This window comes from Lissotriton helveticus, chromosome 6 (genome assembly GCF_964261635.1).
Source record: "Lissotriton helveticus chromosome 6, aLisHel1.1, whole genome shotgun sequence".
Taxonomy (NCBI): Eukaryota; Metazoa; Chordata; class Amphibia; order Caudata; family Salamandridae; genus Lissotriton; species Lissotriton helveticus.
In genome coordinates, this window is record NC_136067.1 from 1100048689 (window position 1) to 1100337046 (window position 288358).

At 45.0% G+C, this 288358-nt stretch overlaps 1 protein-coding gene and 1 long non-coding RNA gene across 6 annotated transcripts; one reads left to right on the forward strand and one right to left on the reverse strand.

The window, feature by feature from the left end:
* Window positions 1-55273: 55273 nt before the first annotated feature.
* LOC144763292 (geranylgeranyl pyrophosphate synthase-like) lies at window positions 55274-236893 on the reverse strand. Of its 5 annotated transcripts, XM_078648755.1 has the most exons (4): window positions 236822-236893; window positions 183753-183857; window positions 126713-126783; window positions 55274-56464 (listed from the first exon to the last, which is right to left on the reverse strand). In XM_078648755.1, exons 2-4 carry the CDS (start codon window positions 183820-183822, stop codon window positions 55676-55678), a joined length of 930 nt encoding a protein of 309 aa, XP_078504881.1. In that variant the 5' UTR covers window positions 183823-183857; window positions 236822-236893; the 3' UTR covers window positions 55274-55675. The 5 variants fall into 5 exon arrangements, with proteins under 5 accessions (XP_078504881.1, XP_078504883.1, XP_078504882.1 ...); XM_078648757.1 differs by lacking the exon at window positions 183753-183857 and having other exon boundaries at window positions 236822-236880; XM_078648756.1 differs by lacking the exon at window positions 236822-236893 and having other exon boundaries at window positions 183753-183921.
* Window positions 183917-192844, forward strand: LOC144763294 (uncharacterized). The gene is made up of 2 exons (XR_013596206.1): window positions 183917-184184; window positions 188002-192844. It is a non-coding gene; the product is annotated as an uncharacterized LOC144763294 (long non-coding RNA).
* Window positions 236894-288358: the final 51465 nt, after the last annotated feature.

The window sequence follows — 288358 nt, forward strand, 5'->3', positions numbered from 1 at the left end:
GGGAAACAACTGACGACATGGCTGTGGCCAGGGAATTGACGCTAGTGATGAGTGTGGCTAGAGTTGAGACAAGCTCCGCTTGCATCATGTCTCCAGACACATCTGCAGCGTGATGCGAGTGGACATGTATGGCTGACCCTCATACATCCACCTCAAGTCCTCTGGGACAGCCACAGGAGGAACAACACAGGGAGGGGCCTGGGTGGGAGTGGAAGGATGTGGTGCTTCAGGTCCGGAGCCGATATTATGGTTGAGCAGGCAGCTACGATGAGAGAGACTGGTTGCAGGGGATGCAGCTGGAGTCCCCTATGAAATGGGGGCCTCTGAAGGTGGGGAGGGGCAGATGTCAGGCCCAGGTTATGTATTGGCCTGCCCCGAGGACACCTCAACCGAACCCACAGGTGAATAGTCTGGGGAAGAGTAGCACTCCACCACCCCATGGCCAGAGGTTTCGGGTTCACCCCCCTACTTCAATGTCCACAGCCTCCACCCGGGCAGTAGCACCAGATCTGTGTTCCTTATCAGTCCGGGTGGGTGCAATCCCCTTGCCTCCAGATGTTGGGGGTTCCTCCTCACCCTCTTCTTCCTCACTGGTCGAAAGAGTTTGTAGCCGCCTGTGCACTGATGGCCTCCCGCTCCGGACCTGGTCCTGCTGTTCGGCCATTTGGCCAGCTGTGCCTGCTGAAATGTAGGCAAAATCATGATGTAGTGGTTGTTTTATTCAGGACAGGACACATACATAGATGAGACAAGGTCTGACTTTGTTTTCCTCTGATCACACTATACAGTTGTCAGTGTTCATGAGCTTACATTATGTGTATGTTCACTGTCATCTCCTGAATTGAGTCCGACATGGACATCTACCATGAATATTTGTGGCTTACACAACAGTATTGGCCAACCCTCAACTTTGGGATTCTTGTGGTTGATGTGCCTGTCACTGCTACATGTGCAGATTCCAAAACCAGTCCACCAAAGTGGAACAGAGAGAGTCCAGATTTAATCAAAATTGCCCAGTGATATATAGTCACAGCTCTTTGACGTTTGGGCAAATGTCATCTGCTGTATAGCATTGTATGGGACTAGACAAATGCTGAATGTGAGTCACACATCCACATGGGTCTGGGCTATTGATGTCCCCTCACAAAATCTGACAATCCAGTGCCACATATTGGCTTTGGTCACTGATAAGGTAGTGCAGTCCACCGGTGACCAGTGGTGGGCCGTTGTGACTGCTACCTGTACATGTGAAATGGCATACAAGCCACTGAGGGTAATACGTGTGTCAGTGGACACACTTTGCAAATTTAGAAACACTTAGGAGTGAGGCAAGGATCTCAAAGTCTGTCTTGACTCCATGGCACATGATGATCTGTCTCAATTAGAACCCAAACACAACAAATGCAATGCAAGTCACAGCATCGAAAACCGTTTCACCTGCCATACACACACTGGACAGTGTCTGTACCATTGCTCGTCAAATGCACACGTCAGTTATGAATCCCCTGATTCACTGGTAGTGGTGCTGGCAGAGCAAATTACGACACAAATGCACAAGTGTGGCTCATTTACCCAGTTGTCACAAATAAACTACATCTCCCGAAATCCACTCTGCCCTGTACAGTCCATATGCATCAGTGTGCCTTTTAATTCTTGTTGACTGCTGCATGGACATGATATAGGTGAATGGAGGCATGAAACACACAATGGTACTGCACTGTCTTCACTCACATCATACTCCCAGACACATTATGCATAGCATGCCCTTACCAGGTCTCTCCTGCTCATTCTCCTCCAGCTGAGCATGGAGGGTCGGCCAAGCTGCTTTCAGGACCCTCCTGTACAGTGGGGAGAGGCGAGGATGATGCACATGGTGCTGGGAAGACTGTACCCACCGGCTCCTCAGCCTTGTGCCGGGACCAGAGTGGTAGGTCCTCCCAGCGCTTGCGGCATGCCCTAGCACTCCTGGTGTGGACTCCCACTGCACTGCAGCGCTCACCGATGTTGGCCCATAGCCTGGCCCGGGCTGCAGTGCTCAGCTGGTATTCAGGGTCCCCATATAGCTGAGGATATTTGGCCAGCACCCCCTCTACCTGTGAAAGGGGGTGCTTTCTCTTCATAACCCTCAGCCATTTTTGGGCAAATAAGTTTACTGAGAGCAGCAGGATGGCAGAGGATCTGATCTGTGATAGAGGATGACTCAGAATAAAAACAAAATGGCTTCCAACAACTTCCTGTGATGTATTTCCTGTCTCCCACTTCCTGTATAACATTTCGTGTATGAAATGATGTGTTGTGGGTTATTTTCAGAGGTTACGGCCCGAAACCGTAGTGGCGAGTCCACATCCATGCATTACTCTCCGAAACCGGAAATTACGTTTTCGGAATGTAAGCTCCAAAATTGACCCGGAACACATTATTTCATTCAGGAAATGTTATACAGGAAATGGGAGACAGGAACTACATCACAGGAAATTGTTGGCAGCCATTCTGTATTCATCCTGATCCATTCACAGTCACCAATCAAATCCACTGCCATCCTGCAGTTCTGTTGTGGAAAAACCTGAAATTACAGTGCAGTTTAAAATCATGAACATGTAACAAAAGGGGGAACAGACTATTTAATTAAATTTCTGTGTGGATAGGGGGTTGACACAACATCAAACCCCAGTTTCGTTTTATCCTACTTTGCATTATGACATGTAGTCCATATTGAGAGCTTATTACAAGAGTTGTGTGATGTGTTACGTAACAATGGGGTGGAGCAGTGCTGTATATCACAGAACCATGGTACCTGATTCACCCATGACATCATCACTCACGTTGTGGGCCCATCATTTGTGGGGCAGTCAAATCTGTTGATTGCACAGGCCTGAGACTGCAATTGTTATGGCCTTTTGTGACTGAGTGACCCATCCTCATAAGGATCAGGTAGGTCTCTCACAACATGAATAGTTTTACATCTGCGTCAATATATTGTTTAGGGGCATCCACTACACTGATTGCTGACATGGGCACATGAACTGAGGCACGCTCAACCTTTTGACTACTGTTCAACAGCCATGATTTACATGCAGTGAGTGTGGCTTGCAAAGTAGTCTCAGGATGGAATATATTGAAACAGTCGTGTCTATCCAAGTTTCATCCTTGACAACAGACAGCAAACCACATTTTGTCCATGACACTACAAAACGTGGTAACGAGCTGATCACAGACTTGCATACCCTGACCTCGGGTATGTGCAATGGACCGGTTCCCAGATTCAGAGCTAGCTGAGGTTCCAGAGATATGTGTAAGCCATGTGTTAAAGCAATGTTGTGCAAAACACAACAGGCTAATATGATCTTGCACACAACTTCAGGGGAGTACAGCAGCACACCCCCTGTACGGTCAAGACATCTGAATCACGACTTTAACAGACCAAAAGTGCACTCTATGATGGCCCTATTGTACCTACGCTGAGGTACAGTGTTTGCACACCTGTAAGGGGTGAGGAGATGTAAGGAGAGTGCATACCCAGCGTCGCCTGAGGAAGGAAGAAAGGCCAGTTGGCTACATTTTCCTCTTTGATTTGCACAGTACATGATTTATAATTTAGTACATGCAGTGTCTGTTGGGCCATGTATGTAGCTTTATGATTCTTATTGTACAATGGTTAATGTTGTGTGGCATTCAGACATTTCAATAACACATAGCCCTCATTTTTAGTGCTTGATATTTACCCCGTAGCCATATGTTGCCAAATTCTCCCGCAGCCATCCGCCGGGCAAGAGGTGACATGCGGAATATGAAGCTGTCATGGGTACCTCCTGGGAACACTGCATGCACACCAATGAACCTCCCACTGGCATCACAGACAGCTTGCACATTGATGGAATATCATCGGTGTCTGTTGCAGAAGATGTGTGCATTGCCGCGGGGTGGCTGAAGGGCCACATGTGTACAATCAATTGCACCCAGCACACGTGGGAGGTATGCAAGGAGATATAAATATTGTGCCGCCCTTTGTCTCCTGGCGAGTGTATGGGGAATTTGTATGTGGTTGTGGGCTCTAGCAGTGATGCATCTCAGTACCTGATGCAGGCACCATCACTGGCTTGCCTGGGAAATACCCACATGGTCACTGGAGACCCCTTGGAAAGACCCAGTGGCAAAGAAATGGAGAGCAGAAAGGATCTTGAGATAGGCTGGTATTGCATGGGAGCAGCAGGTGACAGAGTCAAGTTCCTGCTCCCACTCACATACCATATCCAAGATGACTTCTGGAGGGAAACGGTACCTGGCCCTTACATCTTGGGTGGACATTCCAAATAGGTTGATCCTCTGTCTGAAGATCCTCTATGCTCTCCTCTTCCTCCTCAAGTAGTTGTGCCGCATGGCAAGGGGCAGAGCAACAAACACATTCAGCGATGTTGAAAGGGTTTATGTGTTTCTGCTCTGCATTTATACATCCTGCGGGGCTGGGATTGGCAGCAGTGTGTCAGCTGATGCATGGTGGGAGATGGTAGGCACTTGGACAGGAGTTTACCCTTGAGGAAAATGATCAAAGACCACCGTGTGTGTATTACGGCCCGAAATCGGAGATTCCGGTCCGTAACCGAAGATTCCGGTCCATAAGCAGAGATTCCGGGCCGTAAGCGGAAATCCCGCTCCGGGGGCGGAATTTACAGGCCGAGTGCGGACGTAAAGTTAGTAGTCGTAAATCCATTCTTTGAATACCAAAAGTAGTAAGTTCATTCTGTAACTACCAAAAGTAGTAAGTTAATTCTGTGAATGCCAAAAGTTGTAAGTTCATTCTGTGAATCTCAAAAGTAGTAAGGGCCTTTTGTGAATGCCAACAGTAGAAAGTTTAAGATTTTGTCTTAAGTTAGTTCTGTGAATCGGACCCTTCATGCTTCCGTGTCCAGTGGCCCCCCTTTCATCCTGGGTGGTGCAGGCTCAGCGGCAGGACGGCCGTTCTTTACATTCTGCTACTGGGGTGTCCAACAAACGAGCCACACTCGAACGTGCGCGCACCTTCCCCAAAGTATATCAACTGGTATTACCAGGTCCATGTTTGATCACTTTCAAAGCACCTGATTTGCCTGACGCATTTCGTTAATCGCTTCTTCAGAGGCAATCAGAGGAGTGCATTTCGGTGCCTCTCTTCCTTCATTCGGCCATATCGTGCTCCCAGATGGGCTGTTCAATATGAAATGTATTCATACAGACATTATTTGTTTAATTGTGCAATGCCGAAACATATATTATTCAAATGTATTGTTTTGATTATAGAGTTGTACAATTCACAGACTGTATCACCAGTGTCCTTGTTAGAGTAAGCGTGGTTTATAGAGTCTTTCTACCATTTCTTTTAACAGGTCATGTGACGTCCAAACACAGGATTGGTTTTTGGTGCTTTAAATTTGTTGGGTCACATGACACTTTATTCCAGGGAGCAAGGCGACTGAGTTCGGCGAAACACATCTGGGGGCAGATTTATGAAGGCCTTGCGCCGCCGGTGCGTCACTTTATTTGACGCAACGGCGGCGCAAACAATGCGCCCTATTTACAACGTGACGCATCTAGGAGATGCGTCACGTTGTAAAGCCCTGCGCCATAGGAGGCGTTCCTGCGCAGGGGGGGGCGTTCCGGGGCAGGTGCGCCTCGCAAAAGTGGCTGAGTGAAATCTATAAGATTTCACTCAGTCACTTTCAGGACAATGCTGCGCCAAAACCCTGCGCCTGCTTGAAGCAGGCGTAGGTCTTGACGCAGCATTGTGGAGATGGGGAACCCCCGAGCCTTGCTGGAGCTGCGTCGCGCTTGCGACGCAGCTCCAGGAATGCGCCACCTTTACGGCACAGATGCGTCACGCATCTGTGCCGTTTTTGCCCCATGGTGCGCCGCATTGTAAATGCGGCGCACCATGGGTGGCGGAGCAGCGGCGCAGGATGACTGGCGCATCCCTGGGGATGCGCCAGTCATCATAAATCTGCCCCCTGGTATTTAGCACTTTGCAGTTCACTTGTCAAAAACTTTGAAAAATAAAAATACCTGCCATTCGAGGGAGAAGAAAGCGTCCGTTTGTCTGTTTTGCTGTAAGCATTTGGGAGTTGTGACTCGATGCTAATCAGAGAGGCTCGGCTTGACCTCTCTCCAACGGACCCCTCCCCACTTTGAGGCTCCGCACTGTTATCGAGCCGGTTTGGATTTTCAGCTCGAGTGGAGCTTTTTCTGGCTCAGCCCCCTGTCTGGTTGGGAGGAGAGAAGTCCCGCATTCACCGCGGTTTTGCCCTGGAAGGTCGGAGGACTCGTCCGGGAGATTTCCTGCGTTTGCAGTAAGTCGGGAATCTCATAGAACCATTGTTGGCAAGAGGGGAGGTGCTTTTGAGTGGCGTTTTGGTGTGCTTTGCCGTTTAAAGTGGTAAAGCGTATTTTCTATTCAAGTGAAAGAACTGCAGTGCTTTACAATGGATGAAACTTTAGAGAAAGAGAGAAGGCTGCGGAGAAGCTCTTTCAGAATTTACCGGCAGTAGATAAAAGGGCTGGTCAAGGCATGGACAAAAGTGTGCAGAATCCAGATCTAAGATGTCTAATCAAATCGTTGGAGAAGCCCCATAAGAGCGAACTTACTAAGTGGTGGGAGGTCAAGTCTCTCGAGAAATGCCATGAGGCAGGTCGGGTGCCGAGGAGATTAAAAATAATGCTGGCACCTAGTTTTGAACATCCCAATCCGTTACTCCTGAAGGAGTGGGCGGAAAGCAACCTGGAGGCCTCGCTGAGATTGGTATGCCTCCTCATTAAATATGCCATAATCGATCGAGACAAAGACCTCAGTGAAATAACATGCATGCAGAGTGAAATAGATATGCTCACCAACGAGAGCAATAAAGACATGGTAGAAAAAAGTATAAAAGAAATGCATGAAAGCAAAAACAAACACGAGGAGACGATTAAAACCAGAAAGATATGGAAGTTTGCACGAGACAAAAATGATTATGAGCAGGGATAGGTTTTTACTTTCGCTCGGAAGTATGATCTGGTTAAAAAACAAAAGGTGCTCAACAAATCTGGCACGCAAAGCATGCAGCCAAAGAATACTGGCCAAGTACCTGCGACGAATGCAGTAGCTTCAAGTTCTGAGTCTAGTCTTTTACTAAGCGACACTGATTCCGATCTAAGCAGTGGTGCGGAGGGTGTTTCAATGGCATTGGGTCCCCTCTCCTATGCGGAAGAAATGGATTTTATTAGGGAACAAAGAAAACAATCCCTACGACCGAGAAATCCACAAGGATCACAAACAGAAAAAGGAACCGCCGAAGGAGAGAGATTCGCAAATGCTCCAAGCGCACAAGGCAGAGGGCAGTAAAAAAAGAAAAATTGGCGCAAATAGGTACACCTCATAACCAAACGATTATCAATTTGACTAACATTGAACTGAATGAAGCTGAAAAACAACTATTGGCACTTGGTTTGAGCTATTGTCCTGAAAGCAGTTTTAATCTTGTACAAACTTGTGTGGATGTGTATAAATTTATCCGTAAATTAAAACTCAAAAAAATACTTCACGATTAAAAACCATGGACAGGACAAAACTCCAGTTCCGGTGCAAGCAAACAGTGGAATCCTCACGGCTGGAGAGATTCCGCTGTTAACAACACTTCGTGCACTGCAAGAGAATATGTCAGAATCAGAAGTAGAAGAGAGTTATACACAAAGGATAGCACTACAGGAGAATATCAATATATCTTTACCGGGCAACAGTCCATTCAAAGCCCCTTCTACTTTTGTTCCCATTATGACAAGGGACGCCGTGGATATTTTTCATGAACGTAGTACGGATTAATTAAAAGTTCTGTATAAAACACATGCAATTCCAAAATACAGTCAAAGGGCAAGAGCAAAGAATATTTCCAACTAATGACCAAACTCAAGAACAATGACTCTGTGGTGATTAATAATGCAGACAAAGGTGGTAATATTGTTCTTTTGGATAAGGAGTCCTACGACAGAGGCATATAAACATCTGAATGATACACAATGTTATGAACTGAGTAATGGAGTTGCAGTAAAGAAAATCAATGGAGACTATAGGAGTGAACTGTTGAAGTGGCAGCGTGAGGGGCTTATCAGTAAAGATTAATTCAAATTTTTGTATAAGGAACATCCTACTTTACCCACATTTTATCTCATTCCTAAAGTACACAAAGGTTTAGACCCATTGCAAGGAAGACCCATTATATCAGCAATACATAGTACATTCGAGTGTACTTCCAGATATGTGGACTACTATCTTCAGGAGCATGTGACCACTTTGCCTACATTTTTACAGGACTCTAGGGATTTTTTGTCTAAATTAAACTCTGTGCAGTGGGCCAATGATTATTTGTTTTTAACTATGGATATCGCCTCGCTTTATACTTGCATCAGGCATGATGATGGTCTTCGGGCCATAGATTTCTATCTTAGGAATAGAAGTATTGACATGTACCAACACAACAAAATGCTTTTAGGAATGATACAGTGGTGTCTTTTCAATAATGTGTTCTTGTTTGGTGGCAAAGTTTACAAACAAAAGCAAGGCGTAGCAATGGGGGCATGCTTCTCCCCCAGCTATGCATGTTTACATGTAGGCTGGTCGGAGGAGCATATCCTCAAAAGGGAGCACAAGGCACTTTGTGAACAACATCTTATGCAAATGTGGAGATATATAGACAATGTTTTTATAATTTGGAAGGGGACTGAGGATGAGGCTAAGGCATCTGTGGACCTCATAAATGTAAATGAGCTTAATTTGAAATTTACATCTCAGATTGATCCTTACACCACCACCTTTTTGGACATCAAGGTGGAAATACATAATGAGGCAATCGAAACTAGTCTATATAGGAAACCAATAGAAGGCAACACACTTTTCATTGCCTCTAGTTTCCATCCACACCATACGATTGCGAGTCTGCCTTATGGGGAGTTCTTGAGAATTCGCAGGGCATGTAGCACAATGACGGCCTTGACGAAGGCTCAAGCAGCTGCTAAATATAGACTGCTAGAGCGGGGTTATGACTTTCACAAATTGGATCTTGCAATGAAAAAGGCAAATAGAAAGGATAGGTCCAATTTGATACAAGTTCCATTCACAATTTTGGCAAGCACCCGCACTGTGACGGACACTCTTAATAATCATGAAATACCATGAGTGAGTTCCTGCAGATTTATTTCAACATACAGTAGGCAGTAACATACAATAAGGAAATCATAAATACCCAATGGCCAATAGTTTTAACTGATGTTGTTCTACAAGGAGTTTTACCTAATAAACCTAATTTTACATACCGCAAGGTACACTTCATGCAAAGTGATTTAGTGAAAACTAGCCCTGAGCTCTACAATAAAAGTAATTGGCTGTCCCCAAAGAAAGGCTTTTTCAAATGCAGTACATGCCGGGCATGCACGTTTGGAGTTAATACCAACTCATACTCTAATGCTTTTTCAGAGGCTCCAATCAAAATTGAGGGGCATTATACTTGCAGAACTGATTATGCCGTTTATGTTTTGAAATGTATTTGTGGACTGCATTATGTGGGAAGCACAAAGCTTCAAGTACATGCTCGAATTTTACAGCATCTGAGGGCCACGGTCAATTCAGACCTATCATACCCTGTTACCAGACATGTCAAAACCGAGCACAATAACAACCTCAATGTTCTGCAATACTTCGTAATTGACAGTGTCTTACAAAACAAGAGAGGAGGCAACAGGAAGAGGACCCTCAGACAACTTGAAACTAAATATATTATAGAGCTCGACACTAAACATCTGAGGGCGTTCAATATCTGTGAGGATTTGCACTATTATCTTTAGTCCTCCAGGTATTTCAATTTTGCATGATAAGAAGAGTTGATGTGCGGCACAGTAGTTTTTAGTGTTTTTTAAGGTTTTATATTCTGATTTTTAAACCCATTAAATTATGTTTTTAGTCTTTTTCACATGAATTGTTTTTAGGTTTGTCTCGTGCTCGATTTATATGTGTTTTACCATGAATTTATAATCTTTTATGAATGATTGGTTTTATACTATTTATTGGCGCATTTGCACGGATCTATTAACTTTTCTTGTATTGACTGATAATATCATATTTAATGGAGGATGGTTTTGGTCTGAAATTGGTTTGGTTTTGGATTTGAATTCTGCAATTTGTCCATGGTTTTTCCAATCCTTTGCTTTGAATACGTTTTTCCAAAGATCCTTTCATGAAATATGTAGTCCACTATCAGGTATCGACTACGGACTTAATTTAATTTACTATAAATTAAAGTCAAATCATTTATTTTTTCATAGCATGTGATAAAATTAGATTTGAAAGGGCCCGCACGGCTTTCCCTCTGCCCATCACCTCAACCCTTTTATAGATCCCGGCTGGGATCGCAGGATATCTGAAGATAATCCATCACAAATATTGGGGTCGAGTTGGATTGAATTGTTATTTATATAAAAAAAAAACACTGTTATTTGCACAAACACTTTAGCACTTGAACATTTTTTGGATGTCATCATATTGATAGGGTGGTAACAACCTGTAGGTTTCGGTTTAGAATCATTGGGACAATTTGTGTATGGCATGAACATGCAATTGAAAGTAATATGTTATGTTTAGAAATTGGAGTTCAAGTAGGAAAATTGATTATGTATTATGCAGACATGTTTATTCTTGAACGTGTTATACAATGGTGGTTTTACATACATTTATAAATTATATTATTGCGGTTTTATACGAATGTAATAGGCTCAATGTATTCATACAGGCATTATTTGTTTAATTGTGCAATGCCGAAACCTCTATTATTCAAATTTATTGTTTTGATTATAGAGTTGTACAATTCACAGACTGTATCACCAGTGTCCTTCTTAGAGTAAGCGTGGTTTATAGAGTCTTTCTACCATGTCTTTCAACAGGTCATGTGATGTCCAAACACAGGATTGGTTTTTGGTGTTTTTTAAGTTGTTGGGTCACATGACACTTTATTCCAGTGAGCAAGGCGACTGAGTTCGCCGAAACGCGTCTGGTTTCTAGCACTTTGCAGTTCACTTGTCAAAAACTTTAAAAAATAAAAATACCTGCCATTCGAAGGAGAAAAAAGTGTCAGTTTCTCTGTTTTTCTGTAAGCATTTGGGAGTTGTGACTCGATGCTAATCAGAGAGGCTCGGCTTGACCTCTCTCCAACTGACCCCTCTCCATATATATATATATATATATATATATATATATATATATATATATATATATATATATATATATATATATATATATATTACCTACTGGCGGCTGCCAGTAGGTAGTTATAGTTAGGACCTAGCTACCATAGGAAATCCGCAACATTCTATTGGGAATAACTTTAGCGCCGGTTGAGGAATTTGCGTGTAATTTTCCAAATTTTTGGCCAGCTTCGCTCTGCTCCTTCCCTGAAAGTTTCGGGGGGATTCGTGAAGTGGGGGCTGAGAATAAAGGGGGGCCCAAAACGTGTTTTCCCCATGTTAGTTTCCATAGGACGGTCTGACAAGTCTACAGCCCGAACCGCTGAATGGAATTACGCCAAACTTGGCAAAATTGTAGGGACTGGTACGCAAATGTGCCTTTGCTATATTTGGTGAAAATTGCTCCAGTGGTTTTTTTGAAAATTAACTTCAAAAACACATATATATCTATAGGCGCGCTCCGAGCGCTCACCGGTACGCGTACCGGGGAGCGCACCCGGCGTGCTACGGGAGTGCGCGAGCGGAAAGCTGATTGGCTGTCGGGTGTCTGTCAACATTCTAAACAGTCCGGAGAGTCCGCCATCTTGTGTCTCGGTAGAATCGAGACACAAGAGGTGAAAACAAAAGGGGGAAATAATTAAAAGGGGGCAGGGTAGACACCCCTTGACCCCCAAGGTTTTTTGAGGGGGGCCTAGAAGGACCCTGAAGGGCAAAAAAACTTTTTTTTTTTTTTAATTTCGCGGGGTAAGCGCTGGGTGCGTTCTCAGGTGCGCTCTCCGGTACGCGCACCCTGAGCGCACCACGGGGAAAAATAGTGCAAGAAAATAGAGTAAAAAAATAATTTAGAGTGCTTAGAGGTAAGTTAGCTCTGAAAAGAGCTGTTTTGTTATGTGGGTGTTTTTTGTACCTACAAGTAGGTACCAATGCAGAGTCTCATATTCAAAAGGAAAACTCTATTTCCCTCATCTGTAAAATGAATACCATCTCTCCTATAGATGCCTTGCATGTTGTAACGCAAGTTGTTGTGGTAAATGGAACCCATACCATAGTCTCTGAGGAAAGCAGAAACAGATTTATTTACATGTTTCCTTGCTTTCTCAATCTGTGGACAAAATTGGTTGGACCAGTTCCATTTTTGCCTTTGGCATATATTAGAAAATACCAAGGCAGTTTTTGGAAAAAGTGACATCAATTGCCTAAAGATGTCCTTTTAAAAGCATTTCCAGACCTTCCCCAGTCAAAGTGCCCAGGTCATTGCCACCATGGTGCACAATTATGAGGTCAGGGTGTGGTAGATGCATAAAGGATTTTACCAATGGCAGCAATTGGTGACATCTCAATCCTCTCTGGCCAATCCACATAATATCCACATTTGGTAAATCAAGGTTGTAAATCCCTCTGTTGCTTGCAAATTTTTCACTGCAGAAGACATAGCTATGACCCACAAACCAGACTTTTGTTAGTCTCATTCTCTCCGTCCTCTTAGTCTCTCACTCCTCTTCTATCACGCTCACCGCCTATAACTCAGCCATACTCCCACACTCACCTTCTTTCAGACGTTGTCTTTTACTTTTCTTCCTCTCTCTTCCTTTCTTTCACTCCTTCACTCTTTTCCCTTCCCTTACTCTTCTTTTTTTTTTTTTGGCCTCATCTCACCTTTCAAGCCTCTGTGGGTCTTATGAAGCCGCCTTCGTTATCTGTCGCCCCTACGGCTTACCGCACGCACTTGGGTTGTCCGACCGGTCCCTTTGTTTTGTAAGGGACCCTGGTGTAATCATAAGACCAATGATGTTACAGTAATCTTAAATTCTTACCCCAGCTCACGGGGGGGTGCCAAATGTTCGAGATCTTATCCTCCACACCGTCGTACTCTAATCGTGCCATGGAGAATGCAGCTTTAAGCCAATCCTCCCTTTGTGGGGGAAGGGGGTCTTTCCACCTCTTACACACTTCCCTTCTAGCCAGCAATATCAAATACAATAATAGACCCCTGTTTTTCTGCGAAAGGGTCTGACTGAGGCGACCATCATCTCCAAAGAATACCAGTTGAATATTTATCTGTATGATGGTGTTAAAGATGTCCAGCAAATTGTCCCCCACATCAGTCCAAAATCTTGCAAGTGTTAAGCACTCATAAAAGATATGTAGGTCATTGGCAAGAGGTGCCGCACATCTAGGGCATTTAGGGACAGGATCAGGGGCATACGTTGCAATTTTTGCAGGGGTATAGTAGAGTCTATTAATGACGAAGAAATGTTTTTTTTCAAGCAGGCAGGTTTAACAAATCTGTATAGGGTCTTTAGTGATGATTCATACAAAGAGTCTGCTAATGGCCCAAATGGGGTTTCCGCCCACACTGCAGCAGGGGCAGGTGTCTCTTGGTCCTCTGCCTCCAACAAGCTGTTGTACCACATAGAGATTTCCTTATTCAATGGGCATACCCCTTGCAACAGATCTTCAATCTCTCTATTTCCCGTGATCTCCCCCTTTTCTGCCTCATACCATGATGTTAACTGTATGTATTTGAATCTCGAGAGCCCCGGGCCAATCTTCGCCCTCAGATACTCCCAGGGATATATCCCCCCAGAGTCCAACAGTTCGGACCAAATTCTGACACCTGCCCTTTTTATTGGCAATGCCAAGCAATCCTGCAGGCAGTCCGGAGTTCCTGGTGCATCCCACACAGGGGCATTTTCAGAATAGTATCCAATGCCCCAGCTGCGCCTAAGCCTGTACCATAACTCCAGAGATGCCCTTAAAACTTTCAGAAGAACCTAGGTGATCCGAATTTATACAGAAATGCCTCACCATCTCCTCCTTCCACCCACACCATTTCACCCAGCAGCCTCCCCCAGGCTGATTCCCCTGGCTTTACTAGCAGCGTCCGTATGCTTCTAAACTGGAATGCTGCTGCGTACAACCTTACATCTGGGAGGGCTAACCCGCCTTTGTTTAGTCTGTGTCTAAGTTTTTTCCACGCCAGGCGGACCCCTTTATTACCCCAAATAAAATTGATAATCTTACTCTGTACTTTCATCAGATTTTTACTCGGAAATGTTAATGGGATTGAAGAGAAGAGGTAGGACAGTTTAGGGAGGATAACCATGTTTACTAAGTTGATTTTCCCATAGATGGTCAGTGGGAGATTGCTCCATCAACTAAATAGACTGTCAATTTCCTTTACCACCCTCTTTAGATTCAACTCGGGAATCTTTTCAATTTCCTTCACTACATAAATCCCCAAGTATCTCATCTCTTCACTTACTGTCCCTGACCACTCCAGGTTCCAACACATCACCTCCGTCTTAGTTCTATTAAAAAGAAACCCGGAGAATGATCCAAACCCACACATGCACTCTTCCGCCCTCGTAATGGCTGTATCTGGGTCGCTTGTATACAGTATCAAATCGTCAGCATACAAAGCTATTTTTGAGCAATATTGTTCCGATCTAAATGGGTGGATTGAATCATCCAGTCTGAGCATCTGGGCTAATGGTTCCACGTACAAATTAAACAAAAGAGGTGATATCGGACACCCCTGCCTTGTTCCTCTCTGAATATTAAAACTCGCAGTGAGGAACCAATTCAGAAATATTCGGGCAGAGGCACCCTGATAACAGTTCTGCAAGGTCTGTATAAAGATTGGACCGAATCCCATAGCCTTCAGGACCTCCCATAGATATACCCAGCAGACTCTATCAAAGGCCTTGGCCGCGTCAACAGCGACAACGGCCAAGGGTTCTTTCCTCTGGATAGCCAGATCGATGTTGCCTATTAGGAGCTGTGTTTGTTCCTGGATATGTCTGCTGGCGACAAACCCTTTCTGATCTGGATGTATTAACTTGGGTATCAGTTTGGCCAGCCTCCCTGCTAAAATGCCCATAAAGATCTTATAATCGGCATTCAGCAGGGAGATTGGACGATACGAGTCTGCCTTTTTTGGATCCTTGCCAGGTTTTAATATCAGAACTGTTATTGCCTCTTTCCAGGTATTAGGGACCTTCCCAGTTAAGCTATAGGTTGAATTAAAGGTATCTTCCAATACTTCCGAGAGCTCCACTTTAAGGTGTTTATATATTTCACTCGGGAGTGCATCTGATCCAGCAGCTTTTTTTTTGTTCTTGGATTTATTTATCTGAGCTGCGATCTCCTCTGACGTAAAGGAGGCATCTAAGTTATTTTTGCTTTCTTCTGAGAGTACGGGGAGTTGTTTATTACTGAGAAATTACTGAATCAGGGGGGCGTGGCTTAGCCGGCGAGCATGGCGGTCGTGTAGAGCGTGAGCTCCGACCAGCCAGCAGTTATCCTTTTCATTTATCCTGTCCCTGGTCATTGTAGCGGTTCCCAGCGACACAGTATTGGTGCCCGGTCCCGAGGGCATCCTTCGACGCCGAGAGGCGGCGCCGGTGTCGGCTCCCGCGGTCCGGGAGCGTCCCGGCAGAGAGCTGCGGTCGGAGTGGTCCGGCGAGGCCTTTGAAGCCGGAGCCTCGATTTGGGTGCAGCCTGGCGAGTTGGGGCGGCCGCATTGAGAGTGGGAGCGGCGCGCGCCCATTGCCCACTCGGGGATCCGGAGCCCCGCAGACCACGTCTCCTGTGCTTTTGGGGTGGTGGGACCTGGGGACAAGGCGAGCCGTGCGGGAGCTTGGGCTGCAGACAGCCAGCGATGGCCGAAGAGAGAGGCCGCAATTTTGGGTGATCGCGGCGGCCGCGCTGATCGGCAGAGGAGTGAGGCTGGTCGGGCGAGAGGCGCTGTCAACTACCCAGGTCAGTGCGACATATTGAGCGGCCCAGCGATGAACAGTGGCTGGAGACTCAGAACTCGGGGGTCACATCGGGCTCCGGCGTGCATTCATTGGGGCACTGGCCATGCTGAGGGGACCCTCCTGAACATTCGGCCGGGGCCCAGCATAAGTGAGCTCCGGCCGAGGGGAAGCGCGGCAGTTGGTGAGATCGGCGCCATAGTGGACTGTTGCGCCCCCTTGGTGCGGGCATCTGGCGGTTGGCGGCCATATTGAGCCTCGGCCTACGGTGGGAGCGAGCTACGCAGGGGCTGGTAGGCCGCCACACACGTCGAAGGCAGCATGACGAGAGGAGGCGGTGGGAGCCAAAGCAAGCAGGGGCCAATCGATAAATTCACGGAGGCGGCTGGCGCGAAGGGAATGCAGGCACCAGCCCCAGACAATGCAGCGCTCTTGGCGGCGATCACGCAGTCCAGGGACGTGCTAGATGCCAAGATTGGGGCGGTGGGCTCCGATGTCATGCTTCTTCGACAGGACCTGCGTAACGCTGTGGAACGCATTGCTGGCACGGAGACGCGCATATCAGAGGTGGAGGATGACGTCTCAACCCTGAAGAAGAGGGTCTTGGCCTTAGAGAGAACACAGAAGGGCCTGGTTCTGAGAGCTGAGGACGCGGAGGGACGCGCCCGGCGCAGTAATCTTTGCTTCATATGTTTTCACGAGGACTGTGAAAAGGATAATGCGGAGCGCTTACTGGCGCAATGGCTGGAGAGCTGGATTCCACCTGACGTCCTCTCCCGCTGCTTTGTGATCGAGAGGGCCCATCGTGCGCTGACACAGAAACCCCCGGCTGGTGCGCGCCCGCGCCCCATGATCGCCAAAATCCTGAATTATGCTGACCGAGACACTATCCTGAAGCAGGCTCGACTGAAGGGCAAACTCACATACGAGAATGCGAATATTCTTATCTTTCCAGACTACACCAAACAGGTTCAGCAACAGCGCCAATCCTTTATCGCAGCCAAGGCTCGTCTCAGGGGCCTGAAGATACAATATGCATTGCTCTACCCAGCGAGGCTGCCGGTCATCTTCCAGTCCCGTACATTCTTCTTTGACACTCCAGAAGAGGTTTTTCAGTGGACGGATGAAACTGTAAGGGTCCGGACCAACACGGCTAAGGGTGGGGAGTCCGACTCCTCCTCGAGTAACTCTGCCAGAGGGGGCCCCGAGGGACGGCGCCGGCGCTGGGGCAGATCGCACTGGAGCCGTGGCTCGCAGTCCGGATCGACTTCCCGCCGAGATGAGGATATGCCGGGAGTCCAGGAAGCTGTGCCTTGACCATAGTGGGAACTGACTCATGATTCATTTACATCTTCTATGTAGATGACCAGGTGCAATGCTGCCTAGGCTGGTGGCCACACTTGGTCTGGTTGGGGAGGGAGCGACAGTCTAGTTTTACATGGGCTGTTGTGAGGGGATCCATTGGAGGGGGTGGTACTGGGCTCCCAGTTGGGGCCGAGACCATGATTCGACCACAACAGGTGCTTCCGAGTTTGGGAGGTGCGGGGTGGGGGGAGGTTGGGGGGGAGTTGGGGGTTGTTTTCGAGGGGGGGAGGGAGAATCTGCGCTGCAATTGCTACCCACTGACTGTTTTCTGCATTGCCAATGTTACCCGGGTAAGGCCGGGCCGTTACATGATATACTGTATATATGTCTCTTGATGGTGAGGGAGTGCGGCTAGGCCCTGCTGGGACACGGATCATGAGCTGGAATGTGCGGGGGATGCTGGATAAAGTGAAGAGGGGGGGCGGTGTTTACATGGGCCAGGAGGAGGGGCACAGACATACTCCTGTTGCAAGAAACACACCTGCTTGGCACTAAAGCGCTATGTCTTCAGCGTAACGGATTTACACATGCATGCCACGAGGGGTGGCAGTACTCATACATCACAAACGCACATGGACTGATGCGCAGGGTAGATATCTTTTTGTGCAGGGAGAGATTGGGGGAGACACGGTACTCATTGGCAGCGTGTATGCCCCGCCACCTTTGCAGTGGCCCCTAGTAGAAAGGCTGCTGTCCCTTTGGGTGGAGATGCCTACTGCTCTGTCCATTGTGGGTGGGGACTGGAATGATGTTATGGATGTCTCGTGTGGTAGATGGCGAAGCGCTGCTAGCATTCAGGAGGCTGTGGGGAGGGATGGACCAGCCACTAGGTTGTGAGCCCTGGTCACGGGACTCGATTGGTTGGACACTTGGCGATACAAGCATGGGGCATGCAGGGACTTCACCTACCTTTCCACAGCGCGGGACTCCTTCTCTAGATTAGACTATATATTTGTTCGGAGAGTGATGGTGCATAGAGTGGTGAGCGCGGAGATCCTGCCACGGGCGCTGTCTGACCATTCGCCGGTGTATGTTGTGCTTGGTACTGGCCACGCTGGGCAGCCGTTTCGGTGGCGTCTGTCGCCTTGGCAATTGCTGCAGGACACCTACCGTGCCCACATGACCTGCAAAATCGAACATTTCTTATCTGCCAACGTGGGTTCGGTGGAGTCCCCGGCGACGCTTTGGGAGGCGATGAAGCCCACGCTGCGAGGCATAGATATCTCTTGGTGCGCGGCGGCGCGTAGGGAGAAGCGTAGAGACCTAGTGCGGCGCGAGGCGGAGCTGGAGGCTTTGGAGCGCAGGGGTCGGGGGGAGGATGGGAGGCCAGCTAGGCGGCAGCTGGCGCTGGCGCAACAACAATATGCTGCAGTGCTGCTAGATGAAGCCCGACTGGCTTGGCTGGCGACACAAAGTCGTATATACCAATGGGGCGACAAGTCCTGCACGATGCTACATCGCCTGTGTCAGGGCATCATGCATGCCCAGCCACTGCCTCGGATAGTGGGCCTGGATGGGGAGCCTATCCTTGAACCTATTGCGCTTGCTGGTAGCTTCGCTATGTACTATGAGGCACTGTACGTGCCACGGGAGTGGCTAGAGGCAGAGGTCGTACAACGATTTATTGACGACCTCCCGCCGAGGACCATCTCGGACGAGGCTCGTGAGGTGTTAGACCGCCCTCTGACGGATGATGAGCTGGCCACTGCGCTGGGCGAATTGAACGCGGGTAAGGCGCCGGGACCCAACGGGTTCCCAAGTGAATTCTTTCGGCGCTTTGCGACACAGCTGAGTCCACATCTTCGCCCGGTTATAGAGGACGCGTGTGAGAATGGTGTGCTGCCCCCGGATTGGCGGCACGCAGAAGTAGTGGTGTTCTTGAAGCCAGGGCGACCTCCGGAGAGTCACGCGTCTTATCGCCCAATCTCTTTGCTGAATACTGAGGCCAAGATACTGGCTAAGGCCCTTGCCAATAGAATTAAACCATACATCACGGACCTGGTTCATCCGGACCAGGCGGGCTTTATGCCACAGCGTGCTACTCGTCATAATGTTAGACGTGCCCAGGTCGCGATATCGGCGTGGCGACGATTGGGGGAACAGGCGGCGCTGTTTTTAGCGGCCATGGACAGGGTGTTCGACTCCTTGAGCTGGACCTACTTGTTTGCCTTACTGGGAAGCCTGAACCTAGGCCCTCGTTTTCAGGCATATATGCGGCTCCTCTACACGGACCTCACGGCCGCGGTGCGGGTTGGGGGGGTATCCCGCTCCTTCCAGATCAGGCGTGGGACGAGGCAGGGCTGCCCCCTCTCTCCATATCTCTTTGCGCTCGCAATGGAACCCCTTGCAGCCTGGGTGCGTCTCGACGCTCAGCTGGAGGGCTTTCGGTGGTCGGCGGACCTCACTGATAGAATAGCCCTCTACCCCGATGATGTGTTGTTCTTCCTCACAGACCTGGGGTGATCGGGACCCCGCCTCCTACGAATTTTACAAATATTTGGCGAAACCTCGGGTCTCTTCATGAATCCCAGGAAATCTACGCTCTGGATATTGGGAGGCCCGCAGCCGGTTGGGGATTGGGCGCGGGGGCTCCAGTTGGCCACGGACGGAATGAAGTACTTGGGAGTGTATCCTCTCTGAGGACGCGACCGTCGCCCGGGAGCGCAACATCACTCCGGTCTGGGAGCGCACTCGTGAAGACCTGAAGGTGTGGTCTAGGATGCCGCTCTCTCTACAGGGTAGATCGGCCATTTTTAAAATGGTGGCGCTTCCGCGCCTGATATACCAACTGCAAAACCATCCAGTTTTGGTCTCGCTTGCCTGGTTCCGGCGCCTTAACTCGGCGCTGAGCGGGTTCTTGTGGGAGGGGGGTGCCGCACGGGTTGCCCTGCGGACTTGCTTCCGCTCGACTTATACTGGGGGCTTGGCTACTTCCGATGTTCTGTCGTACTACCAGGCGTCCCACCGCTTGGTGCTAAATGACTGGTGGCATGCGGACAGGAGCAACCCCGCATATGCAGTAGAGAGGGCCTTGATGGACACTGCGTCCGTCCACACACTGCTATACTCAGCACCTCCCAGGAAGTCTCTGCCGTCCATCACACAGGTGGTCTTTTTGGTATGGAGACAGGCTTTACGTAGGATGGGCTGGTGGAATGTTCTTACCCAGGAAACCCCTTTGTAGCGCAATGGTCGTCTGCCCCAGATGGACACGTTAATAGGCTTCCGGGGATGGGATGCGATCGGCGTCTCTACCCTAGGAGATGTTATGTCCGGGTGCGTGCTTATGTCCTTTGATGACATGCGGGAAGAATTCGGGATGCCACGTACCCAATTCTACAAATACCTCCAACTTCATCACGCCCTAAAACCATACATTGCGGGATTGGAGAGTCTCCCGGAGTTTAGCCTGCTGGAAGCTAAACTTTTTATGGGGGAGCTGCCCGATAAGAAACTGTCTCGCATATACCAAACCCTTGTACGACACTGCTCCACAGACTTACAACGCCTCAAAACCACATGGGAGCAGGATGTTGGGGAATTGGATGAGGAAGATTGGGTGGAGGCGCTGGAGGGCCCCAGGGGTGCTGCGATTTCCACGCGCTTGCGGCTTATCCAATTTCGCTACCTGCACCGCACATATTATACCAGACAGCGCTTGTGGAGGGCGGGCTTGGTGGCGTCCCACGATTGTCTTAGGTGTGGATCAGAGGTGGGAACGTTGATGCATACAGTTTGGGACTGCGGGGCGCTACAGAGATTCTGGAAGGGAGTATTCCAATGCCTGGGGGAGGTTCTGGCCTGGGTGCTTCAGAGAGAACATAAGCTGGCCCTGCTGCACGTCATGGCCGGAGTTGGGGGCAATAGGTATAAGCGCCATCTACTGTTATTGGGTCTAACGCTAGCAAAGAGAGACATTGCACGATCGTGGAAGGAGCCCCGGGCTCCGTCGCTTGTAGCCTGGAAAAATGGGATGGACTTCTGCATGGGGCTGGAGCAACCCATATATATATGTGGCTAGGGGCTGCCCTCGGAAACATTTCAAAATCTGGAAGAGGTGGGCGGACTATCGTGGTTTGGAGCTGGAACCGCCACCTGAGGACGATGCTAACCAGCCCTCCTGACAGCTCATCAAGAATGACTATAATACTGGCACGCAGGTGCACTTGGCACCCATTATACTGGTTGTACATGATAGTGGTGGAGAAGGCAGCGGCGCGCGGGGGGTGGATCTGCGGGTTGGGGGGTGCGGGGGGGGGTTTATGGGTACGCCTTCTGTTTGTATGTTCTGACTTGATATAGGAAATGCATGCATTTATGATTGATACATTGATAATGGTGATTGTCTCTGGATTACAGAGCATTACGTAATATGTGTTTACTATGCAATCAATAAAATCTGTTTAAAAAAAAAAAAAAAAAGAAATGACTGAATCAAACTTGGCAGGGGAGCCAAATCTTCCTTATACAGTTCTGAAAACATAGAGAGAAGACAGGTCTGTATATCCTCGATCTTATTTGAGATATCCCCGCTAGCATTAATTTTAAGTTCTTTCATGTCATTCCTAGCTCAGTCAGTTCTGGCTTTCCATGCTAATAAGGCACCAGCCTTTTCCCCATATTCATAATTATGCATCCTACTGATGTCCCACTGCACCCCACATTTAGCTTCTAGTCTCCCTCTGTATTCTGATCTTGCCTCTTCCAACTTCCCCAAGATCTGAGTGAGTTGCTCCCGGTCCCCGTTACTAACACCATCTCTTTCTCTCTCCAAACCACTTATCTTCTCTTCAATACCCTTTAGTGCCCCAGCTTCGGTCTTATTCTTATAACAGACACTTCCGTGTAGTTTCCCCCTAAACCAGGACTTGTAGGCATCTGAAACTACATCAGGTGTTGTAGAGCCTGAGTTCAGCACGAAAAACTCCAAGGACGGGGCCTGTACAGCGGCAATCACCTCGGGGTCCTGCAACTTGGCCCTGTCCCTTACTCTTCTTACTCCACTTTACTAACTCCTTGTTTTACTCCCTCTGTCCTCTTAGTTCTACACTCCCCTTCCCTCATTCTCTCTCTGTTAGCCTCATTCTCTCCATCCCCTTAGTCTCTCACTCCTCTTCTGTCACGCTCACACCCTATAATTCAGCCATACTCCCACACTCACCTTCTTTCAAACCTTCTCCTTTACTTTCCATCCTGTCTCTTCCCTTCTTTTGCTCCTTCACTCTTTTCCCTTTCCTTACTCTCCTAACTCCATTTCACTAACTCCTTCTCTTTCTCCCTCTGTCCTCTTAGTTCTACACTCCCCTTCCGTCATTCTCTTTCTGTTAGCCTCATTCTCTCCGTCCCCTTAGTCTCTCACTCCTCTTCTGTCACACTCACTCCCTATAACTCAGCTACACTCCCACACTCGCCTTCTTTCAAAACTTCTCCTTTACTTTCCTTCCTCTCTCTTCCCTTCTTTCGCTCCTTCACACTTTTCCCTTCACTTACTCTCTTTACTCCACTTCACTAACTCCTTCTCTTACTCCCTCTGTCCTCTTAGTTCTATACTCCCCTTCCTTCATTCTCTCTCTGTTAGTCTCATTCTCTCCGTCCCCTTAGTCTCTCACTTCTCTTCTGCCACGCTCACACCCTATAACTCAGCCATACTCCCACACTCACCTTCTTTCAATCCCCCTACTTCACTTCCCTTCCCCTCTCGTCCCTTTTTTTGCTCCCTCACTCATTTTCCTTTCCTTTCTCACTGCACTCCAAATCACTCACTCCTTTTGTATTTGTTAAGAATACAGCTCTTTTTGGAGAAATGGAGGTAGTTCTAAAAAGAACTGTTTTTTTTCTTCTTTTTAGGTTTTCTTAGTGAACAAAAACAAAAGCAGGGAATGTCAAACTGCTCAACAGGAGCAAAAAAAAGAGAGTCAAAATTAGGGCTGGGGACTGCAGCGGTGGTTTTCCCTTGTTCGGACAATGTTCATAATACTTTGCTCACCGTAACAAAGTAGTTCATCACAGTCTTTACATTTTATAGTGATGCCATCAAAAACAGGCTGAATATTAGGAATCAGCTGTTCAGGTCTCCCCCTCACCGATGATGCAGTTGGTCCTCCAGTCGAAGTTGAAGCACCATCCCTTGGGGCATTTCGTGCCAGAGCCCTGACATTCTCCTGGGCATAGTTCTGGGGGTGCCTCCTCTGAACGTGCCGAATCATGGTCGAATTGCCAAAACTGTATTTCCTTGTAGGGTCACCCCGTGAAAGGATAGTTTGGCAAATTCTGCACTCCACCTTTGGAGCATTCACCTTTTTTTTACCTGCTGGTATGGTTAAAAACTTCCATATGAAGTGCTCTTTTACCCTGGGCTGAGGAGCCTCTTCCTGTATGAACTCATCCGAGTCCTCACTGCTACTGGTGGGTCTAGCAGGCATTATGATCCCAAAAAGGTTGAGCAGAAAAAAACAGGTCTTGCAGTCACAAAAGTGAAAGAAGAAGTGAAGGAAATGGGTGGGGTTTTCATTCTTTGTAAAAAAAACTGTTAACAACCAATGAAAAGTGTTATTTTAAGGTCACATGACTTCTGCGGGCGCTTACGCAGCACGAACATAGGCGCTTCCGTGGGCGCTTACGCGGCGCGCCTAAATGACGTTTTGCTAGCTTTCCGGAAATGCAAAATCATTTCCATTCTGAAAATGAAAAATACTACTTTTATAAGTATGGTACTGAGGGGCCGATTATGATGGAGGATTTTCCACATCCTCCGGGCCGGCGGAAGCCACCGCCGGCCCGGAGGATGCGGAAAATCCTCTGCGGACCCACCAAAGACCCACCGCCACATTAGGATGGCTGGTGGGTCCTGGTTTCCGTCCGCAGCTTTTCCACCGCGGTTGGCATACAACCGCGGCGGAAAAGCTCTAATATGGTGACGGTGTCTCTCAGACACCGTCAACCATATTAGGATGGGCTGTGCAAAATGCTTTTCCGCGGCGGGTTTTCTGCCGTGGAAAAGTATGTGTAACTTCACTGCGGGGGCCCGTTGTGGGCCCCCTGGGTGAAGGGTGGTTGGGGGAGGCACATGGGGGGTACCTATGGTACCCCCCTGCATTTGTATGCAGAAATCGGCAGGCACCGCGCGGTGCCTGCCACATACAAATGCAATGTATGCATTTTTAACATTGCGGCGGATGCAGCTTGAAGCTGCACCCGCCGCAATGGTAAAAATAGAGGATGTGACCGCCAGGGTGGCGGTCACATCCTAATTGCACAGGAGGGAACTCCGCAGGGCATGCAGAGGTTCCCTCCTACTCTATGGTGGCGGACGGACTCAGGTCCGTCCGCCATCATAATCGGCCCCTGAATGTCTTGCATTATTATTTAGTTGTCATACATATTTTTTTTACGAAAGCAGAAATGGCGCTCTCGCTGCGCTCTCGGGTGAGCTTACCGGTGCGCGCACCCTGAGCGCTCCAAGACAAAATGATACGGGTAAGCTTACCGGTGCGCGCACCCTGAGCGCCCCAGGAAAAAATGATAAAAACAAAGAAAAATACATTGAAAAAAGAATTAATTTTTTTTAATAATAATTAATAGTTATAAAAAAACAGCTAATAAAAAAAAAACTAAAAATCGTAGGTTACAAACTCGATATACAAAGGAATTAGCTTTTAAAAAACCTTTGAAATTCACTGAAAAAGCCATAGGTTTCACATTTGTTATAGTTAGGAATTAGCATTTAAAAAACCTTTGAAATTCACTGAAAAAACCATTGGTTTTACACCAGTTATAGTTAGTTGAACATTTTACTCATACACAACCATTGAAATTCCCACGTTATAGTTAATTGGACTCACTATAACTCGCGCACCCGCAATCCACTGCTGATGATGTCACATATTACATCATTCATGACATGGTCAGTGACATCACTGATGACATCTCAAATGACATCACTGATGACATCACTGATGACATCTCAAGTGACATCACTGATGAAACCCCTGTGACATCATCCATGTGAAAATACGATGCACCTCCTCACACTGTAATCTAACCTTTGATACACCCAGTGTTAAATACAATCTATCATTCCTGAAATTATTGACACACCAATACCCGTAACTACATACACACTCACTAGGTCTACACACACATCCACTCATTCATCCATACAATCACTCATATATACAGAAACTCATCACTACAACACTATCATATGCACTCATACACCTATACAGACACCCACACACTGCCACTCATCCATGGAGTTACTCACACACCTAGTCAGTCATGCAAAGAATCAACCACACTCCCATTTCCTCATCTATACAGTTATACAGACAACACCTCAATTATACAAACATATACTAACACATACTTACTTTCTTATACAACCACTGATATAAGTACACATTGATCCATACAGCCACTCACACAATCAGTGACTCTCATGTATAGTCATTTATATATGCCAACTCTCACATGCACTGTGTTTTACATATGTACTTACTTGGGCATGTAGCACTGAGATATCCATTCACTCACCAATACAGCCATGCACACAGTCAACCCCCCATACAGCTGTTTCCACATGCACTCTTGAACCCATACACCTGGTGAATCAACTGCTCACACATCTATGCAGAGAGACACACACCTCCCAGCCACCTCCACACACACTCAGACTCACATACAAATACTTTGGCAACCAATCAATAACTCATATAGCCACTCATATAGCTATTGATCAAAAGATGCAGCAGCTTATACAACAACAGACATACTGATGCACACATTCACACAGTTTAGTCACTAACCCATGCATTCAGTAAGACACATTTAATCACTCACTCATACAGTCAGTCACGCACCAACTAAATCCTTCATCCAGACACTTATACACCCACTCATTCTTGAATATGTAAAACATATTTAAACTTTACAGAAACACACAGTCACTGGATAATGTCATCAGTGATGTCATTTGAGATGTCATCAGTGATGTCATCAGTGATGTAATTTGAGATGTCATCAGTGATGTCATTAGTGATGTCACTGACCATGTCATGAATGATGTAATATGTGACATCATCAGCAGTGGATTGCGGGCGCGCGAGTTATAGTGAGTCCAACTAACTATAACGTGGGAATTTCAATGGTTTTGTATGAGTAAAATGTTCAGCTAACTATAACTGGTGTGAAACCTATGTTTTTTTCAGTGAATTTCAAAGGTTTTTTAAATGCTAATACCTAACTATAACAAATGTGAAACCTATGGTTTTTCAGTTATTTTCAAAGGTTTTTTAAATGCTAATTCCTAACTATAACGATTGTGAAACCTCTGTTTTTTTCAGTGAATATATATATATATTCACTGAAAAAACCATAGGTTATACACCATATATAGTTAGGAATTAGCATTTAAAAAACTTTATTTTACTCACACAAAACCAATGAAATTCCATATATAGTTAGTTGTACTAACTATATATCGCGCACCCGCAATCCACTGCTGATCATGTCACATATTACATCATTCATGACATGGTCAGTGACATCACTGATGACATCACTGATGACATCTCAAATGACATCACTGATGACATCTCAAATGACATCACTGATGACATCACTGATGACATCTCATTTGATATTACTGATCACATCACTGATGACATCATTCATGTGATAATACGATGAACCTCTTCAGACTCTAATATAACCTTAGATACACTCAGTGTAAACAGACACTCACAGACTGTCACTCATCCATGGAGTTACTTACACACCTAGTCAGTCATGCAAAGAATCAACCACACCTCCATTTTCACAACTATACATTTATACACACCTTACTTATTCAAACATATACTAAAACATATTTACTCACTTATACAATCCTGGATACAAGTTCACAATGATCCATACAGCCACTCACACATTCACTGGCTCTTATGCACAGTTATTTATATATGTCAACTCTCACATGTACTGTATTTTACATATGTACTTACTTTGACATGTAGCACTGAGACATCTATTCACTCACCAATACAGTCATGCACACAGTCAACCGCCCATACAGCTGTTTCCACATGCACTTTTGAACCCATACATCTATGCAGAGAGTCATACACCTCCCAGCCACCCATACACACTCTCAGTCTCCCATACAAATACTTGGGCAACCAATCAATAACCCATATAGTTAATCATATAGCTACTGATCAACACATGCAGCAGTTTACAGAACAACAGACATAATGATGCACAAATTAAGACAGTTTAGTCACTAACCCATGCACTCAGTGAGACACATTTAATCACTCACTCATACAGTCAGTCATGCACCTACTAAATCCTTTGTTCAGACACTTCTACATCCACTCATTCTTCAATATGTAAGACATATTTTAACTTTACAGAAACATACAGTCACTGGATGTTGTCATCAGTGATGTCATCAGTGATGTCATTTGAGATGTCATCAGTGATGTCATCAGTGATGTCATTTGAGATGTCATCAGTGATGTCATCAGTGATGTCACTGACCATGTCATGAATGATGTAATATGTGACATGATCAGCAGTGGATTGCGGGTGCGCGATATATAGTTAGTACAACTAACTATATATGGAATTTCATTGGTTTTGTGTGAGTAAAATAAAGTTTTTTAAATGCTAATTCCTAACTATATATGGTGTATAACCTATGGTTTTTTCAGTGAATTTCATTGGTTTTTTAAAAGCTAATATCTATAGCTGTAAAATGTATTCTTCTTTAAATCCAAAAATATATTTTATATGTTTATTAATAATTTTTTTAAAATATTTTTTTTGTTTCGCTCCCGGTCCGCGAACCGGAAAGCTTTCCGTTAGCTCAAATTAATGCCGCGACCCGGTCCGCGAACCGGTAAGAAATCAACATCGTGACGGTATCGCGTTGCCGCGTAATGCGTCTTGTGACGTACCGCGTTAGCGCACCCGGAAATGCCCCGGGGCGCGGACCGAGGCGCGAAACGCAGCTCCCCGGAAGCGATCCGCGGCACGTCGCGAAAGCGCGACGTATTGCGTTGCCGCGTAATGCGTCTTGTGACGTACCGCGTTAGCGCACCCGGAAGTGCCCCGGGGCGCGGACCGAGGCGCGAAGCGCAGCGACCCGGAAGCTAACCGGGGCGCGTCCCGCAGCGCGTAACATGAGCGTGAGAGGTCATGTGACTTGTTAATAAAACTTTTCATTGGTTCATTTCACTTTTGGTTTCATAATGATGTAAGGCTAGGTCAGGTGACCTAAAAATAACACTTTTCATTGGTTTAGAACTATTTTTTTTCCCAAATGATGAAAGCCCCCACCTTTTTTCTCACTCTGACTTTTAACTTTGAGAAAGGAAGACCTGATTAAAAAATGGCTTCAATAGTAGCTTCAGCTTCTGCACCCCCACCACCACCACCACCATCTCCTCATAGGAAGAGAGGACCATCTGCACAGTTTATTGGAGACACAGAGGAGGAAGAGGAAGAACAAGACGGAGAGGAAGAAGAGGGACCACGATTTGTCAAAGAGTTACCCCGGGTATCTCATCGCAAAGTTAGCTTTATCTGGCAATTTTTTTCCATTCCACCAGGAGAGAAAAAAGTCAATGCACGCTATGCTACGTGCCTTATCTGCCAAGAAAAGTTATCCCGGGGCACTAATAAAAAATACAGTTATGGAAATCACACGATGCACCGACATATGCAGAGGTGGCATCCAAACAACTATAGTCGTGCAGAGATGCGTGAACTACAACAGAACCCCCCAACTTCGGTGACAAGAACATCTACTGATATCTCTCTCACATTTGGAGAGGCCAACGAAACAGTGCCAAATATTCAAAAAAATTTTGTCCATATGAAGCTGACATGCTTATATTGTGGCACTTTATTTTCATGCGCAAACATGAGTCTGAAATTAATTAATTTGGCTTTCGAGAAACACCGATGCTCCAAACGCAGCAAGTTTAACATTTTTTTTTTGCTCCTGTTGAGCCTTTTTCAATGCCTCTTTCTGTTCTTTCCCTTTGAAAAAAAACAAAAAAAACAAATAAGTGTTCAAAAAATACAAAAAAAAACAAATAATGTTCAAAAAAGAAAAAAAAAATATAAAACAACAAAAATATAAAAAAAAAAAGTTCTTTTCAGAACTACCTCCCCGTTATTAAAAAATTGCTCGAATGTGTAGCACTCTGGCAAGCTCTATTTCTTTTGGTTCACTTCCCGGTTAGCTTCCCGGTACGCGGACCGGGAGCTAACCAGAAAAAATAAAAAATAAAAAAATAGAGTAAGTAAGGCCCTTTTAAAACCTCCACATCAAACCTAAGAGGTCAAGGAGGATCTACTATGCCCCCTTATGGTTATTTCCCCCTTTGTTTTGGCCTCCTCTTGTCTCTCAATCCTACCGAGAGACAAGATGGCGGCCGCTCCGGACTGTTTAGAATGTTGACAGACACCGGAGGGCCAATCAGCTTCGCTACGCGAAGTTCCGGTACGCGTAAGGTCCGCGAACCGGGGCGCTGCCCGGTCCGCTGTTACAGATATATATCTTTTTTTAAACGTTAATTTCTCAAAATCCACTGGAGCACATATATTGAGACCTACAAAAGGCACATCGGGCTACCAGTCCCTACAATTTTGCCAAGTTTCGTGCAAATCCATTCAGCCGTTCGGGCTAAAAGTGAGGCCAACCGCCCTATGGAAAACTCAATGTTAAAAACACGTTTTGGGACCCCCCTTTTTTCTCGACCCCCCCTGGACGAACCCCCGCCCAATTTTCAGGGGCTGCTCAGAAACAAAATGTGCCATTTTCCTGAAAATTTCAGCCAATTCCGTCCACAAACGCCAAAGTTATTAGACATAGAATTTTCAAAAATCCTATAGGGAAAAAATCCTAACTATATATACCTACTGGCGACCGCCAGTAGGTAATATATAAATATATATATATATATATATATATATTTTTTTTTTCTCACAAAGGTTGCCCTATTAGAAGACACCACACGCAGCAGGGCAAACGCACAAATCACCCAGGCATGTCAGAGGCCATACGCGTTTCGAGCTCCCTTGAGCTCTTGATCACTGGCAGGAACGGAGGCAAGAAGCAGGGATGTAAGAACAATCATATTTATTGGTAGTGAAGAGCCCCGCCCATGTGGGTGTTACTGAGGGCATGCTGGTAGTAGTAGTCCGTAATACTGCCCTCTCAGACTCGAAAAGTTCTTTAACCAAGTGGATTCCCCCTTCTCAGTCTCCACAAACAATATTAATCCTTGTAAGGTGACAAGCGAGACAGCACTGCTGGACCGTGGCCAATATCTTCCTGCGGCTGGGGCTCCCCGCTGTCCACAGAGCACTCTAGCATTCAGCGCTCGGGGAACGCTTCTCCTTTCGAGTCTGAGAGGGCAGTATTACGGACTACTACTACCAGCATGCCCTCAGTAACAGCCACATGGGCGGGGCTCTTCACTACCAATAAATATGATTGTTCTTACATCCCTGCTTCTTGCCTCCGTTCCTGCCAGTGATCAAGAGCTCAAGGGAGCTCGAAACGCGTATGGCCTCTGACATGCCTGGAGCCTGTTGTCAGCGTGGCTGCCTGCGGTGATTTGTGCGTTTGCCCTGCTGCGTGTGGTGTCTTCTAATAGGGCAACCTTTGTGGAAAAAAAAAATATATATATATATATATATATATATATATTAGAACAAGGGCTCTCCCCTTCCGAAGAGCAAGGTGAGTCGCACACGCTGCACTGGTGTAAAGCACTTTAGTGAGAGTAGTTGCAGGCAGGTTACAATTTTGGGTAGTCCTGACGCGTTTCGTTGACGGCTGTCAACTTCCTCAGAGGTCAGCCCAGCAAAAGGAAAAGCTGTGTGGGGGATTTCGAAGTTCTTTTTGTGGTGTAGCTGGCCCTCTAGTGGACACCTGTTGGTGCTTGCACAGCATGCTGGTACGTGTAGTGCCCCCGTCTTCCTTTTGTTTGTTGCCGGTTTAATCACTGTCTCTCACTGGAACCGAAGCTTCCAGTCGTGTAGCTCCTCGTTGCCGCCTCGTTTTCAAAGGCTGCTGAGGAAACATGCCCCACTCTTGTGTAAGGCGGCAGCCAGTATTTCCTTTTGCCGTTTTACGGGGTATTCAAAGTGTGTCCAATAGTGCGGGAAACTCGGAGCTCTTGCTGTCGGTGCGGTTCTCTGCGACAGGACACAGTCGCTGAATATTAGAACAAGGGCTCTCCCCTTCCGGAGAGCAAGGTGAGTCGCACACGCTGCACTGGTGTAAAGCACTTTAATGAGAGTAGTTGCAGGCAGGTTACAATTTTGGGTAGTCCTGACGCGTTTCGTTGACGGCTGTCAACTTCCTCAGAGGTCAGCCCAGCAAAAGGAAAAGCTGTGTGGAGGATTGCGAAGTTCTTTTTGTGGCGTAGCTGGCCCTCTAGTGGACACCTGTTGGTGCTTGCACAGCATGCTGGTACGTGTAGTGCCCCCGTCTTCCTTTTGTTTGTTGCCAGTTTAATCACTGTCTCTCACTGGAACCGAAGTGTCCAGTCATGTAGCTCCTTGTTGCCGCCTCGTTTTCAAAGGCATATATATATATATATTTTTTTTTGCCTTGTCCAGTCCCTCCCCACTAAGGGTTCGTTTTGAAATTACCCAAGCGGTTATTTTTGTTGTATATACAAAGAGGGCTTTTGAAAATCCTCATTTAAGAATAGCAAATGACATAATTTAGGAAATGAAAATCAATTTTTGTATATATATTTTTTTGCAAATATAAAATAATATATAAAATGCTATGATTGCTCAGGGATACAACAACTTTTAAGAAAATTTGAAAATAAAATGTATAAATATGTGAGAAGGGTTAACATACACTTACAAGTAATCAAATCTAAAAAGAATGTTTGCACTGTGGAAATACCGTGTTAAAAACTTTAAACTATATGTCCCAGAATTCATGGGTATGTCAATAGGAAATGCAACGCAATAAAAACAGTAGCTGAAAGTAATACCACCAACCGTGACCAAGGCCGCAAGGCTGAAATGCGTCAGTGTGCAAACTGGGCTCTGTAAAATAAAAATTTGAGACTTACAAGTTCCTGAGTGTGGCGTATTCTTGTGAAAAAATTGATTCCAGCTCTTGGCTGGGCTCAACGTCGCACCCGCTGCTGTGCTGCTCTGGAAATCAAGCCACATTGTTGAAAAACCGATCCTGAAGCCAGAAGCACCCGAGGAGGAAAAACGCGGAAAACTAATGTGCACTTGTGCCGAGCAAGTGAGCACCAGTAATCCTGCAGGGTCGAGCGCTGGAGGACGGTGTGGAGAACGCCGCCCGAACAGGAGTCTCCCCGGCAGCTAAGTGCTCAGTAATTCTTGCAGGCCACGTCTCTGCACTACAATCTCCCCCTCGAAGCGATTTGTGGAACGGACCATCAAACATCGCATTAAAACGGTTTTAAGCGATGTTATCGTCTTTGGCGGTGGTTTCCTGAAAGTAGGAACTTTGACTGACTGTGATATAAAATAAACAGCCCCTCATTTGTAAGAGTGCAAAATCTGTTTGACACAGAAACACGGACCCTCGCAAAACATATTACATAAGCAGCTGCCAAACACGCTACTATTAAGTCTTTGGGATCATTATTTCGAAAACGTCTGGATTTGTTACGAGTATCTCTTTAAATCAACAAGATGGAAGCAAGGAAAAATAAACGTATGGACAAAATTGCCACAATGTTTCTGACTAAAAACGGCGGAGAGTTACCAAACAATACTGAAGTAACACCACAACCAAATACTGATCCAACGTTAAAACAATTGTTTTATTCCATTGAAAAAGAATATAAAAGAGAGATAAGCAAAAGTTGGGAGGCTTTAACCTTGCAAAAATATCTTGAAGTAGAAAGGATACCTCGAGGCTTAAGGATTTTCACTATGCCCACGCATCCAGACACCAGAACAGATATGCTAGAGGATTGGGGCAAGAACAACACGATGTGCAATTATAACATTTTGCACATATTAATCAAATATGCCGAAAAGGATTTGGAAGAAATATACTGTATAATAAAGGATTTGGAAGATAAAATAACACAAAAAGATAAAGTAGAATCCGATAAATTACGCAAAGAAATGGATGATCGATTAGAAAAATATGAGGATGACATACAGCAACGAAAACAATGCAAATTTGCCTGTGATGAAGCAGATTATAAAAACGGGCAAATCCTCACTTTTGCAAAGCGTTTCCAAATATTAAAATCAAACTACGTCAAAAAACATCTAAACCTATAAATGAACTTGGAAGCGAATCAGATGTGAGTGGTAGCGAAAATGAAGTAACTACTGCCAAGAATGCTTCAACAACCACCCTTCCTCTCTTTTTTAGAGGAGATGCGTCTAGTGAATCTAGACCAAAGTATGTCACACAACCAAGGTCAATACAGGGGCAGAGGGGGAGGAAGAGGCAGAGGGTTTGGCAAAAACGATACAAAATCTTCAGAGGAAAAAGAAAAACCAGAAGATCAAGGGCCAAAAAGATTCTATCCATTAAGGAACTGGACCAAGAGAACTTAGAATCAGAAAACCTTATCATTAATCTGTCGGATCACTGCCTAACTGAACCTGAGAAAAAAACATTAAATAAGGGACTTTCATTCTGCCTGAGCAACATTTCAACTTCACAGACACCAAAATTGACCTATACAAATATGTAAGAAAACTTAAACTTTCGAAAACTCATGTAAATAAAAAGATCTCTGACATCGACTCCTTAGATACAGGCGACTCTGATGTTTTGCGAAACTCAGAATCACTGACAATAGAGGAAATTCCACTCCTAAGAGAACTATATAATCTAGAATGTGAAACGGAGGAAAGCGAAAGCACTGAACTAACTGTATTGCAACAATATAACATCAAAACAACATCACATGAAGTGAGTGGTTTAAAAAGGAAATCAAGATTCTGTCCACAACTCTCACCAGGGAACAAAATTGATGCTTTTTCTGAAGCACTAATGTGTGACCTAGAACAAATTGAGAAAACAAGAAATCTATCAAAGAGAGAAAATAAGTCCTGCAATGAACGCTTAGCTATAAAAACATTGGCCAAAAATGACAAAATTATAATCGATATCAAAATTTACATACAAGATAATCAATTGCAAAGAACTTTATTTCGGAAAAAAACAGCCACTAACAGCATCCTACATGCTGAGAGCTTCCACCCACAACCATTAATCCGTAGTATTCCATACGGAGAGTTCATAAGAATGAAGAGGAATTGCTCACAAGATAAAAATGCTGAAGTAGAAATTAAAAACAGTACAAGCAGATTGCGAAAACGAGGATACCATGAAAGAGAACTCAATAAAAGCAAGAAGAAGGTGGACAAGTTAACTAGAACTGAAATTCTGATTAAAAAACCTGTACCGCTAAAAGAAGAAGCGACTGCACAACAACCACCAAGACTCATTCTAACTTACAGTAAAGAATCTCAGAAAATTTGCAAAACTGTACAAAAATACTGGCCACTTCTAGAACAAGATCAAGACCTCAAGAAGATTATAGGTCCTGGACCACAAATAACGTTCCGCAAAGCCCCATTCATCAAAGACACTCTGATCAGAAGCCATTTTAATTTGCAAAGCACAAAAACCAACTGGCTATCTAACCAACAACTGGGGTTCAGAAAATGCAATGGGTGCAAAGTGTGCAAAATTGGTACTAACAAACAAACCATCAGGGAACCTGAGGGTAGATTGATTACCATAAATAAAAAGATCACATGCACAACCAAACTAGTAGTTTATGCTATCCAATGTGATTGCACAATGCTATACATAGGCAGTACCACTTGCATGCTTAAAAAGAGAATTCTTGAGCACATTCGTGCTGTAAAAAACCGGGACCTCACATACGCCACTGCCAAACATCTTCTGGCCTGTCAAAATGGCAATTGACTTAATATGTGTTTCTTCGCAATAGATGCTATTGAACCAAATGAGAGAATGGGAGATGATAAGAAAAAATTGCGACAACTAGAATCGAAATACATTATCCGAATGAGAACCAAACAGCCGAGAGGAATGAATTTCGATGAAGAAATGTATGCCCATTTGGAATGAACATTAATGGAAGACTTTGAAATATCTGTAAACACTAGTGAATTGGTTTTGGACACCAGCCTTTTTGAGATGGATTGCTTTGAAGTCTTTTTCAAACCCCCCCCTCCCTCTTTTCCAAATCCCCCCTCCTTTGTTGAATAATTTCTCTCATTAGCAAAATAGATGTGTTTGAACAAATTGGTATTGCTGCTTATCTATATATAATTTTTCAAATTCTTGATCCCTTGAGCATCTTGTACTTTGTCTTAAAATAATAGACAATTGGCTTAAATGGGTACCATACCCTCCAGGAAGCTAACTTGCCTTGTCCAGTCCCTCCCCACTAAGGGTTCTTTTTGAAATTACCCAAGCGGTTATTTTTGTTGTATATACAAAGAGCGCTTTTGAAAACCCTCATTTAAAAATAGCAAATGACATAATTTAGGAAATAAAAATCAATTTTTATATATATATATTTTTTTGCAAATATAAAATAATATATAAAATGCTATGATTGCTCAGGGATACAACAACTTTTAAGAAAATTTGAAAATAAAATGTATAAATATGTGAGAAGGGTTAACATGCACTTAAAAGTAATCAAATCTAAAAAGAATGTTTGCACTGTGGAAATACTGTGTAAAACCGCCCGACATCCTTCCCTGCATTCCCGCCCGCCATATTACGATGGCGGAGGGGACCGCAGCGGTGGGAAACACCGTCCGCCTGTTTTCCACCCCCGTCGCCTTGCGGTTGGGGCGGAAAAGGGATAACATGGTGGCGGTGTCTATCAGACACTGCCAGCCATATTAGCATGGGCATTTTTCAATGCCTGCTGCCACGGAAAGGCAGGCGGACTTCACTCTGGGGGCCCCTGTGGGCCCCCAGAGTGAAGCACAGTAGGGGGTGCACACAGGGGGGTACCTATGGTACCCCCCCTGCATTTGCATAATGAAAGCGGCAGGCACCGCGCGGTGCCTACCGCTTTCATCATGCAAATGCTGCAATGCATTTTCAGCATTGTGGCGGGCGGTGCAGAGAGCACCGCCCGCCACAATGCTGAAAATACAGGATGTGCCCGCCACTGTGGCGGCCACATCCTAATGGCACTCCCGGGACCCCCGCCCTTAAGGCGGGTGGTCCCGTTTTCCGATAGGGTGGCGGGCAGGCAAAGCCCACCCGCCATCCTAATGTGCCCCTATGTCTCTTGTACTGTCTAAATTTGATTACGCCAAATGCCTCTACCACAAATCCTCTTTAATCAACAATGAAAAGGCTTCAAAGGATTTAGAACTTTGCTGCCTGACTACTCCTACATGTAAAGCCACAAGCCCATATCTTCCCTGCCTTGAGGGCCCTACATTTGTTACAGTTTGTTCAAGCTGCTTTGTATCACCCACAAAGCAATACATGGAACAAGACCGCTCATCATCAAGAGTAAAATCACCAAATACATTGAACAAAGGAACATCCACTCCAGATTTGCACCTCACCTCAAAACCTACCATGCAAGAAAAAAACATAGGTGGCACATCCTTCTCTGTTAAGCAGCCAAACTATGGAACTCAATACCCACAACATAAGATACACAGATAGCTTTCTTATCTTCAGAAGACCACTCAAAAGCAGGCTCTTCCCGACATAACCACCATACTCAAAGATAAATCGACAGCATATCCATGTGCCTATAAGCATTTATTTTGATTATATATGTATCTAAATATGTGTATTCCATTGTATAAATGTGCATAATAATTATGTTTATAAATATATAGATATTCTTTAGGTCTGCCCAACAAATGTACATATTACTTATGGTTATATTATTCTATGCTTAACATGTAAATAGGTCACTCCATAGTTTGCAAATACAATATTTGATTTAATGCTTATGGTTCTCCATTTATTTATCTGTCACAATTTGTAAAACTAATCATAACTATGTATCTACAATTGCTTCACCATTGAATTATTGAGAGATAAGAAAAAACATTCAGCTTAAAATACAGCACACTTGAAAGTCTGGGTTTATTAAATACAACTTATATCCTGATATATTAGCTCCTTATACTTATATTCAGTCGTCTACTTAGCTATTTATATATTTATTACTTTACCCTTACTGTAAAAATGAAATATAAATAAAAAAATAAAAAAATAATTGAGCCTCTCCAATGAACTACCCTATATCTCACCCTATACCTCTCAATATATCCTCTACCTCCACTCTCTGACTCTTGCAAAACCTCACTCTACTATTATGGTCTCCAGAATAACCCTTTCAAGATTCCTCTCTCCTCTATCCCTCCTTTCACCACCTCAACCCTCCTTTTACTATTCAGATCTCCCAAACAACCCTTTCTAAACCCTTCCAACATGTATTCCTCCTTAGACTCATCCAAGACTTTTTTCTTACTTAATACACTTCCACATATTCTTCCCCCCTCCATCTTATCTTTATTCATCCAAACATTCCTCCAACTACTATGATCTCCAATTGAACACTTTCAATGCCCCTCTCTCTTCTATCCCTTAATTATCCTTTGCAATTCGGCTTACAGACTCACATGTCCGCTGCTCAAACTATTTCATATTTCACTACACTACTTCACCACTAATCCTTTTTGAGTTCCGTAATAGCGTGCTACTCACTCAAAAGCACTTTGATGCCTTGCATGGGGTAGTAAGCGCTATATAAATACAATTACATTCCCTTTCACCCAGTATCTCAAACTGGTCCCTAATAAAATGAGAAATAACCTCTCTGTCCCTAATTTTGGGAATCCTCCATCCTCTGTTACTACATAAATCCTTCTTCTGATCTATGTACAGGGTGAAGAGGTCAATTCCCAAACCTGTATTCTCCATTGCCTATGCATTGCTTTTGTGCGTAGAAGAAAAAAGATGACTTATTGCAAGTGACCAATGCCACCTCCATATCTTTGGTAACCAAAGGTTAGGTGCCCCATCATTTGACACCGGTTGTCACAACCCCTTTCAGAGGGTGATGAGGGCACACTGGAGCTACTGGACTCAATTGTGGTGGTTGAGGCCTTTTATTCCTAATGTCCCGGGGTCCAACCTACTATGGTTCCTGAGCAACTGGGCCAAGTACCCCTTCTGCACTTGACTCTCTGTGGTAGCTGTGGACGAGCAATCAAAGTCTCCCTCAGGGGAGGAAGTGGAGATACATGGAGGTGAACAAGACTCACAACTCAAAGTGCACAAAGTACAAACTATAAATCAATGTCCAGTCCAATACTTACTTTTATAAGAAAAATATTAATTTTATTTCTAGCGCCACACATACTAATGAATGAATGAGTACTTATATTGTTTGGTTAATTAAACCTTACAATATTACATAATTTAATCGCCAAGTTGCACGTAATGTTTAAATAACAATTTAAAAACCATCTGCAAACAGTTAAAAATCCTCATATTTTTATCATAAGCTTCAAGGTGAGAGCTAATTATGAGTTTGAATGCAGGGCGGTGACGGTTTGACACTACGGCGTGAATTAAATTAATCTACATCAAGAAAGACTCTCGCCCTACACAAAGCAGAAGAAATGAAAGGAATCAGATCATCCATTAGCAGATGCCAACTGCAGTACTGACCCCACTAGATCCAATAGGGATATAACGTATTAATCGCTGGAATTGTTAATCTCTTACAGCCAATAATATCAGTGGCTGTTCTACAGCCCAAAGTTGCAGTTGCAGACAGCCTGAGAGCCACCACTGGAACTATGTATATCTACAATGGTGGAAAAGGTTCTCACTACAAATGCAGCAGTTCCAATTTGGGAACATGAGGAGATATTGATTTATTGATTCCCCATTACCCTCTGCTGTAAACATATTGAAAAGGAGAGGTCCTGAAGCAGGTGGATCCAAGTACTTTTTATCCACTGAAACGTACATCAGCCTAATCGATTCCCAGCTGGCAACATAATCATTGACACTAAATTGAAGGGCTCTTCCCATGAATTGATCTTTGTATGCCTTTGTAAGCTGTGATTGGGATGTATGTGATGTGTGAATGTGAGGTTGATCACAATATGGGGAGATGTATAAATTATGCTTACCATGTGTACAAATTATAAAATGTTGAATCACACATGAATAGTATTGTATATATAGTACAAAAGAAATGTTTTATATATTCAAATAGTTTTACTCTCTAAAAAAATGATAATAATAAATAAGAATATAAATACGTCGAATATTGTTGCATCTATTGTATTCCTATTGCAAAGTGTAGCCCAGTGAGCTTTTAGTAGCCATTGTTAAATTGATATAGGTCGAGTTGGAGTGTTTTTCAGTCCATATTGTTGTTTTTCCCCCTTCGCCCAGACCTCAAAATCATTTTTAGGGGGTACCTTTTTGCCATTGCACGAGAGCTAATTCTGAGGACATCGATCTACAATTTTTACATATCATAAACCTTATTGCTCTTATTTAGTGCTGTTGCACCTAAATATACTACTAACACTATTGAAGGTAAACAACAACTTGTGTAGACAAATCAATATGTGCAAGATACCTTTGATAGATTCCTTTCTCATTCTAATACTGAATAATAATTATAGTTAAAACCGTCATGCTTAACACACTCAGTCATGCAAATCGTTAAATCCTTTTTTCAAAATAAAGCTAGTTCATTTTATATAAGCCTCAAACACTCTGCATGTGACCTTATCATTGACCATTACAGCTCACACTTTGCAAATTTGGACTCAGCAATGGACATAAATGTTAAAATATTTCCGCAGAGTATCAGATCTACTCTTTGGAGACACGCTCTAACTGCTTGTCGGCATGTCGATTAAAAAAACTGTCTCAACAGACTTTTACGCTCTTCCATTAAAGATGAGTAGCAGCAAACAATATGGTAGATTACAGAGACGGCATGAGGTCTCTTTAGAGAGCCTCTTCCAAGATGGTAAATTAAAAAAAAATTGGAAGTCCCCAACCTGGAAGGGCTAAAACTTTAGTTTTGGATTGAATCCATTGAAGCCTCCTAGATATTTCTAAAATTTTAAGGAGCAATATGAAGCGATGACCATCCACGCATGGGCTCTGTTAGCTAACACCTCTCTATCTAATAAGGATTACATCTTTTTGCTACTTCCATGAATTACTCTATTAAATGCAGTTGGAGAAAGGAAAAAAGCCCAGATTTCCTCTGCCTTAAAAGTGGATATAGCCATGTTAAAATATTTGCGTGGTGCAGAATTTCTAGGGTGCTTACTGACTCCCACACAATAGTACTATGCTTCGATCTTGTATCATTTTTTTTAACTTGTAACAACATTTCAAATATGCTCCAAGGCTACTTATCTTCTGTTTCCTAAAATCAAACTCCAGACGGATTTGGGCTGGTGAAGACTAACGAGATTAGTTGAGCAGGCGGCAGGCAATAAGTTCCTATCATGACATTGTCTATAAATTTGTCAGCTTTTCCTCTCAATATCTCTACACCATATTTTAAAGAAGGGGCATGTTTAGCTGTCATTAATACTGTTCAATAAACAGAACAAAAATGGCTAGTCAGGTTTGTTTTATAATGAATTGGTACACACCCAGCCAATTTGTGCTGCGTGAGACAAACGTTTTGTATTACAAAAAGGTTTATTTTCATTTATGGTTAAGTTTAATTAATCCATCCACATGACTTCAAAGGAAACTACTGTCAAACAGTCGAATCAATAACATACAATTGTGTGCGCAATATATACAAGTGTACAAGGCTTCAAAGAAGATACTCAAAATTCATGACACCAACATAACTTTTTACATGAAAATGACACTCAAAATGAATTGAAACATTACAAACATTTCAACAAGAAAAACTAGTACACATACAAGACCAGTCCTATTCACTTAAACACCAGTGGACAGGCGAAAGTAAGGGTGGAATTAAACTGCCTGCCTATCACACAACACCTGTGATGAGTTATTAGTTTAAAGGATTAACAGCGGGTTCCACCGAAGTGGTATTAGTTATTCCTAGCTGCACCCTTCTTTCTTGACACAGGCTGGGGGTCAACGCGTTTCGAACCGTAGTGATTAGAGGTTCTCCTCAGGACGGGGACTGGATATAATCCTCACTTCCCAAAGCGCAGAGTGGCTGCGGGAGTGGAGATTAACTGCACATCAAATGAGTTCATCTTGAAAAACAAATAAATCGTCTGTACTGAGTTGTAGAAGCAGGATGACAAATACTCATGTATTAATGCGCCCGCGAAGTGGTGTGCAGTCGATCAGTGGAACGGCTCGCCTTCTTTTGATTGCTGCGCATGAATGCAGATACTGATAGACGGCAACACTCGAGGAAAATTCCGTTTTTTTCAGAGGGCGGGAATCTTCTGCGCGGACACCTTCGTGCAGAGCCTGGATTCAATCCATTACACAGCCGCGGACATCAAACGTGTTCAAAGCAGGGGTGATACCGGCAAGGTATGAATTTAATAAAAAGGGAGGCAGTACACAGCCTTATTTTCCATCATTCCTTGTTAGGATTTTTTGAGAGACTGTTGAACCATTGCACATCCTGACTATTGTCCAAGTATCTGTGTACAAACGTTGAGTTGCTCCTAGGAGGAGAGGAGAACTTCCCCAATACATCAGCTTTGCCCATAGGATATTTCTCTGCACTACATTGAATTCTGAGCGAAAGTCTACATAACACAATTGAAGCTTGGCAGAGTGATTCCTTGCTTGTTCGATTATTAAAGCCAGCATCTGAATATTGGTGGATATACCAATTCCATTTATAAAGCCTGTCTGGTGTCTCAGCACCAAGGAATTAGACTGCATCCTGTCCGTTAATTCAGTTAGCAGACATTTTGCAAAAACCATTGCCTCTCCGTCCATTAATGTGATCAACCTATAGTTAGAAGGTATTGAGGTTTGACTGGCTTTATGTATTAGGGCCAATATTGATCCCCTGCAGTTTTCAGGAATTTCTTGGTTGTCGAAAATGTACTCAAAAAGGATAACCAATTTATGTGCCCAGATTTGTGAATTCTGCTTATAAAGCGACTGTGGTAGACTATTAGGGCCCGGGGCCCCATCTCGACGGCTCCTGCAGATAATTTTTTCCACCTCGCCTGATGAAGAGGCTTTGAAAAAAGCCTCCTTTTCCAAATTTTTGATGCCAGCTTTTTTAGTTATGGCAACATCGCCATACAATTCATCTAAGTAATTTGTCCTCGAGGCTCCTGAATAACCCTGGGTGTAGGACTACGCTACGCTCGAAGAGCAGGCGTAGTTTGCGCTACTACGCACTACGTGAACTGCACGTAGCACAGTGCAAAAGCGCATAGCGTAGCGAGCATTTTGTTGCACGTCAAGTTGGCGACCATGAGCGAGCAAAATCAACATCCCAGCAAGACTTTTTCCTCGTTCGTGTTCAACAACATCAGGTTGCTGATTGCGAGCGAGATTCTCAATGCTGGGAGGACAGGTTTCTCATTGCGAGTGGTCGCGTATGCTCGCGACCGCTCACGATGAGAAACTACCAGTCCGCGTTGAGAAAGCTGCAGCTCAAGTACAAATCTACTTGAGTGGCAGAAAACGACCGCTTGCACTGTGCAAGATGCCGTTTGCAATGATTGCACAGTGCGGAAAAGCATCCGGCACTGTGCAATCAGTGCGATCAGCATTTTCCCTATCGCACTGCCCAGTTCGCGTAGGTATGCGTAGCGTGTGTAGTGCGAAGTGCACTTTGCGTAGCGCTACTATGCAAATTCCGCCCAGGGTTACTTCTGAAATAGTTGAGGATGAAAAATGAGTTGTCTAACTATCAGGTTGATTCACTAATTTCCATAATTCTCTGACATCCTTTCGCTTGAAGTCAAAGAGGATTTTGCACCAATACTAGTCTACTTCTGTTTTTGCTGAGATCCATTTAGCTTTTTTGTATAGCAATCTTAAATTTGGTAATACTTTGCTCGGTATCCTCAAGTTATTTCTCAACACCTTCAGACTGTGAGTCAACTTCTTTTTTGCTGTTATAAATTGATCTGATGTTTTCCTGGGCTGAAGTGGTACTGAAGCTGTAGTAGTTCTTGCCCTGTGACAGTAAGCTTGACTTTGCAGTAGAAGCTTTGAGAATTGAGCCCACTGTTCCAAAGCATTAATAGTTGTTTCGCACAATGTCTCCCAAAGAAGACTCGCTTGATGTTCTACTTTATCGATGAAGGCTGCCGACCACTGCAGTTTTCTATAGTTGGTCATTTAAGAACAGTATCAGGGCCTACCATAGGGAGATCTATCTGGGGGAAAAAAGAATACTTTGCCAGACGAATTGAGGAGGCCAGTAACACCAGCAAAGAGATCTTCCTTGTGGTGAAGGAATTTACCTCTCTGGTTGCTATCACACCTAAGTGCTCCTTTTCGGAACCTTGGGTGCTCCAACTGGCAAGCTTTTTTGCGAATAAGATCACGAGCATCCAGGAAACTTTTCCAGCTGGTGTGGCTGGGGGTATGCTTAACCCAGGACCCGGCATTCCTGTAGTGGCCATTGGACAGCCCACTCTGGTGACCTTTCCCCCTATTGATCTTCAAACCTCCCTGGAAGTGCGGTCTAAAATGAAATCTGGTTCCCCACTTGATCCATGCCCCACAAAATTTCTAGCCAAAATGGCATACGTAGTTAACCCGATCGTTAATCCAATCTTAAATCGGTCTTTGGAAACAGGTATCGTGCCGTTGGCTTGGAAGCAGGCAATGGTTTTTCCCCTTCTAAAAAAGCCGTCCCTGGATCCTAGTAACCATGCCAATTATCGGCCGATTTCGTTGCTTCCAGTCCTAGCCAAGGTGGCTGAGAAACATGTGCACTCTGTCCTGTCCAACTTTGTTGAGTCCCATGAGATGCTGCACTACACCCAGTCCGACCCAGTCCGGTTTCAGGGCTAATCTGAGCACTGAATCGGCACTGTTGGAGGTGTCAGAGGCCATCAAGGAAGTTCTTGACAATGGAGGGAAAGCCCTGTTAGTGTTATTAGATCTTTCGGCGGCGTTTGACACCGTTCCCCATGACCGCCTCCTATCAAGACTCTCGGAGATTGGTGTTCGGGGAACGGTGTTCAGATGGTTTGAGTCGTTTCTATCCAACCGACAACAGACAGTCTGGGCCCGCCGTATTCTGCTGCAGTGCCGCCTTTGGAGGTGGGAGTCCCTCAGGGGTCGATCCTGAGCCCCACTCTCTTTAATATCTATATGTCCCCTCTCGCGGCACTGGCAGAGTCTTTCGGCGCCCAGATTGTCTCGTACGCCGATGACACTCAGCTTCTTTTCACATGCTGTAGAAACTTGGACTTTGATGGCGAGAGCATTAAGAACTGCCTGGGAGCTGTATTTGCCTGGTTTCAACTGAATCAGTTTAAATGCAACTCCGACAAGTCTGAGCTTCTATTCTTTGGGTGCCCTCCTGACCCTGGCTGGAAGGCCTGGTGGCCTGTGGGGATGTATCCCCCCTCCACTGACTCTACGTTAGCTAAGATTCTTGGAATCAAGTTGGACAACTGTCTCTCACTGAAACCACAAATTCTTGGTCTGGTCGGGCAGTGCTTCGGGTTACTAAAAATGTTAAGGAAATTCCTCCCTCTCCTTTCCATTGCCCATAGGAAAACAACGGTGCAAGCTCTGGTGGGATCAAGGTTGGATTATGCAAATGTACTCTACCTTGGCCTACCGGAACAGCTTTTGTCTCGCCTACAGGTAGTGCAGAACTCGGCAGCACGTGCAATCTTCGGCCTTGGCCGCAGGTCTCATGCCACCGCTCTTTTGAAATCCTTGCACTGGCTGCCAATCCGGCAACGCATTAGGTTCAAGGCTCTCACCACTGTGCTTAAAGCCCTTCATGGCATTGGGGCTATTTATTTGCGGAAGAGAGTCGGCTTTCACCATCCATCTAGAGCCTTAAGATCGGCTGCCCTGTCATTGGCCACAGTCCCGGCAATTAGGCGCGCGCGGACCGGGGGCCGGTCCTTTAAATATCTGGCGCCGCGGGCCTGGAATGCTCTGCCACTCGCTCTGAGAAAGAACGAGGACTTAGCTTCCTTCAGGAAAGAGCTAAAAACGTGGCTGTTCCGTCTCTAATCTCTCCTCCGATGCCGGGGTTGTGCTATGTTAGGTCTGTCAGCACCGGGACACTCTGCTTGAGTAGCTGAGCGCTTAATAAAACACCTAATAACATACCATAACATAACATAACATTTGAGTGATAACTGATGTCTGGTAAAGCTTGTTCGTGCGAGGAAACTTTTTCATTTAGTCAAATCAGTTACGGTTGGTGGTCACTTTCCAGCCTACTCATAATTAGTTACCATGTGAAATAAGGGGAGAGACACTAAAGTGTAATCTATGACTGATTGTGAATTTGCTGATTGATTCACTGCATGCACCAGAATATCTAGGACCACCTGGCCGGCCAGGTGTCACAGGCCTAAATACTCCACATTGTTTGTAAATTGCCTCCTGCAAGCATCTTTCTCTGTTTCAATAATTGAAATGTTGGAATGCCAAATCTGATCCATAGTATCCATTGTTTGATCCTTGGACAACGCACAGAGCAGGTTCATATTAAAATCACCAGTCATAAGAATATAAGGCACTGGATTGATTGTAGATTGAATGGTTATTGAACCCAATACAGTTTCAATAGTTTCTTCCTTTTTTCCCCAAATGTGGATAGATATAGCATTAATAAACAAAAAGGGGAGTGCTCTTGATGAACTATAGTCTCAGACCTTTACGGCTTGCAGATAAGGATGGTCACTGTTGATCTCCTCTATTCTGATTGTTTGATACTCTTTTCCAAAGGCATCACCGGAAGCCATCCTTAGCCTGATTCTACCTTGAGCCTCCCTCAATCAGATAAGTCCTTTACTGTGCATGCCTATTCAGCTACATATTTGGAACACTATCGCATATCTAGCGCTTGTTCCAGTTTCTTCGTTGAATCTCTTCCATTGCAAGAGGCTTTCCAGTATATCATATTACTGATTTTAACATTTAGCAGGACCAGGTCGCTTTTCAAATATACCTACACGAGGCTTGTTTGATAACCAGACATCCGACCTTTTCGTGATATCGTTGATTTTAAAATTAATAAGACATCGCTGCACATTCGGTGCACCGCATTTTTGTCAGCCATTTATTAGAATAAAGAACATCCACCAACTGTGGAGTTGCAGGTTTTAATCACTAGGAACTAATCACATTGAAACATGATCTATAATTGTGTGGCTTTTCTGAAGAAGGCGTTGTATACGCCGAAACGCGCGTCGAGTTAGTAAAGGTATTGCCACTTTTTAACCCTTTATTTATACATATTGATTAAATGTGATGTGTTACATATTGTGTTTCATTTTTTAAATGTTTTGTATAAATATCATTTGTTTAGATAATATGAGAAGAAATTATTAAAATGGTAACAACTTTGAATATATTTTTTCCGTCTTCCTTGGTTTTCTTAATGTTATAGATACTGTGTATATTTGCTTTATTGACATTGCCAAGGAGTTTTGCCATTTAAGTCCCTGTCCTAGGAATTGAACTATCCATTGTTCAGGGGGTCTTTGTTTTTTCTCATTGGATCTCCTCTATTCTGACATTAAGATCAACCGCTACATATAAGGTCAGGCCTCTGGCAGAATGACCCATTGTTTTTGCTTTAATCGCTGGTTTACTAAAACACAAGTATGCTGAAAGATCTAGCATGCTTTAGGCCCACATTTCTTTCATGATCACCACATGAAATGTTTTGATAAAGTTTACAAAATCCTCATTGTCAATTTTCTGTGAAAGGCCCTCTTTGTTCCAGATACAAAACTTTAGAGACTCCTGTGGTTGACTAACATCCTGGTTATTATACTGTTACTTGTACAAGTTCTTATGTGAAGCAGGAAGGGGAGCTCCCGGAAGCCAAGACCAGTCCTTAACTTCGGACTGTGCTTGACATACTGTTTGGGTCACTGTGCTTTGATCATTTAAGCTGACCTTAAGAACATTTGTCCTTGAGGTCGAGTGGCTCCTAGTCCCTCTCAGGATTGAAACTTGATTGAGCTGAATGCTTCCCGTAAAACTTTTAGAACTTTTGTTCTGACCTTGAAAACCCCAGCCATCCCCTGCCCCTGTTTGCAAGGAGCAGGCCCCACACATTTAGGCTGCAGAAATTGAGGGTAATCTTTGTCCTTATCTCGAGAAATATAAATTTCCCAATTTAGAAATAAGTGCTTCTTTGCCCACACTTGTTCAAATGCCTCTAACTGTGTTTTCCTACCCTCCTTTAGTGGAGGAGATTTTGTTAGGCTGTTGCCCTTATTGTTGATGTATGGGGACATTCCAGATGTCAATTACCAGCGCTTTTGGGGTCCAATTTATGTTCATTCTACTATCTGTTAGCACCATCTTGTCCCTGAATAACGACATTTCCATTTTCTGGATGTTATGCAGAAGTACAGCACTACTGGTGCATAGACGACTTAGGGCAACTGGAATACGGTCCATGGGGGTGTTGACAAGTGTGTTGGGAGGGTTTCAGAGGGTGGGAACAATGCACAGCAAATTGAGGTCGCCGATGTGGGAGAAGCGGGGGGAACTTGGGTGGGTATACTTAAGTTTACAGTGGATAACTGGACGCACATGACCAGCACAAACCTGGAGACAGGCACATGTACTTTCTACACACTCGTGCACGGTTCCTTAGGTAATTGTGGGTGAGGGGCAAAAAGACTGCACAGAAGCACACATGGGATTCCTAACATGGAACGTTAGGGGTCTGGGCAACCCAAGAAAAAAGTGACAAATACTGGCTTATCTGGCAGGCATTGCATCAGCATAGCCATGCTGCAGGAAACGCACACGCTCCCTACATAGCAGCCCCAGTTTGCCTCTATATGGGCCTCTCATAGACACTTCTCATATACAGCATACTCGAGAGGCAGAGCAATACTTATTAAAAGAATGGTTCCCTACACAGAAGAGGGATCTGCACTAGACCCACAGGGGAGGTATTGCATGGCATGGGGCAGCTTGGCATCCGAGTCAGTCACACTGGTCTACAGCTATGGGCCCAATGAAGACTACTATATTACCTTATGGGCGCGCATTGTAAATATAGGCTCGACTCATCTGATATGGGGGTGCGATTTTAACCTAACACTGCATCCCACATGGGATCGATCTCACCCACTGCCACATCACTATTCCAAAGCACCAAGACAACTACAGCAAATACTGGTGGACAATCTGCTCATAGACGTCTGGTGCCACCATCATCCCAAACAGCGGAAGAAACATTTCACTCAGCAGTACACAATAACTGGTCTCAGCTGGACATGTGGGTTCTGTCGCAGGTTATGGGAGTGCATGCTCTCTCCACCCGTCACCTTGCACGTAGCTACTCTGATCACTCCCCTGTGCTTATGTTGCGGAACCCTCTGGGCCTGCTGCCCCGGCCCAGGCTGTGGCGCCTTCTACCTACAGCGCTCCTTGATCAGGTGTTCTAATCAGAGTTGGGGAAATGCTTGAGGAGTTCCTTAGGCTAAACGTAGACTCAGTCCCCTCTCTGACCACAGTACAGCAAGCGTTAAAGGTCAACGTTAGAGGACACTGCATGGCCAAAATAGGGGGCATTCTCAAAGATATCTGCACAACCATAGCCAGTCTGGAATGCCAGCTAGGCAGCTGGAATCTGGCACCCACAAGGCACGTGACGGCCCCGCCCTAGCCAAAATTTGTAAACTCCTCACAGAGTACCAAGCTGAGGCAGAGAGGGAGTGTCACTTCCGTGGAAAAAAATCACACAGCGCATAAATATGGTGAGGGCGAGCACCCTGACTAAGCTTTGGCAGAAACTATCAGGCTACCAAAGACAGCGAACCATGTGCCAGTGATTCATGATGGGGAGGGGAAGCCACACCGCGACACACCGGCCATCATGGGGTTGTTTGCCACACACTATCAGACACTATACACATCCTGCGCGACACGCCAAGAGGAGACTCCTCAACACATACAGCAGATAGAATTGAGCTGGCTCAGCGACCGGCAGAGGGAATTTTTGGAGTCTGAGTTTACCATAGACAAAATTCGGGCGGCCATCATGCTCTAGGGTATGGGAAGGCACTGCTTTCTGATGGCCTAGGAATAGAATTTTATAAAAACCTACATAGACAAGATGGCACCTTACCTAAAAGCTATGTATGAAGACGCGGCCGAAGCGGGATCGCTCCCACCCACTATGCGAGAGGCTATGCTGGTCTCACTTTTAAAACTCGGGAAACCCTCGGAATCCCCAGACTCGTACCGACCCTGTCCTTAATAAATTATGATGCAAAGATTTTGGCCAAAGTGCTGGCTAACAGACTCAGGCTACTTATGGATAATCTTATCAGGCCGGACCAAACAGGCTTAGTACCGGGTCGGTCAACCTCCCACAATTTGCAGACCCTGTTTTCTATCATGCACAGTATTGATCAGGACGAGCAGGCGGTGGCGTTTTTTTAGATTCCACCAAAGCGTTTGTCTCCCTGGAATGGGGCTACTTATTTGCCGTCTTAACAGACATGGGATTCCCGCCCAGGTTCCTCCAGTGGATTAAACTGCTCTACTTCCTTCCTAGTGCCACACTACTCCTGAACGGAGAACGCTCCCCAGCCTTTGCCATATCCACGGGCATGTAGCAGGGGTGTCCCCTTTCACCCCTGTTGTTCGCGATAGCGATGGAGCCGCTGGGTGCCATGCTGTGACAGCACCATAAACACTATTTTCGCTAGACTACCCCATTCGACCCGTCTTAATCTAGCTCTATGAGGATGACATCACGCTCTATGTGCGTAACCCCATAAACTGGCTCAATGCCATGATCCGCGAAATAATAACATTCTGGGCCTTCTCGGGCATCACAATAAATTGGCCGTCACTTCTTTCCCAGACTGAAGAGTCAGCTTATTCGCCTGGCGTGGGGAGGGAAACAGCCCAGGATCAAATGGAGTACCCTCAAGCTGCAGTTCACCCAGGGCGGATTCGAAGCACCCGATCCTGAACTCTACCATCTCAGCGCTCAGGCACACTACGCTGCGTATTGGCTTGCACCCCCGCACTTCATGACTCACCTAGCGGTTGAACAAGGGCCTATGGCGTCCGCTTCTCTCGCTGGACTTCTAGGTGTAGATAATAAAACAGCTGGGGGACCACAGTCCACAGTGGCATGCACCTATAAGGCGCGGAGCGCCATAACCAAACGGTCCTGGGCACCTATGCTTTACTCCCCGTTACTTACTCTCTGAGATCAGCCTAACCTGCCCGTCATGCAAGAAGGCATCTGCAAGCTCATGTTCCTCAGGTTTGGGATGAACACATGGGAGACATGTACCACGAAGGGCAATTCAAAGGTGCAGCGGCATTCTTCGGCGACACTCTCCCCACTACCATGGAGCGCTTCCTCATTCGCTTGCGTCAGAATGTCATAGCCTTTAAAGCTGCGTTTCCGGAGGAGCCCCCCACGCTGCTCCCACTGCATCTGACACTGCGGGCTGGGGTATCACACGCTGTATCCCGCATCTATAGAGCAACCATCGGGGCAGGATTGAATAGTTCCCTGAAAGCATGACAGGGAGGGGAAATTGAACTAGGCCATCCAATTACAGACAAAGCCTGGGCAGACTGAGTGCATTACAGCTACAATCAGATTTAGGATCCTACATTTTAAATTCCTTCACCGCATGTATTATACTTCTGTGAAAATGCACAAACTTCAATTGCGCGATAGTGATAAATGTGACTGCAGTGGGAGCGATGGGATGGGGTTCCTACACTTTGCATGGGAATGCAGACCTGCGGCGCGCTACTGGACTGGGGTGGCGGCGGCTCTGGGGGACATGACTGGGGGGCAGTTTGAACTTACACACAAAATAGGCCTCCTGGGATACCTCCCTGGGCACAAAGGCAACATTAAGCGTTTCTTGGCTCTGGGCCTCCTCCTCGCCAAGCGTAAAGTTGCATGCAGATGGGGTAGGGGCAGGGAGCCCAATTTCAAGTATTGGTTAGCCGACCTCCCTTCCTGCCAAGAGCAAAACGCTATATACGCTGAGCTGCTCCCTGCCCGCTCGCAGCCCAAGGATCCCCTCACATCCTACCTGCTGAAATAAACAGTAAGTGCCACTGATGCCAACGTGGTGAACGGGCAAACTGTTGCCAAACAGAGGTTGTTGGATCCCAGATTAGCGAAGTGGCCCTCTAGATCACCTGCGGTGTAATACTGTATACCTCTCATGTTGATGCCAGATTTAATGCTTTTCTTGGTACTGTAATACTAAAATGCCAATATACAGATTCCCCCCCCCAAAAAAAAGAGTTCCTATTTGATTTGTTTATTCCCCAGGGTACCACAATCCATGTTCCATCTTTACTCTTTCTGGTGGTATGAAAGCATTCAGCGGTGCAGCTAGGTCTAGGTCTTCCCCGTGGGCACTCCCGAGTCCAGATCCTGTTTGGAGAAGATGGGCAGCATGCAGTTAATGCAGCAGCTCATGGCAGAAGCAGGGTCTCTCCTCTGAGCAGTGCTGCCAGTTCATTCCAGCAATTGGAACTCGTACTGCTCAGCAAACACAAGGTAAGTCACTCTTCTCCTAATAGGGGAGTGGAATTCTACAGATCCTGACAGGAGCTCCAGGGCTGACTCTTCTGGTGTGATCACCCTCACTACGGTGGCCCCTCCTGTCATATTGGATCATTGACCTGGCCAGACTCAAGTCTCATGCTCCTGGCCAAAATAAGTGAAACTGTGACCGGCTCTGCGATATGGGGTCACTGCAGCAAGGTGGTGCAGGAATGGCAGTTCATGCATGGTGTTCCTCTCACAGCTTAGATCACAGCAGCCCTCTACTGGCAATTGGTCACTGCATGGTATGCTGCCGCAACCGCACTTGGTCTGCTGAAATCCTTGTGAAGGTGGTAGCCTTCCACCGCCATGAGGGTAGCGATTTGGGCACCCTTTCTGGTCCAACAAGTTCATAATTCTTGAGACAGGCCTATTCATGCTTCACAAACATGATCTATGTTTACCTATAACACAAAAATCATTATTAGGGATCCAAACAATAGTACAGTTGGTCGCTCCGTGCAGAAATACACGTCTCCAACCATGCAGAGCACTTTTTCATCCCAACAAGAGAGTTGCCATGTTGTTGTCCTAACCATTTGGTACCTTCAGCATGTATCCTGGGTCACATGACTAGGTGTGACTGGCAGTTGGCCCTTGTGTATTCCTCCCAGACAGTCACACAAAGAGGGACTAGGTGTTGGCCGGATGGGCTATCTTTACAAGACGGGATGGGTGGAACTGTTTACAGACCCACTTACGTTTCAATGGAGCTGTCTCAGTACACACACAAAGAACTTCACACTAGTCTTTTGTGACTCCAGACCCAGTGGAGCCTGGTCAAGGAGGCAGGAAATTCCAGAATCATCTGTGGAGGGAAAGCCCTTGAAGTTTCTTTCACATTAAAGCTGGCACCCTGTATAAAATTAAGTCCCTCAGACCCACTCTTAAGTTCACTCCCAGACCTACAGCGGACTCTGAGAGAATTGTCCTGCTGCCTGAGGCTTGCTGAGTACTCAAGAGGACTGCCCTGCTACTCAAAGAAGACTGCCATGCTGCCTGAAGCCTGCCATGGGTCCTCAGAAGACCACCCTGCTGCTGGAGACCTATTTTCTGCTTGAACCCTGAACTACTGAGTGACTTCAAGGGATAGTTTGCTGGCCTCTTGTACAGAGCTACATGGACACAGCTTGAAACGGGCACTTGAACCCAGCCTGAAGAGAGCCCTGATCCTCCAAGTGGAGCCCCCAGTCCTGGACTCATTGAAAGTGGTGCCAAAGGCTGCAACCAGCCAAAACAGAAAACATAGGACTTTTACATTTTTCAGTCAAAAAGTGCTCTAAGAACTAAGAGGACAATAGGACCTGTTTGCTCAGCGATCTACTCAAGATGCATCCACGGTCAGCCAGACTTTGAGGTATCTGCTGCTACTTCTTATCCAGAGCAGCAAATCCTGTTCAGGGGCTTCTATAGTGAAGGGTATCTAGTCTTTCTGAGCCCTCAGTGGCTGCAGCCTGCAGCTTCATCCCGCTTGAGATTAGCGACTTCCAAGAAAGTGACTAAGTCATAACATAGAAATCTTCACAGTGACCTCATTCAGCGATTCCCCGATGACACCATTGGCTGCCTTGTCCCGTTGACACTTTACCTTCTCAGACATTTTCTATGAAATTTCTTCAAAGCCTGAAGGTAAGCAGAGACTGGGCCCAGTTCACTCCTTGCATTCAAACTGGGCTCCATCACAGTCATCCATAACTTTCGACTAAGCCTTTGTCCGACGCGACTAGATACCCACTTGGGCACTTTGATTTTTTAGGTGCTAGATTGCACTAAAATCTTTAAAAAGTCATATCTCCAGGTCTACCAGTTGGATTTGTGCTGTTTCACCCTATTTTTCTAAATTAGTGGGAAAATCTGATCTTGTGTTTTGTCTTCACATTATTGCTTTTAAGTGCTGCATACATACTTTGCACATTGCACTAGGTTAAGCCTGACTGCGTATTGCCAAGCTATCAGAGGATTAAGCATAGGTTGATTTAATTACTTTTTGTGGTTCACCTTGACAAGGATTGTGGCTGTTGCTTGAGAAGGGGGTCACACCTTCCTCAACCAACAACCTAATTTCTCACTCAGCCACACTGCAAAGAATTGGTGCTGCTGTACAGCATTGTTACAAAACATTGTCAAAGCCAATAGCTCTCATAAGCAAGACCTATTGGCTTTGCCAGTGCTTGTTAAAGAGTGCAGAGAGTAAACGTGAGAAAGCTTCCCTGATGTAACTCTATGCTCCTGCGATGATGAGGCGGAGGAATAATTTCTACACTCATTCTTCAACGATGAGCCAGTCTAAAATACCTAATTGAAGTCCTCTAAAGCTTCAAAAGTATGTCAATTTTTTCCCTTTGTTGCTGTCATGTAAATAATCAGGACAGTTCTCCACTAGATCAAGATTAGGACCACAGTCACCCTCCAGTCCTAGTCTTTGGCTACTGGTGGGGGGCCAATAGACCTATGTACTACCGAGATCAAACCACTCAAGTGCGGGACAATAAACCAGGACGGCAGGGTATTTTGAAGCAAGCCAAAAAACAGTGGTGACTTTCTACTGCAAGGGAAACCAACAACCTGGAGCTGTCACCACTTACTATGCCTCATCTATCCACGATAATCTCTTTCACTACCTTGCTTATGGTTTGGTTCCCTTGTTGAGAACAACCTCATTTGCAGGGAACACCTCAATAAGGGATAAAAACACAAATGAAAAGTTGCTCCAAAACTTTACATCACTATTCCTTAGGAAAACCACCCCATTATCACCTGGTGATACACAATCAAATTCGCTCTTAGACACACTGTGTGTGATGAATTGATCCTTATTATGCAGGGAAGGACCAAATCTGCTAAAGTGTCATAAACTGAGCCATCTCAGTCCATTACCATCTTTTTAAGAAACTTCATGGACAATGTTTTTCTGCAGTATATTGGGGACTCCAATTCCCAATGGTTTTGGTTCTAGCCCTCTAGCCCTTAGATACACATTTCTGCTTTAAGTCAGGGACGAAGACTGACTGAATGAGGAGGACATGTGAGGCAATTTTCTATACAATTACTTTTTACTGGCTAGTCTGAATGTACAGATTAATCAAGCTTAAAGCACTGACACGTAAACAGGAAATCTGACCGGCTTTAATAATGCACACTGCAGCAAATCAGAAATCAGAGTCAAAGTTCTTTCCATTAGATTGCGTTTAAAATATACTCTCAAATTTCAACTACTAACAGTCCAAAGACAAAAGAGAAAACACCATTGTTTTCAGATTAGCAAAGCACACACAAATAAATAAATATTATACAACAATCCTATGTATAGCTCAAATCCTTTTACCATTTCATATACTGTTATAATAATTTAAAAGATGAACATTGGTGGGTAAACATTCATGTGTACAGGACTGTCAGTTCATCCATAACAGACCTTAACTTTAAATCGAACTTGCACAACTGCAAGCGGAAGGCAGTGATGTTGTGAGGCTGTATATTAATTTGATACTATTACTAGTAATAAGAAAATCATGCACTGACATCTGAAGGGAGACAAGTCTGGTCATTATTTTTGTGTAGTTTACTTAGATGGTTTACTAGTTCTACAAGCTGTGGGTTCCCCCCTAGCTGTTCAATTTCTCTGTACGCTTCTGATTCAAGTGTTCGCAAGGTTTGCCTGGTGTACTCAAAAGACCCCACCTTTTCAAGATAATCCACACAATATTTCTTTATGTCTACATTTTCTGTCCTCTGACGAAGGATGTTTTGCACTTCAGTACTTTCTGGTCTTGACCATATTGCATGTATAGTAGGAAATGAAAACTTGCCCTCTGTTAAATCTTCACAAAATCCTTTGTTTTTGCTATATTCTTTAGATTTTAGGTTGGCATAATCATCTCTTATTTGGTAAAAAATGCCAAGATTGTTAAGAAGAGGTTTCAAATCACTTTTATAGTTTGAGAATAATTGCAATAGACCTACAGCCAATGCAAAAAGTCCCCCTGTCTTCTTCAAGACCATAATCTTATACTGAACTTCGGTTGGACATGTGTAGGTATCTCTCCAGTACATATCCAAACCTTGTCCTTGGAACATATCCTGCAACTGATGGGTGAATATTTTCACAGTTTCAGGGTGACCGAGGGTCAAAATCTTTTCAAGACAGAGGACATAGACATAATTTGCTGAATTTATTACAGACGGAATGCCATATATGCTGTGGGCTACAGGATAGCCATGTCGTAACTTTGAGTTGTCCTCAATGTCATCCATCAAAAAACTGGCATTGTGTAGCATTTCTGTCACTTCAATGATTATCTAAAAGAAAAAATAACCACGTTTCAGAAATGAGAAGATCAAAGTCTTCAAACATGTGACAAATATTTAAATAGGCATATCAATCTGTTTATTTTCATCTTGTTATTACCATTTGATTAAAACAAAACATCTCCTAAAATTTACATCACAAAATATTTTCCAAATAAAGAAAATACGAATGCACTTCAGTACAAACTGAGCTTGATAAGTAATGAGCGGCGTCTACATCTTTTCAACATGGTGACACTGTGCCTGCCCAGGTACTCACCACTCAAGCAAATAATAATTTTGCTTATATGAGCATATCTCCTTTTTTTGCTGCTGATGCAAAGAGATATTTTTTTCTCCTGAGACAAGCAGGGGTGCACGGGACAGTCTTTTCCAGGATCATAAAGGCCCACCTAAGGAGTAGGTTGTTTTTTCTAAATTATTCTCTTCTTTGTTTTGAAGATGATTCACAGAACTAATTTACAACAAAGTCCTTAACTTACTACTCTTGATATTCACAGAATGCATTTAGTAGTCCTAAATTAGGGATTTGTCTTAAGTTAGGATTTTGTCTTAAGCTAGGATTTTGTCTTAAATTAGGATTTTTTCCTGAAATAGGATTTTGTCCTAAATTAGGATTTTATCTTAAATTAGGATTTTGTCTTAAATTAAATTTAAGTTTAACTTAAGTTTGTCTTAAATTTAATTTAAGGCAAAATCCTAATTTAAGACAACATCCTAATTTAAGACAAAATCCTAATTTAAGACAAAATCCTAATTTAGGACAAAATCCTAACTTAAGACAGAATCTTAATTTAGGACAAAATCCTAATTTAATACAAAATCCTAACATAAGACAAAATCCTAACTTAAGACTACTAAATGCCTTCTGTGAATACCAAAGGTAGTATGTTGAGGATTTTGTCGTAAGTTAGTTCTGTGAATCTGCCCCGTTGTTTTTTTTTTACTCTTTTACTCACAGTTTTGCATTTCTGTTTTATCCTGTTACAAGATGGAAGTTAATAACGTTAAAAAACACACAAAAAATACAGTTCTTGAAAATGTTACTTGTAAAAGTTATTTTCAGAACTACACTGTACTTTCAATGTATGTTGTTTGTACTATGTATCAGTTTTTTTCCTTTTTGATGCTTCTCACAAGACACTTGTGAGAGCCATGAGGTTCCCATAAATAGCACAGGTGATTCTCATGAGCCCCTCTTGAGCGAGTCAGGCACACAGACTTCCTTGTCCACTCCAGGGGGGCAGCTTTTGCTACTTTGCGCTTGTGAGCCTACCACAAGAGCATACTTTTGTAAGGGAATTAGCATTTTCATTGAACATTTTCAGCTGTAATAGGTATAATTTATATGCACCAGATTTTCGCTACCTCTTTTTTATACCATCATCACAAGATTGTGAAAATATTTTAGAGGAACAATTTACATTTTCCTTTATTACAATATTTACATCTTACAATTCACACTAATAAACTATGTGGAGGCACTGCAATCTCCACTGAGACCTTGCATGAAGATTACTGGTGTGTGGAGTAGCGTGCACAGACACTACCTCTCCATTCACACCTTTCACAGTCTCAGTAGTATGCATAGTCGGGTGGAGATGGTACTCATCTCACATGTAAGACCTCTCTAATCTATACTGTGTAGAACAGGCACTAGACTCCGCACTGACACCTCTCCCCAGGGAAATAACCATATTTATTAATGTGTGGGAATAGATTTTCCTGTCAACTCATAGCTCTCCCAGCCTGACAAATATATACAGTGGTATGTAGGGAAACATTGTCTTCTGCACTAACACCTATTTCCACAACAACTCGATATACAGTACAGTGTAGTGAACCAGTGGGATATAACCTCATACCTCTCCTTAGAACAATAGCAATATCTAGTTCTGTCTGGGAAGGAAGTCATCTGTCTACTAACACTTCCTACCAGAGTAAGAGGTATCTCTAGTAGAGTTTGGGAGAAATGTATCTCTCTAATTATACCTCTTCTCATGGTGACAGGTATTGATAGTAGACTGCCGGGAGAAACTGCCCTGTGTCCTGAGACAAGTCTCTTGCATTACTCTGCGTAGTATGGTGGATACAGAGACTGACCTCTCTGCTGTGATGTCTCTTGGATTATGCTTGTGCAAATTAAGGTGTGAGAAGTGGCTTACCTTTATGGTGATGCCTCTCCCCATTATGAAAGAAGTACAAGTAAAGAATGTAGCTGAAATTACATTTATACTCATAAGTATATCCTGCATAACAACTATAGTGACTATGATATGAAAACATATATCCCTATTAGCTGAGACATCTCCCCAGAGTAACACATATGCAAAATACGACGTGGGAAGAAACTTAGGTCTCTGTCCACACCTCTCTTCCTGATAATAAATTTCATTAGTAGAGTGTAAAGTAGATTATCCTTTCTGATGATAACTGTGTCTATCACAACCAGCGTGGACATTTGAATGCAAGGAAAGACTCATCTTTCTCTCAGACAGCTCCTTATGGGGGTAAGCATGTGCAGTAAGGTGTATACAAAGACACAGTTCTGTGCTGAAACTTTTCTCCAGAGTAACAAGCATATATGCTAAGGTGTGCAAAGGAACTAACATCTCCACCAGCAGACAGAAGTGCATAGTATACTATGAGAATGGATTTGCCTATGTAACCAAACATGGCTCTTGTATAACAATCTGTATTCTACAGTGGGAAGAAGCATTATTCTCTCTATAGTTACTTAAATATACATACACATGCAGGAGAACAGTTACAGTTCTTAAAGAATAAACTGCCACTTTAAGTCAACATTAGAAGATTTTGTTGATTTTCAAATCTTTAAAAGCTGTTAAGGAAGGAAACCAGTTGCAACTATAAACATAGTATTAAAAAACATTTTAACAGCATAAGAAACACTAACACCATTAATAAACTACAGCAGCCATTGGCAGTTCTATCCCTCGTAATGTTCAAAGGGTAGGCATTAATAATCCAGATAGGAAGAATATTGTGAGGAACCCCAGTACTAGCAATAGGCCTGTAAATCAGTGTGTTATTAATCTTGATCTCCCCCCAGAAGCTGCTCCCTTGGTGGCGGTCTTTATAGGGGTTCCCACGCTACGCGATGAAGAGGTAATCTACTTAAGCAATCCTAAGGCAGGCCAGAAACTGGTGTACCCAATACAGTAGCGGAGGTTTAGATTTATCGCACAGCATTATTATGGCTAGAAGGGTGGGATGGCTAGATCGTCGCCCCAAGAGTATTGAAGGGGATTGTGTGGTAGTGAACTTTAACAGACGCAATGTGGTAGACAGATTGTTTTGGGATGCCTCAGAGATAGATGATTCTGGTATTAGACCAGTACCATTAGGTTATTTCTACCCACCATCAGCTGTATACACAAAGGCACATGCTATACATCCACTTATGTCTACTCGCAAGAGGCCCCTGTGGGCCCCTAAAATTCTGCAGGATATTTCCCAGCCCCAAATTGCAGGGGGGCCTTCTCAAAGAGCCGAGAGCGTCAATGCAGTCCCACAATCAATCCTTAATCTCCCAAAACATCAAGATTCTGGTATAGTTTTAACTAAATACTTTATTCGACTGACACATTTGGAGGGTAACGACTGACTAGATGATACCGCCCAGCACTCGGCAGAGAGATCCCAGGAGCTAAATCCAGCTACCTGCTGCAAAATCTTAAGCTGGAATGTTGCAGGAATTAGGTCCAAGAGAAATGACGACATCTGGCTGGACTTTTTAAATCAATATGATATTATTGCTATGCAGGAAACTTGGGATACATCTAATATTTTTAGTTTGGATGGATATATAAGCTTTGTTGTTCCAGCAATTGCGGGGACAGTGGGTAGACCGAAAGGAGGCTTAATATTCCTCTTCTCATTAAAACTGAAGGGTTCCCTAAAAATGCTGGATTCAGGCTCTAGTAATATTTTAATTGTTGAGTGGTTAATGCCAAATTTGTTTAATATATTATTCATTAATTTTTATAATGCCAGAGAGAGTGAGTTTATTAGCCAACATTTGGTCTCCCTGGATTGTTTTTTGTCAGAACACAGATTAAAAAAACCACTGCATTCGACATCATCCTTATGGGTGATTTTCATATCCACCCATGTAGTCTGGATTGTTATATAGAGGATCACCAGGGGCCTCCCTGCTCTGTGGTTCCACATTTTGAACACAGTAGGCAGGGAGAGGTTTTGGAGGATCTTCTAGCCAACATGAATCTTTTTGAGTCAGGTTTTGTTGATGATGAAGAAAGGGTTGCAACATATAAAGGTAATGAGACAGGCACAGTTATTGATTATATTTTTCTATCCTCCTGGGTTTTTACTTAGGGTTGTGTCGTCAATCAATCAATCAAATATCTTTATTTAGATATGACACAGATATCTTTAAAAGAAGAATACAAAATACAAAAATCACATTATGTCCCAAATATTAAAATAAATACAGAAATACGATCGATTATTTGGCAGTCATATAAAAATAGAGATCATCCACATCTTGATCCTTCTTATTCCATAACATTTTAAAATAGGCGCAATCAGTAATATCATACATATAAAAACAGCCCAATGTTCTTACGGGTACTTCTTATGCTCATTTCATTTTATCTTCCTTAGAAGTTAGTGAATATTATAAGATATATTGAATTTTAAATGGGGATCAGAGGGAGGCTTTGTGGGATCTCTTTTGCTTAAAATTACGATATACTTGCTGAATGAAATTTGCTAGCCTTATGTTTAAGACTGTATTTTCTGGGTTCAGAGCCATAATAATGGCTTGCCTGCAAGTCCGGGCACCCAACCTATTCCATTCAGCTTTTAGTTTGCACCTACGTTGGGAATTAAAAAGAGGTTGTGTCGTATAAAGTTGTATTTTCTGTATGTAGCGACCATAACCCGGTGATCTTGGAGGTGGATCTAGGAGAAGCTCTGGGTCCTATGGATTGTGTGACTCTGGGTGGGAGTCACCTGACCACAAAAGACCAAGGAAGGAGTCTTAAATGGGCTAAAGTGGTCCCTGAAACCTTTTTTGAGGATTTTTTTTATTAAGGCTGATGGGAATCTGGCTATATGTTTAGATAGTTCCGCCCCGAGTTCGGAGGTCATCGGGGCTTATGTTGCCATATGTACCCAGATCGCGAATGATTTGACGGTCAAAGCTAAACTAAGACCTCACCAGCAAGAACGATGGTTTGATAGAAGCTGCACTAAGGCTCATTGCGCCCTGCTTCAAACCCTAAAGGAAAGACCAAGAAACAGGGATTCTGTTTCTAGTTTGAGGAAAACATATAAATTGGCTATTTCCAGACGCAAACAAAAAATCAAAGATGAAGTGTGGAATAACCTCCTATCAATTGAAGTCCTGTGTGATAGTGGTAAATTTTGGTCGACTATTAACCACCCTTTTTTTCGGGGCAAGATAATGCAACCCTGGATTGTGTCATTCCAGACGATCAATGGCTATCAAACTTCAGGGAGATTTATGGCAATGAGGGCCTTGGTTCTCCGGTTGATGATAACATTCTTACCCAGCCCTTCTCCCCCCAATTTTTGAAGTGGTTGAAGTCGAAAGAGCAATACAGGAGATGTCAAAAAATAAAGCACCAGGCGGATCTATACAGAAACTTACCTAAATTTTGGGCCAAGATTTTAATCAATGTTTATGATGCCTCAAGTGCTAGTGGGTTCCCTGCCTCTTGGGCCACATCCATTATTATCCCGGTTTTTAAAAAGGGACAGAGAGGGGACCCCTTGTGCTACAGACCAATCTCCCTGATAGACTCAGCAGTAAAAATGTTGGGCAGAGTCATCTTGCACAAACTTAGGGATTGGTTAGATAATAGGGGGGTCCTTTCTAACCTACAATATGGTTTTAGGGAGAAGAGAAGTACCCTTGATCAGTGCCTGAATTTACAGCTTTTGATAAGCAAATATACAGTGGCGAAGGAAGGGTCCCTTTATATGGGTTTTATGGACCTTTCCTCAGCTTTTGATCTGGTTAATCGGGCAAAACTTTGGTCAATTTTATTAGAGGTGGGTATTGACCCTCCTTTGGTTAATTTTTTAGCTGCTCTACATCGGGGTCTTTTAGCATCAGTCAGGGTTACACAGGATGGTAGATGCACTAGTCACTTTAGTTCGGAGAGGGGTGTCAGGCAAGGATGTATCCTGGCCCCCCTCCTTTTTACCTTATATATTAATGCCCTGGGGAAGTCTCTGGGGGGGCCTCACTGGATGTCCCGCCTATAGGAGACTCGGTAATCCCGGTTCTCCTGTACGGGGATGACGCAGTTCTATTGGCCCGTACCGGACTTGGTCTCCAGAGGTTGTTGGACTCCTTTGGGAATTTCATGGATCTGAAAGTAAATATCAAGAAGTCACATGTCATGGTGGTTGGCAAACACTGTAGGAAATTGAAGTCAAAATCCTTCTTCTGTAATGGTGCGGAGGTGACGATGGTGCCCGTTTTTACATATTTAGGGGTCCTCTTCGATGAAAGAGGGACCTGGGTCCTCAACAGAAGCTTAAAAGTAACGCTGTAGCCAGGTCTACCTCAGCACTTATGGGATTTTCAAAACGGCTGGGGGCAAGACCTATGGAGGCACTGTTGAAAGTTTATACATCTAAATGTTTGGCTATAGCCACGTACGGCTCCTCTATATGGGGCCATACATCGAAAGGATAGGATCCAAGTTGCGGAAAATAGGTTTTTAAGATCCTTTCTCTCAGTACCTCAGTCTACCCCAACTTTTACAATACATTCGGAATAAGGGCTGGGTTACGTAACGGACTTATTGAAAGTTGCCCCGTTGATTTGCTGGGTAAACACCTGGTTAAATCAAGAACCTACATTGAGAGGAGCATCGGACGCGTCCAAAATGGCCACGTAAGCTTAAGGCTCCCGAGACCCCAGCTGCCCCACTGGTCTATCCTGTAATTTATTCTGTAATCGGACCGTGAATTCCGGCAGCTAAAGAGGAGCAGTGGTGGGCGCTGCAATCTGCGTCCCGCTAGACCGGCGTATGCCAGAGGGGGAGGACTGAGAAAATTGACGCCTATCGGATTTGAAGCCGGGGTCTCGAGTTGCCATCAGACCCTGGCAGAAGTGAATCAACATCTGGGCCGACGGCGGAAGTTGCCGGTCCGGCCCCGTAGCGGCCCCGCCCTTTCCCCTTCACATAACCGGGAGCCCCCGCCACGGCCCCCGCAGTGCCTCAAGTACTGTCCTGCGGCCGGGGCACGATTGGGCCGCCGAGGTGAGGATTTTTGAGCTGCATGTATCAGCAACACCGTCCCTATAAGCGCTCATTGTGGGCTCCCAGGACTATGCCGCATGAGCCCAGAAGTATATCGGCGAGCTGTAGGTCTCCTACTGAAAATGGGAGAGCATGTGGTGCTCCGGAATGCCCCGTGATGCGATGTCCAGGTCTGGTGGATGTGGCGTTGAAGACGAGTGGCATGAGCAGTAGTGGCTAGAAGTGATAACCAATGGACTGTGAGCGTGGGGGGCAAAACAGGAAAACCAGATCAACAACGTGGCTGGGCAGAAGGTGTGGGAAGTCTCCCGTTTTAGGGGCCGCTGGCCTTTAATGTGACTGATTCAATGGTGACACTCTATCCTGCTACCTTGTCAGCGTGCTGTTGGTTGGAAGACGGCTCACTCATTGGGTGTGTTGGGAGGTCTGGGGACTGACCGCTCCCCTGGACCACTGGTTCGCGCAATTGTTGGCTGATTGAGCTGGCTGACCAGGTGTGCCTACATTGCCGCTCCCGCAGCTGGGCCCATTGTTTAGTGACCCTATCGCAGGATCTCGTCCGCGGCTTGGCCCGCTTGTCGTCGGCCTTCAAAATGGCGGCCAAACCTGAATCGGAGAAGCAACAGTCTAAGACTACCAGGGGGGCCAGGTATACTCAGACTAACAAGCTGGATCGCTACATGCAACCCAGAGGATCGCCTACAGAGTTTGGCAAACCGCACGACGGAAGTATGGAAGCGTCGACCGCTACACCAGAATTTACTTTGCAGGATGTGATGACCGCGATCGACGGGATAAAAACCTCTCTAGGTCAGAAGATGGAGTCCTTACATCATAAACTGGACACGGTCACTATCGAGGTTAATTTAATCCGGGCGGACCTCACCAAAACTAGTGAAAAGGTAAAGTCACTAGACATCAAAACATCCAGTCTTACCGATGATGTAACGCTGTTGCAGCAGGAAGTTCGGGACCTCAAATCCTCTAGTTAAGTCGCAAGTCGCAAGTTGTATGAATACGAACGAAGGGCCCGTAGAAACAACGTGCGCATTATTGGGGTACCTGAGAGGGCCGAGGGACAAGCTGCGGACCTTTTTATCTAAGACATCATACTCAACCATTTGAAACCCGGAGGACTGGGAAAGTTCTTTACAGTGGAAAGAGCGCACAGGGTACCGGGAGGGAGGCCGAAACCTGGAGCACCACCTCGGCCAATGATCGCGAGGGTGCTTAACTTTCGAGACAGAGACGCTATCCTACAGGCCTCCAGGGCAATGGGTCCTCTACAGTATGAAAATTCCACCCTCAGTTTTTTTCCAGACTTTACGCAGGCGGTACAGAAACAGCGGCAAACCTTTATAGGAGTCAAACGGAAACTGCGTGATAAAGGACTGAAATATGCCATGATGTACCCTGCCAAGTTGCGAGTGGAGCATGCGGGCAAGGCGTTTTTCTTTGATAAACCTGAAATTGCCACGGACTGGTTGGAGAGTCTTTCCTCTTGGGATGAGCAGCGGCGACGGAGCGGAGATGAAGATGAGGGCACGCAAGAACAAGAATAATGACTGATATTGTTGCAGGTGGGGTTGGTCCGAGTTGGGGGGTGGATCCTGGGCGCGAAGTATTCGCAGACATGTTAGGTGTAGCGATGACTTAAACAGGTCCAATGATAGTCCAGGGGTTAGGCCGGGAATCGGTGGGTCGTACTCCTCCTAAGACTTACTTTTCGATGATTTAGTAGTTAGATCATGGGGCGACAGGCAAACTGCGAGTTGGGGAGGATGTACACCGTGAGCAGGGGTGCAGGGTGGGTGGTGGTAGCTGGGGTTCATTTGAGGGATGGGTTTTTTGTTGTTTTTTCACATTGTTTGTTATTGTTTATCAGGGCATCGAATTGGACAGGGGCATGAATAGGGCGCATTGGTCGGGAGGAGGCCGTTCCATTTGTATCTTTGGTAATCGGGGGTAGGGAACTGAAGGTGTTGAGTTGGAATGTGAATGGGTTGGGTGACAAAATCAAGCGTAGTGTGGTTCTTCAATATCTCAAACGATACGCTCCTGATGTGGTTCTATTACAGGAAACTCACTTGGTTGGGAATACATGTAAGGCGATGCATAGAATGGGGTACGGATTGGTGGCACATGCGGGCTTCACTTCGGGCTCCAGAGGGGTGGGAATACTCGCCCGTAAGGCGCTCCCTTTGGTGATTGACTCTATCTCCGAAGATGACAGGGGCAGATATGTCGGAGTGACGGGTTGCTGGGAGGGGCATGTTCTTTCCTTGTTTTCGGTTTAAGTACCTCCGGGCCTGCAAGCTCTTACTTTTGCCGATTTGGGAAAAGTTCTACTAGATCTCCCACGTGGTCTATTGATTTTGGGGGGTGACTTTAACGCGGTGGCCTCTGGAGTTCTGCACAGGTACTCTCCTCGGGATTTGGGACGAGTTCAGAGATGGTTGCCTGATTTCCTAGATGCCATGGGTTGGATTGATGGCTGGAGGTTGCTCCATCCGGATCAAAAGAAGTACACCTTTCACTCTGGGGCCCATGGTAGTCTCTCTAGATTAGATTATTGTCTTGTGCCGGCCGCTCACGCATCTTACGTAGTGGAGGCGACACACCTTGCTAGGGGCATATCTGACCATTCGCCGCTCTGGTTCCATTTCGGTGTTGCCTTGCGGTCTGAAGGTAGGGTGGCCCCCATTAACCTCTGGCACCTGCGTAATCCCAAAGTCAGAGGGGACCTGATCAAGGCACTAGATCATTATTTCCTAGAAAACGATACATCGGTGTCCTCTTCTATTACGCTCTGGGAGGCCTTTAAGACGGTTCTTGGGGGTCAAGCTCTCTCGTTGATAGCAGGGCTAAGAGAGACCGTACTAAAGAAATTGTTGATGTGGATGCTGAGATAGGGGGCCTGGAGGTGGAGCTGGAGCGCGAAGTAACTCGTGCTAAGCTGCATGTCCTTAATCTTAAACAGCACGAGTACAAGTCGCTAGTCACGGATATCGCTAAAGCCTTGAGTAGAGAGCAGCAAGGTCGACTGTATGACGTCGGTGATAAAACGGGGAAACTTATCGCTTGGTTGGACAAGAAAAATAGAGCGAATCATATTGTCCCAGAGATTGTGACAGAGGCCGGAATACACCTTACAGACCCTCAGAATATTGTAGATAGCTTTACGGAATATTTTCACATTGTATACACCTCAGTCTCCGATCTCCTGGAAGAAGATTCCCTGTTGATGCTGAGAGACTTGCAGCTTCCGTGCCTGACCAGGGAGGACCGTGAGTTTATGGGTGGTACTCTCACCATAGATGAAGTGGCCCAGGCGGTGCGCTCTTTGAATTCGGGTAAGGCGTTGGGGCCAAATGGGATCTCAATTGAGCTGTACAAGCTTCGACCTGATAAGATTGCTCCCTACCTGAGATGGATGTTTATTGAAGCCCGGGAGACGGGGATACTGCCCTACGATCAGAGAGTAGCCTCTATAGTGGTTATTCATAAGGAGGGCAAACCTAAATCAAGTTGCGCTTCCTATAGGCCTATTTAATTATTAAATGCTGAACCCAAGATCCTTGCCAAGATCCTCTCCACCAGGTTGATTAAGGTGATCAGCGGGTTGATACATCCCGATCAATCAGGCTTCATCCCTCACAGAAACACTGCCCTTAATTTGCGTAGGTTGCATGGGGTGATTGCCAGGGCTCATACCCTAATGGAGCCCACCGTAATAGCATCGCTTGATGCAACGATGACCTTTGATACTGTAGAATGGCCTTATTTATGGGCGGTCCTAGCCAAATTTGGCTTTGGCCCTGATTTTATCCGCTGGGTCCGCTTGTTGTATGCTGAACCCCTTGCCCAAGTAGTGGTGAATAACCGGGTCTCGTCGCCTTTTTGTTTTGGACGGGGCACCCAACAGGGTTGTCCCCTTTCTCCCCTTCTGTTCTCATTAGCTATGGAGCCGTTGGCCGCTTGGATCCGCTGGGAGCCCTCGGTTCGAGGTCTCCGGTGGTCTCCGCAGTGGGAGGACAGGATCTCTCTGTATGCAGACGATATTTTACTTTATTTGGCCTCGCTGTGCTGGTTTCCTTTGGTAGGAACTCAGGGTTGTCTATAAATTGGGGAAAATCGCTTTTGTTCGTTCTTAGTGGGGAGACTCCGCTTCTTCCGCGAAATTGTCCGATTCAAATAGCTACGGACGGGTTTAAGTATTTAGGGATATTTGTTTCATTGGACTCCGCAATCCGTTATGAGAGGAATCTCCTTCCCCCCTTGGTTAGACGTAGAAGCGATGTGGCGGGCTGGAAGAGGCTTCCTCTCTCCCTGCTGGGGCATGCAACCCTCTTTAAAATGATGTCCTTACTTCGTTTTCTTTATGCCCTTCAAAATACATTAGATGTGGTGCCAGCTAGCTATTTTCGAGAGGTCGAGGGGTTACAACGTAATCTGTAATGGGATGGTAGACCCCGGATCGCATTTGCCAAATTGATGCTTCCATGGTATGATGGCGGGATTGCACTCCCGGATATCAGGCGATACTATTGGGCCTCTCAGTTGGCAGCCATTAACCTTAGTACTAATGGGTCGGCTTCGGACCCGGGATATGCGATGGACAGATGGCTTCTTCCTGGAGGCAATTATAGTAGGGCATTATACGCTAAATTGGCGGGGAGATGTTTGACGGGGCCGACTAGGCATGCGGTGCGGATCTGGCGTGATGCCACTAGCTCTTTGGGATGGAGGGATCGATTGACGCAGGCCACCCCACTATTTGATTCTGAGAAGTTGGAATACGAAGGGTTTTGATAAATGGGACCTGATTGGGATTTCGACTATTGGCGATGTTTGGGCCAAGGGAAGGATTATAACGTTTGAAGAATTGCAGGCTGAATATAAATTAGGTATGACTGAGTATTTTCGCTATGCACAGGTCAGGCAAGCGTTGACAGTGGCTCTCCCGGCCAAAGCGGACCTGCCCGAGGCGTCGCCTCTTGGAGACAGAATTTTAGATGGTCATCTGCCCGAAAATACGATTTCCCTGATTTATAAAAAGCTGATTAATCATAGGGCAGATCTATTGGTCGAATTGAGGGAAAAATGGTCGCCAGATGGTGTTGAATTGGATGATGAGGATTGGCAATCTGCTGTGTCCTCGCCGAAGGTGGTGGCGATCCCAGCACGCTTGAGGCTTGTCCAGTTGAAAATATTGCACAGAGTATATGTCACAGGGCCCGCCTGGTTCGAATGGGGCTGTCGGATACGAATTTGTGCAGACGGGGGTGCGGTCATGTGGGTACATTCCTCCATATTATTTGGGAGTGTCGCTCTGTGGCCGAGTATTGGCATGGGATACATGATGTCATGCAAGAGGTTTTGGGGGTGGCTGTGTTACCAGAAGCGAGGAGATACCTCCTAAATATTTGGGAACCCCCTGATCTTAATACAGCGCAGACTAGCTGGGTGACTCTAGGTGATATGATATCGAAAAGGAATATAGCACAGAGGTGGGGATCCGAGAGGTTACCAACCGTCGAAGAATGGAAAGAGAATTTGGATTGGTGTATGTTTCGCGAAAAAAACTGTATATATAGCTAGGGGCCGCCCCCGTAAATGGGCATTTGTATGGGGGCTGTGGAACCGCTACAGGGGAAACATTTGTGCGCCACCTGTTGCTTCTCCCATTGATGTTCCTACTTCTCCGTGAGTGTTCTGTAATTGTGTATCATGTTGCCTGATTTCCCCCCTCACCTCCTTTATTCTCCTGACGAGATGATGTGCACTATGGAAGAATGTCTCCTCCCTGTTATGTCTTCTTTTGTTGATGCCTTGTTTTAATAAAAAGAAATATAAAAAAAAAAAGAAATTACATTGAACCATCAGATCTTAGGTGATTGTGTAGCTATGGATAAAGCAAATAGAGTTCCCTGGCTTGTGTATGTAAGATCAATGTTTACAAGACTAGGGCGCCCCGAGATCTACACATCACCAGACTGTATCTAAAAGGAGGATGTGAGCTGGACAAAGACAAATTCTTTAAATATGTTAGCACGGGGTCGTGAGGAGCAGGAGTTAAAGAAACCCTTCGTAAAAGCTAATTATGTGTTGTTAACTACTCCGTCTCTTGAGCCGTATTTAAAAATTATAACTAGACCTTTTCATTGCCAGCTCTTGATTATATTTAGATATAATTTAATTCATTTTACTTTAGACTTTTTTCCTACCTGGGGCAAACCTGAAAATTGTAATCCATGTCAATGTGATAATTTTTCAGCACAGGACACTTTGCACTTTATTATGTTTTGCGAGTTCTACTCTGAGATTCGGAAAAACATTTTAATACCAATTTTAAGGGAGGTGGGTTTTACACAAGCTAGGCCCGCGCTCACTTATTTACAGATGTTAAGTAGTACCCGCGACATTTTCTGTGTTGGTAGTTTTTTGGTGGCAGCTGTTCGGGGCAAAACTAAAACAACAACCATCCTTAATAACCCTGTCTGATTATATTGTTTTTAATGAAATTGTGGGTATTTATTGTATAGTGATTAGCATCGTGATTTTATATCTATGAAATGTTTGTAATTTTGTCTTTTATGATTTTAAATAATCGAATAACGTGTTTTGACTGACTGACTGACTACAGCAACAACAGTAAAGACAACAAACTTTACAAGTTATTATTTGTCCTTGCTGATTTGTAAAATATTTAAAAAGGAGTTCAGCAAGAGCAGCAAGAAAAATGAATATTCCGTGACTACCACTGGCATGTGATGACATTTGAGGGCTATGCACCCTCAACACCTTGCTTGGGCTGAGATAACTCATGCTGCAGAGCTTAATAACTCTTCAGGGTTGTTGTTATCTTTGGAATCGGGAGACACTGTGCCTCCCAAGGTACTCAATGCTCAAGCAGATAACAACCTTCCTTAAATAAATAAAGCACTTTTTTGCTCCTGTACTAAGCAGATCATTTTGTCATCAAAAACAAGTAGAGTAGAGCTACACAGAACAAGCTTCTCCAAGGGTATAAATGACGCCATAGGCAGTAAGAACTACACCTAGGTAGAACTGATGGAGTTTTGCTCTGTGGAATTCAGTGCAGCTTAAAAAAACTCTACGAGATTCTGTGGAACTCCATGAACTGGCAAAATAATGCTTATTCATGCTGCTTTTTCTGGCCAGTAGCACGTTCCCGGCTTGAAAAATCAGCCTGAATGGCACCACTCAGACCTCATGTGCTTGGTCATTTTGTTTTACCTGCTTTCTGTTCTGTGCATGGTGCTGGGCCTGCTTTTTTAATCCTTTTACCCCATCCAATCCTCCCCCTATCCCACTCATCCACCCCACATTTAAGTTTTTTTTAATCAGTGTGTGTCTTTCTGTGTGTATATTTTATGTTTTGATCTTTTTTGTTTACATTTTTTGTTACTTTTTGTAATCTTTTTGTTTTCCGTTTCATCCTTTTGTTCAACTTCCTTTATTTCTTCCTTTCTACTTTACTGTTTTCTTCTTCTTCTTTTTTCTTTTGATCCCAGCTGCACACCTTGCGGTCCACGGTGCCACCAAGGGGTCCAGCCCAGCCCGGTTTTTCAAAAAATGAGGAGGCCACACTTATTTTTTTGTACAGCACCACCACCTCTTCTCCATGCTGGCAGCTGGCTTGGGAGAGGGTATGACCTGCAGGGGCATGGGCTGCTGTGGGGGAGAGTGCGCCGGTGCATAAACTCTAGCACTGGGGTGCACCGCAGGATACTGTTGCCACCCGAGGTTGTGTTACACTCCTTACCCGTGTAAATGGGGACCCCTTCCTTGATTCTGTTCGCCTTCCTCATTGGTCTTAGAATTGCCATGTGACGAGGGGTGTGCCTATATCTAACACACCTGAAGCAACAACGAGTTGCTTGGCTTTATGGTGTTTCGTTCCAGGACTCTTTGCTGGGTCTATACTGTTTTCCCTTCTGCTTGATCATCTCAGAGCATGGCCACTGCTGTTTGCTCAGCCATGCCCTAAACTCCAGCCGCAGTTTCCAGTATTCCTTTCCATTACTCCGAAGTGCACGGAAAGCTGCTGTTGAGCCCTGCAGGAGCAGTTTTTCTGGGTTTTTGTGTCCTTTCTTTGTGGTGCACGAAGAGTGCACCTCCACAAACCGCGGGAGAGGTTTCTTCTATCTTTATTTCTTCACAGTGTGCAGCCCTTGCCGCAACACTGCAACGAGTCTCCCCAAACTGCGGGAGCGGTTTCTTCCATCTTTATTTCTTCACAGTGTGCCATGACACTGCAACAAGTATTCACAAAACCGCGGGAGCGGTTTCTTCTGTTCTTATCTCGTCACAGTGTGTGGCCCTTGGTGTGACACTGCAATGCGTCTACCCAAACCACGGGAGCAGTTCTTTTGTTTTCATCTGTTCCAGTGTGGAGAAGCGTGGCTCAGTGGTTAGAGGCGGCAGACCCGGAAGCTGAGATCGGCCGTGGACCAGGGTTCGATTCCCCGCCTCGGCGGGTCTCGGGCTCAAAAATTCCATGGACTCGACAATTCTCGCTCCGGTGCCCACTCGACTCACGGGGTCACACTCTGCGACTCTGGGCAATAGCTTGCTTAATCTCCACTACGGCCCCTCGCGGCGGGATGCCTGGCTTTCACCTTGTGGATACCCTGCCGGGGTATCTCACAGGGGAATACCAGGACGGGTTCCCTAAGCAAGCGCCTTGATACCTTCGGGTGATACGTGCGCTATATAAGTCGCAATACATTTACATTTACAGGTGTGCGGCCTTTTCCGCAACACAGCCAAGCACATTACCTAACCGCGGGATCGGTTTCTGGTACACTCTCTGTACCCCTGGTGTCAGTCCCATGTCTTGAACAGGGCCGGACTGAGAACAGAAACCAGCCTTGGCAAACTGCTCAGGTGGCCCCCCTGGGGTCAGGGGGAGTGCATCTGAGCAGTTTGCAACGGCCGGTTTTGGCCGATTTTGTTACCTGGGGCCGACATCGCTGACCCCCGGTAAACAAAAACGCCCCCCCAGGGGCCCAAAACTGGCCCAACCCTAGCGGACTACCGGGGAAACGCCCGGTGCCCGCTATGGCCAGTCCGACCCTGGTCTTGAACACTACAACTTGCAGGTTAACAACAGCAGAAGCGGTTTCTGGTGTTCTCCCTTCATCATGGAGTACGGCCCTTACTGCAGACACCACAACGCGCATCTCTGAACCACAGGAGTGGTTTCTTCTTTACTTAAAAAGGCTTGCTTTCATCACAAAGTCATTTCAGCTTTGTTCTACTATTTTCAAGATGTAGACAACCCAGATTGTTTTTTGCTACTTTTAAAGACTTCTGGCCATCTGTGGATAACCCTCTCCTGGAAATAAAGAGCTCTCCTGCATACCAGAGGTACTTCCTTCTTGTTCTTTATAAATTTGGTTCAGTTCACTGTCCTAATGGACTTTTAGGACTGTTTTCTTTTCCACAGTATAGCCCTCCCTTTTTTGATCCTATTCTCAATGCAATCCTTTAAAACTCTCTAATGAAAGAATGGTACGTATGACTTCTGAATACTTAGTATAACTCCTCTCCCTACCAGGTGTATTCTACCCACTGTCTTATTGCCTTCTTGGTTTCTACATCTCATTTGTATGTTTTGTATTTTTCTGACAGTGACCCTTCATCTCCCAGCCTCCTCCATCTGCAACAGGCTGAACCTGTTCCCTTCTTCTTCCCGGACCTGTTGAGTTCATACACTTCCTTTTCCCTTGGTGTTAATCACCCATCCTGCTTGGTCAGTGTGAAGGGTTGATCTGGAGGGGAGAGGGGGGACTTTCTCAGTTACAGCGGTTACTGGTTTTCAGATGAGTGGGACTGTGACAGATACAGCAGCTGACGGACCACTGGGCAGAGTGACTGTGCTCAAACTGCTGCGTGTCAAAGTTGCAGGGCTCAGTGAGTAAATGTTTGTTTTTTTGTTTTCTTAAAATGCTAATATTGTTTTTCAAAAAGCATGCTGCTCACACTCAGAGGTAACTTAAGTTTAAGTTATGAATATTCTCGGAACTAGTTTGAGCTGGCCAGGTACTCAGCGCTACCTACTCGCCCTTGTCTGTGCTCGCTTGGTCTGTTACTTAAGAAGTCATGTGGACTCCTCTGTCCTGTCACTAAGATAGTGGTAGTATATCAGTGAGTTAGCGTTCTCTGTGTCGTTCTTTATGTAGCTCATACAGTCCCAATCTCCCAGTGATGTATAGTGTCTAGGCATTTCAAAGGGAGACTGAGTTGGCCCATCAGAGGGAGTTGAGAAGCAAAGATCATTCAATGCATTACATTAGTAGTTTACAATGTAGTTTAGGTTCAGGAAATTAGAAATAGAGTTTACGTTTAGAAAATTAGGAATGGGGATGGGTCAATGCAATCCTAGTACTATTTGTGATCTGGTTTAGGAAAGTGCAATATTACTGCGTCTGCCTGTCAAAATGTTTTTGGGGAGATTAACTGTAACCCTAATCAATTTTGTTATCTTCTTTATTTCTTACACCAACACCAAAGGGCAAGAAGGCATCATAGGAGGGTGAGGGGCTCCTATTACCAGTGTCGCAGCAGGTGGAACTGCCACCTTCAGCACCACAACCGATGGTTCTGCTGGCCTCAGTAAGTCCTGTTATTATTATTATTATGATTTCCCTAACTTTTACCTCTCCCCACTATAAGAATAATTTTTCTTTTTTTGTGCTGTCTTCCTTTTTTCAACTATTCTATATAATGTTTGTTAAATTCTTGCTATCAAGGCATTGGCTTTTTGTTGTATATGTTATGTTTCTGTCCATTACTTTTTTTCCCTCTCCCGCCTATATGTCATCTGGTATTGTAAGACTAGGAGAACTAATTTTGTTACTGTGAAGATTGCAGGCCCAAGTAAGCTAATATTCAACAGACATGTTTGTTGAGAAGGCTCTCTTGCTCATGCTCAAATAGTCAAAACAAAAGGGTGGCCATGGTCATAGACCCCCCAACAATGTTGTCTTATCATTCATTTATACAGTATACCAGCAGTATCCAAGACAGTGGAGCATGGTAGAAAAGTATGAGAACCCATCACATTTGCCATCAAAGACCACATATCCTTCATTAACCATTCCAATCCTTCATTGCATTTCAGTGACTCAGAGTCATTATAAAGCGGCACCTCCATTATGAAAAGTTTTTGGTTGGCTTGACTACCTAGCTTTTCCTACATTGTCGACTAACAAACCTCCCAAAGAGATAGCTTTGATAGAGAATACTGCTAAGCGAACTGTAGGGAGGTATTTGGTTGTACTTTGTTCAATAATGACAATAATTACTTAGGAGGCGTATCTGGCATCTAAAATGTGTATATTTTTTTCTAGTCACACAGACCACCATTGCCAGGGCCGGCAAAGGCAGCAGCACCAGTGTGACAGAGGCGGCCCAAGAGGCGGTTGAAGGGGGAGTCCCAGCAGTGGCAGGGACAGTTGGTGGTAAGTCACAATTCTTCCTTATTGTTAAATTAAGTATATGTATTTGTTAAGCCATCCAGATATCCCACCGTCATCATTTATCACTCCTTGCCAATGGCATTTTGCCACCCACGAGGTAAGTTCAGGATGTTCAGAATGAGTCAAATCGGCAATGCGGTGTTGACTGTGCAATCTGCATCTGCTTCAGTTAATACTGCATTACAAAGTTTTTAAAACAAGGGGGCATATTTACAAGCCCCTTTTGCCATGGGAACATCACTTTTTGTGATGTTTCCGTGGCAATAGGGGCTTCACCTTATTTATAAGTCACTTAACGAGGCTTAAAGCTGCCTTGTAAATAAGGCCCCCTTTCACGCTATGCTTAGCGTGAAAGTGGTGGCAGTGGGTGTTGCGGTTGGCATTCCACTACAACACCCATTGATTTTGAGCTCCCCCCTATTTATAAGGGCAGGGTAAATAGGAGGCAGCGCCTAAATTAAGCCCTCGGAAAACCTGGTCCGAACTTGGCGAAACAGAGAGAAATGTTTTATTTCTCCTCGCTTTTGCTTTTCCATGTGTGCAGCCTTGTGCAGTACACATGGAAAAAGCTAAATGCCTTGGATTGTTTATGTTCAGGAAAATTACCCTTCCTGCACATAAACAATCCTTATATATGACATGTTGTAACTTTCATGTGTGCTGCATTAAGCAGCACACATAAAAGTGATAAAATGGCATTTCAAGATTGTTTATGTGCAGGAAGGGGGACCTTCCAGTACTTAAACAATATTCCCCTGCACGCAGACACCCTTACACTATGGTGCGTGTAAAAATGGCACTGCCTTACGTTTCTAAAGTGGCGGAGTGGGGCGTAAAGCCATGACAGCTAATGCTTAACTCTGCCACTTCTTTGTAAATATCCTCCTTGGTGTGTTTCCCAGCGCCCACTCACTCACCTAAGTTCTGTCTCAAACTACCCAAAAATTTAAAAATGTATTTTTGGCATGTGCCACATTTGTCTGGCCAAGTGATTTGTGTATATATGTTTCATGGCTTCCATAACAGAATGCACCTGTTCAAATGTTTCCTTTTCGTCATTTGTCAACTGCAATGACGGACTAAGCCAAAGTGTAGCAAATGATGATAAGTGACACTCTACTATTCTATTGCAAAACCTCTACCTAGCCTAATCCCCCTAACTTACCCTGCAGTAGTGTAATTTTCCTTACTGTCAAGCAAAGGTATTTGTTGAAAATATTATGTGGTGGAGTGCGAGGCCAGGGTAGAAAGTGGGACTAAGTGCCTGGTTTAGAGTTTGGCAAATGGGATTCTCTGTGAAGAACATGCCAAATAAAATGTATATTCCATTCCTTTCCCTGTATTGCAGTGCATCGTTTTTGCCACTGTCTACTCACGGCAGACAGGAAATCTGTATTTTATATGTAACATGTGTGACGTAGTATTATTAGTATTCATCTGTCTCTTTAGTGTTTTTTTCTTTTAAAACATTTTTTTATTGGCATTTTATACTAATCGATACATTAAGTACAAGAAGGATAAAGGAAAAACAAAACAAATCACATCATCCATTACTGTGTACATTTGTGAGTACTTGCTCCACTAAGGCAGTTATATCATGGCAATTGTGTGGGTAGTCATCCAACATCAGTCCATCATATACATATGTATTTGTAAATGTGGTCATATCATGCCATTAACAATGTTCATGCCCAGAGAAAGGAAAAAAAGTGGAGAAAAGGAAAAGAAGAAAAAAGTTGTACCTTGTGCAGAGGAGTGGTGTGTACATGTCGGGGCATTAATATCTAATGGAAATTACAGCATAAACAACCTGCGAGCATGTCCCATAGGAGGGGGACCTCCCCCCAAAATTGGCAGCCTTACTGTATCTGACCAGACAAACCCAGGGACGTCCCAAGCTCATGCACCCCCTCCCCATAAATCAAACCCCTGGTGTTTCAGGAGACCCTGGATGAGCGATTTGCGCCACGGCATCTATTTGTGGTTCGTGATCCAACACTCCCCCTCACTGCTAGATCCCGCCGGTTTCTCCCATTCAGCCATTACCTCTTTCAATTGCTCAGAAATCGGGCGCATTTGCACTTGCTTGGCCTCCTCCCATACTAGTGCTCTGCCCTATGCCCTTGCAATAACATCCCTACTCCAGGCTGCAACCTGTAGCCCCCTCAAAGATTTCCACTCCATCGCTATCCTGTGCTTAGTGAGGCCCAGTGCAAGATCTATCAAACAATTCCCAACGTTGCGCTTAGGTGGCCTGGGGAAGAGACCCAGCAGGCACGTCTGAATTGTTAAGTCCAACTCACTACCAAGCACGTCCTTGATCTTGACCAACATGCGCCTCCCAGTAAGGACACACCCACTGGCAATCCCAAGTCATGTATCCGAAGTCGGCATCCCGGTGGGCACATCTGGGACACAGTTGCACCTCTTTTCCATATGTGACATTAAGCCGGTGTGGTGTTATATAGGCCATATGTGTGTAGTTGAATTGGATATATTTCAATCGGGTGTTTCGGAGACCTTCCCTGAATAGCGCAAGACTTTACGTCACTCAGAGTCGGTAAGGACTCTGTCCCCAATCCTGTCCCAATGTTCCCACAGTCCATCTAGGGGGCCAGTTGAAGCCACCACCAATGTGGCATAAAGCTATTTCACCAGGTGTCCTGCGGTGCCAATGGTGAATAAAGCATGGAGGACAGGGTGCGTATCAGGTTCCTCCCTCCCAGAGCGCCATAAGTGCGCAACCATGCGTGTCAACACTTCGTAGTGCAGGAACTGACCCGGGGGGGAGTCCTCTACCCTGTACCAGTTCCGGGAAAGGGATCAGTGGCTTATCTAGATAGCAGTCCCCAACATTGTCCAGTTCACCTTCGACCATCTGGCCAGTTGGACACTTGCAAATGTGGATTGGGGATCCCCATGAGGCAGCCCCACCAGAGGTAGCATCGGGGAAAACTTTGCAGGCTGTTGCCTTCTACTGCAACATCGTTTCCACGTCTGGAAGGCCATGCACTGCAGCAAGGAGCAATAAGGGGTGGATGTAGCCGGTAGTGGCAGCTTTGCCGTTACCAACCAGCAACTCGATGCCGGGTCCGCCAGGCATGTTCCCTCCGCGTTCACTCCTTCCACCCACTGTGCCAACCACTGTAGTTGGGCAGCCAACATATACAATTCAAAATTTGGCTCCCCAAGTCCTCCCTCTGACCTGGGTCACTGTAGTGTTTGCAAGGACACCCTTGGGCGTCTGTCACCCCAAACCAGTAGGAGTGCATGTAGAGGTCAAAACCATTTTCTCTGCATCGAACCGGGAGACTCACAAAAAAGTACTACAGCCTGGGCAGCATAACCATTTTGGGCAGTGTAATCCGGGCCATGATGGGCAGTTGTAGCCTGCTCCATAACTGAACACGAGAGCGAAAGGAACACCACGCCCTTCCAAGATTCCCATCCCTCAGATCGTCTAATTCATGAAAAATATGTATGGCCCGGTATTTAAAGGTAGGCTGTGCCCAGAGAGTGTCGATCAGCAGCGCCTCCAGCCTGGGTAGAGGCCCAGCTATGGGAAACAAATAGGTCTTGGTTTTATTGACCTTCAGGCCTGAAAGGAGAACAAAGTCGCCCAGAAGTCGTAGAGCCTCAGCAGCTCCCTCAACTGCCTCCATAAGGTACAGCAACAAGTCGTCTGGTAGTAGAGAGACGTGGTGCTGTCGCCCGCCCAAGGTCCGTCCCAACCCTCTCCCACCTAGGCAAAACCATTTAACCAGCGGTTCCATGGCCAGGGTAAATAGGAGTAGATAAAGGGGGCACCCCTGCCAGGACCCCCGGGAAATCTTACAGAATCTGGATATGGTTCTGCTTGTCATGACTCTCACAGTGGGCAGGCATAAAAGAGCCATACCCACCACACCCAATCATCCCTTAGCCCCATGGGTGCATCACCTCAAAAAAGGTACTCACAGTTCACCATGTCAAAAGCCTTTTCCAGGTTGACAGATAAAACCGCTGCCTGCTGGAGAGCTGGTGCATCCGCATGATGGAATACGGAGTAGAGCCAGCGGAGATTATAAGAAGCTTTATGAGATGGGATAAACTCCGGTCCGGGTGGATTAGGGCCTTCATGAGCGGAAGCAGCCTGTTTGCCAATCCTTGCTCAAGATCTTAAAGTCTAGGTTGAGCATGGAGAGAAGTTGATAACCTCTCACTACCGTGTCAGGTTGTTTAGACTTAGGGGCAGAATCACAAGTGCCAACTGGGTGAAGTCGGGCAGACCCTCCCACCCTCATATGCCTCCGCAAACAACGGCAAAAGATGTGGGTTCAGTATATTGTTAAACTGGTGATAAAACTCGCCCAAAAGGCCATCAGGCCCGGGCGTCTTACCGAGTGCAAACGCCGCTATGGCATCCTTGACTTCGTGCACAGGGAACTCGTTTATACTGGCGGTGAGCAACACTGCGATCTCACATACACTAGGAGACCCGGCGGAGACGCACGGAGAAGGAATATCTGGCGCTTCCACTCCGACCATTTGATTCTAAAGAGATTAACTCCACACCATATTCTACCCTGTGATTTCAAATCTGATGCTTGCTGTACCATCTTTGTGACAGCAGAACTAGAACCAAAGGAATTCGCATCCCTGACCTCCTTACAAGAAGAAGGATCCGGCTTACACCCTGGGAGGACCCGCTCTGGGCACCCAGAAGTGACCCACCAGACCCCACCCTCCCTACCCCACAGTCCTGATGAAGACCCGCGGTGACCCATAAATAGGGCCATAACTGGGTTGAAACGTCGACGAAGATATTTCTATCACTGCACGATACTTCACCGAGCACTTGAACTTCACTGTTCTCACAATTGATGCGCCGTTTGAATAACTTAAACTGTTTTTTTCAATACAAACGGTATTTATTAATGCAAATAATTCATATAAAATAATTGGAAATACCCAATATGGTTTGGATTTGTTTATTTGTTTAATTTAATTTGTCTAAATTTTTGGCTTTTGGCTCTTTTTTGCTTTGATTGAACCTTTGGGAAAGAAATGGAGTATTGACTATTTAGTAGAATGTGATAAGAAGCTTGTTCAAACCCGACAGGACCATTGTTGTTATACATCAGTGATCGGGTCCCCCAGGTCATCCCGTGCATCTGCCTCCAACGTACATAGCTGCAGAGAGGCTAGGAAGTATCGTGTATCCGGCAAGGGGGCCGCAGTTGGGCCTCATACAACCGCTCATAATACATTAGAAAGGAGTAATTAATGACATATGGGTCGTACACCACGTCTCCTGAGTCCCTGAGTCTAAGTCAAGCCACTTGACAATTGTGCCCCCAACTCAGGTTTAATTAATCGTGCTAACAGTTGACTCGCCCTCCCTTCCTCCCTTTCCACTTTATCCAGGTAGGCCTTATAGTTGTAATTCCACAGCCTGCCCAGTGCGTTATTATATCATGCCCGCGAGTCTTGTAAGGACACAAGGGCAGCGTTGTCCATGCCCTGTAAGTTATCCAATCTATGGATGGTCCCCTTCAGGTCTAGAAGTTCCCGGTTAATCTCCCTGTGTGCCCCATACCTGAGCCATGCAATGGTCCCTTACAACCACCTTAAACACCTCCCACTCCACCTGGGGAGTGGAGGCAGCGTTGGTATTGATAGAAAAGTTTGCCTCGACCAGTGCTAGCAATTAGGCCCGGAAGGGGACATCATCAAGCAATAACAGGTTCAATTTCCACGTAGGGATCGGAGGGTGCCGCCCCAGTAGTTGATGTAACATGAGTAGTGGGCTATGGTCTGAGAGTGTACGCCCCAGATATTTAGAGTGAGAAACAGAACCATTGAAGCCTGGGTAACAGAGTAACGTATCGAGCCTGGTATGAACCTGATGGACGGCGAGTAGAAGGAGTACTCCCTATCCCCTGCGTGCCGCAGTCTCTAGGTGTCTTCTAAGCCCCAATAGGATATCTAGGTCCTGAAACCTAACACCGTATGTGTGGCTGAGTCCCCGGTAGGGGATGGTGCGGTCAATCAATGGCAACATCTGCCACACAGTTAAAGTCGCCCCCAGTATTAGAGAGCCTGTTGAGCAATGAGCCAGGGAGGCAGAGAAAGACTCCAGAAAGCCGACTTGCCCCTGAGTGGGTGCATAAACATTGCCTAGCATCACCTCCTATCCTTTCCAATCATCCCACAAGCAGGGCATACCGCCCCTCTGTGTCAAGCCATGAGCGGTCAAGAACGAATGGGACCCCAGGCTTCAGCCAGATCAAGACCTGTAGGAGAGTAGGATCTGCATACTATGGTTACCCACACTTTTTGCTGGTGTTTCACTGTTTTTCGACTTTAGTCTGGCTGGGGCCCTGCTATCCAGGACCCCAGCCTAGCTGCTTCCTCTTTAAAATGATTGCATGTACTTTAGGTACACTCCGGTTTGGTCACTGGGGTACCCTTGTGAGTCCTTAGTATATGGTACCTTAGGTACCAAGGACATAGGTACACCTGAGGCCGACCAGGGGCTGCAGCATGTATTATGCCATCCCTAGGAAGCGTTCCAAAATAACACCACAGGACTGCTACTGCAGTCACTCCTATGGCAGGCCTTATCAATCCTGAAGGCACAGTGCTTGGTTTTGTATGAGAGGGTGCCCATGCATGAGCAGGACCCCTCTGCAGCATTCGGAGTCTATTCTCTGAGGCTGTTCTGTGATGCAGCCATACTTAAGTGCATTATAGCCTCGCGGTAAATGCTAACTTTGGAATGGCTGCATGGAAACATGTCATGTTTGGTGTCAAACACTTTGGAATCCAACCCCCCCCCCCCGCCAGTCCTGGCGGCGGGGATAGAATTCCACCCTTCTAGAAGGAGAGACATGTACACACTGGCCTAACCGGTATTAGTTTAAAAGAGCCCTGGCATCACAAAATGGATGCTGTAGCCACAGACACGAGTCTGGCCTCCTGCTGCTGGAGAAAACTCCGGCAGCAGAGGCCTGGACAATAGGTTTCCTGTCACAGGGAGGTGTAACCCCCTCGCAGACAGATATTGTGTATTGGGGCTGGGTGGGTGCACTCTGAGAGTGCTTTGAAGTTAGCACTGGGGGCACATTTGGTGTCCCTGTGCATAGCCCAGTTTAATGTAGTTCCTATTTACCTGATAGGCTCTGCGCATTGGAATAATATACACTATAGTTTTGACATAGGACTGAGGTCAGTATGTCTCTATCGAGTACATTAAACTTAATTACTTGTGTGTGCCAGCTAACTCAGTGGTCACTAGGAACTTCTCGAATAAATAAGAAGGGATTAGTTTCTGACAACCACATAAACATGACAACTTTGTTTCCCTTTAGAATCAGAACAGTCTCAGAATCGTGCAAACAATAGATAACAGTTTCACTCCGTCAATCATGCATGCTTCGTTTCTACAGAGTTTACACAGAAATAGATAGACGGGCATTTCAATAAAAAGAGTTTATTGAACAGTCTTACTTCGCGTGCAAGAGATATGAACTGCTACAATCGTAAGACAGAATGCGAAGTATAATACGTACAGCGTTAGCAGTAAGATAAAATAATACTACAATAGCATAGCTTGTAGCTATGACACATATTCATAAAAATAAATACATAAATAACACAGGCTAAAATATAAATACTCAACTGGTGCTTCTAGCTAGTTCTACCCCACTGTAGCTAACCTAAGTGTAGTACGAGGTGAGAAGTAGATGCTGCTTTGCTATAGTTTAGTTTAGCTATAGTTTAGATTGGTGTTGCCAAGATCTGCCAAAAGTCCCTCTAGGTTCTAGTCCGCTTCATACCTCAGAATGAGAGAGGTTGGAATCTCTTTTTGGGTCTCGATCTCTAACACCCCGCAAGGGGAGTCAGAAACACTGGAGCTGGATTCTCTGCGAGGAGAATGACAGCGTCTGGTCAGTGCGTCAGGCGGGGACTCGATCTCCTTCTGAATTTGCCATGGCAAACCGCATTATGCAAGTATGTAGCTGGACCGTACCGTGCACCTTAGTTTGCCAGGGCAAGTGAAGGAATATTTATACCTTGAAGGTGTTTTAGGAATACCAGTATTGACATAAAAGTCAGGCATAGGAACGTCATGAATGAACCCCTAGGGAACAGATGTTCATGCATAATAAATGAGTTCTTGGAGAAATCAATAATCCAAGCAAGGGGAAGTCCTAAAGGTTTAAGAGTCTGGTTTTCCAAGAACTCGTTGTGACGTAGTTGGACGGATGTAGGTGACCATGCCTGTATTTGGTTCGCATGGATAATGCCTAAATAAGGGTTGGATTGCTATGCCTAAATAAGGGCAACAGGAATTGTGCCTATATAAGGGCATAAGTCAGGAAACCTATATACGGTGTCTAAATCAACACACAACACCCACTCCACTTTCATATGAATGACATTACTAAATCCTAAACATGTTAAACATATCTAAAATAGAGTATTGCATGATTTGCTAAAACATGTCTAAAAACATATTTCTAAAAATGCATTTAAAAGTGTTGCTATGCATAAAATGCAATGGTGCTGTACATATTAAAGCAATGTATCATTCCAAGCATATATTTACAGTGAATGATAAAAGAATGAACAAACATATATATATATATATATATACACATGATGAAATGACTCGTAAATACAGAAGAAAAAGGGCCGAAACCATTTCATGTCAGATTACATAAATAAATTGTCGGTGACAAGGTGACATATTGTTTCTGAAAGTGTTTCAAAGAATTCTGTTCTCTGTGAATAGTTCTACTGTAAGCAGATTACTTTTGCCAAAAATAAAAATACAAATTTGGAGAAAACAATTAATCATAGATTAAAGTTCTAAAGTTAGACCTTGTTTTGAAAAATGAAGGTCCAATTCAGAGTTTCTCAGTACACTGTGTGCTAGATTAAAAGACAGTGTATGGGGATGGAGAAAACATGAAAACAGGTAAGATGGAATCTTGCCCGATTGGTCGGAATTACAGAAACCATGTGGTATTTAATTCTCGTAGAAGAGGTAAACTCAAAATTTGGACGATGCGCTCACCACACTTCATCTCCAGTAAAGCTCTCTTCATGGTGAACTAGGTGTCGCTGGTGATTTGACTTGCCATATCGTAGCAGTAGGAATAAAAACAGGATCCCTGCAATGAGTGCTAAAAGGAGCGGCAGTCCGCCAAACACAGAGTGCACGAAGTTTGGAATAATTCTGAGGACTGCTTGAAAGGGTGCTAACAGTCCTGAACACACGTTCTTAAATACATGTATAATACCGCTCGTATCAGACATGTTTAAGGTATGTTCCAACATTCCTGAGAAATGTATAGGGCAGTTTGTATTCAAAAGGGCATGTATCTCGGCAGAAGTCCTTGCGACTTGTAGATCATAGGTTTCTTTGTCCGAGGTCAGTGGCACTATTTGTTGCAAAAGAATGGCGTTCATTCTGCTTAGAGTATCAATTCGTATAGCAGAGATGTTCAGTGAAGGCCATAGAGGCGACTCCCTGACTGTGTCTATTTGTGGAAACAAGGCGTGCAGACTTACAGCAAGTGACCCTGGATGTAACCGTTACTAGATATGGGATACCTGGCAACATGCCCCAGCCGCTGTGATCATTCAACATGAAGTAACTTCCATTTGAAAGTTGTCCAAAAATTGGATTAGTCACTGCAGCTGGTGAGCCTTGCAGGTGACAGAATAAGTTTGTAGTGGAACCATCACATGTCCCGTGTAAGTTAATACCCTGACAACGAAGAGAATCGCTTAGTGCGTTTTCACAATTAGTACCGATAAGAAACACTTCACGCCCTTTATTCGTAAGATCTCACTCCTCTATACCAGCCCCTCTGCCCATCTCCGTGTCAACGGCCAGATTTCTGACCCCCATCTCGGTTGGACGGGGTACCCAGCAGGGGTGCCCAATTTCCCCCATGCTCTTCGCTATTGCGATGGAGCCACTCGTGGCCCGGCTTCGGCAACACCACACTCAGAGGGGCATTGGCTTCTCGACCCGCGCCCTCTTGGTTTCTATGTACGTGGATGATATTACACTATACGTCCGCCACCCTCAAGACAACCTTAGCCCTCTAGTGCGTGAGATAATTCAGTTTGGGGGTATGCCTGGGATACAGGTAAGCTGGAGCAAGTCAGTCTTGTTCCCGTTGACGATGCCACTAAGCCTTTCAATTCTGACTTCTCTTTTGTGTGAGCCTCCGGCCCCACTCGCTATCTGGGTATTTGGCTGAGGGGAGACCTGGATGAACTATGGCGTGCCAACTTCGGGCGTGCTGTGGATTGGCTCAAGTCTAAAATACTGTAGTGTAGTTCCTATTTTCCCAATAGGCTCTGCGCATTGGAATAGTACCTACAGCAGTAAAGGCCTAGGCCAGACGTTAACAAGGTCTACTACTGTCGATATTAGACTTAATTTTTGGGTTTGCCAGCTAAGCTCAGAGTTCGCTAGAAACTTTCTCGAATGTTCAAGGAAGGATTAACTCCCCTGATTAGACAAGAAGGGATTTAGTTTCTGACAACCATAGAACATGACAACTTTGCTCTCCCCTAATCAAGAGTCAATCTCAAGAGTCGTGTGAGCACAAGGCAATTATTTTACTCAGTCAGTACGTGCATTCTTAGTCTCATCAGAATGTAGAGAAAAGGAAGAGACGGGCGTGTTCAATAAAAAGATGTTATTTATTGATCAGTCTCTTTTCTCGTACAAGAGAAATGGATCGATATTATTGCGATACTTATAGTTAAGTAAAGTGCATACATTAGAAGCAATAGTATAAAATAATACTGTAAAAACATTGATATGGTTTCTGAGCCATATGATGTTTAAAATGATTAAAATATATTTACATACACATATACATTTGACTAAACGTACTCAACTGGTGTTTCTAAATACGCCTACCCCGTGTACCTGACCTAAGTCTAATGCGTGGGCGGGAATAGAAAGTTACAGTTTAAGTTAAGTTTGTTTTTGCCAAGTGAATAACTAAAGAATTCTCTAGGAGGGGTTATTCAGTTCTGTACCTGGAATTTAGGATGAATGAGGAATGGTATCTCTTTCTCTGCTCTCGATATTCCAGGCTGCCTGCGAGGGCTACCCGGAAGCGCCGGTGCTGGGTCTCTCGGCTTGAGATAGCAGCGCGTCTCTCAGCGCGTCAGGAAGGCGGGGCTGCTGCCAGCGGGGTCTGCTTCTGCTCTCGGCTTCGGCAAGTGTGGCTGCTCCGTCTTGTCACCACGCGTGTGTTTTGCATAGGGCAAGATCGGCAATATTTATACCTTAAAGGTGCCGGGATTGACGTAAGGATGGACATAGGTACGTCAATAAAGATGTCATACGACTTGCTCGTTAGCACATTCTTTACTAAAGTTCTCTGTGAAATCAAAACAATGGCCGCACGGATTATCCAGGTTGTCATAGGTTTGATTTGTTATGAGAACGTCGTATGCCTTATCAGGGGCTGGAGGAATATCGCTTGTCTAATTAGATCTCAAGCGTTATGACCTAATCAGATAACACGTTCCTGTGCCGTAGTGTGACTGCGTCAGATAACGGTATCTGCATCATGGGGGATTTCTTGCCTCATGGGCTGACTGTTAGTTAACTAGCTAGTAAGTTTAACCAGAATAGGGTCAGGAATAGGGGGATCGATTCAGAACCTATAGAAATACACGACACCCACTCCACGCTAACTATGGTCATATCTACTAATCTATGCATAGTATAACATAGTACAACATACTATAGAGTATAGTGTATACCTTACCACCCCAAAATACATAAATGCATTTTGAAATTTTCAAATATACTGAAAAATTGCAGTCATATATATCGTATGCACTTAAGCTATGAATCAAATGCAAAAGTAAACACGCATTGTTATGCATTATTGTTTGTTGGTATATGAGAAATACACATGAAATGGCTCTTAATATGGCTATACAGAAAAAAAGTCGAAACCATTTCATCACATAAAATATATTGTGAACATACCAGTGGGCAGCTAAAGTCTATATAAAGTCTATAAAGAATCTAAAAAAATAGAAATCTTAGTTCTCTAGGAATAGTTTCTTACTTTAAGCAGAAGATCAGTGTCCCGGGAAAAAATATATAGAAAAATATTTTAGGGGCTTGCTGAAAAAGTTGCTGTCCGTGAACTGGATTGTAATTGTTCATGTGACTTTATTTTTAAAGTTGAAGGCCGAATTCAGGGAACGCCGCGTGCGAGTTTACTCAAAAGTCTCTATTTCTGTTCCGGAGAGAACATCATATCATTCAGGCTTTCGAAAAAACTGTCAACAGCTTCATGGGAAAGTTCCACTAAGTCGGAAATAGGGGTAACCATGCATTCGTGCGCATGATTGTCTCCATTGACATTCTGATTTGCATTGCTGACAGAAGGTCGTACCTGTTCGATGCTGCTTTCATCTTGAACTTCACTACTCTTCAATCGCAGTGGTTAAGATTCCAGGAATGCCGTCATCAGAATTGGCAGCCTTTGAGGGCAGCACAGTGCGTGAACCTTGGTAGGAACCAACAGTGTATCTGCATCCACTGGCGCATCCGATTGTAGCGTCAGACAGGTGTCTAACACGCATTCTTCTCCGCATAGCAGACACCTTAGTACAGGTAAAACACACCTTTGCCACATTGGTCGAAATGATAGAAACCAAGTCATGTTTAGGTCTCTAAGCCGGGAGAGTCCCAGGATTTTTGATATCCGGTCCCGGTATCCAATGGCTAGGATCGTATCTTCCATTGTCGTGAGATTTTGTTCTGTGACATGGGTTGCCATAACGAAAAATAAGGACCAGGAATAGGATTCCTGCAATTAGTCCTAGGATCAGGGGAAGTCCGCCAAAAATCGAATGGACGAAGTCTGGAAAAATACCCAGTATGGCTTTGAATGGTGTTAATGCCATCGAAAATACTGTCTTAAATACCTTTGAGACCCCTGTGGTATCAGAAATATTTAAGATTTCGCTCAGGATTTCCGCGAAATGTACGGGGGAATTGGTTGATAATAATGTATGTATCTCTGCAGTCGTCCTTGCGACTTGTAGATCATACGTTTCTTTAGATGACGTGAGCCTTGTAGGCGTCTGAAGAAGCACTGTTTTCATTCTGCTTAAAGTGTCTATTCGAATAGAAGTAATTTTCAGACCGGGCCATGCCCTTGCCTCCCTGTCTGGAAAGGAGCTGGGGAACAAAGAACGTCTATTTCTTCATCTGTATCAGAGTTATTGCTAAACATTGTTGGCTTTGGAATAGACAGGTTATTTAAATCTTTGATTTTTGCTAGGCCAAGACAGGTGGTTTGTTGGACGGTGTCATTTAAAAATATCATTTGTTCTGGGATCATGCAGGCTCTAAACAAAGCTTCTAAACCCTGTACTTGCCATTCTTTTGTACCCCAAACACTTTTCAAATCAACATGTTTGTCCCAATAATCAAATCCAAAAGTATTCATTTTTTCAAAGAAAGAATCTGAATATATCAATTTTGTGTTGGTTATCATGGTTTTCATCCCTGTCTTGTTTGACAATTTGTAATAAAATGTTTCAGCATTAGTTATGTTAAAACCTGAAAAATATGAATATTTGTCATATACGGTTCTAGAGCTCCCTTTTGGAGGTGTAGCACAATGTTCCCATTGATTATAACTTAAAACATTTCTAGGTTGTGCAGATTTATGCAAGAAATGGTTACCATAGTGGTTATAGCAATACATACTATCATAATTTGTAGAACCCTGCAAATAATCATGTTTTGTAAATTTAGCAGACATTACTAAGTCAGACATCATATTGTTAATACTTTCAAAGTCCCAATCATCAGCAAATGAGTTTGGTTTTGCAAAGTCACTCAAAGAGATCTTGATTTGGTGTGGATATTTCAGGATCTCGACCGGACCATAAATTTCATAGTCAGTGTTGTCCCAGGCTACCCCACCAGGTATTGGAATTGCTGTGAAGTTGGCTGAAGAAAATTCTGAAGAAAGTTCTCGTTTCTCGACGTGTGAAGATGTGTGTGGTTTGAGGACCAAGTTGATGTTCTGACTTGCTGTGTCCATTTTAGCATATTTTCCCTCAATGAAGCGTCCCAAGGTAAATACCATGATGAGCCAAAGTATGAGGATAAATGCACCAAAACCCACCCAAAATTCAATCCATGGAGAAATCAGATATGTTTCTTTTAGTTGTTTCAAAAGCTCCTTTGCTTTGTCTTTAAAGGATTTTGATGATGGCTGTGTCTTTTGTTCGCTGAAGCCTTCAGAGGAATCATCGAAGTTGATGAAGTAACCGGATGCAGTTCTGTCAATTGTTCCAATTGGTTTAGGATTTTTGTTTCTTGCATTTTCACTTGGTACTTCTGTATAGATTGGTGTGTCTCTGCTAAATGTCTTTATTTGGGTTTTCAGAGGTCTAAGTTCTATTGCATTGTTGCATAGTCCTTGTTGTTCTTCTGTAGGCGTTTCAAATGTGATGAGCCTCTTTGTTAGGACCTCTGTACTGGTAGCAAACCTTGGTGTTCTGCTACTTATTGGGAGTCCACTTGGCCTACTGTTTGTTATCGGCCACATGTTGTGGTTTTACCAGGTCGATGGATACAACTCGGTTCTCCTTTTTTCCAGCAAGTGGCGGTAGTACAACTGATCTTGTCCCGTTGACAGACAAGACAGGAACTGCTTTTCTGTAAGAAGGCCCAAATTCCTTCTTTACCGCGATCTTCTCCCTGACTAGATCCCCGACTTTTGGAATCCAGACAGGTCTTGCTGGGACAGGTGGTGATTCTTCAGTGGTTGTTGGCTGTTGTTTCAACTGTATGTTGCTCAGGTCTTTTCTTGTTTTGTTTAAGTCCTGCAAAATAGCCAAACGGTCTTTGACATCAAAGGTTTTTTCTGTTACCACTGAAGTCTGACTATCAAGGTCAGAGATCAACATCCTAGTTCCGAATAATAATTCGTACGGACTGAATCCCTTCAGAGAATTTCTTGGCAAGTTATTTAGACTACGTTGGACACTTATTAGATGTTTGACCCACCCAGCTCCCGAACCTAATACCTTTGCCGTTATAGATTGCTTTATGTCACGGTTTTTTCTTTCAACAATTCCGTTCCCCTCAGGGTGAAATGGACAAGAGTACCGCAATTGCACGCCCATGCTGACCATGGCCTCCTTATAAGCCCGAGAGCTAAAAGCAGGACCATTGTCCGAATGCAGAATGCCAATTGCGTATGTGCCGATAAAGACCCGCAAATCTTTTATAACAGTTCTGGCGTCAGCCGTTCGCTGGGGCCACATCCATATGAATCTCGTGCATGAGTCCACTGCGACCAAGATATATTTATAGTTACCGTCCCTTTGTAAGGGACCGCAGTGGTCTAGATAAACACAGGCTAATGGTTTATCCGAGATTAGAAGGGGCGTCTGCGCTGGACGTCTCACCGTTGATACTTTCATTTTTTGACATATTTCACATGCTAGAACATAGTTCCTTGTTTGTCTTCTCATTTGCGGCCACCAGTATCTCTGTTTTAATAATGATACTGTGGCTGAGACGCCAGCATGGGTAGAAGCAAGCCCTTCGTGTGCCGCTATTATTAGTCCTAATCTGTGTTCCATGTTTGGAATTGCCCTATCCCCCACTCCAGGGATTTGAGCAAAAGGAACATTGTTTTCATCTGTTATGTATGAGTACTTGAGTGGATAGTTGATCGGTAACGCTGAGCAGTCGCCTTTTGATGACGTTTTCACCGCCAGCAATGTTTCACCGTCAATGTATTTTAATGTACGCTTTTTTCGATCTACGGGAGCCGATTTAGTGGCTGCCGCTGCGGCTGTCTCAGCCAATGAATTCCCCACAACGTGAACGCCATCACGTTGATGACTCAGTGAGTGAGTCACGTGAGTCTTTGGTAGTTCTTTCTTCAAAAGAGCTACTTGTTCCCAGAGAAGTCTCTGCTTTATTGGTGCATCTGTGTCATCTTTGTAACCGTTCTGAATCCATGTTTGCAAATCCTTGTTATATGCTTTGACGCAGAAATATGAATCTGACACTATAAGTGTCGGGAATTCGCGATCCGCATTATCTAGCGCCATTTTCAAAGCTAATATTTCAGTTTGTAGTTCTGAATTAGTTTCTACTGAGTGTGATTTTGTTAATAGAGGTCTTAGTTTACCTCCGTGCCACACTTCTTTTGTAATCTCACATGTGGGATTGTATGCATGTTCTCCCCAAACGGAGGGTTGAGCATGTCCGTCTGTATAAATTACACAGGCGTAATGTCGTAGAGGCAGAATGTCGATTGGCAGAGGATACGTCTCTTCATATTTTAGATTTTTTAATTCTTCTAGTTCTTAAAAGACTGTCAACCATGCAATACTTGATAATTCATATCCTCCGTACTGGATTTTCAGATGGGCAATTCTGGATTTTTTGAAATTGAATTTGTAACCCTCTGCAGCGAAACCAAGTATTATGGTGTTCACTCTTTTCAAGTGAGTTTCCAAGTCATCATCTGTTAAGTAAATGTCATCGACATAAGATAATGCTTCATCATCATATTGTTGTAGTAATTCTGTTACTCTCGCTGAGAATACCCCCGGGCTATTCTTGTACCCCTGGGCTAACCGACAGAATTGTTTTTGAGTGCCATTTACTGAGAATGCAGTTAAATATCTGCTCTCTGGTGCTATGTTTTGACAAAAGAATCCGTTGGAGATGTCCAAGGTTGTTTTGTATTTTTTGCGCACTATGTTATTCATTAGTGCAGCACTGTGTGAGTTTTGCACTGCAAAAGTTTTGCAACATGTGTTAAGGTGTCGGTAATCCAAAACTAGACGGTACGAATTGTCTGGTTTGGAGACCGGAAACAAAGGATTGTTCATTTGTGAGGTGCAAGTTTCAATCACCCCTTGGTATTCTAGCTGATCTAGTATTTCATTTACTTGTTTTTTAGCTTCTTGCTTAATTGGGTACTGCCTTTGTGCAGTTGGTTGTGATTTTAACTGGACTTTGTGAGGAGGAGAATCCTCATCCCATCCTACATGATTTTTATATAAAGCAGGTGCTAAGGCCACTGCCCACTTTCTAGCAAGTGTGTATTTTTTATGAATCGGTATTTGATTCGAGAAGGCAGGCATAATTACTTCTTCGCCATGAGGGCACTCCCTGACAAACTCCGGTGGCCAGTCTTTTTCAGCTAGAAGGATGTCATAGCCTTTGGATAGGTTATCCCAAAATAGTCCCCTTATTTTCCTAGTCTTATCTCCCTCTATACGTAATGTTATCTCGTATATTTTGTGGGGCTTGCTAACTCTGGTATCTGCAGTTTCCACTTGAAGGTATTCATTCGTGTCCACTGTCTCCAGATGATTCATAAGGACTTTGCGAGCTATGCTCACCTCTGCTGCGCTGTCTAGCATTGTCTGAGCCCACTCTCCGTTTTTCAATTGTGTCCTCAGTATTCTCGGCATTGTTAACTACCTTGATACTCGCTACCTTCATTTTTGGAAATTGTGATTTCTTTTTCAGTTGAGCAGGTTCCTTGTCTTTGGACTTGGCGTGCTCTTCTGATCGTCCTCTTCTTTCCGATTTCTGCGAGGAATTCTGAAAAGATTGAGAGGGACGTGTATCAATGTCTTGATATCTATCAGGTTTTTTAATATTATCCCTATTTCTAAGGTTATATCTATTCCCAGATGGTTCACTCTGAGGTGACCTTTGTCTCGGGTTTGGAGATTTCTCTCTTCGCCTAGGAGACCTTCCTCTGGACTGGAATTTATTTTCTTTTGGATTGGATTGTTTGTTTCCATCCCAGTTCTTTTTTGGTGAATTATTATTATTAAAAAATATTTTTTCTGGACTTGTAGTCAGTTGCGGTTTTACCGGTATTCCACCTAGACTACCTCTGCCTAGTTCTTCATAGGATTTTTCTATGATTCTGGCAATTTCAGCTGGTTGGTCTGCTATATCTGTCTCTTTTAACCTCTGGCGGATCGCCACGTTTGCTGCTTCACCTTTTATGTTGGCTAGTAATATAGCCGAGACCTGCTTGAAGTCTTTCAGTAATTTCATACCAAGAGTTAAAGCAGGTTCTGGACCGTATTCATCTTGAATTTGTTTTAGCACATCTGGTATCACCGAAATGGATGGGACACCGTGCGTTTTTGTGTAGATGGAAGCAAAGACTGTACCCCAAGTGTCACAGTCCTCAATGTGTGGTGCGATTCCCATTGGGAGACATATAGTCAGAATCCTGTGTTTTTCTAGCGGGGTGGTGTCAGGAAACACCGCCTCTATTTGGGTGATTTTCTGTGCCAACCAGAATGGTATCTGTTCCCGTTTAGCTGGAACTTTACCTAGGCAGGATTGGATGTTCTGTGGTGTAATTTTATTTGTGTTCCCCTGGTGAGGGGTCAGCTGTGGAAGTTTAATCGCTGGCTGAATTGTTGAAGTCCGCATTACATACTGAACTAATTGTCTATGAATTTTTAGTAGTTGTTTTAGCTGTATTAATAGCTCTGGTGCAGGCATCTCGTCGATGTCTGGATGTGGTGTGTATCCGGCTAAGACCGGCCACGTTGCTCCTGGTCTTCCTAAAGGACCGAGCCTTGTAATGTGATTATTATGTTTTAGGGCGCCATCAAATAAGAGCAAATGCTCTTGGAATTTGAGTGGTACTTCCACCTCCTCGAAAGGAGTGTACTCATTAGGAGGTTCCTCTACTTTGTAATAGTGGAAGTACTTTGTTACAGCATTTGCTGCTGGAAAATGTATCCATGTATAGTATACCTCTGTCTGCCGATATTCGTGTGCCTCGATTACGAATATGACTGTGCCACCTCTAGGTGTCAGTCCATTTTCTATAAGTTTTAAGGTTATAGATCTCCTTTTGGCGACCGGAATGAGTATTATATCCGCGTCTGCTGCTTGCATGGTAGCATCAGCATCTGCTATTTCAGTAGCTAATCTAATTGCCTCTCTTTCTCCATCACTGTCTCCCATTTTACTGACAGGATGGTATTATTTTTATTTGCAGATCAGGTTTCTTTATGGAAACAGAGATTAGGTGCACAATATTCTGGAACTGTTTTATCCTTCAACGTTGACTAGACCAAAAACCATACATAGGAGTTCCCTCCTGCGAGGTTTTGGAGGATATTATAACCTTTCACCCACTCCAGACGTCTTTGGAGTATTTGGGAAAAGGGGTCTGAGTGAGAAAGCACGACTGAGTTACTCTAAATGTCTTACGTTAGTTTTATCGCCCTTTCCAAACGCGTTGGGCGCCATGTAGTGTAGTTCCTATTTTCCCAATAGGCTCTGCGCATTGGAATAGTACCTACAGCAGTAAAGGCCTAGGCCAGACGTTAACTAGGTCTACTACTGTCGATATTAGACTTAATTTTTGGGTTTGCCAGCTAAGCTCAGAGTTCGCTAGAAACTTTCTCGAATGTTCAAGGAAGGATTAACTCCCCTGATTAGACAAGAAGGGATTTAGTTTCTGACAACCATAGAACATGACAACTTTGCTCTCCCCTAATCAAGAGTCAATCTCAAGAGTCGTGTGAGCACAAGGCAATTATTTTACTCAGTCAGTACGTGCATTCTTAGTCTCATCAGAATGTAGAGAAAAGGAAGAGACGGGCGTGTTCAATAAAAAGATGTTATTTATTGATCAGTCTCTTTTCTCGTACAAGAGAAATGGATCGATATTATTGCGATACTTATAGTTAAGTAAAGTGCATACATTAGAAGCAATAGTATAAAATAATACTGTAAAAACATTGATATGGTTTCTGAGCCATATGATGTTTAAAATGATTAAAATATATTTACATACACATATACATTTGACTAAACGTACTCAACTGGTGTTTCTAAATACGCCTACCCCGTGTACCTGACCTAAGTCTAATGCGTGGGCGGGAATAGAAAGTTACAGTTTAAGTTAAGTTTGTTTTTGCCAAGTGAATAACTAAAGAATTCTCTAGGAGGGGTTATTCAGTTCTGTACCTGGAATTTAGGATGAATGAGGAATGGTATCTCTTTCTCTGCTCTCGATATTCCAGGCTGCCTGCGAGGGCTACCCGGAAGCGCCGGTGCTGGGTCTCTCGGCTTGAGATAGCAGCGCGTCTCTCAGCGCGTCAGGAAGGCGGGGCTGCTGCCAGCGGGGTCTGCTTCTGCTCTCGGCTTCGGCAAGTGTGGCTGCTCCGTCTTGTCACCACGCGTGTGTTTTGCATAGGGCAAGATCGGCAATATTTATACCTTAAAGGTGCCGGGATTGACGTAAGGATGGACATAGGTACGTCAATAAAGATGTCATACGACTTGCTCGTTAGCACATTCTTTACTAAAGTTCTCTGTGAAATCAAAACAATGGCCGCACGGATTATCCAGGTTGTCATAGGTTTGATTTGTTATGAGAACGTCGTATGCCTTATCAGGGGCTGGAGGAATATCGCTTGTCTAATTAGATCTCAAGCGTTATGACCTAATCAGATAACACGTTCCTGTGCCGTAGTGTGACTGCGTCAGATAACGGTATCTGCATCATGGGGGATTTCTTGCCTCATGGGCTGACTGTTAGTTAACTAGCTAGTAAGTTTAACCAGAATAGGGTCAGGAATAGGGGGATCGATTCAGAACCTATAGAAATACACGACAATACCTCACTGGAATTGACTCCCTTTGTCTCTGGCCGGTCATATCGCCATCGCCAAGATTTTGGTCATCCTAAAGTTTCTTTATCTCTTTTTGAATATCCCCCAGCTCTTAACTTCACAATTTTTTCGGAGACTCCGCTCCCTGATCATATCTCTTGTCTGGGCCAGCAAGCAACCTAGGATTGCCTATGACATCCTCACACTCCCCATGTCAGTTGATGGCATGGGCGCTCCCGATTTTAAACTTTATGCTTTATGTGCTCAGGCCAGCTTTCTTCATTTTTATATTCACCCTTCTCCCTTTCAACCTCATGTCACGGTCGAGACTGTCCTTGCGGCCCCTTGGCCCTTGAACACTGTGCTGTTCGCCCCAGCTGTCCGTCCACGTGCTGCGGTAGATACGGTTGAGACACTCTGCTGGGCCTGGCAGGGCCTGCGTCGCCTCTCGAATTCCCCTCTGTTGTCTGCTAACACCATGCCGATTGTACGCCACTCTGCATTCCCTCCTCTCCAACCTTCTGGCAAGTCCAGACACGCCGCCCGTCTTGGACGTGCGACACTTGCAGATTTATACCCTGGAAATTCTTTCTATTGTCTTCCCGCCCCCTCAGGCCCTTTGGATACTCTGCTCTTTTATCAGTTGCGGGTGATTTGCAGGGAGCTACATCCCTCGTTCCTTCAGCCTCCTCCGTCGATGCCTACTCTACTCCTCCCCCTTCCCAAAGAAGCTAGTGACCAAATTATATGCAATAACCCTGTTGACTGCCTCCATTTCCACCGACCGCGCTCGTGAGGCTTGGGGCAAAGATCTTGGTGAGGACATTTCCCAAGCTGACTGGCTGTATTGCTGCACCAGACTAAAAAACTATCTCCCAATTATCGCCTTCGTCTTATACACTTCAAATACTTACACAGAGTTTATCGCATACCCGCTCAGCTACATATACTGGGTCTTATCCCTGATGATAGATGCCTGCGCTGCTCCGCCCCTGATGCTGATTTCACCCATTTGGCCTGGCTATGCCCTAGAGTGTCTGATTTCTGGCGGGAGGTTTGCACAGCTATCTCTGAGATCACCTCTTCACAGGTTTGGCCTGATCCACCGTTATGCCTGCTGGGCTTTGTTAAATTCTGCCCGGACGCCTCTCGCCGACTGACTGCAATGATGCTTGTTCCTGCGCGGCGTAGGGTGGCTATGTCTTGGGGGCACAGACCAGCACCTAAATTTGCAGAGTGGCTCGAGGACGCCTCTAGAAGTCAGTCCCTCCTATCGGAATTCTGGGATCTTATGCCTGTCAAATCCTGTCCTCCTGACATATGGGGTCCCCTGGTGACATACCTCCATACCCGTTCTTCTCCTGGCCAGACTGCCTCCCCCGTGCTCCCTGCCGGCACTCTGCCCGCGGCGGCCGCCGGTGCCAGTCAGTATCTATCCCCCCTTCCTCTCCTACTATTTTAGAGTTGGTCCTGCTCTCTACTCTAAGGTGCTGACATTACAGTATCCCTGCTCTATTTGGCTTACTGATGTGATTTTAGTATTGTACTGGATAATGCCTTTCTTTGATCGGCCTCCTTCCTCTGTTGTTGTGCTGTGCAGCTGATGCATGATGTTTTGACTTGATGTAAATTTGTATGCTGATAGTGCATAATCTTTCAATAAAGGTTTTTTGAAAAATAAAAATAAATGAACACTTCACGCCCCCACTCCAACATCTGTGTGTGTAAGGTAAATCCCAGGATGTCTTGATGAAAACAGTGACGTAGTGTTGATTAAACACCAAGGTACATTGCCTGAATGCACGTTTTGGAGCGTCCAGCCTAATAGCATGATAGAACGTAGCTGAGACTGACCATGTTGCAACATGACCAAGTCTTGTTCCATGATGTCTTTGGCAGAAGACACAATGCTGTCTAATGAATATATCCAGCAAGACAGAGTCGTTAACCCATTGTCTACTACAGAGAGAGATTTCTCTAAATTAATATGATCAATTTCTCGTATTCGTTCTGCTGTCTCTGCTTGGGTAATCTTCCATATTTCATTATAAGCAGCGTAGATACTGGCATATACCGGGTCTGGTGGCTCAGTGGACTAATGCGTCTACTGCAGGGGCCTGTGTTCGACCTCATGGTCACAGGTTCAAATCCCGGCGGGTGCACTCAGCCTTTCATCCATCTGAGGTCGATAAAATGAGTACCATTGAGTTGGGTAACAACAAACATCTGTTATTCAGCGCCAAGATGCCCATAGTGGTGAACGTGCGCTTTACAAATACACATGTTATGTTTTATGTTATATACGAAATGTTTTTTGGCGTGATTTTCTTGGTCCTAGCAAGAATTCCCTAAGGTCTGCGCCTTTAAGTAAAGATAAGTGTTGTTTTACATCCTGTAGTGTAGTTTTCTGTAGACAATCAAGGCAAAGTTTTCCACACTGTATGTTGTTACTATCCCTGGATGATGTCATTGAACATATCTTGGGTCTGGCCTATTGATTGTGAACCCCTGTGTTTTGTTCAGGAATCGATCTTGACAGTACTTTGTGTTTGTGGACCAGAGCAACCATTTGTTCCAATCTGATCTGTTGTGATGCAAAGTAGTATGTATGTCGACCTCCCCCAGTGTAGTGCTATTACTTGCAGGTACAGGTATGGACAGAGTGTTCATGTCTTTGATCTTGGCTAACCCAAGGCAAGTCGTTTGTTGGACAGTGTCATAATTTGCTCAGGGATGATACAGGCTTTAAACAAAGCTTCTATCCACTGCACTTGCCAATCTTGTGTACCCGAGACAGTCTTTGTCTCAATGTTGTCTTTCCAAAAGTCGAAATTCTGTCTAGACAGTTGGGCAATAAAGGCTGCAGAGTAAATCTGTTTTGTATTGGTTAACGTATTTTTAGTTCCTGTCTTGTTCACATTTTTAAAGTAAAACGATTCAGCATTGGATACATTGAACCCTGAAAAATATGGAAATTTAATTGCAAATTTTTTGAGCTACCCTTTGGAGGTGTAGGACAATGTTCTTGTACTTCGTTGTAGACAGGTGTATCAGGACGAACTGTTATTAGGGTCTCAAGAGGAACGAGTTCCATAGCTATGTTGCTTAGTCCTTCATTTCTTACTGTAGAATCTTCAAAGTTGATGAGTCTCTCAGTTTTAACCTCTTGGATTGTAGCTAGACGAGTGTGTCTGCTACATTGGTGTAGTCCACTTGGCCTACTGCTTAGTATCGGCCACATAGTGTGGTTTGATCAGGTTGATGGACACAAATCTTTTCTCCTTTTTACCAGCAAGGGCCGGCAAAAGTACTGTTCTTGATCCGTGGATTGCTAGGACAGGTACTGGGTGTCTGTAAGAAGGCCCCAATTCCTTCATGTCCGCGATTCTTTCTCTGACTAGATCCTCAAGCTTTGGGATCCAGACAGGCCTTGCTGAGATGGGTGAATTTTCCCCAGTGGTGGTTGGCTTCAGGAACACGTTGCTTTGTTTCAATCTTAGTTCATTTAAGTCCTGTAAAACAGCCAAACGATCTTTGATGTCAAAAGGTTTATTTTCCACCACTGTGCCTTTGTAATCGAGATCTGGGAACCACATTCTTGTCCCAAACAGGACCTCATATGGAGTATCATCACCTAGAGAACTACTTGGCAAATTGCTTAATGAGCGTTGGACCCCATAAAGATGTTTGACCCACCCATCACCTGAACCTAATACTCTAGCTATTATAGACCGATTTATGTCCTGGTTTTTCCTTTCTACAACCAAATTTCCCTCAGGATGGAAGGGAGAGGAGTACCGCAATGCTACGCCCAAACTGGCCATGGCTTCTTTGTAAGCTCGAGAGCTAAACGCAGGACCCTGGCCAAAGTGAAGTGTGCCAATTGCGTATGTGACGATAAAGACTCGCAAATCTTTTATAACAGTTAGAGCGCCAGCCAAGCACTGAGTCCACATACATAGGAACATTGACTTAGTGTTTGTGGTACTGCATTTGTCCAAAAGGACGTCTGCACATAGATAGTCTAATGCTGTCTAACAATGGTGTATGTACTGGGCTGAATACATTGTAGTCAGGTGTCTGGTGGCGTTCTGTACTGCGATCTCTATTGCAGTCTATGCAGTTATTGATAAAAATGTGAATCAGGGTATTCATCCCTGGCCACCAGTACATCTCTTTTAATGTCAATATTGTTTTAGACATCCCCTGATGTGTCAGACCCTCTCCCAGATGTGCTTCATAAATCAAAGCTGCTCTATGTTCCATGTTTGGAATTACCCTATCCCCCACTCCAGGGATTAGAGCAAACTGAATGTTGTTCGCATCAATTATATACGAGTATTTGAGTGGAAACTTTTTAAGTAATGCTGCACCGCTGCCTTTGCTTGAAGCATTGACAGCCAATAATATCTCATTGTCTATTCTCATTTTTGACCGAGTGATCGCAGCTACGGAAGCCGCTTGCACAGCCCCCTTCGCGGCTTCATCAGCCAATAAATTCCCCGCAACGTGAACGTCATCACGCTGATGACTCAGCGTGTGTATCATGTGAGTGTTTTGTAGTCCATTTCACAACTGAACTACTTGTTCCCAAAGCATTTTATGCTTGATTGAACCACCTTTTGCATCTTTGAAACCATTTTGAAGCCAATTCTGTAAATATTCATTATATGATTGAACACAGTAAAACGAATCGCACACAATAAGTGAGGGGAATTTGCGATCCGTATGTTCAAGTGCAAATTTGAATGCTTGTAGTTCAGCTCGCTGAGCTGTACAATCTCCTAGAGATTGTGTTTTTGTGACCATCGGTCAGAATTTACCATTGCGCGTACGACCGACCTTTAACGATTGTGCATGCTGCACTATAAGCTTGTTTACTCCCCGTAGCGGGTTGTGCAGATCCATCAGTATAAATTATAAATTCGTACTGCTCAAGAGGGAGAATTTCAGTAGGCAGAGGACAGTTGTGTTCGCATTGCAGGAATGATTGTGTTTTTAAATAAGGATCAAAAACATATTCAGCATCTGTTGCAGCAAGAGAATCAACCCATTGTATCCATCTCGGATGTAAATCTTTTGCATTCGGAATGCTCTCTTTTGTAACGCCTCTAAAGCTGGTACTGGATTTACGACAATAATGCGTTTCCCCTGAGCTAGAGCTCTTTCTTTTGCTACAGCGGTTTGAACAGCTGTCAGAATTTTTCTGTTGAAGTGAAGCGCATTTTCACTGTGCATTTTCAAATGTGATTTGTATGCAATTGGTACTTTTTCACTTTCATTAGAAATTAAGTAGGTGAATCCACATTGACCCGGAATGATTTGGATCACTAAATCTTCCCCGTGGTCCGTTTTAAGTTGGGGCATTAAGTCTCCTTGAATCCCGAGGGTCCCTGGGATCCAAATACCCCATGAGGTACCTCAAGTAAGCGCCACAGAGCTGCATTGCAGAGAGGTGTATATAGGGGATTGGCCTTGGACCATCAGAGTGTTGCTAGGAGGGGGCACGGCCTCCGGCGCAATGCCGGCTTTTTTTGTTTATTTTTGTTCTATTCAGAGGGGGACCCCATCCCCCGGGGCCGGCCTTTCCTAAAAAAATATATTTTTAAGGGAGGGGGAGGCGTGGCCCCCCTTCCGGGCCACTTCTGGCCCCGGGGACCCCATCCCCCGGAGCCTGGCCTTCCTTTTTTAAATTTCTTTTTGGGAGGTGGGCTGCGTAGCCCCCCTCCTCAGGCCAATTGTGGCCCCGGGGAACCCCACCCCCCGGGGAAGGCCTGCCTTTTATTTGTATTTTTTTTATTTTAAAGGGGAGAGGGCCGTCTGGCCCCCCTCCCAGACAACTCCTGGCCCTGGGGACCCCATTCCTCGGGCCGGCCTTTCCTTGTTTTTTTTGTGCTTTTTTTTAGGGGAGAGGGCTGCGTGGCCCCCATCCTGGGCCACTTCTTGCCATGGCGACCCCAGGGCTTGTCCACTCCGCTGGGGACCGTGGGGGGGGGGCCACAATTCCCCCACGGTCCCGCCAGCTCCCCTCCTCCTGCGGGAGCCGGCATTGCTTTTCCACACAGGGAGGTGCTAACATGCAGCTCCCCATGTGGAAAAGCAATCTGCTTTGGATTTTAGAATGCATTGGCAGGGCGGGAGCCACATAGCTCCCGCCCTGCCATAGTAAACAGCAGTGTCGCAGGGGTGGGCACCCCGGGCCACTGTAGGAGCTGGCCCTCGGGGGTGACGGTCCCCAGGGCCATCGAGGGCCTTGGGGACCCCTTCCCCCAGGACCTGACCCCTATTTTGTTAATTTTATTTAAAAAAAACAGAAGAGGCCCCCCTCCCGAGACCATTTTTTGCCCAGGGACCCTATCCCCCAGGGCATGGCCAGTATTTAATTTTTTTTATATTTGGAGGGGGGCCATTGCCCCTCTCCTCAGGCCAGTTATGGCCCGGGAACCCCATCCCCCGGGGCTAGCCGGCCTGCCTTTTATTTATTTTGTTTTAAAGGGAGGGTTATAGCGCTGAATAAGCATGGGCTTAAAGAAACAATTAAATCTACAATGCTTTAGTTTAACTTGTTTTTAGCCTAACTGTTATAGCACTAATTCACTTCTATGGCAGTTTGAAGTAAACACACGCACACATAGACACAAGGCAACCGGGGGAGGGAGCAAGAAGGTGGCCACTTGAGGTCCTAGGAGCAGGCTTGTCAACTCAGGTCTGTGAAATGGATTTCTGATTGAATGCGAGGAGGACTGAAATGAAATATAGTGCACCTACCTGCTTGATGCTTTTCCACGCAGGGACCTTTGGTATTGAAGCGGTGGTCAATGGCTGTTCAGGGGACGGGCAGGCACAGGAACACAGCGCGGCACTGAATTTGCTGGTAGATTGAGTCCTCGCCTCTGCTGGATGTCGGCGCTGCCGGTGGAGAGTAACCGCGTGGATAGTTCCTAAAGTCGCCAGCTCGGCGAGGGGAAAGTCTGGTGTACCTCCAAGCACAGACTCTGTCAGCAACGAGGGGAAGCGAGGGGCACGGCGGACGCTGCAGGCGGTGGCGCCAGTATCAGAGAAGGAAAGGGAGCAGGCTCCAGGTAGGGGAAGAGGCGGGACCTCGTCTAGACGGCTTGTGCCGGGGGGCTCAGTGCTGGAAATGCTGCACGTTACCTGTGGAAGGCAGTCTGTAAGCACGGTCACAGACACAGTCGCTGCTGAGACCGAGGAGGGGTTAACCCTCATGGATTATGTCAGGATCTAGTGGTTTCTGGAGAGGAAAGCTTTCACACACAACCGGCTGAAGAGTCACCTTCCGGGAGCTTGACTGTAAGTATTGAGCCACAAAAAGAGAAAGTGAAAGGGAAGGTGCTCAAGCCTGTTAAAACTTATGAACTGAGGTAGAATGGGCCATCCTGAAGACAAGATGGGGATAATGGAGATAAACAGGCGATAAGCGAAGGGGAGATAGGAGGAGCTAAAACAGTGGACACAATGGGTCTCAGGTCTCTAGTAACAGAGACAGCTGTGCAAGTGGACTCTATAGAACATCCCCTAATCCAGGGGCAAGAGACACAGCCTGTAAGCACTGAGGCTGAGGTAGACCCCAATGACTGCTTTTTCTCTCTGTCTGATGGCCTGGAGTGGTCAGCTGACGACTCAGGATCCTCAATTATATCTAGTGAAAATAAAAAGTGACCCAGAGAAAGTAGGAGATTCTCTTTTCATGACCGCTCGTCGGGCTGGGTATCAGAAAACGGGGAATCATCATCTAGAAAGGGCAGCAAGATTAAAATGGGACTATTCACTAACTGAATCAGCTAGCACTGACCCAAATGTAGCACCCCATGACGTCTCTGGCTCGCAAGCCTCAACAGGGGAAACTGTCTTGCAGACTATCTTGCAGCACTGTGAAGAGACACGGGCAGACACCCGCAAGACCCAGAACACGGCATGGAAAGTCCAGGGTGCAGTAAGAAAGCTAACAAAGACCTGTAATAATGTAGGGAAGGATCAAGACCAAGAGCCATCTTGGTATTTTTTGGAAACTTTCTCTTGAAACAGATGATATTCGAAAGAGCTAGGCCAGAAGCCAGGAGAAATCTTGGCGAAGTTTCTTTTTTCATCAGATCAGACTTCTGCCATGTCACCGTCGAGAGAAGGTGACGACTACGCCAGCTGAAAAAACCCTATCAGGACCAAGGCGCAAATGCTTTTTTGAATAATCCAGCCTCCCTGAAAGTAGTATGGCAAGGCTCAACAATATTTTTTACATCAGAAATCAAGGCTAAAGACTTTCTGGCTGGGTTGAAGCCGTAGCACTCTAACAGACTGGGAAGAGTGAATAGTAGACGGGCGGATAATACTGGGATAGTCTTTGTATATATTGTTGACATGTTGGTATTCTCCAACAGACCGATGTGTGGTCTGGGTTCTTTCCGAAGAAGGGAGTGAGGGGGGGACTGGGGAGGGGGGCAGGGGAGGGGGGTCAAGGGGTTGTGGGTGGTGGGGACAAAATAGGGTGAACAAATTCAGAAAGATAATTGGCAAAACTTTTAAACAGGATTATAAAATGTTAAGAAATATGATAGAATCTGGAATAAATTGCTACAACTTGGGGCAAAAGTAGGAAAGATTTAAAGAAGGATGACTTATTTGTAAAAATGGGTAAGATGACTATTTGCTCGGTCAATATAGGGGGTTAGGGGATAGGAATAAGCAGGACCGGACTATGGAAATGCTAAAATCAAAAATTCAGATATTGTTACTCTCCAAGAGACACATATACCATGGGAAAAGAGAGGTTTAATTGCAATAAGAGGGTATCTCTCTAATATCCTGCTCTACGCAAACCTCTAATATTAGAGGGGTGAGCATCCTAGCCAAGAATCCAATAGGACCAGCTTGGTGGATATTGGGGGATGCAGGAGGGAGGAAGGGAGGTTTGTGTATTTTATGACATGATCCAAATCACAACTTTGCCCTCCTATTTACAAAAATAGTCTAGGTGACCTGGGACCAGGTCAGGTCGACGCGTTTCGAACCCGTGAATTAATGGGGGTCTCTTCAGGACCAACAGACTCTACAAAGAAACCAAGACAAACAAAAACATTTTTAGGCTTATATCTAACATGACCAGCACCAAAATCAGCGCCCCACCTTACCACCTTCCCTACCTTTAGTCTTCAGGATCAATGATCCTCTTGCGTGACTCAACTCTAGTGTATCAGTTTCTGAAACCACACGTACAAAAAGAGGGGTGGGGAAAAAATAGAAAAGAACATAAATCACACCTTAAACACAAAACTGTGACTTGATCATCTCTGTCCCCCTATCTGGGTTTGTTATAGAACTTACTCAGAGTTTTCTTATGTCCTAACTGAGTAGGCAGCAGTATACCCTGAAATTAAAATAAACCCAATAAATAATTCTACTACATGGTCGGTAAGTGAATACACAATCGGTGAAAAAAGGCTGCAGCTTACCGTTGTGTTTCCTGCTGCCACCGACTTCAGCAGCGGACGCTGCACGTTATTTTAAGTATGCGCTCGATCGCTAAGGGCGGAGACAAAGAGAGCAGATGAGTATGTACTCTTTGTCTCCGTTCACGTCAACAAGCATTTTTTCAAAAGCTGGAAAGCCCGAAGTCCTTAAACAAGCTTACCGATTTTACGAATGCGTCCTCTCAGTCAAGGCCGGTATCTTACTTCCGCGAGTTGTGGAGCATGCGAAAATCACTCCCTGTGATTCGCTATTCAATGCTTCCCATAAATCACCTGACTGGGGAATATGGGAAATGTAGTTTTTGTAAGGAAACAACTTTATTGGGACCGCTCACATTCTGAATATCGCAACTAGGTCGCAAAACGACGTCCAAAAACAGCACGAGCCCTTTCTGATTTTCAAGGCTCCCTGAGAGTATAAACCGTATGTGATTAAACCCTCTTCCAGTATAAATTCAATGATCCTGGCGACTGTCCTCAATAAATCTCTATAAACTGCTACCCTTAGTTTGACGGCTAAAACCCAAAATGAATCAGAAAAATGAATCAGATTACGGAAAAAACAGATTAGAACGGACCTGCATGGCCATTTTTTGCTACAACATCTGCGGGCTGGTACTATTCCAACTGGACTCCAAATACGCAATATCCCAGTAGTATTTACGGATGACCCTGAATATAAGAAAGGGTATAGCTGTATAGAGACAAAGTGTAGTAGAGATCTGATGGTCCTTACTGTCGAAACCGCACATAGGATTTCATTGAAACAGCTAGAGGAGATATCGATTTTGGAAATGGAAATCCAAAATAATCAATTGATCACAGATGCTAAATCCCTACTGGAGAAGATTGAAAAAGAAATATTGGAGTTCAAGGACTCTACAGTCACTCAGAAAAGTAACAAATTTGACTTGGACAAAAAGAAATTTTCATTGGAGACAACGTACCCTTATTTACATCAAGGTATTCAGAGTGTGAGCGGTCCCAATAAAGTTGGTTCCTTTCAAAAACTACATTTCCCATATTCCCCAGTCAGGTGATTTATGGGAAGCATTGATTAGCGAATCACAGGGAGTGATTTTCACATGCTCCACAACTCGCGGAAGTAAGATACCGGCGTTGACTGAGAGGACGCGTTCGTAAAATCGGTAAGCTTGTTTAAGGACTTCGGGCTTTCCAGCTTTTGAAAAAATGCTTGTTGACGTGAACGGAGAGGAGTACATACTCATCTGCTCTCTTTGTCTCCGCCCTTAGCGATCGAGCGCATACTTAAAATAACGTGCAGCGTCCGCTGCTGAAGTCGGTGGGAGCAGGACCCACAACGGTAAGCTGCAGCCTTTTTTCACCGATTGTGTATTCACTTACCGACTATGAAGTAGAATTATTTATCGGGTATATTTTAATTTCAGGGTACACTGCTGCCTACTCATATAGGACATAAGAAAACTGGGGGTAAGTTCTATAACAAACCCAGATAGGAGGACAGAGATGATCAAGTCACAGTTTTGTGTTTAAGGTGTGATGTATGTTCTTTTCTATTTTTTCCCCCACCCCTCTTTTTGTACGTGTGGTTTCAGAAACTGATACACTAGAGTTGAGTCACGCAAGAGGATCATTGATCCTGAAGACTAAAGGTTGGGAAGGTGGTGGCCATGTTAGATATTAGCCTAAAATGTTTTTTGTTTGTCTTGGTTTCTTTGTAGAGTCTGTTGGTCCTGAGGAGAACCCCATTAATTCACGTGTTCAAAACGCGTCGACCTGACCTGGTCCTAGGTCACCTAGACTATTTTTGTAAATAGGAGGGCAAAGTTTTGATTTGGATCATGTTATAAAATACACAAACCTAAGGAAATTGTTGTATTTGAAAATCTGTTTTACTCTCTTGTTTTGTTGACATTGGGACCTGTATGAAGGATGGATGTCTGATGGCTGAATGAGGATTGTATGTTTTGGCCAATTTTGTGGAAAGGGATAGTGTTTGAGTGTGTTGAGTGAAGGTAGTTTGGAGTGAATTGTATATATACATTTCTTTGTATATAATCTGTTTCAAGTGTTTTCTATGTTTTCTCATGCACAAAAAATCATATTTCTTGCAAAAATAATGAAGGCAAAGAAAGTGGAATAAACCATTTGATGGTGCAATTTAAAAAGCAGACTATTATGTTTTATTCATAAAGTTGTGTACAAAGGGCCTCATTTATGAGGCCGTGCGTCAGTTTTGCGCTTCCGATGCGTCACTTTTTGTGACGCATTGGCGGCGTAAAACATGCCTCCTGTTGCGCACTATTTACAAAGTGACGCATCTAAGCAGATGCGTCACTTTGTAAACCCCTGCGCTACATTATACCTGCATCAGGTATAATGTATGCAGGGGGGGCGTTCCCCCGCAAAAAGTCTCGTAGAAGTGACGCAGTGAAATCTATGAGATTTCACTGCGTCACTTCTAGTACGCCGTTGCGTCAAAATCTTGCGCCTGCCTCACAGCAGGCGTAAGACTGACGCAGGGCCTTTCACATGGGGCTTGCCCCATGTGAAAGGAAGCATTGCTGGAGTTGCGTCACTTTTGTGACACACTCCAGCAATGCGTCACTTTTGCGCTTACAGATACGTCAGAAATACTGACGTATCTGTAACTCCTTGCGACATGATGCGTCATACATTAAATATGACGCATCAGGTATGTCGCAAGGAGGACGCACTGAGAAGTGACGCATCGCTGCTTTAACGCAGCGATGCGTCATTTCTCATAAATGAGGCCCAAAGTCTTTTAGGAGTTGAGCTCCGTATTGGCATTTGTGTTGTTCTATAGTTATTTGGCTCAGCCTTACTGAGTCCGAGTCAAGACCCTTCGCTATTTTCTTGATAAATACAAAAGTGCCACCGTGTCTGCTTACAGATGGGATTACTGGGCCCACCAGGTGGACATCGTGTTAACATCTCAGACCGAGCACGTACACGCATCAAACAAGCATGCAAACAGTAAAGCTGCTGGATGCTTGAAACAAAAGCACAAACTTTCATTAATAAATTACCCCCGGGACCTGGTCCACCCGGGGGCTTAATTAAATGAAGCACGGTTTTTTTCTCATCCGGATTCGTGCACCCAGCGAGAATTAAGTCAATTTTTTAAACAGAAATAATGCTTTTTTGAGTTCTGGGGGTCCTTTTGGGACCCCCTCAGCAGGCCTAGGGAGTCAGGATATTTCTAACCTGCCCCCTTTTCTTTTTTTCTGCGTTTCTTTTTCTGTTTTCTTGTGCCTCCGTTACCGAGGCACAAGATGGCTGCCAACACTTCCTGGTTTAGAGTGTTGACAGTAAATTAGCATAAAGCGCGTGATTGGGAGGATGCGCAGATCCTCCATGCCTCTAAATATTGAAACTTTTATTTTTGCTTTTCTCAGCAACTACTGAACAGATTTACACCATTTAAAAAAAAGGATGCTTTCTGAAGCAAGCACTACCTGTGGTGATTACCAATCTTTATGTGAGGCTCTCCCCGACCCCGCATTGTGATTTGCACTGGGCTGTGGTAATCAGCAAAATTTTCCGAGTCGATAGACTGTGATGCCTCGGATCTGCTTCCAAACTCGTACTCTATGCTGGGCGGTAAAAACTTGCTGGTGGTTTTATTTTATTCTTATTTTTGCTAAGAACACTGCAGAAATATCTAGTTGTATACTGTCATTGACGTGTAAAACTTTCCTAAACAGTACCTTTCACTATTATGTTTACGTGCCATCGCTGAATGGAACATGCTTCATTAGGGCATTATGGGACCAGTAGTCCCCCAAGATTTCTTCATAGACAGTGATGCGGTCGTGCTAAGCCTTGAGTTTAATAGGCATTCGCAGTACTGTTTTATATTTGTAGCAATGTATATATTCATTTCCTATATAAAAACTTTATAAATAAATAAATAACGTTTGTCTGTCATAGATAACATTTCATGCATGTTAGTATATGAGCATCATTAAGTGTTGTCCAGCAGAGGGCAGGCAAGCAGAATCAGTAAATAGACAAGACATTTCTGATCGACATTAAACAATAATTTGAATTGCCCAATTGACATGTTAATGCCACGTAGGTGGTTGCTATCGATCAACAGAAGTGGATTTAGTTTATTCAACATGTTACACTGAGTAACTTTGACCTTGTGTCAGCTCACACCCCTCATTGTATTCTAAGGGGCAGATTTATGTCGGACTTGCGCCACGTTTACGCCGCCGTTGCGTCACGCAACAGCGGCGTAAACGTGGCACATCCCTGCGACCCATTTACAACGTGACGCATCTAGGCAGATGCGTCACGTTGTAAAGCCCTGCGCCACCTGTGGGCATTCCGGCGCAGGGTGGGCGTTCCGGGGCAGGTGCGCCTCGCAAAAGTGCCTGCGTGAAATCTACAAGATTTCACGCAGGCACTTTTAGGCCAATGCTGCATCAAAACCCTGCGCCTGCTTGAAGCAGGCGTAAGGCATGACACAGCATTGGACAGATAGGGTCCCCCAAAGCATTGCTGGAGCTGCGACGCAACTCCAGCCATGCGCCGCCTTTACGGCACAGATGCGTCACGCATCTGTGCTGTTTTTGCCTCATGGTGCGCCGCATTGTAAATTCGGCGCACCATGGTTGGCGGAGCTGCAGCGCACTGCCCCTAAATGTTTTCAGCAGTCTATTTTGTTTGTGTGATGTATGCTCAGTATGTTTACTATTTACATGCTCTATGCACTATATATCAAGTGTTTACCATGGCGTCCATCAGATTGATAAAGGCTGTTGTTACAACCGAAACGCGTTTCTTGGCTGCTGGGTCATGGGAGGCCCATCTCCTTAAAAGAAGCCATACGCACATTTCTCAAGTGCGTGCTCTTTTCTGTTTGAAAACAGGGATTTTTTCTTATATATATATATATATATATATATATATAATTTTATTTTTTTATTCGTCCAGTGCACAAGGGAGAGCAATTTGTATATTATATTATAATTATATATATATATATATATATATATTACCTACTGGCGGTCGCCAGTAGGTATATATAGTTAGGATTTTTTCTCTATGGGTTTTTTGAAAATTCTATGTCTAATAACTTTGGCGTTTGTGGACGGAATCGGCTGAAATTTTCAGGAAAATGGCACATTTTGTTTCTGAGCAGCCCTTGAAAATTTGGGGGGGGTTCGTCCAGTGGGGGCCGAGAAAAAAGGGGGGTCCCAAAACGTGTTTTTAACATTGAGTTTTCCATAGGGCGGTTGGCCTCACTTTTAGCCCGAACGGCTGAATGGATTTGCACGAAACTTGGCAAAATTGTAGGGACTGGTAGCCCGATGTGCCTTTTGTAGGTCTCAATATATGTGCTCCAGTGGATTTTGAGAAATTAACGTTTAAAAAAAGATATATATCTGTAACAGCGGACCGGTTAGCGCTCTGGTTCGCGGACTTTTCGCGCAACGGAGCTTTGTGAAGCGAAGCTGATTGGTTCTCCGGCGTCTGTCAACATTCCAAACAGTCCGTAGCGGCCGCCATCTTGTCTCTCGGTAGGATCGAGAGACAAGAGGAGGTCAAAACAAAGGGGGAAATAACTATAAGGGGGCATAGTAGATCCTCGCTGACCCCCTAGGTTTGATGTGGAGGTTTTAAAAGGGCCCCGCGGGGCAAAAAAAAATAATAATAATAATAATCGAACGGCTGAATGGATTTGCACGAAACTTGGCAAAATTGTAGGGACTGGTAGCCCGATGTGCCTTTGCTAGGTCTCAATATATGTGCTTCAGTGGATTTTGAGAAATTAACGTTCAAAAAAAGATATATATCTGTAACAGCGCACCGCTTCGCGTACTTTTCGCGTTACGGAGCTTTGCGAAGCGAAGCTGATTGGCTCTCCGGTGTCTGTAAACATTCCAAACAGTACGTAGCGGCCGCCATCTTGTCTCTCGGTAGGATCGAGAGACAAGAGGAGGCCAAAGCGAAGGGGCAAATGACCATAAGGGGGCATAGTAGATCCTCGCTGACCCCCTAGGTTTGATGTGGAGGTTTTAAAAGGGCCCCGCGGGGCAAAAAAAATAATAATAATAATAATCGAACGGCTGATGACCATAAGGGGGCATAGTAGATCCTCGCTGACCCCCTAGGTTTGATGTGGAGGTTTTAAAAGGGCCCCGCGGGGCAAAAAAAAATAATAATAATAATAATCGAACGGCTGAATGGATTTGCACGAAACTTGGTAAAATATTAGGGACTGGTAGCCCGATGTGCCTTTGCTATGTCTCAATATATGTGCTTCAGTGCATTTTGAGAAATTAACGTTCAAAAACAAGATATATATCTGTAACAGCGCTCCGCTTCGCGGAGATAAAATTATATGTGTATTACCTAGCTGTTGCTAACACCAGTTAGCGACGGCTAGTAGGAGATAGCGACCATCTTGGGTCCCACTTTGCATGTGAGTGATATTTATCACTAATGACATGCAAAGTGGGCATGCCAAGATGTTAGCGACTGGAAACAGTCGCTAACATCGCTATCTCCTATTATCAACTTTTGGAAATATTCGAGATAAGCGCGAATATCTCCAAAAAGTAACAGCTGCCCTGAGCAGTTCTTAGCCATGTTATCCAATGGGAGGTGGATAACATGGCTAAGAGCATTAGCTCGGTAATGCATGAATATCGCGGAGTTTTCAGCGACATTAATGCATTGCGCTCGTGTTTTATCGTATTTGCGATAAACCTTGATAATAGCAAGGTTTATCTGCGATAATTTCTGACGGTAAAAAAATCTTTGCAATGCATCGTTAGGGATAAATATCGCTTAACTTTGGTAATATGCCCCAACGTCTGTTAACGTTCGATTCGAAGGAAATCAGGAATTGTTGAAAAACATTGTGTGCGCCATCTTGTCTTTTTTCAAATGCCACACTTTTGTCGTGCACGGCAGCCATTTTAGATGCCTTGACCAGATCCACTCTGTGAACGCTGTCGATCCTTAGCATGGCTCCCCACCCTCGCAAGCATCTCCCCCAGGCAGTGGTCACCCCCGCTCTCTGTTTTATGCATGGGTAATAAACCTCCCCCCATCTGCGCTGTTCTTCCCTGAGAATCACACCCTGTGCCCGCCCGACACCTCCCTTTCGCCCTATTCACTACCGCACCCTCTGACACTCCTTTTCCTCTGTGTCCGATTGTCCAGGCCGGTCCTAGGCTATCAGCTAGCCCTGCAGATGTAGTTTATGGCCACAGCTGTAAAGAATCACCCGTCTTCAAAGGAGTTATAGTAGATCAAGGCCCACACTCGATGAGATCCGTCACAGCAGAAGCGTTGCTATTATCTGAAAACCATTCTGTATTGTGATTGGGGAGGGGACCGAGCGTGAAGCGGAAGATTCCAGGGATGACTCTTTGTACATCAAAGTTTTTACAATTATGTGTCACATTAAAAATATATAGCACTCCGACAAAGTAGTAAGATTATAAAACTTTAATAATTTATAAATATATACAAGAAAACAAAAATAGTAATAACATATAAACATTTTTAGAGAAAAACAACGAAGTAGCGGTCGGCTGTGCGAATAGTCCCAACGCAGCACAACGTCCAGATTTCCGGCGTGGGGCGTCGCGGGGGGTGGGTGATCAGTAGCAAACTGTTGTGCGAATAGTTCCAAGGCAGCAGAACGCGCCGAAATCTAGATGACACAAAAGTGATGTCTAGTAAGTTGCCACCCAGCAAATAACGGCGTGGGGCGTCGCGGGGGGTGGGTCATCAGTAGCAAACTGTTGTGCGAATAGTTCCAAGGCAGCAGAACGATGGCACCAAGGTGATGTCCAGTAAGTTGCCGCACTGGTTTTGGTATCCTACAATGCTGCTCCGAATAACGGCGTGGAGCGCCCCGGGGGAGGCGGCGTGAACGGGCCTCTCCAGGTGGAGTCTCGTCTGTTGTAGTGGGGCGCCCCTTTACCGTTTCAGTTGCCATTCCGTCCGCTTTTGGTCCACTGTGTCAAAATCCGCCATTCAGCTGAGTTGCGCCCACTCTTGCGGTGCAGCGATAGGCGGCTGTCACAGGACTCTCAAAATGGCGGCAGGCTGTTTCCTTTTTGGGCCTGGTCCACTGAAATGGCCCTGGGACACCTTGGAAATCGGACGCTTGTCTGCTAGGTCTTGGACCCCATTCTCGAAAGCGTCCCCTCCGCCTTGAGAATTCATCAAAAGTTTTGGGGGCCCCGACTCCTGCAGGCTTCTGGTGGGGAGCGGCTGCCATGATTGCTCGCGGAATGACCACGACGGAGCTACGAGATGGTGGTGCTCTCATGGTGACGCCAGCTTCAGTCTGAAACATCCAGAAACAAGGTGGGGCTTTCATCGTTTGGGGGGAAAAAAAAGTTTTCATCCAATGAAAAGTGTTGTTTTTAGGTCATATGATCAAGCCTTCCATCATTAGGAAACCAAAAGTAAAATGAACCAATGAAAAGTTTTATAAACAAGTCACATGACCTGTTATGCGGCATAGGGTATAAAATGCGGAGAAAATACGTTGGCACGTGAGGCGGCGTCAGTAGCGGACCGATGTGCGAATAGGCCGAAGGCAATACAACGCGCCAAGATCCGGATGGCATCGAGGTGGTGTCATAGTTGAGAGTTCTGAGCAGCGGTTGTAACACTGTCTGAAGCTTATTTGCAGCTGCTGCAGCTTCACTACGCGCCAAGATCCGGATGGCACCGAGGTGGTGTGTAGGAAGTTGCCGCACTGGTGTGGCCATCCTACAATGCTGAAAGTCGGCGTGGGGCGCCCCGTTGGCCTGTGAGTTTGCGTCAGTAGCGGACCGATGTGCGAATAGGCCGAAGGCAGCACAACGCGCCAAGATCCGGATGGCACCGAGGTGGTGTCTAGTAAGTTGTCGCACTTCTGTGGCCATCCTACAATGTTGAAAGTCGGCGTGGGGCGCCCCGTTGGCCTGTGAGATGGTGTCAGTAGCGGACTGATGTGTGAATGGGGCCAAAGGCAGCGCAACAATATTTTCTACTATATTTCCGGTGTAGAAGAGACCACAAGGCGCTGAGATGCCAAGATCCGGATGGCACCGAGGTGGTGTGTAGCAAGTTGCCGCACTGGTGTGGCCATCCTACAATGCTGAAAGTCGGCGTGGGGCGCCCCGTTGGCCTGTGAGATGGCGTCAGTAGCGGACCGATGTGCGAATAGGCCGAAGGCAGCACAACAATATTTTCTGACTGACACCACAAGGCGCTGAGATGCCAAGATCCGGATGGCACCGAGGTGATGTCTAAGTTGCGGACTGATGTGCGAATGGGGCCAAAGGCAGCGTAACAATATTTTTTGTATGGAAGATACCACTAGGCGTTGAGATGCCAAGATTCGGATGGCACTGAGGTGATGTCTAGCAAGTTGGTGTGGTCATCCTACAATGCTGAAACTCGGCGTGGGTCACCCCATTAGCCTGTGAGATGGCGTCAGTAGCGGACCGATGTGCGAATAGGCCGAAGGCAGCACAACGCGCCAAGATCCGGATGTCACCGTGGTGGTTTCATAGTTGAGAGGCACTTCATCTGCAGTGGGGCGCCGAGATCCGGATGGCACCGAGGTGATGTCTAGCAAGTTGCTGTACTGGTGTGGTCATCCTACAATGCTGAAACTCGGCGTGGGTCGCCCCATTAGCCTGTGAGATGGCGTCAGTAGCGGACCGATGTGCGAATAGGCCGAAGGCAGCACAACGCGCCAAGATCCGGATGTCACCGTGGTGGTTTCATAGTTGAGAGGCACTTCATCTGCAGTGGGGCGCCGAGATCCGGATGGCACCGAGGTGATGTCTAGCAAGTTGCTGTACTGGTGTGGTCATCCTACAATGCTGAAACTCGGCGTGGGTCGCCCCATTAGCCTGTGAGATGGCGTCAGTAGCGGACCGATGTGCGAATAGGCCGAAGGCAGCACAACGCGCCAAGATCCGGATGTCACCGTGGTGGTTTCATAGTTGAGAGGCACTTCATCTGCAGTGGGGCGCCGAGATCCGGATGGCACCGAGGTGATGTCTAGCAAGTTGCTGTACTTGTGTGGTCATCCTACAATGCTGAAACTCGGCGTGGGTCGCCCCATTAGCCTGTGAGATAGCAGTTCTTTGGATTTGGGCCTGGCTCGTCTGCTGTAGTGGGGCGCCCCTTTACCGTTTCAGTTGCCATTCAGCTGAGTTTCGGCTGCTCTTGATGCTACAGCGACAGGCGGCTGCAACAGGACTCTCAAAATGGCGGCCTGTTCTTTGGATTTGGGCCTGGTCCACTAAAATGGCCCTGGGACACCTTAGAACTCGGACGCTCGATTTTTTTTTCCTTTCCTGTACATGCAAAAAAAGGTAAATGCCCGGTACGTTACACGCTTCATCTGCCACGATGAACTCTCTAGAGGAACCGAAAAAAAATATAGTTGTGGTAACTATACCATGCATCGTCATATGGAGAGGTGGCACCAATTAATTATAGTGCTGCATAAAAGAGAGATTTGGAGGAGAACCCCTGACCTGCTAGTACATTCATCAAAGAAGTGGCACTGAGAGCTTCAGAGGCAAGGGAAACGGTCCCAAATATTTAGAAGAACTTTGGAAAGATTAAAATGACATGTTTAGATTGTGGCAAATTTATTTCATGTGGACATCTGAGTGTTACTCTAATAAATACAGCATATGAACATCATCATAGTCGATGGTTGGTAGAGACATTTTGACTATATCCTGGACCTGCCCGTCCTCGCCCAAAATGGCGCCAGAATAAATGGGACTCGTAACTCCTTGTTGTGTACTGGTTGCAGAACCTTGAAATCACGAGATACGTATGCAGTTTTGAAGCACATGGCGGGCGGGGACGAGAATTGATTGAATATTTCGACATCCCTATTGATATTAAGTTCTGATGTGTTATTGATTACTGTACTGTTGAAAGTTCGAATTAACGTCACCCATGGTACTTGCCCGCAAATGTATATCTAGATAATTTTATTGTAACTGGCCCTGTCGTATTTTAATTATAAAATGTACGTCCACCGATTCCGTAACTGTTAGACACCTTAGTTCTTGCAACCTAATGGCCCGCCCGTTACGTTCCTCTACAGTGTAAATGTCTATTCATCATATACGATTACAGTTTGCTCCGTGGCCGGCCCACGTGGTTATAGGCTCGTATTTGTATAATGAAATTTTCACAATAAAGGTTTTTAAAAGAAAACATGGTAGTAGTATATACATTGGTAAAGTTTTTAATAATAGTCACTGTTTTAGAATCATTAAAAGGCAAGTGAAATAAAGCAGACCAATTACATGAAGGGTAAAAGGTATAATACGAAGGAACGCAGTAAAGATAAATGGTCAAGGGCTGTTGTGTTTTCTATTCCTGCAACATAAAGTGATCGATAAGAATCTCATATTCAGGCGTATCGGCGACTAAGACAGCAGGTCGACCCTCTTTTGCTCAACGGCTCCGTCATGGGACGAAGAAACGCTCTTTTTCTCGAAAAAAGAATATATTTTACTTGCAGGACAGTTGTAAAATTTCCGGGAAAGTACATTAGCCTGGAACATTATAACATATATTTAAGAAAAAATAATGTTCGGAAGTAATGAAAAGCGTAATTTTTAGGTCATATGACCAAGCCTTTCATCATTACAATAAGAAAAGTAAAATGAACCAATGAAAAGTTTTATTAACAAGTCACATGACTTGTTATGCTTACGTTACGCGCTGCGCGCCCCGGATGACTTCCGGATGCGCTAACGCGGCGCGTCATATGACGCATTACGCGACAACGCAGGTACAGAATATAGTCAAAATGTCTCCACCAACCAGCGGTCGGAACACAACCCCTTTCAGCAGGCTAAATAGTTCTGTTAAATGACAACAGAAGGGACAGGCAACAAGAACCATCAGTCAAAGAGGGGAGGGCTAGTTCTTCTCTACCGGGTTACATTGGGGCGCTACCGGAACTGATCGAATTGGTAGTCTACAGTGTTTCTGGATGTTTCAGACTGAAGCTGGGGTTAGCATGAGAGCAGCACCATTTCGTAGCTCCGTCGTGGTCATTCCGCAACCAATCATGGCAGCCGTTCTTTATCGTTATTTTGGGCGGGGTGGGTGGCGGAGCAGAGCTGTTTTGCAGCCATCATTGTGTGGAGTTCAGTTCATCTCACTAGTTTTGTATTTGTCATGAGGGGTTGTTCCTAATGTTTCTATTTTAGCGAGGTCAAAAAGAGATCCCATTAGTGGCCTACTGATTTTGCTCGATTCCTTTTCTTTTTTTTTACACGATTTTTCGTTATCTGCAAAGACTAAACAGAGTATTGCGACTCTGTGTTTGTTTGTAAATAGAGAATGAACCAAAGAGAACTAATTCTAAAACAGTAAATACTTGGATAACAATGAATCAAATGGAGAGAGAAGCAGGCACGACGGATTACAATGGGGGCAAAGACCTGCGTTAACTACCTTTCACTATCTGCAAAGAGAGAGTACTCCTAATAGAAATGAGGGGGGGGGGCACCATTCAAAGCAGATCAGTGTGCATAAACACGAAAATGTTTTCACTTACCACGTACTTGACATTCGACAGCTTATGATATTTGCTATTAAAAAACCATTGAAATTCACTGAAAAAACCATAGGTTATAGACCATATATAGTTAGGAATTAGCATTTACAAAACCTTGAAAATTCACTGAAAAAACCATAGGTTATAGACCATATATAGTTAGGAATTAGCATTTAAAAAACCTTATTTTACTCACACAAAACCATTGAAATTCCATATATAGTTAGTTGCACTAACTATATATCGCGCACCTGCAATCCACTGCTGATGATGTCACATATTACATCATTCATGACATGGTCAGTGACATCACTGATGACATCACTGATGACATCTCAAATGACATCACTGATGACATCACTGATGACAACATCCAGTGACTGTATGTTTCTGTAAAGTTAAAATGTGTCTTACATATTGAAGAATGAGTGGAAGTATAAGTGTCTGGACAAAGGATTTAGTAGGTGCATGACTGAATGCATGAGTGAGTGATTAAATGTGTCTCACTGAGTGCATGGGTTAGTGACTAAAGTGTCTTAATTTGTGCATCATTATGTCTGTTGTTCTGTAAACTGCTGCATGTTTTGATCAGTAGCTATATGATTAACTATATGGGTTACTGATTGATTGTCCAAGTATTTGTATGGGAGACTGAGTGTGTGTGTGGCTGGCTGGGAGGTGTGTGACTCTGTGCAGATCAATGTGTACTTGTATCAATGATTGTATAACAAGGTAAGTATGTGTTAGTATATGTTTGAAAATGTAAGGTGCTCTATGTTTAACTGTATAGACAAGAAAATGGAAGTGTCATTGATTCTTTACAGGACTGACTAGGTGTGTGAGTAACTCCATGGATGAGTGGCAGACTGTGAGTGTCTGTATAGGTGTATGAGTGCATATGATAGTGTTGTAAAGATGAGTGATTGTATGTATGAATGATAGTATGGGTGAATGAGTGAAGGTGTGTGTAGACGTAGGAATCAGTGAGTGCGTATGTAGTAACTAGTATTGGTGTGTCAATGGTTTCAAAAATTATATTCTGTATTTAACACTGGGTGAAACAGAGGTTATATTAAAATGTGAGGAGATGCATTGTATTGTCACATGAATGATATCATCAGTGATGTGGTCATTGATGTCAAATGAGATGTCATCAGTGATGTCATCAGTGATGTCATTTGAGATGTCATCAGTGATGTCATCAGTGATGTCACTGACCATGTCATGAATGATGTAATATGTGACATCATCAGCAGTGGATTGCAGGTGCGCGATATATAGTTAGTGCAACTAACTATATATGGAATTTCAATGGTTTTGTGTGAGTAAAATAAGGTTTTTTAAATGCTAATTCCTAACTATATATGGTCTATAACCTATGGTTTTTTCAGTGAATTTTCAAGGTTTTGTAAATGCTAATTCCTAACTATATATGGTCTATAACCTATGGTTTTTTCAGTGAATATATATATATATATATATATATATATATATATATATATATATATATATATATATATATATATTCACTGAAAAAACCATAGGTTTCACCCCAGTTATAGTTAGGAATTAGCATTTAAAAAAACCTATTAAATTCACTGAAAAAACCATAGGTTTTACACCATTTATAGTTAGCTGGAAATTTTACTCGCATAAAACCATTGAAATTCCCACGTTATAGTTAGTTGGACTCACTATAACTTGCGCGTGCAATGCACTGCTGATGACGTCACATATTACATCACTCATGACATGGTCAGTGACATCACTCATGACATCACTGATGACACCATCCAGTGAATGTGTGTCTTTCTGAAAAATAAATAATAGTGAGTAATGTTTAAATATTTAAATATATGTGTTATTGTTTCACTTTGTGTATAAGTGGCTGCATTGGTTGGTGAGTAGCTACATGTGTATGTATATGGGTTATTAGATGTTTTTCTTAGTATTAGTATGAGTGTTTGTATGGTTTGATGGGGGTATTACTTAGCACATAGATGCATGAATGACTGACTCTCTCTTTGTATGTGTTTTAAAGACAGCATATGTGCAGGACTGTATGGGTGGATGAGTGTGTATATGTGTGTGTTAGTGAGTGAATGACTGTCTCACTAGTGTCTTTATCAGTAACTACATATGTTTTAATCTAGTATATGTGAATATTGATGTATATAAGTGAGTATATGTGAGAGTGAGGGATTCTAAGAGTTCCTGTTTAAATTAGTATGTGTTTCTATAAGTGATTGTTTAAGAGAGTAAGTATGTGTAAGTTTCCTTAGAAGTAAAGTGGTAGTGTGTGTATAGCTATATATGCAAATGAATAGATGTTCAATAGTTTATTTGCATGTGTGAGTATGTGTGTGAGTAACTTTTGGATGCCTGTCAGTGTGTAACAGGATGTATAGGTGTATCACTACATATGATGAGAGAGTATATGTATGAGTGACTATATAGAACTGTTGGTGAATGAGTGGATGTATATATAGATGGTGGAATTATTGAATTGGTTGTTGTAACTGGTATGGGTATCTCCATTTCGTTTGAAAATTTTTGTTTCTATTTTTGAATATGTGTTTCAAGGGTTACATTACAGTGAAAGGAGGTCTGTCACTCTATCACAATGATGGTGTCATCAGTGATGTCATGAGTGATGTCACTGACCATGTCATGAGTGATGTAATATGTGACGTCATCAGCAGTGCATTGCACGCGCAAGTTATAGTGAGTCCAACTAACTATAACGTGGGAATTTCAATGGTTTTATGCGAGTAAAATTTCCAGCTAACTATAACTGGTGTAAGACCTATGGTTTTTTCAGTGAATTTAATAGGTTTTTTAAATGCTAATTCCTAACTGTAACTGGGGTGAAACCTATGTTTTTTTAGTGAATTTCAATGGTTTTTTAATAGCAAATCTCTATAGGTATGAAAAGTAATAATTTTGATAACGAATTTTAAATTGTGTAAATATTTTTTTTTTATTGTTTGCCCTCGTACGCGCCCCGGAGCGCTCCCGGGGCGCGTACCGGGGAGCGTCCCGAGAGCACTATTCCCGCGAACGAAAACAACATCATGACGTTTCGCGTAGTCGCGTAATGCGTCATATGACGCACTGCGTAAGCGCACCCGGAATCACGCGATCGCATACGATCGCGCAACGTCATGACGCGCTTACGCGACGCGCCCCGGGGCGCGCCCCGGGGCGCGTAGCGTAAGCGCATCGGGTCATGTGATCTGAAAATAACACTTTTCATTGGTGCAGATCAGTTTTGGTTTCCAAATGATGAAAGCTTGGATCATGTGACTTGAAAATAACACTTTTCATTGGTCCAGAACACTTTTTTTTTCCCAAATGATGAAAACCCCACCTTTTTTCCTCACTCTGACTTTCATCTTTGTGAGAGGAAGACCTGTTTCTGCTTGTTCAGTCATGGCATCTGTAGTAGCTGCAGCTAGTGGACCCCCACCACCTCCACAACCACCTAGGAAGGAAGGACCACCTGCACAGTTCCTTCCAAACCCAGAGGAAGAGGAAGAAGAAGAGGAAGAGGAGGTAGAGCCGAGGCAGTTCTTGCGTGAAGAGCCCCGGCAATCCCACCACATAGACAATTTTATATGGCAATTTTTTTCTTATCCTCGAGAGCAAAAAAAGGTCAATGCCCGGTACGTGACATGCCTCATTTGCAATGCAGTTCTGTCCCGAGGCACAGACAAAAAGTATAGTTTTGGAAACTATACTATGCACCGCCACATGCAGAGGTGGCATCCAATCAATTATAGCGTTGCTGAGGTGCGTCACCTCCAGGATAACCCACCAACTCCTGTGGCCAGTACATCGTCACAGGAAACTCTATCGGGACCAGAGGCGAGGGAGACGGTCCCAACTATTCAAAAGAATTTTGTGCACCTGAAGCTAGTGTGCATTTATTGTGGTGCACTAATTTCTTATGGGGAGAGGAGTATCACTTTAATTAATAGAGCATTTGAAAACCACAAGTGCTCAAAACACCCCAAGAAGTAATTTTTTTTTTTGCTCCTGTTGAGCCCTTTCTAATGCCTGTTTTTCATTGTTCCGCCCCAAAAAAAAACCAAAAAATATAAAATTGTTCAAAAAATACCCCCCAAAAAAAAATGTTCAGAAAAATAAAAAAAAATATAAAACAACAAAAACAATTAAAAAAAAGTTCTTTTCAGAACTACCTCCCATTTATAAAAAATTGCAAAAATGTTTAGCACTCTGGCAATCTCTTTTTTTTTTATTCACTCCCCGGTACGCTCCCCGGTGCGCGTACCGGGCGCTCCCCCCGCGAAAATCGGAAAAAAACTAAAAAATGTTTTTTACCCGAGGGACCCTTTTATGGCCCCCACATCAAACCTAGAGGGTCAGGGGGGGTGTACCCTGCCCCCTTTTCATTATTTTCCCTTTTGTTTTTACCACCTCTTGTGTCTCGATCCTACCGAGACACAAGATGGCAGCCGCTGCTAACTGTTTCGAATGTTTACAGACACCCGAGAGCCAATCAGCTTCCCGTGCGCAGGTCTCGTGGCGCGCCCGGAGCGCTCCCCGGTACGCGCACCGGGGCGCGCTTACAGATATATAAATTTTTTTGAACCTAAATTACTCAAAATCCTCTGGACCACATATCTTGAGACATAGCAAAGGCACATCGGGCTACCAGTCCCTACAATTTTGCCAAGTTTGGTGAAAATCCATTCAGCCGTTCGAGCTAAAAGTGCGACAGACCGCCCTATGGAAATTAACATGGGGAAAACACGTTTTGGGACCCCCCTTTTATCTCGGCCCCTGCTTGACGAACCCCCCCCAAACTTTCAGGGAAGGAGCGGAGCGCCGCGAGACAAAATTGCTGAAAAATTCAGGCTGATTCCTCAACCGACGCCAAAGTTATTCCAAATAGAATGTTGCGATTTCCCTATGGAAATCGATCCTAACTATAACTACCTACTGGCGACCGCCAGTAGGTAATATACATATATATATATATATATCAGCAACCAAAGAGATCCCATAGCCATGGGAGCGCGCTCCACAGTGTGTGCTCTGCCAAGGGGTCGGACCCTGACCCGGATAATTGTTTTAAACAAAGGAGGCGGCACAGTCAGAGATCGATTTAAGCCTTATTTATTTCAAGACTTCACCCCACCAACGCGTTTCGGCCACACACGGCCTTGTTCACCGTGAACAAGGCCGTGTGTGGCCGAAACGCGTTGGTGGGGTGAAGTCTTGAAATAAATAAGGCTTAAATCGATCTCTGACTGTGCCGCCTCCTTTGTTTAAAAAAAAATATATATATATATATATATATATATATATGTATATATATATATATATATATATATATATATATATATATATATATATCAAAGCTCCAAGGTTCCCACCTGTTGGAGACGCACTCTGACATCTACTGCAGCGACCTTCATGAGGTAAAAGCCGGATCGGCGGCGCATCCAGTTTACAGCATGCCTGTCGATTCACGCCGGATGCGCTTTGTGCTCATTGCACTCTTCAGCGGTGCGAGTGGAGGTCCATTGGTGGGCTTGAAACATCTCAGACAGCGGCACATAACTGAAGCACACACTACAAGACCCACAAACCAAACCGGACTCATTCGAGTTGCCATTGGAGGGCTCATATTTTTAAGTGGGAGGTTGGCCTCTATGCCAAAATGATTGTCGCGCCGCTGAAGAGTGCAATTAGCACATAACGCTTCCGGCGTGAATCGAACTGTATCCGCCCGCCGATCCGGCTTTTACCTCATGAAGGTTGCTGCAGTGGATGTCAGAGTGCGTCTCCAACAGGTGGGAACCTTGGAGCTTTGATATATATATATATATATATATTATTTTTTTAAATATATATATATACACACACACACACACACGCACACGCACGCACACACACACACACACATAGATATATATCTACATTGCCTTTCTGGCAGACCTCTTCATCCATTGGCCTTCTTCGGTGCCATTCACGGTTTGCCTCTGCCCACCACAGGCAAGGGGTTCAGCCAACTTTAGTTATTCACTGTCTTCAGTGTGATGACATTTAGCTCTTGCACATGTGAACCCCACTTCGGTGGACAAAATAATGCTTGACCGGAAAGTGAACAAAATGATTACCAGTGGCTTAGATTACTTCAAGCATTTCACCCGTCACTGTTTTGTTTTTCTTGAGTCATCGTACTGGATGTTATCTGCTCACAAGCAACAAATTAATTGTGATGTGACCACAACTGAAGAGTATTTTTTACATCCTGGTGACACACCAAACAATGACCCTTACTCCCTGTAGTTCACCAATGAGCGGTGCTTCTGGTCACAGTCCTTTCATCTGTACCAACTCTTGACATGGACCTAGAGTCTAAGGATCATGGTCTGAATTGTGACAAAACAATAGCGTGTCTCTAAGAGGCACCAATGGGGATGGTATGCTAGTTTCTGTAAAGGGAATGCACCTCTTTGAAGTTAGCAAATTGATGGATAAAAGGGGCAGATCACATTGAGAAACCAACATGAAAAGCAGGTGTCTGGCATTCAGAGGTTATGGGCAAAAGGTTATCTCTCACCTGGAAACATGGAATGACTTTGCAGATATTGCACTCACATAATAACAGGAACTTAAGCAATTTGAATTGCAGACCATGCCCGGATACTGTGGTCAATGTAAAAGTTCCTATCAAAGGGTCCTCACTACAGTTGTCAGTAGTTGAGCTTCTCTGTTCTCGCAGCGACTTAAAGTCAGTTCTATACCCTTGACTTCCATCTACTCAGACTAAATGATTGTGCCTTTTTTTCCTCATTTCTAGAGCATGTTATCTGACTCATAGAGAATAGTTACTGAAAAGTGGTCTCTACCACATACCATCTCTTGGTAAAAGGAGGTGAAGGTTGTGTGGACAACCAGCTATAACAGAGTCAATTACTCCACTAGGACGCATATTAGAAATCAGCACAAATGCCTTTGGAGGATTTTAGTGACTCAAGTCCCATGCACAAGAAAGCATGCCAGTTTTATCAGATCAATTAAGCCAGGAAACAGGTGTCACAGGAGTAATGATACAGAGTCTTCCAACTCTATATTGTCCTAAAGAAACCAGACATGCAACAGACAGGGTTCTTGTGTGACATACCTGCCCTAGGCTCTACATTGAATTGGAGATCTTCCTATGAAATTGTCAATTAAAGACATTTAAAGTTGTCACCTTTCAAGGCCATAAGGTGTCGTAGGAGTTTGTGATTCCTCTGGACAGTGAATGCAGTCCCGAGATCTGTGTACATTTCTTTCTCATTTGGTGCCCTTTTCTTTTCTGTGGGCAGTAAAACGAAATCCAGGGAATATTTGAGACTGTTTAAGGCTTCTGGAGATTTGCCAGTCCAAGTGACAAAAGGTGCAGACAGGTAGCAAGTATGGTCCCACAGTTGTCCATGAGGTAAAGCTGTAACCAGTGAGATACAGAAATACTCACCTAGGTGAGGCTTTTCAGGATTTCCCAATCTGGGCTTTGACCCCAAGAACTTGGATCTTCTGTCCATCCATCTAATGCACCGGTTATACATTATGCTACTAAGGTTATTCATTATCCCAATAACTTTGTCAGATCATGCACTTGCCTTGCCTTGATCATGAACATAGTTCTTTGCAGCACCAACAGAACTTTCCTCTGAAGGCTCAGGTGATCTTCAAACTAGGACTAACAATAACTTGATTATCTAGGTGGATGACATAAACAGATAATCAGCTCAAATGAGAAGGTATGCATCTTCTATATTACAATATTCCTATAGCATGTCTGTCTACAAAGTCATAGCTTCAGGAGCGGTGCTTGTGGTGTTACAAGCCCCTAATAAATGTTTTTGCTAGTAAATAGTTGGATACAGGTGCTTTCAGTCAGGTATGGTGAGGTGTCTGTTGGCTTTCACCTAGTATTTTTACATGCACACACTCTCTCCTCTTTTTCGAACTTCTTACATTTTCTTTGTTTATTTTACAAAATATTTTGTTTTAAGTACCTCTAACAATCCACACTGCTCTCCAATTCCACTTCTCCTTAAGCCCCCTTCATGTTCTGCTTCTCAGCTAATGTATTTTACCACGATATGCCAGAGTGATTGTCGGGAAGTCTGCTGCTCACACTCCCCCAATCCTACTGGCCAAGCTCTGCCCCTGTCCATGTCTTAGGGTGAAGTCATTGTCTCACAGATCCATTCTTCCATGGTGGTAACCAGTGTTCTAGTCATCTCCCAGACCCAACACAGGGTCTTTCCTAGATTCACCTGTGTATAAATATTATGCTGGAGTCTAATGTAATACGATGCTGCACTGCTTAAGCTCATAACATGCTATGTTTGTAAGGCTGCCAACAGTGTTAGTGAAAAGAAGAAACGCCCAGAGATCGCATCTGGAAGGCTTCTATTTTTCCAGTTTGATGGGCGTGTTCCTCTTCTAAAATATGGCAACGCTTGCTGACCTTGCATACATTATATAAGCATCTTGTTTAGCAAGTCGGATTAAAAATATGTCGTCAGTGATGACAACTTGTTTTCAAATTAGACATAATTAATTTTTTATTGTTTAAATGAATAATCTTACAAATTGCACATAAAGAAACATTTAGCATGATAAGCAGAAGACAACATTTTTACTGAGAAAAATACCTGTGTTTTTTCTTCTGGAACATTCAGCCAATGGTTGAAGGCTCGCGAAAGCTTGGTCATTACTTGACTACCTGAGAAAAATCAGATTTACAATATTTAAATATGATATGATGAAGTCGTCCTACTAAATTTAATGTTGAAAAAATGTAATTGTTCTTAACATACAGACCCTATATTCCAGAGGTTGAACCTCGGTTGCACATTAACTTTTTGTATTTCAATTCTTTGCAAACATTTTTGAAGTTTGTTTTGCAATCAATACAAATGTTTGTTACGGAAGTGGTCACTACAAGGAGTAATAAAAGCTAAAATGATACAAACTGAAAGTCAAACAACATACCAGCCTATCTGAAGGGGGCCAACAACGGTGAGAAGTGTTACAGTGAGTAATCACAAGTAGGTCTCGAAACCGAAGCAGGAAATAAGTAGGGGGCATCTGGGGTATGGGGACGAAAAGACTCAAATGATGACAATCCATCTAGGTAGGTAACAGGGATGGGGCAATTCCACCCTCAAGCTCATTTGAGTTTGGGTAGCATATAGACAGCATCAAAGCAGCTGGTGAGTTCTGGCACCACTCAAATCATGTCTTGTCATTCATATTGGGGCACGGCGTAAAGGACCCTTAATAATGGAGTTCAAACAGTGGTACGAACCGGCTTCTGGGAAGCCGCCTGAAAGAGAGGGGTGATATGGAGGAGGAGCCGGAGCAAATTCAACGGGTTCAAGCAGCTGGGCTACGCATCCCAGAACTCTTGTGAGGTCAAGGAGGCAACCCTAACAATTACCAGCACCTACATGGCTCTTCATCTGTGCTATATAGTGCTTCCAGGGAGCCCCCTTTGTATCAAGATTCCTGGGACACGTTCTCCGATCCAAATACACTAGATAGGTCTACTCTCATTTACCTGCTAAATAACTGTCTGAGTTGTCTAAAATGCCTGTGTGAGATCCATCTTCTGTATACTAAAAGAGTACATTGGGCAAGAGGGCTATTGAGATCCTTGAGTCTCTGAGAGTACCATGAGGAAGAGGAAAGTGGTTGGAGCACTGTTGACCAAAGGGAAAGGGGCAAAAACACCAAGACTTTCTTCTGAGAATTGCACTGTAAGTGACATAGACAACTTAATTGTAGAAGTGAAGGGGATGCTTAGGCACAATATTAAACTATCTGCCGAACTTGATAAAGCAAATAAAATCACCCGCTTGTACCTGTGCAAGCAAACTAAACCAAAAGGGAAAGAACTCACCTCATGCAGAAACTGTGTGGCCAAAACAAGAGCCCTAAATTGATCACTGTAATCGCTAATGAAGCTCCTCTAGAACCCGCACTCAATGGGGCTCACAACCATGATATCTAGGAGTGGTGACTGTAATGATCGACTGTTAGACCTGGCACCATTGGCGTGGGTCTCCCTTCCCTTTTTGCTGTTGCCTCATGTATTTTTGCTGGTGTTAGATGCTTTGGGCACTGTGTCACTGCTGTCCAGTGCTACAGTGCAAGTGCTCCCTACTGAAAATTGATGTATTTATCAGTGGTTCCATGTTTGGCTATTTGGTTTACTTGTCAGACCCTAGTACAGTGCACAAGGAGTGCCCAGAGTGTGTAAATCCAAATGCTGCTAGTGGGCTTGCAGCACTGGTGGTTGTGCCACCCACAGAAGCAGTTTTGTAAAATGTGTCTCAAGTCTGCCATTGCAGAGCTTGCGTACAGTCTGGTACTGTCATGATGACCAGGCAAGTGCACCCACTTGCCAGTCCATAAACCTTCCCTTTTCTTAATATCAGTCACCCCTATAGTAGGCCCAAAGGCAGGGTGCATTGTAAGTATAAAGAAGGACATGCCCTGGCGTGTGTGGCATGTCCTAATAGTGAATTACAGCCATTTTCGTTTTTCACTATTTCAAGGCTACCTGTTCTTCAAAGGCCAGAATGGGCTGTTAGAATTATTACATTTTAGAATCCTAACTGACTCAGAGAACATTCGAATTTAGTATGCCTGGACTCAGAAGGATAAAATGCATCTTTTAGTGAAGTTGGTTTTAACATTCTTTGTTTGCAAATACCACTTTTAGAAAGTAGATATTTGCTTGCCTAAACCTTCAAGCCTTCCTCTGCTAGGTTGTGTATTCCTTGTCTGGAGTTTGTGAGTGACAGGGCTGGGGGATTCCAAGAGACAGGATGAGTCAGTCCATTGGTGAATAGAGAGATCTGCATCTAGATGGGAGGGAGGAGTTGCACCTAAACCTTGAATAGGGCTGTGCCGGCCTTCCACAATGCTGGCTCCACCTCCTGGGGTGCGGCTGATGTCTCTGCCCTGCACACTGAAAGAAGAGGAGTCCTGTCAAGAAAGTGCTCCAGGGCTGTACTTGCCTTCCACAATGCTGGTTCCACCTCCTGTGGAGCGTCTGAAGTTTCTGCCCAACACTGTGAAAGGAAAGGAGAAGTCTGGTAAACAGAGTGCTTCAGAACTGGTTTGAACTGGGCACAGGCCCCTCTCCCCTCAGAGAACAAAGGATTTTGGGGTATAAATATTTGGACCCTGATCCCAAGAAATGATATCACTTTTGGACTACAAGAAGAAACCTCTGCTGAGGAGAGGAACCTGAAGAACCTGAGGAGAGACTATTCCTAAGCTGAAGTACTGCTTAGGGGATTGGCCTGCTGTGGTTGCCTTACTGCCAAAGAGAGGAGAAAGAACTTTGTGTACTTTGCTTTCAACTTGTGAAGTATCACCGAGGGCTTGGAAAAGAGCTTGCCTCCTGCTGAAGTCTCAGGGACAACATACTTCAACCCCCAGCTCCCCAGAGTTCTTTTGGAAGTGCCTGCTGCTGTTTTGGGCCTTCTGAGGGACTGCGGGTCGCAAGGAGCTGGAAGTGTGACTCAACGAAGAAGAAGCATGTCGCTGTCGCTGCTGCTGCCGTCGCACTTCTGAACAAGGGGGAGCCGCTGGAGTTGTCGCACTGCACCGCATCGAGAGAAGCATCTTGCAACAAAGAGAAAGCGTGTCCCCGTCACTGCTGCCTGCTGTCGCACTTCTGAATAAGGGTGTCACCGCTGGAGCTGTCGTATTGCACCGCATCGAGAGAACAGTCTCGCAACGAGTAAGAAGCGTGCAGTCATCGCTGTTTTGCCGTCGTACTTCTGCACAAGGGTGTCACCGCTGGAACTGTCGCATTGAACCGCATCGAGGAAAGCGCCTCGCATCCCCAAAGAAGCGCGTCACCGTCAGAGCTGCTGCCCGTGGCATTTCTGAACAAGGATGTCGCCGCTGTAGTTTTTGCATCGTGTGGAAGCTTCACGCAAACGTGGGAGAAGAGTGTCGCAGCTGAAGCTGTTGCCGTCGCACTTCTGAACAAGGGTGTCGCCGCTGCAGTCCACGTATCGAACTGAGAACTTCTCACATCCCCGGAGAAGTGTGCCACATCTGGAAGATCATCACGTCTTTATTTCTTTGCACCGAATCTTTGCCGCATTTCCCTCGCTGCGACATTGCTTGTCGTGGAAGCGCAACGCATCGTAAAGTACATTGACACACAGTGTTGCATCTTAAGAACTGAACTGAACTAAGCTAAAACTACCATCTTAATGTAACAGTATTGTGTATTTTTGTTGCTTATGGTCTTGTGGTAAATCTATATAGAGTATACTTATTTTTGATATAAAAGCTTGTGTAGTGTCCATCTGTAGTGTTGTCACTTGGTTACTGTATGTGGTCACAATTGCTTTACACACTGCCTCTGAGATAAGCCTGTCTGCTCGTGCCAAGCCACCAAGGGGGTGAGCAGGGGTTATTTAGGAGTGTAGTCCCCTTATCCTGACTAGAGGCAAGGGTCCCTATTTGTCACAAGTACCTACCCCCAAATCTAACATCGACCTATCCACTCTTCAACAGCTAATACTGTAGGTGGTGGTTTAGTTCCACCCCCTTTGCAATTTTCACACACAGGTCCCTACAAAACACCATTTCGAAAGCCTAACTACCAGCCTGTACCTCTTCAGTCACAAGGAAAGTATTTTTACAAAACCTGTATACCGGTTCCCAGACCACCCAGGGCCAATTTCCCTCCTGGACTAAATGTACAGAAGATAGCTACGATTTTGGCAACTTTTGAAGCCTTCCAGGCTGTCAGACAACTGTCAGGAGAGATAGGAAGAGTATGATAAATCTACACAATCCCCACTGTGTAGAGGGACCCGAGCAATTTATGATAAATGTGTCCAAGCTGGCAAAAGGCCAAAAGAAGAACATAGACTCACTCATAAATAAAGTAACCCATTGGATATGTACCAAAAGATACTGCCGGACTATAATGCGAGTGGACATTAGCTCAGCTCGAGGTAAATCAAAATTTAGACACTATAAAGCTAATTTTAAACAGACAGGCCTTGGTTGATGGGCTAATTAACTTGGAGGCAAGATCAAGTACAACTTCATTGTCTAGCATCCAGTTTAAGATGAAGATACCGGCTGTGGAAGGGGGAGTTCCATCAAGGGGACGTCTGAGAAAGCCCTTATAATAGCGAAGGATTCTACTGTCCCCCAGTGCTTGTTCTAAGCCGCCTGGGAAAGCATGACTTACCCATAATATGAACTTTGGCAATGAAAACATTGATCCACCTTCTACTAGTCCAATCCCTGTTCTTATTGCATACCCCACAATAGAACTGTCAATTGTATCTTGGAATATTGCAGGGCTGAGGAATACATTTGATGATCCCAAATGAACTGAGTTTATCAATCATTTAGATATTATTATGTTGCAGTAGACTTGGTCCTTGTCCGCAGTAGTAATAAATGGGTGCACTAAATATAGTGTAAAAAAACTTCCCTCGAGAGCGGAAAGGCCTGAAGGGGGAGAGTTTTAATTTGGGTGTGGGGTGCTAGGAACCTGTCTGTAAAACAAATTCCTTTGGACTGTCATGATATAATGGGGTTAATTGTGAAGGCAACTGAAGGTTTTTGTATCAAAATGTTTAATGTTTACAATTGACAAGGGAATTTTACACAATAAATCACCTACCCTGTTAAAACTATAGCATGCTGTTTTCATTGCTCTCCCACATGTCCCTTTGATTATATCTGGTGATTTCAATGTCTCATTCAAAGCAATTCCTAATATTGACTCCATTATGGAAATGGAGGATAGAGTCAGAGATGTCCAGAGATCAGATGCCGAGCTTTTAAAAAGATGGTCTGCCATGGCCCCACTGCTCAGTGTGATGTCACTTAAACGTCGCATTAGGGCCTGTAATGGCAGATCGAAAATCTGATCCCCATAGAGATTAAACATTCACAAGGGGTAGATCCAAGAGCAGGATTGATTATATTTTGGGGGATTCTGCGATCTGGCATACCATGCTTGACTTCAAGGTATGTAAGTAGGGTTATGGTGATCGCTACACTTTACATCTGTCTATAAAGTAAATACACCCGCCCCCCCCCACTATGATTGCATAGTAGATCATTCTAATACCACAGTAGTGCTGCTCAACTAAAGGAGAGCTGTCAGGTGGGGAAAACCTTGAACAGCTTTGAGGCTATGATAGCAATATATAATTCTTTTAACGTGGTAGTTGGACATTTTCTAGACAATCATGATACAGGAGGTTCATTTATTGAAGCACATCTTGATTAGTTTAGCACTCTCAATTTTATAATGCTATACTGAATCCAAATATGTGAACCCAGCCAATACCAATCCCTCATCATGGTTTAACTCTGAATGTAAGCAAGCGAATCATGCACTTTTAGTAGCTTTGAAGCTAGGGGAGACATCTCTGATTAGAGCTATAAGAGCTAAGAATGGTTGGGAGGATTTGCTCATAGCATCTAGATCTGGGACAGAAGATCCTTTTGACATATAGTAGCTAATTGTAACGTAAGAACTATTAACCATTTGCATCACCACATCTTGCCCCCATTTAGGAGCAACATTTCAGCACCTTGTATAATAATGCTCCGAATCCACAGCAAACTGGGAGCCCAATGGCATCATATACCAAGGTGGGTGGTAACTATCTACCACTGAGATTGACTCTAGAAGAGACAAGAATAGCTGTAAAACAACTTAAGCCAGGGAAGGCACCAAGGCCTGACAAAATTCCAGATGACTTTAATACCTCAGCGTAGGAAGTAACGGTTCCATACATAAATAAGCTTTCAAATCTGATTCTGGAAGGTGCAAACATCCCCGAGACATGGAGAGGGGTGGAAGTTATTTCAATATATAGGAAGATGAGTGGGAACAACCCCAAGAAATTATGGTCCCATAAGTCTAATTGATAATTTACAGGAGACATTTTGTCTCCAGGTTTTAGAAAAGCTTAAGGATTGGATAAATGCTGATAGTATGCTCTCCCCACCGCAAGCCAGTTTTAGGGAGAAGAATAGTACTGTTGAACAAATCTTCCTGTTCACCGTAATGCAGTGGAATTATCTTCAGCTATTCAAGGACCACCTTTATGCAGCATTTGTGGCCCTTAAAATAGCATTTGATTTGGTACCTAGGATACGCTATGGCAAGAGCTGGGGGGCAAATGGTGAAGGACCCATCTCTATTACATATAATAACTAGACGGCATGAATCAAAATATGCATAGGTGAGATGGGGCCCAAAAGTGGAATCAACAAAACATATTGCAATCAAGCATGGTGTCTGTCAGGGCTGTGTTAGCCCCGACTTTGTTTTCATTATGTATTATTGGTTCCTCCCGGGTTAACACCACATGTGGGGTACCCCCAGGGTCTTCCCTTTCGCCTCATCTGTTTAATGTATACATCTGTCCTCTGATTCATGCTCTTCAAGAAAGAGGAGTGAAGGTATATAATTATGCAGATGACATGCAGCTGACCTTCCCGCTTGATGATACAAATGACTTCAAGGGCTTATTTCAGCATTCTATGCTTTTCATCAAGGAGTGGATGACTCATCATTATCTCAAGCTAAACTCTGATAAAACAGAGATAATTATCTCTAACAACAGAATAGAACAGTGGACACCAGCACACTGGCCAGCTGCGCTGGGTACCCCATACCCAAAAATTCAGAGAAAAGTTCGGGAATCAAGATAAATGCTAATCTTTCCATGCAGGAACTGATTAGCCGGTTTCATCCACTTGCATGTATCAATTGAGGACTTTCAAGAAAATCAGGATTTTTTTCTCCAGGGAGACAAGCATAGCTTTTGCTTGCACTAATAATGTCCTGGTTGGATTATGCTAATTCCATTCATCTAGGACTCCCTGCCAACCAAACTCATAGGTTACAGCTCATCCAAAATCAAGCGACTAGACTGGTCTTTCAGCAACCGAGACACTGCCACACTAAACCATTGATAAAGCAGCTTCATTGGCTTCCTGTGATACAGCGGTCTATGTTCAAGACCGGCTGTATGATCTTTAACACACTTCACGAAACAGGCCCCAAGTTCATATCCACTAAGATCTCAAGATAATTGCCTACACGGAATCTTAGATCAGCTACAATGAACATGTTGACTACTCCAAGATTTAATGGAAAGAGAATCGGTGGCTCGCGCTTCTCGGTATTAGGCCCCACACTTTGGAATTCCCTTCCAATTGAAATCAGACTAACCTCAGAATACACCAGCTTTAGGGAAAAACTTAAAACATGGTTATTCACCCAAGCTTACTGTTAGAGCCCAGAGGAGAGCTCCCCTCTCCCCATAGCGCCATTAGACCGTTGGTATACGAGCGCTTTACAAATCCCATAAACATAAACATGATTCCCATAGATTATGTGGCAAGTCTATACTAGGCCTCTTATTTGCCAGTGATATCCAATTTATCTTGAGCACTCCTATGGGCTTGCAAAATCTTTTGAAACAATTCACGTTTTTTTGCAAAGAGGGGGGTCTTGAGGTTAACACCATCAAAAGAAAATAAATATGCTTCAACCCCCAACAGATCCGAAAGAGGTGGTTTTAGTATGGAAGGGATTTCCTTACTAAGTGAGGACACATTTGATTATTTGGGAATGTCAATTGATGAAACTAGTTATTCGGTAACTCACATGGGCAAAGTACTTGGTTCTTTTTTGCATGGAGCACACGCCATTCTGAAAAGATATAAAAGTACAACCCCAAGAAATGTTTCACCAGCCATCAAAATATATCACACCAAAATCCTGAGTGCGGCTCTGTGTGAGGCAGAGATCTGGGGGCATGTAGGAAAAAATGAGGTGACCATCAAAGGCATTTCTTTTCTTAGATCTTTGTTTAATTTACCACAGAATACCCCTTTTATCTCTTCACTCTTGAAAACGGCCTCAAGTGGATCGGTGATATAGCTGACCTTCAACCTCTGCCATTTTAGGTACACCAGGTGTCGCACACCAGAGTTTGAACCATACTGCAAAGAATTAACCGAAGTTATGGGTATTCCTAATTCTCAATCCATAAAGTGGCTTATCCACATTAAAAAAAACTTTCAGCGATAGGCATGAGCCAACTCTGGACTACTCCGTCCGCTATCACCACTAATGTGAAATCAGCTCTTAACGCAGCATACTGGTCAAATGTGAAAGAGCAGTACCATTTAAATGTTAGGCTGGGACCGCTAACATCTGCTTTAATTCAGTTTGAACCTAGCCCAGCATTTGAAACCTACCTGGATTAAATAAGAACTGGCAGGTGAGGACTCTACATATTAAACTTAAATTGTGCATACTCCAGATTGTATATTACACCAAAACTGGAATAACCATTCGATAGAAGCTTCTGTGTGTGGCATGTGCGGAGCATTCTGTGATGACATTAAACATTGTCTTTTTTTTTGCTTCCAGTGTAAATATCTCCGCTGGGAATGGATCAAGACTCTTTATAACAACCTGGGGCTTAGAAGGTATTTAATAGACTCGAGGATATTAAGAACAAATATAGATGGGCTCATTGTATTTGCCATGAGTAGATATCTCTATGTAGTTTGGATTATGAGAAAATTACTTGGCCACCCTTTATAATCATTCACAACTTTGTACTGTCTGGCAATCTGGTTGATTCAAGAAATCATGATTCCTGAGAGATGGGCATTGACCACTTACAATTGTTAAATGATTTCAGTAGCTAGCTTACTCGAATCCCCGATTTTATTTGTTTTTAATGTTGGTCTTTTTTAAGGAAATATGACTCTCCTGATTAGGTTTTTAGTGATGTAAAGTAGTAGTAAATAACTTTTATTCGGTTTCCAAATTTTAAAGGAACCACAAAAAGTACAGATAAGAATCAACATGCACAGTTTAAAAAAGAACGGGAGTTTGTTACAAAAAAATATAAAAGAATAAATAGCTGTAAGAATTATAAAATAGTAGAACTACAATTAATCATGTTTGCAACAAATTTTTAAACAATTTTTAAGAAACATGGCAATGCATTTAGCAATGAATACTGATTCTAAATATTGTAGTGCCATAAGGGCAGGACGGCATCTTCTCAAACCCAGGGATAACAATATTGGAGTAATCCAACGCTTGCGGGGTGATTCATTAAATTTGCAGAACAATATTACATGAATAGTGGACTGTTCAGAAATACCGTCACAAGGACACCGGGTAGATGGAGTTGACCAGTCTTGTTTCTTTGGAAATGTAACCAAACGAAAAAATATATTGAACCTGAACCGAGTCAACAGGTATTTTTTGTAAGTTGTCAGACAAAAGGTGAGATACGGTTGAATGCCCTGTGTACATTGAATAGTTAAGATTTGTCGATTTGAGACTATGTTAATTTCTTGGGCTGTACGCAATTCCCTTAAATGTGACAAACATAACACTTTAAAGTCTTTCTTGTAATAGTGGATAAAATGGAAGGTTCATTAAAATATGTAGAAAGGTCCAAATCCTTAAGAAAGTTGTGTACAAAGGACAGCCACGGGATATCTGACCAATTATCTAGGCCCAAACAGTCTGAAATTAATGCACGAGTTAAGCTACACTGCTCCGGTGACCATATGCGGTGCCATAGTAGTATTGGCTGAATTTTTATATAGTCGGCAATGTAGTCCATGCCCAGTTCGATATGGCAACCAAACGTTGGAGAACACTGCGGGACGGCCAACAAAAAATGAATAAAATTGTTCTCTACCCTCTGTAAGATGTCCACAGGTACATAGCCCCACACCCCAGCACAGCTACACTATGGCATTTTTCTTGATATATTTGCATAAGTTCTTTTGGAGGAGGCTTCCCTAATTTACGCGCAAAAGCAATAAGGGCAGAAGTAGCTCTCAAGAATAGAAGATGCCTACTACTAATGGCCTGTTTCCAAGAAGAATTATTATCAAATAAAATACCTAAGTATGGGTAGGGGTTAGTACAGTCCAACTTGGCTTCTTCAATGAATATCGGTTTTGTCTTGGCTATCTTTTTACCAAAATGCATAGTAAAACGTTTATTTGATATTAACCTTAAGGTCAAATGAGGCCATAAATTTGCAGTAGGAATTTAACAGAATCTGAAGTTGTATTGAGGTTCGCGCCATGATCACTGCGTCGTCTGCGTAGAGCAACGCAGGAATGGGACGAAGGGCGATAGCTGGTAAGTCCTGACTCCCCTCTAGCATAGCCTTCTCAAGACCATTTGTGTAAAGATTAAATAAGAAGGGAGCCAAGACACACCCCTGTCTGACTCCCTTAGTGACTGCGAAGGGGGGAGTAAGGTCACTGTTCACCCCAAATCTAACCCTGGCCGATGCTTCAGAATACAGCTCACGTAGGAAGGATATTATCGGGGGGTCTACGCCCAGTTCTATTAGGATTGACTACAGCCTTGAGTGTGAAACACAGTCAAAAGCTGCGGTCAAATCCACGTAAACTAAGTGGAGGTTACCCTTCTTAGCCCCTACATATTTCCCAATAAGAAGGGAGAGATTCAGCGCCTGCTCCACAGTGCCCAGGCCCTCCCGGAAGCCATATTGCAGGTCTGTCAAGATGTTATTGGCCTCAGACCAGACCCGCAATCTATCTAGGATCAGCCGACCAGCGACTTTACCAAGGGCCCCAGGAGGGAGATGGGCCTGTAACATGCAGGGTTGTTGCGATCTCCCTTGAAAATGGGCAGCAGGGTAGAGGTTGACCAAGATTTTATAAGGCCCCCTTTTAGAGCAGCTTCAATTACCCGGGTCAGTACCGGCGACCAGAGCTCCTGCATATGGGTGTAAATATCCAAAGGTACCCGTCTGGCCCAGGGGCCTTTCCAGACTTCGAGGATGACAGGGCATTAACTACTTCCTCATGACTGAAAGTTAATTCGATAGGGAAAGTTGGTGTGTAGGGAAACACTCCCTCCCCACTTTCGTCTGAGTACCGACTTTCAGTAGAGAATATTTTCGAGAAGTGAGAGGCCCATCCCTCGGCTGTGATTGCTAGTGAAGTACAGACAGCAATGTGGAAGCACAAGCACGTTATGTAACTGGAGTAATATTTTATAATAGTTTGCTCAACAACAATTTCTTTCTTTTGAAATTTTCATTTGTATGCTCACTATGTTTTATGAATGATGCTGATTATAAGTTCATTGCTCTAAAGGTTTAATGACAACCATAATAAACTATTTTGATGATGATGATGACTGTTATAAGGTGCTCCCAGGATGGTTATGTACAGACGTTTCGTCAGTCCACGAGGAATAAGCCACACACCTCTTCAAAGGTCTGTAGCTTATTGTTTAGATTGTAGATGACTCTTTTAGAGTATGCCATGTTGTAAATGCCATCCAGCCATGACTGGAAGGTGGAAATTTAGGTCATCTGGAATGGTGCAGGATCATTAATTTGGCCAACACTAGGGCGGCGGAGAGCCATCTAGTGACATGTTGGGTAATGGAGGGGAGGTTGGAAGTATTGTGTAGACGCACCAGTCGAAAGGTCAATTGTCTAGCCACCTGCATTTCCTTTCTCAGCTCAGATGGTCCCATATCTGCGCCCAGAAGGCCCTCAGTCATTTCCCCTTAGTATGTGCACAATATCTCAGTCCGCCACACTGCATCTCCAACAGCAGGAGTCCGTGCTGAGACAGGCTCTGTCTAACCTCGCCAGCGGATCAGTGACAGCAGTTGAGGATCTTAAAATAGTTATACTTGAGGAGTACCTCTTGTAGCCCTTATTATTGTAATCAGCCAGGAGAGTTTCCCAGTCATCATCCAACAATTGTGTGTTAAGGCATGTTTCCCACCAGACCCACAGTACTGTCCATTCGAGGAGGAGAAACAGCGGTCAATCAGTATGGCATATAATCCTGCAACAATCTTTCTGAAGTTTTCAAGTGTAGATGAATTGAAGAATGGGGGAACTTGTTAGGTAGATATTTTTTCTCCCCAGAGTGCGAGTAAGGGCATAGGATAATTGATTGTATCTCTCCAGCTGAGAAGAGGAGATGGCAAATACCCATCTCAAGTCGGGAAATATCTTCATGGAGCCACTGGAGGCAAGGTCATCAATATGATGAATGCCACGTGTTATCCAAGTGGACTAGTGAATTCCCCCCCCATTGTAATGAATGCATTGCACCACAATGGAGGGTGTACAGAATACAGCGAGGTCGCCTGGCATCTGTAGTATGTATTGTTCCAGCTACATCTAGGTGAGCACAGTCCTGGGTGTGGGTAGCATATAAGCTGAATGGGTCAGTTGTTGCACTAACCAGTAGCCCTACAAATGCGTGGAGGCTGCCCTTCTCTGTGGAGGAGTGTAGTTCGGTTTCGCTTAGTCTTGGTTTATCCAAACCCCATGAAAATTCTGTGATAGCATGCTGGACCTCTGGAGGCAGGATGGTGGTTTGTAGAGAAGTATCATGGCAAATATGTAGTTGGATTTGGGGAGAATATTTAACTTGATGACCTGAACTTTCACCCACAGGGACACATTCTGGGCGGACCATCTACCAAAGTCACATTCCATGTGATCTATGATCAGTTGTACATTGTCTAATACCATGTCTCACAAGCCCTGATTGATGTATGCCCCAAGATATTTCAGATTTGTCTAGGTATCGAGAGAGGCTCTCATAGTGGTGGACGTCAGGGATAGGGTTTTGCATTTGGACAAGTTTAATTTATATCAAGGAAACTGGGAGAAACAGTCATGTCGGGATATTAAAGTGGTTGCTGAATCCAAAAAGTGTGCCAGTGTCAAGAGAAGGTTGTCCACTTAGTAAAAGGTCTTGGCTTCTCCCACCGTCATGGTAATGCCCATGATGTTGTCATTGTCGTATGGACATCAGCAGAGGCTCTAATGCCAATAATAACAACAGCTGGGACAGAGGGTACCGTTGGCAAAGTAGAGGAACCCTTCGCATGCAACAGATGCAGTAGGGTCATGGTACATGCTTTTAGCAAGGGTGAGAAAGTCATGGTTTATGCCATCATCTCCATGGTGCAGAAAAAGTAGCTCCAATTGACACAGTCAAAGGCTTTTTTTGGAGTCCAGGGAGAGGAGGACCTTTTCATCAATATCATCCCTCACCTATCAAATTATGTGGGAGAGATTATGCATATGTGTGGTGGATGAGTGGCCCGGTACGAAGCCCACCTGTGTCGTATATATAAGAGGCTTAATGACTTTATTCAAATACGTCGCCAGAACCTAGACCAATATCTCTTGACATCCATATTTATCAGGGAGATCAGTCAGTAACTAGAGCATTCTAATGGGTCTTTCCCCAGTTTCAGGATCACAGAGATTCTAGTACTAAGGAATTCTGGAGAGAGGTGTCTGGTGTGAAGGGCCTCTTTATTGACCGAGATGAGTATTGGAATAGGGTGGAATTTGGTGGTTTAAAAAACTCTGCCAGATGGCCATTCTTTCTCTCCAGAAGCTTTCTCAGTGGGCATAGGTCCGATCACCAAGACAATTTCCTCGACTGAGATCGCTCCCTTTAAATGTGCGGATTATGTTGGGGTCAATTTCGGTAGCTAGAGGCGTTCATAAAATGAGGTTTCAGCCTCTTGGGTTGGGAGTGTCAGAGCAGTGTAGAGTATTTTTTAAAATATTTTTATTTGCATTTTCAACCAACAGAAACACAGCTGGCAAGTCACAAGTGACTACCCACATATCCTGGCTCCCCCCGCCCCCATCCATATTGACAACATCATAATTATCAGCACCACAAGATCCCAGCTCCGCCTGCAAGACATCTTTCCATAGTGCTCTTTCAGTGTCCAAAACTCCCCTCGGCCCGGGACCCGTAATCCGCCCCTGCCACCCTGCAACATAGCCCCGCTCAGTAGGACACTGAGTGTGTCAGTCCAATCCCAGACCCCCATCCAGACCATGGTACCTTCACCATTTTCCCCAAACTCTGCGACATTTCCGGCGACAGCCTCTTGCTTTATAGGTGAAGCAGTGTAGAGTATTGTACTTCTGGAGTTGTGCTAACATTCCTGTCAGGTGGGTTGTGAGGTGGCTATCTGGAGCACGAATGGTGGGGATTGCCCTAGAGGAGTCCTGTTGACAGAGTTGGTAGGCCAAAAACCGGCCCACCTTTTCACCCCATTCATAATGTCTATGTCTTATGCGGAATGGGTATTTCAATGCCGTTGATGGGCAAAGTGTGTTTAGTTGGTATTTAGCCAACATAATCTGTAGAAGGGGGTTAGGGGTCAGAAAGGAGGAGTAGACGGAGGTCAGGGACCTGAACTGAGTTTCCAGCTGGCACTTGGAGTCAGCAAGTTTTTGTTTGGCCAGGGCTGAGTCTATCTTTAACATGCCACGTATGAGGGCTTTTCCGGTCCCCCATAACATCTGTGCAGAGGTGACTGAATCTTGTTTATCCTCTGAATATCTCTCCACAAATTCAGCGAGGAACCGTTTAACCACTAGATCTTTGTATTAAGAGGTATTGAGGTGCAAAGGGCCTTGAGGGGGTTGTTACAGTCCCAGGTCTAGACGTAAGTCTCCGAGGTCATGGTCTGAGACCCCACAGGGGATAACAGTCACATCCGTCAGAGGTTGGGTCGCAAGAGGGGTACAGAGTAAGTAGTCAATGAATGTCCAAACATTGTGAGGGCATGAAGTGAAAATTTAGTCTCTCTCACTGAGTTGTTACAGTCTCCATTTGTCATGGAGAGCATAATCCTGCATCAAGTCTTGCAGGACACCCCAATCGCAGTTGTGATGTGTGTCTGGTCTACCCGATCTGTCTAAGATGGGGTCTCCTGTCACGTTCCAGACTCTGCCAATGATGATCCGAGAGGTGCCAAAGGCTTGAACTAGACTTCTGATTCAGGAGGTAAATCCAGTCTTAGCTGTCTGCGAGGCATACTCGGAGTCTATTATAACATTTCTCCCTTGTATGAGGAGTATAGTGAAAATGTTTCTTCCTTTGGTGTCTGTCCAAGTTTGGAGAAGCTTGCTTGGGAATTGTTTATGTATACATGTGGCAGCTCCACATTTTATAGGCAGCCAGACCTTGGCCTCGTGTCTGAGATGGAATGTTAGCATGCAGGATACGGCGTACCGTGTACCTTCTCAGTTTGTCGCTTTCTACCAGGGACCGGTGGGTTTCTTGAATAAGGGCGATGTCAGGTTTCTGTTGGCCCAGGAAGGTGAGAATTTTCTTCCGATTAATGAAGTGCATCAAGATATGAGTGCTGAGGGAGACTACTTTCAAGGATCTCTGTGATAGGTTGTGTATCATATTTCAGGACCGTGGCTGTAGTGTTGGATGTCAATTCGCAGCGGGGAGGCCAACTAGGAGATCAAGAGCTCTAAGCATGGGGGTCTGAAAGGGTCAAGTAAGTTAAGGGATACAAGGGAAGTGGGGTGTAACAGGGTGGGTGAGCATACAGTGATGTGGGGAATTAGAAGAGGACCACTAGTAGGGCCGATGAGGTTTGGGAGATCTGTGTAGGGAGCAGGGGCAGATCTTTGGACCATGTATCAGGCTCCGGTAGAACCTAGATTAAAACCTGTAAATGGGGTGCAGGAAGGGGTGCTAATACCTGAGGGAGCGGGCTGCCTGCTGATACAACTTCTAAAGAAGACCTCAAATCAAATGGTGAGACTTGGTTGGGTTACGCAGCGAAGGCTGGGGAAGCCCACCAAGGGTGATCAAAGTGGGGATGGCCATTAAATGTGGGATACAGAATGCTGGGGCTTGGAGAGTCCATATCATGGCCAGCAGTATCAGCATGAGTACGGTCCCCCCCCTTCCCACACCAACAATGTACAGTAAACAATATAAAATCAACAGTGAATCAATTCATTCGCCCCACTTTTATACAAACAGAATGAATAGAGAGGGAGGGAGGGTGAAGGAGGTCACAGGTGCAAAATTACTACAGATGTACATTACGGGATGGGCGCCAACAGGAATCCACACGGTAGAGTCTTCATCAGGTCTTGAGAAGTGACCTTGATTTGTTTCTCAATTGGGAGATCTCCCCAATGTGTTTGCCACTTTGTGACCACTCCTGCGTAACTGAGTCCCAGCGTTTCAGTTCATCCAGGTGAGTCCTCCCGGGTGTTGTCCTTTTGGCTTGTGGGTGAGGGATTCAGACTTAATAGTAGATAATGCAGTGCCCATAGTGGCATCCTCCAACGTATCCAGGAATTATTCCAGATCCGGTGGCTCATAGCATTCAGATCTTCTGCCTTGAAAGGTGAGGAGCAGAGTGGCAGGGCTTTCGAGGCCATGTTTAAGGCCCTTCTTCCTGAGCTGAGGGTGAAGAGCTAGAAACTTCATTGATTTAACATTTGTAGAGGTTGAGAAGTCTGCCACGAATATGATTTGAAAATTTTCAATACCGTAGGGCCTATGCTTCTTGGATTCCTAAAGAAACTTTGGCATATGCGGAGGAGTTTGGTGATCATGCAGACTTTGGTTGAACTTCTTTGTCGCCTCAATTGGGACACTTTTATTAAAGTACGATTTAGTCAAGATGGGGCAGGTACCTCCTGTATCAGTTTGTCTTGGGGTGTACGAAAAGGGTGCATTTTGCCCCATTCCTATTTTTACTCTACATCAACGGTTTAGAGACAGTTTTAGCCCTTAACAGAAAGGATATACCACAAATAGAGATCCGTAAAATCCTTCTCCTTTTATATTCATACGATGCTGTTCTCATTGCAGGCACAACAAATGAGTTTAAGACATTGCTGGGCCTCTTCGTCCCTGTCATGAACAATCTGGATCTTACTGTTAATATGTCACACTCTTTCACCATGGTCTGTGGCCCTTTAAAGGCCAAAACTAAAATACATAACTTTGGGGAAGTTAAGATTAACATGGTGAAGCACTTTAGTTACTTGATGATTCATTTAGATGAGGATTTGCAGTGGTGGGGACATTTGCTTAATCTGCGAGGTTTGCTGTTTAGAAGCTCGATAGAGGTAGTGTTTAAGTTTGCCTCCAGGCTTCGACATAAGATTGTGAGTTAATTTAGGCATATTTATAAATCTAAATTGGGTTTTCCAGCTGCATCAGCTGTGAATGTTGTTCACTGAGAGGAACAGGCAAGAGTCAGGAGGTCGTTGACGGATGGAAGGCGGTCTGTGCCAGACACCCCAGGTCTTCCCCCAGCATCAGCCAGCCCAAGGAGGAGAGCCTGGAAATGTCTGCAGGTTTCTGCTCTTAGGAGAATCCAGATGTCTCATAGACTCCAGAAGAGGACCAAAGAAGGAGAGTGCTATCCCACCAGCGAGGACTGGAGCACCTGACAGACGGGGGGATAGCCAGAGGCACAGACTAGGAGTTTGAGCCTACCCCGCTAACACCGAAGGAACCAAGAGTCCCCGCTTCATGCACTGCCCAGCCACGTCCCAGGAGTAAGGTGTCTTAGACTGGTACAGGAGTTTTTACTGGGGAAAAGGGAGGCGGGACACTCGTAACAGATGGAGGGTGGTTTAGGAGGCTAGGCCTCATTATTTAACCGCCAACCCAGCTTAAAAAGAGTTGTCTCCCTTATACTATTGTCACTGAGGCTTGTACACAGACTGTTCTCACTATCTATCACTTGCTGCATCCATTGAGAAACCGCTTGCAGGGAATTACAAATTAACATAAGGGCACTACCAGCCTATCAATAAAAGGCTGCTTGAGTCTTCAAGCAGTCTAGTAAAGTAAACTAGGCTCAGTATTTTCTTCACTTTTCATTAGTTTCTAAAGAAAGTCTGCTATGGTGTTGGTGCTGGGCCCCGTTATTCACATTTGGTGACCTTCACTGATGACCCCAAAATTCAGCTAGAAAGTACAACAAAGTTAGCTACAAACTTACCTCTGGCTTTTTCTTTCTTCGAGGGTGTGTCCTCACCGGGAGGTCCATAATCATTGTTCCCTAAAGAAGAAGAAAAAGTAACATTATTGGAGGAATCTTTGTTTCCTTACAAATAAAACCAAATCATACAAATAGAAAATGTGTTACATGTCTTAAGACCCACAACCCTCTAACACTCTCCAAACAGAAGATTCTAGAGCAGAGTGACAACAGGACACTAAAAGCAGTTTCTGAGAGTCTCTGTTAGCATGTGCTGCATAACTGCATAACCCAATGCAACAACAATCACTCAGCTACTCATTCACCATACTGCTCTAGGACCATGCTAAGGCGTAAACTAGCAGTGGGGAAGGTGAAGGAAAAGGCCATAGAGACGGGCCCAGTCACTCCCAGTTTTGGTACCCGCTCTGGTACTGCCTTAGATGCCTTTCTGACGTGGGCGGTCAACATGGTGTCAAAAGGGATAGAGCTGGCTGAGAAGTGACTGTCCTTGGACATATGGGAGCAGCAGAGTTTTATTACTGTGCAACTAAATTCTACACAACAAGTCGCAACGCAAGATGATTTGACAGGTTTGCACCTTGATTCAGTAGCCATGGCTACAACCCACTCAGGAGACCAACCCTCAGGGCCAGGAGCAGAGAGAGGGGAAGACAGACCCAGGTCCAGAAGTCACGCCCAACCTCTCTAAAAGTAAAGGCCTAAAGGAAAAAGAAGGGGAAGCCAGGTTCTGCCCAAGCTAATTGCATTAAACAGGGAGATGAATCTAACCAGAACATCCCAAATTCTAGCATCCAGCCACTCCCAGCTCCTGCCGTACCTGCTAGTTTGACACTCAAGGACCTAAATTGTGGTTTGGGGGGTTATGGACCAACTTAAAGATGTACGCACTCCTGCTATCGCTCCCATTCTGGCTAGTGTAACAGCTCTTGAGAGACTGATGAGGGATGTTGTTCCTGTGTTAAATCCTTCCTTTGTTCCTACACTACCTTCTTCCTCTCCCGGCTCAATAGTAAATCCTAGTGGCCAGAGCAATACCAATCCTGCTAGCATCCTAACTCACACCCATAGCTCAAAGATGCCCAACGAAACTTCTTCCTCAGAGAGGTCTGATGAAAAACCAGGTGAAAAAAACACACCTTGTCCATAAGCATCAGGAATTGGCCACTCGTGGTGCTAAAAACCCACCGAGCTCCCAGGACACAATTCGACCCGTCCCCTGTCCCTGGCCATCACAAGAGCCCTTATCTCTTCCACCGGTTTGTTACCCCCATGCCGCAGTACTAATAGGGGTGCCCCCCTCAGACAATTGGGAGGAGAATTTTTGGGACTCAAAAAACAAAGTATGTCACTGGCTTACTAAAAATACTGCTTTTTCTATTGCTGAACAAAAACATACCCTTATGATGAGGAGAGTGGAATGGGTAGGTCCCTCCTGCAAACTGATAGAAAGGGAGTGCATAGTACTTTAACGGCCAGAACCCCGAGCGGGTATGTCACTTGATTATTTCAGGCTGTAGGACCACCCCTATAGGCCTTCCTACTCATGTTTTCATCATTCCATTAGGTTATATTTACCACCCCAGATCTTTGGGAAGAAAGAGGTAAGATGTGAGTATTAGGAAGGGGAGCCTACACAACTCTAACTTTTAACAGATTTCATCCATTTATTGATAAGGCCCCGGGGGATTCGTTGGTAACTCTGGCTAAAGTAATATCAATATCCCAACACATATTTCATTTGAACCTTTATCATCTTTGGCAATGCAAGACTGATGGTGACACTATATGCCACACACTGGTGGCAGACAGTATTAATGAGGGTTAATGGAGTTGTACTAGTCCCATCCAGTCCAGCAGTCCCAATCTGCAACACAACAAATAAGGGGCCTAACCTCCTGCTTGGTGCACATTCCCTAGAAACTCTAGTGACAGGCGTACCTGGCCAACCGCCGAGGCCTGGTGCTCTAGATCCTTCTGCAACACCCTCTTGCCCTCCAGTGGACCTGCAAGTGGACATTCCTTGTACTGACCCTACGATCACTCCTACTGGTCTACTGAATATTATCTCATGGAACATTGTAGGTATCAAATTCAAAGTGATAGCTCCAGATTGGATAGGATATATAGAAAGTTTCCACATTAACATGTTCCATGAAACGTGGGCCATTGAACCCTTCCACAAACTGGGTTACACCACTTAATATGTTTAATTCCCTACCCTCCGCACATGGAAGGGCTTCTGGGGGTTAATTGATTTAGATAAAAATACATCCAAACATTTGCATTGTGAACCTGGACATTTCTTCGCCAGACTTTCTGGGTTCAAAAATCAATTTTTTACAAGGGGAGTTGCATATGCTTGTACAACCTGTATTGCAGGAATATAGAATCACCAACCATAGCTATCTTGCAATAGTCTGTTCTTTTAAATAACCTCAACAATCAGAACTCAACATACATTTTGAACCCATCTATTGCTACGACATGATCCTAGAAGAGGAAGATGAGAGCTGGGGAATACCATTTCTCAATTCTAAGCAGGTAGTCCCCAGTTCAGTTGTATGTTTTATACTGGCAAAGGGGCTGAGATCTTGCAATGGCAGGTTTCTATCTGATAAGCAGGGCCAGTTACTCTCAAAAATTGATTACGTTATAATCAAGGCTTCTATGCGGGGCATGTTGGTAGATTTTCATATAGACTCAAGGGAGGAAAGTGACCACTATGCCTTATGTGTTAAACTATCGTTCCATGGCCCTAAAACCCTCCCATCCCAGTCCCTTCAGCTATAGCTTCTCTATTGGCAAATAACCGCAGATCGGTCAAACGGCCCTCAGTATTGAAGAACCAAGGAATCCTTTCAGAAGTATATAAAATCTTTGTAAAGGCCTTCCCAGAAGATGCTACACCAGTCCCTTTACAGGTTTTTACCACAGACACACACACATTAAACTGGCTCTAGCCTTGAAACTGATTTAGACTAAACTTCCTCCAAAGAAAGCAGTAGCTAAACCATATAAGGCTAAAAGTAATTTATGATACACAAAGGTGCCCTGCTGCCAAAAAAGCATTAATAGCTGTAATAGAAAGTAATAACTTGCAAGAGGTGCGTGCCTTAAGAGGACTATACATGAGGACAACTAGATTAGCTTAGTCTGCTTAGGAGGAAGCGTACTGGGGGTATCTGGTGATTGCTGCTAAAATAGGGGAAAATTCCTAGTTCTTGAAAATGATTGCTAATGCGAGTGGGACTTCAACTCCAGAGATTAACGTGCCACCTGAATTCAGGGGCTTGGGTGGATCACTTTTCTCACTTCTATGTGCAGCCTCTAATAGACGCCTATGTACAACCCATTACACTTTCTTTTTTAAGTTCAAAAGTATTTTATTGAGAGAATAAAGGTGTCAACATACAATATATAAATTAAACATCGGTCATCACAATACAAAGAAGCCTTCAAAGAAATACATGAATTGGAGTACTATACGGTAAGAATAAAACTCAAGAAGGTGAGAAAAATATACAGTTAATATCAAAGTAAAACAAAGGAATGATCAAGGGAATCATGGTGGTTTAAGGACTTCTTGTTGCCACATGGCATTGTCAGGAGAGAACGTTTGGCACTTATATCAATATACAACGTAACAGGTGACCATAAATTCAGACAATTATTCGCCATAGATACAGGCCAGATTCCATTAGATCCATATTTTTCACCAGAGAAGACTAGGCTACCTATCACCTCAAGTAAGAACAAGGGAGGGAGAAAGAGGTTAGGTTAGCTGTGGACTCAGACTCCTATTCAACTCAAGAAAAAACAAAGCAAGTCCACCCGTACTTCAAGAAATTACTATCTTTCCAGTAGTTGCTTCTTGTTTATCAAGGAAAACAATGAGTTTTCTTAAAATAACCCTCACCCACCAAAATGCCCTTTGGTGGTGATGGAGCGAGGTGGAGAAACAAAATTTTGTATACCCCTCGTGAAGTCATTTCGTCATAACTGTAAATTTTATTAATTGTGTGGTTTGGAAAATTAATCAACGTAGTATAGAATGCTCACACAAATACACGTGGGAATACTAATCTGCTTGCATGGAAAACTATAACTGACTAATTTAGTAATGCCGTCAAGTTGTTCATTAATGCAAAGCTTTAATCTACTCAAAAAGCGGCATAAATGTGCTTTCTGTTTGTGAATTTTGTGGCAAAAACATGGAGTTAGGTGAGTATATCACGCATATATGTTGCTTATTTGCTAGGTAACAACTAACAGGGAAATCCTTAGAATGGGGGGGAGGTAAACATAAGGGCTATATTTCAATAATTAACATTTATTTGTGTTTGTTTCTATGATAGTTCCCGTTCTGGCCTGTGAGGCCTAATAACAGATGGCTGCTTTATTAACTGTGAATAGAAGATGAACTGAGCATGCGCAGCCCAAGGCCGAGATTGAATGTGAGCTGCCTGTGCCTGAACGAAAGCAGTTCAAGGACGACTTGCCCTGGAAGTCCTGATGACTGCCAAAAGAATGAACATTTGAGTTACTGATGGTGGGAAAGGATCATGTAGTAGCTAGTTGAGGATGTGACTAGGCCAAAGACTTTCTCAAAGAAAGGACTCTTTAAAATTCAGCTGATGCTACGGAAATTGAATATTAGGATGATGAGGTGATGCTCATCCACCCTCAAATTGTCCAATCAGAACTTGAGTTTGTGCTGATAGTTACTTTTGTAGATAGATAAAGTTAGTGAAAAAGGTATAAAAAGTCTTGATTTTCCTTAAGAGAAAACTCTCTTCGGATTTCCTCCTGAGATGCTGTCAGTATGCTGATTTTCCTGAGATGTAAGAATTCTTGAATAAATGTTTTATTTCTTTGAGTGAGAACTAAGCTTTAGTTGAGGTTATTAGTTAGGGAAGTTAGGAGAAAATGAATTTTGGGAACTATTTGCCTTTGCTAATATTTGTGTTCTGAAATCTAAATAATAATGTCTACTTCTGAATCTCTGAAATAAATGAATATAACTGTTTGAGATAAAACTCTTTCTCCTTTAAAGTCAATTTTTGAATAAAGAAACAAATAAAGTGAATAAACTGTTTGACATGCTAAACTTTGCTTTTAATAAAATTAGATAAATGGAGAATTAAGCTGGTCTTGTATTTTCCTACGCCTAAGTCTTTACTAGCAGATTCATCGACTATAATGGTGGTGTGTCTGAATAAAGTGTCTTGTTGATAAAAAGCATGGTAAAACTGCAGGTGTAAATAGTATAAATATTTAGTTTTAATTTAGACACTCCGCTATGATACAGCTGCTCTCCTTTGAATCTCACCGATCCATAAAGTAGGATGGAAGTGTTTTGTGAGTAACTCACAGTGTTATGTGCCCCACTGATGAGTAGATGTATGATTTGGTACTTGAGGGAAAGGTGATATGGTTTTAGAAAACATTTCCGGAGTAGCGCTGCATCAGTTATAAGCTTGGTACGAAAGCATCGGTTGCTATAGAATTAGCTAGGATCATGTATAAAATGATATACAAGGGTTTTGATGTACAGAATTATAACTAACTTCTTTTGAGTTCGTATTACGTTATATGTAGTTCTGAAAAGGCTTCCGAGGATTGCGTAAAGCTAGTCACTCTGTCTGCAGGCAGGGGAAGTGTGGCAAGTGAGGTCGCACATCGCAAAGTCTGTTTCAAAAAGTAGTATTGTCGTATACTACAGTGGTATCGTCGTATATCACAAGTGGTGTCGTCGCACATCACAAGTTTAGGGACTTTACATGTGAAATGATAAATGCATAGTGAGGGCAGTCTATAAAATCTTAGCCTTCAAGTACAGGGATCAATGCGTATCCTGATTTAAAACTTACTGCTGAGAGAGTAATAGAGCTTAACCTGAGCTTGAGAGAAGGGTAAGGTAGAGGAAGAGGTGCTACTTTAACGGCGAGTGTAAAATTCTGTGGTAGAGAAGAGGTAAGCGCTGTCTACTGGAAATACAGAATACTTGTGTGATTGAGAAAACTATCACTTTATTTAGCAAAACAGACAAATGGAGTTGTTTTGTGTAAGTTACTAACCGAATTAGTTGTAAATCTTGTAAATATGGCTTCTCGATACATTTTGTAAAGGAGGGGTGAGTCGGCGCTGTAGAAGCCGGAGCGCTGGTGACGTCAAAAGGGTCGCACAGGGATTGGTCCTTGTGACCAAGACAGAGTAAGGGCTGATTGGTGCATCACGGAAAACAGCAAAACTATTGGTTAAGCACTAAGGAGACGTATCTTGTTCTAATTGGTACGCTAGTGTAAACCGCTCTGTGATAGGTTGGTGTTATGGAACATCAACAGAGAAGTACGTGATCTTTTGAAAGACAGGGAATTTACAGAAAAATGGATCTCTATCACGAAGAAGAAAAGAAGAAACCTTCATGGTTTAAGAAATTGAAAAATGTGTTTGTAAAGGATAAGGCGATAGTAACAAGAGAGGGAAAATGACTTCCTCCGCCGAAAACGCCTGCTTCCTATATGTTGTCGAAATATGGTTACCATACATGTGTTTGGCTAGAAAATTGGGCAAGGTAAACCAGGAATGACGGTGCCTTAGCTTTCCCAGGAGTCGGATCTTTTAATTTGGCAGTCTTGCAAAACTTGAGAGAGAGAATGATGAAGCTTGAGCCAAGACCTAGACCGACTCAATTTGAAGCTCTAGTTGAATGGGAAGATGAGGTGCATGAAATGGAGCGAGAAAGGTCGGAAAGACATATCAGACCAAGAGGTAGATTGCGTGGATTATGGGGAGAGACACATGAGAGTAGAATGCGCAGATGGAGAAATGCTGACATGTGTGATGGAATGTATCCAGTCAGATTAGTGGATGAATATGAAGGGCGGAAATGTACAGAGAAGAGGAAAAATGTGGAAACAGGGAAAGAAAGTTATGATGATGGTGAATCGGAGGATGCTGTACTGGAAGAAATATTAAATAGGAGACCGCCACCATATCAACCAGGTTCTTTATGGACCACGCCTAATGCTCCACCAGTAGAAGATAGAATTAATGAAACCCCAAGGCAATTTTCAAATTTTAGAGATATACCAGAAAGAGTAGAAATGAGATATAATCCAAACGCCTCAATAACAGAAACAAGACTTACCGGTACTCCTAAGCAAAATAACGAAAGAGAAAGTGTAAATAGAGTAGAAAAACGAGTTGAAGAACAAACGAGTACTGCTGAATATATACGATCTACAAATACATTGACAGAAAAGATACAAGAGCTTACGAAAAACATAGAAGCAGTAACAGTCCCTGTAACAATAGGACCTGTAATCCCGGTGCTCGAAAACCAAAGAATAAAAGAGCCAAGTTTGACAATTCCTTTACAGCAAAGTTTGCAAAAGGTAAAAGAAAATATTTATCCAGATTTGTCAGAAATTAGACAAGCAAATAATGTAAATCTGCCTGACTTAACTTTCAATCAGAGTTTACCTTATAAGTATGCAACCGGAGCAGAATCTTACTCTGCTACACCTGAGAAGAGCATAGAGAAAATAGATTTAGCACAGACTCCTATAGGACCATCGGAACACGAATTAAGTGATCGGCTTAAAACTTTCAAATTAAAAGAACATGAACCTAAAGTATTAGATGTGGCAACATTAAAAATCGATATGGAAGAATTAATTATTGGAAAAAATGGAACAGACAGATTAAAAACGTACCAAGATGATGAACTTATGTTCTTGTGCAAGAGTATAACATGGAAAGCGAAGTCTGTACATGATCAATTAGAAGGATTAGCGAATGAATTTTAAGTAGAGTTCGCAAAGAATATAACATTGCAAAAATCCTACAGAGTAGACTTTTCAGAAAAGGATATTGAAATATGAATACTGCAGGAAGGTTAACCCAGATCAAAGAATTGATTGTACTACTAAGGAGATGTGAATAAGTGGAGAATAAAATGGGCAAAGAAGAAAGAAGAGGCCAGTGATAAATCTACATTAGCGTTCCCTGTGAGAGAAAAGGAAACAGTTGCAAATGATTTCCCTATGAGAGAAATACCTGGAGGAGACTATGTACATGTTCCTTGGAGTAGACAGGATATATTATCCTTTACAAATGATTTCCCCAGATTGAGAGAGAAACCAGTAGAATGGTATCGACAGGTAGATCGATTTGTGAAAGTTTCAAAAGTACTATGGGTTGATCTGGATGGATTATTTGACATAGTTGTACCAGCATATCTGTGGACTGAGTGCAAGATAACTGTAAATTGGCCAAAAGAGGAATATCCTCGAAACAAAATAACAGGTGCTCCGTCACCTGAAGTAATGAGAAAGTACGAACAAGTAATAGTGTTTTTAAAGAATAAAATTCCACCAAAAGAAATAGATTGGGTTAAAATAGACAGAACTATACAGGAATCGAAGGCATCTGTACATGCATTTTATGAAAGACTGTTGTTGGTGTTTATCATTTCGTATATCGATTTGTATTTGGTTTAAGACCAGAAATTTGGGACATGATTAGGCATAGTTTAATAAGATGGCAATCGAGTACAGTGGATGTGGAATTGAGACAGGCCAAATATTATAGTGATGAAATTGAAGCTAAACAAAAGAAGCTAAAGGAAAAAGCTATGTGGGCACAAGTGAAGGTAGCAGAACACCAAGTAGCACAATTGGAGAATAAAAATACAGATAGTAAAGGAAAATGTAAAGGAAATTTTAACAAAACAAAATTGGTAGGAAATATAGAAGAGCTTAAGAAAAAGTTCCCTTGTCATAATTGCGGCAGGATAGGGCATTGGAGAAAAGAGTGTAAGTATCCACCAAGAGTTAATCCCGAAAATACATCATTGAATCCACAGGTGCAGCATGAGGTAATTCAACAGCAACCGCAACAGCAGCAGATAGTTACTCAGCAAAGTCAGGTGCCACAACCGCCAATTCCACACAGTGTAAATCTACATAGATACAGTGCAGAGACAGGATTCAGCGGAGGCGAGCAGGTAAACTGATTGTCCAGAGTGAATGTGATTCCCCAGTATTGGTTACAAGAGGAAGGTGGGAGTGAGTCGGATGAAAGTTTCTGACGGTGCCTGAGAGAGGGGGAAGAGTGTGTGCTTGGAGCCACTCTTGAGGTAGATCAGCCTGGTCCATTTGTGAACGGAAAGGTGAATGACGTAGAAATAACTTTCCTAGTGGACACTGGTGCTACCCGTTCTACTGTTAGATCAGTGGAAGTCCAAAATCTTCCTCTCTCGGGAGAAAGCATCTAAGTTGTAGGTGTAGCCAATAGACCGATTTAAACCTCCTTAACACAACCAGTTGAAGTAGAAATTGGAAATTTCAAAGACATGCATCGATTTGTGGTGTGTGACAGTAGCCCCGAAAATCTGTTAGGACGAGATATTTTGTATAAGATGAACTGTGCCATATACTATTCACCAGATGGCATAGAACTGGAAAGCCCAGATGAAGATAGCCTGCATAAAATTACTATGCTCATGATTGAGGCAGAGAAAAAGAAGTTGTTTCCTGTGTTTGGTCGAGAAAAGATAACAGATGAATTGAAAAAGGTAGTGAAAGAGAAGGTGTGGGATTTCACAGGGGAAGATATTGGATTAATGAAAGACGTAGATCCTGTAAAAATTTCTATAAAGGAAGGTGTGAGTTACTCAAACATTCCCCAATACAAAATGACAGCAGAAATAATTGAAGGAATAACCCTAGTAATAAACAAAATGATTGATCAAGGCATTTTGAGAGAGATAGAAAGTAGTCCTTGTAATTCACCGATAATGGGATTGAAAAAGCCAAACGGAACATTTAGGATTGTGCAAGACCTTAGAAAGGTTAATAAAATAGTTGTCCCATGTTGCCCAATTGTACCAAATCCAGCAGTGATTTTATATCAAATTCCCCATGATGGAGAATGGTACACTGTGATCGATCTGTGTAATGCGTTCTTCACTGTTTCATTGCACCCAGAAAGCCAGCCAATATTTGCATTCCGGTAGGAGATCGTACTTTGGCATGGAGACTAATTCCTCAAGGGTATACTGAAAGTCCATCTATCTTTAATCAGTTGCTAAAGAAATCACTAGAAAGTTTGAGCATGCCTGGAGAGTCTGTATTGGTTCAGTGCATTGACGATCTCGTAGTGGCATTGAAGGCAAAAGATGCATGTGTAACAGATACCGTTGCATTGTTGAATCATTTGGCAGAGGAGGGACATAAAGTGTCTCCATCAAAATTAAAGTGCAATACTTAGGTCATAAGATTGCCAAAGTAATTAGACAAGTCACTGCAGAAAGAATCAAAATGATACAGAGAATGCAGCCACCAAAGACTCAAAGACAAGTAAGAATGTTCCTTGGAATGGTAGGTTATTGTAGACAATGGATTAGTGGATTTTCACTGATAGCAAAACCATTACAGAGATTAACCAGAGCAGATATCAGACACCCTATAGTATTGACCAAAACTGAGATGAAAGCATTTGAACAGCTAAAAAATGAGCTTAGGTGAAGCACCAGCTTTAGGGATGCCTGACTATGAAAACAAGTTTGAACTGTTCTGCTGTGAATGAGAAGGATGTGCATTGTCAGTACTAATTCAGAGACATGGAAAACTGAGAAAGTCAATTGCATATTTCTCAGCTGTTTTGGACCCAGTTGCAAAGGGGTTGCCAGGTTGTCTGAAAGCAGTAGCAGCTACAAGCGTAAGTCTAGGAGAAAGTGAAGGAATAGTGATGGGATTTCCTGTGAGGGTGTATGTACCTCATTCTGTGGAGATTCTCCTCACTAGGACAAAAAGACAGTATCTCACCAACAGTAGGATGACGAAATACGAGAAAGTAATTCTGGGAGCAGAAAATGTGACAATCTCTAGATGTGTAAATATCAATCCTTCTACGCTATTGCCTGATACCATGGAAACTGAAGTAAGAAATGAGGGTGATCACAAATGCCTAGATGTTCTTGAACTGTACCAAACCAAGACCAGACATCAGAGATGAGCCATTGCCTGAATCTAACTATGTAATGTTTGTTGATGGTTCGTGTCTGAGAACAAATGAAGGTGTTTTGAGTGCAGCATATGCAGTTTGCACAGTAGCAGATGTACTGGAAGCATCTTGTCTGAAAGGAATTCGTTCTGCTCAAATAGCAGAATTGATTGCTTTGATTCGAGCATGTGAGTTGGGAAAGGAAATCAAGGTTACTATAGTGACTGATAGTCAGTATGGATTTGGCGTTGTCCATGACTACGGACAACTGTGGTCCCAAAGAGGCTATTTAACTTCTGCAGGATCCCCCATACGTAATGCTGAATTCGTAAGAATGCTGATTGATGCAGTTCAATTGCCTGATACAATTGCAGTAGTGAAATGTGCAGCTCATAAAAAAGGAGATGACTACATAACTCGAGGTAAAAGTTATGTAGATTCCATTGCCAAATATTGTGCCAGAAATCTTGCATCCATAAATTGGGACAGGAGCAAAGAACAAGTTTCAAGTCCTTTAATGCTAACCACACTAGTTGAGACTTGGCAGGAAGTGAGGCAAATGCAGGAAGAAGCTGATGAAGAAGAGAAAAATGTCTGGTTAAAAGCGGGATGTAGACAAAGAGAGGAAGATGAAATTTGGGTTTACAAAGATGAAAGACCAGTAATGCCCGATAGCATGATCTCAAATATGGCCTGAATGTATCATGGTCAAGCTCATGTTGGAAGAGATGCCATGCTTCGTCTATTTAGACAGACGTGGTACAATCCCAAGTTCAGGATGATTGCTGAAAGTTTGTGCCAGAGATGTTTGGTGTGTCAACAATTTAATCCGAACAGAAAAACAATTGTGAGTTTGGGAACCACAGGACGGGAGGGAGGTCCATTTACAAGAATGCAGTTGGATTTCATAGAGCTTCCACCTTGTAATAGGCTCAGGTATGTCTTAGTGATCATTTGTCTGTTCTCTCGATGGGTGGAGGCTTTCCCCACGAGGAGAAACAATGGACTAACTGTTGCAAAGTTGCTTTTATGTGAAATAATCCCAAGATTTGGATTTCCAGTCACGATCGAAACTGATCGTGGAGCGCACTTCCAAAATGAACTTATGCAAATGATCTGTGAAGCCCTGGACATTCGTCAGAAATTGCATTGTGCTTACAGACCTGAGGCTTCAGGGGTAGTTGAACAAGTGAATGGAACAATAAAAAACAGGATTGCTAAAATGTGTTTGGCAACAGGACTGAAGTGGCCAGACGCCTTACCACTTGTTTTGATGACATTAAGAAGTATCCCTGAAAAAAAGACTGGATTGAGTCCACATGAGATTTTGATGGGCAGAGTGATGAGACAAGCATTTGTACCAGTTGATAAACTGTTAAGTGTTAAGTATTAATGATGACATCATACTGAATTACTGCAAAAACCTGTCTGACGTGGTGACTTCTGTGTTCCATCCGGTGGAAACTGAATCAAACACGAAAGAGAAACATCCAGCTCATGATCTAGTTCCTGGAGATTGGGTTCGGATAAAGGTACATCGCAGAAGAAATGGTTTGGTGCCTAGCTGGCAAAGACCAAGACAGGTTATATTGATCAGCACCACTGCAGTTAAATGTGCCGGAGTAAAGAGATGGGTGCATGCAAGCCACACCATCCGTGTGCCTGAACCTGAGAATCCAAACGAGGAAGGTGAAAGCACAACTGATTCTGATTCTGAAGGTGAACGAGAGAGAAATCCAGATACTGAAGCTCGACAAGAACGTCGGCATCTGGAAGTATCAGATGCTAGCTCTGTGTCTGAAGGAGAAGGAGAAACTGTCGAAATACCAAATTCTGAAGATAAATCTGAAAATCGAGATTTGGTAGAGACTGACACCAGTAAGGACACTGAGCAATGTGGAAACAAGACTGGTGATCAAGAAAATACTGAAGAACAGTCTGAAAGCCCTGAAAGCAGGAACCAAAATCCGGACACTGGAAAAGAGGAAATAACTCACGATAAGGATGAGATTCCAAGTATCAGCTATGGAGATATTCCTAACAGAGTAAAAGAACTGTCAAAAGAGAAAACTGACTTTGAAAAGGAAAAAGACATCATAAAGTTTGTTATCAATGAGACTGTCGAAGAGACTGAAAGTGAAACTGACGACAGTGCCGATGATACTCCATTGAGTATCATGTTCAAGAAAAAGGTCTTGGAGAGTGGAGCATAACACCAAGGAGCTTAAGACAAAAAGAATTTGTAAGGGAGATAATTGGCCTAAAGAGAATGATGGACTGAGATTTAAACTGGTTAACAAAGCAAGAAAGCCAGAAGATCAAGTAAATGAAATAACCAGTCGAAAGGAGTCGTTGAGGAAAAGAATAGAAGTTGTTCAAAGGCCAAAAAGAGTGAGAAGACCAAATCAAAAATATAAATCACCTGAATGGTCGTATATTGTTTTGTCGCCGATTGAAGAAGTAAACAGTAGCCAAGAGAACTTTTACTGCCCAAAGTCAATTGGGAAAAGTGAGTAAAGACGGAATCACAAAGAAAAGTAATAATTGATCAAAGATATAAGGTAAAGACAAATCCTGAAATCCTGATATAAGAAGAACATTGTAAGTGAAAGGTGAAAGCCTATAGATGACAAAGGTGTAAGAGAATTGTAAAAGCAGATCGTTGTTAAAAAAATATATATATATGACTAACAATGACGATAAAACGAAATGTTCTATCTTTAGAAAATGGTGTAGAATGTGTTTGATATGTACAGGACTATTAATATTGATATGGATAATTTTAGCTATTGTCATTCCTTTTCAGGATAACTTAGTGAAACTTAAACATAATGTGAGTTTAAATGAACAAACTGTGAAATCAAAGTCTAACAAACATCATGTATAAAGGCCAGAAATGCATCAAGATAGGTCAATTAGTGACTACACCAAAAATACATTTTCAAGATTGTCGTCTGAATATGTTAAGACCATGGATGCTAGTGACTGTTATGTCTGTGTGAAATTACCTGCATCCGTTTCAGAAGGGGTGACGTACCACCATCTTCCACTTACATATGGTGTCACGTGTAGTGTGATTGCAAGTCTGTTTTATCAAACAGGAAAACTAGAGTACTATTATTCAAATTCAGATGACGTATTTGCAAAGTTGAAAGTAATTAATGCCATGAATAAAGTAAAAAAGGGGATGGTGATGGGCGGAGCATCTGAATCAATCAAACACTCATACCCAGTCAAAAGATCTGGGTTTGAGCCATCACCGTTCTTTAGCCCACTCTGCCACCCTAGTTCAGACATGGCTATATGCAAATCTGTCTGACCCTGTGCCTCATGGGAACAGTCCAGCCCGAACTGCCAAGCCATGCCTTCCCTGGACTGGAAACAAGCTTCCGAGGTCCGGTTTCTGGCATTACAGCCGTCTTCAGCCCGGCTTGCTTGAATCCAGTGGCAAAGTAAGCAAGGGACTCACGTCTGAGCATACCCTGCCACACTTATGGCGGCCAAAGCGGTACAAAAGGGGGTGGTGATGGAATAAAGTAAAGCCAGCTAAAGTAATGGGCGAATTCTTTTTGGAAATGGATGAATCGAGCCATGAATATGCCTTCAAAAATAATTTGAGTAGTTGAGGAGGTAGGTCCCAGGACGCAGGGTCAGCAGGACCATATATTATATTTAAGAAACAACAAAATGCCGACCCCACCACTATTCAGATGCTCATCAGTCTGAGCAAACAAATCAGACTAGATTCAAGATTTGTTTGGTATATTTTATTTATACCTTTTGCTTTTAGAAATTTTAAATGCTTAAAAATGAACATATGTCTGAGAAAGACACCCTACATTTAACATTCTACAAAAATGACATTCTACAAAAATGACACCAACATAACTCAATTATAAAACAAACACAAAACAAAATATGCCTCGTTCAACAAAAAAAAAATCTTTACATGTATTCAAAAGGAAAACAATATTTCACAATACTCCAACTCAATGATAGAGACACGTTTCAAAGAAGAAATCAAAGAACACAGATTAATTCAGAACATTAATCAAAATCAGAACTTAATCCTGTATAATTCATGTATTCCTTGTATTCTGCCGACGCGTTTCGAAACCGTGGACAAAGTGCACGGAATCTCATCAGGGCTCAATCAATGGGGTTCTGTGAGGTGTTTTAGAAAAAAGAGAGCACTATGTCACCAACCTTCATTCAGTACTGGGTGACCAACCCACCTCCCCCCGTGTGGTAGCCCTCCTGTACCTGTTTATGAATCAGGAGCAATTGTCGCAGTGATCCTATGATGTCATCAATTTGTCAAAACAGTGTTATCTGCAAGATAACAATGCACTAAGTATATGGAGTTATAATCAAGTACGTCTGGTGTATACTATGAAAGAAAAAAGACATTCATACCTTGGACGGGTCTGTATAATCCTCCCTTTCCAATGATTTAATTTATGTGCTTTCAGCCTCGGAGCATAGCGTGTAGTATTGCTTCCGCCGCGATCTTAGTCTACAGCGGCACCTCTTAATGTGTACACAAACACTGTTCTAGACGGGACAGAGAGCGGGACTTTAATCTATTTGTAGTCATTGCCCAAATGGTTTCTACATATAGGGCAATACTGAAGAGTACAAAAAAGACGAGTACAAGAAGGACGGGCTCCCACGCCCATTTACCTGCGCTCGAATGCTTCTGCGCTTCTGCTTCGCTCTCCTAGCTGGTGTGTGTCTTCCAGAGCAGTCGGCGAGGAGACGCCTTCCCGCTCGTGTATTCCAAGAGTCACCTCGCACTAGGGAATAGAAACTAATTACTGTTCCGTTCTGTCTAGAAAAACGGGTTTCTAAATGCGCTTGCTTACGCGGAGGCTTACCGTTTTAGTCATGCGCCCAAAGCTGTCCAAATGCTTCAAAAACAGCAGCCGCCATTTTTTTTGGGAGGCGGGGATATAGACAAAAGCCCAGCGCTTGGGCTTGTGGTGCCTGTAGTTAAAGTTGAGTTTCTGGTAGAGACAAGTACGTCTCAAAAGTCAGATGGAGCACTTCAAACACACAGTCAATCGGGAAAATTTATAGCCTTGAGACCTCAGACATACTGTTCAGTCCGGTCTGGGCACTGTTGAACCTCATAATTAAATAGGCCTCTTTCCGTAATAAAATCTCTTCAATGTCAACATGACCTTTTCCCGTGGGCATTGTAAAAAGTACTGTCCACGTGAAATCAGTTTCCGCATGTTCCTGGTCAACAAAATGTTGGACCATGGGGGCAGTGAGTACTTTATTTTTGATCCGCGAACGGTGTTGTGTCATCCTTGTGTTCACTTGCTGGTTAGTCTTGCCAATATACAATTTCTGGCAACTACAAATGATAGCGTAAACGACATTTTTTGTTTTGCAATTTGAAAAGCCTTTATTGGTCCATTTCACGTTTTTATGTTGGAATTCACTCCCCTCAAGACAGGACCCACATGACACACAATTACCGCATTTGTGATGTCCAACTATGGGTTTGAGTCCCCATTTCGAAAGTAGATCTTGCTTGGGTCTAGGTGTTCTTATGTCTGCACGAACCACATGTTGACCAATGCTTCTGTTCTTTTTGTAAGCGAAAATGGGCCGCGGAAAAGGACACTCCAATTCCTCCACCTGGAACAAATGGTATGCGTTACGACCTTTGGACCAGACCTTTGGATAAGACAAAAGGTCCTTAAAAACTGGCATTTATTGGAGGAATTGGAGTGTCCTTTTCCGCGGCCCATTTTCGCTTACAAAAAGAACAGAAGCATTGGTCAACATGTGGTTCGTGCAGACATAAGAACACCTAGACCCAAGCAAGATCTACTTTCGAAATGGGGACTCAAACCCATAGTTGGTCATCACAAATGCGGTAATTGTGTGTCATGTGGGTCCTGTCTTGAGGGGAGTGAATTCCAACATAAAAACGTGAAATGGACCAATAAAGGCTTTTCAAATTGCAAAACAAAAAATGTCGTTTACGCTATCATTTGTGGTTGCCAGAAATTGTATATTGGCAAGACTAACCAGCAAGTGAACACAAGGATGACACAACACCGTTCGCGGATCAAAAATAAAGTACTCACTGCCCCCATGGTCCAACATTTTGTTGACCAGGAACATGCGGAAACTGATTTCACGTGGACAGTACTTTTTACAATGTCCACGGGAAAAGGTCATGTTGACATTGAAGAGATTTTATTACGGAAAGAGGCCTATTTAATTATGAGGTTCAACAGTGCCCAGACCGGACTGAACAGTATGTCTGAGGTCTCAAGGCTATAAATTTTCCCGATTGCCTGTGTGTTTGAAGTGCTCCATCTGACTTTTGAGACGTACTTGTCTCTACCAGAAACTCAACTTTAACTACAGGCACCACAAGCCCAAGCGCTGGGCTTTTGTCTATATCCCCGCCTCCCAAAAAAAATGGCGGCTGCTGTTTTTGAAGCATTTGGACAGCTTTGGGCGCATGACTAAAACGGTAAGCCTCCCGTGTAAGCAAGCGCATTTAGAAACCCGTTTTTCTAGAGAGAACGGAACAGTAATTAGTTTCTATTCCCTAGTGCGAGGTGACTCTTGGAATACACGAGCGGGAAGGCGTCTCCTCGCCGACTGCTCTGGAAGACACACACCAGCTAGGAGAGCGAAGCAGAAGCGCAGAAGCATTCGAGCGCAGGTAAATGGGCGTGGGAGCCCGTCCTTCTTGTACTCGTCTTTTTTGTACTCTTCAGTATTGCACTATATGTAGAAACCATTTGGGCAATGACTACAAATAGATTAAAGTCCCGCTCTCTGTCCCGTCTAGAACGCTGTTTGTGTACACATTAAGAGGTGCCGCTGTAGACTAAGATCGCGGCGGAAGCAATACTACACGCTATGCTCCGAGGCTGAAAGCACATAAATTAAATCATTGGAAAGGGAGGATTATACAGACCCGTCCAAGGTATGAATGTCTTTTTCTTTCATAGTATACACCAGACGTACTTGATTATAACTCCATATACTTAGTGCATTGTTATCTTGCAGATAACACTGTTTTGACAAATTGATGACATCATAGGATCACCGCGACAATTGCTCCTGATTCATAAACAGGTACAGGAGGGCTACCACACGGGGGGAGGTGGGTTGGTCACCCAGTACTGAATGAAGGTTGGTGACATAGTGCGCTCTTTTTTCTTCTTTTTTTAAAAACACCTCACAGAACCCCATTGATTGAGCCCTGATAAGATTCCGTGCACTTTGTCCACGGTTTCGAAACGCGTCGGCAGAATACAAGGAATACATGAATTATACAGGATTAAGTTCTGATTTTGATTAATGTTCTGAATTAATCTGTGTTCTTTGATTTCTTCTTTGAAACGTGTCTCTATCATTGAGTTGGAGTATTGTGAAATATTGTTTTCCTTTTGAATACATGTAAAGATTTATTTTTTGTTGAACAAGGCATATTTTGTTTTGTGTTTGTTTTATAATTGAGTTATGTTGGTGTCCTTTTTGTAGAATGTCATTTTTGTAGAATGTTAAATGTAGGGTGTCTTTCTCAGACATATGTTCATTTTTAAGCATTTAAAATTTCTAAAAGCAAAAGGTATAAATAAAATATACCAAACAAATCTTGAATCTAGTCTGATTTGTTTGCTCAGACTGATGAGCATCTGAATAGTGGTGGGGTCGGCATTTTGTTGTTTCTTAAATTCAAAAATAATTTGTCATGTAAAATGAGAATTGAGGAGAAAGCTTTTTTTAGAAGAATTGCTTATAAATGTAGTGAAAAAGTAAAATGTGAGAAATCCAAATATTGGACATTTGATGATGAAAATCTTGATGATAGAAATGTGTATGTGGCCATAAATATTGACACTCCATTATTAGGGAATTTCTGTATTAGAAGAGACAACACTGTGTATGACAAATATTTTGTGGGAGCGAGTCAATGTAATAACACCTATAGAATTATAGATTATAGAATTATAGAATTATAGGGGGTTGGGGATTTAAAGGTGGAAAAGATCCAGTTTTCCCTGGTATATACTTTATATGTGGGACCAAAGCTTATTATAGATTACCGGACCACTGGTATGGGACATGTTACGTGGGTCTGGTCTTTCCTAAAATCTTTCATGTAGATATAGGTACTAATGGAATACATGAGATAGGTAAAACTTTAAGTCATAGAAAAAGAGAGAGTGTAATTGAAATAATAGGTGATTTTTTTGGAGCACTGATACCAGCAGTGGGAATATCTTTTAATGCAAACCGAATTCGAAGATTATCAACGATAGTAGATCGTTTGTCAACAAACAAGCAGGTGGATCTTAATGGTAAATACTGAAATGGTTGCTATGAGAGCTATGGTGATGCAAAATCGTCTTGCTCTTGATATAATATTGGCAAAAGAAGGAAGAGTTTGTGGAATTTGGAAGGTGCAGCACTGTTGTACCTACATTCCAGACAAAAGTCAAAATATTGAAAAATACATTGCAAACATTAGAGAGTTGCATAAGGAAATTGAACCACTGGAGGTTGATGGTGTTCTTGAACGACTTGGTAAACGTCTTTCAGCAGTTAAACATTGGTTTCAAGAAATAGGTAGTTCAATTATAGATAAGATACTAATTCCAGTAACAATAATAGCATTAGTGTTTTGATGTTAAGATTATGTTGCATCTTCTTCCAGATATATTTAATGATCGGGTGATGTTAAGGTGGCATAACTTGGGGATTCGCAAGCTTGGGGATTTGTTTCAGGGGAATTACTTTGTTTCTTTTGACTATCTAAGGGAGGTGTATAAGTTGCACCGTACAGATTTTTTAAAATACCTTCAAGTACGTAGTTTTTGTGATCAGAACATTTCAAAGAATTTGATTGTATTAGGAAAAATTGCGATTATTGAAGCGATTAATGACAGGCAAAAAATAGGGCCGTTATACCAATTATTGCTGGAGAAGGTAGAGGACGACTTAGAGGCTAGGGAAGAAAAATGGCAAAATAAATTAAGCATTGAGAGTGTCGATTTGGAGAGAAGTATAGAAATGGCCATTAATGTATTACGGAATGGATCATTGATAACCCAACACTTTATGTCAGTTTTTGAGTTGTACTATACGCCAAGTAAATTGGCTAAATGGAATTCAGGGCGGGGGACAAATTGCAATCGTTGTGGTCTATACGCAGCCGATGCTGCCCATATGTGTTTCTTTTGTCCTAAATTGTCTCAGTTTATCTCTGAAGTAGAATTTTATCTAAAGTATAGCTTGGGTATTCAAGAAAAGTTAACTGCACCTTTGGTTATTTTTGGATGTGAAGAGAGTAATGTTCATAAGGTTTCAGCTGTAGAGGAAGGCTTTATCTTTATATGTATGTCTGTATATCGCTCATGTATCACTTCTCAATGGCTCGATGTGGAATCACCAAATTTTATCAAGTGGCAAACCAAACTATTGTCTATTTACCATCTTGAGACTGCACTGTATAAAATTAAGGGCATTAGGAAGAAAACTTTTGGGTATCAATTATGGTCTCCTATTACCAATTGAATAGGATCTTAAGGGAAACTGCTATATATATATATATATATATATATATATATATATATTTACGTTACTGTAGTCGGGTATTTTATTTTTTCCCTTTTTTTTCTGCCTTTTATCAGTTTTGTCAATGCGGTTATGGAGATCTGTTTTTGTTTAAAGTGGCCCTATGAAGCAAGTTTATGAATGTCTCAGAGCAAAGCTGGGGGTATGCCTATTGATATGTAAGTTTCTTTCTTTGCTGTCTGTCTGCTGTCATAAAATTCAATAAAAAAAAAATAATAAAAAAAGATTATGTTGCATATATAGAAAAAGAAGGAATGCTAGAAAGTCAATAAAGAAAGTAATTCAAGAAAACCGAGAAAGAGAAAACTATGATATAGAAATGAAAGAATTTCGAATAAAGGTTTTTGAAGAAACCAGAGAAGAAGATACTAGAGTATAAACTGTACTAATCTGAAGAACTTGAAACATGTTTGGATATAATTTTCAAAATTTTGGGAGATATTTGGTGATAAGATCACCGAAGGAGGGAGTTGATGGAGCGAGGTGGTGAAACACAATTTTGTATACCCCTCGTGAAGTCATTTCCTCATAACTGTAACTTTTATTAATTGTGTGGTTTGGAAAATTAATCAACGTAGTATAGAATGCACACACAAATACACATGGGAATACTAATCTGCTTGCATGGTAAACTATAACTGACTAATTTAGTAATGTCGTCATGTTGTTTATTAATGCAAAGCTTTAATCTAATCAAAAAGCGGCATAAATGTGCTTTCTGTTTGTGAATTTTGTGGCAAAACATGGAGTTCGGTGAGTATATCACGCATACATGTTGCTTATTTGCTAGGTAACAACTAATAGGGAAATCCTTAGTATGGGGGGAGGTAAACAGAAGGGCTATATTTCAATAAATACCATTTATTTGTGTTTGTTTCTATGATAGTTCCCGTTCTGGCCCGTGAGGCCTAATAAAAGATGGCTGCTTTATTAACTGTGAATAGAAGATGAACTGGGCATGCTCAGCCCAAGGCAGAGATTGAATGTGAGCTGCCTGTGCCTGAACGAAAGCAGTTCAAGCACGACTTGCTTTGGCAGTCCGGATGACTGCCAAAAGAATGAACATTTGAGTTACTGATGGTGGGAAAGGATCATGTAGTAGCTAGTTGAGGATGTGCCTAGGCCAAAGACTTTCTCAAACAAAGGACTCTTTAAAATTCAGCTGATGTTACAGAAATTGAATATTAGGATGTTGAGGTGATGCTCATCCACCCTCAAATTGTCCAATCAGAACTTGAGTTTGTGCTGATAGTTACTTTTGTAGATAGATAAAGTTAGTGAAAAAGGTATACAAAGTCTTGATTTTCCTTAAGAGAAAGCTCTCTTCCGATTTCCTCCTGAGATGCTGTTGGTATGCTGATTTTCTCCTTTAAAGTCAATTTTTGAATAAAGAAACAAATAAAGCGAATAAACTGTTAGACGTGCTAAACTTTGCTTTTAATAAAATTAGATAAATGGAGAATTAAGCTGGACTTGTATTTTCCTACGCCTAAGTTTTTACTAGCAGATTCATCTACTATAATGGTGGTGTGTCTGAATAAAGTGTCTTGTTGATAAAAAGCATGGTAAAACTGCAGGTGTAAATAGTATAAATATTTAGTTTTAATTTAGACACTCCGCTATGATACAGCAGCTCTCCTTTGAATCTCACCGGTCCATGAAGTAGGATGGAAGTGTTTTGTGAGTAACTCACAGTGTTATCGGCCCCACTGATGAGTAGATGTATGATTTGGTACTTCAGGGAAAGGTGATATGGTTTTAGAAAATATTTCCGGAGTAGCGCTGCATCAGTGGCATGCTTCATTATTGGGTTCTTCCCGTCCCGCTACGGGATGGCGTGTGCTACAACTGGCGGAGATGTGGGAGCACTTTTGTGAAGTGATTACTATGTATTTTTGTGAGAATGGAAGGATCAAGGAAAGTTATGAGTTAAAAAATACCTGGCTACTTGGAACCTAGACTTTATTACTTCCTGTGGCTGGTATTGTTAAATATGGGGAGGTGAGAAATGTACACTATAATGAGTGGTTTTCTCGCTGTTCTACATGTTTCAACCCTTCCTCATGGCTTTTCTTCAGAACCAAAGTGATTGATCCCTTTGTCCACCCCTTTATAACCTATTTGGTCTCCCTGATAACTATCAAGTGGAATGTGTATATAGACATGCTTAAATGCCTAATCGGTACATTCCTTCTAAGCAATCTGGAAAGATAGGGTAAAATATGGCATTTAATCATCATTCAAAATATATTGAGGAAACCACATCACCAAACTTGTGGAAGGTTAATAGAAGTGATATCTTTTTTACTCGTGCATGACTGCTCGTTATCGTGATATGTGAGTGCCATGCTGCCCTTCTTTTAAAACAAAAGAACAATACATTTAACAAAAATCACACACTCTAAATGAGCTTTTTTTGTTTAGATCAATAGAAAAACTCCTAATTTTGATGCTCTCAATGTGTTTAGATTCACTTTGGTAACAGAAACGTTTGTTTGTGCAAGACATTACAAAAGATCTGGACATAGAAAAAAGAGAGACTAGGAGTTTCAATTTGATTTAGAAGTGCATATAGCATCATATATTTAAAGGCATATTTACGCAAAAAACAGACAATAAACAGTTTGAGATATCAGCACTGGAAGCAAATTAAGGTGGTGGGCAACCCACCTACCAACGCTACGTGATAGTGAGATGAACAGTGACAGCGCAAGTGACATATGGGTGGAAAACAGCGAAGGACGCAAAAGGACAACAATGAAAAACACAATATATACAGAGTTAATGGTTCCTCTTTGATGAATGGATGTTTACAATTGGTTTAGGAACCAGAGGAAGAACTGAGCCATGAGTCGCGCTGTGTTGTGGGTCGACAGCGTTTCGATCCTATTGATTTAGTATCTTCATCAGGACCGGGTTGCCGATTGATGAAGGTGATCGGGGTATTCAGATCAATTGTTTATTGTACGATTACTTAAAATCATGACAATTTAAAAACAACCTAAAAATATATTTCATCTTAATGCAACGGAAAATTTAAAATATTTAACAAAGTACGATAATATATATATATATTATTATTATTATTTGTTTTTACACATGAAGCCGCTAAGATATGTTTAAAAACATAATAACATTGTTGGTGAGTTTAAAACTCTTCCCCGACTTTCAGTAGAACATACAAGGGTTCCACAGTAGGAGTCTTAGAGTATAATAGGGGACAGGAGGTCCCAGACCAGTCATGAATTTGAAGATTGTGGCGATGGGTCCTGCAACCCCAAGAAGTTAAGTTTTTTTGCAATTTGAAAAACAAATTTTGTGAACTTAACATTGAGCATTATGTTGTTGGGGTTCATTGCTGATATAATGGCTTGCCGGCATGTTCGAACGCCGTGCTTGATCCATTCACCGCGTATCAACCGCCTGGCACAGTGACTGAGTCCAGATCGGCCGTGGGAGAACAAAGGTAGGATCCGGTAGAGGCGAAGAGTGGTGGCCGGAGACGATAGAAGGAGGCCGTTCCCTGAGTCATGCAACAGTCCAGGAACGGATCCCCGTTCTGGGACTTGTCTAATTAATGGGGAACCATTAATGGCCATCCAGCAGCTTTGCGGACCGCGGTCTACTGAACAGACTGCCGCACCGTTCCATGATCAACGGACCTGGACGGTAGTCTTTTGTCTTCCCCACGGTTCCTACATCGGGAGTCAGGCAGTGGATCGCTGGACCCTGCCTCGCCAAGAACTTGTCCTACTTCCACCCTCCAAGCCAGGACGGGGCTGGACGCTGCATCCACATTCACCTAACTTATTCCCCATTAATTAGACTAGTCCCAGAACGGGGACCCGTTCCTGGACTGTTGCATGACTCAGGGAACGGGGAACATCGTTTACAACGCAACTTTTACAACGCAGTACATTTACCACGCAACTTTTACAACGCAAGTCATTACAACGACTTGCGCTGGGGACGCTCTAGGATAGGGAAAAGTTAATTTACTATCCAAAACCTTCCCTACTATCCACGGGGACTGGAGTTGGAATAGTAAATTAAACTATTCACTATCCAGCACCCACTGGGTAACGACTTGCGTTGTGAAAGTTGCATAGTAAAGGCATGCGTTGTAAACGCATGCGTGGTAATGACATACATCCCAGGGAACGGCCTCCCTCTATCATCTCCGGCCACCACACTTCGCGTCTACACTGTTTGGTTCCTGTCGTCCGGTTAAGTAACCAGCGACTTCCTGCTTGCATCCGCGTGTACTCGGATGCTGGAATGCTACCCTTTCAAATGGCCCCCAGATGGTTGCACTTATTCCTGGTTCTGTTTTCAGCAGATGCCGGTTCAAGCCTGGCCTCGGGCAGTTGATCGAGATGTGGGCCTGGTTTTTTAGAAAACAAATTGGAAATGATAATGCAAATCAAAATAATTATTTTGAAAGGTGTTTATTTACACACAGAGGGCGTCAAAATTGTTTACACGTATAGGTTTTGAGAATAAATGTGTTAGGAAGCGTATTATGTGTATTGATGTAGGTTCATTTGTACATTTTTTTTATCACTATGTTTTTAATATTACGACAGCAAGGTGTGAATTATTGTTGACCATACTGTGGCACAACAACAGGAACATTTCTTGTTGGTGCCTGGTGACTGGGATACTTTCACTACTTAGATACAGTCACAGCCAAATTCGCATGGGTTTTCTTGGAATATATGCTGGGCTTTAGTGAACGGATCTACGTGAGGTGACCCCACTTTCATGCTCTATCATGTTTTATGTAGCCAGACACATCGAGCCACTCTATGGTTTTACGTAGCTAAACACATTGAGAGCATCGGAATTAGGAGTTTTTCTATTGATCTAAATGAAAGAAGCTCATATAGAGTGTTTGATTTTTGTTAAATGTATTTTATTGTCTTGTTCATTTGTTTTAAAAGTAGGGCAGCACAGCACTCACATATTACAATAACGAGCAGTCGTGCACGAGTGAAAAATATATCACTTGTACTTACCTTCCACAAGTTTGGTGATGTGGTTTCCTAAAAGAATTTGAATGATGATTACATGTCATGTTTAACTTTATCTTTCCAGATTGCTTAGAAGCAATATACTGATTAGGTATTGTATTTATGCATGTCTATATGCACATTCCTTAGTTATAGGAAGAACAGGAGGAAACCCATAAACCACGTTGGGATGGGTATGTTATGTAAACAAAAAACAATTCCCAACAGGTATTATTGAGAGACAATTTCAATTATGTATGCTTAAAGACATTACTGAGAACAGAGACAAGGAGTCAAATTGGATTTTGAAGAAAGGTGGTATTATTCACCAAGGACAAGGGGTATTAGATGTACATTTACAGTTAGGAACAGCACTGTAAAGATTAGATCTTGTGACAACCCAGTGGCACTTGGTGCAAGGTGCTATATACAGTTTAAAGTGAAATAAAAAAGTGCAAGTGCTTAAAAAACAGCATTTGGTGGCGCATAGAGTATATTGTATACATCAATTACAGCTTCAATTACAGTACAAGTTACAGTCACTTGGAAAGGGTTAGTTTCTTGTAAGAGCTGAATGTGTCATATGCGTCTTTTAATTCAAGCTGTGTGGTCGACGGCGTTTCGATCCCCTTTGGTCGGGATCGTCATCAGGACGGGGTTGTCGATAAGTACAGTGCTGTGGAAGGATGAAGGGAAGAATGAGTGTGGTTCACCTGGGGGGCGGGAAGTGAGGGTGCAGCAGCACTCAAGGGTCTAACTCGTAAAGGTATACTGTGTTTAGGGAATGGTGGTGGTGGTGGTGGCCAGAAAGGGAAGAAGAGTGAGATTGGGGGTGCCTATTGTGAAGGTTGGGAAAAATTCTAGGTGGGATCGTGTTCCACAATAATAAATGATTGGATGAACACTTACAGGAAGCCAAGCAGGGATGCGTGGCTTGTGGCATTCAGGGGAACGGTGCGCCGGTAGCTGGAGGAAAAGGTAAGTATAAGTATAGGCACGTTTGTGTGAGAGTAACCAAGGGCGCAGGGGGAGTTAATACCTGGTCGCGGTGAGGTCCTGGGTCTGCTCACGAAGTTGGGCAGCGTCTGTGTGAAGGGAAACAGATAGCGTGCGGTCAATCGGGAGAAATGCCACCGTTGTGGAACAGGCGTGCAATTGAGCAGCGCGAGCTAAGGGCGTAGTCTCTGTCCAGGGGAGAGGCGCTTACCTGAAGATTTAAGGGCACAGAAGGCGGAGGCTCATCTGGCGAGGTCAGTCAGCAGTGAATGCGATAACAGACCGCATCTGCACCGTGTACTTGGAGATATGAAGGATGCCGCGAGGGGGAGGCGGGGAAGTGGGCGTGTGCCGGGGGCGGGATCTGCGACTGAATGCAGATGTGTCGCGAGGTGATTGGAGTGGTGCTGCGAGGTGGGCGGGGTCAGGGCGGGGAGGCGAACGGTTCCTAAGGAAACCGGAGAAACAGGAAGTGTCAGAACCAGGGCGGACACATTGGAGAAGGGCGCTTGGTAGCGAGACACATGATTGGACAAAAATGCGTTAGTTACATATCAGAGTGAACGCAAAGAAACCTGACACAATAACTGTTTCGCACATTGATAAATCAACTGGCGCTTAGAGGCAAAGTTCTGAGTTACGTTGTAATGTTCAGCAACATAGATTCACAAGGTATTACTAGTTAATTAAAAGGGGTTTAACATAAAATAGGTCAAGGTATGAAACCGGGTGGTTAATTACAAAGTCACATTATGGGTGGGACAAGCCTCTTATATAAAGAGGGAACTAAATTTCAGAGCAATGGTCAATCATCAGGTTACGGTACAGGGATAATATTATCTTAGACCATTGGTGTTGACCCAGGGCGTGCAGGCAGGAGGGAAGGCAAGGGCGGGGGGTTAGATGGAAATAGTACTGGTCCATTCGTCAAGGGTGTTGAGCCCATGATTCACAGAGTCCACCCTCGCGATCCATTTACATTCGGCTCTGTTGAGCAGGGCAGTCATGTTACCTCCTCTGAGGGGTAAGGTGGGTTTCTCAATGACTTGCCATCTGAGATCCGAGTCCATGTGGGAGTGCTCAATGAAATGTGAGACCAGGGGTGCTGTAAGTACCTTGCAGTTGATTCTGCTCTTGTGTTGTATGATCCGCAGTTTCACCATTTGGGTTGTCTGGCCGATGTAGATCAGGTCGCATGGGCATCGGATAGCGTAAATAACGTTTTGGGTCTTGCAGTTGGACTGATGGGTGAGATGGTGTGTCTGGTCTTTATATTTGAATTCCTTGGTGTTAGATGTCAACTCGCACACGCTGCATGATTGGCATTTGAAGTGCCCGATGACCGGGGGCAGGCCCCATGCCGCTGTGATGGTGTTTTTTTCGGTGCCAGAAGTCGGCCAAGTAATGGCACGAACGAGGTGGTTGGCAATGTTGTTGCCTCTCTTGTATGAGAACAAAGGTGGTTCATTGAATTGTTCTTCTGATCGTAGAACAGTCCAGTTCTTTTTGATTATTTTGGCTACTTTATTGCTGTCTGGGCTGAAAACTGAGACAAAGGGAATCCTCTTTAGAGTAGGTTTGTTAAGATTTGGCTTCAGTAGATCCTCCCGGTGGTTGTACCATGCCCTTTTCTTGGCCTGCTTAACCAGTCGTCTGGGGTATCCCCTGTTGATCAATTTGGAGCCTAAGATGTCTGCTTCTCTAAAGTAATCCTTTCTCCATTTGCAATTTCTCCGGATGCGGAGGAATTGGCCAAATGGGAGACCATCGCGTAGGCCTCTGGGGTGGTTACTTGAGTAGTGCAACAAGGTGTTGCGTTCAGTTGGTTTGCGGTACAGTACAGTTCCAATTTTGCCTTCCTCCGCATGTATAGTTACATCAAGGAAGTGTAGGTCGTTGGTTTTAGTTTCGTGGGTGAATTTAAGGTGTTCCTGGGAAGAATTTAGCCAGTCAATGCATGGTTGTAGAGAGTTAGCTGAGCCATTCCAAAATAGTAAAATATCGTCGATGTATCGACGCCACAGGTGGATCTGGGGTCGATGTGGATTGATTTGGTTGAGGAACAGTGATTTCTCAAGGGCATGTACATAGAGGATGGCAAAATTTGGAGCAAAGCAAGCCCCCATCGCTACTCCCTTGATTTGTAGGTAGTAGGTATTCTTGTACATAAAGTAGTTGTTTTGGAGTGCCACTCTTAGAAGGTCCATAATGAAATCAGTAGGAATCTTGGATGGTTGTGGTCTGGAGTTCAGAAGATTTTTGATTACCTCGAGTCCTTCACAGTGGGGAATGTTCGTGTAGAGGGACTCGATGTCCAGACTGGCCATGATTTGATTGTCCATATCGAACGGTTGGTCTTCGATCGTGTTAATTAGATCCATCGTGTCCCGGATGTAGGTGTCTGTGATGGGTACAAACTCTTTAATCATAGAGTCCACATATTTGCCAAGGGGTTCCAAGATGGAGCCGCACCCTGATACAATCGGGCGACCAGGAGGGTTTCTGGCATCTTTGTGTATTTTGGGAAGTACGTAAAGGATCGGGGTCCTAGGGTGTTGGTTGTTCAGGAACTCAAATTCTTTTTTGGTGATGATGTTATTGTCCCTTGCCGAGGTAGTTATGGAGAGAATCTTTTGTCTAATGTCTGTTAATGGATCTTTAGTCAGAGCACGGTAATGGTCGTGGTTCGTGAGTTGACGTTCCACCTCTCGATCATATTCGGTGTTGTTGAGGACAACAATACCTCCTCCCTTGTCCGCGGGTTTGATGACTATCCCCGGATTATTTTGGAGAGTGGTAAGTGCTTCTTCAAAATTTCGGGTGGCACCCGAAATTTTGACCTTTGAAAAGCTGGTCCTTAAAGAAGTCATGGAACTCAAGACCTCTCCACGCTACGTCCCCTACAACCTGCCACGAGAAGAAAAAGAAGCACTTACCACTCTCCAAAATAATCCGGGGATAGTCATCAAACCCGCGGACAAGGGAGGAGGTATTGTTGTCCTCAACAACACCGAATATGATCGAGAGGTGGAACGTCAACTCACGAACCACGACCATTACCGTGCTCTGACTAAAGATCCATTAACAGACATTAGACAAAAGATTCTCTCCATAACTACCTCGGCAAGGGACAATAACATCATCACCAAAAAAGAATTTGAGTTCCTGAACAACCAACACCCTAGGACCCCGATCCTTTACGTACTTCCCAAAATACACAAAGATGCCAGAAACCCTCCTGGTCGCCCGATTGTATCAGGGTGCGGCTCCATCTTGGAACCCCTTGGCAAATATGTGGACTCTATGATTAAAGAGTTTGTACCCATCACAGACACCTACATCCGGGACACGATGGATCTAATTAACACGATCGAAGACCAACCGTTCGATATGGACAATCAAATCATGGCCAGTCTGGACATCGAGTCCCTCTACACGAACATTCCCCACTGTGAAGGACTCGAGGTAATCAAAAACCTTCTGAACTCCAGACCACAACCATCCAAGATTCCTACTGATTTCATTATGGACCTTCTAAGAGTGGCACTCCAAAACAACTACTTTATGTACAAGAATACCTACTACCTACAAATCAAGGGAGTAGCGATGGGGGCTTGCTTTGCTCCAAATTTTGCCATCCTCTATGTACATGCCCTTGAGAAATCACTGTTCCTCAACCAAATCAATCCACATCGACCCCAGATCCACCTGTGGCGTCGATACATCGACGATATTTTACTATTTTGGAATGGCTCAGCTAACTCTCTACAACCATGCATTGACTGGCTAAATTCTTCCCAGGAACACCTTAAATTCACCCACGAAACTAAAACCAACGACCTACACTTCCTTGATGTAACTATACATGCGGAGGAAGGCAAAATTGGAACTGTACTGTACCGCAAACCAACTGAACGCAACACCTTGTTGCACTACTCAAGTAACCACCCCAGAGGCCTACGCGATGGTCTCCCATTTGGCCAATTCCTCCGCATCCGGAGAAATTGCAAATGGAGAAAGGATTACTTTAGAGAAGCAGACATCTTAGGCTCCAAATTGATCAACAGGGGATACCCCAGACGACTGGTTAAGCAGGCCAAGAAAAGGGCATGGTACAACCACCGGGAGGATCTACTGAAGCCAAATCTTAACAAACCTACTCTAAAGAGGATTCCCTTTGTCTCAGTTTTCAGCCCAGACAGCAATAAAGTAGCCAAAATAATCAAAAAGAACTGGACTGTTCTACGATCAGAAGAACAATTCAATGAACCACCTTTGTTCTCATACAAGAGAGGCAACAACATTGCCAACCACCTCGTTCGTGCCATTACTTGGCCGACTTCTGGCACCGAAAAAAACACCATCACAGCGGCATGGGGCCTGCCCCCGGTCATCGGGCACTTCAAATGCCAATCATGCAGCGTGTGCGAGTTGACATCTAACACCAAGGAATTCAAATATAAAGACCAGACACACCATCTCACCCATCAGTCCAACTGCAAGACCCAAAACGTTATTTACGCTATCCGATGCCCATGCGACCTGATCTACATCGGCCAGACAACCCAAATGGTGAAACTGCGGATCATACAACACAAGAGCAGAATCAACTGCAAGGTACTTACAGCACCCCTGGTCTCACATTTCATTGAGCACTCCCACATGGACTCGGATCTCAGATGGCAAGTCATTGAGAAACCCACCTTACCCCTCAGAGGAGGTAACATGACTGCCCTGCTCAACAGAGCCGAATGTAAATGGATCGCGAGGGTGGACTCGGTGAATCATGGGCTCAACACCCTTGACGAATGGACCAGTACTATTTCCATCTAACCCCCCGCCCTTGCCTTCCCTCCTGCCTGCACGCCCTGGGTCAACACCAATGGTCTAAGATAATATTATCCCTGTACCGTAACCTGATGATTGACCATTGCTCTGAAATTTAGTTCCCTCTTTATATAAGAGGCTTGTCCCACCCATAATGTGACTTTGTAATTAACCACCCGGTTTCATACCTTGACCTATTTTATGTTAAACCCCTTTTAATTAACTAGTAATACCTTGTGAATCTATGTTGCTGAACATTACAACGTAACTCAGAACTTTGCCTCTAAGCGCCAGTTGATTTATCAATGTGCGAAACAGTTATTGTGTCAGGTTTCTTTGCGTTCACTCTGATATGTAACTAACGCATTTTTGTCCAATCATGTGTCTCGCTACCAAGCGCCCTTCTCCAATGTGTCCGCCCTGGTTCTGACACTTCCTGTTTCTCCGGTTTCCTTAGGAACCGTTCGCCTCCCCGCCCTGACCCCGCCCACCTCGCAGCACCACTCCAATCACCTCGCGACACATCTGCATTCAGTCGCAGATCCCGCCCCCGGCACACGCCCACTTCCCCGCCTCCCCCTCGCGGCATCCTTCATATCTCCAAGTACACGGTGCAGATGCGGTCTGTTATCGCATTCACTGCTGACTGACCTCGCCAGATGAGCCTCCGCCTTCTGTGCCCTTAAATCTTCAGGTAAGCGCCTCTCCCCTGGACAGAGACTACGCCCTTAGCTCGCGCTGCTCAATTGCACGCCTGTTCCACAACGGTGGCATTTCTCCCGATTGACCGCACGCTATCTGTTTCCCTTCACACAGACGCTGCCCAACTTCGTGAGCAGACCCAGGACCTCACCGCGACCAGGTATTAACTCCCCCTGCGCCCTTGGTTACTCTCACACAAACGTGCCTATACTTATACTTACCTTTTCCTCCAGCTACCGGCGCACCGTTCCCCCGAATGCCACAAGCCACGCATCCCTGCTTGGCTTCCTGTAAGTGTTCATCCAATCATTTATTATTGTGGAACACGATCCCACCTAGAATTTTTCCCAACCTTCACAATAGGCACCCCCAATCTCACTCTTCTTCCCTTTCTGGCCACCACCACCACCACCATTCCCTAAACACAGTATACCTTTACGAGTTAGACCCTTGAGTGCTGCTGCACCCTCACTTCCCGCCCCCCAGGTGAACCACACTCATTCTTCCCTTCATCCTTCCACAGCACTGTACTTATCGACAACCCCGTCCTGATGACGATCCCGACCAAAGGGGATCGAAACGCCGTCGACCACACAGCTTGAATTAAAAGACGCATATGACACATTCAGCTCTTACAAGAAACTAACCCTTTCCAAGTGACTGTAACTTGTACTGTAATTGAAGCTGTAATTGATGTATACAATATACTCTATGCGCCACCAAATGCTGTTTTTTAAGCACTTGCACTTTTTTATTTCACTTTAAACTGTATATAGCACCTTGCACCAAGTGCCACTGGGTTGTCACAAGATCTAATCTTTACAGTGCTGTTCCTAACTGTAAATGTACATCTAATACCCCTTGTCCTTGGTGAATAATACCACCTTTCTTCAAAATCCAATTTGACTCCTTGTCTCTGTTCTCAGTAATGTCTTTAAGCATACATAATTGAAATTGTCTCTCAATAATACCTGTTGGGAATTGTTTTTTGTTTACATAACATACCCATCCCAACGTGGTTTATGGGTTTCCTCCTGTTCTTCCTATAACTATTAGGAGCAGCCTGCCCGCTGCGAGAGGAGTACCTCTGTGTACTCGATCTAGTTTACCTCATTAATTTAGGTACACATCTGCCCAGGACCCCCTGGCCTGCACAAGATGTCCAAGGAGTCCCTCACTTATTCAGAGGAATACATCCAATCTAGACTTACGGGGCCCTCATTATTGTCAGGCCCTCAACAGTCTACATCGACCCCCACTACCCCCAACTCTTCCCGAGTCCTTTTGGATCAACTGGAGAAACTAAAGAAGAAACAGATCAGAACGGATCTACATGCACGTATGCTTACAGATTACCTACGGTCTGGTGTAATTCCTCTAGGCCTACAAATCCGTAACACCCCGGCTATATTCACACAGGACCCCAAATTTCGAGTCAGCTTTAGCCACCTAGCGACGACCTGCTCTCGCCACTGGATGGTCTTGGGAATAGACACAGCGATAGAACATAGCCGCCAAGAACTTCAAGAAATTGAAGAGCTGGAAAAACGCATATTAGAAGATTCTACCATCACTGACGCAAAAAACCTCCTGGAAAAAATACACAACTCTATTGCAACCTTTAACACCTTCGAGGTCAACAAGAAGATCAATAAAATTGAGAAAGATATCAGAAACTATAAGAATGAAAATACATACCCTTATCTAAACGAGGAGTTCTATAATACACATCAGAACCAGCCTAGATCACAAAACTGGGGCCGTTACAGAAACAATCAGCGTGTTACCTTTTCCGTCTCCTCAAACAGCTCAGGTGAAGACACAGACGCCAGCACCTCCGGCCCACAGCCACTACTCCCACCCGGTTTTTTAGGACGGGGCCGAGGTCGCGGCCAACATCCACAACCACAAAATCGTCAAACAAGGGCCAAGCAGTACCAACCTCCAACACCGGGCAACAGGCAAACCCGCAACCGGTACTACCAGTGGGGACAACCACAACAATGAACACGGGAACCACAAATACAGTAACGTCCATCCCCATCTTCAACCTGTCGGACCACAACCTGACACCACTTGAAACCAAACTTCTGTCACGTGGTCTCTCCTTCGTGCCAACGGTTAGAACAAATTTCCTGGATCTCCAAGCAAGCCTCCTGAAATTCTTCAGAAGAATCAGACTTAAATACTTCTTCTCGGACAAACCAGACACCAGTTGGGTAGAAGTTTCCCCTTTTCGCCCCCCCTCTACCTTTAATCCTCCTTCGCACCATATGCCACCCAAATTTTGACCTTTGAAAAGCTGGTCCTTAAAGAAGTCATGGAACTCAAGACCTCTCCACGCTACGTCCCCTACAACCTGCCACGAGAAGAAAAAGAAGCACTTACCACTCTCCAAAATAATCCGGGGATAGTCATCAAACCCGCGGTCAAGAGAGGAGGTATTGTTGTCCTCAACAACACCGAATATGATCGAGAGGTGGAACGTCAACTCACGAACCACGACCATTACCGTGCTCTGACTAAAGATCCATTAACAGACATTAGACAAAAGATTCTCTCCATAACTACCTCGGCAAGGGACAATAACATCATCACCAAAAAAGAATTTGAGTTCCTGAACAACCAACACCCTAGGACCCCGATCCTTTACGTACTTCCCAAAATACACAAAGATGCCAGAAACCCTCCTGGTCGCCCGATTGTATCAGGGTGCGGCTCCATCTTGGAACCCCTTGGCAAATATGTGGACTCTATGATTAAAGAGTTTGTACCCATCACAGACACCTACATCCGGGACACGATGGATCTAATTAACACGATCGAAGACCAACCGTTCGATATGGACAATCAAATCATGGCCAGTCTGGACATCGAGTCCCTCTACACGAACATTCCCCACTGTGAAGGACTCGAGGTAATCAAAAATCTTCTGAACTCCAGACCACAACCATCCAAGATTCCTACTGATTTCATTATGGACCTTCTAAGAGTGGCACTCCAAAACAACTACTTTATGTACAAGAATACCTACTACCTACAAATCAAGGGAGTAGCGATGGGGGCTTGCTTTGCTCCAAATTTTGCCATCCTCTATGTACATGCCCTTGAGAAATCACTGTTCCTCAACCAAATCAATCCACATCGACCCCAGATCCACCTGTGGCGTCGATACATCGACGATATTTTACTATTTTGGAATGGCTCAGCTAACTCTCTACAACCATGCATTGACTGGCTAAATTCTTCCCAGGAACACCTTAAATTCACCCACGAAACTAAAACCAACGACCTACACTTCCTTGATGTAACTATACATGCGGAGGAAGGCAAAATTGGAACTGTACTGTACCGCAAACCAACTGAACGCAACACCTTGTTGCACTACTCAAGTAACCACCCCAGAGGCCTACGCGATGGTCTCCCATTTGGCCAATTCCTCCGCATCCGGAGAAATTGCAAATGGAGAAAGGATTACTTTAGAGAAGCAGACATCTTAGGCTCCAAATTGATCAACAGGGGATACCCCAGACGACTGGTTAAGCAGGCCAAGAAAAGGGCATGGTACAACCACCGGGAGGATCTACTGAAGCCAAATCTTAACAAACCTACTCTAAAGAGGATTCCCTTTGTCTCAGTTTTCAGCCCAGACAGCAATAAAGTAGCCAAAATAATCAAAAAGAACTGGACTGTTCTACGATCAGAAGAACAATTCAATGAACCACCTTTGTTCTCATACAAGAGAGGCAACAACATTGCCAACCACCTCGTTCGTGCCATTACTTGGCCGACTTCTGGCACCGAAAAAAACACCATCACAGCGGCATGGGGCCTGCCCCCGGTCATCGGGCACTTCAAATGCCAATCATGCAGCGTGTGCGAGTTGACATCTAACACCAAGGAATTCAAATATAAAGACCAGACACACCATCTCACCCATCAGTCCAACTGCAAGACCCAAAACGTTATTTACGCTATCCGATGCCCATGCGACCTGATCTACATCGGCCAGACAACCCAAATGGTGAAACTGCGGATCATACAACACAAGAGCAGAATCAACTGCAAGGTACTTACAGCACCCCTGGTCTCACATTTCATTGAGCACTCCCACATGGACTCGGATCTCAGATGGCAAGTCATTGAGAAACCCACCTTACCCCTCAGAGGAGGTAACATGACTGCCCTGCTCAACAGAGCCGAATGTAAATGGATCGCGAGGGTGGACTCGGTGAATCATGGGCTCAACACCCTTGACGAATGGACCAGTACTATTTCCATCTAACCCCCCGCCCTTGCCTTCCCTCCTGCCTGCACGCCCTGGGTCAACACCAATGGTCTAAGATAATATTATCCCTGTACCGTAACCTGATGATTGACCATTGCTCTGAAATTTAGTTCCCTCTTTATATAAGAGGCTTGTCCCACCCATAATGTGACTTTGTAATTAACCACCCGGTTTCATACCTTGACCTATTTTATGTTAAACCCCTTTTAATTAACTAGTAATACCTTGTGAATCTATGTTGCTGAACATTACAACGTAACTCAGAACTTTGCCTCTAAGCGCCAGTTGATTTATCAATGTGCGAAACAGTTATTGTGTCAGGTTTCTTTGCGTTCACTCTGATATGTAACTAACGCATTTTTGTCCAATCATGTGTCTCGCTACCAAGCGCCCTTCTCCAATGTGTCCGCCCTGGTTCTGACACTTCCTGTTTCTCCGGTTTCCTTAGGAACCGTTCGCCTCCCCGCCCTGACCCCGCCCACCTCGCAGCACCACTCCAATCACCTCGCAACACATCTGCATTCAGTCGCAGATCCCGCCCCCGGCACACGCCCACTTCCCCGCCTCCCCCTCGCGGCATCCTTCATATCTCCAAGTACACGGTGCAGATGCGGTCTGTTATCGCATTCACTGCTGACTGACCTCGCCAGATGAGCCTCCGCCTTCTGTGCCCTTAAATCTTCAGGTAAGCGCCTCTCCCCTGGACAGAGACTACGCCCTTAGCTCGCGCTGCTCAATTGCACGCCTGTTCCACAACGGTGGCATTTCTCCCGATTGACCGCACGCTATCTGTTTCCCTTCACACAGACGCTGCCCAACTTCGTGAGCAGACCCAGGACCTCACCGCGACCAGGTATTAACTCCCCCTGCGCCCTTGGTTACTCTCACACAAACGTGCCTATACTTATACTTACCTTTTCCTCCAGCTACCGGCGCACCGTTCCCCCGAATGCCACAAGCCACGCATCCCTGCTTGGCTTCCTGTAAGTGTTCATCCAATCATTTACTATTGTGGAACACGATCCCACCTAGAATTTTTCCCAACCTTCACAATAGGCACCCCCAATCTCACTCTTCTTCCCTTTCTGGCCACCACCACCACCACCATTCCCTAAACACAGTATACCTTTACGAGTTAGACCCTTGAGTGCTGCTGCACCCTCACTTCCCGCCCCCCAGGTGAACCACACTCATTCTTCCCTTCATCCTTCCACAGCACTGTACTTATCGACAACCCCGTCCTGATGACGATCCCGACCAAAGGGGATCGAAACGCCGTCGACCACACAGCTTGAATTAAAAGACGCATATGACACATTCAGCTCTTACAAGAAACTAACCCTTTCCAAGTGACTGTAACTTGTACTGTAATTGAAGCTGTAATTGATGTATACAATATACTCTATGCGCCACCAAATGCTGTTTTTTAAGCACTTGCACTTTTTTATTTCACTTTAAACTGTATATAGCACCTTGCACCAAGTGCCACTGGGTTGTCACAAGATCTAATCTTTACAGTGCTGTTCCTAACTGTAAATGTACATCTAATACCCCTTGTCCTTGGTGAATAATACCACCTTTCTTCAAAATCCAATTTGACTCCTTGTCTCTGTTCTCAGTAATGTCTTTAAGCATACATAATTGAAATTGTCTCTCAATAATACCTGTTGGGAATTGTTTTTTGTTTATATGCACATTCCATCATTGATAGTTATCTAGGAGACCAAATAGGTTATAAAAGAGTGGACAAAGGCATCCATCACTTTGGTCCTGAAGAAAAGCCTTGGGGAAGGCTGAAACGTGTAGACCAGGGAGGAAAACACTAATTTTTGTGTACATTTCTCCTCTCCCCATTTTTAACAATACCAGCCACAGGAAGTAATAAGGTCTAGGTTCCATATAGCCAGGTATTTTTTAACTCACAGCAGTGGGGCGGGATGAACCCGATGATGAAGCATCCCACCAAGGGGCATTTTGGTGGGTGAGGGTTATTTTAAGAAAACTCATTGTTTTCCATGACAAACAAGAAGCAACTACTGGAAGGATAGTCATTTCTTGATGCACGGGTGGACTTTCTTTGTTTTTTCTCAAGTTAAAAAGGAGGCTCAGTCCACAGCGAACCTAACCTACTTCTCCGGTCCATGTTCTTGATTGCATTTTGACAGCAAATAGAATGTGGAGGAAGACAGAATATTCACCTTCCCATTGGGCATTTGGAAGGTGGGGGCCCTGGGCAATTGTCCACTTTGCCCATGCCTTAAAACATCGCTGGCATCCTCATAACTTGCAAAACAACAGGCCATCAAATAAAGTTCCACAATTTTATTGTGTTTAGCTGATCAGTAACGTCATACCTGGTAAATTAATTAAATACTTGTACGGTTCCATCAAGATCCTTTTTGATGTTTCTTCTATGTCTTGCATAATGTGTAGACTTTCAGGACTCTAAAGCAGTTCACCTGTAAAAAAAAGAAAAGAAAAGCAACTGTCCTGTAAAAGAATTAATGCGTATCACAAATACGAATTCTTAACATAGAAATCTCACTCTGTTAAAATTCAAAAGCAGTTATGACTAAATTACACAAATATTCGAAAACAATTAGATGACTAAGTTATCAATTAGAAGGAGGAACTCATGATTCCATTAGTTATCCCAGAAGTCCAGTACTTCTGTATTGGACTCTTTGAAGAAGAAAAGTAAAGACCCATCCCATAAAAGTCACCACCCACCCCACTTCTTCAACAGCCTGTGTCAAGGAAGCCTCAACCGAAATCAAGGAACAAAGGTAAAAACAATAAAATTGACTGTCAAATGTATAAACAACTTTGCCAGATTGGACCAACACCAAACTCCAGAGGTTTATATATCGCTACTAATGACTACATTCTTATCCCTCTTCAGAATTACCATATAATACTGTAGATAACGCTTTGAGTTATGTGAGGCTGTATGATGCAGCATATCCACACATCACACATTTGTTTATTCATGCTGCATCTTCCAGCTCCTTTGTACGTTGGGTACTTCGGAGCTGGAATATTTACGCGGCGACCCATGCCGCGGAAGGAGCACCACCCTGAAAGAACCGGGGGCCATGCGGTCTTGACTACGGGCCGAGAACATGGGACAGCAGCATATGGATTTTGCACGAATTCCACACAGCGAGGCCCATCTGTGGGCTTGAAAAGTTACCAACTGAACATTAGCGCGACGTGAGGCACTACAAGTCCCATAAGTCCCATCCAGGGCGTGCATCTAAGCAAGAAGGGGGGTGGTGCCTCAAGCGCTCCTTCATAACTGCCAAAGCCTCTGAAGAGAAGTGGGGACACTTCGAAACGCGTCAGGCATCCAGGGCAGTTTGAACAGTTAAAGGATATTGTTGTGCTGGAGGCGTGCTTACCATTCAAGGCTCCTTGTGTGCAGCTGAGGTCCGGGTGCTCCTTTGTACGTTGGGTACTTCGGAGCTGGAATATTTACGCGGCGACCCATGCCGCGGAAGGAGCACCACCCTGAAAGAACCGGGGGCCATGCGGTCTTGACTACGGGCCGAGAACATGGGACAGCAGCATATGGATTTTGCACGAATTCCACACAGCGAGGCCCATCTGTGGGCTTGAAAAGTTACCAACTGAACATTAGCGCGACGTGAGGCACTACAAGTCCCATAAGTCCCATCCAGGGCGTGCATCTAAGCAAGAAGGGGGGTGGTGCCTCAAGCGCTCCTTCATAACTGCCAAAGCCTCTGAAGAGAAGTGGGGACACTTCGAAACGCGTCAGGCATCCAGGGCAGTTTGAACAGTTAAAGGATATTGTTGTGCTGGAGGCGTGCTTACCATTCAAGGCTCCTTGTGTGCAGCTGAGGTCCGGGTGCTCCTTTGTACGTTGGGTACTTCGGAGCTGGAATATTTACGCGGCGACCCATGCCGCGGAAGGAGCACCACCCTGAAAGAACCGGGGGCCATGCGGTCTTGACTACGGGCCGAGAACATGGGACATCAGCATATGGATTTTGCACGAATTCCACACAGCGAGGCCCATCTGTGGGTTTGAAAAGTTACCAACTGAACATTAGCGCGACGTGAGGCACTACAAGTCCCATAAGTCCCATCCAGGGCGTGCATCTAAGCAAGAAGGGGGGTGGTGCCTCAAGCGCTCCTTCATAACTGCCAAAGCCTCTGAAGAGAAGTGGGGACACTTTGAAACGCGTCAGGCATCCAGGGCAGTTTGAACAGTTAAAGGATATTGTTGTGCTGGAGGCGTGCTTACCATTCAAGGCTCCTTGTGTGCAGCTGAGGTCCGGGTGCTCCTTTGTACGTTGGGTACTTCGGAGCTGGAATATTTACGCGGCGACCCATGCCGCGGAAGGAGCACCACCCTGAAAGAACCGGGGGCCATGCGGTCTTGACTACGGGCCGAGAACATGGGACAGCAGCATATGGATTTTGCACGAATTCCACACAGCGAGGCCCATCTGTGGGCTTGAAAAGTTACCAACTGAACATTAGCGCGACGTGAGGCACTACAAGTCCCATAAGTCCCATCCAGGGCGTGCATCTAAGCAAGAAGGGGGGTGGTGCCTCAAGCGCTCCTTCATAACTGCCAAAGCCTCTGAAGAGAAGTGGGGACACTTCGAAACGCGTCAGGCATCCAGGGCAGTTTGAACAGTTAAAGGATATTGTTGTGCTGGAGGCGTGCTTACCATTCAAGGCTCCTTGTGTGCAGCTGAGGTCCGGGTGCTCCTTTGTACGTTGGGTACTTCGGAGCTGGAATATTTACGCGGCGACCCATGCCGCGGAAGGAGCACCACCCTGAAAGAACCGGGGGCCATGCGGTCTTGACTACGGGCCGAGAACATGGGACAGCAGCATATGGATTTTGCACGAATTCCACACAGCGAGGCCCATCTGTGGGCTTGAAAAGTTACCAACTGAACATTAGCGCGACATGAGGCACTACAAGTCCCATAAGTCCCATCCAGGGCGTGCATCTAAGCAAGAAGGGGGGGTGGTGCCTCAAGCGCTCCTTCATAACTGCCAAAGCCTCTGAAGAGAAGTGGGGACACTTCGAAACGCGTCAGGCATCCAGGGCAGTTTGAACAGTTAAAGGATATTGTTGTGCTGGAGGCGTGCTTACCATTCAAGGCTCCTTGTGTGCAGCTGAGGTCCGGGTGCTCCTTTGTACGTTGGGTACTTCGGAGCTGGAATATTTACGCGGCGACCCATGCCGCGGAAGGAGCACCACCCTGAAAGAACCGGGGGCCATGCGGTCTTGACTACGGGCCGAGAACATGGGACAGCAGCATATGGATTTTGCACGAATTCCACACAGCGAGGCCCATCTGTGGGCTTGAAAAGTTACCAACTGAACATTAGCGCGACGTGAGGCACTACAAGTCCCATAAGTCCCATCCAGGGGATGCATCTAAGCAAGAAGGGGGGTGGTGCCTCAAGCGCTCCTTCATAACTGCCAAAGCCTCTGAAGAGAAGTGGGGACACTTCGAAACGCATCAGGCATCCAGGGCAGTTTGAACAGTTAAAGGATATTGTTGTGCTGGAGGCGTGCTTACCATTCAAGGCTCCTTGTGTGCAGCTGAGGTCCGGGTGCTCCTTTGTACGTTGGGTACTTCGGAGCTGGAATATATATATATATATATATATATATATATATATATATATATATATATATATATATATTAATTTAAAACAAAACTCTTTCAGGCATAGAGTGACGCATAAATTATGCAAAGAAGAAGAGAACTCTGGGTAGTTCTCAAGTTTTAGGTGGAAAGCACCTCCTGTTAGAGCACTCTCAACACCTGCGACACTCAAGATCTGCTCACCTCAAATGTCTGTTTTTCTATCAAAGTCTTGAAGCATAGGATTAGCACAGTGCCATCCACGCCGAGATAGAAAAGGACAAAGTCTTTTGTCATTATTACAGCAAAGTCTTTAAACATAGGACTAGCACAGTGCTGTCATTGCCGAGCTGTAAAATGACAAAAGCCATTTATCACTCGAGACACAGTATTACAGGCTTGAATTGGTAAAATACCAACTCAAGCCAACCTGAAATGAGTAAAAGCAACCCCTGACACAGTGTTTCGCTCTAATTAGAGCTCTTCAGAGAGGTATAGCTTTGTCCAGACACAAGGGAGCACCCAGTATAAATCAAAACAAAACCCTTTCAGGCATAGAGTGGCGCATACATTATGCAAAAAAGAAGGAGAGAACTCTGGGTAGTTCTCAAGTTTTAGGTGGAAAGCAGCTCCTGTTAGAGCACTCTCAACACCAGCGACACTCTAGATCTGCTCACCTCAAATGTCTCTTTTTCTATAAAAGTCTTTAAGCATAGGATTAGCACAGTAGATGGATGGGTAAAAGGGTGGATGGGTAAATTAAAGGATGGATGGATGAGTGAAAGGGTAGATGATGGGCGAGTGAATTGGTGGATGGATGAGTGGAAGGATGGATGGATTGATGAATTGATAAGTGAAAGGGTAAATGGATGGATGAGTGAAAAGGTGACGCGCTCACCTGTTTGTTTTTGCCGCTGTGAGGGGAAAGGTTTCTCTTGACTCTGTGCCTCTCTTCCCCTGTCACCAGCCCTGAGGGGACAGCCCGCTGGCTAACTGCACGCAGGTCCCGCCGTGAGGGGAACAGCACCAGGCACCATGTACAAGGACCACAACTCCCAGTAGGCTTTCACAGACGCCCGCTGAGGACGTCATTGCGGCGCCAGGAGGCGCCATATCTACTGAGCAGCCCTCCCGCAGCACAGGATGCGATCACCTGTTTGTTTTTACCGCCGTGAGGGGAACAGCTTCTCTTGACTCTACGCCTCTCTTTCCCTGTCACCAGCCCTGAGGGGAACGGCCACTGGCTAACTGCACGCAGGTCCCGCCATGAGGGGAATGGCACCAGGCACTAGGTGCAAGGACATCAACTCCCAGCAGGCTTTCACAGACGCCCGCTGAGGACTTAATTGCGGCGCCAGGAGGCGCCATATCTACCGAGCAGCCCTCCCTCAGCGCGGGACGCGAGCGGGCTGCGCCCGGGCAAAACCTGTGCCCGTCTTCGCCCGTCAGCGACTGGAGGAGGCTGGGCTGGGCCACCCCTCTGAGATCTGCCCCATTATTAGACTGTGCGGTAAGCTTATTGTAAGTGATACGGGTCTATATAATTGTAGATTGGGACTTGAAAATTATCAAGTGTTAATCTTTGCTGTCAGCTATATCACCCAAAATTCATAAAGGCATGAGTGTGAGTAGGCGTAAGGGGGATTCTGGCACTCTAGACGATTTTATCATTAGAGCTGAGTCCCTCCTAACACAGGAAATACAGATAGCGCTTGTCGCTCGGCCCCGCAAAATTAGCCACATATATATTCAAACATGTTCACCTACCTCTAATGTTGTACCTCAGCTGCCTCGACTAAGCCTAACAGTAATTGTTCACAATGAGCAAAGGTCTCCTGCCCCACCAGTGTCATCCCTTGGTCATATGAGTGATGTGGCAGACGGCTCAAATAAAACAGGCATGGCAACTAGGTTGCGTGCATCTAGAATAACTGAGGAGCCAAAGGAGAAGGGACAACTGGCAAAGCAGAGACAAATAACTGGTCCCAGGAAATCAAAAACAAAGAAAATAGGGGGTCTGGGCCCATGGCGAATCCAAATCACCCCATTGACAAACAAATTGTAATCCAGAAAAAAACAGCTAGTACACAGACAGAAGCAGATTTTGGTATGTACTCACTTTTATTAGAAGAGAGTAAGAGGAACTTAGAATGCTCTATAGTACCAATACTAGACTCTGCACTTGGGTCAATGTTAATACAGAATAACAAGATTATGGATAAGAAATATAGCACAATGGGCACAAAGATAGAGCAGCTGAATACTGCAATAGGACAACTAAAAAGCAGTAGTGACATTACCCATCCTGAGACCATCACAGGGGTATGCCCATTATTACAACCAGAGGGTTTCCCAAAACACAAAGCCAGAATGAGTAATGTGAGTAAGGATGCAACAGCAGTAAACCACATGTCAACACTGAATAATAAGGGCAGAAGTACATGGGGTAGAACACGGGACATACACGATAACTTAGAAGGGCCACACAATAGCCACATCTCATATGTAACCTCCAATGCACCTGAAATTCATACCGGCCCAGGTCAAATATATATTCCCAAAAGCACTGATCATTTACCCAATAATGATGTTCTATGTCTGCCACCTGCCTCGTGCCCTTATGCGCTACTTCTAGCTGGATTCCCTTCCCTTAAAAGAGAACAAAAAGAATCATGGCACAACTTATGAAATAAGACGGGTGACTGGTTAACCAAATATAAAAAGTTTTACCCTCTAAATATGAAAGATATTCTTATGGTTTGTAGGGTAGGGTGGGTTGGGGAATCCCCAAAGAACATTCCAGGTGACTGTGTAGTAATACATTTTCGACGACCACAGATGGTTAGAAAGATATTAAATATACATGAGGATATTCACCCCCAAAGTAGCTGCATTACTGCTCTCCCCCTAGGATATTTTTATAGACCACCAACTGAGAATTCTGTTAATGATGATGGCATCCCAGTTGTACTTTCAAATAGATTTCAGGAATTATCAGTCCTGGACGCCTTAGATTGACCAGAACAGCCACCACATCAGGGGAATATCACATCTGTGATTATTCAGTCAAACTGCAACATGGTTCAAACATGTCTTACAAATGGTCAAAATCTAGAAGAGTTGCAGCACATTCTAAATGTTGTCGAGACACAGGAGCCAAAAAAACTACAAGGGGAGGGAGATATAAACATCTCTCAAGGTATTTCTCCAGATCCCCTCCCAGATTTTATGACTAATATTGTTATGGCAGACAAATCCAATTCTGATACAGAAAAATGTTTACATCCAGATGTGGGATCGAGTAAATTGTTGGAAGTACGACTTACTTCATGGAACATAGCAGGGCTCAATCGGAACCTTAGAGACATGGATTGGCATGAATATATAGAACAGAGTGATATTTGTCTCCTCCAAGAAACCTGAGCATTAGAAACTCCACATAGAATATGATTTAAGACATTCAATGTGGATGCCATCCCGTTGGCTAGAGGCATGCACCCTGGTGGCCTAGTTATATGGGTAAGAATCAGCCTTGAAATTGCCTTAACCCAATTATGTATACCATCACAGGACATGATTGGGGTTAAAATAACTACTAGGGATGGAAAATAAATATATTTACTTAATATTTACAATAGACCAAGCACAGCAACAAAGAAATCATTAGTGATAGAACAACTTGATTTTTTCCTAAATACACTAGATCCGAAGGCAAGGGTAATTGTTGGGCGGGACTTAAATTGAAGTTTTAAACCAGTTGGGTTTTTTTTCATAACCTCTTCGAGGATGAAGATATAGCAAATAATATCCCTACTATAGAAAGCAATAAGATAGTGCTGTGTACTGTGGCAGTTGCACAAAATCATGAAATTAACTGCAGGGCATGGTTTAAGAGCTTGTAATGGCCGCTTACCTTCGGATAGACTTAGTGCATACACATTTTCTAGAGGTAACTCTAGGAGTAACATAGATTACATAATGGTATCAATGGAGTTCTGGCCAAATGTCTTCGATTTAAAAATAGAGCCCAGAACTGAGAGCGATCATAGAACCTTACAATAGATGTTACTAGCGCACCTATTCCTCCCTACTACCTTGTGTAGCGAGGTTAATAATACTGCCATGGATGATACACTAGTAAGCAATAATCGCCGGCCCTCAAATGGCCTCATATCCTAGGGAATAGTAAGTCAATGGAATATATTTATAATATCTTTGAGGACACCATTTCGCCTTATATTGATAAATTACCAGACTCAATTCCAATGTTAAAGCTACATAAAGCCCTTATAAACGCACTAACTCCTATGTTACTACTGTGAGTAACATACCAAAGCAGGGTAACGGAGGAAAGAAAGACGCAAATAAAGGAATTAATCCATGGTATAACAAGGAGTGCTGCGAAGTAAAGGCTGAATTAATACTGGCAATAAAAAACAACAACATAATTTCTGTAAGGGAGAATAGGATTAAGTACAAAAGAATCCTAGCCAGCACAAAAAAATCCTGGGATGACGATATTTGGACAGACTTAATCAGTGCTGCGAAATCTAAGGATCAGCAAGGCTTCTGTAGTCTAATAGCAAAAGGGAATAGGACAGGTAGGGATACTAAGGATCTTTTCCTTGATGCTAATACCTGGGTTGACCATTTTACTCGTCTTTATGCAGTAGCTGAAATTAACCAGTCTTATATTATTGATGACTTGCTTCTTAACCCAAATACTACCAGCCTACATTTTAGCCTGAAGGAAACAATCATGGCAGTTGATGTAGCAATTGAAAATGTGAAGACATCTAACATGGGCTTTGATTGGAATTCCATAGAGCATATTATCAAGCCCATTATCGCCGCTTTATCTGCAGTTTTCTGCCGATAAAGCGGCGATAATTTTATCTCCTGTCTTGATAATATACCCCTAGGTTCCTTCTTTTTAAAGATGTTGCACATTTTTAGCCTTTTATGGACGAGGTGCGTCCACAACTAGCTAACTCTCTATACATGAAGTTTAGGTATGGTGTGCTACAAATAAACACTAATAAAGCTAGATGGAGTAGTAACTGTGGCAGAGAATTTGAGAAAGTGCATTATGTCAAAGCGAGACTAAAGAAAATGATTTGCATGTACTATTCTTCTGTACATTGTATGATAAATCCAGGAAGAAATGGATAAAACCCGTTTGTAAAATTATGAATACCAGGTTTTGCAAAGAGGCAGAAAGAATTTTGAAAGCAGATACATCGAAACCGATTGTCTTTACCGTAAGCAGATACTTATTTAAATGTAAGCCTTATAAGAGCTAGAGCTGGGTTATAGCTCTGATAGCCGATATCATGGCCGTCAAAGCATTAATCCTAAAAAAACTTGTATACGCACTTTTCGACCTTGCACACAACACTTTATGATTTTGCACATAGCGCTATGAGGCTTATATATGTACATTATGATTAATTGTGGAACATGGGAATTGTGATCTTAAACCTGTATTGACGAAATCTGTAGCGTCTCAAAGTTATATGTGGAATCCCGTTAGGTAGGATAAATAATTGGAAAAGATTGGAATTAAATGATTTTATAATTATCTTATGCCTACATTTTATGTAATTATTGTATAGGATATGGTTTTATTAGCGATAGTGGGGGTACGTTGTATTGTTGACATTCTTTTTTTTAAAAACAAAAATGTCCGTACCATGATGTATAGCAATTGTAATTATCATCAACTATATTTGAATAATTGGAAAGTGTTTCTATTTGTATCTTTTATGGTTCTAACTGAATCGAAATAAAGAATTTTTTATTTGATTTGATTTGAATGAAAGGGTGAATGGATGAATAGATAATGAAAGAAAGGATGGATCAGTGAGTGGAAGGCTGGATGAGAGAATAGGTAAATAGATTAATGTTTGGGTGGAAGGGTAGATGGATGGGTAAAAGGGTGGATGGGTGACTGACAGGATGGATGGATGAGTGAATGGGTAGATGATGGGCGAGAGAATTGGTTGATGGATGAGTGGAAGGATGGATGGATTGATGAAATGATAAGTGAAAGGGTGAATGGATGGATGGATGGATGAGTGAAAAGGTGGATGTAAGGATTAATGAGTGAGTGAAAGGGGGTACATGGACAAAAGGATGGATAGATGAGTGAAGTGAAAGGGTGGATGGTTGAGAGAACGGGTGGATGGATGAGTGAAAGGATGGATGAGTAATAGGGTCAATGGATGAGTAGATGGGTGGGTGGAAGGATGGATGGATGGATAAGTGAAAGGGTGATGGAGAGAGAGAAACAGAGGATGAATGATACGAAAGGGTGAATGGGTGGAAGGATAAGTGACAGGGTGGATGGATGAGTAAGTGAAAGGACGGCTGGATGGGTGAAAGGGTAAATGGCTGAATGAATGACAGAATAGATGGATGGGTGGAAGAGTGGATGGATGAGTGTACGGATGGACGGGGTGAAAGGGTAGATGGATAAAAAATGGATGGATGAGTGAAAGAGTGAATAGAGGGATGGATGAGTAAAATGATGGATGGAAGGATACATGGTGGATAGGTTTGCAAATGATTGAATATGTTTGGATATAGATGGGCACACAGATGGAAGGACAGAATGAATGGTGAAAGACTGAATGATAGACAAGAGAATGATTACACCTTGTAGCACCCATTATCTTAAGTAACATATCCTATACATTGACTTTCATGTTTAGACGAGTCATTGTCTCTATATGATGTGTGTGTGTGATGTAACGCACCCGGACACCCTGCCCTACATACTTGGGATGAGTAGCACTATAAAAGAAATTAAATACACATGAGAGACGGTCTATGTGAAGATAAGGGGCACCATTGGAGGGTGGTAGCAAGGCCGGACAGGCCGGACCAGGCATCAGGTTTTTCCCTGGGAGGCTGGAAAGGGGGGGGCGGGTTTGTGACTAGGGGATGGCATTGCAAAGTTCCTTGTATATCCAGTAGTTTTCAATCAACAATAAAAGCGGCCCCACTTGTATTCAGGTGTGGTTCACCATTGTCTGGTGACTAATACCTGCTGAAGTGAGATGCAAGTTTTGAATTGTCTATGGTAGCAAACTGCAGGCATACCAAAAAACCGTAAAGTGCACAATTGTCTCAACCTAATATAAACTTATTTTGACTTGTACTAAAGTGGTTGTCTATTTACTTACTTTTATACTATTGCGCAGCCTCATCTGACGTGTCTGTAAAACTTACCTTTTGTCCCAAAGTAGTTTTGTCCTGAATTTTGACCTCCTGTCCTGAATTTATGTCCTGAATTTTTACACTCACCGTCCTGAATTTGAACCAATGCCAGTTGGTCACCCTAGTTGGCATGCCTGGCACAACGGGCTGCAAGCGGGGTGACGGCAGCTGTATTTGTCTGCTCATCCCAGTGCAGAGAAGGAAGTGTGTGGGTAAGTGGGTGGGCCACTCAGTGGGCCGGTAGAGCGGCTCCCCATGTAGCTCATGGCTCGCATGCAGGGAAAGGGCTAGCATGTCGGCCCGCGCTTGCTTTACTAGAGGGAAAAGAGGGCAGAGCTAGGGCCCTACTAGAACCTGTAAAACAGGTCACGCACTCCTCGGGAGACATAGGCCTGCTGAGGAAGCGAGGATGACACAGGAATGGAGGGGGATGAGGAGGCGGTGAGGGAGAGAAAGGGGGGAAGGAGGGGGTGGAGGGAGCTGGGCAGTTTGGGGATTATAGTATACTGAAAGTGGGGGACGGGGGATGAGCTGATGACCCTTAGGTATGAGAAGCGGAGGGGGTGGGGGAGGGGGTGTGGAAGCAAATGAAGTGGGCTGGGGAAAAGGAGGCTGTGGAGGAGCAAGGGGTTGGGGAGGGAGATGAATGGGAGTTGAGGAAGAGCCACCCAGTGTCCTTTAAGGTAAAAGGATAGCTCGACAGGGCCCGATGACGATGCAAGGATTGTGGAGTGAGTTACAAGCAGGGTGGAGAAAGGGGGCATTGAACGGCAGGGACATAAGGTTAGTTGTGAGGGGGGGTCCAGGAATGAACACAAAAGTATGTGTCAGGCCGGGCCTCTGCCTTGATTGCGGCAGCCCTGAAAGGGAGTGATGATGAAGGCAGGGCAGAGGAGAGTGGGGAGAAGGGTGTATTGTAAGGTGAGGTGGAGGTGCTAAACCCACAGTGAAGACCTATACCGGGAATGGTCTTGAAAGGGCTTGTGCTTGCCCGAAGGGGTGGTCACGGCGGAGGTGCAGGTAAAGCGAGACATGCTTCAAGAGGCGAGGGATGGAACCAGGGTAGGAAGGTGCAGCTTAAGAGAGACTCTAGGGCACAGGCAGGGAGCTGGATACGGGTGCCAGTACAAGGGGCAGGGCCAGGGTGAGGCATTTTGTATTTTAGGCTGTGTCAAGGTGGACATGCTGACTTGGGAGAGTCTTAAGCAGCTCATAAAGCCCAAGATGCAGAGATGGCAGGGTCTCCAGTGGCCAGCCCGATGGTGCCGTGAGACCAAGATAACACTATCTCAAGAAGGTCGGGATTGGGTGTCAGTAGTGCATCAGCCGGGGCAGGTCCATGCTGCCTCTCGGACAGCAAGCTTTGGTGGACAACGGAGCAGGTTGGTAGCAGAGGCAGAAGGGTGTTTAGTGGCACTCTGCCCTTTGCATTGGTAAGTGAGTCACACGTTAGGGGAAACAGCAGCTTTGGTAGACAAGAGGTGGAGTGTTTCGGGCTGTCGGAAATAGAGCACAAACAGGAGCTGTTGGACTATGATGAGGTTAACTTAGAAGAAGGGTACATTGTAGAGGACACCCAAGAGGAAGAAGGTGAGTGGTGGTGGAGGGGCAGGGGGGTTGTGTAATGGTCTTGTTTGGATCTCGTTTCAGGAGTGTCAAGTAGGACATGGGACACATCAAATGGAACCGGTAGGTGGTTACGCTTCTTAACTGGTTGGGCGGCTGGATCCACAGAGGAGGTCGACCTTGACACCAAGTAAAGGTGCTATCAATACACGGGCTGCTACATACCAACAAGGCAAGATGTCTGTGGGGGTGATGGGGAAGGGGGTTTTGTCTAAGGATGGGAAGCTACGCAAAGGACACAGGCATAGCCAGGGTCACACAGGATTGGGTGGTACAAGTGGGGGACGGGAACTTGCTTGCGGAAATGCAGGGGAAAAAGTGGTGGACAATCCTGCGACAGAAGGAAAGGAAGCACCGCATGGACAGCAGACAGGGCATGTGCTCAAGAGAAGGCACGGGAGGACTCAAAGTCAAAGTAGAGAAAGGAGATAAATGTACAAAAATTGCCTTATATGGGGTGACCACTGGGTGTGCATCTAATGCTGGCAACAAAAGGGAAACTGTGGAAATGGGAATATGTGGAGATGCTGAAGCTCTTCCACAAAGACTTAAGGGCTAAAGAGGGGTCCAAGGAAGAGGAGGTATAATTTACACATTGGCCTAGAGTGCTTTCAACAATAGAAATTGGACAGGGGCTTTTCTCATTTTTGCAAGCATTTATTGCAAGAAATATCCTAATTGGTGCATGCCATTATTTAAGTATATTGACATAATCCACAAGGCCCAACTCACTTCTGAGGGGTATGCATGGGCTCACTACGATAAGGAATTTTGGGCAAGGATGGCTTGGGACACAGAAGCAATGGGGTCTGTTAGAAACGGAATTTCTGGTTGGCTAAGGCTTGCACCAGAGCCAGGCAGAAACCACCACTATAGTCAGGGCAAGGGAATTACATGCTGAAGATAATACCTGCTCTCCCCCTTGGTAGCTTGGCACGAGCAGTCAGGCTTATCCCAGAGGCAATGTGTAAAGCATTTGCCCAACACACACACACAGCAGCAACACACTAGGCACCCCACAAAAAGGAACTCCACACAAGAGTATATGAAAAATAGTCTTTTGTATTATCATAAACACATTAGAAACATAATCAGACATTTACACTGTGCCAACTGGCACTGGGCAATATCCACAGGGGATTATATACACATAAAAGGGCCAATTGGGCCACTGTCAGAACCATCATAAGCACAAATAATAAATGTAGAACACAACCAGTAATGACTGGCAAAATACCGTACTCAGCATTATAGTCTGTAACATAAATCATAATATGCAATCAGCATCACATTAGGCGTAAAATACATTATACGCCAACCTCATAAGCCTAAACATATTAGACAATAATATCCTCACCAGCATAAACACATTATGCACATTATGCAAAAACCTCATAACATAAACCACATTAGAGGCATAAATCAGGAAGCATAAATCACATTTCCTGCGCACCACATAAATCACATTAGGGCCTGGCGCCCTATCAACCTAACACAGTCCCCCTGCCCAACTGGCCTTCTCAGAGGGCTCAAATGCCCTATGTCCAAAAGGTCAGGGCTGGCTGCCAATGCGGCAGAATCCCAAAGTAAGCAATTGCGCAGGCCTAAACGTTGCAGCTGCCCCTAATTGCTGTGCTGTAAAAACACGGGTTAACCCAATAAGTCACTGGGACCTGGGTGAATAAGTGATGCAAACAAAGTGGTCCCAGGTACTAGAACAATTAAATCAAAATGCAATGATATCTCAAATAAATTCAGAAAGGATATAACAGCATTGTTTTTAATCACAACATGTACAATGATATTCAATAAAACAATATTCATAAAATCAATACTTAATCATAAATGCCCCTAGTAGAGAGGAAAGGGAACAAAACAGTGGTCACTATGACCTCAATAAAACATTATTAGTAATCAATAAACACAGGCTAAAGATCACAATTCATAAATTAATCTAACAAACTCATGCCTCTCAAATCAAGATCACAAATGATAAATCCGGAGAAAGGCTGAGGATGGGTAAGAGTGTCGACGTTTCGACCCAAGTTGATGCAGGCATACGATGGAGCCTTGATAGAGGGTCTTCATCAGGACAGGGACGTATGAGGGGCAATAGATGTAATCTGTAAACCACAATCGTTTGATGGGAAAAGAATCCGCCACGTGGGTCCGGATCCTGTAATGGAAAGTCGAGCCGCTGGCCCAGTAGGGGGGTGTCGCAGTATTAAAAACCCCAATGGTAAGTCTAACTGGTCAATTTGATTTCTGAGATAGGGCAAATCCGCGACTTTCAAAGGGGTCTGAATTGTATAATGTGAATTCGCAAAGGTCGAAGTAAGGGCAGCCACAGAACGGAGTCCAATTTCTTAAAGAGCAAGTTATCGGACTGTCCCGGGGGCCAGTTGAGCGTCTGGTAGCTTCATGAAGATTGAAGTCTACAAGTATAAAACGGCCACCTAAATCGGTCCGATTTCTGAGAACGTGATTCCAGGGCTTTGACAGGGGTCTGTTCAATCTTAAATTTGTTTGTGTAGCTTTGATGAACTGTAGGCAGGGGCACTCACTGTGCCCTCTGGATGGGTCCCCACTGGGACTCTCTAAAACAAATATGCAGAACGTTGCAGCTGCCCGCGCTGGTGCGGCGCAGATGTGAATGAGGAAAGGGCCTGGCACCACTGTGCCTCTCCAGCCCTACTGGGACTCTATCACAAAACGCCCCCATTGTTGTAGCTGCCCTCTATCAGGTGGGGCAGCTGTTGCAAATGAATCAGGCGGCCCTGGCATGCTGGGGCCCCGCTCTGGCAAATCAAATACATGGCGATGGCACCGACAATGTGCCCTGACACACCCCCTGGTTTGAAAGTGAAGACAGAAGTGCAAACAATTATGGCGCGGCCCTCTATCAGGCGGGCCCGCTCGGGAAATAGGCACCAACACTATTCCTTGATCTCGCTTCCCCCAGCCACCCCCACTCACCGGGCTCTCTGCTGGGGGGAAGTCTCCTCTCTCGGGACTCCGCTTGGGCTGGGACTGGCACTGGCAGTGTGCTGGGATCAGCCCTGCTCTTGGAGCCTCTTCTCCTGGTCATCCTCTGCCAGGCGGCATCACATCTCCGGGGCTCCTCGGCGGGACGGCGCTCACTGGGACCTCTCTGCTCCGGATGTATGTCATTATAACGCATGCTTTTACCACACATGCCTTTACAACGCAGGTTTTACAACGCAAGTCGTTACAACGACTTGCGTTGGGGAGTGCTGGATAGTGGAACAGTTTAATTTACTATTCTAACTCCAGTCCCCGTGGATAGTAGGGAAGGTTTTGGATAGTAAATTAAACTATTCCCTATCCTACAGCGCCCTCCAGTGCAAGTCGTTGTAATGACTTGCGTTGGGAATTCTGAGTTGTAAAGGTACTGTGTGGTAAAAGTTGCGTCGTAAAGGATGTTTCCCCTCTGCTCCGGTCTGCAGCGAGCGAAAGGGGTGGAAACGGAGCCCTCGAGGCTCCGGCTCCATAATTCTGCACTCAGGCCCCACCCACAGTCAGGCGCGGGTGCCTTACTTCCATTTTCCATGCTCTTCTCTCGGCGGCTTGGGTGGGGGCCGGGGCGGTGATCCTCAACATTAGAACGCGGGGTGGGCTTCCGCTAAAACAAACAGCATGGATGGGCACCCACAATTTAAAGATACAATAGGCGGGGTGGGCTCCCGCTCAGTACGTACAGAATGCGGGGTGGGCCTCCGCTCCACGGCATCAATGGGAGGGGGATCCCCACATCGGGATTCCCCCCAAGCAAGTTGTAGCTCAGTGCTGAAAGGCCCACACACTCTTCTCCTTGGAATAATTAAAATATAGCGCTTGCGAGGCTCTAGATGCCGCAAAATTCCTGAAAGGGGGCAAAGCTGGGCCCAGGGAGGCCAGCACACAGGGCCCTCCAGCAGGGAGGCATGCCCCCATGACGGTTCCTCCTGGGCCCCAGCATCAGCAAGCCCCCAAAGGTCCAGGAACAGCACACAATTCATGGGGTCACAGCCCCTACATTTATACTCATTTTCTCCTTTGTCTGCAGTACAGGACTTTGGAGGAACCAGATGCAACTTGTTCAGGGGGGAATTGGAGCACTTTGTTTACAAGGCTCCTCTTCCCCTTTGTCAGGTGAGACCGTTATCTAGCCAATTGCTTGGTCAACTTTTAGCAGTGCTTCCACTGATCTGTAAAGATCTGGGGGAAAATGTTCTTTTCTCAACGCTTATATCATTTATGTTTTTCAGGGCTTTTCGTGTTTCCGAAGTGTTGGGTACAAAGGGTATTCGGGGGTTGGAATGGGGAGACGTCAAGCAAACTGTGTACAGACTGGAATTATACATTCGACAATCTAAGACTGATCAAAGGGCAATTATAAGTGGGCAACTTCAGGTTTTTCCTGCCAAGGAAGTGTGTCCGGTATGATGGGGGGCAGAGTGGTGGTACTTTAGTTGGTAAACGAGGGAGAAAGTTTTTCATCACAATGATGGTTTGGGGGAGACAGCACATTAGCTCCTATGGGTCATGCTGCGTGTGTTACACCAGCATAGAAGGAAACCCGAAGGAATTTGGGACATACTCTTTTAGGATTGGCGCAGCCGAAACAGGTTGGGGTATGGAAAGGATTATGGCACTGGGGTGATGGTCTTCAAGCTGCTTGCGACATTATGTGCGGGGGTAATAGAAAGGAGTGTTTGATCATGTACTTCTGTACCTTACATTTATATTCTTTTCAGGTGATGTAACACAGTTGAATGAAGGGGATTTGTCCATATGGATCGTGAGACATTCATTTGTTTAGCCTCTTCGATGTGTTGGCGGCCCCCGGCCGTCCGACGTCACGGTGCTCGTGTGCTGCGGACGGCCAGGGGCCATCCAAACTGCGCCCGCGTCAAATTTCGCCACACCACAGCCGAATTTGCACCGCGTCGAAGAGGTTAATGGGCAGGATGCCATAAACATCAAAAAAGCAGAGGTGGTAATCTTCAGTTGGATGAACAGCTTTTTGCAGTGCGAAGGCATGGTAAAGTTGGCATGCATTGACACAAATTGTTGTCTTGTTTGAATCAACTATTGCGAGGTCACATATACCCTAAGATTTCGTTTTACATTTGGAAAAAAATTATTTGGTAATACTCAAAGGTCTTTCTCTGATGAAGGAGATGAAACAGAAATGCTGGAATTTAGGACGTAGTGGTCAGTGACTATGTCATGTGGATGGAATTTGTTCCAGAGCGGCACTAGAGAGGGGCGAGCAGGCCAGCTGCTGTTGATAAGGTCATCACCATTTGAATCATTTTGTCCACCATAAGCGTGGAAGGGTATACTCAGATGTGAGTCCCTTGCTCATTGCACCATCAGGATTCAAGCAAGCCGGGCCGACGACGCCTGAAATGGCAGAAACAGGTCCCCGGAAGCTTGTTTCCTTCCCAGTATAAGAATTGGCTTGGTAGTTTGGTTTGCCCTGTTCCCATCATGCACTGGGACAGGAACAGACTAATTTGCATATAGCCAAGTTCTGAGCTGGGATGGTGCAGTGAGCTAAAAAACGGTGATGGATCAAGCCCTGATCTTTGGACTGGGTAAGAGTGGTCTGCTTAATTCAGGCACTCTGTTCATCACCACCCCCTTTTCTGAATCATTTTGTCCACCATAAGCGTGGAAGGGTATACTCCGATGTGAGTCCCTTACTCGTTGCACCATCAGGATTCAAGCAAGCCGGGCCGACGACGCCTGAAATGGCAGAAACCGGTCCCCGGAAGCTTGTTTCCTTCCCAGTATAAGAATTGGCTTGGTAGTTTGGTTTGCCCTGTTTCCATCATGCACTGGGACAGGAACAGACTAATTTGCATATAGCCAAGTTCTGAGCTGGGATGGTGCAGTGAGCTAAAAAACGGTGATGGATCAAGCCCTGATCTTTGGACTGGGTAAGAGTGGTCTGCTTAATTCAGGCACTCTGTTCATCACCACCCCCTTTTCTGAATCGTTGATAAGGTCAAGCATAAGATTAACAGGGACATGAGGGTTTTTGCAGGCAAGAGAGGTTTTGAAAGGGCAGAGCATTCGGAGTTGAAGTTTGAGGCGCTATATTTTTTGGGGGAAGGGTGTCCATTTGTCAATGTACAGGTTGCAGTTGTTTTTGATCCAAATAAGAGAGTCTGTGGACAAAGTACTGATGGGAAGCGGGGATAAGGGAATTTCTGAGAATGGGGGGTCAGAAAAGGGTAGGAGAGTAGGCCTTTTCTGGGTGGGGGTTGGCATTGCAGTTGACATGGTTATACCTTAAGATGATTTTCCTCCCCACTGGTAGCACCGTCCAACATTTGTTCTTTATGTCCATCACTCCATACCCTTATTGCACTGTTTGAGCGCCCCCGCTGTACAATCTAAACCCTCTGTAGAACTTGCTCTATACCTTAAGATGATGTTTGTTAACATAGGGGAAACAGGACAATGGGGGGTGGTCATAAAGTTAAACGTGGAGAAAGGCAATGTTAACAGTTCAGATACTTAGATAATTAGATCACAATAGATGTAGGTCAAATTGTTTACCGTTGCAAAGGTTGGCAGTTCAATGCAAGGGTAGGGGTTATAGTTGCAAGATAAGGATGTTAAACGGGGGTTGTAAAATTTAGGGGTGGGGGTAGGGAGAAATTAGGTGAAGCAATGTATAGTGAGGTTTACTTTTCTGAGGCAAAGCAAGACAAGGCAGCTTAAAGACTCTAATCAGATGAAATCGAAAAGTTTGAGGCACCATATTTGTTTAGGGAGAATAGTGTCCATTTGTTAATGTATGGGTTGCAGTTGTATTTGATACAACTAAGAGGGGCTGTGGACAAGGTGCTGACGGTAAGCAGGATAAGGGAAGTTCTGAAATAGAGGGGTCAGAAAAGGATTGGAGAGTAGGCCTTTTCTGAGTGTCAGTTGGTATTGCAGTTGACATGGTTATACCTTAAGATGATGATTGTGAACATAGGGGAAGCAGGACAATGGGCAGTGCCCATAAAGTTAAACCTAGAGGAAGGCAGTGTTAACAGTTAGGATACTTAGATAGTTAGATCATAATAGATGTAGGTCAAAGTGTTTACCGTTGTAAAGGTTGGCAGTTCAATGGGTAGGAGTTATAGTTGCATGGTAATGATGTTAAATTGGGGTTGTAAAATTTAGGGGTGGAGGTTGGGGGAAATTAGATGAAGCAATGTATAGTGAGGTTTCGTTTTGTGAGACAAAGGCCAAGGATAAATTGCATGTGATGTGCACCTGTTTTCAATAAAGTTGCCTTGTTCACTCCAGAAGTGAGTATGTGGTTTGTGCTGCTACTTATGGCCCAATAGGCTTTGAGGGGCAGCAGTCCCCCCGGGGAGTTTGGGACATGGTGCAGCCCCGGTTGCATTGGGCTTCATTTGGGCTTTATTGCCCTGTATAAATACTGCCATTTGTTATGCCCTGTCCCCATTCTGTGGTGACACGGCGACCGTCATTAGTTGTGAAGAAGAGATGTTTCCATACCACCCTACAGTGGTAGGAGGATTTTGGGTGGGTTCTATAAGTAGGTTCCTTTTTGAGGGACTGTTTAAGTTGATTGTTGGCGGTTTTATTGGGTGCAAGTGCGCATGAAGTGGGGATTTGGTTGTAATTTGTTGTTGCTTGCAACAGGTGCAGGCGGTAGGCATTGCAGTTAATATGGTTATACCTTAACCCCTTCGACGCTCATGACGAGCTGGGCTCGTCATGAGGTAGCCTCCTCGCACGCTCATGACGAGCCCAGCTCGTCATGTAAAGTGCGCTTTTGAAAAAGTCAGCGCAGCAGCAGAATTCCAACCGCATGCATGCGGTTAAGATGATGGTTGTGAACATAGGGGAAGCAGGCCGATGGGGGTGGTCATAAAGATAATCCTGGAGGAAGGGAAAGGTAACAGTTAGGATACTTAGATAGTTGTATCATAATAGATGTAGGACAAAGTAATGGTTGACAGTCAATGCTGGGGTAGACGTTACAGTGGAAAGTTAAGGATGTTAAAAGGGGTGAAATTCAAGGGTGGGGTAGGGGGAAATTTGGTGAAACAATGTATAGAAAGGTCTAATTTTGTGAGACAAAGGCCTAGGGTATATTGTATGTGATGTGCACCTGTCTTCAAAAACATCCTTTTTCACACTAGAAGTGAGTATGTGGGCTGTGCTGCTTGTTATGGCCCAAACCAGGCAACATATTAAACAGGCAGGAATGGGGGAAGCAACATAGACAGAGATCGGGGATGGATAAGCAAGATGAGGCAGCGCAAAGACACTAATAAGATGAAATTAAAAAGTACTTGGTCTGTGTGCCGTGAGATAAAAGGAAGTGACTTGAGCAATATGGTGGCCAATTAAGAGGCAACCAAGAAGAGTGAAAATGAAGCCACCAAATAGTAAGTAATGTGCAGGTTCCAAGCTCTTTACTGTATACAATACCCCTCACAGCAACAGTGCATGTGTGATGTCAGGCGAGCCCTAAAAAGTACACTGCCAGCATTTTTATCCCCATATTTACTTCTGCCTGTTTTTCAGTTTTTTACCCAAATGGAGAAATGTACTTTTAGGTAAGTCTGGGTGGTGAACTCCACTCCACTCGCGGAGTTCGCAGTTTTCTGCACTCCGCGTTACGTGGAGCTCAGGGAGTTCCGGGAAACTCCACTCCGCTGGCGAGCGCGAGCGAGGGAAATCAACTGCCAGGCGAGATTTCTTAACGCAGGCGGTCTGATTTCTCAATGCTAGTGGGTGCTTATGCTCGCGTTCAGGAACCATCTGGTCGCATCGAGAAAGTTGCCACTCAGGTAGAAAATCTACTCACGCAGTGCCCGCTTGCACTGTGCATTGTGCTGTTCGTGATCATTTCACAGCACGGACAAACACCTGACACTGAAAATTTTCGCTAACTGCATTTTTTCTAACCCACTCCGCCACTTGCGGAGCTCCATGGAGCTCCGCGCAGCAGGGTTTTCTTTGCACTTAGCAGAGTTCCGTGTAGCAGAACACCGTGAACTCCACCCAGGTTTACCTTTAGGGCCTGAATTGGGAGGTGCAGGGATATTTTTGCATTTCCCAATTAACTGCATGTATTTAATGTAGAAATATTCTGGGCACACTGTCAATAGCCACATATTGTTAAATTTTCCAGATATTCTAATTTTGTTATCACTGGGTCAATAATGCAAGGTGAATGTGGAGCTCACACCTATCTCACACCTCAATCGAAATAACAATAAAGCTTTTGAATTAAATGGAACCCCTAAAAACGTCTTGACTCCGCAGCAAAAGATACCTCTTTGATATGACCACACCAAGACAGTGTGAACTGCACACCAAGGATGTTGTGCTGCACGAGGGGAGGAGAGAGAATCTCAGAATCTGGGGGGCATATTATCAAGACAGGCGATACCATTTCGCCGTTTTGGCGGCAGAAAACTGCCGCTAAAATGGCGATAATGGGCTTGATAATATGCTCTATGGAATTCCAATTGAAGCCCATGTTAGATGTCCTTCACATTTAACATGGGCTTCAATTGGAATTCCATAGAGCATATTATCAAGCCCATTATCGCCATTTCAGCGGCAGTTTTCTGCCTCTAAAACGGCGATAATTTTATCGCCTGTCTTGATAATATGCCCCTACATTTCTAGTGTAAAAAATAAACATGTAGGCAGGGACTACATTGTAGGAGAGTAGGATCTGCTTACTATGGTTACCCCCACTTTTTGCTGGTGTTTCACTGTTTTTCGAATTTAGTCTGGCTGGGGCCTTGCTATCCAGAACCTCAGCCTAGCTGCTTCCGCTCTAAATTGATTCAATGTACAATAGGTACACTCCAGTTTGGTTACTGAGGTACCCTTGTGAGTCCCTAGTATATGGTACACTAGGTACTAAGGGCAGAGGTACCCCAGAGGCCTACCAGGCGCTGAAGCATGTATTATGCCACCACTCGGAAGCCTTCCAAAATGGCACCACAGGACTGCTACTGAAGCCTGGGTAAGGTGGTGCATGCACCCCGTACTAAGATATAGGTTACCTATATCTGCCTTTAATCACTGACACATATAAACCTATCAGTCACTCCTATGGCAGGCCTTATCATTCCTAAAGGCAGAGTGCTTGGTTTTGTGTGAGAGGGTGCCCATGCATGAGCTGGGCCCCTCTGCAGCTTCCGTAGCCTATTCTCTGAGGCTGTTCTGTGTTGCAGCCAGACCATTTACTCTTATGTGCATTATAACCTTGCGGTAAATGCTAACTTTGGAATAGCTGCATGGAAACATGTCGTGTTTGGTGTGAAACACTTTGGAATCCTACCCCTCTCCCCCCCCCCCCGCCAGTCCTGGCGGCAGGGGTAGAATTCCACCCTTCTAGAGGGAGAGACAAGTACACACTGGACTAACCAGTAAAAGTTTAAAAGCCCTGGCATCACAAAATGGATGCTGCAGCCACAGACAGGAGTCTGGCCTCCTGCTGCTGGACGAAACTCTGGCAGGGGAGGCCTGGACAATAGGTTTCCTATCACAGGGAGGTGTAACCACCTCCCAGACAGGCTGTTGTGTATTGGGACTGGGTGGGTGCACTCTAAGAGTGCTTTGAAGTCAGCACTGGGGGCACATTTGGTGTCCCGGTGCATAGCCCAGTTCAAACCGGTCACAGGGGCTACAAACCCCTGCTCTGGCGCAAAACTGGACAAAGGAAATGGGTATAGCCACCCCTCTTTACAGACCCTCCCATAGGTGGGTCCCCAGAGTATGTCCAACCCCCTTTCTTGGTATAAGTAAGGGAACCCTGGCAACAGGACTTTAGATTACACCTGGACGAAACTCTGAAACTGAATCCCGGAACTTTCAACGCTCTACTAAAGACTAGAGCATGGAAGAATCTCCCTTGGGGTCAAGGAGTGGCACCCCTGCTCAAGCAGGCACCAATGAAGCATTTGCTGGTGTACATCTCCAAATCTCCCGCCGCACTCCGAAGTATTTGCAGCCCAGGAAAAGCATTTCCAGACTTCTCGAAGTCCGTCCCCAGCAAAGCTGAGACCCAAAGCCCTCACGAGTGACTTGGAACTGGAACCCCTGGACACTGTGCACATTTCCCAGTGCATCAACTTTCCGAGCTTTCTTGAAGTTGTGCATTGGGTTACTTGTAGCCCAAGCCCCGAGCACAATCTGCATTGAAGATTGTGGGCCTACACTCCACGAGTATTTTGTGAGCCTCTTCTTGCATTTCCGCTTGAGGCTCCTTCGCGATCCCTGGTCCGTCAACTGGTGGGTCCCCTTGATGGTAACTCTACTTTTCCTTGGGCTTCCTTGGTTGCTCCAGGTGTGCCCTGACTCCCTACCAAGTGGTGAGTCCCTCAGACCTTGCTGGTCTGCACCAAAGCCTATCTCTGCTTTCTGCATGGATTGCTATTGCCAAGGCTTTTGGGTCCAATCCGGAAACCAACACCCCAGCACTCGACATCCTTTGTGGGATAGCTCGAATCCAGAATCTGGTTGTCTTCGACACCTCCTGTTCCTTGTGGCTGAAGAGTCAAGCTTCACCTTCTTCACCTGAAATCACCTGATATTGGTGAGCATTTGATTATCGTGCCCCAGGTCACTGGCAAGTGACCCAGACTCTGTCTCCTCTGCTTTCAGGTTATTCTCATGTTCGATCCAGGCTTGGATCACTCCAGACACTTTCCACTTGGAGGCCAGCAGCACTTTGCAGCAGATCGCCATTGAAAACGATGACGAGACAGGTAAATACCTGTATATTTACGCCTTTCTTTCCAATAAAGTCGGAGGAGCCTCGGGCTTCTCAGAAGTTGAATTTTTAAACACACTTCGAAACACTATCACCCCCCGCATCGGCTCTCTGTATAACATACTCAATAGACAAACCCCCGACGACCTAGAGGCCATTGCTGTAAAATGGCACCTCAAACTTAATTCACCAGAAATACCTTTTACAACTCCCTCGCATTATCACAACAAATTTTAATATCAGCCAAGCTGCAAGCACAACACTTCAAAACTATCTTCTTTTTATACATGACACCCAGTAGGATCATCAAATGGGGGACCGGTAAAGGAACACTATGCCCACGCTGCTCTGAAATTGGGGCTGACTCTGTACACATCTTTGCGACATGTTTAACTATAGCTCCGACTCTACTTAAAATACAGAACACACTTAGCGAAATAGTGAAACATCCAGTCTCCTTAAACCCCACAATTATTCTCCTTGGCACACAATCTGACTCACCAAGAATAAAGGAAGAAGGGCTGGTATTTATCGCTATGGCAATTTGGAGACTATGTATCTCCTCAAGCTGGCTAGATACAGACTCACCCTCCCACGCGCAATGGTTGGCTAGGCTGGCTGCCACTTTCCATTTAGAAAAAGCAGTCTATTCCAGGAAAGGAAGAAGGAAAAAGAAGATAGGGCTGGAAGTATGGGAGAGATTCTCCTCCTGGACAAAGCAACGGGGGCAATCAGGCTCAGTAAATCTATAGGAGAATGTTACATGTAAAATATGTTTGAAACTCGTATGGCTCTTTTCCTTCCCTTAATTCTTTAATCCTTCACCTCTTTTTTGCTATCAATAACTACTTTCACACATTATCTTGTACATGCACAAGACGATGTTTGTTGTTTTTTTATTGTTCTTTTTTTTTTCTTCTTTTGATTGTCATTAATTGGGGAACAATTAGCACCGAAGGAATACCGGGCTCCCAGGGGTGGGTGGGGGGGGGGGCGATATTCAAAATGAAAGGCCTTCTGATGTTAAGATTATTTGTAACGGCAAAATAAAAAACAAATTAAAAAAAAAAAGAAAACGATGACGAAACCCGACACCAAAAGACACCTATGCACCCAGCTTAACTGGGTGAGGTAACTCGAGTACTCCAGGGCTCCTGTGGGTGTTGACTCTAGAACCTCCTAGTTCTAAAGGGGTTTGCTCCAAGTTCTCTTCTAAGTGTCCTTTATCTTTAAAATTCCAACCGTGACTTTCCCCATAGAAGTTAATGGTGATTTGCGGCTGTGTTTAGACACTGCACGCATCCCCCGTGGGTCCCCTGTGTCACTACCTTGGATGGTTCCTGGTGGCCCCAGCGGTTCTACAGGCTCTAGGCCTTGTCTCAATGCAAGTCATGGTTCTTATACCACTTTCTCATTATATGGTTTGGTACGCCCCTAGGGTTTGATGTATATTGTGCTAATTTACTGTGTGTTATTAAGTTTACTGAATGTACTTTTGCCTCTAGCCTCATAAAGGGACTAGAAGGATGTGTTTAGAATAAATACATATATTTTATATATATATACCTGGTGTGGTTCTCCTTTCATTTGGTCATTCAAGAGATTATAGACTGGTAAAACAAGCTGCTTTATATTCCTCCTAGACTTAGCCTGAAGGCTGCTCTCCACAGCTACCACTAGGATAGCTTTCTATAAAGGTTGTCTTTAACCTACCATCAATAAGGGTCGTTTGAACTGGTGCAAGGTGCCCACTAGAATAGTGGACAGCATATGCCAGGCCAACTTCTCACATATATGACTTAAGGGAGGGCCAGCCCAGAGTCCCTGGTCTTCTCAGATTCTCTCCTCCTTTTTTGCCAACCTTGCAAATATAGTTTTCCAGAAGTGCAGTCGTTTAGGACATTTGTGGTTTATATAAACCTTAAACAGCACCCAAAATAAACCACCAAATGGGTCATGTAATCTTTTTTTAGGTTTGGCTTGATAAATATTAAGTCATCATTCCTAGATGAAATCCTTTCAGAAATTAAAGATTGACTGGTTAAATTACTTTGAAGAGTGCAAGGGCACCTGAAAGGATTCATTGCACTAATTAAAGTGTATTACTTCAAGGAAGGCAAATTACTGCATGTCAATGTGCCAAGAAAAGTCAAATACCAGTTGGTAATCAAAGCCAACTGACAGCAGCAGTCTCCCAGAGATAAGGCTGTCTGCATCGTTCCAAGAGATGTTTTATTCAATGCTACTTCTGATGTCTTGCCTGCTCAAACTGAACGGTTCAAAATCAATAACTAGAAGCAGAACAAAGGGGAAGCTCCCACTGATTTTCTTTATCTTTTTTTTTTTTTTAAAGGACCTTTTTTGTACACTTCATAACTTACACAGCATATGGCCTATAACCCCGGGGGCCGGCCGCAACAAATATATATTCTGTTCATTCTGTCGGATCTACACAGCCTTTCAGCCGACAACCCTGAGGTCCGGCGGCGTAGTGGAGTATCTTGCGTACAGAACTCACACTTTCATACCGGAGTACATACAGGTCCATATTTTCTGTTTTGTAGAAGCCATCTTAGGTAAGTAAAAAAACAAACAAAATACACACCATAAGGCAGACAATTTGGTTAGCACACCTCTTCGGTCCCGATCGATTTTCTTTATCTTTTGAAAAATGTTTTTCCTCATCACACTAGCATTGTAAAAACTGCCAATATATAATTCAATACAGATCAATAAGCCTTAGGAGCTGCTTTCTTTCAGGGATTATTAAACAATTACAAACGTAACTGAGAACTACATGTATTGGTTCAGAAAACAAAACACTGTCTAAATTGATTTCTACAGTGAAACACTGTTTGTCTGTTCAAAAGTCTTAGAAAGAATCCTCTGAATCCAGTCTATAAGAAGCATTTGCAATGCAATTGGTCTCGCATTTTTGAAAGTTAGATCTATAGTCGTTGTAAATTATATTGTTTTTGACTAGAGGAGTCTAGAGGACTAAAAATGGGGAAATAGCGCTGGGAAGAGAGACACAGCTGCAGCACTACCTATAAGAATTAGAATGAGGAATTGGCACTGGAACCAGAGAAGCAGCTGTAGCACTACCTAGAGAATTTAGAATGAATACTTATTGACAGAACCAAAGAAGCAGCAGCAGCACTACCTTAAGGTCTTAAAATGTCAGAACCACCAACAGGGCCAGAGAAGCAGCTGCAACACTGCCTAATGCACTTAGAATGAGGGATTACCGATTGGACCAGAGAAGCAACTAGCTGCACTGCCTAGAGGACTAAGATTGAGGAATTACCTCTGTGATCAGCGACACAGCTGCAGTACTGCCTAGAGTATTTAGAATTGGGGAGTAACTGGTGGCATCAGAGAAGCAGCTGCAGCACTGTCTAGAGGACTTAGAATGAGGAATTACCGATGCAACCAGAGAAGCAGCTAGCAGCACTGCCTAAGGGACTAAGTATAAGGAACTGCCACTTGGAAAAGAGACACAGCTGCAGCACTGCCTAGAGGACTTAAAACGTGGGAATTACAGACAGGACCAGAGATGCAGCTGCAGCACTCTCTAGAGATCTTAGAATTAGGAATTACCATCTTGACCAGAGTAGCAGATGTAACTCTATTTAGAGGATTTAGAATGAGGAATTACCCATGAGACCAGAGAAGCAATATGCAGCACTGTCTAGAGGACTTAGAATGAGGAATTGTAGATGAGACCAGAGAAGCAAGAGGCAGCACTTTCTATAGGACTTAGAATGAGGAATTACAGATGAGACCAGAGAAGCAAATAGCAGCACTGTCTAGAGGACTTAGAATGAGGAATTACAGAGGAGACCAGAGAAGCAAATAGCAGCACTGTCTATAGACTTAGAATGAGGAATTATAGACTGAACCAGCGAAGTAGCTGCAGCACTGTCTAGAGGACTGAGAATGAGGAATTACTATCTTAACCAGAGTAGCAGCTGCAGCATTATCTAGAGGATTTACAATGCAGAATATGAGACCAGAGAATCAAGCAGCAGCACAGCTTTGGGAATTACTGATTAGGACAGAGAAGCAACTAGCAGCACTGTCTGGAGGACTAAGAATGAGGGATTATCACTGGGATAAAAAGACATGGCTGCAGCACTGCCTAGAAGACTAAGAATCAGGAATTATCACTGGGCCCATAGAAGCAGCTGCAATGCTACCTAGAGGACTTAGAATGAGGATTTACTGTCAGGACCAAAGAAACAGCAGCAGTACTACCTAGAGGTCATAAAATGTGGGAACTCCCAACGGGACCAGAGAAGCCGCTGTAGCAGTGTAGGGGACTTAGAATGAGGAATTACCAAAGGGACTAGAGAAGCAGCTAGCAGCACTGCCTCGAGGACTAAGAATCAGTGATTACCACTGTGACCAGAGACACAGCTGCAGCACTGCCTAGGGTATTTAGAATCCAGTTGCTCCTACAGGGAGTACTGCGGGCGGGGAAGGGGCAGGGTAGGGGATAGTAAACTCTGGCATACGGCTGAACAGAGGTAAGTACATAAATAAATAAATAAATAAATAAATAAAGCCAAATGGCGATGCAGTGTGCGCAATGTAATTTGTTTCATTTGTTTATTGATGTACTTACCTCCGTTCAGCCGTATGGCAGAGTTTACTACCCCCCACCCTGCCCCTGCCCACCCCACCGCGCCGAAGCACTCCCTCCAGGAGCCACTACTGTTAGAATCAGTGAGTTACTGGCAGGAACAGAGAAACCACTGGCAGCACTGACTAGAGGACCAAAAATGAGGAATTACCAACTGGACCAGAGAAGCAGCTAGCAGCCTAGAGGACTAAGAATGAGGAATTACCGCTGAGAACAGAGACACAGCTGCAGCACTGCCTAGAGGACTTAAAATGTGGGACTTACCGACAGGGCCAGAGAAGCAGCTGCAACACTGTCTAGAGGACTTAAACTGAGGAGTTACCGATAGGATCAGAGTGGCAGCACTGTCTGGAAGTCTTAGAATGAGGAGTTACCGATGTGGCCAGAGTAGCAGCTAACAGCACTGTCTAGAGGACTCAGAATGCAGAATTTCCACTGGGACCAGAGACACAGCTGCAGCACTGCCTATAGGACTTAGAATGAGGAATTATCAATTGGACCAGAGAAACAGCTAGCAGCACTGTCTAGACGACTTAGAAAGAGAAACTACCACTGGGACCAGAGAAGCAGCTAGCAGCAATGCCTAGAGGACTTAGAATGAGGAATTACAAACGGGATCAGAGAATCAGCTAGCAGCACTGTCCAGAGGACCAAGAATGAAAAATTACCACTGGGACCAGAGAATCAGCTGCAGCACTGTCTAGAGGACTTTGAATGAGGAATTACATCTGGGACCAGAGATGCAGCTGGAGAACAGTCTAGAGGACTAAGAATGATGAATTACAACTGAGACCAGAGTAGCAGCTAGCAGAACTGTTTGGAACACTTAGAATGACGAATTACGGATGGGACTAGAGAAGCAAGTAGCAGTTCTGTCTAGAGGATTTAGAATGAGGAATTACTGACTGGAGCAGAAAAGCAGCGAGCAGCACTCCCTAGAGAACTTAGAATGAAGAATTGTTACTGGGGCCGCCGAAGCAGCTACCAGAATGACGAATTACTGACGGGACCAGAGAAGCAGCTAGCAGCATTTTCTAGAGGACTTAGAATGTCCTGACCCATGTAGGGGACCATTCTCTACCCCAATAGGTACAAATACCAGTCTTTTTGTGACATTATTATACAGAAGGAGTAGAGAATGGAGCTCATTCTGAGTCCTGTGCAAAATTCATCAAGGCTGCACATAAATAAGAGTGCACAGAAAGCTAAAAATATCAATTCAGCCTGCTCCCAATTAAACTAAGTAAAATGCTGCATCTGGAATAAGGGTATTGCATACATGTTAAACAAACCCCCCCAAAAAGGGACATTTCGAGAACACAAATAGAGTCTCCAACGAAAATAAACATGACGCAAACAGTGGCCAAATGTACAAAATGTGAAGAGTTAAAAATAGTGTTTGTCAATGGCTAATAGGCTTTGAATTAGCGCATAAAAGTTGCTTTAAATAAAATGGATAAAAAGGATTTTATCTACAAAAAGTGCACGTTAACAAATAGTGTTTTTCATCAGCTAATAGGCTTTAAATTAGCGAGGGAAAGTTGTTTTAAAATAAACCGAAAAAAGGTTTTTCTCTACAAAAAGTGCACGCTATTCTATATGTTAGTCAAAACAGGGGCATTAGCTTACAATACATCGCGCATTGGGATATGTACCTAAAGAGACCAAAAAGGAATTATTTTTTTTTAAATGCGGCAGCCTGCACTAAAATAAAACAGCGTGCAAACACAAAAGTAAAAAGCATTGGCATAGCCAATAGGTCTCGCCTTTGGGACATTATACGTGTTTAGCCATGCAACAGTTGATGTTGCACCAAGGATATTGTGCTGCATAATTAAATACTTAGAGGGTCCCAAAGGCAAGACCTATTGCCTATGCCAATGCTTGTTACATTTGTTCTGGTGGGTGAGGTCCTCATTGGTCTACCTGGGTGGAAGCGCATTCACCTGCATTTCTTTAGTTACTCTATGCTGTCTTTTAGGAAATTACATAATTTTTTGTAGAAATTGAGCATTCAGCTGTCCCAGTAGAGAGAAAGAAGAGAAGCTAAGCAGCGTCATGGGTCCATTTTTTTTCTTTTATTTGTTAACCTAGTTGGCAAAGACATTTGATAGAAAATAAAAATTGGTTATGCCTCAGGTTCAGCATCATTCTGTGTGAATATACACTGGCTAATTTGCCTCTGCCTTTGCAAAGTTGAAACTGTTTCCAAAGAGGCAGAGTATTCTAGAATCCAAAACGCTCGCAGGACTTTAAATAGGGGTGGGCGTAGTTCGCGAAGTAACGCGTCGCGAAGCTACGCAAAGTGCACTTCGCACTACGCGAGCTACGAGTAGCACTACGCGAACTGCGTAGTGGCATGTTCGCACTGTGCAAGATGTCGTTTTCAATGATTGCCCAGTGCGGACAAGCATCCGGCACTGTGCAATCATTGAAAACGGCATCTTGCACAGTGCGAGGTGTACTTTTCTGCCGCTCGAGTAGATTTTTACTCGAGCTGCAGCTTTCTCAACGCGAACTGGTAGTTTCTCATCGCGAGCGGTCGCGAGTATGCGCGACCACTCGCAATGAGAAACCTGACCTCCCCGCATTGAAAATCTCGCAGGGAGGTTTATTTTCCATGCTCGCGATCTGCAACTTGATGTTGCTGATCGCGAACAAGGAAAAAGTCTTGTGAGGATGTCATTTTGCTTGCTCACGGTCGCCAACTTGACGTTGAGGACCGCGAGCAAGCAAAAAATGACCGCTGCACTACGCTACACTATGCTACGCATGTTTGTACTGTGCTACGTGCAGTTCGCGTAGTGCGAAGTTGAGCAAACTTCGCAAACTACGCGAGCGTAGTGCTTTGCCCAGGGTTAACTTTAAATAGCATATTAGCATTTAAGGTAGCTTGTTGATTTCTGTCACCAAAGATGGCGGCTTTTATAATGCAATAGGTCTCGCAGCCTCGCAGTTAGCAAATACGAGAAACAAAGAATGGAAGAGGGAATGGCAAATGGATCTGAAGTGAGAGAGTGAGTGAGAGAAAAGAAGGAGCGAGAGGAGATAGAATAAAGAAGGGGAAAGAGAGTGAATGAAGGAGTTAGAAAGAGAAAGAGAGAAATGGGTGAGAGAGAGAACGAAGGGGGAAAAAGAGAGTGAGAGGAGAGAATGAAGGAGAGAAAGATTTAGAGGGAGAAGGAGAGAGACAAAAAGAGAGTGGGGGCAATAGAGTTAGGAAGTGACGAGGAAAAAGTCCCAAATTTGCCTTGTCCTTTTTGAGATTAAATTTAAAAAATAAGCAAAAGAGAAACAGAGTGGGACCAAAATAGAATTAATAAGGCTGTTAATTAAAATTATTATACAAATTGCGTTAAATAGTAAAAGCCAACCACTGAGGGAATGATCCAAACAAACTGCGCGAGCTAAAAAGTGATGTGAAAACGTGCAGGCTGCAGCGGGAGAGAGAGGCGGAGGCGTGCACCCGCGAGTGGTGCACGCGTGCTGGGGAGAGCAGCCTGCTCTTTTTCAAAGCACCTACTTGTGCTTGAGGCGCGCCGCTGCACACTCCCACAAGGCATATGCTGCCACAAGCACAAGTATGTGCTTTGAAAAAGAGCTGCACAACGGCTAGAGTTCACCTAAGCAGCCCATGCACGCTGCGTAGACGAGACCTAAAAATGGCATGCCCCTGAAGTTAGAAAATATTTCCAGCACAGTTAGATTGGGAAATGCCGCTTTTTAACAGCCCTGCTGAGTACCATGCATCAGGCGTTAGACTAACGCATTTTAATGTGGTGGACAGCATCACCGTATTAAAATGCATTAATCACGCATTTTTTGGCTTGACCACCTGTGCGTGGAGGGTGAAGCAGGTAATGTGACCGCAACCATTGGAGCTGCATTCACAGCAGTGCGGCATCTGAGTGCTCATAGACGGCTGGGGCAGCCGGCTCCTGAGGCAGAGCGGCTTTGGTATCATGACAGGAGCATTAACGAATTTGTGAGTCAGCCTGTCTGAGATGAGCAAACCCTTCGAAACTAAACAGTTCACTGTGCAGGGAAGGTGCAAGTACAGACATCATGGAGGTGGACTGCAGAAACACACAAGAAGTCCCAAGCTTGCATTTTGTGCAACACATGCCCCTCTGATTGAGCTTACCGCTGTTTCTTTCTCTACAGAGGCAAGTAGCAAACCCATGGCAAGGCTGGGATCTCAGAGGTGGAGCTTTGCGAGGGTCAAAGAGCAGGGATCTGAAAAACGGTTTGCAGCAGACCGGAGCCCACATGTCTAGCACTTTCTCAGGGAGAAGTGAGCAGTTGCTGGGAGGGGATCCAGTGTTCTGGAACTTCTGGGATAGTTCTTTGAAAATGAATTAAAGTGTTGTATTAACGAAAAATGGATCATATGGTACTTAACCAAACAATGAAATGTAAAACATATGTATCTTCATGATTTCAGACTCAATAAGTCACATGGTTTCATGGTCACTCACTGGCAATGCCTGCAAACCACTAAGCAAGGAAATGAAACGTTTGTAATCTTAAATGTAATGAGTGTTTTCGCTTTGGCAAACAAATCTGGCTCAGCTTTTCTAGTCATAAACGGTGTTGTGTTCTGTAACAAAGTAATATATGCTAAGTTGAGTGTGGGTGACACACTATAAAAGTAGCCTGCAGATAAAACATTCCAAATGCATCAAAATACATCAGAGGTTTATCAGACATGATCTTATTAACTCTGTCACAGATAGTCTTAGTGCTGTGTGTGCAGACCATGCCACAAACGAAGCACACTCGTAGTAACGGTCTGCTGGCTGTGTGTGTCTGCACACTAAGTTTAATTAATAACGACTTACTTCTAAAGCTTCATACAGCACCAAGTGGGGACATTTCTGATTTTTATTTTTACATGAATTTTTTTGAATGGTTTTAATGGCAATTAGCTTTCACATGGTGTCACACATAAAGCGTGGAATGTCACACATAACGGCACGTAAATGATGGTAATGTCACACATAAGTAGTCTGATACTTGGCAGCTATGTTTTAACAGAGGAAAAGAAGAGTTGTTGCAATTTTTTAATAACAATGCACCAGGTTTAGAATTGAGGTACGGCCTCTATACTGAAGAGTGGGAGAAACAGAGGGAAGATGGTATGACTGAAATGATGTCCACCCGAAATCCCTCCTTCAAACTAGAATTAATGAGTAGACTTGCTTCCCTTTTTATTGGCACGTTGTGTGATGCTGAGGGGAAACAGTGGCAAGGCTGCAGATTAGGCAAACGTTGGAAGCCTCTGGGAGTTCCTAAATTTCTAGTGCAGAGAAAGCCATCAGAAGTGCTGGCTCATCCTTCCAGCTCAAGATTTCATGAGCCGGGCATCCGGGAAGGGAGGAGGCTGCGTAGTGGGGGGGTGGAAGAGAGGTTTAGTCCTTCTAATGCCCAGGGTAGAGGAGGAGGAGGTCTGACAGAGGTGTAAACATTTACAAGACGAATAACTAGAGACAACCGATTTGGGCAACCACCGGTCTCTTAAAAAATCACATTAGCAGGTAAATCAAAACGAACTACTGTTCCACTTTCAATGATTGAGATCCAAACAGCGAGGCAGCATATGAAGATGTGTTTATTAGAATAAATTTTATGGTATATTACTTACCTGCAGGAGTTAAAAAGAATGACAAATTTTACGACTTCTGCAAAAATTATCTCTTCATTAGATCAGAGTTAATGAACGAGCAGAAGTAGCTTTTAAAGCATGGTTTGTTATTCAGCTACAAAATTCAATGTCAAATCTGGAATTGCAATAATGTCAAGGCTGAGACGTGCCGTGCTGAAAACAGAAGCATAGCCAGTGTGTCATGTGCCTCGTGCAAGGAAGGAAACTAGTCTCTCTGCTACTGTTTGAATCCTAAAATCCTGCAACTATCAAGTTTCAGTGGGGCCTTCATGCTTGCGGGCCCCGGTGCCACTGCACCTGATGCACAAATGGAAGGAATCTATGCTCCTTACTGGAAAAGGAAAGCATGCTCACGTCACTGGAGCTTCGTCCACCATGTAATTACTGCATGTGTTCGTTGACGCTACGTCAGGGTGAGAGCAATGTAATTAACAGGAAACAGTGTTAGGCACGAAGTTCGGACAAGCCGCGGCCTGGTGAAATCTCCTGACGGCGCCCCGTGAATGCAGAGATAGTAATTACGGCCTGACCTGCCCACCCCATCCTTTACTGAGAAGAGATCATCCCGGGCTGGGGCAGTGTTCATTTGCTTAATTAATCTTTTCTGCAGGTCACTCACTTCCTGTGCTGCGACTGTTCCTGCCTGAAAGGACCCAAAGGCAAGCCGCTATGAAATGACCTGAGTGGGCTGCACACAAGCAACAAATGTTATACTTCTGCGTTTATTAGTTGATTTATATTTCATGCTCATTGTGTAATAAAACATTTCTCCAGGACAAGGGCCTACAAACGTTTCTGTAATAAGACCTACTTATGTTGAATGAAATTTAACCGGCACTGCTAATATTGCTTGGGTTTTAAGAGTGGCCACAGTAGAAACAAGGACGCGCGCCTCGCGCTGGCAGCAGGGGGAAGGGAGAAAGGAGGGGGCGGGCACCTGTTTCCCTTGAGCACACAAAGCGTTTACCTTGCGGGAGCGAGCCACGGGCACCATGTGTTTGCAAGTTAATTACAAACATATGATGTCAAGCAAGCTCCCGCAAGGGAATCGCCAAAGGTGCACGCGTTGCCATTGAAGAAAAAAAACGAAGCGATTGCTACAGGTCTTTTTCCAATGTAGCGCATGCGCGCTGCGTAGGCGAGACCTAAAAAGTCTTTATTTGAAGGATACAAATAATAGCAATTAAGAGAATAAAGAGATGAAAGAGAGGGACATATGAGAATGAGACAAATAGAGGTTGCTGGGGGGGGGAGGTAGGGATCTGGGGGGGGAGCTTCCACATCTCCGCTCGTCCCAAGATTAGCAGTGTTGGATTGACCTTTAAGTGACTCATGGTCACTTGTCCAAAGTAACGAGGGTAAAGCTGGAGGCCGGGCACACTGAGCACTTAGGCAGACTCGAGTGCTCCATGGGTCTCCACCTGCCCCTTTCTCTCACTATTTCTGCCTAGGGAGCTGAGCTGCTGCAGAGAGTGCAGCAGACTAGCTCCTCCCTGGACGGTCTATGCGCTTTGCATAGCGAGAGTGGGTGAAGCAAGGACTGTGCTGAGGGTGGTGAAGGGGAGCGGGGGAAACAGGTCAACTGAAAACTAAAACTGTCTCATGCATTCTTCCATTTCCAGCCCTTTTAGTGACAAGTGGGGCGCAGAACACGTCAAAGGCTATTCAAGGGGGCATCACAGCACTACAGTGTGTGGTTGAGGAGAGATCGGAGGCGAGGGCATTCACTATTAAATGCATATTAAATATAGTGCTGCTGGAGGGAGGAGGTGGTGTAAATAATACATATGCTGGGCTTAGGGAGAGTGTAAAACATGTGCTCCTTTTAATGAAAAGTAAAATAAGAACCAGCGTCAGATGTGCCCGGACCGCAAAAGTAGGAAGAGGGCTGAAAGTAAGAAAGGTTTGGCAGTGAAAGGAATTAACAAGCATTGGCATAGCAAATAGGTCTTGCTTTTGGGACCTTATAAGTATTTAGTTGTGCAGCATATTATCCTTGGTGCAACAACATAAACTGTTGCATGGCTAAACACTTATAAGGTCCCAAAGGCGAGACATATTGGCTATGCCAATGCTTGTTACTGTGTGCATTTAGTACATGTCAATATGCTATTCCACTTTTCCACTATCTTTCTGACCTGATTTCACTCTGCTCGTGGATATTACTTTACACTTTCCTGCTAAATCAGGCTAATAATTATGCTGAAAAAAACACCTATCAAAATCATGAATTGATTTTTTTTGTATTTTTGATAGGCAACATTTCCTTTTCTCCATCTTCATTAAGCAACATTTTCTGACTGATCAAAAGTGAAGAAGTGAACCCGCCACAGTGATTGACTGTATATATAAGACGGAAATAGTGGAAAAAGATCCTATAAACCTCGGTGATGCCAAGCAGATAAGGAAATGAAAAACATAAAGAAAGGTCAATCCAGGGTGAGAGATCGAGATCATGAGTGAGGAAAAAGCTGAAGCATTATCCCGAGTTCCACTTGTGTTGTAATGACTGAAGGATATGCTTGAGAGTGAACAGATGAACATGTCTGGTACCACGTGTATGAATCAAGTATAATAGCAAACTGTGCAGCAAAGAAAGTAAGAAATTGAAGTGTTTAGAGGGTTGGAGCTACAAAGTTAAAATACATTCTCAATATATCAAAACAGTGAGCACTGATAAGAAAAAATATGTGAAACATAAACAGGTTTGGCGTACATTATTAAGTAAGATCACATGCACGTGTTTTGTAATAACTAAATGGATAGCGTCAATTAACCAAAGGTACAAGTGCGATAAGCCAGTAAAAATAAATGAAGGTGCAAAATCTAAAACAAGCAAATACATCCTTTGACAAAGTATTACTAACCAAGTCTGTGCACTTGTGCACAGTTACAAAAAAAAAATAAACGCGGTTAGTTGAAGGAAAACAGAAATGGCGAACAAAGTCTGCACAGAAACACCATTTCTTCTCTAAATTCAGTCTAGAAAAATAATACACACACATATTAGATTTACAGCTGGTTTCCTCAAGCCGTAGGTACCACGCTGGAGATGGCACAGTGTGAAGCAAAGGCAACATTCTAGTGGTATAGTGAACTCTATGGTACTACCTAAAGTTCGTATATACATTGGCGGTCGGTACAGTTCTTCCAGGGTTGCGCAGACTGACACTTGCGTGGTGGCTGCAGAGCGTGTTTTCTGACTCGGTACGCCACTTTCCTAACTAATTGAAAGCTCTATGGCAGCTCAAACTTCAACAGCTTCTCCAAGTACTGCCTCTTAGCCTGTCAGTTTGTGCAAAGTAGCTTTCCCATAGGATCGCCGTGCCTTCACCTTTTGAAGTAGTTTTAAAGTAGAAGGCAAGGCAGAGGCAACCGTAATCGAAGTTTTAAGACCTTCCTTTTCAAGACAGGAGTGTAATGATGCAGGTTGATACCAATAAGGACTCTGGAGCCAGGCTGCGTTATACTGCTTTTATTTATATATCTCCTAAAGAGCGCCGAGCCTCTGCTCTTGCCGGCTCTCCTCTGCCTCCCTTCGCGCTCTTCGCGCCACTCGCCGCATCTGCGTGCGCAGCCAATCATGGCCGCCCACACGTCACGTCGCCGACGTGACGTGCATAAACTAGACCGTCTCTACATATCTCCCTTTTTTCCACACAAACATTTTCAACTTACAGTCCGTCGCTCAGATCATAGTCTCTGAATCTCGAGGGCTTCACCACCACTCTGCCACTCCGAGTCTGTCTTACTGGGGTGGTGTGGTTCTCTTCCTCGCCGTTCCTTCTGTTTCCTCTTGCCTCTCCTTGTCCATTTCTGTCATCGCCATTCTCATCAGCTCTTGTCTCCTGCTCGATGTCCCTCGCTTCCACTTGTCGTTGTTCTCCGCCTCTCAGGCCAAGTTCATTCTCCTGACGTTCCTGTTGCCCGAGCTCGTTCTCTTCTTTTTCTTCACCTACTCTTTCATAGTCCCATGTTAGGATCTTATTGCATCTAGCCATGCGGTCCTGTGACCATATGTTACCGTCACTCAATCTGGCCGCTCTACCCTTGATTTCCTTCACCTGCATGGGCTTGCTGTATTTGCTCTCTCCCTTTCTTTGTAGTGTGGGCAACTTTACTCTCACCCATTCTCCTTCTTTAAGCTCTGTGTCATGCACATTCCTCCGCTCATTGTAATGCCTTGTGTATACTGCCTGGGCTTTCTCTATGTTGGCACGCACCACTGCGGGGGACCATTCGCTTACTATCGTTTTTTCTTTCCATACCCGGTTGTCCTGGGTGAATGGTTCCCGGCCACGCAATAACTGAAAGGGGCTATAGCCAGTGCCTGTGGGAGTGATCCTGTATGCCCATAACATGTGCCATATGTCCTTCTCCCAGTCTTTGTTGTCCGAGATGGCTGCTTGGATTGATCCCATCACCACTCTGTTGAAGCGTTCCACTTGGCCGTTTCCCGCCGGGTGGTAAATGGATGTGTGTTTCGCCAGGATGCCATTCCTTTGCATGAAGTTGTCCCATTTTTCCGATCTGAATTGGGGCCCATTGTCACTGAGGATGGACTTGGTTATGCCCTCCCTCACAAAGGTGTCTGCCAGGAATTTTACTATTGTTTCAGTGTCCATGGTTTCCTCTATCCTCACTTCTGGCCATTTCGAAAATTTGTCGACCAGGACACACACGTACTTCTGGACTCCTTGTGTGTCTAAGATCGGGTCTAAGATATCAACTGACAGCTCATCCCACGGATTCCTTGGTGTTTCAAATGTACCCAATGCTGGGCGCAGTGGTTTGAGTGTCTTGTCTGCGCCTTGGCACCTCACACATTCCCTTACATGCCGTTCTGCTCTTATATACATTCCTGGCCACCAATAGTCTTGTTTGGACCGCAGTTTGAGTTTTCCGATGCCCAGGTGCCCTTCATGTAGCATGTCTAGCAGTCTAGGGATGATGCTTGTCGGGGGAATGACCTTCTCACCTCTATACACGAATATACCTTGATTGTCCAAGGATAGTTCTTCCCTTACTTCGAAGTATGGATTGAGGTCTCTCTGAATGTGTCTCTTGTCAGGCCATCCTTGGGTGATGTATACTTTCACCTCTTCCAAAGTCTGATCTTCCACATACGCCTGTGTCCATTCATGGAGGCTGATGACTCTTTCGTGATCCTCCATTAGTGCCACCCATTCTTCTGTACCGGCCTTGTCCTCCTCGCCTGGTTCCATGGCTGCCGCTCAGCTCAAGTAGTCTGCGACCTTGTTTTTGCTGCCTGATATATGTTCCACATCGTAACATAATTCAAGAAGTTTTAGTGTCATTTTCGATATGCGGGGCGTGGCATCTGCATGTCCGCTCGATGTTAACACTCTCAGTAACGGTTTGTGGTCAGTCCGCAACTGGAACCTGGTGCCCCACAGGAATTGTCTGAATCGCGTGGTGGCCCACACCACCGCCAGCCTCTCTTTCTCTATCACGCTGTATTTTTTTTCCGTTTCACCCAGTGTGCGTGATGCGAAGCTAATCGTGTCCAACTGTCCCTGTCCTCGATCTTGCATGAGAACAGCACCCAATCCTTTATCGCTGGCGTCGGTGGTCAGTACTGTTTTTCCTTGAGGGTCGAATCCTTGGAGAGGTATAGCGCTAGCTACTTCCTTTTTGATGATCTCAAATTCCCTTTGTGTGTCTTCTGACCAGCTGAATTCCGTGTTTTCTTTTGTAAGCTGTCTCATGTGATGAGTCTTTGAAGCGAAGTGCTGCACGAATTTCCCATAGTACTCTGCCATTCCCAGGAATGACCTGACCTCTTCCTTGTTGGCGGGGGATGGTGCTTCACAGATCGCCCTGACATTTTCTGCTTTAGGAGTTACTCCCTGCACTCCTATCTCATGCCCCAGGTAAGTCACCGAGTTCATCCCTATTCTGCACTTGGACCATTCAGCCGTGAGTCCTTTCCTTTCTAGTATCTTCAATACTTTTCCCAACTTCACATCATGGTCTGATATGTCTCTTCCCATCACCAAGATGTCGTCCTGGAAGTATTGGACGTCAGTGACGTCCTTGAATAACTTTGTGCATCATCTTCTGAAATACCGCCGCTGCCGAGGCTAAACCGAATGGCATCCGGCGGAACTGATAGCACCCAAACGGGGTGATGAAAGATGTTAGTTTCCGGCTGTCCGGGTGCAGAGCTATTTGATGGTACGCGGAGGTCAAGTCTATGGTGGAGTACCACTTAATCCCCCTGGTGCTGGCCAGCATCTCCTCTATCCTGGGCAAGGGGAACCTTTCCACCACAATATTTTTATTCAGTTCTCTCAAGTCGACGCACAGCCGGACCTTTCCGTTGGGTTTCTTAACCACTACTAAGGGCGCCAGCCACTCAGCACACGTGATGGGTTCGATGATCCCCTTCTTTTCCAAGTCTTGGAGTTCTTCCCTAACTGCTTCTCTTACCGCCAACGGGACATTTCTTGCTTTGTGGACCACCGGGACAGCGTCCTCCTTCAAAATGATTTTGTGGGCGAACTTTTCCAGCTTCCCTACTGTGCCTTCAAACACTTTAGGGTATTCGCTCCTCCATTTGTCCAGACTCGGCACCGCTTCCTGGTCCGTCACCAGAATTTGCTCCTTGCCTCCCGGATCCAGCTTGATGCCCAGGTCGCCCTGATCCAGCCATCCTAAGACCGACGGGCCTCTCTCCGATACGTAGAGCTTGCAGTGTGCTGACCGGCCTCGAAACTCGAAGATCAGGGGTCTGAACCCCGCCATAGGTATGCGGTCTCCGTTGTATGTGACTGGGCGGATGTCTAGTTTCTCTAGCTCTGGGCCAAGACGTGGTGCGAATTTCTCCTCCCATTCTGCTCTCTGGATGATGGTGAAGGGCGATCCTGTGTCTGCCACCACGTTGATCTTGACACCACCTATTGCCATTTCCAAGACTGGTTTCATTGTTCGTCTTCCTTCTCTGTCCAGGACCTTGCCGTCCGTACTTAGTACCTGGTCTTCGATGTAGATCACCGTGACCTCTTCTGCCTCGGTATCGTCGTCTAGGTCTTCATTGCTTTGTCCCACACATCTCACCGTGCTCTTGGAGGCCTTCTTCCTGCAAACCTTCTCATAGTGGCCAATTATTCCGCAGTACATGCACTTGGCGCGGAATGCGGGGCACTTCCTGTCGTGCGCCTCGTGCGACCAGCTCCCACACCTGTAGCATGGCTTCCTGTTGCCCCCTGCTTATTTTCCCGACGTGCCTGCGTTGCTTTGCCACTTGTTGGGCCCTCTCTCCGTTGGTTTCCTGTTCTGATACTCTCTGCGAGGCCCTTCATCATCTACCTTGTTCACCATAGTGCTGGACGCCGTCTCTTTCCTCGTCACTTCAGCACATCGACGTGCCAGTTCCGCTCTTTTTACGATGACTAACACTTCTTTTAATGTGGTGTCGCCGCTGGCCCATAACTTGTCCTGCACGGTCGTGCACGTGGTGTGCATCACCACCTGGTCCTTGATGAACTCTTCTTCCCAGTTGGCGTACCTGCACGTAGCTGCCAACCGTTTCAGTGCTGCCACATACTCCTCCACCGTTTCTCCTTGCCGCTGCTTCCTCTGTTGGAAAATGAACCTATCCACCGACACACACACTGCCGGTCTGAAATGTTCATTAAGGTCGTCGAGTGCATGTGCGTACACATCGTCGTCTGTGGCTGTCCTCTGTTTCGGGACTAAGCTCTTGTAAATCCGGAGACCTTCCGGGCCTAAGTTCAGTAGCAAGATGCGTTTCTTCCGCTGGGGTTTGAACACTTCTTCGTTCTCGTCTTCCAGGACCCCTATGAAATTGTCTATGTATTCTCTCCAGTCCTCCCACTTCATGAGGGGTTCTCCTGGGCGAGGTAAGAACTGTACCGGCGCCGTCGCGTAACCTGTTTGCGCGCTCATCTTCTCTCTCTTTACCGTGGGTAGCGCTCCTCCTCGGCTTCGGGGACTCCCTGGCGCATCGTCCTGTTCTTCTTCACTTGCTTGGGCTCGGGGACTATCTGTGTCTGCCCCCTCAGTTCCCTGTGAGTCCTCCAGCGCGTGTTTTCTGGTCCTGCGGGTTGCTGTGTGGATCAGTGCCCTTTATTCTGGCACCTGGGGTCTGTCCCCCCTTTTTCCACTCCTCTGCGCCACCCCCTCGGGTGTTTCTGGCTCTGCCACGCTCTTTAGGGAACCTGTTGTCCTGCACACGGGTGTTCCTGCTCTTCCGTCCCTTGTGTGGTGGTCCTGGTGCCTCTGGTGCTCTGCTTGCTGTCCTGAGGTCGGTTTGGTGGTCCTGCCTTGCTGGGGGGTCTTCATCCCACCCTCGTCGCCATTGTAATGATGCAGGTTGATACCAATAAGGACTCTGGAGCCAGGCTGCGTTATACTGCTTTTATTTATATATCTCCTAAAGAGCGCCGAGCCTCTGCTCTTGCCGGCTCTCCTCTGCCTCCCTTCGCGCTCTTCGCGCCACTCGCCGCCTCTGCGCGCGCAGCCAATCATGGCCACCCACACGTCACGTCGCCGACGTGACGTGCATAAACTAGACCGTCTCTACAAGGAGGTAAGCTCCGCAGTCGGGAACTCCACCTCAGATTGTAGTGGTTTGGAGGACACGCATGGTGTCAGAAGAAGACTTTTAATTTGGGTCGGAACTGGAGTTTGCAATACTGGCAGAGAGCCGGCAGCAGGGGGAGGAGCGTGCGTGCCTCGCGCGGCAGCAGGGGGGAGGAGGAGGGCTGCACGATTCCCTTGCAAGAGCGATAATTGCTACCATATTGCGGCGCTCGCTCCCACAAGGGAATCGCCACACGTGCACGCATTGCCTTTGAAGGCAATGGAACGCGTGCACGTTTTAGCCTGAAAAAAGCAAGGTCTCTTTCCTATGCAGACCTTAAAAAGCTTTGGCAAAGCCAATAGGTCTCGCTTTTTGGACCTTATAAGTATTTAGTTTTGCAGCACAATATCCTTGGTGCAACAACATCAGCTGTTGCATGGCTAAACCTTGTACCTTATAAGTGTTTAGCCATGCAACTGTTGATGTTGCACCAAGGATATTGTGCTGCATAACTAAATACTTATAAGGTCCCAAAAGCTAGACCTATTGGCAATGCCAATGTTTGTTTCATTGTGCCATGAAAATTAAAGGAATAATAGGTTTTTTCATTTCATCCTGCAATAGATGAGAGAAACATAATGCTTATCTATGTGAGGAAAAGGAAGCAGTATAAATGAAAACATTGTCTCACTCCCCAAAACACAGCAGATAAACATTAGTTCTTTATTATGGAACACAATCCCACCATCACGGGTGAAAAATTCTATTGTGTCTGGTAGTCGAACAAAACAAAGACTCAGGGGCATATTATCAAGGGGGTTTATCTCCGCTTTTTTGGCTTTAAAAGCCAAGAAAGCGGAGATAAAATTATCTCCCTATTACCTAGCTGTCGCTAACACCAGTTAGCGACCGCTAGTAGGAGATAGCTACCATCTTGGGCCCTACTTTGCATGTCAGTGATATTTATCACTAATGACATGCAAAGTGGGCGTGCCAAGATGTTAGCGACTGGAAACAGTCGCTAACATCGCTATCTCCTATTACCAACTTTTGGAGATATTCGCGCTAAGCGCGAATATCTCCAAAAACTAACACCTGCCATGAGCAGTTCTTAGCCATGTTATCCAATGGGAGGTGGATAACATGGCTAAGAGCATTAGCTCGGTAATGCATGAATATCGCTGACTTTTCAGCGATATTCATGCATTGCGGCCGTTTTTTATCGCATTTGCGATAAACCTTGATAATAGCAAGGTTTATCTGCGATAATTTCTGACGATGCTTAGCGGTAAAAAATTCGTTGCTAAGCATCGTTAGCGATAAATATCGCTTAACGTTGGTAATATGCCCCTCAGAGTCCAGCTCATTCCATGCATCTTGTGTTAAAATTAGGTTCTGATGCGCTTTCCTCGTTTGCTCCGAGAAATGTCCTTAAATACACCTCGGAATTCATCTCAGGAACCCGGAGTGAGTGCTCGTGCTTGCTAATCATTGCTAATCGTAAGTCACAGTGTCTCACGTTGACGCATCTCAGAGAGCGGCTCTTGTGGGGCGGCCTAACATCGCCACTTTAAGGAGCACACTGCAGCAAGCAGCAGGAAAGTTCATCTGAGGACACGTCGCTGATACTCAGAAACCGTCTAGCTGCTGGAACATTGAGCTCTCATTCAATGCTGCACGTGAGCAACCTGCCCCGGATTGAAAAGAGCCCGCCCCAATTTGTGTAGACACATAAAATGGGGGTGGGTGTGTTTGGTGGGGAGAGGGCTGTGCCAGAATAAATAAAAACATTGCCTGAGATAATGTCGAATCTTATGAGCACGCTGCTTTTGCTGTCATGTGCCCAGGCATCACAGTGAACATATGTGGACTGCAATCGCATTACGTCACCCATCCAATGTTGTGTAACAGGACCTATTGGCGTTTCATTGGTTATGTGATTAAACAAATAACATGATCAATGTTGAAGCCATTTCAAAAGCCACCATATGTCTTTATAAGGTAATGGCAATAAAAAGTATATGGATTTCACGGTTATATGATACATCGCGTTTCGAGTGATAAGACATATTTAGAGCACTGCAGCAAGCTAAATTGCCTCTATGCACTTGCTACAGTGCCCAGTGGCACGTAATCCTGGCATTCACCCTCTTTGCAAGTTCCCCCAAATGTTAGTACCAATTGGAAAATAATGAAGAGAGGAAACGTAATTTGCCGAAGATCACACAATTTGGTCTAGTGGTTAAACTGGGATTAGAATTCAGATTTCCTGGTTCCTATAGCTACTGGGCAGCATTTCTTCTTGTGCGAGGAAGTGATGTAAGGCATTTGCAGTATCTGGGTCTGGGCAATCATGACCAGGTTCATAGCTGTGGAAAAAGGAATGAGGTGTGAGGTCCAGGGGCCTCTTCCTGGGGTAAAGGACAAGTGGAGTTTGTCAGTTCGTTTTTCACACCTTACGTAGTGTATGGCGGACAAAATAGAAGACACGTTCCCAACGCCCCCCCTGCCACCCCTCCACCTGCCCCCCGTCCTTGTGTAATAGGCACATAGAAATGTAATTAAACCTCACCAAACTTTCTGCACCTATAATGTGAGCCTGTATTATTCAAACTTCAACAATTGGCTTTGACGTAAACGCATAACTAGTTTCCCAAAGAGGGTAGTTCGTCATACAAACTGGAAAAAAAAGTCCAACACCTCTGACCAATATTGCCACCGGATTTTAACAGATTGTGTACTGACTAATACGGTGTTCTTATATCTCGTAATGGTTTTACTTAACTAAAATTAATACTCTTCTAATATTGCCACCGCCGCTAGGGGGCATATCCCTTCTCTCTGAAGGCGCTGGCTTCCGGGCAGCGCTTGAACCCTGGCTCAGAGGCAGATCTGCTTAAACATGACGTGTGGCCTCTCCTAATCTTCTGGTAAACAAAGGCTGCTGTAATCTGACAAACAATGTTTCCAATACTTGTGGCGGTACAGATTGTCTGTCCCACACCTCCTTGTTAAATAAGCTCCCTGCTCGCATTTCATCATCTCTGCAGCAGCTTGTGCAACTGGCACAAGACGTACGATAACATCACACGCCAGGACTGCTCCATGCCCTGCAGGCTCAGCGCGTGCCAGTGCCACATCAAAGCCCTCGCGCAAGCACTCACAGGAGAAATACCCCTCAGCCTCGGCTTGCTCCACCCGGCTGCCCGGGCCTTGTTTACGTTGAATGTAATTTATCGTGCTTTTTTTTTAGCCAATACACGGAGAGCAGCTTCTTGGAAGGGGTCGGACCTTAGTTGTGTTTATCGTACATTTCCTGTGTCAATATTTGGACCACCATTTCAAGTTTCCAAGAGCATGACTCATCGTCTGAAGTTGTCTTGCACAGGCAGGTGAAGGAGGGGGTGGCAGGAAAGAGAGAGGGGTGGGAAGTGAGACAAAGCAGCTAACTTGATGACAAGCAAGGGCTGTTATCAGGTAGTTTCGGCAGAAACATGAGGGGAGTTTGCATTCTGGCCGGCGAGGCAGGCAGCAGGGGGAGGGGGCCTGCGCGATTCTCTTGCGGGAGCGTGCTGCAAGGCGCGATGATTGCGACCATATAGCGCCGCACGCTCCCGCAATGGAATTGCCAGACGTGCACGCGTTGCCGCGTAGGCAAGACCTAAAAAGGACATTCTGCTTGCTAATCAAATGATAGGTGCCAGTAACGTGGAATCAGGTTACTTTCTTGATTAGAACATTAAAGAAATAATACAGTTATGATATAGTTGTGCTTTTTTTTAGATAATTCCCTCCCCTGACTGTAAATTGATTTTTCAAAATAGGTGTTTTCAGATAGGCTGCCCTACAACCACACGTTTGTGTCGAGTAATGAACAATGTGACCTGCATTACTTTGGGAAACACACAATGGGTTGTTTACTTGGTGCAGTTAGTCGACTCCATGGTGTCCATTACATTGAATGTAAATTGATGATGGTCTAAAGCGGCCCTGTCAGGGTTGGCACTTCTTGGCACTCGTCACTTGTACTCTGCAGTATGAGCAGAGAAATCTTTCCATATCTGCCACAGAATACCTAATCTATATGATTTGAACATGTAACCAACAGGCTACATGCTGACCTCCACAGCATGCACATTCACCCTCTGAGCTGTCTTACAAGGATTGAAACGTTCCCTTTAATTTTACATGGAGATCTGTGCAGCAGGTGTTCAACCCACTGTGCTATCTGAATCTGTGACAACCCTGTTTGCATCCCAGACTTCCCCCTCACCCTTCTCATTCTGGCTCGTGGGTTTGGAGCCCGGTAGGGGTGTGGAGGGGGAGGGGTAACGGGAAGGTGGCGCTAGAGAAAGCGACGCCCTTCTTTCCTGCATGGAGAGGATAAAGGAGATGGAGTGGTTGGATTGAATGAAACATTTTAGATAATTATTGAAACCAATGCACACCCATAGAACCATTAACAAGATGCATTGGGCCAACAAATGCCTTGAGTGCCAGGTCCATACACACCCCAACTATGAAATCAGAAGTGTCATTGCCAATTTCACACTGGCTATACAATCGTGCTATGGTTTACTTCCCTTAGCTTCCTTCCAATCCCCTTTGTCCCAGCTCGCCCTCTGCCCCTCCATGGATTCTCACCTTCAGTTTAGCAACTGATTGGGTGATTCAGTGAGGGGACAACGGGGATATGTGTGTTCACAGGCTGGTCACTGCTCCGTAAGAGGGCCTGACCTGAGGACAGAAAAGGGCCGCCGACTGGGATCAGCACTGGGAAGCTGTGAATGGAGAAGGGATGAAGGAGGCCGATCCCGATGGGTAAGGTCAGGGCCGGCGCTAGGCATGGGCAGTGTGGGCAACTGCCCAGGGCCTCGTGCTCAGCTTAAAAACAGGGGGGCCTGCTTCACAGTGAAAGCCCACCTGCTGCTCCAGGGCCCCCCTTGCTGCACTCAAGCACATTACCAATGCAAGGTGTCTTGACCTTGCTGGTCAGGGTGTGGTGGCATTTCAAGGATACAGAGGTGGGGGGAAGGGACACACACATAACTGGAGACAGCTCTACCAGCAATTAAGTTGTCTCACAGTCTATGGGGAGGGGCAACACCTCTGTTAAGTACCGGCAATTCCAGGCACCCTTTCTGTAATTTGTTTCTAGGCAACAGAAGGCCCCTTTATTTCCAGGACCAGCCCGTAACAGGTAAGGAGAGTAGGGAGCTACTTTTTTCTGTAAATAGGAATGTGCATTCAAAATGTATGCAGAACTGCCATGATAGGATAGTGTTTTGCTTAGAGCCTTGTTACTGCTTAGAGGCCCTAAGGAGTGCGTCCCCATCCACTGGGCCTCCAAGCACTGGATCAGGCAGCAAGGTGCAGGTGTAGGGGCCCCTTCCGTGGGGCTTGTAGCCATTATGTAGCGATGCGAGGCCCAGGGCAGGTGTGTCCCCTTCCCCGAGTCTCACAGCTAGGGATGCCACCTCGAGGTTTTCTACCGGCACTATTGTATTTTCATCGATCGTAGGATTAAAATGAACATAACCACCTATGTACATTATTTTAACAGCAATTAAAAATACTTTCAAATGTGTTAGAGAGCCGCTTTAATGAACCATGCCTACTGACGCCTTTGGTAGTTCAGCCCACTATTGCAGCCTTGTGCCAGGGCCCGTCTTTAGGGCCCATTTGCTTGTTTTAGAATACATTGTTTATTTCATGATGCCTCTTTTCAGTATGGATTATGAGATGTAAAGTGATCCATACAAACATTTTTTTGCTCTGCTGCTAACACCCTTACTTGCACCTGTGACTAATTGGAAGGCCAGTCAGACCATTTGAGTTTGAAACATGCTTTTAATTTTCCCAGGGCACTTTCTGCGTCGGTGGTGTGTAAAATTGAGAGATCACTTTGACAGCTTTGAAGAAATTTTGGGTGTCGACAAAGAAAGCGATGACGCATTCTTGTTTCAGATTGTAATGTAGACAATTAAATTCATAAGTGAAAAACCTCACGTGAGAAAGCTTCTTTCCAACATACAGGCAGATGGCGACGGCCCCAGAATAATCTCTCACATTGGTGCACGTTGACAATGATTGTCATGGTTTATTGTTGTTCTGCGTGCGTTTTGCTAGCACGTGTTCTGTTTGCATTGGCACTTGGAAGCATTAGCTATGTGAAATATTCTATGTCTGCTTGCCTTAGGACGTTATTTGGGCATGGCTAGACAGACCGTTGGCTCAAAGTAAGGTAGTTGGATGGGGTGCAGAACGGTCGACAATTAACACTACACAGCGATTCACTTTCACATGTGGATGTGTACAAGGAAAGCCACCATGACAAAGGATGTGCCTTTCTATCTTTTACTTCACTGCAAGAGCAAAACCACTACTGTTTATAGAAGATTTCACTCACCAACCAAAAAATAAAGGAAAAAAATACAGAAAAGTCATGTTACAAATTAATGCATACAATTTTGATTGATGTCCTATGTAGTAGCAGTACCAGCGTTTGCAGACTATTCAAACAACAAAAGGTTGATATTTTTCCCTTTGAAAGGTGGGAACCCTTCTCGCAGCAAGCACAGCGTCAGGCTGCAAGGTCCAGGTGCAGAGCCCCCTTCCCTGGGTCTTGTACCCATTATGTAGTCCTACAACGGCCGGGGAAGATGGCACCCCTCCTTTGCCCGTTTCCCAGTTCCCGAGCTAAAGTATGGAACTGGGAACCGGGTTCAAGCCCTGCTTCGGCTGCACACCCTGTGAGTCTTGGCAAATCACATAAATCCCCATATGTAAAAAAATATTCGGACCTTTTGTAATGTAACTGGCGACCATGTAATGCGCTTCAGATACCTTGGGCTGATTTTTGGCAAATAGACTGTAATTTATTTTTATTTTTTTAAACATGTTGTGTAACAATTAACTCACATCTGGCACTATTACCTCTACAGTCCATACGAGTGGTGCCCAGGAAACTAAGTGGAGGATTTAATTGCTATGTAGAATTATGGTTTATGCAGTGGGTGCAGATAAATTCCAATAGCACAGGTGTGGGAGATGCTGCGGCACCCCCAAAGCAAACATGCTAATAACCCTGCTGCAGTGGCAATTGATAGGATTTGTAAATTGAACTGTGGGACAATCTTGCTGGTGAGAAAGAAAAGGCTATAGAATTCATTGTTTTTCAAGCGCACAACATAATTTAAGGAAAGTTAAAACAGGGCGGCATGGAGTTTGGTTGATGGTTATTAAGGGTCCACAAATGCCAACTTTCCTGGCTCTGTGCATGATATGCTGCTCCAGTCCAGTTTTTTTCTTTGAATTCCTGCACTTGTAGTCATGTTTATTCCATGATAAAAGAGGACTACAAATGCCATAATTCAAAGAAAAAAACCTGGATTGGAGCAGCAAATCACAAATGGGCGTGGGAAATTTGGCAGCTGCGAGGAGCTTGAAAATACTTATGGGTGTTAGCAGAGAGCATCTTAAGAACTCTGAAGGTTGTATGAAGGAGGTGAGGACTGACTGGCATGGAGTACACTGGGTCATAGCCACAGACAGTTTAACCATTTGGATATTTGTCTTTTTGTTCATGTTACTGATATCCACATCAGGGATGCCAAATAAAATCAATAGTCCTGCGATGCCGCTTTCTGTGATGTTGCATGTAAATTAAAGGGGACCAACGAGTTCCATTAATACGAAGAGCGTTTATGAATATACAGGGATCTACGAGTTCCAGTATCAGGATTCAACTCTTAAGAGCCTGACTCCTCAAAAGAGCCGGTGATTGTTTCACACAACTTTTCCTGGGTTCAATCAACAAAGGGGCCCATAGGCGCCACAGCACTTCCCCCATCCTGCCCCATGTCCTGAAGAAGACCCGCATTTGACCCACGAATAGGGCGTCCATAGGGTCGAAACGTCGACGACATAAAACCATCGGACCAGCACAGAATATTCAGTTAACAAAAGCCAACTGAAGTGGCATACTGGATTAACTACAATTAAATACCAAAACTGGCCTAAAGATCCTTCCCCTTGCTTCCTTTTTCCCTCCTCCCCCCCTTTCACTCACTTGTATATAAGTCACCAAATTTATGTCACTAGTGCACAACATGTCACAACGCACTCACTTTACTTGATGCGCCGTTTATTCTAAATTATATTTGATTCCTTAATTATTCATCATGTATTATCGAAGGGTGTTTATGAATGAGAATAATTCATAGATTAAAACCTGCTGTTACCCGGTCTTTTTGGTTTGGATTTGCATTTAATCATGTTTTCAGTGGAGTATTGGTTAAAGTAACCTATGACTAATCAAAATTTTGAATGATTCGTTCATACTTTGAAGTAATCAGGTTGCATAGCCGACAGAACCATTGTATACACTAAACTGTATTGCCCAGGTTCTGAGGGATACTGGGTTACCCCATAGCAATTTACATCCCTTAGTCTCTCAAGCAATATGATTGTGTTAGTATTTCAAATACAATTGTGTCTCATTTCTTCACCAAATCTGTGTTTATATTTTTGGGTCTGATCATGGAACATGCTTTCCTCCTAAGCTACACCTCGCTGGTGAATCAGCCGGTAAGAGACCTATTTTGTTAAATAAGCTGCACCGTATATTGAACTTCGATATGCTGATTGAAAACTGAAAATGCCATTTAAGGTGTCAATGACGAAAATTAATAAACTTCTAATGATTGTGATACAATAATGTAATGTAATGTCCATTTAGAGAGCGCTCTAACACCTAACAGACTTTGAATTGCTAAAAACTGCAGGTAGAAAATATCAAGCACCAGAGGTCAAGTAATGAGTTTCAAGCTGCCTTAGTGAAGAAAGTCAGTTATTCAGTGTCTCACGGAAGGTAAGTTTCTTAGTTTCAGATGTTAAATGGGAGGGTAAGGTGTTGCATGTCTTAACTTCCGTCACCAAGAAACTGCACCCATCAGACTTAGGGGCATATTTACAATCGGTTATCACCATCAGAAGGTCACTTCTTATGACGTTCTGGTGGCAAAAACTCCTTCGCCTTATTTACAAGGCAGCACTGAGTCACTTAGCGGGGCTTAACACCGCCTTGTAAGTAATGCCCCTATTCACACAGCACTTAGAGTGATAGGGGCGGGCAGTGGGTGTTGCAGTGAGCATTCCACCGCAACACCCATTGCTTTTCGACGCTGCCCACTATTTACAAGGCTGCCGTAAATATGGGGCTGCGCCACAAATAAGACCTCTACTTTTGCTGTTTTTGCAGCACAGCATAGAAACAGCAAATTGCCATTAATGATTGTTCATGTACAGCAAGGTCTCCCTTCCTGCGCATAAACAATCATTAAAAATTGAGTTTTTACAGCTTCTATATGTGCTGCATTCTGCAGCATACATAGAAGTCACAAATCACCATTAGTGATTGTCATGTGCAGGAAGGGACACCTTTCTGCACATGAACAATCATTCCCTGCAGCACAGGCCCCTTTGCAGTATGGTGCCAGGGGGCCTTCGTTGGCACTAGGCAGCTAAATTTAGCACCAGCGCTAGGGGAAGCGCAGGGGTGCGCTGTATTATTGTAAATACAGCTCATCCCTGTGTTTACGGAATGGCAGAATCCGGCATTACAAATTATGGTGTAACAGCACATTCCCCCATTCTGTTGCAAATATACCCCTTAGTTTGCTCAACTCAAGTACCCTAATTATGAAGGCAGTGGACAATTTTAATGCATGAGTGGGACAACATTATTAACATTTATGTTGGAGATAGACCGTCCCAAGCGGTGAAGATGCTTGAAAAACCAGGCACATGGCCTTTAAAATAATTCTTCATGAATCATTAACCAGTGTAGATCATATTTATGCATCAATAGCAGAGACAATTCAGAGGTTTTATAGGGCAAGCTTGACTGCAATGTTTTGCATTCAGTGCAATCGCCTGGTCAGGCTTTGGGAAGCCCCCGCATGTAATGAGCTGCAATTATTAAGGCAAATCATTATAGTTACCTAAACTGCCAAGGGACATTTCTTTACTCGTAAATATGGAAGAATGTTATGAAATGGTCTCAAGGAAAAGCTGACAGCTGACTTACATAGTTTGTCAAAGATAAGTTGGAGTTAAAATTAATTCCAAGATTAGGAGCCAAGGCGGAAGGTACTGGGGTTTCTCCTTGTTCAAGTGACCGTAGGCCAGATGGTAATATAGTCACAGATTTACATCCATAAAACTCTACATAGACTGGGTGGAATTTTAAAACCCCATTTAAAAGTTTTGTTTTACTTACCTTGCTACTTGCACAGGTCCTTTGCCTTTCTGCCTCCAAAGCTCGAGCACGAATTGAAACCTTGAACCAGCACAGTCCCAAGGACCAGGTTTCAGGCTCTGCTTTTTATACCCAACATTTCACAATCCTGTGATGAGCTGGGAATGGGTGCGGTGGCATGCTGATTGGCAGAACTTGTTGGTGAGAAACATTTACATGTTTCAGATGGAGAAGGCACTGTAGTGAGCCTGGGACCCAATGCCAGGTCAGGGATTTCACCATCCCTTACTATGCCTTCAGGCATAAACTACATCAGCATTTGCTTATCACACCAAGAGCGAATGATTCAGGATTATTCACTCTTGGTATAATAAAAACAGACCAGAGAATAAGGAGGAGCTCGTAAGGGAGATCCACCGCTGGTAGTAGTGCCTGCTCGTTGTTGCAACTTGAAAGTGTTACAAATAGCTAGTAGGGTGTGGTGTACGTGCACAGATTTGTGGCCCCTAACAATAGGACAAGTTGGGTCGAGAGGCAAGCCTAAATTAGTGGTAGATTTCATTCCTAAAGGACCTTATTAGTAATTGCCTTAAATGCACAGGATCTAAGCATTTGCTGAGGTTCAAATCAGCCTAGCTTTCCCTAGCAGTACCTGCTACCCCTTCCATGAAGCTTGCTGCTATGGTCTCCTTAACTTCAGAACAAATCTTTCCTATTTTAACTTTGGATCGAGAATGCTGAATAATTTGAATGAAGCAGGGGGGGCTTCTAGGGAGTTCAACACAAATGGATCTTTAGAGACATTATGAGCATTCTGTATCCTCTCAGCACAAAAATGATCTTTAGCTAAGACTGTGAATACTCCCATCCCATACTATGGCCGATGCCTTCACAGGGGTTCCATCTCTGCTGTGGTTCCAGTACACTATTGACATGGGTTGTATTCTAACCACTGACCCCAAGAAAGTCAGGTTAAAGTCAATGAAAAACGTCTCCATGAACCACAATATCCAAAGCATCACAAGGAGAAACGAGGAACCCACTTAGTTTAACCTGATGTGTTAAAAACAAAAATAAAAGGCTTTGGTGCTTACTGCCCGCATCTCTAATAATGCTCTAATCCTGTCCAGCAAAAAGCCAGGTAAGAACCCCTACTGAGTTTTAAATCCTTAATCCCACACCACTTCCATAAGTAATACTTTGACTGGTCAACTTCGCTACTTTGAGTGTCAATTTATAAAGAGGTGTACTCGGGAACACACACTTTTTTACTCAATGAGCTCCAGGGTGCCACCGGTAAAAGGCGGTGATAGTCACAATCTAAGTCGAGTAACCATCCTGTGCCCTGAAACTCCTTAAAATATTCCCACATGAACGTTTCGGATTTAGGTTGGAATCAAGACTAGATGATTTCCAGGCTAGGAGAACCAGGAAAACTCCATAATACCACAGCATTAATAGCATGAAGATCTTATGTAAATCAGTAGGGGTTCTGTCCTAATGACCTTTTAGGTCATTAGGACAAAAAAGTAGGCAAAGCAACTTGCAAGATGTAGTATTCCACATTCTATGTTCTTATTAGAATTGTTATGTTCTAATAGAATTGTTATGGTTTCTCTCTATCTAGACATTCTTATTACATTGAATGTTATATTCAGTTAAGACTGTGTACCTGTTCCTGGTGGTTGTTAAAGCTGTCTCCTAAAATAAACTTCTGACTACTATCCTGCTGTCTCTTCATGACTACAACACAATTTGGCGACGATCGGGATATTAAGAAACAAGAAAAGGACCCATCTTTCTTCTCAAGAAAATTTTTCTTCTTTTACTACAAAAACGAAAAATGGAGACAGCGTTCACCTTTTCTACATATTAAGGTACTGTTTAATTTACTATGTATATGTGCCAAATGATTGCACCAGCGGCTGTTAATATTACTTAAGTGCCTTGATTGCACCCGCGGCTGTTCTTATTTACTTTCTGCGCTCATAACACCTAAGAACCACTCCGCTCGCCGTTTTAAGCATTTTGTGACACTTACAGCAACGCGTGGAGCTCCGTTTCAATTTCACAACTTTTAAACTATTTTAAAACCATTTAGCCTTTCTCCAGAATTAACACTATGAAAGGAAGCATCTTTTGAAAAACGAAGCCTACCGCTTGTCACAGCTCGCGGCGCCGTCCCGCGCTGCAGAAGCATCTCCATTGTCATCGCGCACACGGACTTCTCTGCTCCGTCCCTATCCAGCGCATGCTGTCATCACGCTCTCAACGTCGAACGCTGCGTTCCAGCAGCCATTTTGTTACAGAGGCGACCGGCTACTTCTCCGACCTTGCTTCTAGCTCAGTCATATATCAATCACCACTACTCGGATCTCGTCCCAAACCACATTATATTAATTATTTACAATTTTGAACAACTTTAACTTGTCATCAAAAAAAAAAAAAAAAAAAAAAAAAAAAAAAATGTTTTTGTGTAAAGCTTCTTGGATTTAACAAAAATGATGAATCCTACAAGACAACAGTGACTACTTTTTACAAGTTTCGTTGTCTTTACCTGTGATTCCATTCAAAACGACAAGATGTCAAACAACATTGCTTCCCCAGCACACTTTCTTCCTTCAGCTGGTGATCCCAAAGTGGAATGGGATCTTTGGTATCCGACTTTCCTGGCTTATGTGGATGTAGTGGAAGAAGATGGATGTTCTCCCAAAAGAAAACGTGCGTTATTAAAAAACTGTCTTGGTGGTGCTGGACTCAAAGAATTGGAAAGCTTACCTCCTATTGAAAATGTGGGTGCTGGTGACTTAAATGTTTTTGAAGCGGTAATTAAGCAATTGAGTATCAGATTTGGGAGGAAGATTAACACAGTTATGGAGAGATTTAAATTCTACTCCAGAATTCAGAAAGAGGATGAATCAATTGAAACTTACGTATCTGCTTTACGCTCTTTAGCTAGCTCATGTGCTTTCGAAACCATAAATTTTGATCAGGTTTTGAGAGATCAAATTATGATGCGTACCAAAAGTAAAAAGATTCAAGAACGCTTATGGATGGGCACTGAATCTTCACTCAGTGCTGTACTAAATATAGCCAAAGGTATTGAGCAGTCTGAATTGTTTGTGAATGAGATAAGAGGTCATGAAACTAAGAGTAAAATAATAATTCCTGAAGTTTCTCTTGTAAGAAACCCTACCAACTATAAAAAACCTACGTTTTTTCCTCCTAGGAAGGAAAATTTTAACAGAAATAACACTTCTTTTCCTAGAAAATTTCAAATAATATGCTATAGGTGTGGAGCTAATGATCATGTTGGCAATTACAAAGGCTGTCCAGCATTGAACAAAATTTGCATCAAATGTAAAAAGTCAAGTCATTTTAACAAAATGTGTAAATCCTCACAAAAAGTTAATTATATGTCATATGAGGAATGTGATGATCTCGAGCAACCATCTGAAATTAACACTATGTTATGTGTGGGAGATACAGAATGTAAAGGCTTTCCTAGTGACATGATATCCATTAATGGCAAAGAAATATCCATGCTCATTGACTCTTGTGCCTGGTACACTATAGTTGGCAAGAACGTTTATGAAAAATATTGGAGTTCAATGGAACTTCTACCACCTGACATACATCCAGGGGGGTACACTGGGAAGAAAATAGACCTTGAAGGATACATGTGGGCCGACATTAAATTTAAAGAAAGAACTACCAGAGGGAAAGTATATGTATCCACCAAAGGTGCGTCTATCTTATGTTGGCCTCACCAATATGATTTAGGAATAAAACTCGACCCCAATGCCACCCCTCCTGTATATGTAGTTCCACCTGAAAATGATTTTATTCTCCAATTAAAAAAAGACTTCCCTTCCATTTTTAATGATAATTTGGGAGTTTTTGCCAATTTTAAACACCGTATCATACTCAAAGAATCAGCTATTCCTGTCCGACATCGAGTCAGAAACGTACCCTTAGCTTATCGTGACAAACTTAAAGTAATCTTGTCAGACCTTGTTTCTAAAAAGATAATTGAACCAGTTGAATCATCTCCATGGGTCTCGCCAGTCGTTTTGTCTCTTAAGAGCAATGGTGAACTTCGCCTATGTGTGGATCTCCGCAGCTTAAACAAGGAGATTTGGATCGATAGGCATCCCCTACCCCACATACATGAACTAATCTCTACCCTTTCAGGTGCATGTATCTTTTCCACATTGGACTTAACCAGTGCTTATCACCAGGTAATATTACACGAAGATTCGAAATTTTTAACCACTTTCATTACACCTGAGGGCATGTTCCAGTATTGCCGTATGCCATTTGGACTAGCCAGTGCGGCATCTGTCTTTCAACGTCTCATGAAGACTGTCCTGGAAGGTTGCGAAGGGGCAATTGCCTTCCAGGATGATATTTTGATACATGGGAAAAATTTAGAGGAACACGATAAGAACCTTGTAAAAGTGTTGAATAGTATTCAACAATATGGTTTAACATTAAAGCTGTCCAAATGCAAATTTAGACAGAGTAAAGTTCAATACTTAGGTCACGAAATTTCTGCCATGGGTATCAAACCCAAACTCAACCATATTGAAAGCATAGCTAAAGCTCCTGCACCGGTGAATAAAGATCAGTTAGTTTCCTTTTTAGGTCTTACTGAATTTTATAGTAAATTTGTTAAAGATTATGCATCTAAGGTACATCCTCTTAGGTCTTTATTAAAAAAAGATGTAAAATATTTATGGAACAATGATCACCAACATGCATTTGATTTGTTGAAGCAGGAAATTATCAATGCACCATTTTTAAAGCCGTTCAATCTAGAGAAAGAATGTATAGTATATGTAGATGCAAGCAATGTTGGGTTGGGTTCTGTCTTGATGCAGAAAGATAAAGGTGAAGAATATGTAGTTTCTTATGCATCCAGGACCCTGCGAGGTGCAGAGTACAATTACTCCACTATAGAAAAGGAATTACTAGCATGTACTTGGGCCTCAGAACACTTTAGACAATTCCTCTGGGGAACTCGTTTCCATTTAAGAACTGATCACAAACCATTAATTAACATGCTTGCAGCTGGTGGTGGTAGAACACTTACAGCGCGTCTAGCACGTCTAGCTGCAAAATTACAGGAATTCCAATGTGTTGTCGAATATGTCCCGGGGCGTTTAAATGTGCACGCGGACTGCATGTCCAGGTTACCTTTAATCAATTCCGTTTTTTCTAACCATGTAAATTGTGATTCAGATGTGGTCTTCAATATTGATGATGTTAATAATAGTAACATTTCAGATTCTAGTAGTATTTCTGAACCTGAGTGGAGAGAGGCAATGGCAAGTGATCCCAGTTTACCTTCGTTAACCAAGTATTTACAGCAAGGTTGGCCTCAAGAACGGAATTTGTCTGGCGATATCCTTTCTTTCTTTAAGGTAAAAGACGAACTTATGTTTGACCAAGGTGTCATTGTCCGTTGTGACAAGATTGTTCCTCCAGTCTCTCTAAGAGAAATAATTATTTCTATGGCTCACGAGGGACATATGGGCATGTCTAGTACCAAGAGACGTATTCGCGAATTTTATTGGTGGCCTGGCATCGACAAAATGGTTGACAAGTGGGTCAGTTCTTGTCCTCCCTGTGCTAAAAGTGATAAAGTAGTTAGACCTTTAGTTGTGAGTACTTCTCCTATTGAATGTGCTTCGGGCCCTTGGAAAAAGTTAGGCATCGATATTATTGGCCCTCTAAATTTTTCTTCTCACCAAAACGTTTTTATAGTGGTTCTTATTGACTACTTTTCCAAATGGCCGGAGTTAAAACTTATTGACAAAATTGGTTCAACCCAAATTGTCCAATTTCTGGATGAAGTTTTCTGCAGGGAGGGCATTCCCACTGAAATTGTATCAGACAATGGCCCGCAATTTATTAGCAAAGAATTTTTATCTTTTCTCCAGAGATGTGGTATTGTGCACAAAAGGGTATCCAATTACAATCCCCAATCCAATGGCCAAACAGAACGCTTTAACAGAGTCATCAAGGAGTCCATTCAGCTAGCGATCAAGAGTGGTTTGGATTGGAAGAAGGCTTTGCGTTCAACCTTGTTGTCTTATCGCACTTCTCCCAATTCCGTTACTGGGTTTTCTCCGTTTGAATTACTTAGAGGCAGGAAACCAGGATCTAAACTTATTCCCTGGTGGTTGAAAGTTAAGTTTCCCCATGAATCCTCAGTGGATCCTGACAAGGTTAAGGACAGGGTTTTAGAATATCAAGAGAAGATGAAAAGGAATTTCTTATCTTCTAAGGATCATTCCCAGAAGATCAAGGTTGGTGACTTAGTGCGGGTTAAATTCGGTAGAACCCTTGATAACAAGTGGAACAAATGGTCAGATCCATGCATGGTTACTGAAGTTTTTTCTAAAGCTGTAAGAGTTGAGGGTGGTAAAGTATGGAATTTCAGGAGAATCTCGTTATGTAAAAGCATAGTTACTGGTTTATATGCGGATACTAAGTCGAATTCTACCTCACTTCCAACTAATAGTAATTTCTCTTCCAAGCACAGTGTTTCAGTTGAACAAAATGAGGCATCTTATTCTCCGTTACTCGACACATTTGAAAGTGAAAATCAAAACGTGGATAGCTCTGTACCTAATTGTGATTTAAGCAATGATCAGTCTAGTCCTTCTTGTGATCAACCCACTACCACGCATGATGAAATGTCTTTTGATGTTAATGTTCCTGTACTGTTGCCTAATACTTCTAATGATTTTGTCCAAAGAAAGAGTGTACGACCTAAACATACTCCTGTTAAACTACGTGATTACTTTCACTGAGTTTTCTTTTGTTTTTTTTGTTTTGTTTTGTTAATTTGTTTTTTTTGTTTTTTTTAGGGGGGAAGGTGTGTAGTATTCCACATTCTATGTTCTTATTAGAATTGTTATGTTCTAATAGAATTGTTATGGTTTCTCTCTATCTAGACATTCTTATTACATTGAATGTTATATTCAGTTAAGACTGTGTACCTGTTCCTGGTGGTTGTTAAAGCTGTCTCCTACAATAAACTTCTGACTACTATCCTGCTGTCTCTTCATGACTACAACACAAGACTCAGGCATTCAGCAAGCCTAGAGGCAGTGCAGCAATGCGCATGTCGGGTTGGCCGGGTCCCTTTCCTTGGCCAGCCCTACATGCGCAGCCTTCAGGGTCTCGCCACTCTCGCCTACACAATGGAGGAGGGGGAGGGGGGTCACAGCCGCAGCCCCCTGGCCGCCTAAGGAGCGGCGAGTTTTCTTGCCCAGGCCAATCCGCGCTTGGATTGGCTGCTTTTGCCAGTCCTGTCTTTAGCGTCTCTAGACAGAGAACGCAGAGCCTGCTGTGACTGGGCACGTCCAGGAGCATGAGGGGCATATTGACCAATCCCTGCATGGCTTTATTGGGAAGCCGTGCAATGATTGGTCATTGCTGCCCTATCTCAGCCTCTCTCTCCTCCGCCACCACTCCGTGCGTGCGTGCATGCCATTTGCACAAAAGGAAGGGGGTGAGAGAATTAGGTCCGCCTGATCTTGTTGCCCGGTGAGGCCTCGCTGGCGCATACACTACTTCTTCATGGTAGGCAGCCTGCAAGCCCTGCAGGTGCTGCTGTCTTCTTGAACCTGCGACTGAGTGCAGACTAGAGTCAGACTCGGGAAGGAGGATCGATTCAGTGAGTACTGACCACGTTCTGACTACTAGCTGGGCTGCATATTGGTATATTCAATTTATTATGCAGTGTATGTATCATGCGTGTGAGTGCACTGTAGTCATCATGTGGCCCGTGACCGTACTGGCCAGAGCACAGCTGCTGACTTTAGTGTATCCAAAAGTCGGCAGGTCTGGTCCGGCCATTACGGCCATGACTGCACTGCACACTGCATCACATGATAAATATTGAAGCCATCGACGCTGAGACCCGAATCTGGTTCACCGACCTGAAGGGAACCTGGTTCGAGTATTGGCATGGTCGGCTCAACTTCCTGTGATTCTGGGCAATTCACTTTCCAAAAAATAAACAATAGTCCCCCGTTCCCTGCCTGACAAAAAGTTAAGAAAATTATGCCCAGCCTAACGTTTAAAAAAAATATTTTCCCAGAGGCTCGGAAACAGAAATGTAGATCTGGGTGAAGGCGGTGCGCACAGCTCATGAGAAGTAGAGCCATTTTTAACACGGAGCGGTATTGTGCTGGTGTAAATTCGGGTGCAGACTGCAGTGCTTTTCCGCCTGGATTTACCGGCCTCGACAAGCAGAAGTATACTATAAAAAGAAAAAGTGTGTTATTATTTGTTCCACATCTATGCATGATTTGGGCACGTTCATATGCAAATGTTAGGAAATGGCCGCCATAGTCATAGCCAGTAAAGCTGCTGGATGAGTTGAGATCCATTGCTCAAAGCGGGTGCAGCTCACGTGCCTCGAAGCCCAACCTGCGGCCACGCAGCCTTAGTTTCAAAGGCAAAAACAACAGTTGATGGACAGAATACAAAACAATGTCATACATTCACCCCAGTACAGAGATCTGGGCTTAAACCCATCGTTTTTTGCTCACCATGACATTCCAGTTTGAATGCAGCCATATGCAAATCAGTCATGACCCTGTGCCCCATGGGAACAGTCCAGCTCGAACTGCCAAGCCAGGTCCTCCCTGGGCTGGAAACAAGCATCCAAGGACCGGTTTTGGGCTTTCAGCACTCATCAGCCTGGGTAGCTTCATTCCAGTGGCATGGAGAGCACGGGACTCACGTCTGAGCATACCCGTCCCACTCGGGTGACAAATGCAAAAACAACAGTTGATGGACAGAATGCAGAAAATGTCATACATTCATCCCAGTACAGAGATCGGGGCCTAAATCCATCGTTTTTTTGCTCACCATGCCATTCCAGTTTGAACCCTGCCATATGCAAATCAGTCTTGACCCTGTGCCCCATGGGAACAGTCCAGCCCGAACTGGCAAACCAGGAAACAACTGGAAACTGGAAACAAGCATCCAAGGACAGGTTTCGGGCTTTCAGCCCTGATCAGCCTGGATAGCTTGATTCCAGTGGCATGGAGACCACAGAACTCACGTCTGAGCATACCCGTCCCACTCAGGTGACAAATGCAAAAACAACAGTGGATGGACAGAATGCAGAACAATGTCATATATTCACCCCAGTACAGAGATCTGGGCCTAAATCCATCGTTTTTTTGCTCACCATGCCATTCCAGTTTGAACCCAGCCATGTGCAAATCAGTCTTGACCCTGTGCCCCATGGGAACAGTCCAGCCCGAACTGCGAAGCCAAGTCCTCCCTGGACTGGAAACAAGCATCCAAGGACCGGTTTTGTGGTTTCAGCACTCATCAGCCTAGGTAGCTTCATTCCAGTGGCATGGAGAGCACGAGACTCACGTCTGAGCATACCCATCCCACTCGGGGTGACAAATGCAAAAACAACAGTTGATGGACAGAATGCAGAATAATGTCATACATTCAACCCAGTACAGAGATCTGGGCCTACATCCATCGTTTTTTGCTTGCCATTCCTGTGTGAACCCAGCCATATGCAAATCAGTCTTGACCCTGTGCCCCATGGGAACAGTCCAGCCCGAACTGCCAAGCCAGGTCCTCCTTGGACTGGAAACAAGTATATCCAAAAACTGTTTTCAGGGTTTCAGCCCTCATCAGCCTGGATAGCTTGATTCCAGTGGCATGGAGAGCACGGGACTCACGTCTGAGCATACCCGTCTCACTCGGGGTGACAAATGCAAAAACAACAGTTGGACAGAATGCAGAACAATGTCATACATTCACCCCAGTACAGAGGTCTGGGCCTAAATCCATCGTTTTTTTGCTCACCATGCCATTCCAGTTTGAACCCTGCCATATGCAAATCAGTCTTGACCCTGTGCCCCATGGGAACAGTCCAGCCCGAACTGCCAAACCAGGAAACAACTGGAAACTGGAAACAAGCATCCAAGGACAGGTTTCGGGCTTTCAGCCCTGATCAGCCTGGATAGCTTAATTCCAGTGGCATGGAGAGCAGATCACATTTGAGCATACCCGTTCCACTCGGGGTGACAAATGCAAAAACAACAGTTGAGGGACAGAATGCAGAACAATGTCACACATTCACCCCAGTACAGAGGTCTGGGCCTAAATCCATCGTTTTTTTGCTCACCATGCCATTCCAGTTTGAACCCAGCCATGTGCAAATCAGTCTTGACCCTGTGCCCCATGGGAACAGTCCAGCCCGAACTGCGAAGCCAAGTCCTCCCTGGACTGGAAACAAGCATCCAAGGACCGGTTTTGGGGTTTCACCCGTCATCAGCCTGGATAGCTTGATTCCAGTGGCATGGAGAGCACGGGACTCACGTCTGAGCATACCTGTCCCACTCGGGGTGACAAATGCAAAAACAACAGTTGATGGACAGAATGCAGAACAATGTCATACATTCACCCCAGTATAGAGATGTGAGCCTAAATCCATTGTTTTTGTGCTCACCATGCCATTCCAGTTTGAACCCAGCCATATGCAAATCAGTCTTGACCCTGTGCCCCATGGGAACCGTCCAGCCCGAACTGCCAAGCAAGGTCCTCCCTGGAGTGGAAACAAGCATCCAAGGACCGGTTTTGGGCTTTCAGCACTCATCAGCCTGGGTAGCTTCATTCCAGTGGCATGGAGAGCATGGGACTCACGTCTGAGCATACCCGTCCCACTCGGGTGACAAATGCAAAAACAAAAGTTGATGGACAGAATGCAGAAAATGTCATACATTCACCCCAGTACAGAGATCGGGGCCTAAATCCATCGTTTTTTTGCTCACCATGCCATTCCAGTTTGAACCCAGCCATATGCAAATCAGTCTTGACCCTGTGCTCCATGGGAGCAGTCCATGCGGAACTGCCAAGCCAGGTCCTCCCTGGACTGGAAACAAGCCTCCAAAAACTGGTTTCAGGGTTTCCGCCCTCATCAGCCTGGATAGCTTGATTCCAGTGGCATGGAGAGCACGAGACTCACATCTGAGCATACCCATCCCACTCGGGGTGACAAATGCAAAAACAACAGTGAATGTATGAATCTTATATAGCGCAGGACTTACCCTGGGGCATCTCCGCGCTTGCTTAGGGAACCCGTCCTGGTATTCCCCTGTGAGAAACCTCGGCAGGGTATCCACAAGGTGAAAGCCAGGCATCCCGCCGCGAGGGGCCGATGTGGAGATTAAGCAAGCTATTGCCCAGAGTCGCAGAGTGTGACCCCGTGAGTCGAGTAGGCACCGGAGCGAGAATTGTCGAGACCGTGGAATTTATGAGCCCTAGACCCGCCGAGGCGGGGAATCGAACCCTGGTCCACGGTCGATCTCAGATTCCGGGTCTGCCGCCTCTAACCACTGAGCCACACTTCTCCACTCAGTTGATGGACAGAATGCAGAACAATGTCATACATTCAACCCAGTACAGAGATCTGGGCCTACATCCATCGTTTTTTGCTTGCCATTCCTGTGTGAACCCAGCCATATGAAAATCAGTCTTGACCCTGTGCCCCATGGGAACAGTCCAGCCCGAACTACGAAGCCAAGTCCTCCCTGGACTGGAAACAAGCATCCAAGGACTGGTTTTGGGGTTTCACCCGTCATCAGCCTGGATAGCTTGATTCCAGTGGCATGGAGAGCACGGGACTCACGTCTGAGCATACCCGTCCCACTCGGGGTGACAAATGCAAAAACAACAGTTGATGGACAGAATGCAGAACAATGTCATACATTCACCCCAGTATAGAGATGTGAGCCTAAATCCATTGTTTTTGTGCTCACCATGCCATTCCAGTTTGAACCCAGCCATATGCAAATCAGTCTTGACCCTGTGCCCCATGGGAACCGCCCAGCCCGAACTGCCAAGCAAGGTCCTCCCTGGAGTGGAAACAAGCATCCAAGGACCGGTTTCTGGCTTTCAGTACCTCAGCAGCCTGGATAGCTTGATTCCAGTGGCATGGAGAGCACAGGACTCATGTCTGAGCATACCCGTCCCACTCGGGGTGATAAATGCAAAAACAACAGTTGATGGACAGAATGCAGAACAATGTCATACATTCACCCCAGTACAGAGATCTGGGCCTAAATCCATCGTTTTTTTGCTCACCATGTCATTCCAGTTTGAACCCAGCCATATGCAAATCAGTCTTGACCCTGGCCATGTCTGAACTGGGGTGGCTTGGTGAGCAAAATAACGATGGATTAAACCCAGATCTGTGACTGGGGGTGAATGTTTTGCCATTGTACAACATTCCGTCCATCATCTTGTGTGTTTTGCTGTTCACCCTATGTGGGAAGGGTATGCCCAGACGTGGGTCCCGTGCTCACTACAACACTGGAGTCAAGCTATCCTGGCTGATGAAGGCTGATAGCCAAAAACCGGTCCCAGGATCCTTGATTCTGGTCCAGGGAAGACATGGCTTGGCAGTTTGGTCTGGAGTGTTCCTATGAGGCACAGGGTCAAGACTGATTTGCATATGGCCATGTCTGAACTGGGGTGGCTTGGTGAGCAAAATAACGATGGATTAAACCCAGATCTGTGACTGGGGGTGAATGTTTTGCCATTGTGCAACATTCCGTCAATCATCGTGTGTGTTTTGCTGTTCACCCTATGTGGGAAGGGTATGCCCAGGCGTGGGTCTCGTGCTCACTACGCCACTGGAGTCAAGCTATCCTGGCTGATGAACGCTGATAGCCAGAAACCGGTCCTAGGATGCTTGATTCCGGTCCAGGGAAGACATGGCTTGGCAGTTCGGTCTGGACTGTTCCCATGAGGCACAGGATCAAGACTGATTTGCAAATGGCCATGTCTGAACTGGGGTGGCTTGGTGAGCAAAATAACGATGGATTAAACCCAGACCTGTGACTGGGGATGAATGTTTTGCCATTGTGCAACATTCCGTCCATCATCTTGTGAGTTTTGCTATTCACCCTATGTGGTAAGGGTATGCCCAGACGTGGCTGCCGTGCTCACTACGCCACTGGAGTCAAGCTATCCTGGCTGATGAAGGCTGATAGCCAGAAACTGGTCCTAGGATGCTTGATTCCGGTCCAGGGAAGATATGGCTTGGCAGTTCGGTCTGGACTATTTCCATGAGGCACAGGTTCAAGACTGATTTGCATATGGCCATGTCGAACTGGGTGGCTTGGTGAGAAAAATAACGATGTGTTAAACCCAGATCTGTGACTGGGGGTGAATGTTTTGCCATTGTGCAACATTCCGTCCATCAACTTGTGTGTTTTGCTGTTCACCCTATGTGGGAAGGGTATGCCCAGACGTGGGTCCCGTGCTCACTAAGCCACTGGAGTCAAGCTATCCTGTCTGATGAAGGCTGATAGCCAGAAACCGGTCCTAGGAGGCTTGATCTGTGACTGAGGGTGAATGTTTTGCCATTGTGCAACATTCCTTCCATCATCTTGTGTGTTTTAGTTTCAAAGGAGCAGTTTTGATAGTTATCGCCGCGGTTGCTTTTACCCTATTTAACAGTACTACTTTATTACTATTCGCAGACCAAATGGCAATGGAGTAGTACCATTAAATAGGGTAAAACTTGCATGCGAACTCATAGTATGGAGGCTGAAGCACATATTTAACACATCTCTGTTAAGCTTTCATGTACCCTGCCCACGTTTATGTTACATCCCTCGCTGGCTGGCTACTGTTTGAGATAAAATTACGGCAGTGAAGGAACATCTTCTCTAAGTTAGAACCCGATTCTTCCTTTCCAAAGAACATATTTGCAAAATTATCAGCTGTGTCCGATAACTATTAGAACTGCTTTTTAGGTCGAAGCCTAGTGTAAGACTGCGTACATGCGCAGTCTCGCTGGCGAGATTTAGTGTTATTAGGGAGAGTTCACTAGCAGGCTTTAAGCCCCGCCCCTCTTTCCCATTGGCCGGCGTCACCGTTCATGCTAAACGGTGGCCAGCCATTCGGAAAGAGCGTCCACTGACGTACACTTTTCTCTTTTTTGTCCGCCCCACTTGGACAGGCTGCCCTGACTTACTGCTGGCGTAAAAGGTTTTTTATCTTCTTTATGGGTCCAAACCGATGGCAGCAAACAAAGAGAGGGACCGTAAGGGCTATATCTCACGGGGTCCAGAGTACCGGCCCAGATACAGTGTAAACAACGATGGGTACGCAGTACCCCAAAATGAAAAAGTATGAAAGTAGGGGATGCACCAAGTAGTGGGTGAAGGCCCCAACAAAGGAGGAAATGAAGGGGAATCCTCTTTTTCGGAACTAAAACCCTCACACACCCGGCAAGCTAGGTGTCATGCTTCATCATATGGGCTTGCTCCTCGTCAGGTTGGCGGTGCAATACCTGACGGGCACCCATAGAGGGGCTCTTTACCGGAGATCTTTTGTTCCTGCTGTTGGTGCTGTGGGTGTGAGGGCCCTAGGGAAAGTGTAGATGTAGGGGGTTGGTGGATTAAAAAAGGTTAGATAGTCCACTCGATGAGTTTAAAGGTGTGGTAATCTACCTTATTAAAATTCGTGAAGAGAGGATGCTCGCTGGTGCAATGATCCAGGGGAGCACGCTCTACTCCCTTTCCTCCTTTGTTGGGGCCTTCACCTACTACTTGGTTCATCCCCTCCTTTCTCACTTTTTCACTTTGGGGAACTGCGTACCCATTGTTGTTTACACTCCAAACAGATGGCCCCATAAAGAAGATAGAGAAGATAATAAACCTTTTACGCCAGCAAGCCGAGGCCGTCCAAGTGGGACGGCAGAAAAAGAGGAAACTCGGCGTCATGGCGAGCGCTTGTTTTTCTTTGTCTTCCCTTACTTCTTTTCCTCCTTCCTCTGTCTTTTCTTCCTCACCTTGCCCTTTCTCTCACTGCTTGCCTTCTCTTATCTTGTTCCACTCTTTCTTCCGTGTCTCTTCTCTTACTGTTTCTTCCCCTGCCTCATCTCGCCTGTCTCTCCCGTCCTTGTCTCCTCCCTTCTCTCTTCTCTCCCACCCTTGTCGCCTCTCTGCGCCCTTTCCTGTGCCTCGGACGGTCCAGCGCCCCTTCCTCAGGGCACGAGGTAGTCACCCCTCACCCGGACGCAGTAGTCCCGGTCCAGATCTGATCGGGGCCGGTGGGTCTCCATAGCGACACGGTGCTCTGCGGTGACGTCATGAGTGGGCGGCGCCCCGCGGCATGGGCGGCCCGGGAGTGAAATAGTAAATGAGAGAAAAAGCAATGACCGAGGTGCTGGAGCGGCATGAGGATCTGAGTGGGGCCGCGGAGAGTGCAGAGGAGCCAGGAGCCGAGCCATGAAGACCCCCGGAGAGTCAGGTACAGAGGCCGTGCCGCGATCGGGGGACCACAAAGAAACTCCCAAACTTCCGTGTCCCGGCGAGGGAGGTGCTCCTCCGGCCCCCTGCAGGCCCTGGAGCCAACAAAAACTTTGTTTCCTCTCGCAACAGATTCCATACAGGGGGTGTCCTTGGGAGGCAGTGTTGGACCTTAGTGCACCCCCCACCCCAGTGAGCAGCGCCTCAATCTCAAGCAGGAGGGTTAAACACCTTTACAGCCCCCCACGTGTGTGCATGTATGTTTATATTGAGGGGAGGGGGCGGCAAATGATCCCCCGCTTTACATTAATGAGGCTTTGATGTCCCCCCCTGCTTAGAGCCCCGCAGCTCCACTCTGCCTTTTGGTTGAAGAATCAGCCCCCCCACGAAATTGTTTCTTATCCCCCGCCCCAAAATTTGACTCTAGGTGCGCCTCTGCAGGCTGCAATTGTCAGAACGCTGTTGAGCTGCAAAAAGATACTTTTTACCACCATACGTCGATTATCACCACAGAAGATTAAGAGTCTGAGGCTGCCCTGCTAGAATTCATACCTTACACTTGTAATTTGCCCCGAAACTCTTTGGAGAGCAACCAATCCACTACTTTGTTACTTACTCTGATCTATTAGTTCATATTGTTTTCAATTGTATTGCTCTCAGTACACAAAACGAAAACACCTGTCATGTAACAAGGGCTTCTTCGTAAAGATGCTCTGTTGTCGCCTGTTGCACAGTAGCCTCTTGGTTACCTTCAAGTTATAATAAGGACATGCAGGAAGATGAGTATATAATGCTGAAGATGGTGAATAAAGTAATTCAGGAGACTGGTGCAGGTAGGGTTGGAGTAAATACAGGACCTCGAGGAGGAGCTGTGGGAAGGGCCTATTGCTTGTCGGGATATTTACAGTTCTAACGAAGTCTTATTGAGAGGGTATTTAAATGGTATTCATTGTGTTGTCGTTTTAAAAAGTTTTAAGCCAGCTTGCCATGCCGTTTGTGTCCTTCGTAGACCTCTACCATGTCTTTCTTGACACTGAAGAAACTAGACAAAGAGAGTGCTCGCCGCAGAACTGGTCTGTGATTTTTCTGAGCTATTAGACGAACCCAGGGCCGCGCCTCTCACTTGTTCCAGGGCTACCCCATGAGTTCCCCCAGGCTTTGGCTGTATTCCCGTGTATTTTTTGTATGTTTATGTAACCTCTCGTGACCCTTTTTTAATTTCACCTGCAGCATCGGGTGACGTGCGACGCTTGTTTATTATCGGTAACGTCAAGCCTTATGTTAGTAATTTGTATAGGTGCCTCTGTAATTAAATCCTGGGTGGAGGAGAGTGTGTGACAGCTAAACCGGGACAGGACAGAGCTCGCCCTCCTTGCCTTTCCCTGCCGTCCATGGTCCCAGCCAAACCATTAGAACGAGTTCACCTCGCGCCGTAACTCTTGAACACCCTTCCATTGCGGCCCTGGATGTTGCATCATAGTTTTGGCCTTTTTGCAAGCTTTGAAAACCTTTATAGCACGCTGAATTTGTCTCTGCTGTGTGTTTCTTTGCTGCCAATTTAGCACAAGGAAACCATTAGATGTTGGTGCTCTTTACAAATAATAAAATAAATGAAGACCAATAAGATAACGAACCTGGGGGCCTGTTTTTAGACTTTAGATTTTGAATAAACTTCAAAATCTTACTTAATCTCTCGCCCCTACGAAAAATATTTACACCTTATCTCTACAAATCTGCAGTCCACTGTTATTGGGGCCTTGGTGAATTTTTAAATGCATTATTGAAATTGGCTTCTGCAGCACATCACTAAAGGGAGCCTAGCCCATTTCCTGGAGCTCAAAATGAAGTGTCTCAGTTGGCCGTGCGGCTAAAGATAAGAGCTCATGTGAATATAATATAGCCAGGAGAGCTCTCCATTGGCTGATGTCAGTGTGTAACAAATAAGGATACATTTCGAAAAATTCACTCTTATTCCAGCAGATCACTGAAATATCAAAAAATGTGATATCAAAAGTGGCATATTCTCCCTGAATTGGTGTGCTCAGTAATTGCAGTGCCCATTGCACACCAATTGGGTCCTTGCTGGAGCACGGATTCTGTATGTTTCATTGGTACTGCAGCAGAACTTGCTTGTTTAAATGGAGTAAACAGAAGTGACTTAATTACCACTTTTCTCTAGTGTGGAAACTGGATTGAATCCGTAAGGACAAAAATTGAAAATCGTAAGCCTGTTGAATTAAATGATGTTGCTGAGGGACACTTTAAAGCTCAGATATCATTCTAATAAAATCAGAAGCATACCAAATCAACCAGGTACAGCAGTAAAACTAACAAGCATCTGATGTGGTGACCACCATTGTGATGTAGAAGTACTTCCAGCCATATTATTAAGTAGTTAATGTGCTCCTTATGCATGTGTTATTAAGAAAAAAAGGGGTGACCCTGTGTCCCTCAGAACCTGGGTAATTAATGGTTAGTTAAAGAGTGGTTCTGTCGGGTAGAAACACAAATAATTTTAAAATGCTGTTAATGCAATCAAAGAACGCCCTCTGAAAACACAAGAACAGGCCCTCACAATGAATGAACAAAGACCTGAGAACAATTAGTTGTACTCTGCATTTATCTGAATTAAATTCATTCAAATTGATGTTTCATACAGTACGTACATTGACTGTCAAGATGAATTAAAAGTGCAAAAGCGTGACAATGGTGAATAGTGATCACGTGGTGAAGACGTATATACAGTGAAGAGTCAATCCAATACAATCAATATATACAAATATATACAAGTATTTTTCTCTCTGGTGTCCATGTACTGGTTTGTATCTACAGATTCTTATTATTTATTTCAGTTGTGCAGAATCCTAGAGGTACTAGGCCTTTGAAGAATGTCAACGTTTCGACCCTTTGGCGCCTGTGTCTATGGTCGCGGCTGGTCTTTCTCAAGACGGAAGTGTGGAGTGCGATGCACTATAGTCTGTAATTGAAGTAAGAGGGTGTGTGTCAGAGGGGTGGTGAGGTGAAACTAATTACCTAACGCAGCGGGCGGTGAGTATACTCACCCTAGATTCCAGGTCGGAGTGATTCGCCTGAAATGGGAGGGCACAATGACCTCAAATCTGTTGAAAAAACGGAATACGTCAGTCCCTTGGTAGAGTACTGGAGAGTCCAGCATGTTACAATTAAAACCCCATTTGTATGAGGTGGGGAGTCCAGCTTGTTACAATTAAAACCCCATTTGTATGAAGTGGGGGTGGTTGGTAAGTAGCCTCACATGGGTATATGATTCTGTTTAAGACAAGTGCTACTGGTTAGCAAGCAGTAACATGCAAGGGTCCTGCGGAATTACAAGGATCGTGTGCTCTAGGACCCAAATGAGTTTAACCTCACGTGGCTTGTGGTGGAATTGCAGGTCGGGATGTGAGCAAGCGGAGCAGGTGGATTCAAAAATACCCCGTTTGCCGTGTGGGTGGATTTAAAATAAAATTACCCAGTGAACCAGTGGCTTAGATAGGGCGCTCGTCAGTTGCTGTGTTAGGGCGCGCTTAAAAATAGATGAGCAGTCACATACAATGATCACGGACTCTGCGGAAATACAAGGAGATACAACACGTGAAGTGTGTTCAAAACAATCCACTGTGGCATGGGGTAGAGATGCGGATGGGGATGGTAGAATTAAAAATATCTTGTTTTGCCGTGCGGGTGGATTAGAATTACCCTGTGATTCAGTGGTTTGGATCGGACGCCTGTTAGTACATGTGCGGGCCTCCCTCTCCTTGTGTCAATGGCGGACGAGGGGGTTGAAGACTTACCCGCATCTGTTAGGAGATTAGTTCACTGAAGGATGGCGCTCAGTCTCATCGATCGGCTGCAATATGTCAGCTAACCGAGCTTCTTCTGATTGAAGCTATATGACACGGTGCCGCGAGGACTCAGGCACGTCGGTAGAGGTGCGCCGTTGCCTAGCGACCGTGTAGTGTCATGCAATGTATCACGCGTAACGCGTGTGATCTGCTAACGTGATGACGTAGACGCGCAACCTGGGGGGGAAAACACGTCATGTGGCAAGTTAGAAAATTACTTGAATTATTTATATGCAAAGCTGTTGTTAGAGAACAGCTACGGTGAAGGTTCAGAGCCGGAATGTGTTTTAGAAACTATCTTGTGTCCGGTGTTGAAATGGACATTATTGGAGCAACAATGTGTGCGCTTATATGCCCTTTATACATGACAGGTTGAGGGTAGAAAACCATATTTACATGTGGTCATGGCAACATTATGGTTATATTTTGGATAGACTGACACGAGGGGCATCATTTTATGAGCAACAGTGTGTATGCTGATTATACAGCCTTGAATGAATAACAGGCTGTACATGCAAAACCATGTGTACATAAAATCATGAATCCAATTAAGGTTACACATTATGATAAGGCTGACGCTTAGGAGGTTAATCAAAGGTATGTCCATGTGATTAATACCCCTTGTGTCAAACATTGTAAAGGTCTACAAATTGAATGTATATGTTACAGTAAAGACTGACTTGTTGTACAGCATGTGCATAGGGTGTGTAAATATCAATTTGTTGACACAGAAGTGTACCCTATCAGAGGGACATGTGTAGTTCAAGGGTGTGGCTCATAAGTACACTGCATAGAAGTGTACCCTATCAGGGGACATGTGTTGTTCAGGGGTGTGGCTCATAATTGCACTGCATAGGTGAATATAAAATATGCTCTAGTATGGTAGGTTATGAGTGTTCTACCCCCTACGTTATGTTTCTACCCCCTACGTGATGTTTACAGGAAGCCCATCTGTTTGGCAATTTCCTCATGTTCAATAAGGGCTGCAGCCACTGAGTCTAAGATGTGTATCCATTTACATTCTTTCTTGTTGAGCGCGGCTTACATGGAGCCACCTCTTGGGTTTGCATTGATCTTTTCCAGTATCCTCCATCTGAGACTTTCTGGGGAATGATTGTGGTTTATGAAATGTTCTACCATCGGCGCCCCTTGTGTCTTACATCTGATGCGACTCATGTGTTGCAGGATTCTTATTTTGACTTTTTGTGAAGTCTGGCCAATGTATGGCGTATTGCAGGGACACAGGAAAATGTAAATTACATTGGAGGTGTTGCAGTTTGTCAGGGAGGGTAATTTGTAAATTTTGTTTCCATGTGTTAATGTTTGGCCTTCCATGCACAGGGGACAGACCTGCAAGGAGACGCAGGACGTGGCGGGACTCTATCGTGCTGTTAGTATGATCCGTCCATACTCCAGCCATGATCTCCATTTGATCAGGCGATGTTTGCCTTCCTGTTCACACTCGGCTCGGCATCCTCTGTGTGGCCCTCATACCTGTTCATGTGGATGGTGGGAACTATCGGCACCAACGATGGCCCCCAGCCAGGTACTACTGCATTGTAAGAAGGAGCCTCCCCCCCCCAGTGCCGTCAAACTGTGGCATCTTAATATCAGATCCCTGTCAAAACATCATCGAGATATTTATGAACTTATCTCCTTGGAAAGCCCCGATGTCTTCTTTATGACGGAGACCTGGTTAGGTGATGAGGATACGGCCATTATTAATCTGGCCCTCCCTCCGGGTTATGCAATCCATACATTAAATCGCAAGGGGAGAGGTGGAGGCATAGCCGTGGCTTTTAAAACTTGCTTCACGTGCACCTGGAAGCCCATGAACTTGGCCGGTGCTGAGTGTGCCCATTTTTCCATTGGCTTTAGTCAGCATCAAACATTGTCAGGTCTTTTGATATACCGCCCTCCGGGGAGTGACAGTGCTTTCAGGAAAGCCCTTCCTGAGCTGGTTAGTTCTCTCTCTCTGTTCTCCTCCAATATTACCATCATTGGCGATCTTAATATACACTTTGATGCCATGGAGATACCAGCGGTTAGAGGTCTGCTGGACGATCTTGAAGCAGTACAGCTACTCCAACTGGTCTGTCATCCGACCCATGAGGGAGGCCATATCCTCGATCCGGTCTTTACTAACCTGCAACTGGTCGAGGTCTCACCCCCTAGACCCATGGGATGGAGTGATCATTACCTCATTGAGCTTTCTGTCACAATGGTGACACAATTTAATGGGAAGCCTGGTAAAACATCTTTCAGGCGGCCCTGGAAAAAGCTAAAAATGGAGGATTTCCACCGTCTCTTGATCACTACACCGTTGCCTCATACAGATGACGTTGCAACCGGCTATACCATCTTTTGCGCTTGGATTGTCAAAGTCCTTGACGCATTAATCCCAGCCGGCTGGAGTAGGAATCGACATTCTCAGCCTAATCCCTGGTATACGGAGGCACTCAGGTGTATTAAAGCTACCTGCCGACAAGCCGAAAGAGCATGGAGGAAGAATTACGATAAAGATCTGAAAGTATGTTATCTGGCCAAGATAAAGTTATACCATAGAGCTGTCTGCCGGGCCCGTGCTGATTACTATGCACGGGAGTTCCAGGCGAGCTCTAACCCGTCCAAACTGGTTTTTAAAATCTTGAAGGAGCTCACAGTGAACAGACTTCCTATTACGGAGATCTGTTCACTTGCCCACTGTGAGTCGTTAGCCAGCTTCTTTGTGGAAAAAGTAAATGCCATCTATTGCTCTTTTCCCAAAGTTGACCCTGACAGTTCGACCTTGACACTGCGTACTTCCCAGTGCTTGGCCTCTCTCTCTATACCATCGGAGCAGGAGTTTAATCTCCTAGCGGCCAAGGTCAAGTCTGGCTCTCCGGATGACCCTTTGAGACCTGCCCAGTTTATGGACTCGGCGTCCTTTTGCCTTCCTCCCATTCGCCATCTGGTGGAGCAATCCCTTACCATCGGTTCAGTTCCACCTAGTTGGAAGGCTGCCTGTGTCATGCCCATCATAAAGAAGCCTGGATTGGATCCGTTGAAGCCGGAGAGTTATCGACCTATCTCCCTCCTTCCTTGGGTGGCAAAGATTACAGAGGCCCATGTTAATAACATCTTAACAAACCATCTGGCATCTGCACATCTATTGGATCCGACACAGAATGGTTTTAGACCTGGACATAGTACAGAGACGGCACTTTTATTCATGGTCGAACACCTCCGCTCTGTACTAGATGCAGGTCAAACGGCGGCACTGGTCCTTTTGGACCTTAGTGCCGCCTTTGACACTGTATCTCACACCATTCTTGTTCGTAGGCTTAGTGAGGCAGGCATCTCAGGCAGGGCGTTAGACTGGTTTCAATCGTTCCTTTCGGAGCGTTCTTTTCAGGTTGTGGTGCCTCCGTTCAGATCCAAGCCCCACGCAATCACTCAAGGTGTCCCGCAAGGCTCGGCGTTGAGCCCCACTCTTTTTAACCTCTACGTTCAACCTTTGGCGGAGGTTGCGAAGAGTTGGGGTCTCACTATGGTATCATACGCCGATGATACCCAGTTGGCGGTGGCTCTTAATGGGGACTCTGACCAACTGGCATCGAACTTTGCGGATGGTTTGAGGGCTGTTGCTAGTTGGCTTACGGCCAACTGTTTACAACTCAACGCCCTCAAAACTGAGGTGATGGTGTTGGGGAAACATCCTGATCTGTGGGGTGCTAGCTGGTGGCCTAAGGAGCTAGGACCTCTCCCAAAACCTGTCTCCGAACTCAAAAATCTTGGCGTCTGGTTGGACTCCAAACTAACCTTCTCGCTCCATACTAAGAAGGTGGCATCCATGTGCTTCGGCATTTTGCGTGGTTTGAGGCCTATCCTCTAATTTTTTGATGCCCCTACCCGCCAGATGGTGATCCAAGCTAGCGTACTATCGAGGCTCGACTACGCGAGCTCACTGTTCTTGGGCGCCAACCAGGCGGAAGTGCTACGACTTCAACGGGTGCAGAATGCGGCAGCTAGGGCCCTGGTGGGCCTGCCGCGCTTCTGCTCAGCCCGTAGCACAATTTTCAACTTGCACTGGCTGCCAGTATCCAGACGTATAGAGTTCAAGGCCCTCTGCTTTGCATTTAAGATTCTTAAATCTGACACCCCCATCATACTTCAGCACCTTTTGTCCCTGTACACTCCTCTGCGCAGCCTTCGTTCTGCCGGCCAAAATTTGGCACTTGTCCCCCGCTTCCAAAAATGTAGATTGGGTGGCCGATCGTTTACGGTTTTGGCCTCTAAACTATGGAATGCACTCCCGGCCCACATTCGTTCTTTGGAGGACCTTCTTGCTTTTAGAAGAGTAGTCAAAACTCACCTTTTCCCTTTGTCCTATTAATCACTTCCTATTTTTCTGTGTTATTGGTTGTGTTACCTGTTCAAGATATAGCGCCGGGACGCCCCTTGGCTGGGGCAGCTGTGCGCTCAAAAATTCAAATAACATAACATAACATAACATAGCATGTGCCGCATTTGAAATGGCCCAGGACCGGTGGTAATCCTAGCTGATCTCTCAGGTCTGGTTGCTTACGGGGTTCAAGGTATGCCTTTACCACACTGTCTTTTAGGTTGCGTCCTCTTTTGAAGGCAAATAACGGGCTTTTATTCCATGTTGAGTTCTGGAGCGACCAGGCTCCAGTACTTCCGGATGATTTTCTTTATGCTATTGCTCTTTGAGTGGAAGGTGGTGACGCATACAACATAGTTAGTGGCAGGTTTCTTCTCTTTAGGAGTGAGAAGTTGTTCTCTTGGGCAGCACCATGCCCTTTTCTTGGCACGTTTGAGGAGTCCCTGTGGGTAACCCCGTTCTTGTAATCGTTTACTAAGTACCTCTGTTTCTCTGAAGAAGTCCAGTCTTCTGGTACAATTTCTTCTCATTCTGAGGTATTGACCGTAAGGGAGATTGTCTCGCAGATTGCGTGGGTGATGTGAATCGTATTTTAATAGTGTGTTCCTCTCAGTGGGCTTTCTGAATAGGTCACAGTAGATCAAGTTGTTCTCCACTTTGAATGTCAGGTCCAAAAAGTCTATTGTGTCATGGTTATAGGATATGGTGAATTGGATATCTTCACTCCTTTCATTGAGCCAAATGAAGAAATTTTATAGATGATATTCCGTGCCTGACCAGATCATGATGCCATCATCTATATACCTCTTCCAGACAGCTATGGAATGGATGTCTGGGTTGTCATGTGAGTATAGGTGTTCCTCCTCATAGCTGTCCATATAGATGTTCGCCAAGCTCGGTGCATACGTGGCACCCATCGCCACTCCCTTACATTGGAACTAGAACTGTTGTTTGAATACGAAGTAATTTCTCTTCCTGGCAATCTCCAATAGATTCACTAAACAGCCAGTTGGGACCCAGTGCGGTGCAGGACGTCTATTCAATGTATCCTGGATGACTTCTATGGCTTTGTTCTGGTGTATGGAGGTGTAGAGGGAGCACACATCCAGCGTTAACATAAATTGGGTGTTGTTATCGAAGGGCTGATTTTCCAGTAGCTGTATAATGTGTGTTGAGTCACATACATATGACTTGGTTTGTTCTACAAGGGGTTGCAGGTAAGTATGGGCGGAAAATTTGTTCCGCTCGCGGAATCTGTGGAATCGCGAGCGGAACGGATTTTGCAAAACTGAAGTACATGGAGCACTTACAGGGTTACAGCAGGTGCCCAAGTTGAAGCTAATTTCTTTGTAACCATTTACAAAATGGTTACCAAGAAATTAACTTCAACTTGGGAACCTGCTGTAACCCTGTAAGTGCTTCCTGAGCGGCGCCTCCAGAGTTCGTTGCCTACTTGCAACTATTCTCTGACCCTGCTCTGACCCTCGAAGCAGGGTCAGAGAATAGTTACAAGTATGGCACAATGCTCCTGTCACAAAAATTAAACCGCAACAGGAAGCACTTATAGATATGGAAGCAGGTGCTGGACTTGAAGCTCAAATTCAGTAACACATTAACCAGCCCCAAATTAATTTGTCTCGGTTGAGACTGGGCAGGTGTGTTTTCTCTTCATAATCTACAGTGGTGAACCAGAGGGTGCTGTGATGAACCAGAGGGTGACAGTGGTGAACCAGAGGGTGGTAGTGGTGAACCAGAGGGTGCTGTGATGAACCAGAGGGTGCTGTGAGGAACCAGAGGGTGGCAGTGGTGAACCAGAGGGTGACAGTGGAAAACCAGAGGGTGGCAGTGGTGAACCAGAGAGTGGCAGTGATGAACCAGAGGGTGGCAGTGGTGAACCAGATGGTGGCAGTGATGAACCAGAGGGTGGCAGTGGTGAACCAGTGGGTGACAGTGGTGAACCAGAGGGTTGCAGTGGTGAACCAGAGGGTGCTGTGATGAACCAGAGGGTGCTGTGATGAACCAGAGGGTGGCAGTGATGAACCAGAGGGTGGCAGTGATGAACCAGAGGGTGGCAGTGATGAACCAGAGGGTGCTGTGATGAACCAGAGGGTGCTGTGATGAACCAGAGGGTGGCAGTGATGAACCAGAGGGTGGCAGTGATGAACCAGAGGGTGGCAGTGGTGAACCAGAGAGTGGCAGTGATGAACCAGAGGGTGGCAGTGGTGAACCAGATGGTGGCAGTGATGAACCAGAGGGTGGCAGTGGTGAACCAGTGGGTGACAGTGGTGAACCAGAGGGTTGCAGTGGTGAACCAGAGGGTGCTGTGATGAACCAGAGGGTGCTGTGATGAACCAGAGGGTGGCAGTGATGAACCAGAGGGTGGCAGTGATGAACCAGAGGGTGGCAGTGGTGAACCAGTGGGTGACAGTGGTGAACCAGAGGGTGGCAGTAGTGAACCAGAGGGTGCTGTGATGAACTAGAGGGTGCTGTGATGAACCAGAGGGTGGCAGTGATGAACCAGAGGTGACAGTGCTGAACCAGAGGGTGGCAGTGGTGAACCAGAGGGTGACAGTGGTGAACCAGAGGGTGACAGTGATGAACCAGAGGGTGGCAGAGGTGAACCAGAGGGTGGCAGTGATGAACTAGAGGGTGGCAGTGGTGAACCAGTTGGTGACAGTGGTGAACCAGAGGGTGGCAGTGGTGAACCAAAGGGTGCTGTAATGAACCAGAGGGTGCTGTAATGAACCCGAGGGTGGCAGTGATGAACCAGAGGGTGGCAGTGGTGAACCAGAGGGTGGCAGTGGTTAACCAGAGGGTGCTGTGATGAACCAGAGGGTGACTGTAGTGAACCACAGGGTGGCAGAGGTGAACCAGAGGGTGCTGTAATGAACCAGAGGGTGGCAGTGATGAACCAGAGGGTGGCAGTGGTGAACCAGAGGGTGGCAGTGGTGAACCAGAGGGTGGCAGTGATGAACAAGAGGGTGGCGCTGCTAAACTGTCCGGGAGCCCTGTGGGTGTGAGCCCCCACGCTGCTGAGCTGCCCAGGGGTTGTGAGCCCCCGCGCTACTGAACTGTCCCGGGGCCCAGTGGGTGTGAGCCCCCACGCTGCTGAACTGCCCCAGAGCCCTCTCAGTGTGAAAATCATTTGTGCTCAATTGCCTGGGAGCCCTCTGGGTGTGAGCACACATTGTGCTAAGTGCCCCCCAGCCCCCAGTACATATATACCCGTACCGCACAGCACCATTATGCTCTTTCACCATGAAGTCTGGTGCCTGGATGCTCCTGATCGTGTAGGTGGTACCACCGTCTGGTGCAGTCAAAATGTAAAGTCATAACTTGCTACACAGCACCAATAAACATGTGTCCCCCTGGCACCGGTATGCGCATGTACCAGGCGTGCAGCACCCGCATGCCACTGCCCCCTACTGCCCAGCACCAGCATATGCCTGTACGGGGCAGTTTAGTATGAGATGGGACATTGTCCAGTAGCTGCATGCGCCTGAACCCACTGAGCAGGATCAGAATGGCTTTGTACCAAAACACGCAGCAGAGCTATCTTGGACATCTGAAGGATTCTGGGGTCCTGTGCCCAATGTATTTTTTTTTTTTTCACAACATTTTTATTTTTATTGATTAGGCAAAGCATGGAAGCAGTCCTCCACAGTCAGGAGAAACCTGCCAAAACAAGCAGATATGCATGAGCATGTCACAAACCCAATCAGTTACAACCCCACCCACCCTCACCCACCTCCCACCGTCACCCAACAACCCTCTACCCACCCCTTATCCCTCCCTAGCCCAGTGCACGCAATCACAGCCAGCCTCCAGAAACTGTACATATCAAGCAAGGGAACAGGTGTCTCCTCAGGCCTGGAGCCCATCCACCGAATCCACCTCATTGTCAGGTTCCACTGGAGGATCCAGAGTCAAACCCCTATATTCCGCCCACCTCCGCCATATCTTGAAATGTTTTCGGGGGCATCCTCTGGCCTCGAACACCGGGCGCTCAAGCCCCATACAGTAATCCATCCCCGCTTTCCATACACTCAGTGGGGGGGCTCGGTCACTCTTCCATGCTTGCGCCAGGTCCCGCTTGGCCACAACAAGGCCCAGCAGCAGCAGATGACGCTTGTAAAGGTTCCCTCCAACGCCCTCCAGCACATGAAGAAGGGCCAATCTATGCATCCGGGGAAGAGCCCATCCCAGTACCTCCGACAGGCAGCCCCATACACCCCGCCAGAACTTGGCCAGACCAGCACAAGACCACACAGTATGCAACAGAGTACCCATCTCAGCTCTACATCGCAGACAATCCGGGGACCCAATCAACCCTGGTTTCCACAGCCGCTCACGCGTATAGTAGGCCCTATGTAGATATTTAAATTGAACCAGTCTGAGGCGCACCGCGATTGCTTCTCTCCAATCGTCATCGTCCAGTGGTCCAATGTCCCTTTCCCAGGTGTCCTTCAACTTAAGAAGGGAGGAGGAACAATGAGTGACTAGGGTTTGATAGATCCGTGAGACCTTCTTGTCTCCAAGGTCACCCATGAAGACCTTCGCCTCCAGCGGGCTAAACTCCGGCAGCGACTCCAAACCCACCAAGCTGTGCCCAAGCGCGTGGCGGAGCTGCAGGTATTTAAAAAATTGGGCTTTGGGCATATGGAACTCGTCCCTGAGCTCCTGGAATGATTTAAGGGCCACTCCGGATACGACATCACCCAGGGAAGAGATCCCTATAGAATCCCACCCGTCGAACCCCGACAACGAGGCCAGCGCGGGGAGTCGCCCGTTATTCCACAAAGGAGTCTCTGCTGTTAATCGGCCCCACCAGCCCATACGACGCAGAGCCTGTCGCCATACCATAAACACCACCTGTGTGGCCCGGGGCAGCCGCTTCCGTAGTCCGGCCGAGTACAATATCTTATGCAATGTATGAACACCCATCAGTGAGCGCTCTAAGGCGTATGCTGGGTCTCTCCTGTCCCCGTACCACCATTCATTCAGCACAAACAAATGCGAGGCTTGATAGTACGACAACACCTCGGACGTGGCAAGTCCACCACAGTATGTGGACAGGAAAATTGTGCGCAGCGCCACTCTGGCGGCACCCCCAGCCCACAAGAAGCGTCCCAGCACGAATTAACCCGCCGGAACCACTGGGGCGCAACTGGATGCGGGTGGTTTTGTAGCTGATACAGAAGGCGTGGGAGCGCAACCATTTTAAAAATCGCAGATCTACCGTATATCGTGAGGGGATCCGGGACCACGTTCTAATGTCTGACTGAACTCTTTCCCAAACTGGCACTACATTACGCTCCCAAGAAATCGTCGCTGATTCGGCCAGGAACACACCGAGATATAACAAGCCTCCGGCCGCCACCCGCAAGGCCGATGACCAGGAGCCCGCAGAAGCCCCACCGCCCAGCACCCACAAGGTGGACTTACGTGGATTAAGATACAAACCCGAGATCTCGCCGAATATACGCATAATTTCCAGGACTCGCGGGCCCGACCTATCCAGGTCCGTAAGAAAGAAGAGAAAATCATCCGCATACAGTGCGATCCTGTCGGTGAGTCCCCCACTCCATCTGAAGCCCTGTAGCTGTGCATCTATATGCACCCAAGAGGCCAGGGGCTCCATGGCCAACGCAAACAGGTACGGGGACAGTGGGCAACCCTGGCGGGTCCCACGACCAATCGGAAACCTCCTGTACACCGCCCCAGAAATCCGCCCGCGCCGTGATATCAGTGTACAGTAATTTAACATATGAAATTAACACAGGGCCCAGGTTGAGGCGGGGTAGCAGTGCAAACAAGTAGGCCCAGCTCACGGAGTCGAACGCTCTATCTATATCCGCCAGAAGTAGGGCGGCCCATTCCCCCGTGCCCCCCACCGCATCCACAGCTGCTTGTGCCCGTCGGATGTTGTGCCGCGTCGCCCTATGTGGCATAAAGCCGGCCTGGTCCGGATGAACCAGGTCAGCCACGTAGGGAAGAAGCCGGTTCACCAGCGCCTTCGCCAGTAGCTTAGCTTCGATGTTAAGCAGGGATATAGGACGATATGAATTATGCCTAGCAGCCGGCCTACCCGGTTTCTGGAACACTACTACCTCGGCATGGCGCCAGTCTGCCGGCAGCCGACCCAACTCCCGCGCAGCCTCTAGCACCTCTCTGTAGTGGGTCCCCAACTGAAGGTGGAATTTCTTGTAGAATTCGCACGGGAAGCCACTAGGCCCGGGCGCCTTTCCGGTGTTAAGTTGTGCTAACGCATCCCCCAGTTCTTCCACAGTAAGGGGAAGATCCAATGCCGCACACGTCTCATCTGAGACGGTCTTCGGGGGCAGGTCAGCAATAAATGTATCGACTGCATCGACTCGGAAGCAATCCTGTGGCGCATACTGTTCCGCATAATATCGGGCAAAGCTAGCCGCCAGTTCCGCCGGGTCCGTCACCGCAACGCCAGCGCTATCTGTAAGTCCCGGCAGCGTAAGTGGCTGCAAGGTATTTTGACACAGCCTATGGAGCATAGTGCATGACTCATCTCCCCACTGGTAGATCCTACTACGTGTGGCCAGCCATGCCTGTCGGGCCTCATCTAACAGCACGGACGCATAGGATTGTTGTGCTTGTAAGAGCAGCCGGACTACCCCACCGTCGCCGTCCTCCTGGCTCTGCCGCTCAAGGACCTCCACGCGCGCCGCCGCCGCCACTATGGCCTCCCTGCGCCTACGACGGGCTGCCGAACACCACGCTATGTCCACTCCTCGCAACGTGGGCTTCATGGCCTCCCAGACAGTTGTCACATCTGCATTCGCACACAAAGTTTTCCTGCCAATACTGGGCGATCGCCCCCGCATATGTTGTATATATTCAGCTTGCTGAAGATGCCACGAGGACATTCGCCACCTAAACGGTGCCTCTTCCTGTGCAATTCAATATCTACGGCCACGGGGGAATGGTCCGACAGCCCCCTAGGTAGGATAGCTGCCCCTCGCACTCTGCTTAAATACACACCGGGCACAAACACACAATCAAGGCGCGAGAAGGAGCCATGCACAGCTGAGACATAGGTGTACTCTCGGGCCACAGCATGCAAGTGTCACCAGGCGTCCACCCAGCCCAGCCCCTCCGCCATCGCGCTCAATCGGGTAGGGGTAGCAACCGTTAGTGTTTCCTGCAGCCGCTGTCGGTCCACATTCGCATCCAGCACATCATTCCAATCTCCACCCAGTATCGCTAAGGACTCCGGTATTTCCGCCCACACTGCAAACAGCCTCTCAGCCAGGGACCACTGTAATGGGGGGGGGGGCATATACGCTCCCAAACACAACAGGCTCCCCATCGATCCTCCCCTTCACGAAAATATAGCGACCCTGCGGGTCTAGCCATTGCCTCTCATGAACATAGGCCAACCGTCGATGGACCAATACGGTGACCCCCCTGGAGCCCCTAGAAAAGCCCGCATGAAAAACCTGCTGATAGCCAAATCGCTGCAAGCTAAGCACCTTCGTCCCCATCATATGCGTTTCTTGGAGTAGTAGTATATCTGCACCTTCCCTCTTCCCCCATCGCAAGATGGCCCCCCTCTTGATTTTGTCCAACATACCCCTAACATTCCAGCTCAGTATGCGCATGGAAACCCTGGGGGGCCCCGGAGTTAAAGCGTCAACCATGATCCCAGGGAACACAAAGCAAGAGCACCCAGCAGCAGGCCTGACCACACCACACCAGTACTAGCAAGGCATTAGGAATTACGTGCACATCCCCCCAACCGGTCTCTACCCCCCACCCACACCCACACCCAGAACAGCCCCCCCAACTCCCCTACCCCCTACCCCCACCCCTATACCTCCTAGAACTCAGAAGTATCTGTTGCGGCATGGGCGACCTCGGGCCCAAAACAGAGCGCCCAAGACTAACCATACCAATGGATCCCCAACTACCCCCACAACCAAGATGCACCCCCCCTTCCTAACACCCACCCACTTAGGAGGCAAATAGCCCCTGTAAACGAGCACCCTGAACCCTACCCCGCAGTCCCACATAGTCACCAATATGTAGGGCGGACAGTTACAGAATACTCAGTCCTCGGCCATCCGATCTGCAGGGCACACCCAACCGCCGTCTCACAGCCGGAATCCACGAAAGCACTGGCCATCTCGGACATCGACGTCCTTCAATGTTCTTTTCCGGAGTGGTCCGAGTCCGCGGGTGCCCCGTCTTGCGTCCCACTGCGAGAAGCGGAGCGCTTCCGCGACCTAGATCTCCTGTTTCTCTTGCTCCGGACACTTTGGTCGCCCTCTCCCGAGACGTGCTCCTGGATGGGTCAGGGTTCAGGCCCGGTTGGGCATGCAGTCTGACCCTCACCGTCTCATCAGTCCACTTGAAGACCTCCTCAGGAGTATCAAAAAAGTGCGTCCGTGACTGGAATATCACCCGCAAGCGGGCCGGGTACAGCAGAGAGTATTGGAGCTTCAGACCTCGCAGCTTCGCCTTGGCCGCTATAAAAGAATGTTGTTGCTGCTGCACCAACTTAGTGTAATCCGGAAAAATCATAATTTTCTGGTTCTCGAACATAAGAGACTCCTTCACCCTCGCTTCTCGAAAGATGGAGTCCCTATCATGGAAGTTCAAAATCTTGGCAATCACCGGTCTGGGCCTCTCCCCAGTGGGCGGCTTCTGCGTCAAGGCTCTATGAGCACGCTCTATCACAAAGCAGTGTGACAGTGCATCCGGGGGGAGCCATGATTCCAACCACTGGGATAAAAAGCGTTCCATGTTCCCCATCTCGCAATCTTCAGGAAATCCCACGAAGCGGAGGTTGTTCCTGCGCGCCCGCCCTTCGGCGTCCTCCACCCGAAGGGCAAGGCCCCTCTGAATTTTCTTCATCGTGGTCACTTTCTGCTTCAAAGTCCCCACATCATCCTCCACACACGAGAGTCTGGATTCCGCCTCTGTGATGCGAGACACTGCATTGCGAAGGTCCTGACGCAGCAAGGTTACGTCTGCCCCAACCGCTCCGATCTTGGCGTCCAGCATGTCCCTGGACTGGGTTATCGCTGCCATGAGGGCTGCGTTGTCCGGCCCCGCTCCCTGGTCGCCCCCAGACGCTCCGGCACCTCCACTCGGTCCAGTGAATTTGTCTATGGGCCCTTGTTTGGCGGGCCACTGCCCCCTCCGCCCCTGGTCATGTCGAAGGCGCTATATGCTCGGCCGCGGTCGGGCTCCTCAATGGGCCGCAAGGTATCTCTCCAGGCCCCCACTCGGCAGGCCTCAACCTTCGCGGTGCAGGGACCCCCTCGCTACCCTGTCCAGGCCCCCGAGGCAGGCCGCGAACACCCCAGCAGTCCGCCGCGGCCCAGTAGCTCCTCGTGTACTCACTGCTCCTGCTGCGTCACTGCTGCCACTGCTCTCGGGCACCCCCGGGCCCCGGGCGCCACCGCCGCAGGAGCCCCTAGCCAGCCACTGGTCCGGGGACCCAGCTAGTACACCAGCGGCACACCCAGAATGTCAGGCAGGGCCACCCGCTGCGCCGCCACCAACGTCCAGGGACCGCCAAACTCGAGGCCCCGGTCTCCGGATCGTTATGTAGGCCGCAGCCCTCCTCCGGCACTCCTACGGCACGGGCAGCCACGCAGACAATAGGGGGCACCCCGGATCCTCAACGCTCTGCTCCGATGTCCAGTCTATGCCCCACAGCGGCACCGAAAGCTGAGGCCGCGGGCCCACAGTCGGACCGCCCGCCCGGCAGTCACCAAAATCGAGGCCCCGGCTTCACACGTTATGACCAGGCCGCTGGCCGTCACCGCCGCTATCTCTCCTCCGGGGGGCCCGGGAGCTCCGTTCGCAGCACCGGGAGGCACCCCCTGCTGTCCGTCACCCTATTAACGCTTATGCGCTGCAGGTCGGGTCCGGGAGCCAGGATAAGTGGGCAAATTAATGTCGGGCTGGTGGGAGCTCTAACAGGCTGCGTCCACCATCTTCGCCCGCGAAGCCACGCCCCCGTGCCCAATGTATTTTTGCATCCATGAGTTTCCCGAGCGCCATCCCCGTGTAGCTCCTGTGACCAGGAGGTTGCTTTCTCCTTGTCAGGTCCCCAGTCTGTCGATCCAATAAAAAGAAGCTAGTTCTGAAGAATTCTAGAGGAATGGTAATAGCGGCCTTATCAAAGTTGTGGAAGCAGCATTGGGCGCAGGGCAGACTGCAAAATGGCGGCAAGATGTTCCGAAAAGGAGGACAGGTTAGCGCTCTAGTCCGCCAGAAGGATTCGAGTGATGTCGGTGAGGCGCGCGGAGAACTGCGCACTTCACCTGATCATCGAGAGGAGTAGGAGGTGTATCTGCGTGTCGCGTTTTAGTCAGGGAAAAATAAACGCGTCGCGAGTTCTTTCCAGAGTGACAGAAGATTAGCGTATCAACTGAATTCAAGTAAGACGGTTCCAGGTTCTAGAAAATCAATACGTGACTCGAGTTAGTAAGCTAAAAGAAAACGTTACTCTTCATTTACATAAGACAGTATGTTTCTCAGGCATGCGAGTAATGCTTAGAGCGCAGTGTTTTATCGAGAAGTGGTGTACATTCCTGTATTCATAGAAGTACTGTAGAACTTTCAGAACTACCAATTAACCTGCATAACTTGTTAAAGAGACTAGAGTGTGATACAAGATTAAGTCTGAATAAACAAGAAGTTCGACAAACAAGAGTAAGAGTTTAGGAGAAATTTCGAGTAGTGAAGCAACTACAGAGAAAAGAAAAGGTGAAGCAAGAAGAATAATTACAAGGCAGTTGTTCACTGTTCTGTAGGTGAGCCCCAAGAAATAAAAGAAAGATAAGAGGGTTTAAGGAAAGAAAGAGGTTTAATAAACACAGTACATTTCCTTACAGTGATTCACAACTCAGAACAGAAGAACAACAGAATAGAAGAGAGGAACAAGCACACAGCTCTTTGGGTAGGTCACTACTTAACTAGAGAATCAATAGCGTAGTTAAGAAGGAGCAGGGAGAATTATATGGGATTTTATTTTACAGCATTGTCAAGTCAGCAGAGCAGAACAAGAGTAGTCAAAGAAAAAGACGAAAAGAAGAAAGAAGACTACAATTGTGTGCATTCTCTTCTCTGTCCAATTCCCCTTTCCCCGTCGGGGCTCTTCTGGCCACGCATTTAAAATTCGTGTGTGGCTGGGGAGTTCTGGGGAGGAATTGGGAGCTTACGTCGTTCAGCTCCTGTGTCACTGCCAGCAGAAAAGACTGGTTCTGACAGAGTGAAGTGCCCACGATATAGTGGCACCTGAGCAGAATGGCGGAAAGTTTGGATATAAAGAAGTTAGGAAATATTTTAGATGAAATACAAAACGAGTTAATAGCGGTTAGAGCAGAGAATAGGGAACTAAAGAAAGACACCACAGAGTTGGCCCATCGAGTAGGGAATTTAGTGTCAGGCGAAGGGTTCAAAATGTCTTCCCCAGTTTTGGGTCTATTTGAGGAGTCAACGTCATCTCAGTCGAAAGTAAACACACAAGTAATACACTCCTTGTCCCCTGTGATTCCTCTGGCCCCCCCTGAACGTTTTAGTGGAGACCCTCAAAAGGCGCAAATCTTTTTAACCCAATGCTCGCTGCACTTTATGTGTAGACCTGCACTGTTTCCTGATGCACAGTCTCGAGTAGCATTCATATTATCCTATTTAAGTGGAGATGCCGCAGCATCGTCAATGCCCTTGGTCACCAGAGGCGATCCTGTGCTATTCAATTTAGAAAATTTCAAGAAAGAATTTATGCGGATATTTGATCGACGAAAAGTGTCTCAAGCTACTGACAATGAACTATTAGAGATTCGACAAGGAAATAGAGAATTAGTAGCATATTTGGCGCAATTTAACAAACTGGTGTTAGAAACTGAATGGCCAGAGAATAAACGAGCAGCAGTATTTTATCGGGGGTTAAAAGACGAACTCAAAGACGCCTTAGCACAAGTTCCCAATCGTCCCACTGATATCTCCGCCTTAGTGGATCTTGTGTTGGAAATAGATTTTCGTCAGAGCGAAAGAAGAGGTGAGAAGAAGCGGGATTATAGACCCAGTGTACCACGTTTTGATAGAGCCAGATATGAACCTCACAAGGAACATGATTCTAGTCGTGGAGTGGAGCCTATGCAAATAGGAACGATACGAGGGCCTCTTACAAAAGAAGAAAAGGAAAAGAGGCGGAATAATAAACTGTGTCTCTATTGTGGAGGGAGTGGACATTTCGTTCGGGATTGCTCTAAAAGACCCAAGACTTCGCCGGCGGAAAACGCCTTGCGCCACCAGTAGTTGGGGTTGGACTGGTGGTTGCAGAAACAAATTCGGCTCCAAAGAATCACGCAGTGGCAAATACTTTACAATCTGCTGCCCCACATTTGGTGATACCTGTGACCCTGAGTTATCGAGATTACAGAAGAGAACAGGTTGCCGTGATGATAGACTCCGGGGCAACGGGCAACTTTTGCGATTTACGTTTTGCTGAGAAAATAGGGTTGCAAGCAATCCGGAAAGAAAAAAGTGAGCCAGTCAGAGCTGTTGACGGTACAAATCTGTCTTCTGGCCCGATTGTCAGTCACACGGAGTTAGTACATTTAGAAACTGCAGAAGGACATTGTGAAAATTTGCAGTTTAATCTAATTGATGCCCCGCAATTTCAGTTGATCCTAGGGTTACCTTGGCTCACGGAGCATAACCCCACCATAGATTGGGCAGCAAGGACAATAAACAAGAATTCAATTTATTGCAACGAAAACTGTTTTAAGGATGGAGAAAACAAAGGAGATCCATCACCAGCCTATCATTTGAGCAAAAATGAAAATTCTGTTTGCGTGATTGACACGGTGACTCTGCCAGAAAAGTACCAAGAATTCCAGGATGTCTTTAATGAAGCAGAAGCAAAGAAATTACCACCTCACAGAGATTATGACTGTAAAATAGATTTAGAACCTGGAGTAAATTTACCCTGCAGCAGAATTTATGCCCTAACCGAACAAGAGGATAAACATTTGAAGAGCTATCTGGAAGAATACTTGGAGAACGGTTTCATTCGACCTTCTCAGTCCCCAGTTTCATCCCCTTTATTTTTTATTCCGAAAAAGAATGGGGAATTACGCACGTGCATTGACTATAGGGCTATAAATCGGATAACAGTCAAGAATCGATACCCATTACCCCTGATATCGACTCTCCTAGACCAAGTAAAAGAAGCCAAAATCTACATAAAACTAGATTTGCGAGGAGCATACCATCTTGTCCGGATTAGAGAGGGAGACGAATGGAAGACGGCATTCAGAACAAGACAAGGTCTATTTGAATACCAAGTGATGCCATATGGGCTATGCAATGCTCCTGCAGCCTTTCAACATTTTATAAACGATGTGTTGAAGGATTGTATTGACCAAATCGCAATAGTATACATCGATGATATTTTGATCTACTCAACTGAAGTGGAAACTCATGAGAGTCACGTTAAGAAGGTGTTACAAAGACTTCGTGAGAATGGTTTATTTGTCAAATTGGATAAGTGTGCTTTTGATGTGACCTCTGTAGAGTTTTTGGGGTTTGTGCTTGCTCCAGGGGGAATCACCATGGACGACAATAAAATAAAGGCAGTGATTGAGTGGAAATCCCCAACTTCTGTAAAAGAAATCCAAAGTTTCATCGGATTTGCCAATTTCTATAGAAGATTTATCCAGGATTTCTCCAAGAAGCTAATCCCAATCACTCGCCTATTGAAAAGGGGAGTACCTTTCCAGTGGAGCACAGAAGCGGAGGCCGCTTTTGCACAATTAAAGAAGGATTTCACCTCAGCCCCAATTCTGTTGCATCCAGATCCAGCAGAACCATTCTTTGTGGAAACAGATGCTTCCAATTTCGCCTTGGGAGGAGTGTTATCGCAGAGACACAAGACTACAGGCCAATTGCACCCAGTGGCATTTCGTTCTAGGAAGTTAACACCTCCAGAAATCAATTATACAATCACAGAGAAGGAACTGTTGGCCATCAAGGATGCCTTCAAGGAGTGGAGACATTATCTGATGGGGGCTCGACATATTGTAACTGTTTACACTGACCACCGAAATCTAAAATTTCTAAAATCAGCCAGAACCCTAACCCCGAGGCAACTCCGTTGGTCCTTGTATTTCTCTGAATATGACTTTGTCATTACCTATAGACCCGGAACGCAAAACGGAAAGGCAGATGCCTTGTCCAGGCTAGAGACAGAAGGAACTACGGAAAAGATTGTGGATCAGACAATTATTCCAGCAGAAAAGATAATAAGTGCGGTATTGCAAGAAACCAAAGAATCTTTGAAGGAATCCGAAGACTTAAAGAAAGAAGAAGAACTGAGAAATTGGGTAAAAGAAGATTCCAAAAGAGAAATACGAGAAGGGTTACCCTATCACGATGGAGCATTGTACTTACCCACATCAGAGATGCAGTTGAAGGCCTTAAGAGAATGTCATGATAGCATCCTAGCCGGAAACAAGGGCATCAATAAGACTAAAGAATTGGTGCGCAGACGTTTCTGGTGGCCAAACATGATCAAGGATATCCATCAATATGTAGCTACTTGTGAGACGTGTGCAAGGGGTAAACCAGAAAGGAGACTTCCACAGGGTTTTTTACAACCATTACCCACCCCTCCATACCCTTGGCATACCGTCACATTAGATCTTATAGTAGATTTACATTCTAGCTCAGGTTTTGATACCATTCTTCTATGTGTGGACGCTTTTACCAAGATGGCCCATTTTGTGCCTCTAAAAGGTGTACCATCTGCCAAGGTGTTCGCACATGCTTTCAGTCAACATGTAGTTCGAGCACACGGTATACCCAAGGTTTTGGTGTCTGACAGAGGTTCCCAGTTTTTGTCCCATTTTTGGAGGGCTTTCACTAAGCGTTTGAATATAGAAAATAGATACTCCACCAGTTTCCACCCAGAATCTGATGGACAAACAGAACGCACCAATCAGGAATTAGAACAGTACTTAAGGATGTGTTTATTAGAACAGGAGGGGGACTGGCCAGATTATCTATGGGCAGCAGAATTTGCACATAATAATACTACTAATGCATCTACTGGTTACACTCCGTTCTTTTTAAATGCAGGGAGACATCCACAGCATTCCTTGAACTTCCAAGAAATAGATGTTCCTGCAGTATCAGATTTAGTGGAGCAACTAACATTAGTACATAGTAAGGCCATTCAAAATTTGACTGTAGCTAAAGCTCATTACAAACATTATGCAGACAAAAAGAGAAGTAAAGGACCAGATCTAGTTGAAGGAGATAAGGTCTGGCTAAATTCCAAGAATCTTAGGCTGAAAGGAATTAGAAAGTTTCAACCACGATTTATCGGACCTTACCTCATTGAGAAAAAATTAAGTGCATTAAATTACAAGTTACAGTTACCCAAGAGTTTACGAGTTCACCCAGTCTTTCATGTTTCATTGTTAAAAAAGGCCGATCCAGAAGTTAGACTAGGTAAAACTCAAGAGCCAATCCAAACTGAAATTGGAGAAGAGTTTGAAATTCAACAGATTTTAGACTCAAAACTGAAGAAAGGGAAGCTCTATTACTTGTTAGATTGGAAAGGTTATGGTCCTGAGGAAAGGTCTTGGGAACCGGAGTCTGAAGTGAATGCCCCACGATTAATTGCAGAATTTCACAAAAGATTCCCGCACAAGATTCAGAGTGAAAAGAGACCTTTGAGGGGGAGTACTGTCAGGTCCCCAGTCTGTCGATCAAATAAAAAGAAGCTAGTTCTGAAGAATTCTAGAGGAATGGTAATAGCGGCCTTATCAAAGTTGTGGAAGCAGCATTGGGCGCAGGGCAGACTGCAAAATGGCGGCAAGATGTTCCGAAAAGGAGGACAGGTTAGCGCTCTAGTCCGCCAGAAGGATTCGAGTGATGTCGGTGAGGCGCGCGGAGAACTGCGCACTTCACCTGATCATCGAGAGGAGTAGGAGGTGTATCTGTGCGTTGCGTTTTAGTCAGGGAAAAATAAACGCGTCGCGAGTTCTTTCCAGAGTGACAGAAGATTAGCGTATCAACTGAATTCAAGTAAGACGGTTCCAGGTTCTAGAAAATTAATACGTGACTCGAGTTAGTAAGCTAAAAGAAAACGTTACTCTTCATTTACATAAGACAGTATGTTTCTCAGGCATGCGAGTAATGCTTAGAGCGCAGTGTTTTATCGAGAAGTGGTGTACATTCCTGTATTCATAGAAGTACTGTAGAACTTTCAGAACTACCAATTAACCTACATAACTTGTTAAAGAGACTAGAGTGTGATACAAGATTAAGTCTGAATAAACAAGAAGTTCGACAAACAAGAGTAAGAGTTTAGGAGAAATTTCGAGTAGTGAAGCAACTACCGAGAAAAGAAAAGGTGAAGCAAGAAGAATAATTACAAGGCAGTTGTTCACTGTTCTGTAGGTGAGCCCCAAGAAATAAAAGAAAGATAAGAGGGTTTAAGGAAAGAAAGAGGTTTAATAAACACAGTACATTTCCTTACAGTGATTCACAACTCAGAACAGAAGAACAACAGAATAGAAGAGAGGAACAAGCACACAGCTCTTTGGGTAGGTCACTACTTAACTAGAGAATCAATAGCGTAGTTAAGAAGGAGCAGGGAGAATTATATGTGATTTTATTTTACAGCATTGTCAAGTCAGCAGAGCAGAACAAGGGTAGTCAAAGAAAAAGACGAAAAGAAGAAAGAAGACTACAATTGTGTGCATTCTCTTCTCTGTCCAATTCCCCTTTCCCCGTCGGGGCTCTTCTGGCTACGCATTTAAAATTCGTGTGTGGCTGGGGAGTTCTGGGGAGGAATTGGGAGCTTACGTCGTTCAGCTCCTGTGTCACTGCCAGCAATCAATCAATCAATCAATCAGGTCATTTATATAGCGCACTACTCACCCGTAGGGTCTCAAGGCGCTGGTATGGGGGGGGTGCCGTTACTGCTCGAACAGCCAGGTCTTGAGCTTCTTCCTGAAGGAGAGGTGGTCTTGGGTCAGGCGCAGGTCGGTTGGGAGTGAGTTCCAGGTCTTGGCGGCCAGGTAGGAGAAGGACCTTCCTCCTGTTGTCGCTCTTCGGATGCGGGGGACGGCGGCGAGGGCGTGGCTGGTTGATCTGAGGAGGCGCTTGGGGGTGTAGAAGTTGATCCGGTTGTTGAGGTAGCTCGGGCCTTGGTTGTGTAGGGCTTTGTGTGCGTGGGTGAGGAGACGGAAGGTGATTCTCTTGTTGACCGGGAGCCAATGCAGATCTCTCAGGTGTCCGGAGATGTGGCTGCGTCGGGGAATGTCGAGGATGAGTCTGGCCGAGGCGTTCTGGATCCGCTGGAGTCTCTTCTGGAGCTTGGCGGTGGTTCCGGCGTAGAGGGCGTTGCCGTAGTCCAGTCGGCTGGTGACGAGGGCCTGGGTGACCGTCTTCCTTGTCTCGTGGGGATCCACCGGAAGATCTTGCGTAGCATGCGCAGGATGTAGAAGCAAGACGAGGAGACGGCGTTTACTTGTCTGGTCATGGAGAGGGAGGAGTCCAGGATGAAGCCCAGGTTGCGTGCGTGGTCCGTCGGTTTGGGTGCGGTGCCCAGCAGAAAAGACTGGTTCTGACACTCCTCATCTGCTGCTCTGCTCCGTCTCTGACTCTTTGTAAACAAGATGTATGTGAACTCGCATAGAACACCCGCCCGTTTGGCCCCGTCCACCACACACTAGAGGTATGAAACGTCTTCCCGCCCGTCCTCACTATAATGGGCAGCTCACTCAATGGACCTCTGCGCCTTTTGGTGTGCTGGCAAAGTTACAGGCACACGTGGTCACATATTTGTGCAAATGGCAAAAAAATCCACGAGTTCGCGGGAAAATTCGCAAACTCATGGATTTTTTTGCCATTTCGCGTGAATTCGCGGACCGCGAATTCGCAAATTTCGCTCATACTTAGTTGCAAGAAATGGTCTATGAACTGGTTGATAGGTTCCAGCACTGAAACACAACCTGATATGATCGGTCTTCCCGGTGGTTTCTGTAAACGTTTATGCACTTTAGGCAAGGTGTATATCGTTTGAATACGCGGTTCCTTTTTGATCATGAATTCTTTTTCAGGTGTGCTGAGGAATCCTTCTTTGACACCTTCCTCTGCTAAAGTTTCGATGAGGGACTTGATGAAAGTCGTGGGGTCTCTGGGTGTGGTTTGGTAACTATCCTGTACCCCGAGTTGTTGTTCAATCTCATTGGTGTAATCTAGGGTGTTTTGGAATACAATAGCGCCTCCTTTGTCAGCGGCTTTTACTACAATGGAGTTATTCCCCCATAGTTCCTTTATGGACAATTTCTCTTCTTTGGTCACATTGGGTCTAATGTATTGTCTCTCCTCCAGTGTGGCCATCACCTCTTGCATGACAATTTGTTCAAAAGCCAGAATGTGTTGGCTCATGCAATATGCACTTGGTGTGAATGTGGAAGGTGGTTTGAATGGTGTTGCTGAATCACGGGGTAATTCTAATCCACCCGCATGACAAAACGGGATATTTATAATTTTACCATCCCAATCCGCATCTCTATCCCATGCCATGGTAGATTGTTTTGAACACACTTCACGTGTTGTTTCTCCTTGTATTTCCGCAGAGTCCGTGATCATTGTATGTGACTGCTCATCTATTTTTAGGCGTGCCCTAACACAGCAACTGACGAGAGCCCTATCTAAGCCACTGGCTCACGGGGTAATTTTATTTTAAATCCACCCACACGGCAAACAGGGTATTTTTGAATCCACCTGCTCCGCTTGCTCACATCCCGATCCGCAACTCCACCACAAGCCACGGGAGGTTAAACTCATTTGGGTCCTAGAGCACATGCTCCTTGTAATTCCGCAGGACCCTTGCATGTTACTACTTGCTAACCAGTAGCACTTGTCATAAACAGAATCATATACCCATGTGAGGCTACTTACCAACCACCCCCACTTCATACAAATGGGGTTTTAATTGTAACATGATGGACTCCCCACCTCATACAAATGGGGTTTTAATTGTAACATGCTGGACTCTCCAGTATTCTACCAAGGGACTGACGTATTTGAGGCCATTGCACCCTCCCATTTCAGGCGAATCACTCCGACCTGGAATCTAGGGTGAGTATACTCACCGCCCGCTGCGTTAGGTAATTAATTTCACCTCACCACCCCTCTGACACACACCCTCTTACTTCAATTACAGACTGTCGTGCATCGCACTCCACACTTCCGTCTTGAGAAAGACCCGCCGCAACCATAGACACAGGCGCCAAAGGGTCAAAACGTCGACATTCTTCAAAGGCCTAGTACCTCTACGATTCTGCACAACTGAAATAAATAATAAGAATCTGTAGATACAAACCAGTACATGGACACCAGAGAGAAAAATACTTGCATATATTTGTATATATTGATTGTATTGGATTGACTCTTCACTGTATATACTTCTTCACCACGTGATCACTATTCACCATTGTCACGCTTTTGCACTTTTAATTCATCTTGACAGTCAATGTATGTACTGTATGGAACAACAATTTGAATGAATTTAATTCAGATAAATACATAGTACAACTAATTGTTCTCAGGGCTTTGTTCATTCATTGTGAGGGCCTGTTTTTGTGTTTTCAGAGGGCGTTCTTTGATTGAATTAACAGCATTTTTAAATTATTTGTGTTTCTACCCCACAGAACCACTCTTTAATTAACCCTTATGCATGTGTAACATTTGCTTGTCCTTCCAGTGTTATGTTTTGTGAGGTGCCTGTACTTCAAATTTCAATTAATTGGTAATCCTGATTTTTTGTTCATGTTGCTGTTGGTAGGTTTTTGTACTGATGTGTTACACTCATTCATGTTCATTTGATTCCCGTGTGGTGGTGTTTCGTTGTGGCTGGATCCATTTCTACATCTGTTATATTTTTTGTTGTGGCCAACCAAGGGATTTATCATTTTCTCTTCGGCACCTGGGCGTAGGTTTTATATTGCATGAATGGTGTTGGTGGAATATATCATCGTCAATTTGGTGTTTCTAAGCTGTTGGCACATACCCTTTGCTGGTTTTTTTGTTGTAGCAATTTCCACTCAACAGTTACTCAAAACTCTCTTTGTTTTGAAATATTTCAGGTTTTCCATAGTGTTGTGCTATGCATTTTCAGTGCTCGCTTACAAGCCACTCTTTAACTCTGTGTTGCTATGCCTTTCAGATGTGAAGTTTTGAACGGGTGTAGGATTCCTGCTTGTATTGTCAGAAGCATAGGAAGTGTGCCAGTATTTCTATAGGGTAGATGCCACCGGGACAGATGATACCCACAATACCCATGCAGGGGCCAGTCGCTCCTCTTTGTATCCCACCAGGATAGAGTTGGCCAGCCCCATCAAACTCTTTGGCGTGGACTGGCTGGGCTGAGTCTACTGGCTTGACCTTCAGTTACATCTAAAGCGTTCCATACAATGACGGTTTAGAGCCCAGACAAGCCACTAGGTGTTTTTTATTACTTTACAAAATCGATGCTATCTTCCTGTCTCATATTATATATTTGATTGTTTTAATGCCATAACAAAAAACAATTATTAAAAATGCAATAGGTCTCGCCTTTTATTAAGTTAAAGCCATTTGCTTTGCTATACAATACCATTAGCAAAGCAAATGGCTTTAAGTTAACCAAAGGTGAGACCTGTAGCATTTTCAATGCTTATTAATAAAGGCGCCCATTTGCTTTGTGCAACTGTCTTTAAATTGTTCTAATTGCCTTCTCTGACCCTCCGAGGCAATTGGAACAATTAAGACAGTCGCACAAAGCAAATGTACGCCTTCATCAAAAGCAGTTCTGACTTACATTCGGGTTGGGTTCTCTCTCTATTAACACTCTTTGAAGTGCAGAGTGACTCTGCACTTCAAAGAGTGTTAGTGTTTATAGAGCAAGAACGCAGACCGGTGCAGAAACAATTTCTCCTAATGTTAGTGAGCTGCTGTTGTGTTGCAATATTGAAAACACAAGTCATCACTATCCATGAATATTCATAGATGTAAACACATTTAAAACTATGGACGATTGGCTGTGCACTGTCAGTGACCTGGCCAAAGAGGGCATGAAACATCTAAAACTGGATCATATATTCAAAGCTGTTCCTAACAGGGGCCTGTGCCCCTACATACGTTTGGATAGACAGGGCCCCCACAATCCTTAAGGTGTCCCTGGTAATTTGCTTGAAAATGCACCATTTGACCACTCTTAATTTCAAAATGTTCTCGGTGGGAGAACCCCCCCCCCCTTCCCCCTCCCCCCCAATCCTCCCTAGCTGTTCGGGCTCGCTTGCTCGCCACAGTGCACTGCAATGCAATTTTTATGCCTCATCACTTTCAAATGTCACCAGCCACCACTGTGCACATCTACTAATCCTTCATGAAATGCAGGACTGCAAGCAAATTTGGTGTGCCACGTTGCATGAAAGGGAGAGAGCTGAAATGCATCAGATTAAATATGGAGCCCTTCTGCTCTCTTGCACAGGCACACTGTGTGCTGCCTAGCAGCAACACAGGCACTTTTGCATCATAGAGCAAGAGTGCTTCGTTACAAGCAGGATTGTTTTTGTGCAGAAAGGGATACCTTACGGCATAAACACATCCCTTAGAGGCATTTCTCTCTTTTTATGTGTGCTGCAGAATGCGGCACACATGGAAAAAAGGAAATTGCGAGAAGAATGAAAGAAATTCCTCCTTGTTACACCTCACCGAGGAAGGCTTAGCATTTTGAAACATTCCTCGGTTTCATAGCTTCAGTCAATCTAAGGAATGCACCAAAATTAATGAGTTCATGCATGGGAACACCCATGTTTCACACATGGAATGCCTCCCAGCTTGAAATGCAACGTAACACAACGCAAGCAGTTATATTGTGTTACATTTCTTTACACTGCCATGGAAGGCAGCGTAAATGGCCTCTTGCATGGCTTTGTAAATATTACTGAAGCCTTTGTGTTGTCCCACATTGCTCTGCGTGTTGCAACATTAACACAAAGGCTTAATAATTTGGACCTAGGCATTTTTGCTCAACCAAGGTCTGTGTAATAAAGTGTGTGCAGGAAGATGGGATGGAGATGGGAGTCTCACGGCAGAATAAACCCAAAACAAGAGCACCAAGGCAAAGGAGTACCATCCGATTTAACTACCTGTAAACTGTTGAAAGGACGAAGGGAAAATCTCTAGCTTCAAAGGAGCCCTCTGTCTCCTTACATTACCACTCCTCAGTGTGACCCACTACAAAGAATCCCTGGAATGTTCTGTGGGGAGCTCTGCAATTCACATCTGATGTCTGGACTCTCTCCTGAACCCTCCATCTTAGATATCACATGGAGTAGCAAACTGATCCTAATGTGGCTATGGATACTTGCATCACACGCACTCCTCTCATATATCCTCTACACTCACTTAACTGTTCACATATGCACAGTGGGGCAGATTTATGAAGGCCTTGCGCCGCTGGTGCGTCACTTTTTCCCATGTTAAAAATGACGCACCGGCGGCGCAAAGCCTTCATAAATCTGCCCCAGTGTATCGAAGGTTAGTAAAGAGAGCGCATAAAGTGTGCCACTCTGGACCACAGAACCCTACTCTGGGTATCAATCCAAGTCATAAAAGTACCTCCAGTGTACACACGTTTTTTGTGTGTGCTGAGTAATGGGCCAAAAAAGCTAGAGGTTGATATGGCACATTCGAGACAGGAGTGCCCACTCTCCACAGCAATACAGGGGACCTTATGCCATGCCACTAGTATACTGTTTTTGATAATCTGTGAACTGCCTTCTTCTCTAGCCACATACTCCGTGAAATTAGTTCATTTTTATCTCTGGTTTTCACATTTCCCAAATGACATTTTCCTTCTCAAGGGGGTAGAGAGTCACCATTTCTCTTTTCACAAACAGTTTAGTAACACTGGGGCATACCATTAATGTCAAATTGTCTTCATATATCTCCTCACTGAGTCAACAAACGGAGTGTATTAAGCCTTTAGAGAATGATTACAGTTTTGTTTACCTAGTATTCTATATTTAGGTCACAACATCACATGAAAAGAGAAATATCTGCCTACTAAACACATGGTTGGTAAGCTACTGTGACTGGTTATTGTGTTAACATGCACACTCATTTTGAGATGGGAGACTATCTCATATGGTGGATTTTCCATAGCAAGATTTTTTTGAGACATGATACTAAAGAACCTTTGCCCTGGTCAACAGAAGCAGAACAAACTTTTGTGTCCCTGGAAAAAAGCCCAATCAGTAAGGCGGACTGGCCATAGTGGGCATCAGGCGTTTCCCCGGGAGGCTGGAGGGGTGGGGCTGATTGTGCAGCGGTGGGGAACGATTTGGTAATTGAGGACCTGTTTTGCGGCAGTGCCGAAATATCGCCCTCCTATTACAAAAGCAGTAGTGCTTCACACTTGCCCCCCCCCTCCCAACCCCCCCCCACCCCCACCAGGGCTGGGCTGAAAAAATTACCAGGGCTGCGTTGTGTTTGTTCCCCGTCCCGCACTGCCCATCAGCAGCCCCTCATCTAGGCTTACCAGATTACACTAACCCTACATGTTGTGCTGCCATAAAAGGGAGGGTTTTTCCCACGGAGTATTGGTGCAGGATCACAGTGATAAAAAGAATCTGAGTGCACATGCTTATAAGTCATCTGCTCTTCGTGTTGAGGCAGCAGTACTGCCTCTGCGTGTGTGCGTGCTGTCGTGTCAGCCATACGCTGTGAAGATTCTGAAAACTTTATTTTTGGGTCACCTCTCACTATTGCTATGCCTCACACACGGTTAACAACAAAAACTTAGTACGAATTTATGTACAGATTACATAGGTATGAAATACTCTTGCTTTCTGTTTTATAGATCACTTAGCTATGATGTCCTGTGTGGAATCCAGCTATATTGTTCTGCACATCTCTATATGAAAACACACAATTGTTTTCTCGCTAATGCCTACCATAGCAAGCCTGTTGCGCAGCGACAGGCAGTGATACCTCCATGCCGGTTTGCAATCCTGCTTCAACTAAGGAGGCAGACAGGTGCTGCCCTCTTCAGGTGGTGGCAGGTGGCAGCTGCTGTTTCCCAGTGGTGTTTGCTACTCACCTGGAGTTGGATGGACCGCATTGCCTCAGTTTCTGGACAAACACTTCAGGTTCACAGATGTAAATTATTGTTTGAGGTTGCTCATGAATTTGGACTCTTGTGGATGCAGCTAAGGTTCCACAAACCTGCATGGACTCAAAAAAGTGAATCCTATGTCAAAGGTGTGCTTGATGTTGTCTAAATGCCCTAAAACTGTTGGTAAAAATGCCTCCCACCACAACACAAACCCATCAACCAAACTGATAAATGCCCCTCCCTGCCCCAGATGAGCTTCTCCTGGTGTTAGCCTCACTTTCACAGCATTTCTCTTCTGGCATCTTGGCTTGTCTCTAGCAAAGGCTGCATATTGTGGTTCGGTTTCTACTAGCGTCTTGTGGCTTCATGATGCTCAGATGGTTTCTTGCAGCACATTAAGAGCGCACTAGTGGAGCAAACTGGTAGGAAAATATGCCTGGACAATTACAGTTGTACTGTCTGTCCTCCGACTGCCCAGACTCACTGGCACTGGCACTAATTTATGAGCTTCCACAATAGATATGATAAGTTGATCATGCATGCTCTATTTTGACTGCAATGATTACTACTTTAAACTAGCACTAGCTTCAAGGTACCTCTCATGTCTTACGCCATGATGCCCTTTTAATTACAATAAGACGTTAAAACTACAAGTAACACGTTTGCTGACAGTACTGCTAAAAAATGCTGTTGTGTTCATTAACACGGTCACATAAGAATGTGTCCCAAGTTGCTGAGTCCCTCATACACATCTGAAAGAATCATGCAACAAAGTATGGACACACTGTCTGGGCTAAACACAGATACCAGAAAACACCCAATGGCTTGTGGTGAGACAATACTGGCAAAAGTGTTGCCCATGTCATATTGCTAACCAACCTGGCCCATTGTATTATAGTATTGCACACACTTGCTGAGATTGCATGGTCCATTTGTTTTCTTTGCCATCAACCCATTGTCCATAAACTGCCCAAAGGCCTTTTTGACTGGCATCCACAGACACGAAAGAACTGGCATTTGAGACAAAAGGATGTAACGCAGGAGAATTGATAACTAATAGTTTGATTTTCTCAGATGTATCACATAGAGTGTCACTCCATTCAAATTTGATACCCTTCGTGAGAAGGCTCCCTTCAGACTGAGGGGAGCTGGGGGCCTCCCTGCCTGCGGACACCCAAGAGCTATAGCCCAGCGGTAATGTCACCTGCCACAGGAGGCACAGGATCCTCTGGGACAAGGGTTCATATCCTGACTATGCTGGCTAACCTACAGGTTGCACAAATCAAGCACTTTTACTCCCCATAATGGGGGGAGGCCGGGGGGGGTGGGCCAGGGCATTGGGGGACCCACTGGAGGGAAGCGGTGCCGGGGAGGGTGAGGCGGGGGCCTGGAACTGGGGTTACTGCATGGGAGAGATGTGGGGGGGCGGGCCGGGGAAGCATGGGAGGGAGTTGGAGGTGGCAATTTCATGGGTACTCCGAGAGGGGGTGAGGGACTGCCAGTACGGCACGAGGCCCGGTGGTGCTTGGGCCCCTCCAGGTTGGAGCAACCTGGGGGTGGGGGGGAACCAAGGCCAGCGATGAGGTCGGCTTGGGGTCCACGGCGGCCTGTCCTCCGACGAGGGATCGCGCAGCTCATCCTGCACCGTGAAAATCCTACAATGCTAAATACAAATTTTGAAGGATGACATGGATGTGGATTTGAAAGTCGGGGGACTGTGTCGGTGTGTGATGGGATGGGAGTGTGAATGGATGGTGAAGTGCGAGAAGTGTGGCTGCAGAGCGGGGTGGTCAGGGGGTGGGGGAGTCCAGGTAACCAGACTGTTTAGTCTTTTTGCAGGAGGCAAGTGTGGCCACAGATGGAGCTGAGGGCATGGAGAAAAAAAAGGGGGAACAGCAGCTCTGGTCAGGAGGAGGTGCTGGACGGACAATAAGGTAATGGAATAGGGCTGAGGCCTGGGGACGGGGGTACATGGGGTGATTGGAAGAACTTCAGCTGGTCGGCTGGGGTATGTAGGGGGCTGTGGGAGAAGTGGTGAACATACAGGGCTGCTGCGGCATGCTTCAAGACCAACCGTTGGGGTCCAGCGATGGTTGGGGATGGGTCCTAATGGATAATGTGGTATACAGTGGAAGACGGGAGTAAACATTGGGTCATTGATCACTACTTGCCATGTTGGAGGAGAGCGACAAATGGGGCAAGGTGGTGCCAGTTGTCACACAGGTTGTCGTCTGTATCTAAACATCGGGACAGCATATGATGGCATGGGGCTCGGGGGCTGGGCAATTGCTCCTGCAGCAGCCACGGATGGCAGTAGATGTCAGGAGCGAATGGTCGTCCACCCCTTAGCAATGTGGGAGGCAGGCTAATGTAATTTCACAATTGGCTAACCCGGGAGGGCATCAACGCAATATGAGGACTCTATGGGTCAATGTTGCCTAGTGGCCACACGTAGCCATGGACGGCAGTGGCGGTAAGGGGTGGATGGTCGTTCACCCATTAGCAATGTGGGAGGCAGGTTAAAGTCATTGCACACTTGGCTACGCCGAGGGGGCATCAATGCAATATGAGGATTCTATGTGTCTATGTGGCCTAGTGGTTAAGGTCTCTGACTCGTACTCTAAAGGTTATGAGTTAAAATCCTGCTGTTTATGGTTTTGGAGGTAAAATTATCTTGCAGTGGGGGCGTGCTAGCGGCTTGAACGGTCATGGGCAAAAGGTTTTACCTACAACAGGAGTAGAGAGGACTGACCTGGGGGTGGTGCGGTTTGCCTTGGGATGTTAGCTACCAGACGGGTCACTTAGGGGACAGGGGAGACCGAATGTTCCGGTGCCTGATAACCAACGACGTTACGAAGGAGGGTATGTGGGGAGGGGGGTCATACACTCAAGGGAGGTACAGCTGGGCCACTATAGCAGGACAGGTAATAACCATGGGGGGGGGGTAGTCAGGGCCAAGAGGCCTTCCCGATAAGATGGTGGCCATGGGTCCATGGCGTGTGACGCCTCACTCAGGTTACGAGGGCCTAGGGATGTAGGCAATCTAAAATAGGCTGACTACGGTGAGGGATGGCAGAGTATGGAGTAAGGGGTCACTGAGATAGACATTACTGTCGAGTAGTTGGGAGTAGTGGAGGTCCCCGGGGGGGGTGTCTCGGGGGACGAGGAAGGTGGTCAGAAGGGGCGTATGCGCAGATGAAGGGAGAATGGTTGTACGGCAAGACAGTTTTGTGTCACAGCTTACCAATTCACGAGGAGGGCTTGACTGATAAGCGTGGCACATTTGGTGGGGGCTGGGGTCGTGGAGAGCTGTGGGGCTCCGAGGGTCACAGTGCCCGGGTGCAAGTGTTGCACAGAGTGATGGGGCAGCGATATGTAAGAGAGGACTTGCCTGGGGGCGGGACAGGTACGGGTATTTGTTGGAAACTGGGTAGAATATTCATTGGGGGTTTTTGGTCAGACTGAGCAGTAGGGGCCTTGGGTAGTATAGAAGTAACTGAGGGCAAGAAGGTACAACAGACAGGGGGATGACGGCCCGGGGAAGGGGTGGGTCACTGCTTTTGGGACTATGCAAGGGGAGGGGCCTTGGCGCCGCAAGATACGGATGGGTCCAAGGTGGTCTTCTGGGTCCTGGAAGGCGATCATTTTCAAGGGGGATGTGGTTGTGTGACGCAGTTTCTCTACAGGGGCGGTAGGACACTCGAGCCAAGGGCAGGATAGGAGGGAAGCAATACAGCAACAATTAAAGGGTTAGGGAGAGCTTCATGAAGGGTATAAGGGGAGGAGGTACCAGAGAGACAGAGTGCATATGCCCAG

Excerpts from the sequence above, each read along its gene's own strand:
- LOC144763292 (XM_078648755.1), bottom strand. The coding sequence starts at position 183,822 with ATGCAAGACATAGAAGAAACATCAAAAAGGATCTTGATGGAACCGTAC. Across the intron at positions 126,784-183,752 it reads GTATTTAATTAATTTACCAG|GTAGTCAAGTAATGACCAAG; the intron begins GTATGACGTTAC and ends GATTTTTCTCAG. Across the intron at positions 56,465-126,712 it reads TTCCAGAAGAAAAAACACAG|ATAATCATTGAAGTGACAGA; the intron begins GTATTTTTCTCA and ends TTTTTCTTTTAG.